This window comes from Acanthopagrus latus, chromosome 2 (assembly GCF_904848185.1).
Source record: "Acanthopagrus latus isolate v.2019 chromosome 2, fAcaLat1.1, whole genome shotgun sequence".
In the NCBI taxonomy this organism is placed as follows: Eukaryota; Metazoa; Chordata; class Actinopteri; order Spariformes; family Sparidae; genus Acanthopagrus; species Acanthopagrus latus.
The window spans coordinates 11,212,835-11,490,354 of record NC_051040.1 but is presented as its reverse complement, the minus strand read 5'-3'; the positions used below and the strand labels follow the sequence as shown (position 1 = coordinate 11,490,354).

Below are 277,520 nucleotides of genomic sequence, written 5' to 3'. Positions count from 1 at the left end.
TTGGACCCTTTCATATCCCAATGGTAGATAAGATTATTAAGAATTGAAATCGCTATTTTTTTTAAATCTTTGAGCTGACCATAGAAAAGCAGTTTTCAAAGAACTCTAGAGTGCTGTTTAAAGTATGTATATGTTTGTGTGTAAATGTAATCTCTCTTTCTTGTAGATCAGCCACTTTGCAACTTGTCCTTGTCTCAGTGATAAAACCAAGTACCCATCATTCCTCAGAACAATACCCAGTGACTACTACCAGAGCAGAGCCCTGGCTCAGTTGGTCAAGCACTTTGGTTGGACTTGGGTTGGAGCTATTAGATCAAATAATGATTACGGCAATAATGGCATGGCCATATTCATAGAAACTGCCCAGCAGCTGGGCATCTGTCTGGAATACTCTGTTTCTGTCTTTAGAAAAGATCCACCTGAAAAAATACTAAAGATAGTTGAAATTATCAAAGCTTCCACTTCCAAAGTGATTGTTGCTTTCCTCTCCCACAAAGATATGGATGTGCTACTACCTGAGTTGTCTCACCACAACTTGACTGGGTACCAGTGGGTAGGTAGTGAGAGCTGGATCTTTGAGTCCGAAACTGCAGCCATGGATATACATCACATTCTGGATGGTGCCATAGGCTTGTTCATTCCCAAAGCACATGTCAGTGGCATGAGAGAGTTCATTTTGGATGTGAAGCCGTTAAATTCAACAAGTCAGAAATTGTTTACAGAGTTTTGGGAGAAATTATTCAGCTGCAATTTCAAACACTCAAAGTTATCAGCTGGGAATCAAAGAGAATGTACCGGACATGAAGATGTGACTGGAGTGCAAAATAGCTTCACCTATATGTCTCTCATGCCTATCTTTTACAATGTTTATAAAGGAGTGTATGCTGTGGCCCATGCACTTCATAATATTCTCAGCTGTAATAAAACATGTAATGAAAAGATACAGCTAGATCCGCTGATGGTGAGTTGAATGCCAAAGTCTTAAATAATATGTTTGCTTTCACATCATTTCACAAGAACAAAGAAAATGATGAATCATTGAAAAATGAAATTATCAGTCTATCATGCTGTTCAAACATCTAAATGATGCCTGTCTGACTGACAATGACCTATGTTGACACATATCTTCTTAGATTTTACAGCACATTAAAAAGATTCACTTCAAAACAAAGGAAGGAGATGAGGTTTACTTCAACGAGAATGGAGACCCAGCAGCAAAGTATGAAATTATTAACTGGCAGCCAAAAGAAAATGGCACTGTGGACTTTGTCACAGTTGGTCTTCATGATTCATCTTTACCTGCAGATAAACAGCTGAATCTACAAAACAAGTTTTTATTTTGGGCCCAGAACTCACAAAAGGTAAGCCACCATGTGAATACTGTAATGTTAAATTAAAGTAAAAGTTCGTAGTTACCATCACTGTATGAAAAATGTTTTGATGCATCCAAACAAAAAATGAATTGTTGCAAAGGCAACACTATGTCAGTGTGAATGCACATATATTTGTCTCAGTGTTATTTTACTCATGCAGGTGCCTTTGTCAGTTTGCAGTGAGAAGTGTCCCCCTGGAACTCGCAAGGTTCTCCAGAAAGGAAAGCCTGTCTGCTGCTATGACTGTTTAAGATGTGCAGAAGGAGAACAAAGCAATGCCACAGGTGTGGTAATATTACATTCAAAACAAGAATGTCTAAAAGTTGTCATGTTTGATATGCAAATTTAAAGAAATTACATATTTCACAGCTGAAGCTCAGTGGGTAGACTTGGTGGACCAGTGATCGGAAGGTCGCTGGTTCAAATCCTGAGCTGCACGTCAAGGTATCCTTGAGCAAGATACTGAACCCAAAAATTGCTCCCGATGTGCAGTGGGCACCTTGTGTAAGGCAGCCTCTGCCATCAGTAAGGGTCCTGCGATGAGCTGGTGACTCATCCAGGGTGGCCTTCATCCATAGTTAACAGGATTTGGCGCCAGTAACCCCCCGCGACCACTTAGGGGGAAAAAGAGCTAACATCCCCGCAACCCTTACAGAAAAGCGGAAGAAAACATAATGGGACATATTTTTATTTTGTGATTCCAAATGTTGAGTAATCCTTGCAAGGATTATATAGCAAAATGTTCCTATAACAGCAACCCCAAAATGAATGTCATGACATCAAAAACTGATGCATCAAATAACCTCAAAAGTCAAAACAGAAAGGGTGAAAGTGACTGTAGTCATTATATTGGTGCACAATTATTTCAACTACTTTGTTATCTTATTTTATTTTTTCAGATTCTATCACCTGTGTAAGATGTGACCCTGAGTTCTGGTCAAATGAGAGAAGAGATGCCTGTGTAAAGAAGGTGGAAGAGTTTTTATCATATGAAGAGACAATGGGAGCACTGCTCACTGCAGCTTCTCTCTTTGGAACATGCATGACTGCTGTTGTGGCGTTCATTTTCTTCAGATACAGACAGACTCCTGTTGTCAGGGCCAACAACTCTGAGCTGAGCTTCCTGCTGCTCTTTTCCTTGAGTTTGTGTTTCCTGTGTTCTCTGACCTTCATCGGCCGGCCCTCTGAGTGGTCCTGCATGCTGCGACACACAGCATTCGGCATCACCTTTGTCCTCTGTATCTCTTGTGTTCTGGGGAAAACAATAGTGGTGTTAATGGCCTTCAGGGCCACACTCCCAGGTAGTGATGTGATGAAATGGTTTGGGCCTGCACAGCAGAAACTCAGTGTTCTAGGTTTTACTCTTGTACAAGTTATCATATGTATCCTTTGGTTAACAATTTCTCCTCCTTTTCCATTTAAGAATTTTAAAACATTTAAGGACAAAATCATCTTAGAGTGCGCTCTGGGCTCAGCTGTAGGCTTTTGGGCTGTACTTGGGTACATTGGACTTCTTGCCATGTTATGTTTCATTCTTGCTTTTCTGGCTCGGGAACTGCCTGATAATTTCAATGAAGCCAAATTTATCACCTTTAGCATGTTGATATTCTGTGCAGTATGGATCACTTTTATCCCAGCATATGTCAGCTCTCCTGGGAAGTTCAGTGTTGCTGTGGAGATATTTGCTATTCTGGCTTCAAGTTTTGGACTGCTCATTTGTATTTTTATTCCAAAATGTTGTATTATCTTACTGAAACCAGAGAAGAATACAAAAAAGAATATGATGGGGAAGGGGGGACCTAAATCCTTCTGAAAAATCGAAATAATACAGTGGCAATTCATGTCATAATTTGTTAACCAAGCCATCAAGTAGTTACATTGTTCTACCATAGCGTCTGTCAGTTTACTGTGTATAACTTATTTGTGACATAGCATGGTGAGATGACATAATTAAATATGATCAATATGACTAACTATAAATGTGTGTGTGTGTGTGTGTGTATACATAAAACATAGGTAAACAGCCATCCACATTCAGTGCCTTGCTCCTTTATTTACACTTTCCTATCATAACATGTGAAATACTTTGAGTAAAACTGTTATAGAAATAAAAGACAGAGAAAATTAGCCTAATTAGCCTAAAACTGTTACTGAGTGACTAAAACACATGTAGCGATAAGTGCTAATGTTATCCATTGAGATAACAACATGCACTAATGTCATATGCAAATATGAAAGGTAAACAAGGCACAGTAATGACTAAAAAATGACCAAAATTATATGGCAACAGTCATCCGTAGCTACCCTGTGACTAATCAGATTAAAAATGTTTATTGTTTGACAGTCCTGTATATGAGGGATGTCCGATAATTTCGCTCCTCCGATATTATCGGCCAATATTGACTTAAAAATCTTATATTAGGAATTATTGGTATCGGGTTTTTATAACCGATGTTTGTTCTGTAGGCTTCAGCATTTCCGAGCCTTCATGAACGCAGCATGGGATGTTTACAGGCGCGCGCATGATGACGTATAACAACAACACGCTAGACTTGTGGGTTGCTAACCCTGGCTAACAAGCTTGTTCGCCCTCTGCATGAGATGTCTGGGGTTTGGAATGATTTCCAAGTGTTACCTACGAATAGTACGTTTGCAATTTGCAATGACAGCAAAGTGTTGGTTATGCAGGGAGGAAACAAGGCGTATACAATACATCAAATTCGCTCACCCACCTCAAGAAGAATCATGCAGAGCTACACCCTACATTTGTGCAGCAAAGTGGTGAAAAGAAGCTGCAGCTGACACCAGAAAAAAACAAAAACAAAACACATACAGTTGTTGCTAAGAGAGTCAAGTGAGAAAAAAAAAAAAAAAAAGTACGACATGGACCCAGACGGACAGCCATCCATCTGAAAATCATGGAGTGTATCACACTGGATTACCAGCCTTTTTCTATCATTCAAGATGCCGGATTCACCAAACTTGTGGAGCTCCTCGAGCCATGTTATGCCATGCCCAGTTGCAAGTATTTCTCAGACCAGTTCTTACCCGAATTGTACAGTATTGCTTACAGCCATGTCAAAAATCTAATTTCTGGTTCTGTATCCATTAGCCTCACTACAGATATCTGGTCTTCAAGCATTAACCAGGTTAGCATGTTGCGTTTGACTGCACAATGGCTGGATGAGGACTTTGCGTTGAAAAAGACTGTACATCATTCTCAAGAGTGCTGTGGGTCTCAGACAGCAGACCAAATTGCATCTTCTTTTGAAGGGATATTTGAGAAATGGAATATCTCTGAGGCGAAAGTGCCTGTCTGTGGTGTTGTTCAAGGCAAAATGGTTCTCTCTATAAACTCTAAAAAGTAATAAATATGGCAGTGCCATATTGCCATTTTGTGTTGAAGCTGTTCTCTTATTCTCTATTCTCAAAAGTGGACTCTCATTGTAGGACCACAAAATATGGACCTCTGTGTCTGGTCATTTTGAAAAAACAAAATGAACACTAATTTAATTAATATATACCGGTCAGGCATAACATTTTGACCACTGACAGGTGAAGTACTTAACAGTGATTATCTTTTCATCGAGGCACCTGTTAGTGGGTGGGATATATTAGGCAGCAAGTGAACATTTCCTCAAAGTTGATGTGTTAGAAGCAGGAAAAATGGGCAAGTGTAAGATTTGAGCGAGTTTGACAAAGGCCAAATTGTGATGGCTAGACGACTAGATCAGAGCATCTCCAAAACTGCAGCTCTTGTGGGGTGTTCCCAGTCTGAAGTGGTCAGTATCCATCAAAAGTGGTCCAAGGAAGGAACAGCGGTGAACAACCAACAGGGTCATGGGTTACCAAGGCTCACTGGTGCTGGGAGCAAAGTCTGGTCTGTGTGTTCTGATCCAACAGATGAGCTACTTTTGCTCAAATTGCTGAAGTTAATTCTGGTTCTGATAGAAAGGCATCGGAATACACAATGCATCACAGTTAGTTGCCTGTGGGGCTGCATAGCCGCAGACCAGTCAGAGTGCCCATGTTGACCCCTGTCCACTGCAGAAAGTGCTTACCTGGGGAACACATGGCACCAGGATGCACAATGGGAAGAAGGCAAGCCATTGGAGGCAGTGTGATGGTTTGGGCAATGTTCTGCTGTGAAACTTTGTATCCTGCCATTCACCTGGATGTTACTTTGACGCTTACCATCTACCTAAGTATTGTTGCAGAATATGTTGTAAAGATGTAAATATACAGGTCTATCATGTCAGTTACAACAATAACACACACTTATTTGCCAGTTCATCAAGTAATTAAAATTGCCTGTCCTCAAGAAGGTTATGAATAAATATTTTTTTTAAAGATGTGTTGTTTCAACTTAATGGCCATTTTTTTAGACTGTGTGTTGCTGTGGAATTGTATTATACCTAGAGGTGTTTCTCATTTTTAAGTTTACCATCATTGACACAAATCTCTGATTCCGACTAACTAGGTGCTGGTCCTGGTCTATGTCCCAGATCATCTTCTGGCAGGATCTGGCACAAATGAAATGCTGGTGTGCGGATGAAAAAATGCATGTGGAAAATAAAGTCCCTCAATCTTGGGGGAAAGTATAATGTGCACACTGGAAACTCTCTAGTGCACACATATTCCCTTAGGAGCTCCATAAAGTATTTTGTCAAAAAAATAATATTCCTAGCTGTTAATATATACAGTTAAAATATTCAAAATATACAAATGCCACAAACTATTTTTGTTTTGGCACCACCCTGCTTTGTAGGTCCACAGAGATAAGACATCCCTGTACTCTTATTTTTGTATGCAGCTCAAACATGTATAAATATCAGTCCAATCTTTACAGGACGGAAGAGTCATGGTTATGACGTGTGGTTAAGTTCTCTCAGGCAGTATGTTGTCCACTCAGAGGTGGCCAGAACAAGGTTGGGCACTCTTACAGCTGTGCTTGGTGGCGTCTTTCTCTCAGGCTGAGGAGCAGGTGTGCCGGCTGAGAGGGGATCCTGAGAACCCCCAGCTATCTAAGGATGGGGACATTATGTTAGGGGGAATTTTTGCTTTCCATAGCAGCTGGGAAGACAGACAGCATACTTATACAAGAAAACCATTCCCACTGCCATGCATCAGGTATAGTATATGTTGGATATATGTGTTAATTTAAAATTACTAAGATAACATTTTATCACAATGATAAAAACAAATATGTGCAAAAAGTTTATACAAATTGAGTAGTGAATTGCATCGTTTGTGTTATTTTACTATTTTATTGCCTGTATTTCAATGGAAAACCTCCTACTATTTGTAACTGTCTGCATTAAGTTTGAATTTCAGAGGGTTCCAGTATGCCCAGGCTATGCTTTTTGCCATAGAGGAGATAAATAACAGCACAGGCATACTACCTGGCATATCCCTAGGATATAAGATCTATGATGTATGTGGCTCCATTGCGAGAGGTGTGAGAGTTGCACTGGCCTTGGCTAATGATAATGACAAAGTATTTGCACCCTTTGAAGCATCATGTACCAGAACTGCCCAAGTGCAGGCCATCATGGGAGAGAGTTCTTCATCTCCTTCCATGGCTATAGCTACTGTTATTGGACCCTTTCATATCCCACTGGTGGGTAAGAATGTAAATATATTTTGGGAAAAAAAAAAAAACATAAATAAATAAATAAATAAATATATAGATATATATATATATATATATATATATATATATATATATATATATATATATATATATATATATATATATATATATATATATATATATATACTCGTTCCAGCTGGCCATAGAAAAAGGGATTTTAAAATAACTGAAGTGTGTTGTGGAAATGTTAAATATTGTATCTATTTATCCTGGGATGTCATTGTTTCTAGATCAGCCACTTTGCAACTTGTGCTTGCCTCAGTGATAAAACCAAGTACCCATCATTCCTCAGAACAATACCCAGTGACTACCACCAGAGCAGAGCCCTAGCTCAGTTGGTCAAGTACTTTGGCTGGACCTGGGTTGGAGCTATTAGAACTAATGATGATTACGGCAATAACGGGATGACCACATTTATGGAAACCGCCCAGCATCTGGGTATCTGTCTGGAGTACTCTGTATCTGTCTTCAGAACAGATACCCCTGACAAAATTCAAAAGATAATTGAAATTATTAAAACTTCCACTTCAAAAGTAATTGTTGCTTTCCTCTCCCACTTGGATATGGACATTGTTTTACACAAGTTGGCCTACCACAACTTGACTGGGTACCAGTGGGTTGGCAGTGAGAGCTGGATCTCTGATTCCCAGACTGCAGCCATGGATAAGCATCACATACTGGATGGTGCCATAGGCCTCTCCATCCCCAAAGCACATGTCAGTGGCATGAGAGAGTTCATGTTGGATGTGAAGCCACTTAATTCGTCTAGCATAAAATTGTTTACAGAGTTTTGGGAGACACTTTTTGAGTGCAAGTTTAACCTCTCAATACCATCAGCAGAAAATCAGAAAGAATGTACTGGAAATGAAGATGTGACTGAAGTGCAAAACACATTCACTGATATGTCACTCATGCCTATCTTTTACAATATTTACAAAGGAGTGTATGCTGTTGCCTATGCACTTCATAATATTCTGAGCTGTAATAAAACATGTGACATTAGGGTGCAGCTTAAACCATTTACGGTGAGTTTAATAGTACATTTGTTTTTTTTAATGACATTCATACAAAATAGTGTGAATATTGAAAAAATACATTGTTGCAGTTTGTCTATCAAGCTGTTGCGACAACAGACTTGAATATTTATCAGCTTATGATCATTGATGAATATCTTCTTAGATTTTACAGCACATAAAAAATATTTGGTTCAAAACAAAAGAACGAGATGAGGTTTACTTTAATGAGAATGGAGACCCACCAGCAAAGTATGAAATTATAAACTGGCAGCCAACAGAACATGGCATTGTGGACTTTGTCACAGTTGGTCTTTATGACGCGTCTTTACCTGCAAACAAACAGCTGACTCTGCAAAATAAGTCTTTAGTTTGGGCACAGAACTCAGAACAGGTAAGCTTCTATGTAAACATTGGAATTGTGAATGAAAATCTGTTCTGGTTGTCATAATTTGAAAAATTATCATCACTGTATCATAACAACAACTGTAATAATGGAATATATATATATATATATATATATATATATATATATATATATATATATATATATATATATATATATATATATATATATATATATATATATAATTTATTTATTTTATCTCATTGCCACTTTGTTCATGCAGGTCCCTCTGTCAGTTTGCAGTGAGAAATGTCCCCTTGGAACTCGCAAGGTCCTGCAGAAAGGAAAGCCTGTCTGCTGCTATGACTGTTTAAGATGTGCAGAGGGAGAAATCAGCAACATTACAGGTGTAGTAACCTGTGTAGTTTCCTATTAAAGGTGGCCAAAGTTTATATATATATATATATATATATATATATATATATATATATATATATATATATATATATATATATATATATATATTGTGCTGGGACCCTATTTAACCCTATTTATTTGTGGCTATGAGTGGCTTTTTGATGGCGGTTTCTTGGTGGAGGCATAGACTGCAGTGTATTGTTATCATCTGGTCTTTTCTGAGGTTGCTAAAACTGCATAAGCTAGCGGTCGGAAATCTTGATCTCTCGAGGGAGGGTCTTACTCGGTGTCACAGTGTGTTAGACCATGGATAAAATTTACACCGGAATATCCCTTTAACACGCATAACAATGTGAAGGACGTATGGAGGAATGTGGCAAGTGACAGTTACATTGGTTGAAACAGACAAATCTATTTTTGCACTTAAAGGGAAAATCAATGAGCCTTTTCTGTAATGTAATGTTAACTATAACTTTTAGTATTAGATCAGTGTGCTAGTTTCCTCAACAGTTACCTATCTTCACCAGATAGGCTACTTATTTCAGCCTTGTTCTTGCGTGTTCGTATTGTGTGTATCATTATGTTGATATTATATATTATGTCATTTCATTTTTCAGATTCTATCACCTGTGTGAGATGCCATCCTGAGTTCTGGTCAAATGAGAGAAGAGATGCCTGTGTAAAGAAGGTGGAAGAGTTTTTATCATATGAAGAGATTATGGGAGCACTGCTCACTGCAGCTTCTCTCTTTGGAACATGCATGACTGCTGTTGTGGCGTTCATTTTCTTCAGATACAGACAGACTCCTGTTGTCAGGGCCAACAACTCTGAGCTGAGCTTCCTGCTGCTCTTCTCCTTGACTCTGTGTTTCCTGTGTTCTCTGACCTTCATCGGCCGGCCCTCTGAGTGGTCCTGCATGCTGCGACACACAGCATTCGGCATCACCTTTGTCCTCTGTATCTCTTGTGTTCTGGGGAAAACAATAGTGGTGTTAATGGCCTTCAGGGCCACACTCCCAGGTAGTGATGTGATGAAATGGTTTGGGCCTGCACAGCAGAAACTCAGTGTTCTGGGTTTCACGCTTGTACAAGTTATCATATGTATCCTCTGGTTAACAATTTCTCCTCCTTTTCCCTTTAAGAATTTTAAAACATTTAAGAACAAAATCATCTTAGAGTGTGCTCTGGGCTCAGCTGTAGGCTTTTGGGCTGTACTTGGGTACATAGGACTTCTGGCCATGTTATGTTTCATTCTCGCTTTTCTGGCTCGCAAACTGCCTGATAATTTCAATGAAGCCAAATTTATCACCTTTAGCATGCTGATATTCTGTGCAGTATGGATCACTTTTATCCCAGCGTATGTCAGCTCTCCTGGGAAGTTCAGTGTAGCTGTGGAGATATTTGCTATTCTGGCTTCAAGTTTTGGACTGCTCATTTGTATTTTTATTCCAAAATGTTACATTATCTTACTGAAACCAGAGAAGAATACAAAAAAGAACATGATGGGGAAGGGAGCACCAAAATCCTCATGAGAAGTTAAATAATTTAGTGGGAAAGACATTTTAGTGGCTTAATAATTGTTCATGATATTTTTTTTACCATATTGTTAAAACTTGTGTTGTAATGCTGAAGTATTTTTCCTATGTTAATTGTTTCATTTGTGACATAGCATAATGAGATGGCATGCACGTTTCTGTGTGTGCGTGTGTGTGTCTGTGTGTACAAAGAATGCATGAACATTTTATGAATGTAACAACATTTAGTATAGTTTATAAAATGGTTTATTTGTATATTGTGCCAGTTTTTAGTTCTGCTAATGGTGAAGCAGTAATCTGTGTGCTTTCTGCAAGGCTCAGCACATCCAATTAAACCAACAAAAACAGGGCACCATTATGTAAACTGAAAATGTATGAAAACTGTACTCTATGTATGTACTGTACTTGAGAAATTGATATAAAGATATATTATTTCATTTTACCTTTTACAACCCAAGTGTCTTGAGTCACTTTCATCACTTTTAGTGGCAATAAGCTGTATTTCATGATGGCTTTGAGAGCTCAAAGTGCTGGAAACTTATGCAAATACATGAAGAAAACAAATATGGAAAAGTATCACAGTGAAAACAGCTTTTCCCTGGGGACTGTTAAAGGTGACGCCCAGACATGGCTGACACGCTTGTTCTATCATGGTTTATATTGCTAAGAAATGTATAAATATCAGTGCAAAATTTAGATTTTCCATGAGGTACGGTTATGATTTTGGTTAGTGCTGTAGCTCTGTCGGACAACATGATGTCCTCTCAGAGGTGGCTGGAGAAGGGTTTGGCACTCTTACAGCTGTTATTGATGGCATCCATCTCTCAGGCTGAGGAGCCGGTGTGCAAGTGGAGAGGAGATCCAGAGAGCCCCCAGCTTTCCAAGGATGGGGATATAATATTGGGGGGGCTCTTCTCTTTTCACAGCACGTGGATAAACAGACAGGAGACCTATAAGCACAAACCAATGCCACTGCAATGCACCAGGTAAATTGTATGGTAAATATCTACTTATTTTCAAAGAGAAAGTGTATATAGATACAAAACAGGTACAGAAGAGATAACCAAATGGAGCATTAAGTAGTGTCTTGTTATGTGTTACAATAACATAAAATCATTTCATTTGAAATACTACTGTTTGTATGTCAAGGACAAATTGGTTACATTTCCAACTATATGCTTCAAGTTTGCATTTCAGAGAGTTCCAGTTTGCCCAGGCTATGCTCTTTGCCATTGAAGAAATTAATAACAGCACAGACCTACTACCTGGCATCTCTCTAGGATATAAGATATATGACGTCTGTGGCTCCATTGCCAGAGGTGTAAGAGTTGCACTGGCCTTGGCAAATGGTAATGAAGTATTTTCATCTTCTGAAGCACCTTGTAGCAGACCTGCCCAAGTGCAGGCCATAATGGGAGAGACATCTTCCTCTCCTTGCATGGCTATATCTACTGTCATTGGACCTTTTTATATCCCAATGGTGGGTAATAGTCGCAAAAAACCCACTTAAATGAGTAAATGCAATTATCATTACATAATTATTCCAGCTTTTTATAGAAAAGGGGGGTTTAAAGGAAGTGAAGTATGCAGTGTATATTTCATGTATTTATTGATCATGGGATCTTTTTTTTTTTTTTTCTTCAAGATCAGCCACTTTGCTACTTGTGCTTGTCTCAGTGATAAAACCAAGTACCCATCATTCCTTAGAACAATACCCAGTGACTACTACCAGAGCAGAGCCCTAGCTCAGTTGGTCAAGCACTATGGCTGGACTTGGGTTGGAGCTATTAATACCAATGATGATTATGGCAATAATGGCATGGCAATATTTATCGAAACTGCCAAGCAGCTGGGCATCTGTCTGGAGTACTCAGTGTCGGTCTTTAGAACAGATCCACCAGAAAAAATACTAAAGATAGTTGACATTATCAAAGCGTCAACTTCCAAGGTGATTGTTGCTTTCCTCTCCCACTTGGATATGGACATGGTTATACACGAATTCTCTCACCACAACTTGACTGGGTACCAGTGGGTAGGCAGTGAAAGCTGGATCTTCGATTCCCAAACTGCAGCCATGGACAGGCATCACATTCTGGATGGTGCCATAGGCCTGTCCATCCCCAAAGCACATGTCAGTGGCATGAGAGAGTTCATGTTGGATGTAAAGCCGCTCAATTCAACCAGTAATGAATTATTTACAGAGTTTTGGGAAAAACTATTTAGCTGTGAGTTCAAGTGGTCAAAGTCTTCAGCAGAGAATCAGAGAGAATGCACTGGACATGAAGATCTGAGTGGAGTGCAAAACAGCTTCACTGATATGTCACTCATGCCTATCTTTAACAATGTTTATAAAGGAGTGTATGCTGTGGCCCATGCATTTCATAATATGTTCACTTGTAATAAATCATGTAACAACAAGGTGCAACTGGATCCATTTATGGTGAGTTGGACACCACATTTCAGTAATTTACATTATTTCACACTAACAATGAAAAATGGTGTGAATTTAGAACATTCATTGTTTAAATCCCTCTACCATACTGGTGAGACAATACACAGATAATGATCTACATCGATTCATATCTTTAGATTTTACAGCATGTAAAACAGGTCAACTTCAAAACAAAGGATGGAGATGAGGTTTACTTTAATGAGTACGGAGATCCAGCAGCAAAGTATGAAATTATTAACTGGCAGCCAACAGAAAATGGCATTGTGGACTTTGTCACAGTTGGTCTTCACGATTCATCTTTACCTGCAGACAAACAGCTGAATCTGTTAAATAAGTCTCTCATTTGGGCGAAGAACTCACAACAGGTAAGCTATAATGAGGTTGCAGTAAATGTGAATTATTAGTGATTTGTACAGTCTATTCAAAATGATACATTTGTGTAAATAAGTGTTTGTTTTCACTGCCATCACATCACATTACATTATTTGTGGTTAGGATGAATCAAAATTAGCAATAGGTGATTGCAGGGACAAACACCTCATCAAAGTGAATGCCCATTTTTTTATTGTATCAGTCTTTTCCTTCATGCAGGTGCCTCTCTCAGTTTGTAGTGAGAACTGTCCCCCTGGAACTCGCAAGGTTCTCCAGAAAGGAAAGCCTGTCTGCTGCTATGACTGTTTAAGATGTGCAGAGGGAGAAATCAGTAACATCACAGGTGTGGTAATACTCAATACAAGACAAAACAAAAGTCTTCATGTTCATGTTCCAGTTGTAGTAAACATTAATTTAAGTGATTCCAACAGTGATTATATAGTCATTATGCAGTTTTCTCAAGTGCCCCCGAATCATCATCATTACATCAACAACTGATGCATTAAAGGTCCCATATTAGACTGTTTTTCATCAATTTCACACAGCTGTCAGAGGTCCAACAACACTGTACTAGAAATGTATTGCCCCAAACCCATCTGTGGTCCTGAATTTCAGTCTTAAAGTCACTCAAGTGAGCTCTACTGAGAGCAGCCTGTTTCTGTGCCTGCACCTTTATATCCTAATGAGCTCTGTCTGTCAGCGCCTGCTACACACCCCTCTCAGGGAAAAGATGCCTCTTACATTCGCGGTAGCATGCATGCGCTTCACGGTGGATGTAATGCTATGCCTTGTCGAGACGCTATCATTTAATCATACCAGTTTGACCTAGAATCGGACCCAGAAGGAGAAGGCTCCTGAAGAAATACAGAATCCACGGCTTCAGCAGGATGTTTCAGAATGGATAGTGTGTCTGAATATGTTACTTAGTTTGTTGTGTTGTTACAGTTACTACTATGTAGCTAATGCTAGCTCCTGCTAACAGAATAGGTAACTTATAGTTCTTCGGCAACTGTAAATACTATCAAAACATGGCAACACTTACCTGTGGCTTGGGTGCAGTTGGAAGGCTCAGGGAGGACCAGCTTATATATGTAGAGACCAGAGAAAACATGTTTTTCATAATATGGAACCTTTAAATGACAATCTTTATCAGCTGCGATGTGCTATTTAATGCAACCACTAGGGGTCACATAGTGCTGAGTACTGTTAAAAAAAATGCATGAATGTGTTTATATTCAGGATATATCTGTGTGTGTCTGTGTGTGTGTGAGTGTATGTGTGTACACAACAAACAACTGCTATGATGTCAATCTTGATCTTAATATCATGCGTGTGTCCATCTTGTAGGAATAGAAAATGCAATATAGAGTTGAGTAGAGTAATTAAAAAACCTGTCTTGTATCTTCACCAGGCTACATGTTTCACCTGTGTTCTTGTGTGTTTGCATTGTGTAAATTTTATGTAAATATTCTATATTATATGATTATATTTTCAGATTCCATCACCTGTGTGCGATGCCATCCTGAGTTCTGGTCAAATGAGAAAAGAGATGCCTGTGTAAAGAAGGAGGCAGAGTTTCTCTCATATGAAGAGATTATGGGAGCACTGCTCACTGCAGCTTCTCTCTTTGGAACATGCATGACTGCTGTTGTGGCGTTCATTTTCTTCAGATACAGACAGACTCCTGTTGTCAGGGCCAACAACTCTGAGCTGAGCTTCCTGCTGCTCTTCTCTTTGACTCTGTGTTTCCTGTGTTCTCTGACCTTCATCGGCCGGCCCTCTGAGTGGTCCTGCATGCTGCGACACACAGCATTCGGCATCACCTTTGTCCTCTGTATCTCTTGTGTTCTGGGGAAAACAATAGTGGTGTTAATGGCCTTCAGGGCCACACTCCCAGGTAGTGATGTGATGAAATGGTTTGGGCCTGCACAACAGAAACTCAGTGTTCTGGGTTTCACTCTTGTGCAAGTTATCATATGTATCCTCTGGTTAACGATTTCTCCTCCTTTTCCCTTTAAGAATTTTAAGGAGTCCAAGGAGAAAATCATCTTAGAGTGTGCTCTGGGCTCAGCTGTAGGCTTTTGGGCTGTACTTGGGTACATAGGACTTCTGGCCATGTTATGTTTTATCCTTGCTTTTCTGGCTCGGAAACTGCCTGATAATTTCAATGAAGCCAAATTTATCACCTTTAGCATGCTGATATTCTGCGCTGTATGGATCACTTTTATCCCAGCATATGTCAGCTCTCCTGGGAAGTTCAGTGTTGCTGTGGAGATATTTGCTATTCTGGCTTCAAGTTTTGGACTGCTCATTTGTATTTTTATTCCAAAATGTTACATTATCTTACTGAAACCAGAGAAGAATACAAAAAAAAACATGATGGTTAGAGGGGCACCAAAATCATCCTGAAAATTTTAATGATTATTGGTATTTTCTTGTCATATAACTTTTACACAATAATGTGTAATTTAGGTTGTCATTTAGACATTTGGTGAATGTGTAAAATGCACTTTGATAGTATATTTTCACTTTTTATCATTTTATTCATGACATAGCATATTAGGTATTTCCTAACATCAGATATGGCAAGATTACCATTAACACATTTTGGAAAACTCTAGAAAGGTAAAAATGCAATAAGTAAATGGACAAATTGTTAGGCCTACATATTTTATGTGTCTTTTGTACTGTAGTTGAAACATTAATCTAAAAATGATTTTAATTCAATTTCGCTGCTGAAACAGGCTGGTTTCTTCAGTGTTCCTGCTGGTTCAACATACTGCAACCTATTAAAGCACATGGAAATAGACAAAACTAAACCAAATACACTAGCACACATAGACAGAAACTAGACGGTTACCAAGGTAGCCCCATGTTCTCTGAAAACCAAGTGAGGTATGCAACTATGCAAATCACCTTTTGGTATCATCAGTGACACTCCAGTACCATCACATCAGTCAGGAGACAGATTGATAGACTTAAGTTGCGCATGCCAGCTCATCCCCCAGTGTAAACTTTCCTGGAACCTGATATGACTGTGTCTCTCCAACTTACCCTACACATGCAAACAGAACAATGTTGTGATATACTTCCCCTTTTTTCCGGAGAACTGGTGTTATTCTGTTAACCAAAAGCTGTTAAATGCACTCAGGACACCACAGAAAATGCATGTAATTCATGTATGCTTTTGGTTGATGGCAGTTTTTGCAACAGAATAGTTTTGAGAGAAAGCAACTTTAAGTGATTATACCCAAAGCTCAGTTGGTAAGCCCAGTGAAGGGACTAAACGAGACATTTGCCTGAAGGCTGCCACTGTTGCACTCCTTTCAAAAGAAGAAAAGTCTGGGTCTATCAGTTGCACGTAATGACTTCTCCAAATAATACAAATATTGCTCTGTGTCTGCATGATGTATAAATATAAGACTTGAGTCAAACCTTTCCAACTTTCACCAGTTTACATTATTAAAAATCACAACATACAGTACATTCTATAATATAATATAGATAGATAGATAGATAGATAGATAGATAGATAGATAGATAGATAGATAGATAGATAGATAGATAGATAGATAGATAGATAGATAGATAGATAAAAGATTATTCTCATTTGGTAACATATACAATTAAGATAGGGTAAGGCCCAAAGTCTTTTACTATTTGAGCGCCATCCTCCATTATCTATCTAGTAGGTCCACAGAGATCAAACCTCACAATTCTGCAATCATGTTTATGCTGTTCCAAAATGTATAAGTATCAGTGCAAGCTTTTGATTTGCATTAAGGTACATGTGATGAAATCCAGTGGGTCAGCTATCTCAGATAGTATGACGTCCACACAGATGTGGCCAGAACAGGGTTGGGCTCTCTTACAGCTGTTGTTGGTGGTGTCGGCCTCTCAGGCTGAGGAGCCAGTGTGCAAGCTGAGAGGGGATCCAGAGAATCCCCAGCTATCTAAGGATGGGGACATTATGTTGGGAGGGATCTTCTCTTTCCACAGCAGTTGGAAAGACCGGCAGGAAACCTACATGCACAAACCACTGCCACTGCAATGCACCAGGTAAATAATATCTTGTAGATCTATTGACATATCTAACATATAATGAGCATAGAAATAAAACGGGGGTCATCAAACTGAGTGTTAAAATTTGAAATATTCCATGTTGCCTATATTGATATGTCGTCATCAAATGCTTTCATGTACTGTGCTATTGTTTCTAGTATAAGGACAAACTGGTTGCATTTCCAACTAATTATGACTGCCCACATCTAGTTTGAATTTCAGAGGATTCCAGTTTGCCCAAGCAATGCTCTTTGCATTAGAGGAAATTAATAACAGCACAGAATTACTGCCTGGCATATCTCTGGGATATAAGATCTATGATGCCTGTGGCTCTATTGCCAGAGGTGTGAGGGTTGCGCTGGCCTTGGCTAATGGTAATGAAGATGTATCTGCACCCTCTGAGGCACCATGTACGAGACCTGCCCAAGTGCAGGCCATTATGGGAGAGAGTTCTTCATCTCCTTCTATGGCTATAGATACTGTTATTGGACCCTTTCATATCCCACTGGTGGGTAAGAATGGAACTATCTTAGTGGGTAAAAAACATTATTACTGCTCTGTAATTGTTCCAGCTGGTCAGAGATTAGGGGGCTGTAAAAAAATTTAAATGTTATGGAAATGTAAAATATTGTATCTTTTTTATCTTGGGGTATTGTTTTCTTTTAGATCAGCCACTTTGCTACTTGTGCTTGTCTCAGTGATAAAACCAAGTACCCATCATTCCTCAGAACAATACCCAGTGACTACTACCAGAGCAGAGCCCTGGCACAGTTGGTCAAGCACTTTGGTTGGACTTGGGTTGGAGCTATTAGAACCAATGATGATTATGGAAATGATGGCATGGCCACTTTCACAGAAACTGCCCAGCAGCTGGGTATCTGTCTGGAGTACTCTGTTGCTTTCTTCAGAACAGATCCTCCGGACAAAATACAAAAGATAATTGACATTATCAAGGCTTCCACTTCCAAGGTGATTGTCACTTTCCTCTCCCACATGGATATGGATGTGTTAATACATGAGTTTTCTAACCACAACTTGACTGGTTACCAGTGGGTAGGCACTGAGGGCTGGATCTTTGACTCCCAAACTGCAAGCATGGATAGGCATCACATTCTGGATGGTGCCATAGGCCTGTTCATCCCTAAAGCACATGTTAATGGCATGAGAGAGTTCATTTTGGATGTGAAGCCACTCAATTCATCTAGTAATGAATTGTTCACAGAATTTTGGGAAACATTATTTAGCTGTAAGTTCAAGCAGTCAGAGTCATCAGCAAGGAATCAGAGAGAATGTACCGGCCATGAAGATGTTAATGAAGTACAAAACAGCTTCACTGATATGTCACTCATGCCGATCTTTAACAATGTTTATAAAGGAGTGTATGCTGTGGCCCATGCGCTTCATAATATTCTGAACTGTAATAAAACATGTAACGGCAAGGTACAGCTCGATCCATTTACGGTGAGTTGCACACAAAAGACTTACATACATAAGTTTTTAGATTATGTCTCGTCAGTAAAGATGTTTTTTTTTTTTTTTACATTTATTCATGTCTCCTTAGATTTTACAACACATAAGAAAGATTAAATTTCAAACAAAGGAAGGAGATGAGGTCTATTTTAATGAGAATGGAGACCCAGCTGCAAAGTACGAAATTATAAACTGGCAGCCAACAAAAAATGGCATTGTGGACTTTGTCACAGTTGGTCTTCATGATACATCTTTACCTGCTGACAAACAGCTGACTCTGCAAAATAAGTCTTTTATTTGGGCACAGAACTCACAACAGGTAAGCTATAATGTGGTTGCTGTAAGTGTTCATGAAAGTTTCCAAATTGTGAGAATTATTTTTTTCCCGAGGGATCAAAAATAATGACATATGACTGAAAATGGTGTCTATTGTTTTGTTCATGCAGGTGCCATACAGGTGTTGATGAGTTATATGTACAGTCTATTCAAAATGTTAAATTTATGTGAGTTAGCATTTGTTTTCACTGCCATCACATCATAATTTTTGGTTATTATGACTCAAAATTACCAATAGATGGTTGCAGTGACAAAATCCTGTCAAAGTGTGCACCCATACATTTTATTGTCACAGTCTTTTCCTTCATGCAGGTGCCTTTGTCAGTATGTAGTGAGAAATGTTCCCCTGGAACTCGCAAGGTTCTCCAGAAAGGGAAGCCTGTCTGCTGCTATGACTGTTTAAGATGTGCAGAGGGAGAAATCAGTAACATCACAGGTGCAGTAATATTGAATACAAGACAAAAAAAAGAAATGAAAGTTGTCATGTTCACTTTCCAACTTTAGTCCAAATTTGAATGATTCTAACAGGGATTATATAGTCAATATGTAATGTTCTTAAGCACCCCACACTCACTGTAATTAAATCAAAAATGTATGCATTAAATGATACTGAAGGAAAATGGACAGGCCTCTTAAAGTCTAAAATCAACAGAATGTGTGCACAACCTTGATAAAGTCCAAATATGAAACATTTTGGCATGCGTTATCAACTGCTGTGTATTATTTGGTGCAGCCAGTAGGGGTCGCATGGTCTGAAATGTCCAATTATGAAATTCATTAGTTGGAGTACTGTTTAACAAAGTATGAATTTGTACGTATTTGCGTGTGTGTGTGTATGTACACGACAACATTTTAAAAACTGCGATAATGTCAATCTTTATTTGGTTGTCATGCTGTGTGTCTGTCTTTTAGGAACAGAAGAGGTGCAATGTAGAGATAACACCTGCGTAAATATTGTATTTTTCAGATTCGATCACCTGTTTGCGTTGCCATCCTGAGTTCTGGTCAAATGAGAGAAGAGATGCCTGTGTAAAGAAGGAGGCAGAGTTTCTCTCATATGAAGAGATTATGGGAGCACTGCTCACTGCAGCTTCTCTCTTTGGAACATGCATGACTGCTGTTGTGGCGTTCATTTTCTTCAGATACAGACAGACTCCTGTTGTCAGGGCCAACAACTCTGAGCTGAGCTTCCTGCTGCTCTTCTCCTTGATTCTGTGTTTCCTGTGTTCGCTGACTTTCATTGGTCAGCCCTCTGAGTGGTCCTGCATGCTGCGACACACAGCATTCGGCATCACCTTTGTCCTCTGTATCTCTTGTGTTCTGGGGAAAACAATAGTGGTGTTAATGGCCTTCAGGGCCACACTCCCAGGTAGTGATGTGATGAAATGGTTTGGGCCTGCACAGCAGAAACTCAGTGTTCTGGGTTTCACTCTTATACAAGTTATCATATGTGTCCTCTGGTTAACAATTTCTCCTCCTTTTCCCTTTAAGGATTTAAAAACATTCAAGGATAAAATCATCTTAGAGTGTGCTCTGGGCTCAGCTGTAGGCTTTTGGGCTGTACTTGGGTACATAGGACTTCTGGCCATGTTATGTTTCATTCTCGCTTTTCTGGCTCGGAAACTGCCTGATAATTTCAATGAAGCCAAATTTATCACCTTTAGCATGCTGATATTCTGCGCGGTATGGATCACTTTTATCCCAGCGTATGTCAGCTCTCCTGGGAAGTTCAGTGTTGCTGTGGAGATATTTGCTATTCTGGCTTCAAGTTTTGGACTGCTCATTTGTATTTTTATTCCAAAATGTTATATCATTTTACTGAAACCAGAGAGGAATACAAAAAAGAATATGATGGTGAGGGGGGCACCAAAATCATCCTGAAAACCTAGAATTATTATTTGCATTTTCATGACATTATTACTTTTACACAATAATGTGTTATCCAGAATGGCAAACAGACATGTGTCTTAATTTTGGTAAGGATTTAGAATACACTACGGTATTATATTTCCACTTTTTTTTATAATTTCATCAGTGACATAGCATAATAGGCATTTCTTAAAATCAGATATGGCAAGATCACCAGTAACACATTTTGGACAACTCTAAAAAGGTGAAAATGCAATAGATAAATTGACATATTCTTAGGTCTACATATTTTCCATATTTTGGATGTTTTTTGTACTGTGGTTGGAACATTAATATTAAAATGCATTATGTCATTATATCTTTCACCACCTCAGCATATTTCTGTTATTCTTTTTATGTTGTTCATCCCACAAATGTATTGCTTTGATTCAGTTTCACTGCTGTCAGCTGAAACAGGCTGTATTCTCCAGTGGTCCTAAGGCTTCAACATACTGCAACTAACTAAAGCACATGGAAATACACAACAATAAATCAAATACACCAGCACACATAGACGGGAACTAGACGGTTACCAAGGTAGTCCTGTGTTCTCTGAAAACCAAGTGAGGTATCCAGCTACGCAAATCACCTTTTGGTATCATCAGTGACACTCCAACACCATCACATCACTAGCACACAAGTCACTTGAAACTGATTCCAGTTGACAGTGATGCATGCCTAAACAGGACTGGAAAATGCTTGTTGTCCCACCAGAAAAAATGTTTTGGTTACCAAGGTAACCCAGTGTGCTCTTAAAACCAAGTGAGGTATCATGGGAGGTGCTGTTTGACCTCACCAATCACATTGTAATACCACCACATCTGTCAGGAGACAGACCAATCAACTTGAATTGCACATGCTGGCCCCTCCTCAAGTGTAAACTTTCCTGGAGCCCTATATGACTGTGTTTCTCCAACTTACCCTATACATGTGAACAGAACAATATTGTGAGGTACTTCCCTCATTTCTTTTTTTCTGGAGAACCACTGTTATTCTGGGAACCAAGAAGTCTCTCTGAACCCTTCTGTGGTCCACCACCATATTGAACACTAACATTTTGAATGCTCCAAAGCAACTAACACTATTGACACTTCACTGATACACTCGGGACCTAGTACACCACAGACAATGCATGTAATTCACTTATACTTTTGGTTGATGGCAAGTGCCTACAACAGGATAGTTTTGAGAGAAAGCAACTTTAAATCAATACACCCAAAGCTCATAAAAGGCAACATGGAGAGTGCCTCCAAAACAGGTGGTAAGCCCAATGAAGCGATTAAACAAGATAATTACCTGAAGGTTGCAATTGTTACGCTCCCTTCAAAAGAATAAAAGTCACACTATTTAGCTCCTTTGGGAGCTTACCCTGGGTCTATCAGTTGCATAGAATGACATCTCCACATGATGCTAGTATTGCTCTGTGTCTGATAGATGAGTAAATATAAGACTGGAGTCAAACCTTTTCATTACCATCAGTTTGCATCATTAAAAATCAATGAAAAAATACAATATATATTCTTCAATTTTTAATAGAGAAATAGATAGATATATATGTATTATACTATATGTATATTTTATTTATACCAATGTGGAAAATGGCAATGTTTTTCCACAGAACTACAGAATATTCTTATTTGGTACAGTCAAGATAGGCCCAAAGTCTTTCATTGTTTGAGCACCGCCCTGTCTTGCCCACCTGGTAAGTCCACAGAGATCGGACATCACAGTTCTGTTATAATGTTAATGCAGTTCAAAAGAGTATAAATATCAGTGCAAGCTTTTGGTTTGCTGTGTGATACCATCCAGTAGTTCAGCTCTCTCAGATAGAATGACGTCCACACAAAGGTGGCCAGAACAGGGTTGGGCACTCTTACAGTTGCTGTTGGTGGTATCTGTCTCCCAGGCTGACGAGCAAGTGTGCAGGCTGAGAGGGGATCCAGCGATTCCCCAGCTATCTAAGGATGGGGACATTATGTTGGGGGGGATCTTCTCTTTCCACAGCAGGTGGAAAAACCAGCAGGAAACCTACATGCACAAACCACTGCCACTGCAATGCACCAGGTAAATTGTATGGTAAATATCTATTTATGTTCAAATTATCAAAGAGAAAGTGTATATAGATACAAAACAGGTACAAAAGAGATAACCAAATGGAGCATTAAGTAGTGTCTTGTTATGTGTTACAATAACATCAAATCATTTCATTTAAAATACTATTGTTTGTATGTCAAGGACAAATTGGTTACATTTCCAACTATATGCCTCAAATTTGCATTTCAGAGAGTTCCAGTTTGCCCAGGCTATGCTCTTTGCCATTGAAGAAATTATCTTGTAGATCTATTGAAATATCTAAAAGATAGTGAGCATAGATACAAAACAGGGGTCATCAGTATTGAATTTAGAAGACTTCTATGTTGTGTATATCGATACCATTGACATTTAATGCTTTTGTGTACCGTGCTATTGTTTCTAGTATAAGGACAAACTGGTTGCATTTCCAACTAATTATGACTGCCCACATCTAGTTTGAATTTCAGAGGATTCCAGTTTGCCCAAGCAATGCTCTTTGCATTAGAGGAAATTAATAACAGCACAGAATTACTACCTGGCATATCTCTGGGATATAAGATCTATGATGCCTGTGGCTCTATTGCCAGAGGTGTGAGGGTTGCACTGGCCTTGGCTAATGGTAATGAAGATGTATCTGCACCCTCCGAGGCACCATGTGTGAGACCTGCCCAAGTACAGGCCATTATGGGAGAGACCTCTTCCTCTCCTTGCATGGCTATAGCTACTGTCATTGGACCCTTTCACATCCCAATGGTAGGTAACATTTGCAAAATATCAAATAATATTACATTAACATTATGGCTTGTCACAGCATAAGGAGCTTTAAAATAATCATGTTCTCTATACATGTTTCATATTTTACATCTTACCTTGGGACACCATTTCTTTTAGATCAGCCACTTTGCTACTTGTGCTTGTCTCAGTGATAAAACCAAGTACCCATCATTCCTCAGAACAATACCCAGTGACTACTACCAGAGCAGAGCCCTGGCTCAGTTGGTCAAGCATTTTGGTTGGACTTGGGTTGGAGCTATTAGATCAAATGATGATTATGGCAATGATGGCATGGCCACTTTCACAGAAACTGCCCAGCAGCTGGGTATCTGTCTGGAGTACTCTGTTGCTTTCTTCAGAACAGATCCTCCAGACAAAATACAAAAGATAATTGACATTATCAAGGCTTCCACTTCCAAGGTGATTGTCACTTTCCTCTCCCACATGGATATGGATGTGTTAATACATGAGTTGTCTAACCATAACTTGACTGGGTATCAGTGGGTAGGCACTGAGGGCTGGATCTTTGATTCCCAAACTGCGAGCATGGATAGGCATCACATTCTGGATGGTGCCATAGGCCTGTTCATCCCCAGTGCACATGTCAGTGGCATGAGAGAGTTTATTTTGAATGTAAGGCCACTTAATTCATCTAGCAATGAACTGTTCACAGAGTTTTGGGAGACATTATTTAGCTGCAAGTTCAAGCTGCCAAAGTCATCAGCAGAGAATCAGAGAGAATGTACCGGCCATGAAGATGTTAATCAAGTACAAAACAGCTTCACTGATATGTCACTCATGCCGATCTTTAACAATGTTTATAAAGGAGTGTATGCTGTGGCACATGCACTTCATAATATTCTCAGCTGTAATAAAACATGTGACAACAAGGTGCAGCTAGATCCATTTACGGTGAGTTAAACACTAAATTCTTACATTACAGTTTTTAATTCATGTCCCATTAACAAAGATAATGGTTTACATTTTGATAGATAAAGTTTTGTAGTCTGTCAACCATGCTTTTGAGAAAACAGGCCTACATAATCTTTTGTTTTACCTTTACTCATATCTTGTTAGATATTACAACACATAAGACGGATCAAGTTTCAAACAAAGGAAGGAGATGAGGTTTATTTTAATGAGAATGGAGATCCAGCAGCAAAGTATGAAATTATAAACTGGCAGCCAACGGACAATGGCATTGTGGACTTTGTCAAAGTCGGTCTTCATGATACATCTTTACCTACAGATAAACAGTTAACTTTGCAAAATAGGTCCTTATTTTGGGCCCACAACTCACCACAGGTAAGCTGCCATATGATTACAGTCTTTTTGAATAGTTATACTGGTGTACATATGTCACAAGTTATTGTTAATGCTAAATAATGTTTCATTCCCATGCATCAAAATGAATAATAGATGCTTGAAAAGATTTTTTCAGTGTGAATGCACATACATTTTTTCTTAGTATTTTTGTCCATGCAGGTGCCTTTGTCAGTTTGCAGTAAGAAATGTCCCCCTGGAACTCGCAAGGTCCTGCAGAAAGGAAAGCCTGTCTGCTGCTATGACTGTTTAAGATGTGCAGAAGGAGAAATCAGCAACATCACAGGTGTAGTAATAAATACTGTAAGACAAAAGTGAAGTCTAAAAGTTCTCATATGCATTTTTTTAAGAAATGGCATTATATTCCTATTGTAACCAAATTAATACATCAAATATCATTAACAAAAACTGATGTATAATTCTGAAATGTTCTTTTTTATGCAGCTTTGAGCATTCAAACATTTCAAAGATTGACCATGTGAAAAATGTATGTAACTGAAGTGTAAAGGTGTACTTTTGGAATCTGTTAAAAAAACAAACTGGTACTGAACACACCCTGCAAGACTTTAAGATGTCAGTTTTAAGACATGGGATACAGTATGGAGGACATTTAAAGTAGATCTGACCAGGACTATTACTCTGGGGATGAGAAGATAGAACAGGCTGGGACAGGAGAGGTGTGCAGCAGAAAAGGAGAGAGAGAAAGTCAAGCGTCTCAGGCACATCTTACTCAGTAAACTGAGGATTTATTGACGACCTTGCCCCAGCTGCACCTCGAGATCCTGTCAATGAATATCATGAACAGGATCTGAGACAGGGATTAACTCCAAGAGTCAAACACCTACTGGAAACATGTTTGACAGACACAGTGTGCTTGTGGCAAAGGCCCTGGTACCCCAATCCCCTTGCAGCACTCCCTACAGAACTCCCCAGGGAACACAGTCACCAGTCTTCTTGTAGTCCACAAAGTTCATCTACACGGTATAAGCAAACTTTCAGGGTAGTTTCCCTGACTTCCGTGTGACAATGAAGAGTCATGTGAGCCATGGCAGCCCAACAATGTCCAGAGATTGGGCAGCTAGTGATTTGGTCAAGTCATCCCCCAGTTCCTCAGATTCTGTTCTCCTCCTAGGTGAACACAGCCTGGGCCAAGCCCTGCTTTTCATTTGAGTCCTCAGAACAGTTTGCCAGAACTTGCTTGAGGCCAACACAAAGTCCTTGTCCTTCTTTTTTTGCATATAGCAGTGGTGCAGAGGCTGACAGTTTTGTAGCACAGTACATAAAATTGAAGCATGAGTATAAATGTCTAAGAAAGATTCATTGTTGTGTGAGACTATTCTATGTCTGTGTTGTAGAATTGAAGAAAGTAATTTTCCATGACCTTCCATATATATAGTAATGAGATGTAGAAGGTGTTTTTGTGATTATTTATGCACTAGCATTTACAAGTAGAGAGAGAAACTGTGTGTATCCTGTATATGAACATTCTGTTATCAAACAGCATTAGGCATATAGGCATATGTTGCCCTGCACGGCTTGAATAGAGTGATTAACAGACTGATTAGAATAGAGTTGCGATGCTGGGTCTCGCTCAATTTTACAGGAGGACACTTGATGTGGTGTGCACACAGAGGAAGATTAAGTCAGGGTTTAGTGGCGAGTGAGGGGAGATGCAAATAGACATTGCTTTACAGAAGGCACATTATAAACATAACATCAAACTATATAGATACACAGTAAACATGACTGTCTAATATATATCCCTATCTTTGTTTTTTGTTTGTTTTTTTTAGATTCTATCACATGTGTGCGTTGCCATCCTGAGTTCTGGTCAAATGAGAAAAGAGATGCCTGTGTAAAGAAAGAGGCAGAGTTTCTCTCATATGAGGAGATTATGGGAGCACTGCTCACTGCAGCTTCTCTCTTTGGAACATGCATGACTGCTGTTGTGGCGTTCATTTTCTTCAGATACAGACAGACTCCTATTGTCAGGGCCAACAACTCTGAGCTGAGCTTCCTGCTGCTCTTCTCTTTGACTCTGTGTTTCCTGTGTTCTCTGACCTTCATCGGCCGGCCCTCTGAGTGGTCCTGCATGCTGCGACACACAGCATTCGGCATCACCTTTGTCCTCTGTATCTCTTGTGTTCTGGGGAAAACAATAGTGGTGTTAATGGCCTTCAGGGCCACACTCCCAGGTAGTGATGTGATGAAATGGTTTGGGCCTGCACAGCAGAAACTCAGTGTTCTGGGTTTCACTCTTATACAAGTTATCATATGTATCCTCTGGTTAACAATTTCTCCTCCTTTTCCCTTTAAGAATTTTAAGGAATTCAAGGACAAAATCATCTTAGAGTGTGCTCTGGGCTCAGCTGTAGGCTTTTGGGCTGTACTTGGGTACATAGGACTTCTGGCTATGTTATGTTTTATTCTTGCTTTTCTGGCTCGGAAACTGCCTGATAATTTTAATGAGGCCAAATTTATCACCTTTAGCATGCTGATATTCTGTGCAGTATGGATCACTTTTATCCCAGCATATGTCAGCTCTCCTGGGAAGTTCAGTGTAGCTGTGGAGATATTTGCTATATTGGCTTCAAGTTTTGGACTGCTCATTTGTATTTTTATTCCAAAATGTTATATTATCTTACTGAAACCAGAGAAGAATACAAAAAAGAGCATGATGGGTAAAGGGGCACCTAAATCATTCTGACAACTTAAAATAATATGGGGGGAAAGTCAACCTAAGACTGTAACAAACGTTTTACATACTAATTTGTGAACCAGACTGTGTGGTAGATATCTATGTTCATTTCATTAAATGTTTTCATTTTATTTCTGGGGGAATTTTCACACAGAATGTTATTTATGTTGCGATATTGTGTATTGAGAAGATAATGTTATATAAGAACAGTATATATATATATATATATATATATATATATATATATATATATATATATATATATATATATATATATATATATATATTATATACCAGATTCCTTACTGATTTCACAATTTGTAGCCAAATTGTAGCCAAACAACAAAATCCACAGTTTCACAGAAAAAAAAGGGAAAACATCTGTGGCTTAACTTGGCTGGTTTCCTCTGGTCTCTAGAGGGTTGAGTTCTACCATGACAACTTCCCCCCTTGTTGTTGAACGTGTATAAATCCCTGTCATGGGCGGTAGAGCTGATTGGCCCAGTCTGAGTAGCAGAGCTATGCCATTATTGTGCTTGGTCCTCTTTGTTCTGCTAATGGAGAAGGGAGATTCTTGGTGCCGACTGCAAGGCTCACCACAGCCAGCTGAACTGGCCCTAGATGGTGATCTTGTTATTGGAGGAATTTTTTCATTTCGCACAGGGCAGGATTATGTAATTAACACATTTCAGACAGTTCCAGAAGTACGCAAATGCAAGAAGTATGTACTGTTAGGTCTATGTACTTAAAATTGTGTATGTGTATTTTGTGCTGCTTTGTTTAGAGACATTAATAGAAAGATTTATTTTTTCATTCTATCTTACATCACCCAGCTTCAATTTTAGAGAATTCAAATTTGCCCAGGCAGTGATATTTGCTGTGAATGAGATCAATAACAGTACTGATATGCTTCCGGATTTTAAACTTGGCTACAAGATCTATGATAACTGTGGAACTATGGACATACTAAGAGCCGCATTGGCCCTGGCAAGTGGAGTAAAGGGAGAAGTCAGTCACAACAACTGCACTAAAACAGAGACAGTGCAAGCTATCTTGGGACATTCAGGATCAAGACCAACTATTGCATTTGCACCAGTTGTTGGAAGGTTTCAGATACCTGTGGTAAGTCAAAGAAAAAGGTAATTAAAGTTGTTCAAATGTAATGCTGTGTTAAGTTTGCTGCTGGAAATACCAACTGTTTATTATGATGTTCTGCAAAATTATAACCATAGCAGTGATATTGCAAGGATGAAAAATATTTGCCCTTTCTCTGACAAATTCTCTAAATTCTCTGCATGTTTCACTGCAGGTCAGCCATTTTGCCACCTGTGCCTGTCTGAGCAACAGGAAAGAGTATCCTACTTTTTTCAGAACTATTCCCAGTGACTACTACCAGAGCAGAGCACTGGCAAAGCTGGTCAAACACTTTGGTTGGACTTGGATTGGGGCTATAGCTGTGGATAATGAATACGGCCTCAATGGCATAGCTGCATTCATCCAAGCAGCACACGAATATGGTGTTTGCATTGAGTATTCTGAAGCCTTTTCATCATCAGATCCACCTGACAGGCTGCAGAGGATAGTAGAGATAATTAAGCATGGCACTTCCAAAGTGATGATGGCTTTTATGTCTCACAGAGAAATTAAGTTGCTGACAAAAGAGCTGTACAAACAGAATATCACAGGAATGCAGTGGGTCGGCAGTGACGCCTGGATCACTGATCACTCTCTGACTGACAGTGAGGGGCACAGTATCCTGGTGGGCTCACTTGGCTTCACTGTCAGCAAAGCTAAGATCCCAGGGCTGGAGGAGCACCTGAGGCAGCTTCACCCCTCGCAGTTCCCTGACAGTCAGTTTGTCAGAGATTTCTGGGAAGACGTGTTTGACTGCACTCTGAACAGAAGTGCAAACACACAAAAAAAGCCATGCAGTGGCTCTGAGAGCTTGCAGAATGTCAAGTCAACCTTCACTGATGTTTCTGAGCTGAGATTCACTCATAATGTATACAAGTCAGTTTATGCAGTGGCTCATGCTCTTGATAACCTGATTAAATGTAAGGCGGGTAAAGGGCCCTTTACAAACGGGGGCTGTGCTGATACCAAACATATACAGCCATGGCAGGTGAGGAGACAATGTGACAGAGTTATAACAAAAAATAAATAAATAAATAAATGAAAAAAAATCATCATTTGATGCAATTAAATGCCTGTATGATTTCTTATAGGTCTTGCAGTACCTCAACACTGTTAATTTTACCACTGAGGAAGGAGAAAAAGTTTATTTTGACAGTAATGGAGACTCACCAGCAAGATATGAACTTGTCAATTTACAAATGGCAAACAAAGGAACTATGGAGGGAGCAACAGTTGGCATTTATGATGCCTCTCTTCCAGAGAGTCATCAGTTTATCATGAATGGCATCCCAGTTGTCTGGGGAAATAGGCTGACAGAGGTAAAGCAGAGTCCTTCATTAATTCACCAAAAATTGGTCTGAAAACCTTGAGAGGTTTTGTGTTTGTCTTTATTAAACTATACATATTGAATGCAATTCATACAAATTGTATGTATGAAATGTGTTTATGTGTGTAGGAGGTGCCTGTGTCAGTGTGCAGTGACAGCTGTCTTCCAGGAACTCGTAAAGTCCTCCAGAAAGGAAAGCCAGTCTGCTGTTATGATTGTTTGCCCTGTCCAGCAGGCGAGATCAGTAATCTGACAAGTAAATACACACTTTATCAGTATGTTTAGTTTTAAATGCAATACAATATATTGCCTATAATGACTTAACTTTACGTCAGATTAAACGGAAAATCAGAACTCATTTTTAATGGGTGAAGACTACTGAAACTATCCTTGTATTCTTTGTCATTTTGCAGATTCAATACACTGTATGAAATGCCCATTGATGTTCTGGTCCAACGAGCAAAAAGATGCCTGCATCCCCAAAGCAATAGAATTCTTGGCATATGATGAAACCCTGGGAACACTGTTAGTTTTATTTTCTCTGCTGGGAGTCTTTCTAACTATGATCACAACGCTTGTCTTCTACTGCCACTTAGAAACTCCACTCGTTCGAGCCAACAACTCTGAGCTGAGCTTTCTGCTGCTCTTCTCTTTGACTCTGTGTTTCCTGTGTTCTCTGACATTCATGGGTCGGCCCTCTGAGTGGTCCTGCATGCTGCGACACACAGCATTCGGCATCACCTTTGTCCTCTGTATCTCTTGTGTTCTGGGGAAAACAATAGTGGTGTTAATGGCCTTCAGGGCCACACTCCCAGGTAGTAATGTGATGAAATGGTTTGGGCCTACACAGCAGAAACTCAGTGTTCTGGGTTTCACTCTGATACAAGTTTTGATTTGCATACTATGGCTGACAATCAACCCTCCCTTTCCCTCTAAGAATGTGTTACTATATAATGATAAAATCATCTTAGAGTGTGCTCTGGGCTCAGCTGTAGGCTTTTGGGCTGTACTTGGGTACATAGGACTTCTGGCCACGTTATGTTTTATTCTTGCTTTTCTGGCTCGGAAACTGCCTGATAATTTCAATGAAGCCAAATTTATCACCTTTAGCATGTTGATATTCTGTGCAGTATGGATCACTTTTATCCCAGCGTATGTCAGCTCTCCTGGGAAGTTTACAGTAGCTGTGGAGATATTTGCTATTCTGGCCTCCAGTTATGGGCTACTTTTCTGCATTTTCGTACCAAAATGTTATATAATTTTGTTTAGGCCAGAGCAAAACACCAAGAAACATATAATGGGAAAGACATCTCACAATGATATACATTATTAACCATCGACCAAATCTCTTTTGCTGAAGCATTTTTTTTCTTTGTAATTTATATAATGCACATGAATTTGCATTGTCTTTTACACATGTTTAAAGACAAAAACAGCCTTCCACAAATAAAAAAAAAAAGTACACAATCAGAGAACATTGTCCCGTGCAGCTTCTTACACTACGACAAATGAGTAATGTGATAAATAATAACTTATCTGTTGAAAAAAGGTAAACTACCTGGCACCAGCAGCCACTACACATTACATCATCCTACACTCTGCATGTAGTGACTGTTGCACTATATTTGCAAGGTGGTACATATTTGATTAATCCTGTTTGATATTTCTAAATAAATAAATAAATAAATAAATAAATAAATAAATAAATAAATAAAACAACAACAAACAATAAAAAATATTTGAACAAACAAGTGAGTGGAAAGTGATTAATCAGGTAGTGCTGGAGTTAAACAGTCTAAACAGTAGGATAAAGTTTGGAAAAAGCCTTCATAACCAGACCAGTATCATTGTAATTTCTGGAAGTGATGTGGTTTGTAATATAAGCCACCTATAATATATGTCTGACCATATGACTGCTCAATCAATTTCTTTTTTCCCATTTCCTTTGATCACTTTGGGACAAATATAATTGATGTTTCTCTGCAAAGGCCTTGAACACAGGGTATCTGTCTGCATGCTAACCACATATATATTACACAGTTTAAGTAAATGCTGGCTACACTAATAATACTTCATCACCATGCTGTTGTCTACTTTTACATTTCTGAATACCTTTTTTTTCTTCTCTTGACATATTTCTGCATCTCTGCCGGAAATAACCAAAACTCTTTTAACATGTTTGGCTCCACTTATAAAATCTAAAATGTTAGACTGAGGAAAAAAAAAATATGCTTGTGAGAAATCAAGTAACAACTGTGCAAGTGAGAAACTTACTAGACAAAAGTATGACTGCATCAATACAATGTGAGGCCTGTATTGGCCTCAGGTTTTCTCTGACATGTATTGAAAAAAAAAAAAAAATTGCACTGAAAGTTCAAATATACAATGATGCAACTCAACAGAAATAAGGGTTACCCAAGTGCATACACAAAAACAACACAGAAGAAAAACAGTGGAAGTCCCCATCTGTTCTGAGCATCACTTCATTAACCAGTGGCTTGACTCCGGTGGGAACAATGCAACAGGAGATTAGGGATTGCTTCATCCTCTATCACAACAACAAAAACAACAGGTGGCAAATTGCTTTAAGGGTCGATGTTAATTAACAATTTTGTCACAACATGTAAATGTTACATTTCAAATCAATTAAGGGTTTGTTTTGATCCTTGTGTCTCTTCCATCCTCTTTCTCCCCTATTCGCTCTGACATCATGTTTTAGCTCTACTATGACATTGCTGGGCCTATCAGTAATCTAAATTCAGTGTTGGATTTTAAACATTATAATCAAATCATCTGCGGTTGAAGATCGTGTTTCAGTTGAGACCCTGAGATAGGCCACTAAATCTCCTGTTTTTTGTCCTTAAGTATTTGACAACATCTAGCTGCTATCTGTTATGTCCTGTGCCCCATACCTTATGCAATAACATGATTTATCAATCTGAAACTTTAGGAAGTCATAACCCCACAAATGCACTACAGCATATGCTCTGCTTACTGCAACTGTGCAGGTACAGTATTTCAGGCATGCGTGACATCAAGAGGGAACGTTCCACCATTGAAATGCGGTTTTAAATTGAAATTGGACTTTTCTTTGATAACTAACAAAAAACAAATCAAGATAATAAATAAAACTTATTAATCACACGACTGAGTGTTTTATATCATTTCATGGTTACATTTTGTGGACATTGGATGACAGAGGCAGAACAATCATACAATAAATCATCTATTGATTTTTGATAATTTTGACTTTTTATTCTGATACCAATTAAGGGTCTTTGGCTGTTGCAATCCCCTCTGCCTGGTCTGTTACTGCCTCTGTCCTCTTCTAGATTTGCTATGCCCCAGAGAGCTGGCCAGGCAAGAAACTTTTTTCTTTTCTTTTTTTTTTTAGCGTTTTTTTTTTTTCACAAATTTCCATAATCAGATATTTGCTTGCATTTCTTTTCACGTGCACACAACAGGTGATCTAGAGTTGCGCTATGAAATTATTTGAAAACATAATTTTACAAGTTTAAACTATGATGGACCCTTATTCGCTTCCATAACCTACGTCCCTGGCTGATCAGTTTCCCATATTTCTTCTGTGCAGTATACGTACAGCACTAAATGACTACAAAGCAATCAACATGTGGTGTCCTTTTTCGGAGGTTGTTTCATTTAATTGTTTTCTGTAAACAGTTAAATTGCAATCAACAAAATATCAGTGACTGCATTTTTTATTGCACCTTTGACCACATAAAAACAACAGACAACATCTCCATACAACACATATGACCAACATATACTGGGTAATAACGATATGCTGATTAGTTATTAAACACTCATAGAGAGCATACCTACAGAAGATTGTGCAATCTATTAAGAACATGATTTTGATATCACTGAAATGTTGAACAGTAGCTTTAATATGCATCTGGATCAGGGCTGAAATCAAAATGCTCTGAAATACATTGTGGGACCACAGTACATCTATGATTTATTTTTTTTATTTAAGTGTTTCCATGAGAAAATATTAAACATGCACTTCACAATGTTAAGAAATATATATTTTCTAAATTCTGTTTCTGCACCTGGTTCCAGTTTTTCTTGGATTCATGGTCTAAACTTCTGTAAATATTGAAATATCTTCTTAAGTTCAAAACAAAGAAACAACGACAACAGCAAACAACATTTCATAGTAAAAAAAAAAAAAAACGGACTCTGAGAACAGAAATGGATTTTAGATGAAAAGATATAAATTAAAGTTTTAAACTGTTGTGGTAATTTATATCTGTTAATAGTTATTTATTCATTTTTTTTATATTAATAGATAGATTCATGGGGTTTCTTTTACAAATTACAAACATCTTTATGACAGTTATGGATTAAAATCTGAAGACAACAGATGAAAAACACTGAAACAAATCTGTTTAAACTTGGCATGGATTTACTGTGACAGTTATTTGGATATACGCTGTCTCTTTTAATTAGCTTGCAACTGAACTGTGAAATGTTTATTTTTTTTTATTTTTTCTTTTTTGTTTAATATTTTAATCATGACACATTTTGTTTCAATAACAGAGCCAATTATTTGACCTCTGCTGGTTCACATTCACAGAGATCGCAGCATCATGGTGACAACACCGTGCTGCTGAGATACACTGAATACTATGTTGAAACCCCCAAAACAACAACGATTTCATAGAAGCTGCTTAGTTTCCATCCTCTGTTTTCTCTTTCCCAGAGGGGCATGTGCCTCATTTGCTTTACACCCAAAAATAGCAGGTCCATGGACATGAGATCTAAGGTTGAAAAGACGTTGACAGGGTATAAAGGACGCCACAGCATTTAAAAAAAAAAGACCAGCCTGCAGAGTGAAGCAATGCTACTGCTCAAGCTGGTCTTCCTGGTTCTTCTGATCAGGAGGGGGAAGTCGGTGTGCCGGCTGCAGGTGAGAGCACAACCACCTGAGCTGACGAAGGCTGGCGACTTCATCTTAGGAGGCATTTTCACCTTTCGTACTGGCTTCAGGGGCAGCGTGTCCACTTTTCAAACCTTGCCTGATCCTCAAACATGCCTGAAGTGAGTATGTCTTTTTGGTTTTGTGCGCTTTGTTTTATACATTTTCGGAAAAAAAAAAGAAAAGAAAAAAAAAATGATTTTATGTCTCTTTTTTCCCAAGCATAAATGTAAGAGAGTTCAAATTTGCCCAGACCATGATCTTTGCAATTGAGGAAATAAATCAAAATCCTGCTATTCTACCCAACCACACACTGGGCTACAAGATATTTAATTCATGTGGAATGACAAACATCATTAAGTCTGCTATAGATTCAGCCAATGGGCAGAGGGAGATCATAGATGAGAGGAACTGTACAAAGGCAGACACTGTGCAGGCTGTATTAGGCCACTCTGGCTCTGCACCTACAATGGGATTTGCTCGGATTTTAGGAAGGTTCCAGATACCAGTGGTAAACATTTCACTTTTATTCTGACTGCACATCAACAGTCATTGTCATAGTGTTTTCTTTGTGTAGGATTAACATGTAGATGACACATTTCTGTTGTTTTTACAGCTTAGCCACTTTGCAACCTGTGCTTGTCTGAGCAACAGAGAGGAGTTTCCATCATTCTTCCGAACTATTCCCAGCGATCTCCACCAGAGCAGAGCCCTGGCAAAGCTTGTCAAGCACTTTGGCTGGACCTGGGTGGGGGCGATTAGCAACAAAAACTCTTATGGTATTGACGGGATCACCACATTTATAGAAGCTGCAAAGGAAGAGGGGGTGTGCGTTGAGTATTACCACACATTTGGGCAAGAAGGTTCTCTTCATGAGTTAAAAACAGTAGTTGAAACTGTGAAGTACTCCACCTCTAAAGTCATCATGGCCTTCATGTCCCACAGAGAAATGAAGTTGCTGGTGGAAGAGCTGTACAAACAGAACATCACAGGACTGCAGTGGGTTGGCAGTGACGCCTGGATCACTGATCAGTCTTTGACTGACAGTGAGGGACACAGCATCCTGGTGGGCTCCCTGGGCTTTGTTGTCAGCCGAGCTAAGATCCCCGGGTTGGAGCAGCACCTGAGGCAGCTCCACCCCTCGCAGTTCCCCGACAGTCAGTTTGTCAGAGATTTCTGGGAAGATATGTTCGACTGTGCTCTGAACGGTTCCAACACACAGAGAAAGCCATGCCGTGGCTCTGAGAGCTTGCAGAATGTCAAATCATATTTCACAGATGTTTCCAAGCTAAGGTTCAGCAATAATGTGTACAAGTCTGTTTACGCAGTGGCTCATGCTCTCAACAACCTGGTCACATGCGAGGAGGGGAACGGCCCCTTCGCAAATGGGAGCTGTGCCAATACTGAATACATTCAACCATGGCAGGTTAGGAAGAGAACAGAAAGGTCCCTGATCTTTTTAATCATTGATTTGTTTCCATCCCATAAAACTCTGTTGGGGTTCTCCTTTTCTCTGCAGGTTCTACATCATTTGCAGAATATCAACTTCACAACAGGTCAGGGGGAAAGAGTGACCTTTGACCGGAATGGAGACTCACCTGCAAGATATGAACTCATAAATGTACAACGTGTTACCTCGGAGACAATGCATGTCGCCACAGTTGGTGTTTTTGATGTTACTCTTCCACATGGGCATCAGTTTATTATGAACGGCATGGAGATAGTGTGGGGAGGAGGAAGTCCCATGGTACATATTCACATTGCTTTGTTCTCACATTTGTGGCTGGTCGCTCACAATGCCATACTGTGTAATATTTCATAATCATCTAAAAATAAGGTGCTGGTTTACTGTGGCTGTCTCTCAGTGAATTCAAAATGAGTGAAAACCAACAGAAAAAGAACACAATATTAATTACCCATGACTTTTTTACTTATTCATGCACCAGGTGCCTGTCTCAGTGTGCAGTGAGAGCTGTCCCCCAGGAAAACGCAAAGTCCTGCAGAAAAGAAAACCTGTTTGCTGTTATGACTGTATACCATGTGGAGAAGGAGAAATCAGCAACATTACAGGTTTGATTCAGAAAAAAAAAAAAACAAACACACTTTTTCAATGCGAAATATATTGTTGAAAATATTGTTAAAATGTGCATGTCCGTCTCCCTGATGATCATAGAACCTAATCAATGTTTTTGTGTCTTTGAAAAACAGATTCTTTTGAGTGCCTCAAATGTCCCATTTATTACTGGCCAAACACCAGAGGAGACACATGCATCCTGAAGGAGACTGAATTTTTGTCTTATGCAGAGATTATGGGGATAATTTTAACATTCTTTTGTTTGGTCGGGGTGATTTTGACAGCTGTGATAACATCAGTGTTTTTTCACTTTCGAGACACTCCTGTTGTCAGGGCCAACAACTCTGAGCTGAGCTTCCTGCTGCTCTTCTCCTTGAGTCTGTGTTTCCTGTGTTCTCTGACCTTCATCGGCCGGCCCTCTGAGTGGTCCTGCATGCTGCGACACACAGCATTCGGCATCACCTTTGTTCTCTGTATCTCTTGTGTCATGGGGAAAACAATAGTGGTGTTAATGGCCTTCAGGGCCACACTCCCAGGTAGTGATGTGATGAAATGGTTTGGGCCTGCACAGCAGAAACTCAGTGTTCTGGGTTTCACTCTTATACAAGTTATCACATGTATCCTCTGGTTAACAATTTCTCCTCCTTTTCCCTTTAAGAATTTTAAAACATTCAAGGATAAAATCATCTTAGAGTGTGCTCTGGGCTCAGCTGTAGGCTTTTGGGCTGTACTTGGGTACATAGGACTTTTGGCCATATTATGTTCTATTCTTGCTTTTCAGGCTCGCAAACTGCCTGATAATTTCAATGAGGCCAAATTTATCACCTTTAGCATGTTGATATTCTGCGCTGTATGGATCACTTTTATCCCAGCGTATGTCAGCTCTCCTGGGAAGTTCACTGTAGCTGTGGAGATATTTGCTATTTTAGCCTCCAGTTATGGACTTCTCTTCTGCATTTTTATCCCCAAATGTTATATTATTCTGCTGAGGCCAGAACTAAATACCAAAAAGCATATAATGAGTAAAACAAAAGATATATATCATTAATTAATTACCAATCTATTACATTTGAAAAAATACAGTATATTTTGCATGCAATAATGAATTACTAGTCAGAGACTCGATGATCTTGATTTGCATTGCATAATTATTTGATTATCCTCACTAACCGACATACAGTTTTCACAGCTAGTTCACATGCACAATATGCATTAAATGACATGTTCTTTATAGTGAGGGGGGGACTGTTCCTGAATAATTACCTAATCAATAATTAAGTCAGTTTAAAAAATAAAGAGCTTTTCAGGTAAAATAACCACAATATTGCTCCAGCAAAATCATTTTCAAAATCGAAGATTTGTTATTACCTTATGACGTTGTATAAACTTGAATTAAACTTTTGAGATTACAAAAAGACCATATGTTGTGTATCTTTTGACCAATCTATTTCCTCCACCATCCTTCTTAGCCCAAAAATCTTCTTAGAGAAAATAAATGTTTATTCATTACTGCATCATTGATGTAGGCTTTATAGGTAAAGACATTGTAGGGAATCAATACTGATTATTAATTATTAATTAAGTATTATGATTAATTGATACAATTATCATAGTTCATTAATAAAACATAGGTAACTGTGATTCATTAATGAACACGGGGCACCACCCTGAAATCAGGGATCAATAATCAAATGATATACCTTCAGCCTCAAAGCCTGAAATTAGTCAAATTGTCAGAAAATATAAATAATGAGATAAGAGGGAAGGCGTAAATCTAAGCACTGACCATGCCAACCAGCTGTTATAATAACATGGGATTGTGCAAAATAATCGCAGATACTGTTCAGTGTGTGTGCATGTGTATGTGGGAGGGGAGGAGGGAGTCCCTTGTAAAGACTACAAAGATGGCCGAACATGGCTTGGGAAGTCACGTTCACTTGACTACAAATTTAAGAACAAACTTACGAAATCTTGTTGGAGAGACTACAGGAAATGCCGGACAGGACTTGGCGAAGTAATTTAGAAGGGTAGTACCCACAGTTCCAAAAAGGTAGTTGTGCTACCTCTGAAGTCAATAAAGGGGATATCGCTAGACAGATGTTCTTATGTTATAGCGGTGTTATTAGTTTCAGACTATAACAGATCGCTCATAAGTCTACTTGTGTTGAGGTGTGTGTGTGTGTGTGTGCGTGTGTGGGAGTTAGTACAAGGAAAGAAGCTAAGCGAGTGCTTATCAGACAACAGCAAATAACTCAACGACCATGTGGTACACAGCGGTCGTTTCTCCCTCAACCAGTGGTCCGCTGATCAAGCCGGAATATGACATACTGTGGTTACACATAGTGGCAAAACTACACAAGCTGGATCAGCCTGAATGAGCTCCTAGCGAGCGTAATAACAGGGTTAGCATACAGTACAATCAACTATAAGTAGGACTTGGCGGTCCCTTCACAACAAAACACAAGCATAACAAAAGCACGCTATTCTATCTGTTTCTGCCCGAACAGTAGCCTCTTATTTGGGTCGCTCGTTGCAACTAGCGTGTGTCCCATCTGTCTTGAAAGTCAAACTCGCTTTGGACGCGAGCGCGGGGTCACCTGTAGTGTCCTACAAGGCAGGCAGCTATCATGTGGCGTTGTCGACCTGACGGAAGGATCGGACCTTGTGGGGTTCCGTCTCCTTCTGAAGATAATCTCTTCCCTCTGCAGGCGGTGAGGAATGACTGGGTTGTGCAGTGTTCCTCTGTGGATCTAAAAACAATAATTATTGGGACAAAAACAAAAGTAAAACAAAAACAGTCTCTGGCTCGTCCAGCGAGGAGGGAACTGAAGCTTAGCTCAAGCAAAATGAAAAATGTTTCTCAAAGTACACCCTTACGGTAACTGTTGCATGAAACCGGAGTCTCCTCACAACATAACGCTCCCTGGGACGTGCAGTAGGGTCTGCTGACCTTCCTTTGTTCTTCAACTCCTCATGCTAATGAGGCCCATGTAGTTAGGCTTTTGATTTCTCCTAGAGGCCTTCTCTTCGTTTCAGCCATGTGGCATGACGCCCAAAAACATAAACATTTTCTTCAAGGCTATGGACTACAATTTTCCTCACCAGATCTGAAAGGAAGTAGCCTGTGTGGCTTTGATTTCAATAATGTGTTTATAAACTGTCCACAATGAGTCAAACAGTGTCATTGGAGGAGAATGGTAGACCAGACCTGCTTTTCAAAACCTGGTGCTTGCATCACCGACAATGCAATTTAACTACTGAGTGACACCATGGGGCATTTTATCAGATTACATGCAGCTTCCTCTGGAGCTATGACATACTTTTCACATATACAGTATTACTGTATTATTAACACAATATGTGTTAGTATACAATGCGATAATATGATGAATTAATGGAGTAACTGTTTAATATATATGTTATCCATTAGAAAAGGCCCATAGTGTACTATGCAGAGCTACAAGGTGTATAGACAAAACACACAACAAGGATTAAATGATGTGCTCATGTTCTTCAATAATTATTCAATTATAATTAGTTTTTTTTATGTGTAATTTGATGCATAAGGAGAAAATTCTAATCATCTTATTATCTTGTCTCATGAATAATGATGACATGTATGGTACATTGCTGTTTTATGATGATTTTTTTTTTTTAAATGCGTGTACATCCGCTTGTTATTTAGTGCTGGTTTCCAGAATCAGCTGGAAGAAGTGAACCAATTCAGCCTCATTAAACATCCCAAACCTAGTCAGTAAACATGATTAAGATTGATTGTTTTTAGGAGACAGGGCCCATGTGTATTCTTGTCAGATTTACTTTTCATGCCTGACATCCTTCAGGTCTTACCTCAGAGGGTGGCCTACTAAGTTGCCTCCTACACCTGAGTAGCAGAGAAGAAGCTATAAAACACATCCTTCCAAGAATCCTGACTGTGCCAAAGGCGAGGCTCTGAGATGACATCAGTCACATTTTTCTTCTTAACACTGTTCACTTGGATGGTGTCATCTGGCACATGGTTCAGAGTGGACCAGTGTACTGAGCTTAGTCAGCATGTGTCTGATGAAGAGACAACGGGCTTCAGCTCAAATGCATCATATAAAAAGGCTGCTACTCATGACAGAACAAAACTGTCACTTAATTGTGAGAGGTGAGTATATTGTTGGTAGATTAGTGTTTTCTGTTTCCTTCATTTTCTTCATCTTGTATGTTGCTGTCAAGGACTTGGATACCCAAGTGTGGTTTATCAGAGATTCATCAGCAATTAACCTGTAATTTAACTTTTTCCTCAGCGGGGAAGCAGCCTGACTTATGGGGGCCTAAACACTACACTGAGAGACCCCTCAAAAGACAATTAGATAATCTCTGGTGAACTTCTCATGACTCACTTTCATGATAATCTGATACACATTAACAGTCGCACAGGTTATTATGCTCTTCACATTGCACTGGAATATTTGAAGATATTGTTTTACCAGTATTTCACAATTTTCTTGCTTCTTAAGTGCCAGTTTAGCTTGTGTCTGGTTAAAAATGATGAGTAATTGGGTGATTAATGCAATGTGTGGTGGTAGTTAAAGGTCATGGGTATGTGTGTGATCATGAACTGATGTGTGTTTATCTGTGGTTTTATCCCACTCGTCTGACTGCACTCGCTTCCCTGGTGTGACTTTAAACTGCTTGTTCTTGAACAGCTGTGTGAACCTGTTGCAAAGAGTGAAAGACATTGTGGAAAGAGAGAAGCAAAACAGGCATGTCCACGAGTGTCAATTTCAGGAGTTCTTGGTGTTCTTCTTTTCTGAGACCCGCTGCCGTCTTGAGGTGAGCGGCAGAGGTCAATATTAAGGGGAAGCAATTTAGACCAGCACATGTTCACAATTATTGCCATTTTGTCTATGCATTGCATTTCCACTTGTTTTAATGTGTTACTAAATTTATTATGATCATGTTTGTTTGTGATTTCCCTTCAAGCAGATGAAGACTGATAATCAGAGAACACATTTGAATTACAGATGTCTTTGTCCTTCGTCTGTTCCACTGAGATCTGTGGCTCATTGCTCCCACATCATCACCTATGTTGTAGAGGACTGCTGGCAAACAATGGATTGCTTCCTTGAGATAAAAATCTTTGGACTTGGATCTGCATTTTTAGAGTTCCTAGACTCTAAGACTCAAAGACTGTCAAAGAAGTCTTACATCTGCTATGTGCAGGTTTGCATATATATCCACAATATTTCTTTGCAGTGCCTAAGTTCTGCAAAAGTCTCTGAATAAAAGTGTGTTTCACAATAAAGTCAGTGCTCAAATCAAAAATACTGTAAACTTTGAAAGTATTGCAATCATGCCATGCTCTGTTGTGATGACAGATTTAAAGCAAAATGCAAATTTAAGTCAATATGAAAAGACCTTGTGTGTACCGGTATACCGTATGTTTCTATACGATTTTCCTAAAAGTGCAGAATTATCAGGTTTGCATATAACCACATCTGCACTGAGTCATTTCCATATATTTTCAGCGGCTGCCATGGAAGTTTTGTGCACCACTCGCTCATAAAGAAGTAATTCTAAAACAAACAGGTAATATTAAAACCAAGTATCTCATTCTTTACAAGAAAAGCATACACGTTTTTCCTTGAAAAGTCACATAATAATCCAAACCTTTTTTCTCACATGGCATCAAATTTGCTGTTTAAACAGGTGGGGTGGAGAATGTGCGGCCTGTAGACACCAGCAGATGGGCTGCAAGATGTTTTCTGGCAGCTGTGTTACTGCATGGAATCTACATGACAAGAGTAAAGACATCACCAAACCGAGATGGTCCTGCTCATGGCGGTAACTCTTCAATGGTGGTGCTTTTTACCATGACATGGCACTGTTTTTCCCCACCACGCAGCATCCATCTGCCCTCTGAGTGGTCCCGGATAGCTGCAGGGATCACTGTTGTCTGCTCCTTCTCTTGTGGTCTCGGAAGAACTGTGCATGTGTGCATTGCCTGCAGGACTGCTCTTTCCATCATGAAACTGTTTTGCAGCACACAGCTGCATTGCAGGGCTCTGCCTTTGACTGTACTGTTTATCTGGCTGACCCTCAACCCTCCTTTCACAAATAAGATCACAAGACACTGGTTTGAAGACATAATTGATGAAACTATGGGATCAACACCAAAATCGTGGGCTGTGGTAAGGCAGATAGAGCTACTGGCCACTTTTTACTGTCTGTTTGTCTCACTTCCCAGTGTGCTACAATCCATCCTTACAAAATTAAACGTTTTAAGCGTCCTCTTAAATGTGCAGCTGATAACCTGCCTACAGAATTCAAGGGTACCAACAAAATATGTACTGCTTATCAAGATCAACCGGTTACTTTAAAAAAATATATTAACCTATGCAAACCTATCACACTATATAGTTCTAAAGTTGAATGTGATGTGAACATGACACTCTCAATAAAAATAAGTAAAATTAAATAAGGCCATAATGTTCAATATTTTCTTCATTAATACTCTCTCAGCATGCAGTTTTGCATAACGAATTCACAGAACACATGCACTATAGCTTGAATAATAAATACTAATAATACATAAAATAATAAAAAAGAATAATAAATCTCCTGTACATATCAACTCTCTTTGAGAATACTAATTTTTTTTTTCTTTTTACCTGGTGAAGATTGCAAATACTCCACAGTGATTGGAGTGGTGACAGTTGGATGTAAAAAAAAAACCCTCTCACATTATATTTCTATTAGTTTTATTACCATTGCACACATCGTTGACTGAAGAAACACTTGTACAATAGTATACTATCTCAATATTAAACTTTTTTTTCAATGTAAACGTGTCCTGTGTGATTTTTTTTTTCTATCTATGTTTTATAATGTCATTTTCACTTAAACTGTTTACCGTAACCTTATATGGGAAAACATAACAATGTAGGCCATTTGACATTATTTTTCAATGAATCATAGTAAATGTGCTTATTAACTGTTAAATGAACATTAATTTCAATCAAGCCCTAATACACCACACACACACACACACACACACACACACACACACACACACACACACACACACACACACACACACACACACAGAGGTCCATGAACAAACAAGCAGTGTTTATGACAGACAGTGGGGGCTTTATTCCACATACATTTTCTGCATTTTAAACCAGTACATTGTGTCGTAGTCATTCTGTATGCTAGGCAGATACTATTAGTGGATCAGCTTTGCAAATGGTTCCCCATCATCAACCAAAAGAATGCATATCAATGTGGCACAGAAAGACAGGAAGTTACTGCATTTTGCCTAACAGGAAACAAACTCTCATAGCCTACTTCCTGGCTTCACACTGTAGTGCTTTATGCAACATTAATCGAGAATCAGTAACATGATAATGAGGGATAATTATTAACTATGATGAATAATAAGCTCCAACTGACATTAGATAAGCTCAGGGCCCCAACCTCCAAGAAGGGAAAGGATAGAAAATTCAACAATTCAGTCTCATAAAAAGGTACTGAATTGTGGCGAGAACAGGCAAACAATGTTGGTGCTCACACCATTAGTTCACTGATATGCACAGCCCAGGGCAGGAAGGACCTGCAGTGGGTGGTGATGGCAGCAGAGCATGTCATTGGGATTACACTACACTGGCCAACTCCACAAAAAGGCCATCTGTATTGTTAAGGGCTGTACTCACCCCGGACATTACTTGTTCTCACCCCAGCCCTCTGGGAAGATATATATATATATATCTACCAGATCTAAAACAAACAGACTGAAGAACAGTTTCTTCCCACAGGCAGTGAAATGCACTATAAAGCCAAGGCCCCAGGCCAGGGTTTGTTTCATTGGAGGGGAGGGTAGCTTGTGATGGGTTGGGTACCTATTACTCTATTTACTCTGCTGGCAGTAACAAAGTCAGACAACCAAACATGCAAATTGATCGGACAGACAGGGTTCATGGAATTTTCAAAAGAAGCTGATCTTATGATTGGAGGAGTTTTCTCTATAACTAGTACACGCACACTGATTGATAATGGCTACCAGGCAATTCCATTTGCATACTGCACAAAGTAAGTGACTTAAAAATGGTAAATATGTATGCAATGTCATAGCACAATAACATGTTTTATGTGCCACTCTGACATGTTGCAGAATGATTTGCTGTAATAACTTGCTTGTCATTAATGTGTCAGCCCTTACCACTTCTTTCCAGGTGGAATGACAGAGAATTAAAATTTGCCAGGACAGTGATTTTTACTGTGGAGGAAATCAACAGGGATACTAAGCTCCTTCCTGGAGTGAGTCTTGGCTATAGGCTGTACAATGGCTGTGGAAATGAAAACCTTTTACGAGCAGCTGTAGAAGCTGTAAATGGAGAGAATTCGAAAGGTTGCAGGGGTCAGATCCAGGCTTTCTTAGGCCATTCATCCTCGGGAGTGAGTAAAGACATAAACAGCCAACTAAGTCTGTTGTCTGTTCCACAGGTGAGAAAAAAATACATGGCACATAACTGCAATCTAACCTTGTTTAACATTCTATTAGTTTTTTTGTTATACATGATGTAGTGTAGTTTGCATGTTTTTTTTGTTTTTTGTGTTTTTTTAGGTTAGCCATCTTTCAACCTGTGCTTGTTTGAGTGACAAAAGACTATATCCCACCTTCTTCAGAACTGTGCCAAGTGACCACTTCCAAATAATTGGTCTGGTGCAGCTTATGAAATATTTTCACTGGCAATGGGTTGGGATTATTCACTCTGAACAACTGTATGCAGAGCAAGGGACAGCCGAATTCACTAATGAAGCAATGAAAGTGGGCATATGTGTTGAATACAGGCTACCTTTCTCTGAAACATCTCAAATCATCTCAAAGTTGAATGCTATTGTAGATATGCTGAGGGAATCCTCATCAAAGGTGGTCCTCTTGTTTATGTCCTTGTCCGTCACAAAAACGTTCCTGTCCACAATGGAGAATTATAACATAACTGGGAAGCAGTGGGTCGGCAGTGAGTCTTGGATCACACAAGCAGACCTGGCGTCTGTTGAGAGAAAAAATATTCTACAGGGGGCAATGGGCTTTGCCCTCCCTCAGGCATCCATACCAGGTCTTGGTGAATTCTTACTTAGCTTGAAACCTTCTGATGAACCACACAGTGATATAATTAAAGCTATGTGGGAGCAATTCTTTGACTGCAGCTTTTCTCCATCAAATACCTCTGCTATGTGCACTGGCACAGAGGATCTCAGGACAGTGTCCAGTGACTACACAGATGTGACACATTTCAGGCCTGAGAATAATGTGTACAAAGCTGTGTACTTGGTGGCATATGCCCTTCATGCACTACTGCAATGTGAGAATGGGTTTAATCCCACAACAGGAAAGCCCTGTGTGAACAAAAGTGAAGTTCAGCCTAAGTTGGTAAGTTCTAGTAAATTCAAATATTAAATCATTTTCATTAAATGTTCAATTTGATTACAAAATGTCTTGATGGTTTCTCTTTGGCTTTGTTGCTATATTGAGACCAAATTGTGTCAAATTATCTCTCTGAAGGTGTTGGAACATATTAAGTATGTGAACTTCACAACACAGAATGGGGCCAAGGTTTTCTTTGATGAAAATGGAGAGTCAGTTGCCCAGTATGACTTAGTTAACTGGCAGATGAAAGAAGATGGTTCTGCTGAGATTGTGAATATTGGTCACTACGATACCTCTTTCCCAGATGGGAGACATTTTAAACTAAAAGACAACACCAAAATAGTTTGGGGAGGAAACAGTGATCAGGTAAAGACAGTGTAAAGTTGCATGTCAAACCCTGGATCTCAAGATGAGTCTTAAGAGAATCTCATTTTTGTTATCTAATTTTGGATGACAGCTGAATTATGCAATGTCAGTGATGTCCAAAACTTTGTTGTATTATTGACTTTTACATCCTGTGTTATGCCTTATCAGCTACCAAGGTCTGTCTGCAGAGAACCATGCCCACCAGGGACTCGTAAGGCCACAAACAAGTTCATGCCTGTTTGCTGTTTTGACTGCTTTGAGTGCCCTGAGGGAACAATAAGTAATCAGACAAGTGAGTAAGAATTTTCAAATTTAATTTAAGTCACGTGTATTGACTTCAGTATGTATTTAATGGTGATACATTTAAATACATGACACACAAATATTAATAAAAAGTGGTTTGATTGTGTTTTAACAAGTTGTAATTGTATTTATGTTTGATTTTTTTCTATGATGTATCTGTTTTAACAGATTCTCTAGACTGTTTGACCTGTCCGCCTGAATTCTGGCCAAATGAAAAGAAGGATCAGTGTCTACCCAAACCTACTGAATACCTGTCTTACAAAGAGGTCATGGGGGCACTTTTAACCGGATTTGGCTGTGTTGGTATATTTTTATCCCTTCTGACATTGATTATTTTTTTGACTCATAAAGAAACTCCCATTGTAAAAGCCAACAACTCTGAACTGAGCTTTTTGCTTCTCTTCTCATTAAAACTGTGTTTCCTATGTTCTCTGACCTTCATCGGCCAGCCATCCGAGTGGTCCTGCATGCTGCGACACACAGCATTTGGGATCACCTTTGTCCTCTGTATCTCTTGTGTTCTTGGCAAAACTATAGTGGTTTTAATGGCCTTCCGAGCAACACTTCCAGGCAGCAATGTGATGAAATGGTTTGGTCCTACACAGCAGAGGCTCAGTGTTCTCACTTTCACCCTTATTCAGATTGTGATTTGTATCCTTTGGCTGACAATCAGCCCTCCATTTCCAAAGATGAACACGAAGTACTATAAAGAAAAGATAATCTTGGAGTGTGCACTGGGTTCATCTGTTGGATTCTGGGCTGTGTTGAGTTATAATGGTCTTCTTGCTCTTTTGTGCTTTATACTAGCTTTTCTTGCCAGGAAGCTGCCAGACAGCTTTAATGAAGCCAAACTGATAACCTTTAGCATGCTGATATTCTGTGCAGTCTGGATCACATTCATCCCAGCATATGTCAGTTCTCCTGGCAAGTTTACTGTAGCTGTGGAGATATTTGCTATCCTGGCATCCAGCTTCGGTTTGCTGGCATGCATTTATTTCCCAAAATGTTATATTATTATCTTCAGACCAGAACAAAACTCAAAAAAGCATATGATGAGGAAAATACAACCAATAACGCTTTAATCTATAGTTTAGTGTCTTCTTAAACAAATAGCATTACTGTGGCCATAAATAAACCCAGTTTGCTGAATAGTCTGATAGATAATGTAGAAACACAAGACATTGTTGGAGCCTAAATTATGATCACTCCTTGTGATGTGTTGAATAAATTAAATACACTGACTTGTGTTCTTTCCTGTGTTTCTTTTGACTATACTGTATACAGTCTATGGAATAATCCAAAATGTTTCAACTTGCAACTGTGTAGAGGGGTATTTTAGAGCAATGAAAGCAATATTGTAAAAGTCAAAATGATAGGGAGCACAAAACAGTCTTTCCACTATCAGTATCAGCCATCAATGTGTCAATTAGTTGGTTAGGTAGCTATTAATTAGTACTTAAATCTAAACACACTATGCAAAATGCATGTTTTCATCACTCCACTTGATGTTTTACTTTGAGTCTGAATGGTACAGACGTGTCACTACCATTTTTTAGGTGCTCTTCCAAATATCCATAGTTGGTTAGCTGCAGCACTTAAAACAGCATTGGTGAACTGAATGATAGGTGGTGAGCCTGAGATGGTCAGTATCATAGTTTAAACAGTTTGTACATCATAGTATTAAAAGCTCAGTTGACTGTTAATATTTAAATTCCAGGTTTAGTCTGATTTTTGATCATTGTTCATGTCAATTTATCAAACATCTGTGGATGAAAAAAGAAGGTTTCTTCTGTAGAAACATTATGTAACTATTTTATCTAAATACAGCTTCAGAATCCCTTTGATGGGATTTAATGGTGTGTCTCAGCTAGTGTTGTGTCGGCCGTGAACGTGTCGTTCGAACGAACAAATCTTTTAAGAGAATGAAGTGAACGGAATCACTTCATGAACTGATTCGTTCCTTTCTCAGTTCAGTTGAGCTCAGCCGCGATCATGCCGGCCGGGAGTGGAACTGTGAGAACTGTGAGGATGTGATTCACGTTCGCGCTCCGATTCGTTCATGATTCGCAAACCTACTGCACACAGAGAACTGTTGCTGAGGATGTGATTCTCGTTCATGTACTGTGCTGACAGTGGCGCTGTGTCACTCACTCACTCACTCACTCACTCAGGGCAGAGGAGTTGATTCACGTTCAGTAACCGTACTGCTAAAATTAGCACTGTGTTGCTAACATCCGTGTAGCATCAAGTGATTTTACTGCACAGTAAAAGTCACTCACGTTCGCGAACATGATTCTCAGACCTGCTGAGGACGTGAATCACGTTCGCAAATGTGATTCACGTTCTCGCTGATTCAGTGACAGCGCTGTGCGAACGTGTTTCACGTCCTTAGCAGGTCGTTCGCAAACAACTGATTCACTCATGATTCGCGTTGCAGAGGACGTGATTCTCATTCACGTACTGTGTTGAAAGTGGCGCTGTGTCACTCACTCACTCACTCACTCAGGGCAGAGGAGTTGATTCACGTTCAGTAACCATACTGCTAAAATTAGCGCTGTGTTGCTAACATCCGTGTAGCATCATGTTAAGTGATTTTACTGTGCACAGAGGTTCACCATGTAATAATTTTAGTGCATGTATACCACTCAAAGCAGTGCTGCGTCTCCCGCGAACGATTGTGTACTATAGTCCGTGAACGCACCGTCCCTCAGTAAGTGAACGTGAACCTCAGGGCTGAATCATGAACTGAATGACGGATCGTTTGGCTGTTTATCAGTTCAGGGAGTTGGAGAGCACTAAACGATTCGGTGAACAAATCTTTTCAACAAATCATTTTAATGAACGGATTCTAGAGATTCAGAACAGTAGTATCACTAGTCTCAGCCACTCTGATAGACATGTCATCGATGGCAATACTCCATCATTTCAATTAATGAATCATCCGGTCTTTATTTGTATTGTTCTAATTCACAGCAAAAAGTCAGGACAGTTTCCAAACCAAGCTGGTCAAAGCCATACTTCTAAGAAATGCTGAGTAAATGTTTGATAGCGTAATGTGTAGGAATCAAACGCAAAAGCACATGGAAAATAAGACCTGGCTAATAAACAGCCTATCATGCCTATCATGATAATGGAGTCTGCTACAAGCTGCAGCCTTGTAGTCTTCAAACACACCAACCCCTTCTGCTTCTGTCCCAGTCTTCTGCTGCTACTGTCAGTGTTACTCATCCTCTGGAGCCTCTTTGCTGCCATCATGTCCCTGGGCTGATTGGGTAGAGTTCTCCCTATAAGCCAAGAGACAGCTGTGACAGCCAAAGTGGTAAATTATGTCCATCTTGACAACCGCTATTGTAACTTCAACTTGAGCCCTATTGTCCAATCGAAATGAAGACAGCGTCTTTGTTGGAATCATGCTAAATAGTAATGCAGACTCACTGTAGTCATTTACCTCAAGATTTATTTATTTATTTATTTTTGTTTTTTAGGATTTCTTTTTTTTTTGAAGGACATTGTGGGCCGTATTGAGCGAATCTACCCTCGCTACCAAATAACCATCCAGGATCAGATGTCTTAATTAGACACCCTGGGCTGTAATGAAGCAGCCCATTAAGAATGCTAAGATATATAAAAGGGCTCAGAGGATGATTCACTCATTTGGGCTTTATTTAACATTCATTTTAATGTTTCATTTTAGTACTGGGTTATTTGTTGCTAATTACTACCTTTATAGCATATTATTAGGCTTTTTTTGAGGTTCATTAGCTACACATTACAAAATAAGTTTCATTGTGAAATAAAGCAAAGACCATCTTTACTTCCTACCCTTTTAGACATTTTCCTTTTTAGAGGTTAATCACTGACAGATTATTACTGTCCTTGTTTACTATGTAAGGAAGACCATATTATATCTAGTTTTATCTAATTTGATACAAAGTATATCATATTAGATCGTACGAGTATACTGGCGACCAAATGTTCTGTAATCAACCCAAAGATGTCTTTGTCATAAAATTTTAGTAACACATATCATTAATATTTATTGAACTGTTGCCATCTGGTCACCTCACCAACTTTCTTAATGAGTGTTGAGATGTAAGCTTATTTATCATTGTAAGGGTCATTATATCATGAGCAGTACTGATGAAGTAAATTAGCTGTAGCATGTCCATCTCATTCATTGTATCATTGCATTATTATTGGCTTGTGCATGTGGCCTGAATACAGAGAGTAGACCTTTCCTTGTTGCCCTCTGGGAAATAAATCAACCATTTATGAAGAGAGCTTGTCTACTTGCATCTGACACAGTTGTTATAAGAGCTGTGTCCTCTCTTTTAAAACATGCCTAGCAAACATGCATGAGCTGCAGAGAGCTGTTATTTCATTTTTGTTTGTTCTCTACCTGAACACAGTTTCTGGTTGTGAACTGCTAGGTAGATTTAACATGCCAAGTTTGTTCAAGCAGGGAGACATAATGATTGGGGGGATTTTTCCAGTTTTCAACAAAGAGATAAGTAGCGCTTCAACGTTTGAGAGCGAGCCACCTGGAGTGAAGTGTGCAGGGTAAGTTTTAATCCATCTCATTTTTCCATACTGCATACATGTTCCTGTACTCTTTTCATTGTACGCACATGTACAAATGACGTTTCTAATCTTACAACCTGTTTCAATAAACAATGCCCTTTTAGATTTGACCTGAGAGCTTTTCGGTGGACCCAGGTGATGATATTTGCAATTGAAGAAATCAACAATGATCCTGCTCTCCTGCCAAACATATCTCTTGGCTATAGGATCCTTAACTCTTGCGCATCCCCCACAAATACATTACGTGCTGCACTAACACTGGCTAGTAGACCAGAGGAGATAGATTTGACTTCCCCTTGTCCTCCAGCTATATCTGCTCTGATAGCAGAGTCAGGATCATCTCAGTCTTTAGCAGTTGCTGGAACTCTTGGACCATTTCAAGTGCCAATAGTAAGAGAATAATTGGAAATGCTATTGCATGAATGTTTCTTGATATTTGATGCTTTTCAGTGCTTGTTTTGGGGCTTTCTTTTCAGTCTTATTTTGGTGTCCTCTTTTCAGGTAAGTTACTTCTCAACATGTGCCTGCCTGAGTGACAGAGCAAAATATCCTACATTTTTTAGAACAATCCCCAGCGACTACTTTCAGGCAAAAGCTTTGGCAGCACTTGTCAAGCGTTTTGGTTGGCAGTGGATTGGGGCCATACAGTCAGACAATGATTATGGGCGAAATGGGATCCTAGCATTTACTGAGGAAGTTAAAAAGCTGGGGGTGTGTGTTGCATTTGTTGGGACAGTTCTACGCACTTACACCATGGATAAAATTCTGGATGTTGTGGAAATGATCAAGAAGTCAACTGTCAGAGTCATCCTAGCTTTTGTCCCAGAGGGTGACTTTTATCCTTTGATGAAAGAGGTTGTGAAACAGAACATTACAGGAATTCAGTGGATTGCCAGTGAGGCCTGGATAACGGCACCTCGACCTTCCACACCTGAAATCTATCAAGCTTTTGGTGGAGCCCTTGGATTTGTGGTGCAGAAAATGGCTATTCCAAATCTAAAACCATTTCTTACAGGCATTAGTCCTTATACTGATCCAAGTGCAGCCTTTATAAAGAATTTCTGGGAGATTATGGTCGGCTGTAGACTCCTGTCACAAGGGGAAAAAACAGGGACTGAGGTGAAGAATGAAACATGCACAGGCAATGAGACATTAAAACATTCCCAGGATGTGTTCTTCAATGTCACACAGCTCAGAGTGTCCTATAATGTGTATAAAGCAGTTTATGCCATCACACATGCCCTCCATCAGCTGTTATTCTGCCAACCAGTTGGAGGAAAGATGGTGAGGCCATGTTTGAATCCATCTGAAATTCGGCCCAAACAGGTGAGAAGTAGTGCAAGTAAAATCCCCAGTGCCTCCAATTTTCTGAAAAATAAACAACACATATATCCGTGTCTAAGTCATCATGTTAATATGAACACTTAATAATAACAAACACTATGTTCCTTTTCTCAGGTCACTGATCAGCTACAAAGGGTAAATTTCAGGAATCAGTTTGGTGATGATGTGTTTTTTGATGTCAATGGTGACCCTCCTGCTTCTTATGATATTATTAACTGGCAACTGATAAACCGACAAGTGCAACATGTCACGCTGGGTCATTTTGCCTCTGATGTTAATGGCAATTATAAGCTCAGCATTCAGGAGGAAGAAATTGTGTGGAGAACAGGGAAAACGGTAATCATGTATTTTAGTGTTTGAAGTATGTCCTGTGGAAATATGAAATAAATTGAATTTGACTCAATTATTGTTGGACTGTTTCAACGTTATTTTCACAGGTTCCGACATCAGTGTGCTCTAATGTTTGTCCAGTAGGAACCAGGACAGCTCAAATAAAGGGAAAACCCATCTGCTGCTTTGACTGTATCACATGCGCTGATGGAACTATAGCCAACTCAACAGGTGTAAGAATTATGCATGGCATATTTAACAAATGTATGTTATCCAGTATCATAGTGTGTATTTAGCTTTACGTACATTTTCAAAATTTTACTATCAGTGCTGCGAGATGTGGGATAATTTATTTGACTCCATATTGCATATTTGCGGAGGTTAGACACTAATATTATTATCTTGGTTCATGTTTGACAGGTTCAGCTGACTGCACACCCTGTCCCCAGGAATACTGGTCTAATGAAAGGAAAGATGAGTGCATTCCTAAATCAGTGGAGTTCCTAACATATCATGAGCTGATGGGAACAGCTATCACAGTCATATCTTTGCTTGGAGCCTCCCTATCATTGGCCACAATGATGACTTACATCCACTACAGAGAAACTCCTGTGATCAAGGCCAGCAACTCGGAGCTCAGCTGTTTCCTTCTGTTTTCACTTTTTCTGTGTTTTCTCTGTCCCCTCACTTTCCTCGGCAGACCTACAGTCTGGACATGCATGCTGCGCCACACAGCTTTTGGTGTGACATTTGCGCTTTGCATTTCCTGTGTTTTGGGAAAAACTATTGTTGTCGTTACAGCTTTCAAAGCCACAATTCCTGGCAACAAAGTTGCAGGGAAGTTTGGTCCTGCACAGCAAAGGATCATAGTTTGCTTCTGCACTTTCATTCAGATAGTTATATGTGTGTTGTGGCTCACCTTGAAACCTCCTTTCCCAGACATGGTTTTCAAATACAGCAATAAGAAGATCATTTTAGAATGTAACACAGGCTCTGAAGCTGCTTTCTATGCAGTTCTGGGGTACATAGGAATCCTTGCAATAATATGTTTGGTCCTGGCATTTCTAGCAAGAAAGTTGCCTGATAACTTTAATGAAGCCAAATGTATAACATTCAGCATGCTGATATTCTGCGCTGTCTGGATTACTTTTATCCCAGCATATGTCAGCTCTCCAGGAAAATTCACTGTAGCTGTTGAAATATTTGCAATTCTGTCCTCAGCATTTGGCTTATTACTTAGTATTTTTGCACCTAAATGTTACATTATATTAATCAAGCCAGAGAAAAATACAAAGAAAAATGTAATGGGAAATAAAAATAAAATATGACTTCTTGTCTTAATAAATGATGCTTCACACTGCTACTTACTTCTACACAGTTGCATGAGTATGGTAACTTTAATCGGCATTTTATAAAACAAATTTTGCATCTTCAAATCAAATGTATTTGCTTCATACATATCATGACATTAGAGATGCACAAGATTTCCAGCAGTCTCTGTGAAAACCATGGATGGAAATTTTTAATCAATACTTGATGGATGGATTAACATTAGTTGATGAAACAATTAAATGAAGCAGTACCATGTTTTGTAAACCATTTCATAATAAATTAGTTCCCTGTGTGTATGTGACTGCAGTGTTAAAATAACTTGTAATTATATAGATATGGCCTATGAAAATACTGTACACTTTTTAACTATCTTAGTTAAACTGTTTTTAATTAGCTTAGAAATTAAATTTGCTGACTTCAACAAATCACCATCACCAACTCCAACACAAAGTCAAAGTTAACATTTTTGCAAAGCATGTGGGCTATATTGTGATATTGTGGCTTTAGCTCACAATCTTTAGCTACATGTGCTTGCTTGCAAATTGTTAACAAAATACCATCTTCAGGGGCTCATGTCAACTACCTGATCCAGATTTCCAGGGCTAATCTGGTTGGTAGATTCTGGCTGGTTTGCTGTTCTAACATTGCATTGTCTACTGGCATGGCAGGCCAGCACAGGAGCCATGCGGGATAGCAAAGTTACTGCGTGCTGACTAACCTTACTGCAGCTTGCTTGCTAATGTTAACACTCACAAAATGCAGTCTGAGTGGAAATCTTAGTTTGCTTGCTTGCCGAATGACTTCACCAGCTAACATGATCAATGATACACAGTTCTGATTAAGACAACTGCTGATTATAGCCAACAATAAATCCTGTACAGAGGAACGGTGTATATCTAAAGATTGCCGTCTTCTAGCGAAGAGGGATGATAACCGGAAGATAACAAGCAAACTGCAACCTAATCTAGGCTGTCTGTGTGTTATCTGTGTGGCGTAGGTGTGATTTGGCAAGCCAGTTAGATTAATGTCGGCCAATGGTCCAAACTAAAATATAGGAACATTGCAGGTAGTAACAGTATATTAATGATTGTAATGTATTTACATTTCAGTTTTCATTTCACCATTCAATCCTGTGTATATCATGTCACTGTTTTAATTGATGGCCATCTGCTCATTCACAGGTGCTGATTGCAGTTCACATGACAGCCATTGGTGTCATTAATAACACGGGTTTGTCACAGAAGTATTTAATCAAAATGGCTTTATTATGCAAGGAAATTAATTATAAACACATGCACAGTACTGTCATTTTCATTTCTGCATCATGTTTTTCTTGCTGTTTTTTTCTGGTTTCAGTATTATGATATAGCACTTTGGGGCAAAAATGCAAAAGAGGAGACCAAAAGCTGAGGCTAGAATAGCAAAAATATGGACAGCCACAGTGTATTTCCCAGCTGTGCTCACATAAACTGGGATAAAAGTAATCCACACTGCAAAGAATATCAGCATGCTGAAGGTGATAAACTTTGCTTCGTTAAAATTATCAGGTAGCTTCCGAGCCAAAAAAGCCATAAGGAAGCATACACAGGCCAGAATCCCAATGTACCCAAGAACACACCAAAAGCCAATCTCTGAACCAGGAACACACTCAATGATGATGGTAGCGCTGTGGTAATCTGTGTTGTTGTTAGCATGAGGTGGACTGGTGAGCAGCCATATCAGACAGATTATTACCTAAGTGAAGGGGAAAAACAGGGTGATTTAGTTGAGGTGGAAAAGAAAAAAATATTTCTGGACTTATGAAAGGTTTTTCTACCTGGACAGCCATTCCTAAAAGTGTGCTGGTTCTCTGCTGGTTGGGTCCAAACCACTTCATGACATTACTTCCTGGCAGTGTGGACCTAAACGCCATTAGGACAACTGCTGTCTTGGCTAGGAGGCATGAGATGCAAAGGGCAAAACTGATTCCAAATGCTGGGTACCTGATGCAGCAAAGCCAGTCTGAAGGCTCCCCAATGAACAACAGGCCAACAAGGAAACATACAGCAAGAAACACCAACAGGAGGAGACTCAATTCCATGTTGTTGGCCCGAACAAGTGGTGTGTCTTTGTGTGTGAAGAATATGGTGAGGATAGAAAGGGAAATACAAGCTCCAAGGACAGATACAACGCACAGCACAATACCCATTATGTCATGGTAAGACAGAAACTCAATAGTCTTTGGGATGCAGAGTTCTCTGTCTTCATTGGGCCATGTGTCCTCTGAGCAGCGTAGGCACTCTAAAGAATCTGTAGATGGGAAGAGAAGAGGACTTTGTAGTTTTGAGAAGCCACACTTATAAGGAGAACGGTTGAAAGAAGACAACACACCAGTCTCATTGCTAACTTCTCCCTCAGCACAGGGGACACAGTCGAAACAGCAGATCGGTTCTCCTTTCCTCCTGGCGATGCGGGAACCTGGAGGACAACTGTCACTGCACACAGACCGGGAAGCCTGAGAGGCAAAATTCAGCCACTCAGAAAGACACTGATTTCAGTAAATAATAACCACTCTGCTTTGTTATGCAATAATCTAAAGACTCACTAAAGATCTGATCAGATTTATTTTTATAGAAATATTTGGAATTGAAGAGCTCAGTTACATAATACATTCCTGAATTACACTGGTAAAATACCATTTTCACTCTGTTATCACATCAGCTATCACCCATTCACAAATGTAGCTATTTACATGGTAATTATACTGAAATGATTATCACAATGTTGGCTTATTGGTTGCAACATTGTAACTCATGTCAGATTATATTTGATGGTGACATTTTCTTCAGCTTGTTTAAACGTACACATAAACAAGAGCAAATTAGCTGATGTGTTGATCAGCAGTATATACAACAGTCTAAGAGGTGAACATGGCCTCAAGCCTGTTTGCAGTGAACACACCTGCTTTCCAACAGGCCACTGAATTACTGAGTCATTTATGACCAGGCTTCGTCCAGCAGGCGAAGAGGCATCGTAGAAACCTACTTTTACCAAATTTAGTGACCCGTCAGGCCTGCTTTGCCAGTTCAAAAGGTCATAATATGCAATGGGGTCACCATTATGGTCAAAGTTGACTTTCTCCCCCAATGCAGAAAAATTTGCATGCTTCATGTAGTGGAGAAGCTGGAGGTGAAAATAAAAATAAATTATTGATTATTGACACTAAATCTGGTGCATTTTTTTTTCATTTATAGATGTAAAAATATCATTTAACTTACAATTAATCTCACCTGCCAAGGTTTAAATTTCTTTGGGTCTGCACAGGTGCCATTAAGAAAAGGTCCCCGGCCAACTATGCACTTACTCATATCTTGCAAGGCATGTGCAACCAGATACACAGCCTTGTAGACATTATAAGACACTCGTAGCTGTGTCACGTCAGAATATGGAGAGTAAACATCATTTAAGTCCTCTGTCCCTTTACATGGCAATCTGTCCTGATAGTTGTCACCCCCATGCGAGTGGCTATTCACTGACCCGTTCAGTCGACAGTTAAACAACTCTTCCCAGTATTCTGCCAAGAAAGCTGATTCATGAATATGTGATGGTCTGAGACTAGTGAGGTGTTGTTTCAGCCCCGGAATCACATCAGCTCTGCGGATGGCAAATCCAAGTGTTCCTGTCATTAAGTCTCCAAACTGTTCCCAAAGTGATTTGGCAGTGGCCCAAGCTTCACTGGCGATCCACTGTAGACCAGTTATATTCTGATGACGGATCTCTTTAAGAATACCATTCATCTCCGACTCACCAGAGAAGTTAATGATGACCTTTGAGGATGCCATCTAAACATTCAACATATGTACAACAATTTTAAGAACTGTAATTTAGTGACAGTGTCTTAGACATTTTCTACTATATATGACATATAATTAACATAACAAAGAACTTCAAAATACTTCACTAATGAAGTATTATTGAATAAGACACATTCGCATTTAAATTATATTAACAAGAAGACATCAGATGAAAGTCTGTCTGAGAGGTGTCAAGTTCTGTTTTTCAAGACAAAGTTGCAACCGTAAACTTTGTGAGCCAAACATTGTTAAACATGATATCAGAATTTTAGATTCTATCAATCTAATTATATAAAATAAACCTAATGGTGACAGCCATTGAAGCAAAATATGATGTTCCTGAGAAGATCATGGATTTTCAGTGACAAAAACTTTTTATAATTCTTAAGTATTTGCGTGCGTTATTTACTTATTTTAACTTTTGTGTGTTGTCATAATGAATACAGCAGTAATACTAAATCAAGTCTGAGTACCTCAACCAGTGAAACAAACTACACATTGAAAGATTAGTGCAGTCAGTATAAATCCCTCCTTTATCTAAAGTTGTACTGTTCTCCTCGGATTTGCTTCTCTGGATTATTTGAGTTTGACTGTACACAATGATGTATGTGCAGAGTTTAACTATAAGAAGCTGTTTTTACATTCATTGCTGAAACTGTGCATTTTCTTTTTGTTTACTGAAAAGCTGATTTTAAGATTTTTGACATTACAAATGTTTTGGAAGCCACCAGTACACATACACTGAGAATGGATTTAACAGTGAGATATAACACGTCTTGTGTCAAGCAGTTAATGAAAATGAAATGAAATGAAAATATTTGCTCATTCATATATTCTGACATTATCTAATGAGAGAGAAGGAATATGTTTTTTGTTTTTTTTTTATGTGGTAACCACACATTTGGAGAAAATATTCAAGGCCACATTTCTTTTGTCTGACTTATAGAGGATCAGTTTGCTTAAAATGCAGTAATTGCAGGTTTAGAAAAAAGAACTTAGACCTTCATGAGGTAAATGAAAGGATGAGTGTTATAATCTGATGAAGGTGACAACCTGTTGAATGTTAAATGTACTTGCAAGTGTGACAGTGTACTGGCAGGTTTTTTTCTGATTGTTGTGGCCCTTTGTGTTCTCCTATGCACCTGTCAGTCTTAAGGTGTGCAACAGCTGTCCTCAGGTTCATATATAATCAAATTAATGAGATTCACTCTACATAAGTACCTGAATAACATCCATGAGCTCATCTAGAGCCTGCTGTGTCAGGACTACAGGGTAGAAGTGTGTGTAGGCAGCACACACACCATATTGCTCTGATTCTTGCAGAAAGAGCTGGATGGCAAAGCGAGCATAATCAGATTCCACCCCAATGACTCCCACCCAGGTCCAGCCAAAATAACTAACCAGACGGGCCAGGGCTCTGATCTGGAAGGCGTCACTTGGCATTGTGCGCATGAATGTAGGGAAGTCTCTTTGGTTGCTCAGACAGCTGCAGGATGCGAAATAGCTCACCTGTTATTATAACAAACAATGGTAAAACTTCTGCACCATTTGGATCATGAAAAGGCTGTTGAACAAGCATCACATTTCACAGAACAATACCACCATTCATGCATTAGGTGGTGCAGAATTCCACCTGCACTTGAAAGGGAAAAAAAGAAGGAATTTGATGACTCTACTACCCAGTTGTAAAAAGATTATTGAAGATCATTTACTGATTTTGAAATATGGATATTTGAAATGTTCTAACTTCCAATCAATGGCAACGATAATCTCATCAATGTCCAGTCCAGTGCAACATTTCATTTAAATAAATAATTAATAAAACTTGACATGAAAAAAAAAAAACACCAATTATTAACATTATTACAACAACAGCAATCAGTTAGTCTCACCAGGGGTATATGGAAGGAACCCAGGCTTCTTAGCAGAGCCATAGACACCCCAGAGGCAGCATCTCCTATGATTACTGGGGACACAGTCCTTTGTATGGCAGAACAGCCTAAATTAGAACCAGTGTTTCTTTTTTGACCGTTGGCTCTGTTCACAATTTCAGCTCTGTAGCCTCTCTCTGGCTGGCCATTCACCAACAGCAAAGATGCTCTCAGAGACACAGGTATGTCATCAGAACTGTCAAGAATGTGGAAGCCCAGCTTGATCTGTGGCAAGAAGTCACTGCGCTGGTTGATCTCTTTGATTGCAAAAGTCATTGTCTGCATCCAGCGCAAAGCTCGGGAGCTGTAACTGTGAAAAAAATAAAAAGAAACAGATCATCACAAGTATCCCAATATCCTCTCAACACTAATCTAATGACATGTAATCTGCTGTGAAGACCAACTACAAAAGCCAACTACTATACAATTAATTCCAGTGTTCACTTACTACTTATACATATTATGTATTGGTTTCATTTTGTATGATGGAAGAGAAGACACAGGGCTGTAGTGTAGAGGGAATAAGCCCCCTATAACTACATCTCCATCTTCGTACAGACTGTTTTTCTCCTCTTCCCCCAAAAAAAGACAGTTATCAAGAGCAGTAGCTAAACCAGATTTGCTCCTAATGAGAAAAAGAAACATAAGAAACTTTGCAGCTGGTATTGCCATTGCTCCTTCTCAGAAATGTTAAATATTTGTATGGCTGGAAAAAAAAAAGAAACATAAGTAGCTGTCCTTTCTGGTCACATAAAATGGCTAATAATATTTCAGGATGCACCTGATTTATATACCGTGATTATCACTCATAAAGCTGAGGGGACTGCCCAGATACAGTAGGTGTGACATCACAAAGGGTAACATCTTTTGTTACTGAAGTGGGTTGAATATACAGTGGCCTAAATGAAAAAAGAAAAAAAAAAAAAAGTTGGTCTGTCATCAATTCATCATTAGAGTCTCATTTGTCGAAATAAAAGTCTAAATATAAAGCAAAATGTTACAGTTCCACATTTTTATTTATTTATTTTTTTTTTATACATTGGAATGAGCCTCAAAAATAAAATGTTCTCATGAATAGGACCTTTAAAGTGACTACAAGGAATTTTCTTTCTTTCTTTTTCTTTTTTTCTTAATGCCCAAGTAGCCACTCTTTCACATGTGGATAGGGGGTACTGAGGAACAAACTGCCAACACTGGAATCAATTGCTAATCCCGAAGGGTCTACCTTTTTTTTTTTGTTTTTTTTTTGTTTTTTTAAACAGGAGTACAACATAACACAATCTAACAGTGCCACAAATGACAGCCTCCAAAAAGGTGATAATTTTGAATTTACACCTCTCTAAAAGAAATTTGAAGAACAGATGATTAGAACTTTCATTAAGGAAGGATTTATCACATGAGACTTCATCAGTTTTAATTAGGTATACTTAATAAATTGGGAGATGAATATGTATCCACAAAAAAAAATATCTTGTTGTTTTTCTTTTTTTTTTCACCAGGGTCATTGTTGTGTTACATCAGTTATCTTTCATCATTAAATCTACGTCAACCCACTTTCGGTAATCATGTGGCGCTGCTGATATCCAATGTCTTAATGTCTTGATGATGTAAGAATACAAAGGTCACATACTCCATATAACTTGCCTAATTCCATGCTCTCTGTCACTCTTTTGGGACCTGTGTAACAATATGACTCTACTTGTTTCATTTGCCTTGCTTTACTCTGTCTGTGTCCTCACTATAACTTATAACACTGTTGCTAGCATCGCCTCTGCACCTCCATCTGCAGCCAATGTGTGCATGCTTCAAATAAGCTTTCATCCAGGCTTTGTGGCCAAGGGTGACTTTGTTATCGGGGGGATCTTCCCCCTTCACTATAACCAGGAGATGCCAGACATCAACAACACCTACAGACCACCACCAGTGAAGTGCAATGGGTGAGTTTAATGTGTATGCAATGGAAATTATAGATTTAGTCCAGTCAAATGCCAAAAAAAAAAAAAGAAAAAGTTTTGAAAGTCTCAAACTATGGATTATGTTTCTTTTTTATAGTCACCAGATTAAAGAAGCAATATAAATTTAGCCTGACATGTAAGAAAGATTCCCATGTACACTGAACTTCAATAGCTTAAACTGATTTGCACTTTGAGTTTGAGAGATTTAGGTGCCAGAAAGAAACTTTCGAGAATAGATAGTGCTTTATTTCATTGGTATGTGATTAACTAATCATTTTCAAATAATTTCAGAGATGTTTGCTACACTGTGTTACAAAAGAAATGAAATAGAATTAACAACTTGGAAGTGTACCAGTTCAACAATGTAATGTATTTTTCCTAAATTAATTCAAATCAATTTGCACAGGTCTCTGAAGAAAAAAAAGTCTTGCAAAGATTCAATTCAGTCTAACTTAAAATCAAATCATCAAATCTGCCTTCACCTCTTTTCTCTTTTTCCTCTTTTCTATACTTGCTGTGTTCATGTGTGTCTGCTGGATTGCAGCTTTGACCCCAGGGCTTTTCGCTGGGCACAGACTATGAGGCTGGCAGTGGAGGAGATAAACCATAGTGAAGAACTACTGCCTAATTACACCCTTGGATATAAAATCTTTGATTCATGTGCATATCCACTGACCGGCCAGAGGGCTGCTCTTGCTGTGTTGAATGGGCTGAGCGAGGACGACTCTCCCATGTGCAGTGGTGCCTCTCCCCTCCTTGCTGTAATTGGGGAATCTGGTTCCGCTCAGTCTATCGTGGTGTCAAGAATCCTGCAGCCATTCAGAATCCCGATGGTAATTCATGTGTAACTCCCCCAAAAACAGTAACATATCACCTGATAATGTGGTTTACTGTACCCCTTAACAGGTCAATCTTTGTCCTTGTTCACATAGATCAGCTACTTTTCATCCTGTGCATGTTTCTCTGACAGAAGAAAATTTCCTACCTTCTTCAGAGTAATCCCTAATGATGACTATCAGGTGAAAGTCTGGACAAGATATCTTGTCAAATTTCATATATTTCTATATCATCTGGTGTGGTATCATTTAAATGATATTTTTTACTTTTTGACACTCATTTCTGTTGAACACAGGTGAAGGCCATTGCTCAGCTGCTGGTACGCTTCAACTGGACTTGGGTGGGGCTGGTGCGAGGGGACCATGAATATGGGCGCTTTGCTGTGCAAGGTTTACTTCGAGAACTACATGGTACAAAAGTGTGTGTAGCATACCAAGAAATGATCCCTCTGCTCTACAATCGCCAGAGGGCCCTGGAGATCATTCAGGTAGATACAAAGACACAGTTTTATAGTGTTAAAGATGTTTTCACTTCAAGACCATTAGACAGTGGGTGCTGATTACATATCATTACCCTTTGTGTAGAATTTTTTCTGTTATTTTGTCGTGAAATATTAGACAATCCTGCTGAAAATTGCAGTCTAAGTGTTGCTTACAGTGTCTCAGTGTCCCCAGGTTGGACCTATGGATGGGAGGGGTAATTTATTTTCCCACATTGTCTTTCATTTATCAGAACAAGTATGAAATTTCAAGTCCTGCGAATAGTGAGGGGATAAAAAGAAAATACTATTTTACATTATGCATCGCTCTTACTCAAAGTCACTTCTTTTAACGCTGTCTTGTTTTTGCCCTCTCTTTTCCATGTAAAAATCTTTCGTACCCCTTCATCTGCTTCTCTGTAAAGGTGATGCAAAGTTCTTTAGCAAAAGTGGTGGTGGTATTTTCAGCCGAAGGGGAGATGACACCTTTCTTGGAAGATTATATGATGAAGAACATCACTGGAATCCAGTGGGTAGCGAGTGAGGCCTGGGTCACAGCATCTGTCTTTACAGGCAGCGAGTATTACCCCTACATGGGGGGCACCATTGGGTTTGGCATCAGGAAAGGTCATATACCCCAACTCAGTGAATACCTGCCGACAGTAAATCCTCATATATATCCCGATAACCTCCTGGTTAAGGAGCTGTGGGAGGCTCTGTATGGTTGCAGTCCTTCTCTGTCCTCAGGCTCCCAGTTGCCTCCCTGCTCAGGGCAGGAGTCCCTGTTGGAGCAGCATTCAGCCTACATGAATACATCCAGCCCTAGAGTCGCGTATAATGTCTATAAGGCTGTTTATGCAATTGCTCATTCCCTCCACAACCTTCTTCTCTGTCAACCAGGCAGTGGGCCCTTCCAAAACAACTCATGTGCTTCAAGCAATAACATACAACCCTGGCAGGTAGGGTCCAGTTTTCTAAATGCAAAAATAACACATGGACAATATTGATGTACTTTTGAGTAATTACGATCTATTTGTTCTCTAGCTCCAATACTACCTTCAGGAAGTGACATTTAACATTGCTGGGGAAGAGGTGAACTTTGACCTGAAAGGCGATTCAATACCCTATTATGATATCATAAACTGGCAGAGAGGCACAGGCGGGAACATTGAGTTTGTCAATGTGGGGTTGTTCGATGGAACCAAGCCTGCTGGAGAGGAGCTGGTGATCCAGGAGGACAGGATAATATGGGCAGGCCATCAGAGTGAGGCAAGCTGCTCACACTGTGTTTTTACCTTCATCAGATGCCAACTATTGAAGTTCTGTAGGTTGAGGTGGAGGTAAGTCAGGTGGTCAAAACAAGGTGGATGTCCTATGAATGTCATTGCATTCATACAGTAAAAAGTAGAAAGACTAGTAAAATGTGAAGGGGTGCATGGAAATGTAACACAGCATTTGAACATAAATGTATATATAGAGGTATAGATTTTGAAATACCTTAAATTTCTGTGGACAATAACCCAGGCCACAGTGTGTAAATTACAGCTTCCTCCCAATAGTTTGGAGAAAAAAAAAAAAAAAAAAACATTCCAAAGTGGAAAGTGCATCACGATTAATCAAAAATTCTATATTTTAAAGGCATCTTTTGAATGTTTATACAATGTCAGAAAGTAGACAGAGTGCCCTATACTCTGGTCTAATAATTAAGCAAATGAATATTAACAATATTAACAAATTAGTTTATTCAGACAATGGATTCAAATAACTGGCTGTGAACGTTACCTCAGTCACTGCAAAGCTGAAAGCCATTATCTGCTCCCCAGGTGCCGGAATCCGTATGCAGTGCCAGCTGTTATCCAGGGTCCCGGAAGGCTGTCCGTCATGGGGAGCCTGTTTGCTGCTTTGACTGTGTACCATGTGACAGTGGCAAAATTAGCAATCAGACAAGTGAGCTTAAAACCATGAATATAAACTACAACCATTAATATATGTAATGAATTTGATTATAATCAGGTCATATTTGAATACTGAAAATGTTGACCCTCTTCCCTTTAGATTCAGTAGAGTGCACATTTTGTCCTGAGGACTTCTGGTCAAACAAAGACAGAACAGCCTGCATCCCTAAGAAGGTGGAGTTCTTGGCCTATGATTCCTTGGGTATAGCTCTGACAGTGACCTCTGTGGTGGGTGCTTGCCTCACTATAGCTGTCTTTGCAGTCTTTTTCTATCATAAAAACACAGCCATTGTCCGGGTAAATAACTCTGAACTCAGCTTCTTCATCTTGGTTGCGCTGACTCTATGTTTCCTGTGCTCCCTGGTGTTTGTTGGAGAGCCAACATCTTGGTCCTGCATGCTGCGCCACACTGCCTTTAGCATCACATTTTCACTTTGCCTCTCCTGCATCCTGGGAAAGACTCTGGTAGTGTTGGCTGCTTTTACTGCTGCCAGGCCAGGAGACAACATCATGAAGTGGCTGGGGCCCAAGCAGCAGAGGTTCATCATCTTCAGTTGCACACAGGTTCAGGTGGTTATTTGCGCTGCCTGGCTCATTGATGCCCCCCCTTTTCCATCCCGAAATACACAATATCAACGCTCAAAGATCATACTGGAATGTAGCGTGGGCTCCAGCCTCGCATTCTGGTGTGTACTGGGATACATTGGTCTACAAGCCTGTCTGTGCTTTGTTCTAGCTTTTTTGGCACGTAAGTTGCCAGGCAATTTCAACGAAGCCAAGTTTATCACTTTTAGTATGCTTATCTTCTGTGCTGTGTGGCTGGCATTCATCCCAGCTTATATCAGCTCCCCTGGAAATTATGCAGATGCGGTGGAGTCATTTGCCATTCTGGCTTCCAGCTTTGGCTTGTTGTTCTGCCTGTTTTCTCCAAAGTGTTACATTATTTTACTGAAGCCAGAGAAGAATACAAAACAGCACCTAATGGCAAAAGATAAGAAGTAACAGGCCATAAGTCAACCTTTTGAAATATGTCAGAAAAGTTATATCGAATTATCAAAGTACTACTTCAAAAAAAAAAAAAAAAAAAAAAAAAATCTTCACAGGCTATGTTTTTTGCACATTTGCATTGACAGGCATCTGATATCAGATTTGTAACTGCAGTCCAGAGTACAAGTTAATAAATAAGTTAAATTGCAGTGTATAACTTTAATGTTTTTTTTTTTGTGTTTTTTTTAAGTATTGACTGTTATCAGAGAATGTTCCTTTACGTTCCGGAGGATCAGTTTCATTTTCTTGATTTTTTGCTAATCCTCTATTTTGCTACACCCGTGAATTTTTGTTTTTGATTGATGCAAGATCAAAGCATTGAGAAATGTACACACTGGACAAGAACATTTGAATAATTAAACAATGATTGATTGTACTATTCCAACAGACCGTAATGTTTACAGAATATTCTGTGCTTAGGCTTAAGGTTAGGGTTATTTTATAGCATGGCCAGGCCCTTGTCCAGAGGAAACTAAAGATAACCCGAAAATGCATTCTCTGCTGATAAAGTCAAAAACCCATACCACGTTTACTCTTGAACTCTACAGTCTGTCTGCCATTTCTTGTATTTCAGCAGCTGTGGGTGATTTGTTGTCAGTCAGATGAAAAGCTAGACACCCATCTTGTTGTCCAACCTGATAAGAACATGCTTGGAGATTGAATTAGTAATGTGAATGATGTTAATGTGTTTGGTGGTGTAGAGCTAATAAACTGGTGTTTGGATAAGAGGATGCAGTGTCATTCACATGAGGCCCAGGAGAATCCAACAAACATGAGGGCAAATTTTCTGATTGTATCCATTACATTTTTATTGTATTTTCAACCTTAACAATAATTAAGCTGTCTTTTTCACTGTATTCAGTTGCCCTTTCTTTTCATTCTTCTACCCTTGTACGTCGGCCCATCAATCTCTATAAACATAGTTTAATAATAAATACAATTATTAGAAGAATGCCTAAAGTAGGATTGTAAACTTATAAACCTAACTTACAAGAGTATCAAGCAACAAATGTAACTATTTTTAATCTTTATTTTTTATTCTATGTGCAAATTTAAGTATGTCTCAAAATTGTCTTCCTTGTGAACAGATCTACAGATCTGCATATCACAGATGAATGCCACAACTCTCTGACACCAGAATTTAGAATAAGGTGTCCAAGCAACAAAAAGTATGGCATGTGCCCACAGTGTAGTCCTGAAAAGTGCATGTGTTGATTTGCGGGGGGGTGAATTAAGCTTTCTGCATTCTACATGTCACTCAGCAGGGTCAGTTTCTCAGAAGTTCGGTGATGCATAACAAACCAAATCATCTTTAGAGAATTGAGAGTGCGCTGACATTGGCTGGTGATGTTTATCTAACAGTACAAAAAAGCTATATAAGTCAGCTCCCAGGTCAGAATTGCTTTAGTGAAGGGGAGGTTGCTTCGTGATGGGTTGGATCACCGTTATCTTATTTACTCTGCTGGCAAGGACAAACTCAGAGAGCCAAATATGCAAATTAATCGGACAGACAGGGTTCAAGGCATTTTCAAAAGAAGGTGATTTAATGATGGGAGGAGTTTTTTCTATGAGCAGTACACGCAAACTGATAGACAATGACTACCAGGCAATTCCATATGCATACTGCACAAAGTAAGTTGTTTAATAATTTTCAAAATATGTACAAGAAAATGCAATGTAGAATGTTAACAATATATGTTTTCAGTACATATTTGATGTGCCACAAAATAATCAGCTGAAACAAACTGTTAAGTAATGTGTTCAGATTTAATGCTGTGCTTGCAGGTTGAATGACAGAGAACTGAAGTTTGCCCAGACAGTGATTTTTACTGTAGAAGAGATCAACAGAGACACTAAGCTGCTTCCTGGAGTGAGTCTGGGCTATAGGCTGTACGACGGTTGTGGAAGTGAAAACCTTATACGAGCAGCTGTAGAAGCTGTGAATACAGAGGATTCAAAGAGCTGCAGTGGGCAGATCCAGGCTTTCTTAGGCCACTCATCCTCAGGAGTGAGCAAAGGCATAAACAGCATACTAAGCCCACTGTCAATTCCACAGGTGAGAATAATTATTTGAGAAATGAGAGCAATTGCCCTATTTGTGTATAACTTTTTTTTTTTTTAAATATATATATATAAATTCATTGTATTTAAGATGTTTCTTTTCTTATTTGAAGGTTAGCCATCTTTCAACCTGTGCTTGTTTGAGCAACAGAAGACTATACCCTTCCTTCTTCAGAACTGTGCCAAGCGACCGTTTCCAAATAATTGGTCTGGTGCACCTTATGAAATACTTTGACTGGAAATGGGTTGGGATTATTTATTCTGAAGGTTTGTACTCCAAGAAAGGTACATCTGACTTTGTTAAGGAAGCAATGAAAGTGGGCATATGTGTTGAATACAGACTACCTTTCTCTAAGACATCCAAAAATAAATTTGGCACTATTGTAGAGAGACTGAGAGACTCTTCGTCAAAGGTGGTCCTGTTGTTTATGTCCTTGTCTTACACTAAATCATTCCTGTCTAAAATGGAAAATTATAACATAACTGGGAAGCAGTGGGTCGGCAGTGAGTCTTGGATCACACAAGCAGACCTGGCTTCTGTTGAGAGAAACAACATTTTACAGGGGGCTATAGGCTTTGCCCTCCCTCAGGCATCCATACCAGGTCTTGGTGAATTCTTACTCAGCTTGAAACCTTCTGATGAGCCACAGAGTGATATAATTAAAGCTATCTGGGAGAAATTCTTTGACTGCAGCTTCTCTCCATCAAATACCTCTGCGATGTGCACTGGCACAGAGGATCTCAGGACAGTGTCCAGTGACTACACAGATGTGACACATTTCAGGCCCGAGAATAATGTGTACAAAGCTGTGTACTTGGTGGCATATGCCCTTCATGCACTACTGCAATGTGAGAATGGGTCTAATCCCACAACAGGAAAGCCCTGTGTGAACAAGAGTGAAGTTCGGCCTAAGTTAGTAAGTTCTATTAAATTAATTCAGACAGACTATACCTTTGTAGTATTAAGTGTTTCCATTCTGTCATTCATTAAGGGTATCATATGCATACAAAATGTCTTTATTTATTTTTGGCAGTGGAATGTATGCTAACATATGCCAATTGTCTTTCTTAAGGTGTTGGAACACATATATCGTGTGAACTTTACGACACAGAATGGGGCCAAAGTTTTCTTTGATGAAAATGGAGAGTCAGTTGCCCAGTACGATTTAGTTAACTGGCAGATGAAAGAAGATGGTTCTGCTGAGATTGTGAATATTGGTCTATACGATACCTCTTTTCCTGAAGGGGAAAAATTCAAACTAAAAGACAATGCCAAAATAGTATGGGGAGCAAATAGTAATGAGGTAAAGGCAATAGAAAGTTGCATGTGTTACCCAGGTTCTCTGAGTGAAGATTATCTTGGTATCCTTAAACTGTTGCCATCACAGTGAAGTGTCTTAAAGATAATTTCTGTTAGCAATGGGGTGTAAGGTGGAGAGGCAGTCTTGACATTTTGGGATGTTTTTATACTTTTACAGCTGATTGACAATTGTTATTTCATAGGGACTTTGGAAACACCAAAAGTTCATCCTTTGTTGCATTTTTAGTATTTGTGTGTTGTCTCATCTTATCAGGTGCCAAGGTCTGTCTGCAGAGAACCATGTCCACCGGGGACTCGTAAGGCCACAAACAAGTTCAAGCCGGTGTGCTGTTTTGATTGCTTCGAATGCCCTGAGGGAACAATAAGTAATCAGACAAGTGAGTAATGAATTCAAAATAACATGTTAACATGTTAAATTTTTTCATGAGTATTTTAGGGTGTATATATATATATATATATATATATATATATATATATATATATATATATATATATATATATATATATATATATATATATATATACGTATATATATATATATATATATACGTATATATATTGTGTATATATAACTCGTGTACATTTATGTTATTTTCTATTAGTGTGATAATTATATCTCTGTATGATTTGACTTCATTGATAGATTCTCCAAACTGTTTGAGCTGTCCTCCTGAATTCTGGCCAAACGAAAAGAAAGATCAGTGTCTTCCAAAACCTTCTGAATACTTGTCCTACAAAGAGGTCATGGGGGCACTTTTAACTGGATTTGGCTGTATCGGTGTATTTTTATCCCTTCTGACATCAATCATTTTTTTGACTCATAAAGAGACTCCCATTGTAAAAGCCAACAACTCTGAGCTGAGCTTTCTGCTACTGTTCTCATTAAAACTGTGTTTCCTGTGTTCTCTGACCTTCATCGGCCGGCCCTCTGAGTGGTCCTGCATGCTGCGACACACAGCATTTGGGATCACCTTTGTCCTCTGTATCTCTTGTGTTCTGGGGAAAACTATAGTGGTTTTAATGGCCTTCCGAGCAACACTTCCAGGCAGCAATGTGATGAAATGGTTTGGTCCTACACAGCAGAGGCTCAGTGTTCTCACTTTCACCCTCATTCAGGTTGTGATTTGTATCCTTTGGCTGACAATCAGCCCTCCATTTCCAAAGATGAACATGAAGTACTATAAAGAAAAGATAATCTTAGAGTGTGCACTGGGTTCATCCGTTGGATTCTGGGCTGTGTTGAGTTATATTGGACTTCTTGCTCTCTTGTGCTTTATACTTGCTTTTCTTGCTAGGAAGCTGCCAGACAGCTTTAATGAAGCCAAACTGATAACCTTCAGCATGCTGATATTCTGTGCAGTCTGGATCACATTCATCCCAGCATATGTCAGCTCTCCTGGCAAGTTCACTGTAGCTGTGGAGATATTTGCTATCCTGGCATCCAGCTTTGGATTGCTGGCGTGCATTTTTTTCCCAAAATGTTATATTATTATCTTCAGGCCAGAACAAAACTCAAAAAAACATATGATGGGGAAAATACAACCAAGGATTCTGTAATATGCAATTCAATAATGTCCTTCAGATCAAATGACCTTAGTCTGAAAAAAAAAAAAAAAAAAAAAAAAAAAAACAATTTTACTGCATAGTATGCAGATAAAGTGACAATCTTGTAGTTGATGACCTTTTACTTCTGATTAAAATTAATACACTGACTTGGGTCTGCTTTGTCTTCTTTTTTATTTGACCATGAATCCTATCACGTGTATGAAATTTGGTTTGCAGCTGAAATATACTCATCTTGGTCATAAGATACATTAATGACACAATATTTTGATACAGAACAAGATAGACAAGTCAAAGTCGCTCCCCTCATTAACTGCCGTCAGATACAGCAGTGCTGTGTTAAGCTTCTGTATCACCATGAATTCTACATTGTGATCAGAGCTGTTTTTGGCCATTTAAAAACTGCTTTAGAACTTTAGAATTGGTATTTTAGTGTGCAAGTATTATTGAACAATCTTGAATTATACGTCTAAAAAAAATAACATTTACCTGTCATTATTTTTATCATAAATTGTATTGCTGCCATTACCACTCAACTCTGACTGTAGGAGCCAAAATTAGATATGTTTTTACTTTAATCATATGGTTTTGGTCTTTTCATATTTATGAATTGATTTGTGTGATTGGTGTTATTTTTTGTTCACTCGCTTGTCATTATTGTGTGTGGGTGACGGTGGGTGTGGGCGGTGCGCAATTGGGAGCCTAACTAATTAGCTTTACCGGCACACCTGTGCGGGAATTTAGTATGGCGTAGGGTGAGTACGGGGAGGGCTACCTTTTGTGTACCGCACAGATTGCACAGAAACTTTGTTATACTTTGCATCGCAACAAGTCTAAATAAGAAGTCAGTAAGCGTATGAAGATGGTAAACAATAAATGACGCAAACGGTGGATTACGAGTGTGGACATTGGATCATTCAAGTGCGCGTAAGACAATTGAACTGTTTCCCCTGCTTAGCCTACTGCAGCTTATGAACTTTGTTGGTCGCCAGTTAGCCGCAATACTGACTGTTCCCATACCAAACTCATTAAATTATCCTGTAGAGAATACTAAAGACCATGTGACACTTCATCCGCAAACACAATGACTTCTAACTTTAATCAACCATCAACCGTAATATTAATTGTTACAATCCTCATTCTCAGGACTCTTCTTCATCACTTCTAAAACAGATTGTAAATATTGTCATTATGGGATTTTAATTGATTAAGCATGTCATACAGTTACAAAGAACAAAAAAACACACAAATACTGGTTTATATGTTTCACAGGGGCACATTTTCCCCACTTGCAGGGATGATCCTTCCAGATGTTCCTCAGGTCTTAAAGAAAGAAAAGAATAATTGCTATTGCTTAATGATTCTAAGCAATGGCGTAGACCTTCAAACCTTTGAAATGATGATGTACTAGTTTCCCCAAGCTATATGGGGACTTCCACAAAATTCAGTTAACATGGGGGACATGTGGAAAAACTGGCATACTTCTCACATATTGGTATGTGACTACTGGGAACCTAATTTTACAAACAAATCAAATTATTTTGTTTGGATGAACCACTGCTCTTTAGCTTGGCTGGTCTGAAAATGAATAGAAAAGACTGCTCATGTACTAGTCATGTTTATGTACATTTGAGGAGCACTAAAATCTGAACAAAAAAAAAAACAAAAACAAAAACAAAAAAAAAAAAGAACACTGATGTCGATTTGGTTGCCAATTTTGATGTGCTGCTAAGTAGCTCTGACCAATATTTTTACAAATCTCAAATTATATTGTCATTTGAAATCCTCGAAGTATTTTCTATATAGAGGTACTGGATTTGTGTATTTTACTGTATTTTTTACAAAAGCAACTTACTTTGATGGAGAGTGAAAGAGCAAGATATGGACGAGTCCTTTTATAGTGATATGCAAACCTTGGCTATAACTACTACACATTCGTGGTTACCATCTATAGAATTTGCATAGTGGTGTTTGGTACCCTCCAGTAGCTGAGAGTTGAATTTTAACAAGCAAATGAACTAGAACGGGGAAGGCTACTTTATTTCTATTGCACATATTACACATTATGACAATGCAATGTGCTTTACAGGGTGACACTATAGAGTAAAAGCAAACTAGGTAAGGGGCGATTTAGCAATGTGAGCTGTAAAGATTAACACCTTTGCATTGGACGCCAAAAGAACAACAGAAGCTTTAGCTTAAACATTAACCCAGCCAATGCTGCCCTGGAGGTATGCTTATTAATTTATTATTTTGTTAAAAAACTTCGCAAGAAAAACTGACTTCCAACATGGCTAGGCCAACATGTAGATTTACTACTAAGGGTCTTTCTATATCCTGTCAATACAGTGCACTGCTTTCCTTTCTGTCAAATTAGAAATTTAAATTCGAAATGTTTTAACCAAACTATTTTTGAGGCCATCATGTCACTGTCATTAACTTGCAATTGGTTTAGGACATCATCATCTGAAATCTGTATGTCAATCAATTAAAATGATGCAAAGTTAATATCTTGAAAGGTAGACTAGATGCACTTTTGGGGGAATATATCATGCATTTTTTTTAATTAACCACAAGTTAGTTTTTCTTCACATAATAAACACTATAGGCCTGCATCTCAACACCATTGATAGATACTCTATTTTCCTGCATGAGGCCTGTATGACTCATGGGGAAACAATAGGATTTAATAAAATTACACTGCTTTAAAGCAATGAATGCATGGTTTTACTGCTTGATTTTTAATTGCATGTAAGACAGTAAGTAGTCAACTAGTGTAAGATAACGCTGTTGGTTGGTCTTCCTCCTGTTTCCTCATTGCCACTGATTTCTTCTCTTATTTTCTTTAATCTTTCATCATCATTAACTATTCTTCATTCTGCATTTACCAATTTAGGCGGGGCTGCCAATGTTTAATGCCACATGTATTGATGATGCAAGAATGAGAAGGTCAAATATTGTATATAATGTGTCTTACTTTTTGCTCTCTCTCCTTTTGGGGACAACTAACAACATGACTGGTGCCTTATTATCCATGCTGTACCCTGTCTCTGTCCTCATGATAACTTATAATGCAATTACTAGCACCACCTATGCACTGCGATCTACATCCAACGTGTGCATGCTTCAAAACAGATTTCATCCAGGATTTGTTTCCCAGGGTGACTATGTTATTGGCGGGATCTTCCCCATTCACTCTACACAGGAGATGCCAGACCAAAACAGCACCTATAGACAACCACCAGTGAAGTGCACTAGGTGAGTTTACTACATGTGGATTGGAAATTATAGTGGGGTAATTTTATTTGCGTGTCCCAGTTAAACTGTATCTGATTGTTCAGAACAAACATTTGAAACTATTTATGAATGGATGATTTTATTTTGCATGTGTTATATCTACCAGATTTTTGAATACAGCAATACTTTTAGAAGGGGTTAGACTCACTTGCTTTTTGAGTAGAATTAAAGTTAAGAAAGGGAAAGATACAGAGACACACATAGTAGTGCTTGAGTCCCTCATAATTTGAAATCAATTTTCTAAAACTTTTCCTGGAAATAACTGTTTAATTTGGAACTATGATTGAGGAACTGTAACAGGGTTACAAAAGCAAATGCTACTTGTTTTTACAAGTAGTAGATGCTTGCATAGTTAAAAATGTATTTTCCTTAACATGAAATTACATCAGCTGTTCAAGACAAAAGCTTGAAAATTATGAGGAAAGTATTCGATTGTGATTGTTTAAAAGTGGATGATATGACATCTAAAATAAAGCTATACCAGACATTTCTTTGTTGCATTTGCTAATAATGCTAAATGCTAAATGGACAAAGGTAATGCAAAGCAAACAAACAAACAAAAACAACAACAACAACAGCTCAGCTACTTTAAAAACATCATCTCCACATTTGGAAGACGACTATGAGTTCTAAAGGAACGTTTTTCACTTCATTATAGAGTTTACATAGAAAGGTCCGAAAAACGGACATGAGCACCCAGGACCCATAGATATGCAATTGAGGGGGGAAATACGTGGCAGCCGTCACATAACAACACTCTCTTAACCATGTAAGGGCTTGGTGCCTTGATCAAGAGCAATGCCCAGGAAGTGAACTGGCATTTCACCAATTACCAGTTCACACTCCATCAATGCTTGACTTGAACCAGTCAGTCTTTTTTTTTCTACGTCAAGTCCAAGTAAACTGAGCTACAACTGCCGCAAAGTAAATGTATTTATTATTTTGCTTTTACTTGCTGTGTACATGTGTAATTGCATCCCTGTTTGTTTGGTTACAGCTTTGATCCCACAGCTTTCCGCTATGCTCAGACAATGAGGTTGGCAGTGGAGGAAATAAACCAGAGTACTGAGCTATTGCCCAATTACACTCTTGGGTACAAAATCTTTGATTCATGTGCACATCCACTGACCGGCCAGAGGGCTGCTCTGGCTGTGCTGAATGGAGTGAGTGAGGTAGATTCTCCCATGTGTAGTGGTGCCTCTCCTCTCCTTGCTGTGATTGGGGAATCTGGTTCTTCTCAGTCCATCGTGCTTTCAAGAATTCTGCAGCCTTTCAGAATCCCAATGGTAATGATGCCTCTTTTCCACTGTATTCAATGTTATTGTCTATGGTATTCTATGGTATTCTCTTTTTTCTTTTCTACACAGATCAGTTACTTTTCTTCGTGTGCATGTCTTTCTGACAGAAGAAAATTTCCTAACTTCTTCAGAGTAATCCCTAGTGATGACTATCAGGTGAGAGTTGAGCTTCAGATTTAAATGGGTACTGCACTGATCAGTGAGTGCTGACCATTCAGTGCTGTACCAGCAAAAAGATGTTGATGTCATACATGTCAATACTGTGTGGTGTTATTTAGTGAAAATCGTGTACCTCCTCAATTCAAAGTTAATCAACAAGAATAAATAAACAGTGATAAACAAGATGAAATGAAAACCAAATTACACCAAGGAATTATTTAACCAAAATAAATGTTCTTTGAGGTGTGAGTTGACATTCTTTTTTTGTTGACAATAGGTGAAGGCCATTGCTCAGCTGCTGATACGCTTCAACTGGACTTGGGTAGGGCTGGTGCGAGGGGACCGTGAATATGGGCGCTTTGCTGCTCAAGGGTTACTCAGAGAATTAAAGGGTACTAAAGTGTGTGTCGCTTATCAAGTAATTATTCCCCTGCTCTACGATCGCGAGAGGATATTGGATATAATTCAGGTAACTACAAAGATCCACTGAACTCAATTTTAAACAATTAGAGAGTTTTCATTTCACCTCAATACACTTTTCTTGTCGGTACTGATTACAGTTTGATGTCATTACAGGTCTACTTTGTAAAAAGGGTTGGGTTTGGGTTGCCCAACTCCTCAAATACTGACACTTTTTATACTGCCCATAAGTGTCAGTAGGTGATGAGGTGGGGATGAGATTCAAAGATCACCTGGGCCTTTAGATAATCTTTGTGTGTGTGTGTGTGTGTTTTTTTTTTTTTAATTCTTTAAATCTTTCATAGAATTAGACAATCCAGATTCATTGGGCAGAGGGGTATTGTTGTCAGTAACAATGCTACATGTCAAATGCTTTGGAAATCCTATTGACTTTAAGCTTGAAATATGCAGTTATTTTTCCTTTATATATCAATGAGTTTTCATCAGTGTCAGTTTTTTCTAACATGTTTTATTTATTGCCCTTTCCTCCAACTTCATATGCCTTTATCTAAAGGTGATGCATATCTCTTCAGCAAGAGTCGTGGTGTCATTTTTATCAGTGGGGGAGATGACATCTTTCTTGAAAGATTACATGATGCAAAACATCACTGGAATCCAATGGGTGGCTAGTGAGTCTTGGATCACGGCTTCTGTTTATACAGGGAGCAAGTATTACCCCTATATGGGGGGCACCATTGGGTTTGGCATCAGGAAAGGTCATATATCCAGACTTACTGACTACCTGCAGACAGTAAATCCTCATATATATCCCAATAATCCCCTGGTTAAGGAGCTGTGGGAGACTCTGTATGGTTGCAGTCCTTCTCTGTCCTCAGGCTCCCAGTTGCCTCCCTGCTCAGGGCAGGAGTCCCTGTTGGAGCAGCATTCAGCCTACATGAATACATCCAGCCCTAGAGTTGCATATAATGTCTATAAGGCTGTTTATGCGATAGCTCATTCCCTCCACAACCTTCTTCTCTGTCAACCAGGCAGTGGGCCCTTCCAAAACAAATCATGTGCTTCAAGCACCAACATACAACCCTGGCAGGTATGATCCAGTATTCTAACTTTTACAGTAGTACATTAAACATTTTGTGATAAGTATTTTAAAGTAACTCATGTCATCCTTCAATTTTTAAGCTCCAATGCTACCTACAGGAAGTGAAATTTAACATTGCTGGGGAAGAGGTGAACTTTGATCTGAAAGGCGACTCCATACCCTATTATGATATCATAAACTGGCACAGAGGTACAGGCGAGAATATTGAGTTTGTCAATGTGGGGTTGTTTGATGGAACCAAGCCTGCTGGAGAGGAGCTGGTGATCCAGGAGGACAGGATAATATGGGCAGGCCATCAGAGTGAGGCAAGCTGCTCACACTGTGTTTCAACATTGATGTGGTGGAGAACAAGCATATATTAGTACAGGTGCCACTCAAGGTACAACCAAGAGTGAAGCCCTTTCCTCAAACTAGAGGGGACAGTTAGTCCATGGGGGTTCTAACTTAACTTTTTATAAAATACACACACACACACACGCTCACAAAGGCGTTGACAGATTATATGGAATATCATCTTAAAGTTTTGCATAATTAAAGGGCATGAGTGTCAGCTAGCTGCTAGTTAGTTGTCCGCAACCAGGCTTTGAGTGTCTCAAATCAGCTGCACTATGTTTCATCTTTTTAGCACTGCCAGTGTTGCAACAATAGAAAATGATAATTTAGTATTTTCCATTGTTATTCATTATGGTGGATTTTTCAAGTTTTATTTTATTTTTTTTCAAGCAATCAAACAATTGATTAATTATTTCTGCACATCCACATATCCACATATTAAAGACATGATGTGCTCCCTAGGTGCCAGTGTCTGTCTGCAGTGCCAGCTGTCATCCAGGTTCCCGGAAGGCTGTCCGTCGTGGGGAGCCTGTTTGCTGCTTTGACTGTGTACCATGTGACAGTGGCAAAATAAGCAATCAGACAGGTGAGGATAAAATATTTTTTTCTCATGTCATACTCCGGTAATGTTTTAGTACTCTTCTTTTATTAATCCTATTGCCTTTAGATTCAATAGAGTGCACATTCTGCCCTGATGACTTCTGGTCTAACCAAGACAGAACAGCTTGCATCCCTAAGAAAGTGGAGTTCTTGGCCTATGATTCCTTGGGTATAACCCTGACCGTGTCCTCCGTGGTTGGTGCCTGCCTCACTATGGCTGTCTTTGTTGTCTTTTTTTATCATAAAAACACCGCAGTTGTTCGTGTGAATAACTCTGAACTCAGCTTCTTTATCCTTTTCTCGCTGACTCTTTGTTTCCTCTGTTCCCTGGTGTTTGTTGGAGAGCCAACATCTTGGTCCTGCATGCTGCGCCACACTGCCTTTAGCATCACATTTTCACTTTGCCTCTCCTGCATCCTGGGAAAGACTCTGGTAGTGTTGGCTGCTTTCACTGCCACCAGGCCAGGAGACAACATCATGAAGTGGCTGGGGCCCAAGCAGCAGAGGTTCATCATCTTCAGTTGCACACAGGTTCAGGTGGTTACCTGTGCTGCCTGGCTCATTGATGCCCCCCCTTTTCCATCCCGAAATACACAGTATGAACACTCGAAGATCATACTGGAATGTAGCGTGGGCTCTAGCATCGCATTCTGGTGTGTTCTGGGATACATTGGTCTACAGGCCTGTCTGTGCTTTGTTCTAGCTTTTCTAGCACGTAAGTTGCCAGGCAACTTCAATGAGGCCAAGTTTATCACTTTTAGCATGCTTATCTTCTGTGCAGTGTGGATGGCATTCATTCCTGCTTATATCAGCTCCCCTGGAAATTATGCAGATGCAGTTGAATCATTTGCCATTCTGGCTTCCAGCTTTGGCTTGTTGTTCTGCTTGTTTTCTCCAAAGTGTTACATTATTTTACTTAAGCCAGATAAAAATACAAAACAGCATATAATGGTAAAATAAAGTAAGTAATATGATATTAGGTAACCTTTTGAAAATATTTGAGTCTTCTATGTAATGTTACATTTTCCTTAAAAGTAGTGGATGTTGATATTTAACACAATTGATAGTACAGCATGACAACTAAAATACTTTCTACACAGAATTAAACAATACCCTAACCCTCACAACAAGAAGTTCATCACCTTAATCTATATTCTGAGGAAACTGATTTAAGAATATCTTTGGCAGCCCTGAGGCTCAGTCTTTAAAGAAAGCTTTAGTTTTGGATCGGTCCCTATTCAATGGGTCTAGAGTACTGCACATAGAAAGTAAAAAAAAAAAAAAAAAGAAAAAAAAAAGAAAACTGTTGAAATATACTGATGATCCTGACTGCCTGCTCCAGGATCGGATTGTCACAGCAATGTGTGAACAACAGCACCAAGTGGATTGGTGTGAAGAGAAAATAAGCAGGGACCCAGAATAGTACCCATACATACCCGAGTGGTTAGGCTATAAATTCAGTCACAGATTCTAAATGGTTACTCTATAAGTGGAATCCTTGAGGTAGGATGTGAACATGGGACAGAGCAGAGACTATGCCTACTCTAGTTTTTGAGGGTAGAGAGTGTGATCTGGCTTTTTACTGTGTCAAATACTGATGAAGGATCCGATAGAAGGATTGCACTGACGTACTCTGTGAGAGCAAGGAGGGCAGAGGCCTACATTGAAACCTGACCAACTGGGGTCAAGAAACTTATTTTGGTGGGGCTAGATGGAATTGGGTGCAGACAAGTTCCCTAATGTTCCCTATGTTTTAGGAAGAATTAGAAGAAGAGAGACACTAAGAAATTCGAAGTGAGTTTTATTTCAAAGATTTCTATTTCTAGATTGCTGGTTGGTGAGAGGTAACCAGGGTTGGTACCCCACTGGGTGACCCCATCTCAGACTGCTGGGAACCTGGGTTTTGACATTGATTGGCAAGCTGTCCTCGCTGCCAAAACTGATGTGACAACCCTTTGCTGAAAATGAATTCTCTCCAACTTCAGGACATCAGGAGGAATATGTTCCTCAACCAGAGGCTTTCTAGTTGAGGTTCTAGACTAGACAAGACAATGTGCCTATAAGTGCAGTCCAAGCAGCCGGGCTGGGAAGGTCAATCTTTCAAACATTAGAATAAAAAAATAAATAAATAAATAAAAAAAAAAAAATAGTGGTCTGGTTGGAAATTTTAACAAATAAAAGACCTTCATGGCCGAAAACACAAATGCATTCACTGCAATGCAATATGCCTTACAGGGTAATGCAATACAGCAAAGGCAAACTAGAAAAAGGGGGATTTGGCAAACAGAGGTGTAAATATTAACACCTTGGCATTAGACATGAACAGACTAACAGAAGATTTAGCTTACACATTAACCCAGCCATCGCTGCCCTTGAACCATGTTCATTCATTTATTATTCTGCTAACAGGCACATTTACTACATGCTAAAAAGATGACTGTGCAGTAAGACCTAGCCAACAATAGCACATTAATATGCTTGGCTAACACTGGGACTTAAAATGAGCTAACTTACTGTGGCGTGAATGGCAGGGCAGAACAATTTCTTGTGTCTCTTTGGGTTAGCTGTAGCTACCGGGAGTATTTCTGGTTACCTTCACTACAGTGCACTGTTTCTTTTCTGACAAATTATAAATAACCTGTACATGCAACAATTTTAACCAAACTGTTTTGGAGACAATCATGTCACTGTCATTCACTTGCAATCGGTTTAGGACATCTTCACCTGAATTCTGTATGTCAATCAATTACAGCAATGCAAAAATAATATGTTGTCAGACAGACAAGATTCACTATTGGGAAAATACATCACACATTTTTAATCAACCGTAGTCGAATTTGTCATCAACCTTGACACTTATATTTTGTCATCGTTTTTATTATCAAATGTGAGTTTGACGACAGTACGTCTCATTTGAGTTACAGATGAATGCTGTTAGCAAATATTTTTTTGTCATAGTTTTACTTCACAAAAAACAGTGTTTGTTGCAGTCTAACTACAGGCCTGCATCTCTACACCATTGATAAATACTCTATTTCTTGCATGAGGCCTGTATGACTCACTAGGAAACACCAGGATTTCATAAAATTACATTGCTTTAAAGAAATGAAGGCATGGTGCTTAATGCTTAATTTTTCATTCATATAACACAGTACGAAGCCACTAATGTAAAATAATGCTGTTGGTTGGTTTTCTTCCTGTTTTCCCCAATTTTTGGTGATCAAAAGTTACCCATGATTTCCATTCTAATTTTCTTTCATCTTTCATCATAATTTATTATTCATCAGCCTTTACCCATTAAGGCGGGGCTGCTGATGTTTAATCTCACAATGTCTTGATGATGTAAGAACGAGCGGGTCACATACTGTATATAATTTGTCTAACTTCTTGCTCTCTCTCTCTCCTTTTGGGGATAACTAACAACATGACCCATTGTGCCTTACGTCCATTGTTATACTCTGTGTGTTTCTACATGATAACTTATAACACAATTACTAGCATTATGTCTGCACCCCCATCTCCAGCCAAAGTGTGCATGCTTCGAAATCACTATCACCCAGGCTTTGTTGCCCAGGGTGACTTTGTTATTGGCGGGATCTTCCCCATCCACTATAACCAGGAAATGCCTGATATCAACAACTCGTACAGCCCAACGCCAGTGAAGTGCAATAGGTGAGTTTATTACATGTGGACTGGGAAATTATAGTGCAAGGATTTTATTTATTGTTCCCATTGAAAGGTGTCCAATTGTCAACAACAAACATGTTGAAACTATCTAATTTTGCATGTTTTATATTTACCAGATTTTAGAATACAGCTATAATTTTGTGAGGGCTTAAACTGTGATTTAGGAGATTTAAGTCTGCGAAATGTCCACAAAGATACACAACAGACATAGTAATACTTTATTTTACAAGTGTGTGATTCCCTAATAATTTGAAAACTACTTTTAAGAAGTTTCCTGTGTAGTTTGATGCTATATTTGGGTGGAAGGTACAGGGTTAACCAAGCAACTAATTTGAATTCATACTTGGAAGTGTACTAGTGAACAATCTATGGTTAAACAATGTATATTGTACACAGTCAAAGCAGCAAATGTGCTCCACACATTGGACAGCCTTCCAGGACCCTGGATGACAGCTGGCACTGCAGACAGGCACCTTGGGAGCAGATAATGGCTGTCAGCTTTGCAGTGGATGTGCAGAAATAATTGAAAAAATAAATAAATTCAGAGATAGTCTTTCTATGGTTGTAGTGAAAATGAAATGTTTCATTTTCAATTTCATGCAGCATTGAAACAAAACACTGTTAATTACGAAGGTTGTTAATGTATGTTCCCATAAAATATGTTCAAAATTACACAAGGCTTTCAAGTCAGCTTATTGATAATGATGTGGACATTATTTAATTGTCATTGTTTAAAATGTACAGGTCTGAAATTACAGTTATAGACATATATTTTAAACTCATTTTGGAAAATATGGAAAAAGCTTATAAAAACTTAAACTCAAAACATCCTATCTGTCTTTGGAAGAAGACTTAGTTTATGAGTCCCCGTGGGGGAAAGTGACATTCCTCACATTATTATATGTTGTTATTTACACAGACAGTGTTCCAAAATGCATACAAGCACACACGGGCCTACAGACCTACAGATGTGCAATTGACGAGGAAGATATCAACAGCTGACAAGTAACAACACCCCCAATCATGTATGGATGCCTTGCTCGAGGGCAATGCTCAGGAAGTGAACTGGCATCTATCCAATTACCAGTCCATACCCTGAACTGTGGTCAGTGCTTGACTTGAACCAGTCAGCTTTTGATACATAAGTTAGGTCCAAGCAAACTGAGCTACTAAGGCCTAGAACTAAATGTGATGTTTGTTTCCATATTTGTTTTGTTCATGTGTATGTGCATCTGTGTTTGGTTTGCTACAGCTTTGATCCCAGAGCTTTCCGCTATGCTCAGACTATGAGGCTGGCAGTGGAGGAAATAAACCAAAGTCCTGAGCTATTGCCCAATTACACTCTTGGATACAAAATCTTTGATTCATGTTCATATCCTTTGACTGGCCAGAGGGCAGCTCTCGCAATGTTGAACGGGCTGAGCGAGGTACACTCTCCCTTGTGTAGAGATGCCTCTCCTCTCCTCGCTGTGATTGGGGAATCTGGTTCGTCTCAGTCTATCGTGCTGTCAAGAATCCTGCAGCCATTCAGAATTCCGATGGTAATGTTGACTCTTGTACTCTTTAATCTGTAATCTGTTTTACAGTACTCTTTAATTGTACTCTATGCTACTCTCTTTTTCCTTCCCTACACAGATCAGTTACTTCTCTTCGTGTGCATGTCTCTCTGACAGAATAAAATTTCCTACCTTCTTCAGAGTAATCCCTAGTGATGACTATCAGGTGAGATTTAAATGAGTTTGATGACCATTCAGCTCTATACCAGCAAAAAGACCTAAATGTCATATATTTATTTTTTTATGCTATCTGGCATTATTCAATGAAAATCTCGTACCCCTCAAATTCACTTTTATTCAACAAAATGATGCCAGGGATATTTAAAACCTTTGTATCCACATTTCTGTGTTTTGATATTAAGTGAGTTGACATTCATCTCTGTTCAACACAGGTTAAGGCCATTGCTCAGCTGCTGATACGGTTCAACTGGAGTTGGGTAGGGCTGGTGCGAGCAGACCGTGAATATGGGAGCTTTGCTGTGCAAGGTTTACTGAGAGAATTACAGGGTAGTAAAGTGTGTGTGGCATACCAAGAAATTATTCCTTTGCTCTACAATCGCCAGAGGATACTGGAGATCATCCAGGTAGATACAAAGATGCACTGAGCTCAGTTTTTAACAACAAGAGAGTTTTCATTTCACAGCAGTATCCTTTTTAGGTCAGAGCTGATTACACCTCAGTGTCATCAAAGATTCACCCGTTTGGTCAAATATTGACACTTTAGATTGGAATGAGACTCAAAAATCTGCTTTCTTACAAATTTCACCATTAACAAACCTTTGCATTGAGTTTTTTCTTTAACTGTGTGCCCAGATGCATGTGGGCACAATTTTGTATTTATGAGCTATTGTCAATGTCATGTTTTTATAACCTGTTTTATTTAATCCTCTTTCCTCCTCCATCATCTGCTTCTCTCTAAAGGTGATACGTAGCTCTTCAGCCAAAGTAGTGGTATCATTTTGTTCAGTGGGGGAGATGACACCTTTCTTGAGAGATTACATGATGCAGAACATCACTGGAATCCAGTGGGTGGCTAGTGAGGCCTGGGTCACAGCATCTGTCTTCACAGGCAACAAGTATTACCCCTACATGGGTGGCACCATTGGGTTTGGCATCAGGAAAGGACACATATCAAGACTCACTGACTACTTACAGACAGTAAATCCTCATATATATCCCAATAATCCCCTGGTTAAGGAGCTGTGGGAGACTCTGTATGGTTGCAGTCCTTCTCTGTCCTCAGGCTCCCAGTTGCCTCCCTGCTCAGGGCAGGAGTCCCTGTTGGAGCAGCATTCAGCCTACATGAATACATCCAGCCCTAGAGTCGCATATAATGTCTATAAGGCTGTTTATGCGGTTGCTCATTCCCTCCACAACCTTCTTCTCTGTCAACCAGGCAGTGGGCCTTTCCAAAACAATTCATGTGCTTCAAGCAATAACATACAACCCTGGCAGGTATGATCCAGTATCCTTACTGCTACAGTATTACATTTGAACATCTTGTTCAAAGTATTTCAAAGTGATCCATATCATCCATTGGTGTTCAAGCTCCAATACTACCTACAGGAAGTGAAATTTAACATTGCTGGGGAAGAGGTGAACTTTGACCTGAAAGGCGACACCATACCCTATTATGATATCATAAACTGGCAGAGAGGCATAGGCGGGAACACTGAGTTTGTCAATGTGGGGTTGTTTGATGGAACCAAGCCTGCTGGAGAGGAGCTGGTGATCCAGGAGGACAGGATAATATGGGCAGGCCATCAGAGTAAGGCAAGCCAATACACTGTGTTTTCATATTCTTCAGATGTTTAGTTCTATAGATTGAGATGGAGAACGATGGTGGTTACCCTAGCTGACCATGTATTAGTTTCCTAAACTCAAACGAAGTGGCAACCGAAGAGCTGAAAATTGAAATTGATGCATAAGTGATGTTGGGCAGAGAAAACTTGTTTCAAAAGAGTGATTCTCAACAAATCATTGAGACATTTTAACTTGTATCTACTTCACCAATCCTTGTTTCAAAACAGTGTACTGCAAACAGCCATATCTAGCCACATATATCTATCTACCAGGACTGTGCTATTTGCTGCATCTAAAGTGGGTTGAATGCATGTCCTTCAATTTCAAAATCAGCTTAATTTAGCAAATGCTATGCTGTAAAAATGTTTCATAAAGCTGGGACAGGACTGCTCTACTATCACACTAAGCTAATGTTAGCCTATATAAAGCCCGAAAATGTATCAGAAATGATAAAAAAAGACACTAATTGCCACAGTTAATCTGATAGCTCAAATTGAATTAGATTAGATTCAACTAACTCCGTCACAGTAATGTAACATTTGTTTAAGTCAACCCCCACATTTTACAACATTAGACAAAAACAGCACCCCACAGCACTGTGGGGTGCTAAAGTCACTTTTTATGAAACACGCACACAAACACACACACACACGCACACACACAAAGTGATTTATAGACAGACAGATCATCTTAAAGTTCTGCATAATTAAGGGCATGAGCGCTTTGAATGACAGTTGTCAGCATCCAGGCTTTGAGTGGCTCAAATCAGCCCCATGAAAATTATCATTATTATTATTATTATTATTATTTTCTTTTTTACTACAATCATACATGACTATGTCAGAATGTTTTGTTCTGTTTTAATTATTTCTGCACATCCACTGCAAAGATGAAAGAAATGATCTGCTCCCTAGGTGCCAGTGTCTGTTTGCAGTGCCAGCTGTCATCCTGGATCCCGGAAGGCTGTCCGTCGTGGGGAGCCTGTTTGCTGCTTTGACTGTGTACCATGTGACCATGGCAAAATAACCAATCAGACAGGTGATCTTATAAATATTATTTATTATGTTGTACCCAGGTAATATTTCAATATTTAATACTTATAGCTACTCTTTTTCCCCCTTTAGATTCAATAGAGTGCACATTTTGTTCTGGGGACTTCTGGTCAAACAAAGGCAGAACAGCCTGCATCCCCAAGAAGGTGGAGTTCTTGGCCTATGATTCCTTGGGTATAACCCTGACAGTGACCTCTGCGATTGGTGCCTGCCTTACTATAGCTGTCTTTGCCATATTTTTTTATCATAAAAACACAGCAATCGTTCGTGTGAATAACTCTGAACTCAGCTTCTTTATCCTTTTCTCGCTGACTCTATGTTTCCTGTGTTCCCTGGTGTTCATTGGAGAGCCAACATCTTGGTCCTGCATGCTGCGCCACACTGCCTTTAGCATCACATTTTCACTTTGCCTCTCCTGCATCCTGGGAAAGACTCTGGTAGTGTTGGCTGCTTTCACTGCCACCAGGCCAGGAGACAACATCATGAAGTGGCTGGGGCCCAAACAGCAGAGGTTCATCATCTTCAGTTGCACCCAGGTTCAGGTGGTTACCTGTGCTGCCTGGCTCATTGATGCCCCCCCTTTTCCATCCCGAAATACACAGTATGAACACTCGAAGATCATACTGGAATGTAGCGTGGGCTCTAGCATCGCATTCTGGTGTGTTCTGGGATACATTGGTCTACAGGCCTGTCTGTGCTTTGTTCTAGCTTTTCTGGCACGTAAGTTGCCAGGCAACTTCAATGAGGCCAAGTTTATCACTTTTAGTATGCTTATCTTCTGTGCAGTGTGGCTGGCATTCATCCCAGCTTATATCAGCTCCCCTGGAAATTATGCAGATGCAGTGGAGTCATTTGCCATTCTCGCTTCCAGTTTTGGCTTGTTGTTTTGTCTGTTTTCTCCAAAGTGTTACATTATTTTACTGAAGCCAGAAAAAAATACAAAACAGCACCTAATGGCAAAGTAAAGTAAGTAACATCTGACACTTTTACATAATGCTAAATGTTCTTTAAAAATAAATCATGATAAATTGTGATTTATTTCACAATTTGTATTTAGTAGACATTGATATTTAATAAAAACTTATATGGCAGCATTGCAACTAAAATACTGTGTACACAGAATTAAATAAGCATCATGACAAGAACTTTAAAATGTTGATTCGCTTGGGATTGCGAATTCAAACTGAATATTGGACTCTTTTTTTGCAGGGGGTGGGCATGAAAGCTAAAGAACAATGTCCTCTTGTTTTCTTTTCAGTTGTGTGACAAAATGAAGAAGAAAATGAAAATGCAATTTGTATGATTTATTACCCATTTAATTTATGAGTCAAATAATCCAGCTATGAGCTTGAAATGAAAAAGCATTTCTGCTAATGTATTTTAATTTTCAAATTTGACATTTCAAATTCAGTTTTGGTAACTATATGCTGGGGCATCTTTTAAAAGTTAAATCTTAAACATCCTTTTCTTTTTCACTTTGATTAAGTTACACAATGAGCAGTCTTGAAGAAGAAAATTGAATATGCAATTTGGATGATTTATAACTCGTTTTATTTATGAGTCAAAAAATGCAGCTATATTCTGAAAATGAAAAAGCATTTCTGTTATCTATTTTAATTTGAATTATGGCACAAATTTGCTTCCATAGTTTGAAGGCCATGAGGTTTTACATTTTTGAAAAAAAAAATAGTTTCTGTTAATTTCCCCCCCGTTACACCTGTGAGTTTTCGTCACTGGGTCTACAACTGTATTCACTGGAGATCAAAATTGATAATTAATGATTGATTACTGTCCTAAATTACTGGTGCAAAACACTGTGTGTATGTATTGTAAATTGGTCAGGCTTGTTTCCTGTAAGAGCTAAGGATGACTGAAAAAAGATATTTTGGCTTCAAGGCTTGTTGACAACCCCTCCCCAAGAAAGAACACAAAATCTATGAACTTTGCCTTTTGATTGTTATCTGTGGATTAAAGACATAGGGAGGAAATGCACATGAAGCTTGACACTGGCTCTAGGGCAAAGATCAGCAAAAAATAAATGAAAAGAAGAGTTGACCTCAACCAGGACCTGTGCTGTCTCCCAGTGTTGGGAAGAATGGCACTCCAGGATCGGGTTGTCACAGCGCCAAGTGGATTATTGTAAATAGGAAACAAGAGGAGACCCAGAATATAACCCTTAAGGAACCCCAGTAGTGAGGCTATAAGGTTCAGTCACAGATTTTAAATAGGTTACCCTGTAAGTGAAGTCCTTGAGGAAGGACGTTAACAGGGAGAAGGCACAGTCTGAGCCTATCCCAGTTTGTGAGGATGGAGAATATGATCTGGTTTTCCACTGTGTCAAATACTGCTGATGGGTCATTCTCGAAGGATTATGTTCCTCAACCAGGAGGTGGAACAGTTTATAGTTAGGTTCAAGGCAAGACTAGACAATGTGCCGAAAAATGCCATGCAACCTCTCTGCAGCTGCCCAGTTGGTCTTCAAACTGCCCAAGTTCCTTTCCACTGCATTACGTTATTCGAAATTCCACAAGGATCGCAGAAACTCAACACATCTTCTGTAGCAAACTGAAAACTATTCCCTGTCTCTCACTACTTTTGAATTAAATCAGTCCAGCATATTTGATGAAGTTAATGTACTTGCATGACTCCAGCAGTTTTGGGGTTGAATCCACATGGTTGAATCATGCTTACAATACTTGTAATTCAACAAATACGTACTGAGACTGATCAATATCTTGACCTATTTGTTTTACTGCCAATGTATTTTTGAAGAAGACATGGACATCATTATTATCTAAACAATTAAAATTATTAATATATGTTAGTTGTTGCATTAACTAAAACATTAGATTAGTGTCAATTCATCATGATATTCCTTATAGTTCAAGAAGATATTCCATTAATAAATACATTTTCTTCATGCACATAGTATTAAACTTATATAGAGAAATGTGCACTGTACAAAACAGGAGAGACTTTTCCAAAAACAATTTTAGAAATGAACATTAACAGAATCAGTTTCTTACAGGTAAAATGACGTTGAAAAAAAAATGGTGCTGGTGATTATGCTATGGTAGACAACTTTATAAAGATCACCCCCCATGTCAGAATTGCTTAAGTGACGGGGAGGTTACCTTGTGATGGGTAGGATCATTATTTTTTTTTTCGCTCTGCTCGCAAGGACAAAGTCAGAGAAGCAAACATGCAAACTGATCGGGCAGACAGGGTTCATGGAATTTTCAAAAGAAGGTGATCTTATGATAGGTGGTGTTTTCTCCATAAGTGGGACAGACATACTGGTAGATAATGGCTACCAGACACTTCCATATAAATACTGCAAAAGGTGAGTGAGTATGCTTAGAATATGTTGAAAGTGTATATGTATATATATATATATATATATATATATATATATATATATATATATATATATATATATATATATATATATATATATATATATAATTTTGTTGCTTTATGCATTGATCTGAAAATGATAAGTTGTAATAACAAACACTGGGTTTGCAGTTGGCATGACAGAGAATTAAAGTTTGCCCGGACAGTGATTTTTACTGTGGAGGAGATCAATAAAGATGGAGAGATCCTTCCTGGAGTGAGTCTGGGCTATAGGCTGTTTAATGGCTGTGGGAATGAAAACCAGATACGGGCTGCCATAGATGCTATAAATGCGGAAGATTCAAAGGGATGCACTGGTCAGATTCAGGCTCTCATAGGTCATTCATCATCCGGAATAAGTAAAGACATCAATAGCATATTAAGCCCGCTGTCCATTCCACAGGTGAAAAGATATGATTGGGAAATTACTGCAATGTGTTCAATTTTGAATGTCTTATTGGTTTGTTTACATTTTTGCATCTTAAGCAACGTTTTGGATTTGATGTAATAAATATGTTTTTTTTTGTTTTGTTTTGTTTTGTTTTGTTTTGTTTTGTTTTGTTTTGTTTTGTTTTGTTTTGTTTTGTTTTAGGTAAGCCATTTTGCAACCTGTGCTTGTTTGAGTGACAAAAGACTATACCCCACTTTCTTCAGAACTGTGCCAAGTGACCACTTCCAAAGCATCGCTCTGGTGCAGCTTATGAAATACTTTGACTGGCGCTGGGTGGGGATAATTTATTCTGAAGATTTGTACGCAGAGCAAGGCACTGCTGAGTTCACTGAGGAGGCAATGAAAATGGGCATATGTGTTGAATACAGAATACCTTTCTCTATCACATCACAAATCATCTTTAAGACTGATGCTATTGTAGAGACACTAAGGGATTCTTCTTCAAAGGTGGTCCTGTTGTTTATGCCCTTGTCTTACACTAAAGTCTTCCTGTCCACAATGGAGAATTATAACATAACTGGAAAGCAGTGGCTTGGCAGTGAATCTTGGATCACACAAGCAGACCTGTCATCTGTTGAGAGAAAATACATGTTACAGGGGGCAATGGGTTTTGCTCTCCCTCAGGCATCCATACCAGGTCTTGGTGAATTCTTACTTAGCTTGAAACCTTCTGACGAACCACAGAGTGATATAATTAAAGCTATCTGGGAGAAGTTCTTTGACTGCAGCTTTTCTCCATCAAATACCTCTGCGATGTGCACTGGCACAGAGGATCTCAGGACAGTGTCCAGTGACTACACAGATGTGACACATTTCAGGCCTGAGAATAATGTGTACAAAGCTGTGTACTTGGTGGCATATGCCCTTCATGCACTACTGCAGTGTAGCAATGGTTCAAATCCCACAACAGGAAAGCCCTGTGTGAACAAAAGTGAAGTTAGGCCTAAACTAGTAAGTTCTAGTAAATGTATTCAGGCACAGTTTACTTGTTATATTGAGTGTTTCTATTTTTATGTTAAGCACACACAACAAAGTGAAATGTTAAGTATTTACACAAGACTCAATTCAATATTAAATGCCAGCTGTGTGTATGCTTAAATGTGCTGATTGTCTCTATAGGTATTGGAACATATTAAGTATGTGAACTTCACCACACGAAATGGGGCCAAAGTTTTCTTTGATGAAAATGGAGAGTCAGTTGCCCAGTATGACTTAGTTAACTGGCAGATGAAAGAAGATGGCTCTACTGAGATTGTGAATATTGGTTATTATGACACTTCTTTTCCAGAAGGGGACAGATTCAAACTAAAAGACAACACCAAAATAGTTTGGGGAGCAAACAGTAATGAGGTATGTAAATTAAAGTCTGTATGTGTAACTCAGGTTTTCTGGGAGTGTCTTGCTACCCGGTGTAGAGGTGATGAATCTTAAACTGTATCAGCATGAGCTGACCTGGTGGAGGTCAGTTCAAGCACATATTGAATATGGAGGATGAAGGGGTGGTTTCATAATGATAAACAATGTAATTTTATTAAGGTCCTTCCACAGGTAAAGCATCGCCTAAATCCATAGAAAGTTTTCCATTGCAAGTGATGTACAAACATTTGTTTACATTATTGAGTTTTACATGCTGTGTTTTTGACAAATCAGGTGCCAAGGTCCGTCTGCAGAGAACCATGCCCACCAGGGACTCGTAAGGCCATAAACAATTTTAAGCCAGTGTGCTGTTTCGACTGCTTTGGGTGCCCAGATGGGACAATAAGTAATCAGACAAGTAAGTAAGGACTTCAAAATAACATGTAATTCATGTGCATTGTAGTTATGATACATTGAATGACTGATATAATACCAAAAATGTTTCCTTATAGTGTAAGTATTGATTTTTTTCAGTATTTGTGTTTGATTTCACTTCTTTTACAGATTCTCCAGAATGTTTGATCTGTCCTCCCGCATTCTGGCCAAATGAAAATAAAGATCAGTGTCGTCCAAAACCTACTGAATACTTGTCTTACAAAGAGGTCATGGGGGCACTTTTAACTGGATTCAGCTGTTTCGGTGTATTTTTATCCCTTCTGACATTGATAATACTTGTGGCTCATAAAGAGACTCCCATTGTAAAAGCCAACAACTCTGAACTGAGCTTTATGCTGCTCTTCTCTTTGACTCTGTGTTTCCTGTGTTCTCTGACCTTCATCGGCCGGCCCTCTGAGTGGTCCTGCATGCTGCGACACACAGCATTTGGGATCACATTTGTCCTCTGTATCTCTTGTGTTCTGGGAAAAACTATAGTGGTTTTAATGGCATTCAGAGCAACACTCCCAGGCAGCAATGTGATGAAATGGTTTGGTCCTACACAGCAGAGGCTCAGTGTGCTGGCTTTCACCCTCATTCAGGTTGTGATTTGTATCCTTTGGCTGACAATCAGCCCTCCATTTCCAAAGATGAACATGAAGTACTATAAAGAAAAGATAATCTTAGAGTGTGCACTGGGTTCATCCGTTGGATTCTGGGCTGTGCTGAGTTATATCGGACTTCTTGCTCTCTTATGTTTTGTACTTGCTTTTCTTGCTAGGAAGCTGCCAGACAGCTTTAATGAAGCCAAACTGATAACTTTCAGCATGCTGATATTTTGTGCAGTCTGGATCACATTCATCCCAGCATACGTCAGCTCTCCTGGCAAGTTCACCGTTGCTGTGGAGATATTTGCCATCCTGGCATCCAGTTTTGGTTTGCTGGGATGCATATTTTTCCCAAAATGTTATATTATTATCTTCAGGCCAGAACAAAACTCAAAAAAACATTTGATGGCAAGGATACCACTAAGGGCTTAATAATAATGTGTAATTATGTCCTCCAGAACAAATGCCCTCTGTACGTAACAAAAAAAAAAAATGATTGCATAGTTCAGGAGATAATTCAGAAAAATGTTAGTCATGACCTCCTACTTGTTGTTATCTGTTCAATAAATTAAATATACTGACTAAGGTCTTGATTTCCTTTGTGTGAAATGATATAACTAAATCATATTCATTTTGGACACATAATGTATGAATGGCATTCAACCAAAATCTTTCAACTTGCCATTTCTAATCTTGTCATTTTAGTGTAAGACAGACTAATAAATACTGCAGAAGTTAACATGATAGTGAACTAAACGTTTTGACCCTCTATCAATCCTAGCCAATGGATAAAGTCATGCTGTGCTCAACTGTTGAAAAGTGAATTTTCACTAGCAAGGACCACACCGTCAACGCGATGCGTTTAAGGATTTATTTGGTGACAAAGGAAAACAAAGTGTTGAAGATGGTTCTTTTCATTTCTTTGAGTGCGTTGTGGGGATTCTTGTAGAGAATCCACTGCCGCTTCCGGGCAGCGACGGACCCCCAAAAACCTCCAGTTACTTGAGAAGAGATTGAGCAGATCTGAGGTCTTTGAGATCTGAACTGATGTAGCAGTGGTATGTTTGGGAGGACCAGTGGCCCATGAGACGTATGAAGTGTTCTGGAATGCCATTACGGGAGGCTGAGGTGGCAGTTCTGATCCTGAGGGAGTCCCCGGAGTAGTTGTCAGGTGAAATACCACACAATGAGAGCACGTGGCAAAAGTGATGGTGGAACCAGAATCAAGCAGCCACTTGGACGGATTCGGAAATCAAGAGAGGATCTGTCATTGTTGTGTTCTAAGATTTACGGAATTGCAAGAAGTTTGCAAGGGTTTCGAAGGGATTCAATGGTGAGTGGACCTTGAAGGAGAACACGGGTGTAGACGGACCAAATTGGTTGGTTTTGGTTCGCTTTAAGTGGAACACCATAGTGTCGTCTGAACAGCGAGACAAGTCAGCGATGCAGGCATAACGGCTTGGGTCGAAGTGAATGGTTAAGGAGGTGAATTTGGAGCATCTGAGGAAACCAAAAAAGGCTAGCAATAACATGGTGATGACGGTGGGGAAATAATGAGAAAATCGTCCAAGATTTCGACGTGCCAGGAGCCCCCGCTGAAACAGGCTGCTGTGGTTGCTGGAAGTAGGCAGTAAGGTTCACTGGCATCCCGGTGACAGGAACCCCGACTGCAGCAAGCTGCTGTTGTTGTTGGAAAAAAGCAGCGGTTAGGTGCGGTGATGGCTGGAACTGGATGGCGGTGGACGCTGTGGCGTTTGCCCTTGAGGTTGTAGGTTGCTGTAGCTGGTGATGATAATCCTGATGGAAGTTGGAGGGTCCTGGAATCCATCTGGGCACTCCCTCTGGAGTGTAGTGATGATGAGAAGTGTTAGTGGAAACTCTGGAGTTGTTTGATCTGGCAGATGATCTCTGTCTTTTGCTGCTGCTCTTTCTGTTCTCTTTGGGCTGTGTTTTTGGATTGTACTGTCCCTTTAACAAGAGCATAGATGTCACTGCCTGTAGGGGTGTGCGTGATGACGTCACCCGGAAGCAATCTGGTGTTGACGGAACAAGCGGCCATGAGTGTGGAGAAAAGTTTTGTTTTATGGTCTATTCGGTGAAAAGTAATCCCTTTATCCTTTTAAGTCCTTTGGACTGTGGCTACTTTCCAGTTGGAGATTTTAGAAGATAAATACTGGCTGGGGGATCTCACTGGAGTGTGGTAACGCTGCGACCGGCGAGTTGTTCGGCCGGAGTTGTTGGAATGATGGCGGGAGGCTGGAGTCATCTTCGGAGGCGAAGGGGTTGGCGAACTCCAGCAACAGCGACATTCTGTCCATGAATTTCCCCATCCTCTCCTAGCTGCTGAAGGAGGTGGGCTGGGAGACACGGAGGATTCGTCGGGCGAGCTATGGTAGTCTTGAATGTTGAGAAGAGATGAACCAGGTGGAATACGGACCATGGATGAGACAGAGTTGATTTTCTTTGAAGACACTCGCGTCCTGGACATTGTTTAAGCCACTGAAGTCGGGGACTTGGGTACAGAGGTGACTTTGGCTTCTAGTGAATTATGGTCCTGATCTCAGTGGAAAAGATTGTCGTGGGATGGGGATAGAGAGATGAAATCCATGGTGAGGTGAGTTAAAGGCTGATGTTTGCTGATGCAAAAGTTTGGCTGTGCTTGAGGCGAAGTTGTGTGCTCTTGTTGCTGCTGAATACAAGAGCAAATGAATACACAGCAAAGCAGAGGAGAGGGTCAGGTGGTTAGTTATAGAAATGCGGAAGTTGGTGCTGTTAAGGTGTGGTCCTGCTCCTGAAAATCGATTCAATTAAGCTTCAATTATGTTATGCTCAGATACTGGTCCGACCTGTTTTTGGATCTCAAATGTGATTTTCCAATGCATATAGTATATTATTGAATATGAATGCATCATGAATGCATTTCCATCACTTAAGAACAAGACCCCAATATACTTTTTACTGCTTCACTTGGGGGTATTGCTCATCCCCCAACTGGTGGGGGGGAATCTATCATTTTCAGGCAGAAAATCATGGCCTCAGACTTAAAGGTGCTGACTCTCCTCCCACCTGCTTCACTGTACATTACAAACTGCCCCAGTGCCTGCTGGACAGACTGAAGAAGCCAGCAGAACCACATCAGAAAGCAGAGATGCATTTCTATGCTTCCCAAACTGGTTACTCCTCTCACAATGGTTGTGCCTTGAGTTCTTGGCACTGTCAAACACCCACTGGAAAAGTGGGTGTTTGACCTGATATACTAAAGAGCTTTTCCACTGTTCTACTAACAGGATAGAATCAGTACTGGTCCTTTTGAATCCATTTTTGGACAGTCTTTTGGAGCATCCTCTCCAGCACTCTGCGATAACCCATCCCAGGCAGGATGAGCAGTGTGATATACCAGTATCTGGAGCACACCCTCCAGTCCCCATTGCTGAAAATGTGAGCCACCACCCTATTGTACCGTTCAAAGATACTGTCCCCATTCATGTGACATTAAAGATGCATGTCAACCAAGAAAACCAAGACAGCCCAGCAATGTATAGAACTTTCAGAATTTCATGGTGAATCTCATCCAGACCTGGTGAAATAGAGAATATGGTCAAACCAAACACCCCACCATTTCCATGACTCTCTGCTAATACCGGTCAGTCTGGCCCATCTAACTAGCCCTCAATGACATAATGACTGTTTGCTGTCTACAATGGAGGAAGGAGCAACTAATTGGAACAAGGACAGCAGAAACCTTACACATCTTAAGTCACAGACTAAATACTCTACTCTCAGTGCTTCTAAATTAAACATTTGAAGCAGTTCAGCATATTTGATTAAGTTGGTGTATTTGCATGATTCTAGCATTTTTGGAGTTGTATCCACATGGTTGGTTGTACTTAGTGTAAGTCATCTTGGATCAAAGCTTCAATTAAATGAATACAATATAATTTAATATAGTAGTTATAATAATGATGATAACAAAAATTCTTAATTTATGAGTTTTAAAAGAGAAAGGAAGTCATCACTTAATTTGAAGGACATTATTTAAAAAAAAAAAAGAAAAGAAATCTTGGTTAATCATGATTCCAACACTAGTAATTCAACAAAATACATGTGAACTGCTGACACTAATCAGTTTTTTGGCCTATTTATTTAACTACTAATTTCCCTATGAAGATGACATGGGCACTGTTATTTACTCGGAATTCATGCTGATTTATCAATGTTAGTTATTTGATAGTGAATGAGGTATGACATGAATACATTTTTTTTCTTGCAGAGATTAATTAACTTTTAATTTCAGTACTGGTTATACTATATCCAGAAATGTGTACAGTACAGTATATCGCCACAACATTTTCAACTATTAACTGCCTTTAAAGGCCTTCTGTTTACAACTTGTCAGTCGCAAGGAACCTGTTTCGAACAGGAACAGTGACACGTACTGTAGAAGAAGTTATAAAGATCAGCCCCCAGGTAAGAATTGCTTTAGAGAAAGGGGAGGTTGCCTTGCTATGGCTTGGATCACTATTATCTTATTTGCTCTGCTGGCAAGGGCAAAATCAGAGAAGCAAAAATGCAAAGTGATTGGGCAGACAGGGTTCATGGAATTTTCAAAAGAAGGTGATCTTATCATAGGTGGTGTTTTCTCTATGAGTAGTACAAAAATACTGGTAGATAATGGCTACCAGACACTTCCATACACATACTGCAAAAAGTGAGTGACTATGCTTAAAATATGTTAAGATTTAATGCTATCTTAGAATAAGTTGCATGTTTAAAGTGTTGATGTGATATGTGGCAGAACAATCAGATCTAATTATTTGTTTAATGACTGATTGGTCAAAACTTAGCATTGTCTTTACAGTTGGCGAGACAGGGAGTTAAAGTTTGCCCGGACAGTAATATTTACTGTGGATGAGATCAACACAGATGCAAAGCTCCTTCCTGGAGTGAGTCTAGGCTATAGGCTGTACAATGGTTGTGGAAGTGAAAACTTGATAAGAGCAGCCATAGAAGCTGTAAATGGAGAGGATTCAAAGGGCTGCAGTGGGCAGATCCAGGCTTTTTTAGGCCATTCATCCTCAGGTGTCAGTAAAGACATAAACAGTGTACTAAGCCTGCTGTCCATTCCACAGGTAAGAATAAATTATTTGAAAATAACTGCAGACTGTTCAGTTGTTTTTTTTTGTTTTGTTTTGTTTTTTGTCATTTTGGTCATTCTTAGTCCCATCCTTCAATGATATAGATTTATTGTATTGCACTGTATTGGTTCTTCAAAGGTTAGCCATCTTTCAACCTGTGCTTGTCTGAGTGACAAAAGACTATACCCCACATTCTTCAGAACTGTGCCAAGTGACCGCTTTCAAATCATGGCTCTAGTACAGCTTATGAAATACTTTGACTGGCGATGGGTGGGAATTATTTATTCTGAAGAACTGTACGCAGAGCAAGGTACTGCTGAATTTACTAAAGAAGCAATGAAAGTGGGGATATGTGTTGAATACAGATCACTTTTCTCTACCACGTCTCAAATCATCTCAGATGCTATTGTTGAGACACTAAGGTATTCTTCTTCAATGGTGGTCCTTTTGTTTATGCCATTTTCTGTCACGAAAACGTTCCTGTCCACAATGGAGAATTATAACATAACTGGAAAGCAGTGGCTTGGCAGTGAGTCTTGGATCACACAAGCAGAACTGGCTTCTGTTGAGAGAAAAAACATTTTACAGGGGGCAATGGGCTTTGCTCTCCCTCAGGCATCCATACCAGGTCTTGCTGAATTTATACTTAGCTTGAAACCTTCTGATGAACCACAGAGTGATATAATTAAAGCTATGTGGGAGAACTTCTTCGACTGCAGCTTTTCTCCATCAAATACCTCTGCTATGTGCACTGGCACAGAGGACCTCAGGACAGTGTCCAGTGACTACACAGATGTGACACATTTCAGGCCTGAGAATAATGTGTACAAAGCTGTGTACTTGGTGGCATATGCACTTCATGCACTACTGCAATGTAGCAATGGCTCAAATCCCACAACAGGAAAGCCCTGTGTGAACAAAAGTGAAGTTCGGCCAAAGCTAGTATGTTCTAGCAAATGTATTCACACAGTTTACTTGTTATATTGAGTGTTTCTATTTTTTGTTTGACACACACAACAAAATAATATGTTAAGTGTTCAGACAGGATACGCTGTCATTGAATACTAAATGTTTTGATGGTTTACTTTTGCTTGCAAGCTGCATGTAAGCTAACATGCACTTACTGTCTCTATAGGTGTTGGAACATATTAAGTATGTGAACTTCACCACACAGAATGGGGCCAAAGTTTTCTTTGACGATAATGGAGAGCCAGTTGCACAGTATGACTTAGTTAACTGGCAGATGAAAGAAGATGGCTCTACTGAGATTGTGAATATTGGTTATTATGACACTTCTTTTCCAGCGGGGGAAACATTCAAAGTAAAAGAGAACATCAAAATAGTTTGGGGAGCAAACAGTAATGAGGTAATGTGAATGAAAGTTTGTATGTGTAACCCAGGTTCTCTGAAAGTATTTTGACCCTATGTAGAGGTGATGAATCTTAAAGTGTATCAACCTGAGCTGACCTGGTGGAGGTCAGTTCATGCACATATTGAATATGGAAGACGAAGAGGTGGTTTAATAATGATAAAGGATCTAATTTTATCAAGTCTTGGTCCTTCCGCAGCTAAAGCATAGCCTAAATCCATAGGAATTTTACCAATGCAAGTCATGTACAAACATTTGTTTACATTATTGTGTTTTACATGCTGTGTTTTGCATTATCAGGTGCCAAGGTCCATCTGCAGAGAACCATGCCCACCAGGGACTCGTAAGGCCATAAACAAGTTTAAGCCAGTGTGCTGTTTCGACTGCTTTGGGTGCCCAGAGGGAACAATAAGTAATCAGACAAGTAAGTAAGGACTTCAAAATAACATGTAATTCATGTGCATTGAAGTTATGATACATCGAATGACTGATATAAAATCCCCAAAATGTTTCCTTATAGTGTAAGTATTGAATTTTTCTGTATTCTTTTTTGATTTCACTTCTTTTACAGATTCTCCAGAATGTTTGAGCTGTCCTCCTGAATTCTGGCCAAATGAAAAGAAAGATCAGTGTCATCCAAAACCTACTGAATACTTGTCTTACAAAGAGGTCATGGGGGCACTTTTAACTGGATTTAGCTGTTTCGGTGTATTTTTATCCCTTCTGACACTGATAATATTTGTGGCTCATAAAGAGACTCCCATTGTAAAAGCCAACAACTCTGAACTGAGCTTTATGCTGCTCTTCTCCTTGACTCTGTGTTTCCTGTGTTCTCTGACCTTCATCGGCCGGCCCTCTGAGTGGTCCTGCATGCTGCGACACATAGCATTTGGGATCACCTTTGTCCTCTGTATCTCTTGTGTTCTGGGCAAAACTATAGTGGTTTTAATGGCATTCAGAGCAACACTTCCAGGCAGCAATGTGATGAAATGGTTTGGTCCTACACAGCAGAGGCTCAGTGTGCTGGCTTTCACCCTCATTCAGGTTGTGATTTGTATCCTTTGGCTGACAATCAGCCCTCCATTTCCAAAGATGAACATGAAGTACTATAAAGAAAAGATAATCTTAGAGTGTGCCCTGGGTTCATCTATTGGATTCTGGGCTGTGTTGAGTTATATCGGACTTCTTGCTCTCTTGTGTTTCATACTTGCTTTTCTTGCTCGAAAGCTGCCAGACAGCTTTAATGAAGCCAAACTGATCACCTTCAGCATGCTGATATTCTGTGCAGTCTGGATCACATTCATCCCAGCATATGTCAGCTCTCCTGGCAAGTTCACCGTTGCTGTGGAGATATTCGCAATCCTGGCATCCAGTTTTGGTTTGCTGGGATGCATATTTTTCCCAAAATGTTATATTATTATCTTAAGACCAGAGCAAAACTCCAAAAAACATTTAATGGGAAAAATACCACAGAGGACTCAATAAATGTGCTTAATTCAAAAGTGTCCTCCAAAAGAAATGGCCTTAGGGTGATAACAAATAAACCAATTTTTTCTGCATAGTCTGACTTACAATGTAGATATAATTTGTTACTCATGACCTCCCACTTGTTGAGATATGTTCATAAAATTAAATACCCAGGCTAAGGTCTTGTTTACTTTGTGTGAAATCCAGTTTGCATTTGATTTACGAATTTATTTCATCAAAATCTTTCAACTTGCCATTTTTAATCATGTGATTTTCGTGTAAGACAGACTAATCAATATTGCAAAAGTGAACATGAAAATGAACTCAAAAGATTATCCCCTCTATCAATCACAGCCACTGGATAAAGAAGTGCTGTGTTCAACTTTTTAAAAGAGAATGAAATATTATGATCAGATACTGGTCCAACCTGTTTTTGGCTTTTCACATCTGCTTAAGACCGCAAGGGTTTTTTCCAGCTCATACAGTATATGACTGGATATTGATGTATCACAAATGCATTTTTGTCACTTAAGAACAAGACTCTGATATGTTTTAACTCCTTCACTTGGGGGCATGGTCTCACCCCCCAGTAGGTGGTGGGAATCCACTATTTTCAGGCAGAAGATCATGGCCTCAGATTTGAAGGTGCTGACTCTCCTCCCAACTGCTTCACAGCATGTTACAAACTGCCTCAGTGCCTGCTGGACAGACTGAAGAAACCAACAGAACCACTTCTTCTGCAGAAAGCAGAGATGCATTTCTATGGTTCCCGAACTGGTTACTCCTCTCACGATGGCTGTGCCTTGAGTTCCTGGCAGCATCAAACACCCACCGGAAAAGTGTTTGACTTTGGTTCATACTTGTGCAGTACCCTCCACAGTACTCTCTGGGGGATACAGGTTTGGCGTTTCTTCAAGCAAATGTCCTTGACCCCCCCAGCAAGCCTGAAATACTAAAGAGCTCTTCCACTGTTCTACTAACAGGACAGAATCAGTATTATTCCTTCTGAATCATTGGTTTGATAATTGTTAGGAGCCTCCTTTCCAGCACACTGGAATAAACTTTCCCTGACAGGATCAGCAGTGTGATATACCGATAAATGGAGCACACCCTCTAGTCCCATTTTTGAAAATAGGAACCACAACCCTATTGTGCCTCTCCAAAAGTACTGTCCCCGTTCACCTGAAATTATCAAGGCATGTTAACCATGACAACCAAGCGATGTACAGAGATCAGTTCAGGAGCTTCTAAAAAATGTATTTCTAACACCCAACAGTATCCTGACCCGGGGTCGGCTGCTCTCCCCAAGCTCATGACAGCCTTGTCCAACCAACACTTATCTACTTGAGTTGCTGAACGGTTAGCCAGAACACCCTTGAGACCAACCAGAAGTTCTTCTACACAGTCACTCCAAACTCCTCCCACATGTGGTCTTTTGGTTTAGCAACTATTAAACTGAACCCCCTATTACCTCCAGGTACCTGGCTACTACTCCAGGAGACACTTGGGCCAACCAAGCAAAGAAGGCCTTATTCTTTATTTAAATGGCTTCACTCATCACCAGTGTCTACTAATGGATTTGTAGGTTCCACCACAACATGCACCACTGACCTTCTGACCACAGCTCCTAGCAGGCACCTATATAATGAAGACTTTGAACATGACACACTCAGATTCCATGTCCCCAACCAACCTTGGAAAAAGCCATGCATTTATGATGGACATGGCAAGGACAGCAATCTCTGTGACATACCTTGAAACCACAGCACTGGGGGCCAAAATAGCTTGTTCTGACATATTCAGAAAGCTGAGTAAAGACAGTGTGATCAAGTGTATGATCACTCTTGCTGCCTGTAGAAAATTAGGTAAGCAAACAGTTTTAAAAGATATAGCAATGGGGGTGGATAAGGGAAGGAAGTAGGGAGTGTAAGATGGACAGCAACTGCTTAAACCAGTTTCAAGACGTTAGTTCTTGTCTGCCATCGTATGGATTGCTCAGGCTTAACCTATGTGTAGGCAGGGCCATTTCTGTCTTTCGGTGTTGCTGAAGTTGGCGTTGCTGCTTCCTGGTCCGCGGCTCCAAAACATTTCAGAATTACTCCTGCAAAGAAAAAACTTGTCAGGTTACCAAGCAGTATGTGACCTTGTGCTGTTTCGACTGCATTGAATGCCCGGAGGGAACAAGAAGTAATCAGACAAGTGAGACAGAAAAAAAATAGTTTTCTTTCAGTGTATTGATTGCATTTTTTCTGATTTCTGTATGATATCCTCCCTTCTATAGATTTTCCTGTCTGTTTGATCTGTCCTCCCAAATTTTGGTCAAATGAAAAGATCAGTGTCTTCCAAAATCTATTGAATACCTTTCATACAAAAAGGTCATGGGGGCACTTTTAACTGGATTTAGTTGTGTCCGTTGGGATACGGAGGTTCTACGGTTGAGAAAACATAGTGCCAAAAGAAAGGCAGGTCTGACGGCGATGTAAAGCGGTGTGAATTTTCTCTATACAGCGTACACTTGAACTGTTACCGATCTTTTTAGGTGAGCCTTGTTTTAGGTGGTTAAATTTCGCTTTTTCTCTGGACCCTGTTCACTGCAGTACAAAGCTGAGCGTCTGGGCTGGAGCGGCTCTCCACTTCTCCAAACTGAGGCCGCGCTGATCGGTGATTATGGTAGGGAACACACCAACCATACATATGTACTTTATATGACCCACTTCAAAAAACCTGAACTATCCCTTTAATGGTGGAGGCAGAGTCTGAGGTAGTGCGTCTGCTTTCATTTGTTTTTATCTCCATGCTTCGCATTTTGATGACACATGCGGTGGTGCAACTCTTTGGTGGCTGGGGTTGCCAGATTGGGTATTTTTTCCACTACATATTAAGGCCTGATTACGGTGTGCGTTAGCTGGATTTTCGCCTGGAAGGCTCTATGGAAATCTCGCACACTCTTGACCGAAGCTAAATAGTGAGAGAGCATGTTCACAAACGCCAGAATGAATGCCTTCACAATAATTTTCATCAGGCAGAATAGAGTAAGTACAGTTCACTTTCATCCAAAATATGAACAAGTTCATTAACGATCGCTCACTGAATGTGTTGAGGCATCCCTAATTTGTATCCCCATCATGGACTTCTACCAGGACCTGGTCTCCTCCATTGCCAAAATTTTTGACAATCCATATGCTTCACTGTATAAGTCCTTCATCCTCCACACTAGCTAACATTGACTGCTTGAATCAGTTTCAAGACATTAGTTCTTGCCTGCCATGCAATGTATTGCTCAAGCCTAATCTACATACAAGATATCATCAAACCAAACATCCCACCTTGTCCACTACACTCTGCTATTTCCAAGCTGTTGGCTTGGCATCCTTCCTCTGAGAGTTGCCCATCTGTTGCTCAACAAAATCATGCTAGTTTTCTGTCCACAATGGTGGCTGTAGTTACCCATTAACAACAGGACAACAGAATATCTGTACATTTGGAGCACATTTGGACTGAAAATTCTTCTCTAGATCTCATTAATTCCAAATAACACTTGAAATAGTTCATATCTTATATAGTTGGTGTACTTGCATGACTCTAATAGTTTTGGGCTTGCATTTAATCAAATATTCCTATTAGTTAATGAGGTACTCCATGAATAAATATATTTTCTTCATGTATATAGTAATTTATTTGTAACATTGATGCTGGTTATACAATAGCCAGAAAAAATTGAATGTATAGAATGTCTCAACAAGTGTTTCTGTAATTAACCACCTGAAAAAAGCACTTTGTTTGCAACATGTAAGTTACGAGGACCCATTTCTTAGAAGAGCAGTGATGCATACAAAAATAATCTTTGGCGCTGGTGATTTTCTTGTGGCAGAAAAAAAAATTATAAAGATCAGCTCCCAGGTCAGAATTGTTTAAGGGGAGGGGAGGGTGCCTCATGATGGGTTGGATCGCTATAATGTTTTTCAGTCTGCTGGCAAGGACAAACGCAGAGAACCAAACCTGCAAAGTAATCGGACAGACAGGGTTCATGGAATTTTCAAAAGAAGGTGATCTTATCATTGGTGGAGTTTTCTCTTTGAGTGGGAAAAGCATTCTAGTAGACAATGGTTACCAGACACTTCCATATACATACTGCAAAAAGTAAGTGACTGTGCTTTAAATATGTAAAACACTGCATACAGTGTAAGACAAAAGTTGCTTTATGTGGTCTGAAATGATGGGCTGTAATTACAGACACTGTCTTTACAGTTGGCATGACAGAGAATTAAAGTTTGCCCGGACGGTGATTTTTGCTGTGGAGGAAATCAATAGAGATACAAAGCTCCTTCCCGGAGTGACTCTGGGCTATAAGCTGTACAATGGCTGTGGGGATGAAAACCTGATAAGAGCAGCAGTAGAAGCTGTAAATGGGGGAGATTCAAGGGACTGCACTGGTCAGATTCAGGCTCTCTTAGGCCATTCATCGTCTGGACTAAGTAAAGACATAAACATCATACTAAGCCCATTGTCCATTCCACAGGTGACAAGATCTGTTTTTTTTTTTTTGTTTTTTTTTAAAAAGGAAATTGTTCAGTTTTCATTGTATTGATTTATTTTTATTTGCATCTTTAGGGAATACAGATGTATTGTATTTAACATATGTTCTGTTCTTTAAAGGTAAGCCATTTTGCAACCTGTGCTTGTTTGAGTGACAAAAGACTATACCCCACTTTCTTCAGAACTGTGCCAAGTGACCGTTTCCAAATCACTGCTCTGGTGCAATTAATGAAATTCTTTGACTGGCGCTGGTTGGGGATTATTTTTTCTGAAGACTTGTACGCAGACCAAGGTACGGCTGAATTCACCAAGGAAGCAATGAAAATGGGCATATGTGTTGAATACAGATTAACTTTCTCTGTGACATATCCACTCATCCAATCCAAGTTGGATGCTATTGTAGAGACACTAAGGAACTCTTCGTCAAAGGTGGTCCTGCTGTTTATGTCCTTGTATTTCACTAAATTGTTCCTGTCTGAAATGGAGAATTACAACATAACTGGAAAGCAGTGGCTTGGCAGTGAGTCTTGGATCACACAAGCAGACCTGGCTTCTGTTGAGCGAAAATACATGTTACAGGGGGCTATGGGCTTTGCCCTCCCTCAGGCGTCCATACCAGGTCTTGGTGAATTCTTACTTAGCTTGAAACCTTCTGATGAACCACAAAGTGATATAATTAAAGCTTACTGGGAGAAGTTCTTTGACTGCAGTTTTTCTCCATCAAATACCTCTGCTATATGCACTGGCAAAGAGGACCTCAGGACAGTGTCCAGTGACTACACAGATGTGACACATTTCAGGCCTGAGAATAATGTGTACAAAGCTGTGTACTTGGTGGCATATGCTCTCCATGCACTATTGGAGTGCAGAAATGGGTCTAATCCTACCACAGGAAAGCCCTGTGTGAACAAAAATGATGTTCAGCCAAAGCTGGTAAGTTCTACTAAATTATTCTGGCATAATATATTTGTGCTGTATATCAGACAAGCTATTTGAATACTAAATGTTTTGATGGCTTACTTTGGCTTGCAGTTGTGTGTAAGCTAACATGCACTTGTTTTTGTCTCTATAGGTGTTGGAACATATTAAGTATGTGAACTTCACCACACAGAATGGGGCCAAAGTTTTCTTTGACGAAAATGGAGACTCAGTTGCACAGTATGACTTAGTTAACTGGCAGATGAAAGAAGATGGCTCTGCTGAGATTGTGAATATTGGTCATTATGATACGTCTTTTCCAGAGGCAGAAACATTCAAACTAAAAGAAAACATCAAAATAGTTTGGGGAGCAAACAGTAATGAGGTAATGTAAATTAAAGTGTGTATGTGTCTTGCTATCCTTCTACCCTGTGTAGAGGTGGTGAATCTTAAAGTGTATCAACCTGAACTGGTGGCTGTCAGTTCCACTTATGGAATACAGAAGATGGAAAGGTGATCTTTTAATGGCAGATAATGTAATTATATATAGTCTTGTCCTTTCACAGATGAATACGAATGACAGGACCTTTACAATGTCAGTGATGTACAACACATTTGGTTGTAATATTGAGTTTTGCATGCTGTGTTTTCCATTATCAGGTGCTAAGGTCTGTCTGCAGAGAACCATGCCCACCAGGGACCCGTAAGGCCATAAACAAGTTTAAGCCAGTGTGCTGTTTCGACTGCTTTGGGTGCCCAGAGGGAACAATAAGTAATCAGACAAGTAAGTAAGGGCTTCAAATTGAATTAATTGCTGTGCATTGTATCAAGGGGAACTGAAATGGTACACAAAATATCAAAATGTTGTATTTCTGCATGATTTTCCTCTTTTTTTAAAGATTCTCCAGAATGTTTGATCTGTCCTCCCAAATTCTGGCCAAATGAAAAGAAAGATCGGTGTCGTCCAAAACCTATTGAATACCTTTCCTACAAAGAGGTCATGGGGACACTTTTAACTGGATTTAGCTGTGTCGGTGTATTTTTATCCCTTCTGACACTGATAATTTTCTTGGCTCATAAAGAGACTCCCATTGTAAAAGCCAACAACTCTGAGCTGAGCTTCCTGCTGCTCTTCTCCTTGACTCTATGTTTCCTGTGTTCTCTGACCTTCATCGGCCGGCCCTCTGAGTGGTCCTGCATGCTGCGACACACAGCATTCGGCATCACCTTTGTCCTCTGTATCTCTTGTGTTCTCTGCAAAACTATAGTGGTTTTAATGGCATTCAGAGCAACACTCCCAGGCAGCTGTGTGATGAAATGGTTTGGTCCTACACAGCAGAGGCTCAGTGTGCTGGCTTTCACCCTCATTCAGGTTGTGATTTGTATCCTTTGGCTGACAATCAGCCCTCCATTTCCAAAGATGAACACGAAGTACTATAAAGAAAAGATAATCTTAGAGTGTGCACTGGGTTCATCCGTTGGATTCTGGGCTGTGCTGAGTTATATCGGACTTCTTGCTCTCTTATGTTTTGTACTTGCTTTTCTTGCTAGGAAGCTTCCAGACAGCTTTAATGAAGCCAAACTGATAACCTTTAGCATGCTGATATTCTGTGCAGTCTGGATCACATTCATCCCAGCATATGTCAGCTCTCCTGGCAAGTTCACCGTTGCTGTGGAGATATTTGCCATCCTGGCATCCAGTTTTGGTTTGCTGGGATGCATATTTTTCCCAAAATGTTATATTATTATCTTCAGGCCAGAACAAAACTCAAAAAAACATTTAATGGGAAAAATACCACAGAGGACTCAATAAATGTGCATAATTCAAAAGTGTCCTCCAAAAGAAATGGCCTCAGGGTGATAACAAATAAACCATTTTTTTCTGCATAGTCTGACTTACAATGTAGATATAATTTGTTACTCATGACCTCCCACTTGTTGAGATATGTTCATAAAATTAAATACCCAGGCTAAGGTCTTGTTTACTTTGTGTGAAATCCAGTTTGCAACAAAATTGTATTAATTTTGGACACAAGATTTATGAATTTATTTCATCAAAATCTTTCAACTTGCCATTTTTAATCATGTGATTTTCGTGTAAGACAGACTAATCAATATTGCAAAAGTGAACATGAAAATGAACTCAAAAGATTATCCCCTCTATCAATCACAGCCACTGGATAAAGAAGTGCTGTGCTCAACTTTTTAAAAGAGAATGAAATATTATGATCAGATACTGGTCCAACCTTTTTTGGCTTTTCACATCTGCTTAAGACCGCAAGTGTTTTCCAGCTCATACAGTATATGACTGGATATTAATGTATCACAAATACATTTTTGTCACTTAAGAACAAGACTCTGATATGTTTTAACTCCTTCACTTAGGGGCATGGTCTCACCCCCCAGTGGGTGGTGGGAATCCACTATTTTCAGGCAGAAGATCATGGCCTCAGATTTGAAGGTGCTGACTCTCCTCCCAACTGCTTCACAGCATGTTACAAACTGCCCCAGTGCCTGCTGGACAGACTGAAGAAACCAACAGAACCACTTCTTCTGCAGAAAGCAGAGATGCATTTCTATGGTTCCCGATCTGGTTACTCCTCTCACAATCGTTGTGCCTTGAGTTCCTGGCAGCATCAAACACCCACTGGAAAAGTGTTTGACTTTGGTTCATACTTGTGCAGTACCCTCCACAGTACTCTCTGGGGGATACAGGTTTGGCGTTTCTCCAAGCAAATGTCCTTGACCCCCCCCAGCAAGCCTGAAATACTAAAGAGCTCTTCCACTGTTCTACTAACAGGACAGAATCAGTATTATTCCTTCTGAATCATTGGTTTGATAATTGCCTCCTTTCCAGCACACTTGAATAAACTTTCCCTGACAGGATCAGCAGTATGATATACCGATAACTGGAGCACACCCTCTAGTCCCATTTTTGAAAATAGGAACCACAACCCTATTGTGCCTCTCCAAAAGTACTGTCCCCATTCACCTGACATTATCAAGGCATGTTAACCATGACAACCAAGCGATGTACAGAGATCAGTTCAGGAGCTTCTAAAAAATGTATTTCTAACACCCAACATTATCCTGACCGAGGGTCGGCTGCTCTCCCCAAGCTCATGACAGCCTTGTCCAACCAACACTTATCTACTTGAGTTGCTGAACGGTTAGTGTCAGGTTGAAACACCTAAAACATTCGTGAAAACAAAGACTAGACAGAGAAAGAATGACAATCAGGCGATTAAATTTTACTTGCAAGGAGAACAGAGTGTGCGTACTGCTTCACGCTCCAAACTGCTCTGCCGCACTCCCTGTTCTCCTATCTTTTATTTCCTTAGGGTGGTTACAGAAAGGTCATGGTGGTTAACTCCTTCACAACTTTATTTTTTCTCAGCACATGCATCTGCTAATATGATCTTCCTCTTTCAAAGTAGGACATAGTCAAGGTTTCTCTTATCTGGTTATGACGCAGCTGCACAGGGAGTTCGTGGCCTCGCTATAGTAGCAAGTGTGTGATTTCTCTATGCAGACAAGAAGCTTACTCAGCAACAGCTACTCTTTGCAAAACATTCAATAAGCGAGTGATAATATGTACAGTGATTCCAACAGTTAGCCAGAACACCCTTGAGGCCAACCAGAAGTTCTTCTACACAATCATTCCAAACTCCTCCCACATGTGGTCTTTTGGTTTAGCAACTATTAAATTGAACCCCCTATTACCTCCAGGTACCTGGCTACTACTCCAGGAGACACTTGGGCCAACCAAGCAAAGAAGGCCTCATTCTTTATTTAAATGGCTTCACTCATCACCAGTGTCTACTAATGGATTTGTAGGTTCCACCACAACATGCACCATTGACCTTCTGACCACAGCTCCTAGCAGGCACCTATATAATGAAGACTTTGAACATGACACACTCAGATTCCATGTCCCCAACCAACCTTGGAAAAAGCCATGCATTTATGATGGACATGGCAAGGACAGCAATCTCTGTGACATACCTTGAAACCACAGCACTGGGGGCCAAAATAGCTTGTTCTGACATATTCAGAAAGCTGAGTAAAGACAGTGTGATCAAGTGTATGATCACTCTTGCTGCCTGTAGAAAATTAGGTAAGCAAACAGTTTTAAAAGATATAGCAATGGGGGTGGATAAGGGAAGGAAGTAGGGAGTGTAAGATGGACAGCAACTGCTTAAACCAGTTTCAAGACATTAGTTCTTGTCTGCCATCGTATGGATTGCTCAGGCTTAACCTATGTATAGGCAGGGCCATTTCTGTCTTTCGGTGTTGCTGAAGTTGGCGTTGCTGCTTCCTGGTCCGCAGCTCCAAAACATTTCAGAATTACTCCTGCAAAGAAAAAACTTGTCAGGTTACCAAGCAGTATGTGACCTTGTGCTGTTTCGACTGCATTGAATGCCCGGAGGGAACAAGAAGTAATCAGACAAGTGAGACAGAAAAAAAATAGTTTTCTTTCAGTGCATTGATTGCATTTTTTCTGATTTCTGTATGATATCCTCCCTTCTATAGATTTTCCTGTCTGTTTGATCTGTCCTCCCAAATTTTGGTCAAATGAAAAGATCAGTGTCTTCCAAAATCTATTGAATACCTTTTATACAAAAAGGTCATGGGGGCACTTTTAACTGGATTTAGTTGTGTCCGTTGGGATACGGAGGTTCTACGGTTGAGAAAACATAGTGCCAAAAGAAAGGCAGGTCTGACGGCGATGTAAAGCGGTGTGAATTTTCTCTATACAGCGTACACTTGAACTGTTACCGATCTTTTTAGGTGAGCCTTGTTTTAGGTGGTTAAATTTCGCTTTTTCTCTGGACCCTGTTCACTGCAGTACAAAGCTGAGCGTCTGGGCTGGAGCGGCTCTCCACTTCTCCAAACTGAGGCCGCGCTGATCGGTGATTATGGTAGGGAACACACCAACCATACATATGTACTTTATATGACCCACTTCAAAAAACCTGAACTATCCCTTTAATGGTGGAGGCAGAGTCTGAGGTAGTGCATCTGCTTTCATTTGTTTTTATCTCCATGCTTCGCATTTTGACGACACATGCGGTGGTGCAACTCTTTGGTGGCTGGGGTTGCCAGATTGGGTGTTTTTTCCACTACATATTAAGGCCTGATTACGGTGTGCGTTAGCTGGATTTTCGGCTGGAAGGCTCTATGGAAATCTCGCACACTCTTGACCGAAGCTAAATAGTGAGAGAGCATGTTCACAAACGCCAGAATGAATGCCTTCACAATAATTTTCATCAGGCAGAATATACTAAGTTCAGTCCACTTTCATCCAAAATATGAACAAGTTCATGAACGATCGCTCACTGAATGTGTTCAGGCATCCCTAATTTGTATCCCCATCATGGACTTCTACCAGGACCTGGTCTCCTCCATTGCCAAAATTTTTGACAACCCATGTGCCTCACTGTATAAGTCCTTCATCCCCCACACTAGCTAACATTGACTGCTTGAATCAGTTTCAAGACATTAGTTCTTGCCTGCCATGCAATGTATTGCTCAAGCCTAATCTACATACAAGATATCATCAAACCAAACATCCCACCTTGTACACTACACTCTGCTATTTCCAAGCTGTTGGCTTGGCATCCTTCCTCTGAGAGTTGCCCATCTGTTGCTCAACAAAATCATGCTAGTTTTCTGTCCACAATGGTGGCTGTAGTTACCCATTAACAACAGGACAGCAGAATATCTGTACATTTGGAGCACATTTGGACTGAAAATTCTCCTCTAGATCTCATTAATTCCAAATAACACTTGAAATAGTTCATATCTTATATAGTTGGTGTACTTGCATGACTCTAATAGTTTTGGGCTTGCATTTAATCAAATATTCCTATTAGTTAATGAGGTACTCCATGAATAAATACATTTTCTTCATGTATATAGTAATTTATTTGTAACATTGATGCTGGTTATACAATACCCAGAAAAAAATGGAATGTACAGAATGTCTCAACAAGTGTTTCTGAAATTAAACACCTGAAAAAAGCACTTTGTTTGCAACATGTAAATTACGAGGACCCATTTCTTAGAAGAGCAGTGATGCATACAAAAATAATCTTTTGCGCTGGTGATTTTCTTGTGGCAGAAAAAAAAAAAAAATTATAAAGATCAGCTCCCAAGTCAGAATTGTTTAAGTGGAGGGGAGGGTGCCTCATGATGGGTTGGATCACTATTATGTTTTTCAGTCTGCTGGCAAGGACAAACACAGAGAACCAAACCTGCAAAGTAATCGGACAGACAGGGTTCATGGAATTTTCAAAGGAAGGTGATCTTCTCATTGGTGGAGTTTTCTCTTTGAGTAGGACAAGCATTCTAGTAGACAATGGTTACCAGACACTTCCATATACATACTGCAAAAAGTAAGTGACTGTGCTTTAAATATGTAAAACACTGCATACAGTGTTAGACAAAAGTTGCTTTATGTGATCTGAAATGATGGGCTGTAATTACAGACACTGTCTTTACAGTTGGCATGACAGAGAATTAAAGTTTGCCCGGACGGTGATTTTTGCTGTGGAGGAAATCAATAGAGATACAAAGCTCCTTCCCGGAGTGACTCTGGGCTATAAGCTGTATGATGGCTGTGGGGATGAAAACCTGATAAGAGCAGCAGTAGAAGCTGTAAATGGGGGAGATTCAAGGGACTGCACTGGTCAGATTCAGGCTCTCTTAGGCCATTCATCGTCTGGACTAAGTAAAGACATAAACATCATACTAAGCCCATTGTCCATTCCACAGGTGACAAGATCTGTTTTTTGTTTTTTTTTTAAAAAAAGGAAATTGTTCAGTTTTCATTGTATTGATTTATTTTTATTTGCATCTTTAGGGAATACAGATGTATTGTATTTAACATATGTTCTGTTCTTTAAAGGTAAGCCATTTTTCAACCTGTGCTTGTTTGAGTGACAAAAGATTATATCCCACATTCTTCAGAACTGTGCCAAGTGACCGTTTCCAAATCACTGCTCTGGTGCAATTAATGAAATTCTTTGACTGGCGCTGGTTGGGGATTATTTTTTCTGAAGACTTGTACGCAGACCAAGGTACGGCTGAATTCACCAGGGAGGCAATGAAAATGGGCATATGTGTTGAATACAGATTACCTTTCTCTATGACATCTCCACTCATCCAATCCAAGTTGGATGCTATTGTAGAGACACTAAGGAACTCTTCGTCAAAGGTGGTCCTGCTGTTTATGTCCTTGTCTTTCACTAAATTGTTCCTGTCTGAAATGGAGAATTACAACATAACTGGAAAGCAGTGGCTTGGCAGTGAGTCTTGGATCACACAAGCAGACCTGGCTTCTGTTGAGCGAAAATACATGTTACAGGGGGCAATGGGCTTTGCCCTCCCTCAGGCGTCCATACCAGGTCTTGGTGAATTCTTACTTAGCTTGAAACCTTCTGATGAACCACAAAGTGATATAATTAAAGCTTACTGGGAGAAGTTCTTTGACTGCAGTTTTTCTCCATCAAATACCTCTGCTGTGTGCACTGGCAAAGAGGACCTCAGGACAGTGTCCAGTGACTACACAGATGTGACACATTTCAGGCCTGAGAATAATGTGTACAAAGCTGTGTACTTGGTGGCATATGCTCTCCATACACTATTGGAGTGCAGAAATGGGTCTAATCCTACCACAGGAAAGCCCTGTGTGAACAAAAATGATGTTCAGCCAAAGCTGGTAATTTCTACTAAATTATTCTGGCATATTATATTTGTGCTGTATATCAGACAAGCTATTTGAATACTAAATGTTTTGATGGCTTACTTTGTCTTGCAGTTGTGTGTAAGCTAACATGCACTTGTTTTTGTCTCTATAGGTGTTGGAACATATTAAGTATGTGAACTTCACCACACAGAATGGGGCCAAAGTTTTCTTTGACGAAAATGGAGACTCAGTTGCCCAGTATGACTTAGTTAACTGGCAGATGAAAGAAGATGGCTCTGCTGAGATTGTGAATATTGGTCATTATGATACGTCTTTTCCAGAGGCAGAAACATTCAAACTAAAAGAAAACATCAAAATAGTTTGGGGAGCAAACAGTAATGAGGTAATGTAAATTAAAGTTGGTATGTGTCTTGCTATCCTTCTACACATTTGGTTGCAATATTGACTTTTACATGCTGTGTTTTCCATTATCAGGTGCTAAGGTCTGTCTGCAGAGAACCATGCCCACCAGGGACCCGTAAGGCCATAAACAAGTTTAAGCCAGTGTGCTGTTTCGACTGCTTTGGGTGCCCAGAGGGAACAATAAGTAATCAGACAAGTAAGTAAGGGCTTCAAATTGAATTAATTGCTGTGCATTGTATCAAGGGGAACTGAAATGGTACACAAAATATCAAAATGTTGTATTTCTGCATGATTTTCCTCTTTTTTTAAAGATTCTCCAGAATGTTTGATCTGTCCTCCCAAATTCTGGCCAAATGAAAAGAAAGATCGGTGTCGTCCAAAACCTATTGAATACCTTTCCTACAAAGAGGTCATGGGGACACTTTTAACTGGATTTAGCTGTGTCGGTGTATTTTTATCCCTTCTGACATTGATGATTTTCTTGGCTCATAAAGAGACTCCCATTGTAAAAGCCAACAACTCTGAGCTGAGCTTCCTGCTGCTCTTCTCCTTGACTCTGTGTTTCCTGTGTTCTCTGACCTTCATCGGCCGGCCCTCTGAGTGGTCCTGCATGCTGCGGCACACAGCATTCGGCATCAATTTTGTCCTCTGTATCTCTTGTGTTCTCTGCAAAACTATAGTGGTTTTAATGGCATTCAGAGCAACACTCCCAGGCAGCAATGTGATGAAATGGTTTGGTCCTACACAGCAGAGGCTAAGTGTTCTGGCTTTCACCCTCATTCAGGTTGTGATTTGTGTCCTTTGGCTGACAATCAGCCCTCCATTTCCAAAGATGAACATGAAGTACTATAAAGAAAAGATAATCTTAGAGTGTGCCGTGGGTTCAGCTGTTGGATTCTGGGCTGTGTTGAGTTATATCGGACTTCTTGCTCTCTTGTGTTTCATACTTGCTTTTCTTGCTAGGAAACTGCCAGACAGCTTTAATGAAGCCAAACTGATAACTTTCAGTATGCTGATATTCTGTGCAGTCTGGATCACATTCATCCCAGCATATGTCAGCTCTCCTGGCAAGTTCACTGTTGCTGTGGAGATATTTGCCATCCTGGCATCCAGTTTTGGTTTGCTGGCATGCATTTTTTTCCCAAAATGTTTCATCATTATCTTCAATCCAGAAGAAAACTCAAAAAAACATATGATGGGAAAAACACCAACAAGAAATCTTTAATTTTGTCATCCAGAAGTGTCCTCTGATACCAATGGCCTCAGTGTGACAACCGTTGACAGTAAAAATAGTGAACAGAGTCACTGTGACATCATCTGTAGGTGGAGCTGAAGCAAGTTAGATAATTAAATAGCTTGTTAATTAAATAAGCCTACTTTTCTCAGAGCTACCTACCTAGCTAATGGTAACAAGTTAAATTGCATAAATTGTATTGGGACATTAAAGTAAGACATTATGGCACATGTGGTTTGATGTAATGTGTCATCATACCACTTACTGCCAAACATCTGAAGACCTGAATGGTTATGACCACATCACAGTCAACCAAACAAAAAGCTGTATTTTTTTGTTATCATGTTTCTAGAAGTGAAAACCTAATAACATATTTTTAGATTTTTATTTTGAACATGATCGGTGACCAGGATGAGATGATTCATATTATAAATCACTGTTTCACTGGGTCTGTTTGAATCTCTTGCCAATCTTTTTTGGCATTATGGTAATGGTACCTGAGGTGACCAATAGGATTTCAGGGGTGGGCTGTGCAATTCTCTGTACACATTCTCTGCAAGTCTTGAGAAGTTACTTCTGACCAATCAAACACTGTTCAGATCACAGTCGCTTTGTTAGTTATAATTGCAGGTGCAGAAGAGTCTTTACTTATAATTAAGGTCATGTATTAGTCATTTTTGCATGCACTCTTCTTAATGACTCTGAGCTCAGACAAAGACCTCTCAGTCTAATGAACCAGTCAACCTAGAATTCACAATTTACACACATTGCCATTCTTAGCCCTCTTCCTAGTCAACTAGTAGAACAGGTTTGAAATATCATATGTATACATGTTATCATTATTAGATATTATTATACTTTCAGATTGACTACACATATGATGAGAGCACATAATATAAAACCATGGAGTTTAAGGGAGAGCACATAATATAAAACCATGGAGTTTAAGGAGAGGAAAAAAAAAAAAAAAAAAAAAAAAAGTTTTGTGTAAGTCTGTACTCACAGTTTCCAAATATGTGTATATGGTTTATAAACTGTAGCGGACCAAACACAGGAATCTACGAAGAAACCAAATTATTTTATAACATTTTTGATGGTTTAATTGAAAGTTTGTTGGTGCCTGTGTTGAGCGCAGAGAGACACAAAGACCTAATGATCCCTCAAGGGGACAAGGGATAGATAGTCCTGAGATAGACCTTATCCCACAAACTTTGGAAGAGTAATGACCTTGGACCTTCTCTTGGGCCATAAGTTGTGGGGATGACCATCATCCCTGCTCCTCTCCTTCGTTCACCTTAAGTGTCAGAGCTATCTACTACTTAAATCTACGTAAATGTTTGTATGTATATACATGGACCTGACAGTGTGTGTGTGCTTGTGTGTCTATATATATATATACACATATATTCCCACTTTTTAAGGGACCAAAAGTAATGAGCCTAACTAAACAATGATAAATCAAACTTTCAATCCTTTGCAGTCAATTACAGCCTGAAGTTTGGAAGGCATAGACATCACCAGACGCTGGGTTGCGTCCCTGGTGATGCTCTGCCATGGTCTTCAGTTCCTGCTTGTTCTTTGGTCACCTGGAATCAGGATATCAGGATATCATATCAGTACTCTACACCAGGCAGGGTACCATTAGCTATGTCATGGAGGTCATAGTTAACAGTGCGATCCTCCAAGGATATGCCTCCCCAGACCATCACTGACCCACTGCCAAATCGGTCATGCTGGATGATGTTACAAGCAGCACTATGTTCACAACAATGTGTGAACCTGCTCTCTACTGTGAAAGGAATGGTATGCCAATGTACGGACCTGGTGTTCTCTCATGAATCCGAATCAAGCTACAGCTAAGTGCTGGGCTGTAAACACAGGTCCCACTAGAGGATACTGGGCCCTTGTGCCACCCTAATGGAGTCTGTATCTGACAGTTTGGTCAGAAACATGCACACCAGTAGCCTGTAGAAGGTAAATTCATAGGGCTCTGGCAGTGCTCCTCCTGTTCCTCCTCACAGAAAGGAGCAGATACAGGCCCAGCTGCTGGGTTGCTGCTCTTCTACAGCCCTGTCCAACTCTTGTCATTTAACGGCTGGTCCCTTTCTATCCTCTACATGGTCTTGAAATATCTTGAGCTGAGTCACTGTATTTGTGCATTCATTTATGACAGAGATGGAGGTAAGTGTAATCAGAATCAACAACTTTCAGATATAAGACTGATTCACTGATGTCATTCATTTTCCTCTTTATTATTTAATCAATCGATGAATTAATCATTGGAGGTGGTGCCCCTTTTAACAAGTGCTTAATATAATTTATATATGTGGTGAGAATACTACAAAACATTTCAAACAATAGTCTGAATTACCATTTAACACAGTGACCTTATTTTGGTTAAGCTGTATTTATTCTCTATATGAATGTTAATATGAATAATTAAGAGCAAAATAAATAGTCCTAAAGCATAGATTTGTAAACAATTTATGTGCATGAACTTCATATTTATGCACATGGTTTATCCACAGGCATGGGTTGCAAATTCTGGACAAGGGTCATGAATACAATTGTGTCTCCTTCCTCTTCCTTGCTTGTTCAAAAGCATGTTCACCTGTAGAGTAAGTACTTAACCAATCTTTTTCATTGTTGGGCTGGCTATCAAATATTATATGCCTGAAAGGCTATAACGTGAAAAATAACTGACAAATGTTCTTGCAAAGAAATGTATTCATCTGTTATTTTAACCATTTACAGTCAAGATGGATAACCATTTTTTCAAACACGACTTTCAAACTTTGGAAATGGTCAACTGTGCTATTTCAAATCAGCCAACAATGGTAATTGCATCAGATGGAAAACAGATTAAAACAAGCCAATGTGGGAAAATGTATATAGGTGTATTTTCACCTCTTTATGTTAACCCAAGGAAGATCACATGTGAATGAAATAAGTCCAGTCATTCTCACATAAAATAAACAAAAGTAGTGTGCTCATGGTTTCCTTTCTGAAGCTATTCACTCCTCAAGTAATTCCAATAAGTAAGAATTCTATCCCAAGCAATTACTTTGATGACTATTTTTTTAAATGACTGTACTTATACCAACACACCCTGGTGTCAACCAATGACCATGTGCTAAGGCATGTTAATTTGACTGATATAATTAGTTGTTTGTGGCAAGCAACACCAGGTCTGAAAATTGTTTACCCCAGTTTGTTTTCTTTTTTCAAAAAGGGAAGCACATTGCCGTAACCCATCCCTTACCTACCCATCTGAGCTACAAGTGCCCTGTGGGAAATAAATCAACCTTTTATGAAAAGACCATGTGAACCTGTATCTGACACAGTTGTTTTAAGAACTGTGTCCTCCATCTACCTACAAAATGCTGTGCAAACATGCATGAGCCACATAGAGCTATTATCTTATCACTGTTTGTTCTCTACCTGAACACAGTTTCAGGCTGTGAACCATTAGGTAGATTTAACATGCCAAGTTTGTTCAAGCAGGGAGACATTATGATTGGGGGGATTTTCCCAGTTTTCAACAAAGATATAAGTAGCACTTGGACATTTGAGGGTGAGCCACCTGGAGTGAAGTGTGCAAGGTAATATATATCTTCTTTTTCAATTGTGATGTCTATACATGTACAGCAGCACCTTTGTAATCTTACAACCTGTTTCGACTCAACAATACTTTTTAGATTTGATGTGAGAGCTTTTCGGTGGACCCAAGTGATGATTTTTGCAATTGAAGAAATCAACAATGATCCTGCTGTCTTGCCAAACATATCTCTTGGCTATAGGATCCTTAACTCTTGTTCATCTCCTACAAATACGTTACGTGCTGCACTAACACTGGCTAGTAGACCAGAGGAGATAGGTGTGACTTCCCCTTGTCCTCCAGCTATATCTGCTCTGATAGCAGAGGCAGGATCATCTCAGTCTTTAGCAGTGGCTGGAACTCTCGGACCATTTCAAGTGCCAATAGTAAGAGAATAATTGGAGATCCTATTGCATGAGTATTCCTTGAAATTTTGAGCTCTTCAGTGCTTGTTTTAAGGCTTTCTTGTCAGACTTATTTTGGTGTTCTCTTTTCAGGTAAGTTACTTCTCAACATGTGCCTGCCTGAGTGACAGAGCCAAATATCCTTCATTTTTTCGGACAATCCCCAGCGACTACTTCCAGGCAAAAGCTTTGGCAGCACTTGTCAAGCATTTTGGTTGGCAGTGGATTGGGGCCATACAGTCAGACAATGATTATGGGCGAAATGGGATCCTAGCATTTACTGAGGAGGTTAAAAAGCTGGGGGTTTGTGTTGCATTTGTTGGGACAGTTCTACGTACATACTCTGAGGATAAGATCCTGGATGTTGTGGAAATGATCAAGAAGTCAACTGTCAGAGTCATCCTGGCTTTTGTCCCAGAGGGTGACTTTTATCCTTTGATGAAAGAGGTTGTGAAACAGAACATTACAGGAATTCAGTGGATTGCCAGTGAGGCCTGGATAACAGCAATTCAACCCTCTACACCTGAAATCTACCAAGCTTTTGGTGGAGCCCTAGGATTTGTGGTACAGAAAATGGCTATTCCAAATTTAAAACCATTTCTTACAGGCATCAGCCCTTATACTGATCCAAATGCAGCCTTTGTGAGGGATTTTTGGGAGTTCATGGTTGGCTGTAGACCTGTTTCTCATGGAGAAATCACGGCTGCTGAGGCAATAAATAAAATATGCTCAGGCAATGAAACATTGATGGATAACCAGGATATGTTCTTCAATGTCAGAGAGCTCAGAGTGTCCTATAATGTGTATAAAGCAGTGTATGCCATCGCACATGCCCTCCATCAGCTGTTATTCTGTCAACCAGTTGGAGAAAAGATGGTGAGGCCATGTTTGAACACATCTGAAATTGAGCCCAAACAGGTGAGATATAGTGCGACTAAAATCCCCAAAGCCTCCTATTGTCTTGAAATAAGCAATGTGTAGAGACATTATTTTGTTTGTAGACACTGATCCTGAAGAAACATAATGTGTGTCCTTTTCTCAGGTCACTGATCAACTACAAAGGGTAAATTTCAGGGATCAGTTTGGTCATAATGTGTTTTTTGATGTCAATGGTGACCCTCCTGCTTCTTATGATATTATCAACTGGCAGCTGATAGATGGGCAAGTGCAACATGTCACACTGGGTCATTTTGCCTCTGATGTTAATGGCAATCATAGACTCAGCATTCAGGAGGAAGAAATTGTGTGGAGGACAGGCAAAATGGTAATTATGAAGGCTTTTTTCCACATGATTAAATTCTACACTTTGAGCCACGTGCCCTGTTTGGTTGTAAGATTAACTGAATGTAGCACAATTATTACATAATTACATTTTTTTTTTTTTTTTTTCTCAGGTTCCGACATCGGTGTGCTCTAATGTTTGTCCAGCAGGAACCAGAAAAGCTCAAATAAAGGGAAAACCCACCTGCTGCTTTGACTGCATCACATGTGCTGATGGAACTATAGCCAACTCAACAGGTATAAGAAACATGTATGCCACATTTAGAAAACATAGTTGATCCAAAATCATGGCATGAATTTAGTCCTTACATACACGTTAAACAATTATTGTCAGTGTTACTTAAAGTGTAGACAATTTAATTTCCATGTCTCAACAGCACATATTTATCTCAGAAGGTCAGACACTGATCACTGAGCTTTCCCTTCATGTTCAACAGGTTCAGCTGACTGTACACCCTGTCCACAGGACTACTGGTCTAATGAAAGTAAAGATGAGTGTATTCCTAAAATGATTGAGTTCCTAACATATCACGAGCCGATGGGAATAGTTATCACAATTGTGTCCCTGCTAGGGGCCTCCCTGACTCTGGCCACAATGATGGTATTTCTTCACTACAGAGAAACTCCTGTGATCAAGGCCAGCAACTCTGAACTCAGCTGTTTCCTTCTGTTTTCACTTTTTCTGTGTTTTCTCTGTCCCCTCACTTTCCTCGGCAGACCTACAGTCTGGACATGCATGCTGCGCCACACAGCTTTCGGTGTGACATTTGCGCTTTGCATTTCCTGTGTTTTGGGAAAAACAATTGTTGTCGTTACAGCTTTCAAAGCCACAATTCCTGGCAACAAAGTTGCAGGAAAGTTTGGTCCTGCACAGCAAAGGATCATAGTTTGCTTCTGCACTTTGATTCAGATAGTTATATGTGTGTTGTGGCTCACCTTGAAACCTCCTTTCCCAGACATGGTTTTCAAATACAGCAATAAGAAGATCATTTTAGAATGTAACACAGGCTCTGAAGCTGCTTTCTATGCAGTTCTGGGGTACATAGGAATCCTTGCAATAATATGTTTGATCTTGGCATTTCTAGGAAGAAAATTGCCTGATAACTTTAATGAAGCCAAATTTATAACATTCAGCATGCTGATATTCTGCGCTGTCTGGATTACTTTTATCCCAGCATATGTCAGCTCCCCTGGAAAGTTCACTGTAGCTGTTGAAATATTTGCAATTTTGTCGTCAGCAATTGGTTTATTACTTAGCATTTTTGCACCTAAATGTTTCATAATATTTATCAAGCCAGAGAAAAATACCAAGAAACATGTCATGGGAAAAACTGTGAACAAAAAAATATGATCCCATGATTGTAAGAATAGATTACTAGTGTACTAGTACATGAGTATAGCAAGATTCTATGGATTTTATGTAATTCAGAGTTGCATCTACAAGTCTCTCAAGTAATAAATGTTGTAAACATAATATCACATTAAGATGCACAAAATCTACTATACTGTAGGTGAAAACCATAGATGTAAATTATAAATCTATATTTCATAACGTACATATTACTGTTAGCATGACGGTGTTTTGAAACATCTAAGCCGTAGCTGTTAATTAGGCCATGTACAGAAAAAAAAAATGTGATAAGAAAATTAGTTGGTTATATTTGGGGGACACACTTCAAATAATTAAATGTATATAATATTCAATATTTACAAATTGAAAAGTTACCATTAAAACTGTTTAGTATAATAGCTTGATTTTTTTTTGTTTTAAATTCATTTGTCAATATAAATAAAATCAAACAACTGGATCTGTGAGTTTCTGTGTTTTTCATTTAAAAAAACTTGCTTTCATATGTAAACATTTCCCCCCCAAATTAAATCCCACCATCATCAAGGTATTATCATTATCATGTTATTATTAAGGGTTGTTCTCTAAAAAGGTATTTAGTAAGTTAACAATTTCTGATCAACCTCTATGAATTTCAGGCCTAAAGTTACAACAGAAGGTTGCTAAATGGATTGCAGTATAACCAGAAGTTAATTCAATCATTAAGCAGTTTGATTTGATAGTAAAATGTTCGAGCGCTACTTGATTTACCCTAATTTTAATGTGACATAACTGGAACAGACTGTCGACATGAATGAAAAAGTTAATTTTCATATTTTGACTGAGTTGATGATGTCACAATATATGTCAGATGAGTTTGAAATTCTTAAATAATATATGTGTATTTTTCTTAAGAACTTAGATTATTATTTTGACATTAATTATTATGCAACAAACCAAGCCATTACAAGCTGCAACTAGAGGTGTGCTGAACTCAATGAAATGCAAGCTTAATAGATATCAAATATTTATATAAATGTAAATTTAAAAAAAAAAAAACACAAAATAAGATAAAAAAAAAAATAAAAACTTGCACATATAAACATTTAAACAATCAAAGTTACATCTGAAGTGAAATGAATGCCCTCATAGAAACAAGAACATACATATCCCATCTTTCCTTAGCCCATCCCTTGTCTACCTATCTTAGATTTCCATGCCTTCTGGGAAATACGTCACTGTTTCGTGAAGAGAGCATGTGTGCCTGTAGCTGTACAGTTATTTAAGACCTGTGGCCTGATCACTTCTTAAAAAAATGCCCAGTAAACATGGAGGATCTGCAGAGAGCTATCATCTTATCTCTGTTTGTGCTCAATCTGAACACAGTGTCAGGCTGTGAACTGCTGGGTAGATTTAATATGCCAAGTTTGTTCAAGCAGGGAGACATTATGATTGGGGGGATTTTCCCAGTTTTCAAAGAGGATTTAAGTGCAACTTGGACGTTTGAGAGTGAGCCGACTCGAGTGAAGTGCACAGGGTAATGTATCTGCTTTTTCCTTTATCTTGTCTTTACATGTACAGCTGCAGATTTCTAGTTTTACAGCCCGTTTCAAATCAACAAATTTTTTTTTAGATTTTACATGAGAGCTTTTCGGTGGACCCAGGTGATGATTTTTGCAATTGAGGAAATCAACAATAATCCTGCTGTCCTGCCAAACATATCTATTGGCTATAAGATCCTTAGCTCTTGCTCATCTCCTACAAATGCTGTACGTGCTGCACTAACACTGGCTAGTAGACCAGAGGAGATAGATTTGACTTCCTCTTGTCCTCCAGCTATATCTGCCCTGATAGCAGAGTCAGGATCATCGCAGTCTATAGCAGTGGCTGGAACCCTCGGACCATTTCGAGTGCCAATAGTAAGAGAATAATTAGAGGTTATACTCATCATTGTTCTGTGATATTTTCTGCTTTATAGTGCTAGTTTTAAGGCTTTCTTTTCAGACTTCTTTTGGTGTTCTCTTTTCAGGTAAGTTACTTCTCAACATGTGCCTGCCTGAGTGACAGAGCCAAATATCCTTCATTTTTTCGGACAATCCCCAGCGACTACTTCCAGGCAAAAGCTTTGGCAGCACTTGTCAAGCGTTTTGGTTGGCAGTGGATTGGGGCCATACAGTCAGACAATGATTATGGGCGAAATGGGATCCTGGCATTTACTAAAGAGGTTAAAAAGCTGGGGGTTTGTGTCGCATTTGTTGGGAAAATTCTACGAACATACTCTGAGGAAAAGATTCTGGATGTTGTGGAAATGATCAAGAAATCAACTGTCAGAGTCATCCTAGCTTTTGTTCCAGAGGGTGACTTTTATCCTTTGATGAAAGAGGTTGTGAAACAGAACATTACAGGAATTCAGTGGATTGGCAGTGAGGCCTGGATTACGGCTCCTCGACCTTCTACGCCTGAAATGTACCAAACTTTTGGTGGAGCCCTAGGATTTGTTGTACAGAAAATGGCTATTCCAAATTTAAAACCATTTCTTACAGGCATCAGCCCTTATACTGATCCAAATGCAGCCTTTGTGAGGGATTTTTGGGAGTTCATGGTCGGCTGTAGACCTGTTTCTCATGAGGAAAAAACAAGCACTGGGGCAACAAACAAAATATGCACAGGCAATGAAACAATAATGAATTTCCAAGATGCGTTCTACAATGTCATGGATCTCAGAGTGTCCTATAATGTGTTCAAAGGAGTTTATGCCATTGCACATGCCCTCCATCAGCTGTTATTCTGCCAGCCAGTTGGAGAAAAGATGGTGAGGCCATGTTTGAAAACATCTGAAATTCAGCCCAAACTGGTGAGAAATCTCTAATACCTCAGGTTGTATGTTAATAAACAAAATATGTCAAAATTATTTTTTTTTTCATCTAACACTGATACAAAAGAAACATGGTGTGTTTCTTTTGTTCAGGTCACTGGTCAACTACAAAGGGTGAATTTCAGGGATCAGTTTGGTCATGATGTGTTTTTTGATGTCAATGGTGACCCTCCTGCTTCTTATGATATTATTAACTGGCAGCTGATAGAAGGGCAAGTGCAACATGTCACACTGGGTCATTTTGCCTCTGATGTTAATGGCAATTATAGTCTCAGCATTCAGGAGGAAGAAATTGTGTGGAGGACAGGAACAATGGTAATTGTGGAGGATTTTTTTCCACACAATTAGCTTGTAGACGTTTAGCCCTGTGTCCTGTTTGGATGGAAGATTAACTGAATATAGTACAATTGTTACATTCTTATATTTTTTTTGTCTCAGGTTCCGACATCGGTGTGCTCGAATGTTTGTCCAGTAGGAACCAGAAAAGCTCAAATAAAGGGAAAACCCACCTGCTGCTTTGACTGCATCACATGTGCTGATGGAAGTATAGCCAACTCAACAGGTATAAGAAGCATGTATGCCACATTTAGAAAACATAGTTGATCCAATATCATGGCATGTATTTAGTCCTTACATACATGTTAAACAATTATTGTCAGTGTTACTTAAAGTGTAGACAATTTAATTTCCATGTCTCAACAGCCCATATTTATCTCAGAAGGTCAGACACTGATCACTGAGCTTTCCCTTCATGTTCAACAGGTTCAGCTGACTGTACACCCTGTCCACAGGAATACTGGTCCAATGAAAGTAAAGATAAGTGCATTCCTAAAACGATTGAGTTCCTAACATATCACGAGCCGATGGGAATAGTTATCACAATTGTGTCCCTGCTAGGGGCCTCCCTGACTCTGGCCACAATGATGGTATTTCTTCACTACAGAGAAACTCCTGTGATCAAGGCCAGCAACTCTGAACTCAGCTGTTTCCTTTTGTTTTCACTTTTTCTGTGTTTTCTCTGTCCCCTCACTTTCCTCGGCAGACCTACAGTCTGGACATGCATGCTGCGCCACACAGCTTTTGGTGTGACATTTGCGCTTTGCATTTCCTGTGTTTTGGGAAAAACAATTGTTGTTGTTACAGCTTTCAAAGCCACAATTCCTGGCAACAAAGTTGCAGGAAAGTTTGGTCCCGCACAGCAAAGGATCATAGTTTGCTTCTGCACTTTGATTCAGATAGTTATATGTGTGTTGTGGCTCACCTTGAAACCTCCTTTCCCAGACATGGTTTTCAAATACAGCAATAAGAAGATCATTTTAGAATGTAACACAGGCTCTGAAGCTGCTTTCTATGCAGTTCTGGGGTACATAGGAATCCTTGCAATAATATGTTTGATCTTGGCATTTCTAGGAAGAAAATTGCCTGATAATTTTAATGAAGCCAAATTTATAACATTCAGCATGCTGATATTCTGCGCTGTCTGGATTACTTTTATCCCAGCATATGTCAGCTCCCCTGGAAAGTTCACTGTAGCTGTTGAAATATTTGCAATTTTGTCATCAGCGTTTGGTTTATTACTCAGCATTTTTGCACTTAAATGTTTCATAATATTGATCAAGCCAGAGAAAAACACTAAGAAACATGTCATGGGAAAAACTGTGAACAAAAAAATATGATCCCATAATGTTAAAATGAGATTGTACTATTTTTATCTAAAACTAAATTAAATATTAAATAATATACTGTGTACTAGTACATGAGAATAGCACATTTTGGGGAATTGTAAATCATTCAGAGTTGTATCTCCAAGCTTGACAATGAATAAATGTTGTAAACATCATTATGTGACAATAAGATGCACAAGATATACTCTACTCTAGTTGAAAACCATAGATGGAAATTATTACTTGATATTTCATAACATACTTATTACTGTATGCATAACGGTGTTGTGAAAAATCTAAGCCGTCGCTGTTAATTAGGCCGTGTACAGAAAAAAATGTGACAAGAAAATGAGTTGGTTATGTTTGGGGGGCACACTTCAAATAATTAAATGTATATTATATTTAGCATATATAAATTGATAACTTACCATTAGAATTGTTTGGTATAATAACTTGTTTGTTTTCTTTTAAGTATATTTGTTGATATGAATAAAATCAAACAACTGGATCTGAGAATATTTGTGTTTTTTATTTAAAAAAAACGTCCATTCATATGTGAACATTTTCCCTTCAAATTAAATCCCATCATCATCCAGGTATTATCATTATCATGTTATTATAAAGAGTTGTCCTCTTAAAGGTATTTAGTAAGTTAGTAATTTCTGATCAACCCCTATAAATTTCAGGCCTAAATTTACGACAGAAGGTAGCTAAATGGATTGCAGTATAACCAGAGGTAGTTAGAGTGTGCAATCAAAATGAATTCAATCATTGAGCAGTTTGATTTGATAGTGAAATGTTTGGGTGACAAAAAAAAAAAAAAAAAAAAAAAAAACTAACTAGAACAGACTGCCAACATTGACTGAGTTGTTGAGGTCAGAAATGCCCTCAGATAAGTTTGAAATTCTGAAATAACAAAGGTTCATTGTTCTTAGGAACAAATATTATTATTTTGACATTAATTATTGTGCAACAAACCAAGCCATTACAGTCTGTAACTAGAGATTTGGTGAACCCAATGAAAAACAGGCTCAATAGGTATCAAATATATATTATATATATGAAATGTAAATCAAACAAACAAAATAAAAACTTGCACGTTAAATATTTAAAACATTGGGGGTGCCGCTTAGCTTGGTTGGTAGCGCACGACCCATGTGCCGAGGCTCTGCAGCGGATCGGGGTTTGACTCCTGACCCGGGTCCCTTTGCTCCATGTCACTCCTCCTCTCTTACCCTGTTTCCTGTTTCCTGTCACACTCTCCAGCTGTCCTGTCAATAAAGCCAGAAAATGCAAAAAAAAAAAAAAAAAAAAAAAAAAAAAAAAAAAATATATATATATATATATATATATATATATATATATATATATATATATATATATATATATATATATATATATATATATAATATGTATTTAAAACATCAAGGTTTCAACTGGATTGAATTGAATTCCCCTACAGAGACAAAAATGTAAATTCCCCATGTTCCCATCTGCAAAAATATATGTAGTTACACATGATAATGTGTTTATGTGATTTTGCACATGGGAAAGGTGAAAATATTTTAAAATTACACGTGAAATATGTGGATTAGGTAAATGTGCTTTAAACAGTTGAAACATGTGCTTTGCACATGGGAAACATTGTTTTGGAACATTTTCATGGTGCAATATGTGAAGACCACCTTAACCTCCATGCTAAAGCTATGTGATTACATCTGAAACCTATGTGATTACATGTGAAATCCATGGGATTGGATTTGAAACCCACAGGACAGCATGTGAAACCCATATAAATACCCATGTAAAACCTATGGGATTACATGTGAAACACATACAAATAAAAAATGCAAATCTAATGCAAATACTCATGTTCAAGTTATGGAGTTATCTGAATCCTATGTGATTACTTGGGAAACACTTGTGATACATGGACGTCCTTTAGTAGGTAATATATGATTCATCGTTAGTGATTTGAATACTGTGAGCATTCTTCAACAACTCTCTAAATTGATGTGTTGCAAATTATCCTTTGGGGTTTTCAAATGTTCAGGAAACATTTGCGATATATTTCCCACAGGGCATGGGGATCTTAGATGGGTAGAAAAGGGATGGGTTGAGGAATGTGCTTCCTTTTATGCAAAAAAAGGACTAGAAATTAATAGAAAAATATATATATATTTTAAGCACAGTTAGGATTTTGTAACTTCCCATGAATAATTTTGAAATTTTAACGTGTTTTTTTTTTTTTTTCAAGAAAATCCATGAGATGAGCTGGAATGGCCAAGGTGAGTCAGTATGGAATTACATATTTAAAGAAGGTTTTTGCTTTATGGAAACTCCAGAATGAATCTTTAATCCAACAACACAAATACAAATTTAATTCAGATTGCTTACTTACACATATGATGTCTTCATCAACAGATGTAATGTACTTGGATGTTAATCTTTTCGACATGTTATCTTTGCTGTTTTCTTTTGGGTTTCAGACTTACTATATAGCACTTCGGAGCAAAAATGGATGGACACAGGTGTATATTCACTTCTTTGGTTTTATCTAGGAAGATAATCTGTGATTGAAATAATTCCAGTCATCTCCACATCAAAAAAAAAAAAAAAAAAAAAAAAAAAAAAAAGTAATGTGCATGTTTTTTTTGTTTTTTTTGTTTTTTTTGTTCTTATTTAGTCTTTTTTCCCTTGCTTTTTTTTATTTCTGAGGTTACTTGCTATTCAATTGAATGTCAGTGGCAAGAAGCACCAGGATTGCGATACATTTACAGCAGTGCTTTATTTTTTTGTTTTTCTTTTTCAAGAAGGGAAGCACATTCCTTAGCCCATCCCTTGTCTACCTACCTTAGGTCTATGTGCACTGTGGGAAATAATTCACCCTTTCAACGAAAACAACATGTGTACCCGTATGTGTACAGTTATTTAAGAGCTGTATCCTAATTGCTTCTAAAAAAAATGCCTAGCAAACATGCATGAGCTGCAGAGAGCTATTAACTTATCTCTGTTTGTTCTCTGCCTGAACACAGTGTCAGGCTGTGAATTGCTGGGTCGATTCAACATGCCAAGTTTGTTCAAGCAGGGAGATATAATGATTGGGGGGATTTTCCCAGTTTCGAAAAAGGATTTAAGTGCAATTTGGACGTTTGAGACTGAGCCGACCCAAGTTCAGTGTACGGGGTAATGTATCTGTTTTTTTTCTTTTATCATGTTTATATATGTAGAGCTTAGGCTTTGTAATCTTACACCCTGTTTTAAATAAACACAATCTTTTTAGATTTTACGTGAGAGCTTTTCGGTGGACACAGGTGATGATTTTTGCAATTGAAGAAATCAACAATGATCCTGTCGTCTTGCCAAACATATCTATTGGCTATAGGATCCTTAACTCAATGCTGTACGTGCTGCACTAACACTGGCTAGTAGACCAGAGGAGATAGGTTTGACTTCCCCTTGTCCTCCAGCTATATCTGCCCTGATAGCTGAAGGAGGATCATCTCAGTCTTTAGCAGTGGCTGGAAGTCTCGGACCATTTCAAGTGCCAATAGTAAGAGCTTAACTAGAGGTTATACTCATCATTGTTCTGTGATATTTTCTGCTTTATAGTGCTACTTTTAAGGCTTTCTTTACAGACTTCTTTTGGTGTTCTCTTTTCAGGTAAGTTACTTCTCAACATGTGCCTGCCTGAGTGACAGAGCCAAATATCCTTCATTTTTTCGGACAATCCCCAGTGACTACTTCCAGGCAAAAGCTTTGGCAGCACTTGTCAAGCGTTTTGGTTGGCAGTGGATTGGGGCCATACAGTCAGACAATGATTATGGGCGAAATGGGATCCTAGCTTTTATTCAGGAGGTTAAAAAGCTGGGGGTTTGTGTTGCATTTGTTGGGACAGTTCTACGTACATACTCCAAGGATAAGATTCTGGATGTTGTGGAAATGATCGAGAAGTCAACTGTCAGAGTCATCCTGGCTTTTGTCCCAGAGGGTGACTTTTATCCTTTGATGAAAGAGGTTGTGAAACAGAACATTACAGGAATTCAGTGGATTGGCAGTGAGGCCTGGATAACAGGAATCCAATCCTCTACGCCTGAGATCTATCAAGCTTTTGGTGGAGCCCTAGGATTTGTCGTTCAGAAAATGGCTATTCCAAATCTAAAACCATTTCTAACAGGCATTAGCCCTTATACTGATCCAAGCGCAGCCTTTGTGAGGGATTTTTGGGAGATCATGGTCGGCTGTAGACCTGTTTCACAAGAGGAAAACAAAAGCACTGATGCAACAAATGAAATATGTATGGGCAATGAGACAATAACTAATTTCCAAGATGCGTTCTTCAATGTCATGGATCTCAGAGTGTCCTATAATGTGTATAAAGCGAAAGAGAAAAGATGGTGAGGTCATGTTTGAACACATCTGAAATCCAGCCCAAACAGGTGAGAAATCCCCAACACATCAGGTTGTATGGTATTTTTTATTTATTATTATTTTTTTTTTAACTAACACTGATCCTGAAGAAACATGGTGTGTTTCTTTTGTTCAGGTCACTGATCAACTACAAAGGGTGAATTTCAGGGATCAGTTTGGTCATAATGTGTTTTTTGATGTCAATGGTGACCCTCCTGCTTCTTATGATATTATTAACTGGCAGCTGATAGATGGGCAAGTGCAACATGTCACACTGGGTCATTTTGCCTCTGATGTTAATGGCAATCATAGACTCAGCATTCAGGAGGAAGAAATTGTATGGAGAACAGGGAAAATGGTAATTGTGGAGGATTTTTTTCCACATGATTAGCTTGTAGACATTTAGCCCTGTGTCCTGTTTGGGTGTAAGATTAACTGAATATAGCACAATTGCTACATTTTTACATTTTTTTTGTCTCAGGTTCCGACATCGGTGTGCTCTAATGTTTGTCCAGCAGGAACCAGAAAAGCTCAAATAAAGGGAAAACCCACCTGCTGTTTTGACTGCATCACATGTGCTGATGGAACTATAGCCAACTCAACAGGTATAAGAAACATGTATGCCACATTTAGAAAACATAGTTGATCCAAAATCATGGCATGTATTTAGTCCTTACATACATGTTAAACAATTATTGTCAGTGTTACTTTAAGTGTAGTCAATTTAATTTCCATGTCTCAACAGCACATATTTATCTCAGAAGGTCAGACACTGATCACTGAGCTTTCCCTTCATGTTCAACAGGTTCAGCTGACTGCACACCCTGTCCACAGGAATACTGGTCTAATGAAAGTAAAGATAAGTGCATTCCTAAAACGATTGAGTTCCTAACATATCACGAGCCGATGGGAATAGTTATCACAATTGTGTCCCTGCTAGGGGCCTCCCTGACTCTGGCCACAATGATGGTATTTCTTCATTACAGAGAAACTCCTGTGATCAAGGCCAGCAACTCGGAGCTCAGCTGTTTCCTTCTGTTTTCACTTTTTCTGTGTTTTCTCTGTCCCCTCACTTTCCTCGGCAGACCTACAGTCTGGACATGCATGCTGCGCCACACAGCTTTTGGTGTGACATTTGCGCTTTGCATTTCCTGTGTTTTGGGGAAAACAATTGTTGTTGTTACAGCTTTCAAAGCCACAATTCCTGGCAACAAAGTTGCAGGACAGTTTGGTCCTGCACAGCAAAGGATCATAATTTGTATCTGCACTTTGATTCAGATAGTTATATGTGTGTTGTGGCTCACCTTGAAACCTCCTTCCCCAGACATGGTTTTCAAATACAGCAATAAGAAGATCATTTTAGAATGTAACACAGGCTCTGAAGCTGCTTTCTATGCAGTTCTGGGGTATATAGGAATCCTTGCAATAATATGTTTGGTCCTGGCATTTCTCGGAAGAAAATTGCCTGATAATTTTAATGAAGCCAAATTTATAACATTCAGCATGCTGATATTCTGCACTGTTTGGATTACTTTTATCCCAGCATATATCAGCTCACCTGGAAAGTTCACTGTAGCTGTTGAAATATTTGCAATTTTGTCTTCAGCAATTGGTTTATTTCTTAGCATTTTTGCCCCTAAATGTTTCATAATATTGATCAAGCCAGAGAAAAATACCAAGAAACATGTCATGGGAAAAACTGTGAACAAAAAAATTTGATCAATTAATTTTAAAGGATTGTGCTATTGTTACTTAGAACTGATACATATCATCACACCTTGATTATTATCTAATGAGAAAATATTTTGTTTTTTGCACGAGGGTGTTATGAACTACCGAGTCCTAGCTCCTGGCCATATACAGAAAAAAAACAGTGTGATATTAATATTGGTTGGTTGTATTTGTGGTGAGACTTGCACACATACATTTGACACACATACAAAGTCATCATTTTCCAATCAAATTACTATTTCAACTGTTTAAAATGATACACTTATTGTTGCTATTGGCACACTTATTTACATATTATTCACTTTTTTTTACCTTTTGATTTTTTTTTCTCGATTATCTTTTATAGTATCACAATGTCACTTCATTGTTTTTTGTTGATAGAAACTGCATTCATCATTATCATAAAAAAAAAAAATGTCTGTCCCTGAATAATATTTTGTAATGATCATGTACTGTAATGAACACATTTCACACTGAAATAATACACAAAGCAAAACCTGTTTCAACCATGGTTAAGACTTTTTTTCCCTTTTTGTAATATTCAATTTAAAAGAAACTTTCAGTATACTGGTGATATACCTTTACCTTCCTTCAAACATAGGATCAAGAAGGTACTCTGCTTAATTTATACAAATAATTCTGACAACTACCACCTGAGTAAAACATCATTATCCATGTAATGAAGAAAAATCCTCATTGGGTAACTGACTGAAATGCATTCATTCAAGTTTACATTACGTGTGATCAAAAACCTTGATCAGAAGTTCAAGAGATGTTCTAATAGTTATCTATTCTAATGAATAATAAACATAGCAACATCTGATCAAACCATATGAACTTCATTACCCATGGAATATTGCAAAATGGACTGCAATATAACTAGAACTATTTAAAGTGTTCAATCATAATTAATTTCATCATTAGAAGTTTGATGTGATACTGAGGTCATGGAGCCCTGCTCAATTAGAATAAGCCTTAAAGAAAAAGCCATGATGTCAGGTATTTCTTCAGACAAGTTTGAAATTCTGAAGTAATATATGAGTATTGAGCTTAGGGACAAAGATTCATATTTTGTAAAGAAAATGACATCGGATGAAACAAATGTGACTTTGGTTGTCTGGGAATTTATTGCCCTGATGATAGCTCAAAGGATCCACATGTATAACTTCAAAAGTATCTGAAGTACAGATATATGATTTTGCAATGTATCATTTATTTAAAAAAAAAATAAATAAAAAAAAATAAAAAAAATCACAAGATTCTATTTAAAGGAAACACCAAATACGAACTGGGAGGGCCTCAGTTGGTATGGAATGACCCATGTAATTTATTTATCTATTTATCTATTTGCTTTATATTATTTATGACTACATTGATATATTGTTACATCGAAATACATTCTTTATTGACAGATGAAATGTATTCATGTTCATCTTTTCATTATGTTTTTCTTGCTGTTTTTTTCAGGTTTCAGAATTATGACATAGCACTTTGGGGCAAAAATGCAAAAGAGGAGACCAAAGGCTGAGGCTAGAATAGCAAAAATATGGACAGCCACTGTGTATTTCCCGGCTGAGCTCACATAAACAGGGATAAAAGTAATCCACACTGCAAAGAATATCAGCATGCTGAAGGTGATAAACTTTGCCTCATTGAAGTTATCTGGCAGCCTCCGAGCCAAAAAAGCCATTAGAAAGCACATACAAGCCAGGATCCCAATGTATCCAAGAACACACCAGAAGCCAACCTCTGAACCAGGAACACACTCAATGATGATTGTAGCACTGTGGTAATTTGTGTTGCTGTTGGCATGAGGCGGACTGGTGAGTAGCCAGATGAGAGAGATTATTACCTGAGTGGAAACAAAAGGCAGAATTTTCATTTTCAATTGATACCATTGAAAAAAACCCATTGAAAGTGTTTTTACCTGAATAGACGTTCCTAAAAGTGTGCTGGTTCTCTGCTGGCTGGGTCCAAACCACTTCATGGTATTACTTCCTGGCAGTGTGGACTTAAAAGCCATTAGGACAACTGCTGTCTTGGCTAGGAGGCATGAGATGCAGAGGGCAAAACTAATTCCAAATGCTGGGTACCTAATGCGACAAAGCCAGTCTGATGGCTCACCAATGAACAACAGGCCGACAAGAAAACATACAGCAAGAAACACCAACAGGAGGAAGCTCAATTCCATGTTGTTGGCCCGAACAAGTGGTGTGTCTTTGCATGTAAAGAATATGGCCAGGATGGAGAGGGACATACAAGCCCCTAAGACAGATACAACACATAGCATAATACCCATTAAGTCGTGGTAAGACAGAAACTCAATAGTCTTTGGGATGCAGAGTTCTCTGTTTTCATTGGGCCATGTGTCCTCTGAGCAGCGTATACACTCTAAAGAGTCTGAAGATGGGCAGACAAGAGCCACGTTTAGATACAATCAGTTCAATATACATTAATCAATCAGCCACAACATTAAAACAACTGTCAGGTGATGTGAATAGCCTTGATCATCTTGTGACATCACAATTTTCTGCAAGTAAATCTTGTGCAGACCAGGTCCACCCCTTCATGGTAATTGTAACCCTTGATGGCAGTGGCCAACCAATGAGACAATGTGCATTGCAACACCAAAAAACTGCTCAGAAATGGCCTGAGGAATCAGACAAAGCGCTGAAAGCATCAACCTGGCCTCCAATTTTACCAAATGATAATCCAGTCAAGCATCTGTGGCATTTACCTGAACAAAACAATGGATTAGACTTGTCTCTGAACCTGTTGATGCAAGGAGGCAGGACCTCTGTGAGTGTCCTGTAGTGTCTGGCACCAGTTTATCAGTGTTTGACAGTGCATAATTTGAGTCCAGTTATGAGGCCGGGCCACCATGGATCAGGCTCTTCGCATGACCTATGGATGTTTGGTTGGACTGGGGTCTTGGGATTATGAAGAGCAGGTTGATACCTTAAGCTCTTTGACATGTTTTCCTGGGGCCATTCCCCAACAGTTTTTGTGGTGTGTCAGGGTGGATTGCCACTGGGGACTGAAGATGCCATGACAGATTAAACTCTGCCTGCAATGTTGTGTGTGGCAAGTGGCATTCACATGAATGCCAGGACAAAAAGTCACTACACAACACTGCATTGTAACAAAATGATGAAATTTAATCACTTCACCTGGCAGGGGTTTTAATGTTATATTAGGTGGTATATTAGGTGGAAGTCTGATAAAAGACAAGCCATAACACACCAGTCTTATTGCTGACTTCTCCCTCTGCACAGGCGACACAATCAAAACAGCAGATCGGTTCCCCTTTTCTCCTTGCGATTCGGGAACCTGGAGGACAGCTTTCACTGCATACAGACTGGAAACCCTGAGAGGAAGGATTAAGACAGTCAATAAGGCACTGATTTCAGATGATATTTACAAGCGTATCCACTTTGTTATGCAATTGTAGTCTCTATGGACTCTTTCAGATCCAGGTGAAATGTGTAAAGTATGTAAAACAATTCCATGAACTATGATGAATAATTAATATAATTGGAGGGAAGTGCAAGGGAAACACTTTTATCAACATTTAACTAATAACAACATACTAGTGGTCTACGTAATAGTCTAAGAGGTAAGCACAATTGACAAGCCAATTTACAGTAACAAACCTGCTTCCCATCAGGCCACTGAATCACTGAGTCATTTATGACCAGGCTGCGTTCAGCAGGCAAAGAGGCATCATAGAAACCAACTTTTACCAAATGTAATGACCCATCAGGCCTGCTTTGCCAGTTCAAGAGATCATAATATGCAATTGGGTCACCATATTCGTCAAAGCTGACTTTCGCACCCAGTGCTGAGAAATTAGCATGCTTCATGTAATAGATTAGCTGCGGGAGGGAGCAAAATACAGTTTACTTCTATTTCAATTTATTGTTTTTCTTAAAAACAATGTTTAACATACAATCAGTCTCACCTGCCAAGGTTTAAATTTCTTTGGGTCTGCACAAGTGCCATTAAGAAAAGGTCCCCGGCCAACTATGCACTTACTCATATCTTGCAAGGCATGTGCAACCAGATACACAGCCTTGTAGACATTATAAGACACTCTTAGCTGTGTCACATCAGCATACGGAGAGTAAACATCATTTAAGTCCTCTGTCGCTTTACATGGCAGTCGGTCTTGGTAGTTGTCACCCCCATGTGAGTGGCTATTCACTGACCCGTTCAGTCGACAGTTAAACAACTCTTCCCAGTATTCTGCCAAGAAAGCTGATTCATGAATATGTGATGGTCTGAGACTAGTGAGGTGTTGTTTCAGCCCTGGAATCACATCAGCTCTCTGGATGGCAAATCCAAGTGTTCCTGTCAGGAGATCTCCAAAGTTTTCTGCTAGTAATCTGGCAGACGCCCAAGCTTCACTGGCGATCCACTGCAGACCAGTTATGTTCCGACGTCGGATCTCTGTCAGAATACCCTTCATCTCTGAATCACTACAAAAGTTGATGATGACCTTTGAGGATGCCATCTAAAGAGTGAAATTTTACATATAGTCAACATTTGATTATTTCTAAACTGTTTTAAGAAAGAGATTGTGTGTTGGGGCTCCTCTACTTCTAATGATATTAGTCATAGCACTTAAAAATACTGCAGTGGTTTAGGTCCATAAAAAAGAAGGTGTTGCAAATTTGAATAAATGCAGATTAATTAAATAACCACAACATTCTACTATATAATAATGCAGTCTAATTAATCAGCCTGGCATGCTTTAGATACAGGTTTTATTAGCAGCTTTTTTTGTGTTTTGTTTTTTATGTACATCTATACAATCCAAACCCTTAATCAATGTTAAAACTGCAGAGGATTTTCCTTAAACCAGAATCTATATTTAGTGACATGCATTATCAAACTTTAATGTACTTTTTTGTGAATAGAGCCCCTATATTTTCAATAAAACAAACTACAAACTATGATTATTAGGATTCTGGTCATGCATAAGATTATTGTTCTATACTTATAGAATACACAAATAGCCGCAGATGTGCTTGTATTAATCAACACTTTCATTTAACAACATTTGACGGTGTGCATGTCATTATGTCTACCTCCTGCATTTATGAAAAATTGATGTTGACCGACTGGTACCTGAATAACATCCAGTAGCTCATCTAGAGCCTGCTGATTCAGGACTACAGGGTAGAAGTGTGTGTAGGCAGCACACACACCATATTGCTCTGACTCTTGCAGAAAGAGCTGGATGGCGAAGCGGGCATAATCAGATTCCAGACCAATGACTCCCACCCAGGTCCAGCCAAAATAACTAACCAAACGGGCCAGGGCTCTGACCTGGAACGCGTCACTTGGCATTGTGCGCATGAATGTAGGGAAGTCCTTTTGGTTGCTCAGACAGCTGCAGGATGCAAAATAGCTCACCTGGTATCATAGCAAACGATAGTTAACCTTTTGCACCATTAGGCTCACTGAAAAGGTTGTTGAACAAGCATTACATTTCACAGAACAATACCACCTTTGAAGCATTCAGTGGTGCAGAATTTAAGGTAATCCTGGGGGGATTTAGGTGATTTTCAACAATGCACATTTGGAAAGTTTTATAACAAACATGAAAACATAATTTTGTTATATTTGATACCATAAGCTTAACAGTGGCACATTTACAAACAATGCACTCTATAGTTCAAAGTCAACAAAGCAGCAACAATTATTTTATCTCTCTATCTTTATCTATTATATGTCTTCATCTGAAAAAGATAGCTGAAATTGGTCTTTTGACATTTGGAGAGAAACTTTTTTCACAGGATAGCAATGGTTTGCAAATGTATTGCTCCTCATTAACATGAGGTGAAACTTATCATGAATGATCTCAAATGGCAAAAACACATTTACAGTTTACATTTTCACAACAAAACTGCTCATACAGTCAGGTAGTCTCACCATTGGGATATGGAAAGAACCAAGGCTTCGTAGCAGAGCCATAGAAACTCCAGAGGCAGCACCCCCTATGATTACTGAGGACACTGTCTTGTGTATGTCAGAACAGCCTAAATTAGAACTGGTGTTACTTTTTTGACCTCTGTTTATGTTCACGATTTCAGCTCTGTAGCCTTTCTCTGGCTGGCCATTCACCAACAGCAAAGATGCTCTCAGAGCCTCAGGAATGTAAGCAGCACTGTCAAGGATGTGGAAACCCAGCTTAAGCTGTGGTAAGAGGTCACTGCGCTGGTTGATCTCTTTGATTGCAAAAGTCATTGTCTGCATCCAGCGTAAAGTTCGAGAATTGAAACTGTACAGAAGTGAAAATCAGAATCATTCTCACAACACAAATATATAACAATATTACAATACCATAAATGCAAATTCGAGAAAACATAATATGCTGTGTTCCACACGAGCCAATTACTATCATACTTGAATGGTCACTTACTATTTATACGTGTTAGGAGTTGGTTTAGTTTTGTATGTTGGAAGAGAAGACACAGGGCTGTAGTGTAGAGGGAATAAGCCCCCAAGTACAATATCTCCGTCTTCATACAGACCATTTATCTCCGTTTCCCCCAAGAAAACACAGTTATCCAGAGCAGCAGTTACACCAGGTTTGCCCCAAATGAGAAAAAGAAACATAAGAAACTTTGCAGCTCGCACTCCCATAACTTATTGGAAGGAAACCTTCTGCTCACTTATGTTAAATATTTTTGATGGTTGAATATATCAACATATCTACCATTTCTGGTCAAATACAAAGTATACTGATATTTCAGGTTGCAGTGGATTTTTCTAGTGTAGTTTGCATAGTTAGAGCTGAGGGGACCGCCCAGTTATAAAAGTTGTGACATCACCAAAAATAACACCTTCATGGGTTAGAGTAAATATACAGCACTAAAACACACACACACACGCACACACACACACACACACACACACACACACACACACACACACACACACACACACACACACACACACACACACACACACACACACACACACACACGCACACACACACACTCCTGAACTCCCTCCTCCCAGGCCATTTCACCGATTTGCACTAAACTTTGCACACAGCATCTGTGAACTCTCCTGACAAACGGTTATTTATATAACAGTAATTTTGATATTTCAAACAATATTCAAATTATTCAGTCACAACTTCCTGCAACTTCCTCCAAACAAGAAGTGTTGCATATCTCCACATTGCTGCGTTCAAATAACATGAAACTCAGGTTAATCCTTCCCCATGAGCCCCTGAGGCTCTGTGCAAAATTTTGGCCGATTACCACGAGGTGGCACTTGTTAAATTGAAGGATTTTATATCTCCACATTGGTAGGTCGGATTAACACAAAACTTGGTACAATTATTGCTAATGCCCTCCTGATGATAACTGACAAAAGGTGTTACCATTAGACTTTATAGCTCCCCCTGGAATATTAAAAATCCAAGCCCCGCCTCCTACAAGCACATACATGAATGACATCCTATATGCACGTGTCAAAACTTTGGGTACCGAACGTTCAATCCAATAAGAAGTCGGCCACTTTCATTCAAATTTCTCATTTCACTCCCATTTTGATCCATTTCCATGCCTCGTACTTTAACCAACTCCCCCTGCAAATTGAACACCACAGACTTCCAATTCACTCAGTATCATCATCAGACCTTGAGCATGAAAATTTATCAAAAGCTTTTGCCTACGTCAAACATGGTGGGTGTCATGGTGAGGTCCATTTTCATGCTTCGCCATAAAGCATCAAGTCCTTATAACTTCAACAGACAAATTCCCATGTACACCCAATTCATCACACAAGTATACAATGTCTCCCTGAATACCTCCATGCATCAGTAATGTGTCATATCCATAACACCACCTACTGGGCACAGGAATTCAGACATACATCCTATTTACATGTCATTTATAGGTTTTTTCCTCCATATCATACAGTACAAGATGACATTCAACTAAAAGATGAGCGCATCCTCCGACAGCATCACTACCAATCAATAATCCAAACACAACTGACCCCAGATTTGTTTGACAGATTTTTCGCCTGTAGGCCATTTTCTTTTTATTTAGATTGCAGAGAGTTCTTCTGACTTCAGCATACATTATTTAATACTGGCAGGAGCAGGACACCACATCATAAAGGAACAACTTCCTCATTCATATCTGGATCAAACTTCACATGTTTGATAAGAGTCCAGCCCTGAAAACATAGGCCAATACACAGCCATAGTCACAGCGCCACATGTTGGACACAGGAAATTACATTTAACCCTTTCCTGCACTGTGCCAAACACGGACAGTTAAGAGATGTGTACACAATATTCAGGCAATGGTACGCGGCATGCCCCGATGCACGTGGACTATGAGGGCCCGTTAATCGCTGCTTGCAGATTTAAGTATTATTATAATTATATTATGAAATTATAATTCTTGCCTCTTTCTTAAAAAAAAAAAAAAAAATGACATGGCAGTTATCGATTGAGTAAAACCTGCAAACCCAGTTTATGGACGATGTGGTGGACAGTGGAGACTAGACCCCGAGGGCTATTTTATCATGTATTACTGCCTTACTTCCATCCAGCCGTGGCGGAATGTTTCGCCCGTGCCTGTGAACAAATGTTCTCTGTTTGCTCCCTAAAACAAAATTGAATATAAAAAAACATGTTGTGTTATGTCAACAGACAAAAGGGTTCTAATATAGCAAAAATAAAATCATCATGAGGACAATCATAAACTTAGCTCTCCATTCAAACATTTAACTAGACTTTTTACAGTCTGGAAATAAAGCAGGGATCACAGCTTATTCTAAATCAGTTCATCTTGGTACATTTATGTACCTGAAGTAAATAACAGTCTATAACATCTCAACAGTCACGATACGAGTCAACTTCTGAAAGTCGAACATTTGAAAGTGAAGGCTTTTAAGGCTTTACTTCCAAAGGCATCAAGCTAAGCATTACCAACATATTTTAACAGACATTTTGAAGTTTTAAAGTCCTTGAAGTTTAACATATTTGGCATTGGATGTTCAAATGAGTAAAACCGAGTATAAACCTAATACTTACATTTAAATGTGACGTCTGCGCCACTTGAGGTTGCCATTTTCATCTTTCTATATTTATTTTTTGGGGGCGCAAAGAATCTTGGGATACATGAAGCTGCAAAGGTTAATAAAAATGTATCCTCCAAAAAGAGGGAAAAGAAGGCCGCATTTGCGGGCTGCATTTGAAGGAGCCTTTGAATTGGGACAGCCTTTACATGGTGTCGTGACTTTGGCCCCCACAGGATGCAGACCCTGAACTGAGACACAGAAATTAGAGTATGGTCTGTCATAGTGCCAGTTCATCTCTTGTGTGAGATATAGTCAGGGTCAGACACTGGAGGAACAAGAATGTGACCCTGGTTATCTGAATCTACAGTATATTGCCCCAGTGATGGCTCAAAGAGTCCAAATGTACAACTTCAAATGTATTTGAAGTACAACTGAGATATGTTGCAATATATCATTCATTTAATATACAATTTTCATAAGATTATTTTGTTTGTTTGTTTGTTTGTCCTTTTACTTTTTTATTTTCTTTTACAAAACAACATACATGCGCCAACTGGGCATACAACACATGACATAGGGAGAATCTGAGTGTTAAATAAGATAGCAGAATCAACATTAATATAATATACATAAATAGACACAATACCATACCCCTACTTATCTCAACGGCTCAGTCAGTTTACCTATAGTACTCGTGTATAGATACGTATTCACATATAGACACACCATACCCACTCCTGCTTGTAGAACATGCATGTCTGTACACTACATCTTTGTTTTTTTTTTAGTTTAGATTAATGTGCCCATGCAAAAACAAACACGTCTGCTCTTGGGAAAGGGGAAAATCCTTTTAAATTTAGAGGGTATGACCTTTCTAATGGTGGATCAGTTATACAAAATCTGGTCTCAGAGTGCTGAAGAATGGAGTCACATTCTTCCAACTGAATTCCCTCCAGGAGGGGGAGCTTGTCATTGTCTATTGTTGTTTTCAGATCATGTCCCATTCTTTCTGTAATACTGTGAGGTGGCCCTCTGATTCCCATGTAGGAAAGTCCTATATACACTACTTTTTAAAGAAAAACAAAAGTTGACCTGAGAGGCCTAGGTATGTTGGTGTGGAATGACCCATTTAATTAATTAATTATTTGCTCTACCATATTTCCATTATAGTTCTTTAATATGACAACGTTAATATATTTAATTTAAATGACTTCCTTTTACGTAGCAATACATTCTTTATTGATGGATGTAACATACTCATTTTCATCTTTTCATGATGTTTTTCTTGCTGTTTTTTTCTGGTTTCAGTATTATGATATAGCACTTTGGGGCAAAAATGCAAAAGAGGAGACCAAAGGCTGAGGCTAGAATAGCAAAAATATGGACAGCCACTGTGTATTTCCCAGCTGAGCTCACATAAACAGGGATAAAAGTAATCCACACTGCAAAGAATATCAGCATGCTGAAGGTGATAAACTTTGCCTCATTGAAGTTATCTGGCAGCTTGCGAGCCAAAAAAGCCATTAGGAAGCACATACAGGCCAGGATCCCAATATATCCAAGAACACACCAGAAGCCAACCTCTGAACCAGGAACACACTCAATGATGATTGTAGCACTGTGGTAATTTGTGTTGCTGTTGGCATGAGGCGGATGGGTGACCAGCCAGATGAGAGAGATTATTACCTGAGTGGAAACAAAAGGCAGAATTTTCATTTGCAATTGACACCATCAAAAAAACCTATAAAAAGTGTTTCTACCTGAACAGACGTTCCTAAAAGTGCACTGGTTCTCTGCTGATTGGGTCCAAACCACTTCATGGCATTACTTCCTGGAAGTGTGGACTTAAACGCCATTAGGACAACTGCTGTCTTGGCTAGGAGGCATGAGATGCAGAGGGCAAAACTAATTCCAAATGCTGGGTACCTAATGCGACAAAGCCAGTCTGATGGCTCACCAATGAACAACAGGCCGACAAGAAAACATACAGCAAGAAACACCAACAGGAGGAAGCTCAATTCCATGTTGTTGGCCCGAACTAGTGGTGTGTCTTTGCATGTAAAGAATATGGCAAGGATGGAGAGGGACATACACGCCCCTAAGACGGATACAACACATAGCACAATACCCATTAAGTCGTGGTAAGACAGAAACTCAATAGTCTTTGGGATGCAGAGCTCTCTGTTTTCATTGGGCCATGTGTCCTCTGAGCAGCGTATACACTCTAAAGAATCTGAAGATGGGCAGACAAGAGTGTTTAGAGAAGCCAAGTTTAGATACAGTCAGTTCAATATACATTAATCAATCAGCCACAACGTTAAAACAACTGTCAGGTACTGTGAATAGCTTTGATCCTATTGTAATAATGCAATCTTCTGCTTAGAAAACTTGAGTCCTGGCATTCATGTGGATTCTCTCGACATGCAGCACCTACCCAAACACTGGTGCAGACCAGGTCCACCCCTTCATGGTCAGATCAAGCATCTGTGGCATTTACCTGAACAAGACCAATTAGTGGAGGCTCCGCTGTGGATTAGTCTCTGAGCCATTGACACAAGGAAGCAGAACCTCCAGGAGTGTCCTGTAGTGTCTGGCACCAGTGTCCATTGGGTTACGAGTTGAGGCTGCCATGGATCAGACTGGCTCTGGAATGGCCTTCAGATGTTCAACTGGATTGGGAACTGGGTATTATGAAGAGCAGGTTGATGCCTTAAGCTCTTTGACATGTTTTCCTGGGGCCATTCCTTATCAGTTTTGGTGGTGTGTCAAGGTGCATTGCCATTCGGGACTGAAGTTACCATGACAGGTTGAATTTTGCCTTCAACAATGTGCGTGGCAAGTGCCATCCACATTAATGCCAGGACAAAAGGTTTAACTACACAACACTGCATTGTAACAATCTAATGAAAGTTAATCATTTCACTTGGCAGGATTTTTAATGTTGTTGCTGATCTGTGTATATTAGGGGAAAGTCTGATAGAAGACGAGACATAACACACCAGTCCTATTGCTGACCTCTCCCTCTGCACAGGTGACACAATCAAAACAGCAGATCGGTTCCCCTTTTCTCCTCACAATGCGGGAACCTGGAGGACAGCTTTCACTGCATACAGACCGGAAACCCTGAGAGGAAAGATTCAACCACTCAGAAAGAAACTTCAATTCACATTCACCAGTGTATCTGCTTTGATATACAATAGTGCTCTCTACTGCCTCTTTCAGATCCAGATAACAGGAGAAAAGTATGTAAATCAAACGTAATCTGATCTATAAGAGCTTTATTAAAACTAAAACTGATCACAATTCCATGAACTATGATGAATAATTAATGGAATTTTAAGGAATTTCAAAGGCAAAGGAAATGCTGTTATCAATATGTAGCACCACTGATAACAACATACCAGTGGTCTACGTAATAGTCTGAGAGGTAAGTATGGTCTCAAGCCTGTTTACTCTAAACACACCTGCTTCCCATCAGGCCACTGAATCACTGACCCATTTATGACCAGGCTGCGTTCAGCAGGCAAAGAGGCATCATAGAAACCAACTTTTACCAAATGTAATGACCCATCAGGCCTCCTTTGCCAGTTCAAGAGATCATAATATGCAATTGGGTCACCATTTTGGTCAAAGCTTACTTTCGCCCCCACTGCGGAGAAGTTAGCATGCTTCATGTAATAGATTAGCTGAGGGAGGGAGCAAAACAAGGATTACTTCTTTCTCAATGTATTGTTTTTCTTAAAAAACAACATTTGACATACAACTAATCTCACCTGCCAAGGTTTAAATTTCTGTGGGTCTGCACAGGTGCCATTAAGAAAAGGTCCCTGGCCAACTATGCAGTTACTCATATCTTGCAAGGCATGTGCAACCAGATACACAGCCTTGTAGACATTATAAGACACTCTTAGCTGTGTCACATCAGCATACGGAGAGTAAACATCATTTAAGTCCTCTGTCCCTTTACATGGCAGTCGGTCTTGGTAGTTGTCACCCCCATGTGAGTGGCTATTCACTGACCCGTTCAGTCGACAGTTAAACAACTCTTCCCAGTATTCTGCCAAGAAAGCTGATTCATGAATATGTGATGGTCTGAGACTAGTGAGGTGTTGTTTCAGCCCTGGAATCACATCAGCTCTCCGGATGGCAAATCCAAGTGTTCCTGTCAGGAGATCTCCAAACTTGTCCCAGAGTGATTTGGCAGTGGCCCAAGCTTCACTGGCGATCCACTGCAGACCGGTTATGTTCCGACGTCGGATCTCTGCCAGAATACCCTTCATCTCTGAATCACTACAAAAGTTAATGATGACCTTTGAGGATGCCATCTAAAGAGTGAAAATGTAAATATAGTAAATATGCAATTAAACTTACACTGTTTATTGAAAGAAATTGTGCGTTGGGGCTCCCCCACTTCTAGTCATATTGATCATAGCACTTTAAAATATTGCAGTGACGAAATTTTCATAAAAAAGGAAGGGGTTGTGAATATAAATGAATGCAAATGATTTAAATAACTACAACACATTACGGAATAATGCAGTCCAATTAATCAGCCTGACATGCTTCAAATGAAGTCTTGTTGATGAAGTTGTTTTAATTTATTATTTTAGTATGAAGACCATCATTCAAAGCTGAAGCAGCAGAGGATGTTCCCTAAACAGCAAGTGATTTTTAGTGACATGCATTTTCAAACTTTTAATTTGTAAATAAAGTACATTAAAGTTATACTTTCAATTAAAGAAAACAATAAACTATGATTTTTTAGGATTTTTGTCACACATATGATTTTTTTCTTGTGGAATGCACAAACATACATGGCCTCAGATGTGCTTGAATTAATCAACATTTTCGTTTAACAACTTTTTGACGGTGTCCGTGTCATTACGTCTACCTCCTGCATTTACGAAAAATTGATGTTGACTGATTGGTACCTGAATAACATCCAGTAGCTCATCTAGAGCCTGCTGTGTCAGGACTACAGGGTAGAGGTGTGTGTAGGCAGCACACACACCATATTGTGCTGACTCTTGCAGAAAGAGCTGGATGGCAAAGCGGGCATAATCAGATTCCAGACCAATGACTCCCACCCAGGTCCAGCCAAAATAACTAACCAGACGGGCCAGGGCTCTGACCTGGAATGCGTCACTTGGCATTGTACGCATGAATGTGGGGAAGTTCTTTTGGTTGCTCAGACAGCTGCAGGATGCAAAATAGCTCACCTGTTATTATAGCAAACAATAGTTAACACTCTGCGCCATTTGGCTCACTGAAAAGGCTGTTGAACAAGAATCAAATTTCACAGAACAATACTACTTTTCAAGCAATCAGTGATGCAGAATTTCACCCACACTAAGTATTGAAGGCAGTCATGAGGTGATTTTCAACAATGCACATTTGAAAAGTTTTATAAAAACCTGAAAACATAATTTTGCCCTTTTTTTGTACCTTAAGCTTAACATTGGTGCATTTACAAACAATGCACTTTAAAGTTCAAAGTCCAAAGAAAGTAGTAACAATTACTTTATCCCTGTACAAATTTTGCTGATTCTGAATTTTTCAAATAAATCAAAGGATTAAGTGTTCATCGATGGATTGAGACCATTTCATCATCTGAAAATGAAAGATGAAATGAAAGTTAAAATTGGTGTTTTGACATTTGGTGAAACACTTCTCAGGAAAACAATGATTTGCAATGTTAAACTTCCTCATTAACATGAAGAAACTGGTTGTGACTGATCTCAAATGGCAAAAACGCATTTACTGTTTACATTTTAACAAAAAAAATGCTCATACAGTCAGTTAGTCTCACCAGGGGTATATGGAAAGAACCCAGGCTTCTTAGCAGAGCCATAGACACTCCAGAGGCAGCATCTCCTATGATTACTGGGGACACAGTCCTTTGTATGGCAGAACAGCCCAAATTAGAACCAGTGTTTCTTTTTTGAACTTTGTCTATGTTCATTATTTCAGCTCTGTTGCCTCTCTCTGGCTGGCCATTCACCAACAGCAAAGATGCTCTCAGAGACACAGGTATGTCATCAGAACTGTCAAGGATGTGGAAACCCAGCTTAAGCTGTGGTAAGAGGTCACTGCGCTGGTTGATCTCTTTGATTGCAAAAGTCATTGTCTGCATCCAGCGCAAAGCTCGAGAATTGAAACTGTACAGAAGTGAAAATCAGAATCATTCTCACAACACAAATATATAACAATACTACCACACCATGAAGAAAATGTAATATGCTGTGTTCCACACAAGTCAATTAATATCATACTTGAATAGTCACTTACTATTTATACGTGTTAGGAGATGGTTTAGTTTTGTATGTTGGAAGAGAAGACACAGGGCTGTAGTGTAGAGGGAATAAGCCCCCAATAACTACATCTCCATCTTCATACAGACTGTTTTCATCCTGTTCCCCCAAGAAAACACAGTTATCCAGAGCAGCAGTTAAACCAGGTTTGCCCCAAATGAGAAAAAGAAACATAAGAAACTTTGCAGCTGGCACTCCCATAACTGAAGGAGATCCTCTGCTCACGTATGTTAATTATATTAATGGTTGAATATATGTCTGTGTCTAACCTTCTGGTCACACACAAACAACACAGATATTTCAGGTCGCAGTGGATTTTTCTGATGTTGTTCGCATACATGAAGCTGAGGGGACCGCCCAGATACAATAGTTGTGACATCACCAAAAATAACACCTTCATGAGTTAGAGTAAATATACAGAATGCACACACACACACACACACACACACACACACACACACACACACACACACACACACACACACACACACACACACACACACATGCACACACACACATACACACACACACATATAGTTTTTTAGTAGTAGTATTTTTTGAGGCTGGCAAATCACGTTGTCACAACGACCTGTTTTGAGAAAAAATTAAATGTAATACTTTATTTTGACCCAGTCATGTCCTCATCGCTCATACCCATTATTGTTGTTGGGGTTGCTGATGTTGTTGTATGATGATTATGTATTGGCTTTTAGTATTTTCCACACTCTGGTTTTCTTAACAGGGACTGTAGATGTAATTTAGAGAAAGAAAAGACAGAAAAAAAGAAAACAGACTTGAAGCCAAAAAAAAAAAGAAAAAAAAAAGATATATATATATATATATATATATATATATGTGTGTGTGTGTGTATATATATGTGTGTGTGTGTGTGTATACATATATATGTGTGTGTGTCTGTGTGTGTGTGTATATATATGTGTGTGTGTCTGTCTGTGTCTGTGTTAATCAATCTGCATCAACTAACTTTAGCTGGTGTCGAGAGTGTCTTGATATCTTGATGACGTAAGAATAAGGTCACAAATGGTATATAACTTGCCTATTACCTTGCTCTCTCCCTCTTTCTCACAGTCTTTTTTCTTTGGGACTGTGTTACAATATGAGTCCACATGTCTTATTTCCCTTACTTTACTCTGTTTTCACTATAACTCATAACCCGATTTCCAGCTTCATCTCTCTACCCCAATCTGCAGCCAGTGTGTGCAAGCTTCAAAACAACTATCAGCCAGGTTTTGTGGCTAAGGGTGAGTATATAATTGGGGGAGTCTTCCCAATTCACTATAACCAGGAGATGCCAGACCTCAACAGCACCTATAGACCCCCGCCGGTGAAGTGCAATGGGTGAGTGTAATAATGCAGATTGGAAAATGGTGTTTGATTCACTAACTTTTACAATACAGAAATAATTTAGAGAGAAAACAGTCTCATAAACATTGATGGCTTGAACTAACATGCACTTTGATTTATAGTATAATCCAAATATATATTATATATATTTCATATTTGGAATGCTTTATTTTTTGGGTGTGTAATTACCTCATGTTTTCCAAATGATTTCTTGGATGAACTGTTTAATTTGGTACAAGTGATATTTCTGAAAATTCCTCTGGGTTGCATAAGCAAATAACTTGAATTTATACTACGAAGTGGACCAGTTGAACATTGTATACCCTTTTCCTATACATTGTTTCAGTTAAATGGATCTTTCAGGAGGACACTGTTAGAGAGTTATTTGCAAATTAAAACTGCAAAATAAAGCATTGTCAAAGATATCTTTGCAACACATTAGAAAAAAGGATAAAAATGTAATATGAACAAATCAAAAGCAAACAATTCAGTTACTTAATCACAAGTGTGATGCAGCAGTGCAGTTTCTACTCATTTCAAATAGAAACATAATCACTGCCTTTAATTTAACCTTTTCTACAGACTCATTGTATTTATGTGTGTGTATCTGTGTCTGTTGGACTGCAGCTTTGACCCCAGAGCTTTCCGCTGGGCTCAGACTATGAGGCTGGCAGTGGAGGAGATAAACCATAGTGAAGAGCTATTGCCCAATTACACCCTTGGATACAAAATCTTTGATTCATGTGCGTATCCACTGACTGGCCAGAGGGCTGCTCTTGCTATGCTGAATGGGCTGAGTGAGGACGACTCTCCTATGTGTAGCGGTGCCTCACCACTCCTCGCTGTGATTGGGGAGTCTGGTTCTACACTGTCTATTGTGTTGTCAAGAATCTTACAGCCATTCAGAGTCCCGCTGGTAATTATGAATTGTTTCTTTTGTAATCCCCCCAAAAAGTGAAAAATGCCGACCATAGTGTCTGCTGTCTTATAGATATACTATCTGTAAGAGATTCACAAGTGTTTTTGTTGCTGCTGGTTAGGTTACCCCAAATGTGATCATTTAAACAAGAGCATTATGATGTCATCAGGAGTCACATGACAAAGCAGTAGTGTAGGTACTGATTTTAATGGACAGTCTTTAACAAACCTTAGAATGTTTTCAAAATATTACAGCCCTCTGGCCCCAGCCTGATGAATTGCTTTTCAAAACTAACTCTCGTCTAATTCAACATCCCTGCCAGCTTTAACCCTCACCAGTTTGCATTCGGAGCTGATAGATCTACATAGATGATATCACCACTGCCCTCCACTCAAGTCTTCACACACCTTGAAAATAACAATTGCATCAGAATGCTGCAAACATAGCACTCTGGGCTGGGGTAACAACCTTGGCCATGGGATACTGGACACACACATTTCCGATTGGCAGTCACACCTCCTTCACAGGCGCTTTGCTCCAAAGCAGCCCAGGGTTTTGTGCAGATAATTCTCTTGTTAATGATGTATACCCACAACTGTAATCTCCGACAAGGAGAGAGCTCTATTGTGACATTTGTGGACAACACTGAAAAGCACTACGTACTCCCCATGGGCAATCATACCAGCTCAACCCAAGTTGAAATTTACAAGAATGGGCATTTAATATGCAATTGAAAGAGACACTCTGAGTTACAAGTCATTGACATTTTTTTCAAAGCTTTTTCTTCTTTTATTTCATGTAAGAGTTATATACAATTGCTTCAGACTAAAACAGTCACTCAACATGATTTAATTTGTTTGTGTCCCTTTAATCTTTTTTACTCTGTTTTCTCTTCTATACACAGATTAGCTACTTTTCTTCATGCGCATGTCTGTCTGACAGAAGACAGTATCCTACATTCTTCAGGGTAATCCCTAATGATGACTATCAGGTGAGAGTTTGGCTTTATAATTTTTGGAAGGGTCTGATAACCTTTTAGTGCTGTATCAATAAAATGACATGTTTGGTGTTAATCATTGCAAACCTTATACCTCCTAAATTTACATTAAATACATTTTGCACCAGAATGAACAAATACATTTTTTTTTCTGTTAAGATTCAGTCAGTTTACACTTGTTTCTGTTGAACACAGGTTAAAGCCATTGCTCAGCTGCTGATACACTTCAACTGGACTTGGGTTGGGCTGGTGCGAGGGGACCGTGAATATGGGCGCTTTGCTGTGGAAGGTTTACTAAGAGAATTACAGGGTACCAATGTATGTGTAGCATACCAAGTAATCATCCCTTTGCTGTACAATCGCCAGAGGATATTGGAGATCATCCAGGTAGAAACAAAGACACACTGAAGTCAGTTTTATAGCATTACATGGTTATTTAATCATATATCTCCATGAACCCAGTCTGGGGGGGTACTAGCTCACATGCTGTCTATCACAATCTTTGTTTATTTTAATCTTTAAACAGTGCAGTTATTTAACATTACATAACTGTCTTACTAAAAGTCACATATCTTTACCCTGTCTTGTATTTTCTCTCTGTTTTCCTTCTGAAATGCTTTCCTACTCCATTATCTGCTTTTATGAGAAGGTGATGCAAAGTTCTTTGGCAAAAGTGGTGGTGGTATTTTCATCTGAGGGGGAGATGATACCTTTCTTAAGAGATTACATGATGCAGAACATCACTGGAATCCAGTGGGTGGCTAGCGAGGCCTGGGTCACAGCATCTGTATTTACAGGCAGCGAGTATTTCCCTTACATGGGGGGCACCATTGGGTTTGGCATCAGGAGAGGACATATATCAAGACTCAGTGACTACTTGCAGACAGTAAATCCTCATATGTATTCCAATAATCCCCTGGTTAAGGAGCTGTGGGAGGCTCTGTATGGTTGCAGTCCTTCTCTGTCCTCAGGCTCCCAGTTGCCTCCCTGCTCAGGGCAGGAGTCCCTGTTGGAGCAGCATTCAGCCTACATGAATACATCCAGCCCTAGAGTTGCGTATAATGTCTATAAGGCTGTTTATGCGATTGCTCATTCCCTCCACAACCTTCTTCTCTGTCAACCAGGCAGTGGGCCTTTCCAAAACAACTCATGTGCTTCAAGCAATAACATACAACCCTGGCAGGTATGATCCAGTTTTCTCACAGTATTATGTTGAGAATCTCATTTGAAAGAGTGATTAATGTTATCTGTTGGTGTTCAAGCTCCAGTACTACCTACAGGAAGTGACATTTAACATTGCTGGGGAAGAGGTGAACTTTGACCTGAAAGGCGACTCAGTACCCTATTATGATATCATAAACTGGCAGAGAGGCACAGGCAGGAACACTGAGTTTGTCAATGTGGGGTTATTCGATGGAACCAAGCCTGCTGGAGAGGAGCTGGTGATCCAGGAGGACAGAATAATATGGGCAGGCCATCAGCGTGAGGCAAGCTGCTCATGTCGTTTTTTGTTTTTTTTTTCAACAGTACAAATGCACAAAATGCATGCTGATTTTTGTAATGTCAGATTGTCATATTGTCAGCACAATTACTTAGTGTCTAAATTGACTGTTGTAAATTGTTTATGTCTAATCCACTGTACAAAAAGCCATCCAATTTAAAGTGATTTATAAATGGCCCAAGCAATGATCAAAATAGTATATGTTAGTAATATTGTCATAACCTGCTTGTAGCTCAGATCTGGCAAACAGGTGCACTCTGTACTGTGCCAGATCTGCTAAAAAGGATCATGGCAAGTGCCATCATTCCACATGGAATGTGAACCAATGAGGGTGTCTGGTACAGTTTTGCTATTTGGGATTGGACAAATTAAGTGATTTACCAACAATTCCAGCACACTCATTTAACAATAATCATTTTGAATGATATGATCTGCTCTATAGGTGCCAGTGTCTGTATGCAGTACAAGCTGTCATCCAGGGTTCCGTAGGGCTGTCCGTCATAGGGAGCCTGTTTGCTGCTTTGACTGTGTACCATGTGAGAGTGGTAAAATTAGCAATCAGACAAGTGAGATCCAAACCAAGCAATACAAATCACAACATTTCAAATGTATATTCTATTTTTACAATCAAGGAATATTTGAATACTGAATAGTTGAGCTACTCTTCTTTTGACTCTTTTCCCCTTAGATTCAATAGAGTGCATATTTTGTCCTGAGGACTTCTGGTCAAACAAAGACAGAACAGCCTGCATCCTCAAGAAGGTGGAGTTCTTGGCCTATGATTCCTTGGGTATAGCTCTGACAGTGACCTCTGTGGTGGGTGCTTGCCTCACTATAGCTGTTTTTGCAATCTTTGTCTATCATAGAAACACAGCCATTGTCCGGGTAAATAACTCTGAACTCAGTTTCTTCATTCTGTTTGCATTGACTCTATGTTTCCTGTGCTCCCTGGTGTTTATTGGAGAGCCAACATCTTGGTCCTGCATGCTACGCCACACTGCCTTTAGCATCACATTTTCACTGTGCTTCTCCTGCATCCTGGGAAAGACTCTGGTAGTGTTGGCTGCTTTCACTGCCACCAGGCCAGGAGACAACATCATGAAGTGGCTGGGGCCCAAACAGCAGAGGATCATCATCTTTGGGTGTACTGTAGTTCAGGTGGTTATCTGTGCTGCCTGGCTCATTGATTCTCCCCCTTTTCCATCTCAAAATACACAATATGAACGCTCAAAGATCATACTGGAATGTAATGTGGGCTCCAGCCTCGCATTCTGGTGTGTTCTGGGATACATTGGTCTACAGGCCTGTCTGTGCTTTGGTCTAGCTTTTCTAGCCCGCAAATTGCCGGGCAACTTCAATGAAGCCAAGTTTATCACTTTTAGTATGCTTATCTTCTGTGCTGTGTGGCTGGCATTCATCCCAGCTTATATCAGCTCCCCTGGAAATTATGCAGATGCAGTGGAGTCATTTGCCATTCTGGCTTCCAGCTTTGGCTTGTTGTTCTGTATGTTTGCTCCTAAGTGTTACATTATTTTACTGAAGCCAGAGAAGAATACAAAACAGCACCTAATGGGAAAAGAAAATAAATAACATGTCATTAGTTAAGGGGCCAACATTTAAGGATTGTTAGGTTGGTCAACAGTATTTGACAAATTGGCAATAAGACTCAACTGTCTTACAAAGTGGACCTTGAACATTTTGAAAATATTTGAGAATTCTATTTAATATTCAATGTTATTTAAATATATCTTGACAAATAATTCAAATTTATTTCACCTTTGTATTTATTGGATAGTGACAGTTCTATGTAACTGATATTACAGGACTATAACTGTAGAACAATAACAATAACAATGTACAACAATAAATAGGTGTATTTACTATATGCTTATCACTAAATGTATATTTTAAAGAAATACATGTTCTTTGGCATTGAGCATTGGCTCATTTATTGGGAAGAGACTACACATGTGAGTTTTTTGTTTTGGATTGATCCAAGTAGACCTAGGTGATCAAATCAACACCAAAACATATCAAGACAGACACATCATCGATAGCAGTAAGAAAATTGTTTGATAAAATGTGTGTACATGTCCTGGATTATAAACAGCCTGTCATATCCCTTGAATTTGGACCACGTGTCTGTGCTAAGTGACATGCAGAGAGCCAGTCATTTAACAGGTGTGTAGTTTGTTTGCACCACTGTCATGTAACTGACAACAATAGAGAAGCGTATCAGAAGGGTTATTATGGATCCAGTCACAGCCTTGACAAGACCAACCATGCTCCACCTTTAAAACTGTAAACTCGCATAGCATATATGTATCTTCTTTTTTATTTATTTATTTATTTATTTTTTTTAATATGGCTGCCTATGGACAGGCCAGGCCTGCCAACCATTTCTCCGCCATCCAGCCTGTTTGCTCTACCAACAAGCCCAGAGAAACTGCATCTGTGACAGCCATTGTGGTGTGACTACCGGGGCAACAACGGCTCAAAGTCCACCACACCAACTCATATGCTTGCCAAGGGTTTTGACACCAAGTGTGAGAAAAAGTCAAGCACAACTCTTTAACACCAGAGTGAGGAAATGAGTGCTGATGGAGAGGAAAGTGTGTATAGGAAATTAAGAATTATTGATACAGCCAAGATAAAACTTCAAAATGTTGTGATCACCCAGGCCTAGTTCCAAGGTTAATGGGTTTATAAATGTACATACAAGAAAACCAATGACAATTATTAATAAATTATTACATGGTCCAAAAACATTTGCACACATCTGTGCTAATGTAAAATGGTTAGGCTTTCATCCTAAAACACAACTAACTAAACACAGTAACATGTGGAGATTCAATTATTACTCATTTGCTTGTCAAGAAACGTGGATTGCCATAAATCATTAAATAAGGTTTTCAGATCATGATCCAGAAATGAAATACGCAGGGAGTGTGGAGCACGGAGCACAACACAGTGGCACAACTACCGGGCAGAGTACCAGAGAAAAAGAGAGCAATTATGCACAAAGATATGATGATTACAGGTGAGTAAATTGACAATGTTAGATTCTTAGACCAAACTGTAAATGATGATCATTGTATAGGCAGGATGGTCCTTTCAGGTCAGGCTATGTAATGTGTTCCTCTTGAACTCATGTAGACACTCGTGAACGGTAAGATTGATGTGGTTGAGGATACAACTGCATGATCTGATGCTATCATTAATGAAATGGTGAAGCAATGACCAGCATTTGTCCAGGATTTAACTGACTTAGTTGCAATCATTGCACACTGAATGCCATTCCATTTTTTATATTAGTAACATCAAAACAAAACCCGTACATATTAATTCCAACCACCTCTTTTGATTCTTATTTCTTGGGGTGATGGCAGTACTCCACATGCTGTGGCTGAAGGTGTTACGACAAACCTTCAGAAAAGTGTTTTTGACGATGTAAATCCCATGAATTCATTTACACTTTTCAGAGTATTAGTACATTAGAAATGTATATGCTTCATAGATAATATTTAAATTCTGAAATGTACCACACAGTGAAGGTAATGAGCTGATAGCTTATAAAGATTCTTTAAATCTTAGCACCAAGACTGCTGTTTCATTCTGATTGGTCGATCCTGCAATGACTCACAGACCTATGACATAACGCAAACAGTAGACTCATTATATAATCTACTTCATCAGCCTTATAGAAGCTATGCTGGACAACAATTAGCTTCAGCACACACATTTTTTATGAGGTCAGCATGGATACTGCATTTAAAGCTTGTTGGAGCATCACATTGGCTGCTTCTCTTAGCACATTTAGCCTGCTTTTTCCAGTTATGTCTGCTGTTCTGAAAAGTGCAAGGGATAGAAAAGAGCTAAGTTTAGCAAATGGTGTGGCGAAAGAAAATTGTGCTTTTACAGCAAGACAGAATGGTTTTGGGGTAGAGGGAATGTCTGGTGTTGGTTTTGGCTTACCTCAGTGTGTGAAAATGGCAGACAGTGAGCCTCTGGCCTTGCAGTCTGGAGGGGATGTTGTGATTGGAGGTCTTTTCCCTCTGCATTATGTGGCCCCTATGCCACAATATAGCTACCAAAACAAACCTCAGCTCACACCTTGCAACAGGTGAGGAAACTCGATTTGATTTCTGATACAGTCCCACATTGTAAAATATCACATTTAAAAGAAATAAGTGACTGAAATAATTTCCTCTTGCTGTGATTAGATCTCCATGTTGCTTCAACATTGTTAATGTGTTTTGATTTATATTGTGCTTTTACATACAGTTTTCCGTCTCATAATGAATTACATAGAGTGATAGAGCTTCATTTAATTTTCTGCAGCTTTGACCACAGAGCCTTCCGCTGGATGATGACCATGGTGTTTGCAGTGGATGAAATTAACCATAATTCAAGCCTTTTACCAGGTCTTAAATTAGGCTACCGGATCATGGACAGCTGTGACCATATCCACACCAGTTTGCAAGCAGTCTTCTCTTTAGTCAGTCACTCAAAACATGTGATAATTGACATGGGCAGGGGGTACAGAATGAGGGGGGTAAAGATGGGAGCAGAAACTGGAAAGACAAATATTCTGAGAACTCTGAAAAAGAGAACCACTGAAGTTTATGGCGCAATGCCTCACAGTCTTGAAAATAATGGAAATTACAGAAAGGAAAATGTAACAGAGGAGAAAGTGGATAGCAGTACACGGGCTGAAAATTCACCCTCATGTCTTGCCGATTCTACTGTGCCTGCTGTCATTGGCCTTGCATCCTCTTCTCCGACAAGAGCTGTAGCACAAACTCTTGGCCCTTTTAACCTCCCGCTGGTAAGAAAGCAATAAAAAAGGCAAGATCACACACAGCATTCTCACTTAAGATTGTGTTCTTCCTTCCACTATTTGAGTTTTGCAATAAATCACATAAAAATAATACTATATAAAATATTTGATATTTTTCATTGTATTTGCCATTGTCTTACCTCACTAAGGATAAATGTAATATTATCTCCCCATAGGTGAGTTACTTTGCCACTTGCACCTGTCTTACTGACAAGCACATGTACCCATCATTCTTGCGGACTGTGCCGAGTGATCTCTTTCAAGTTAGAGGTCTTGTTCAGATGGTCACCTTCTTAGGCTGGCTCTGGGTGGGCACATTAGGAACCACGGTAAGATAAGAATTGTTTTTTTTTTTTTTGTTTTTTGTTTTTTTCTCAACCCGCTATTAGTCTGTTAAAAATGATTTACGAAACCTTTCTTTATATATTTCAGGATGACTACAGTCAGTATGGCATCCAAGAATTCTCTAATCAGTTCCGACAACAAGGTGGATGTCTGGCATTTCATCTGACCATCCCCAAATCACCCAGAGCAACAGAGATACAAGAACTGGCAGACAGGCTGCAGAGTTCAACTGCAAAAGTAGTGGTGGTATTTGCCTCAGAGGTACAGCTGCTGGATCTGTTCTTAGAGGTAATAATCTCAGTAAATGTATATGACTAGTCATACGACAAGGCAACATGCAGTGTCTGAATAAATAATGAGTGGATTAGGAATATCCAAATTATGTTGGTAATCTATACTTAATGTTTTAATTGGGCTTAATTTTCCAGCTGGCTCAGAGAAATGCGACAGGTATACAGTGGGTAGCTAGTGAATCCTGGGTGGCAGCTAGCCTGCTGACCTCACCTCACTTCCACCCTCTCCTAGAGGGCACGCTGGGCTTCTCCTTCCCTGGAGTTAGGATCCCTGGATTGAAAGAGTTCCTGTTGAATATCCGTCCATCTCCCAAACCCGGGATGGAATTTGTCAACATGTTCTGGGAAAAGCTTTTTGGCTGTAAGCTTGAGTTTAGAGGAATCAGATCCAAAGTCAGTGAGGCAGATACTGACAGTGAATTATTGGAAATGGAGGCTGTTGATTCCAATTCAGACGTGCCAAATAACTCTGAGTCTTTGATAAAGCCTATTGTTGGAAAAACAAGCATATTCAACAGATCGGCTGATGAAAACATTAAGGGTGCTAATAAAAAGCCTGTATGCACTGGTTCAGAGGACCTGAGGTACACTGACAGCAGTTATACTGATGTATCTCAGGTCAGAATATCCTACAATGTGTATAAAGCTGTTTATGCCATTGCCCATGCTCTGCACACATTATTGAACTGTGATTCGGCAGAATACAACAATGGAATGTGTGACAGACATAAAACATTTACTTCCAGGCATGTAAGTTTAAAACTACCAAATATATGTAGACATCAAATATTAAATATGTTTTTGTGTTTCCACATAAATCTTTGGCCTGCTGGTCTTGTCCCTGCACTGTGTTCTCTCTTCCTCCTTTCATACAGTTACTGCATCATCTGAAGACGGTGAATTTCACCAACCAGTTTGAGGAGAAGGTATACTTTGACTCCAACGGAGAGCCAGTCCCTCTCTATGACATCATTAACTGGCAGAAGGACAGCAAAAGTGAAATTAGGTGGAATATTGTTCTTCAAGACACATGAATACGATGAATCCTGATTGAGAAGCCAAGTTTATGTTTTTTTTGTGGCTATAACTGCCAAAATTGTTTAGCCTGACTGCAAAAATGTTGTGCTATTTTTAGATTTGTCAAAGTTGGAAGCTATGATGGTTCAGCTCCATTGAGCCAACAATTGCAGATTAATCAGAGCACTGTTGTATGGAGCAAAGGAGAATCACAGGTGAGACACATGTCCCAGAAATTGATTTCATTTGTCTTAGTAGCAAGTTCCTTTACAGGATACTAAATTTGACCTGGGATAGATGATTAAAATTCCTGTTAATTTGCAATGCTGAAAAAGCCTTTTTCCACCAAGCATTTGGTCTGCAGCAAACACCTTTACTTGTTCAGGTGCCTGTATCTCAGTGTACAGCTCCATGCCCCCCTGGCAGCAGGCAGGCCAGACGTCCAGGGGAGCCACACTGCTGCTTTGATTGTTTGCCCTGTGCAGATGGAGAGATCAGCAACCAGACTGGTAGCCCAATCATGTTTTGTTCAAATATATATGTGCATAAATTCCATTAAAATCACAGATATCCAAACAATTGTATAGTCATCAAGGCTTGTGCCGATGCCAACTGAGTTTAAGTTTGTGTGTGTTTAGACATTATATGTTGACTGTTTATGTCCCCAAAGGTTCCACAGAGTGCACAAAATGTCCTGAGTACTACTGGTCAGACAAAGACAAGGTAAAATGTGTAGCCGGGGTCGAAGAATTCTTGTCTTTCTATGACTCTATGGGCATCATCCTGGTCACACTCACACTGCTGGGTGTCATCCTGACAACCATCATCACAACCGTCTTCCACCATTTCCGATCAACACCAATCGTCAAGGCCAACAACTCAGAAATAAGTTTCTTGCTTCTTCTGTCACTCAAGCTCTGCTTCTTGTGTTCCCTGGTTTTTATTGGCCAGCCGTCTGTGTGGACATGTAGGGTCCGCCAAGCAGCATTTGGTATCAGCTTTGTCCTCTGTCTGTCCTGCCTCCTTGTTAAGACCATTGTGGTTCTCTTGGCTTTCCGGGCTAATGCACCTGGCTCCAGGGCTCTTAAGCTGTTTGGTCCCTCTCAACAGAGGACTCTGATCCTGTGCACCACAGCTCCTCAGGTAGGAGAGCTAGAGAACAGCTTTTTCTATCAACTCAACTTGATGTTTTTCTTTGCATTTGCTAAAAATACTTGGCATTCCTCCTATCTTGCTGTCAGGTATGTCTCTGTGCTGGTTGGCTGTTGAGTGCACCTCCCTTCCCATTCAGGAATCCAACCTACCAAGCCTCAACTGGAAAAGTAAGATTGACTAAAGTGGATCTCAATACAAAATTACAGATTGTTCTATATGCATTTATCAATCTGTTTTCATGTATTATTGGACACTATTAGATTGTTGTGGAGTGTAAGGAGCCTTGGCCTCCTGGATTTTATCTGGTCCTGGGCTATATTGGTCTACTGGCCTTCTTCTGCCTCCTCCTGGCGTTTCTCGGACGCAAGCTTCCTGATACATTCAATGAAGCCAAGCTCATCACCTTCAGCATGCTGATCTTCTGGGCCGTGTGGATCTCTTTCATCCCAGCTTATGTCAGCTCTCCTGGGAAGTTCACTGTGGCTGTGGAAGTATTTGCTATATTAGCCTCCAGTTTTGGACTGTTACTATGTATTTTTGTGCCCAAATGTTACATAATATTACTGCGGCCTGAGCAAAACATTAAGAAAGGCATGACCGGAAAATTTGCCAGATGAACCCAACATTTATGTTTTATTTGATTTTTAAGTTATCATCAAACAAATAGAAACACATTCTTTTTCATTTTAACTATGAAAATATTTCATTTCATTTCCAAACTTTTTGTTTATATAGTTGGATGTGAAACAATTTCATGTAAAAAGCTTCCATGTTTTGATTTATTATTATAATTACTATTTTAGGCAGATACTGTATGTAATCTTTAGAAGCTTCATGAATATTGTTGCTGAGGTGCACTGGTCACCATCCCTCACCAGGTAATGGCAGACTCTCCTGTCTTAAACTGACAGGATGTCCTTGGCTTTAGTTGAGTGGGATTACACCTGGAGAGTAAACAACATGTGGTAAGCACCCCACAATGATATGAGAAGGCAGCCCTAGTGCAAGGTGCCTAAGCCAGTTCCATAGTCTACAGGCTCTGGAAAAACCAAGAAACAGGAGTCAGTCCCCTTAAGGACCCATGCCACAAATTTGAATCCCACTGGGAAATTGTAGAACAACGTTTGCTGGTCCCTCCTAATTGGAAGCTTCCACGGCACTCTGTCCAAGGCATCCCCATTTCTCATGCACAGCTCTGCAATAAACCACAGGTCCCTAATACAGGTCCTCCGTCAGCAAAAGGCTCTGTGAAGACTCAGTGAAACCATAACATTGGTCTGGTGAGATGTCTGTGGAAAAGGACTCCAAGATCAGCAGGGACAGGTTAAATTATAGGAGGCCTGGAAGATCACTTGTAAAATGGCTGTGATTAAACCCACAAAGCAGAAAGCAGTGTCATCACTCAACCAAAAACATGTTGCTGGATATTGCAGATTCAGGCTTCACAGGCCAGCCGTTCATTGGAATTAGAACAATGGTCGGCCTTCTGGAGTCCAGAACCATGGTCTGGATGTTGTAAAATGGGAAACCTGGAGCTTGCTCTTATTTTTGAGCAGGGTATGCTCACTAACCCTGACCACTGGAGGGCCAGTGTCCCCTGCCAGCTAGATATCTGGAAGTATGTATCTTTGAGGTTGATCATGGTAGGATAGTTCCCTGCAGTGATGGCTTGCTTCACCCCTTTTCTAAAAGTGACTTAAATCATTACAGGGGCTCTGTGACAACTGCTGGCAGCCATGAGTAATGGTGAACACTACCCACTGGACTGCCCCTAAAGCCAACCATGCTGCTCTGAAATGGACTAACAGGGGCTGGTTGTAAATACCTAATTGTGCAGGTTCTAAAAAACATCACACATATTTACAGTAATGTAATTTTGGTCAGGTGACCACTTCACACCTATTATTAAAAACAAAACATGGAAGTATTTTTCATGTGGCACTTTATTTTTTTTATCATTTTTTTGTACATTTAAATATTTAAACTTTTTAAAAGTTTGACCATGGAAATGCATTTTAATAGGTCAAATAAATAATACAAAACAAAACTGTATTTCTCTTTGCAGACTTAAATAACCAAAGACATAAATGCTGAGTTCATCTGACAAATTTACCAGTCATGCCTTTCTTAATGTTTTGCTCAGGCCGCAGTAATATTATGTAACATTTGGGCACAAAGATACATAGTAACAGTCCAAAACTGGAGGCTAATATAGCAAATACTTCCACAGCCACAGTGAACTTCCCAGGGGAGCTGACATAAGCTGGAATGAAAGAGATCCACACAGCCCAGAAGATCAGCATGCTGAAGGTGATAAGCTTGGCTTCATTGAATGTATCAGGAAGCTTGCGTCCGAGAAACGCCAGGAGGAGGCAGAAGAAGGCCAGTAGACCAATATAGCCCAGGACCAGATAAAATCCAGGAGGCCAAGGCTCCTTACACTCCACAACAATCTAATAGTGTCCAATAATACATGAAAACAGATTGATAAATGCATATAGAACAATCTGTAATTTTGTGTTTAGATCCACTTTAGTCATTCTTACTTTTCCAGTTGAGGCTTGGTAGGTTGGATTCCTGAATGGGAAGGGAGGCGCACTCAATAGCCAACCAGCACAGAGACATACCTGACAGCAAGATAGAAGGAAACCCAAATATTTTAGCAAATGCAAAAAAAAAAAAAGTTCAGTTAATAGAAGAAGCCGTTCTCTAGCTCTCCCACCTGAGGAGCTGTGGTGCACAGGATCAGAGTCCTCTGTTGAGAGGGACCAAACAGCTTAAGAGCCCTGGAACCAGGTGCATTAACCCGGAAAGCCAAGAGAACCACAATGGTCTTAACAAGCAGGCAGGACAGACAGAGGACAAAGCTGATACCGAATGCTGCTTGGCGGACCCTACATGTCCACACAGATGGCTGGCCAATAAAAACCAGGGAACACAAGAAGCAGAGCTTGAGTGACAGAAGAAGCAAGAAACTTATTTCTGAGTTGTTGGCCTTGACGATCGGTGTTGATCGGAAATGGTGAAAGACGGTTGTGATGACGGTTGTCAGGATGACACCCAGCAATGTGAGTGTGACCAGGATGATGCCCATAGAGTCATAGAAAGACAAGAATTCTTCGACCCCAGCCACACATTTTACCTTGTCTTTGTCTGACCAGTAGTACTCAGGACATTTTGTGCACTCTGTGGAACCTTTGGGGGCATAAACAGTCAACATATAATGTCTAAACACACACAAACTCAAACACAGTTGGCATCTGCACAAGCCTTGATGACTATACAATTGTATGGATAACTGTGATTTTAATGGCCCTCTGTTTTTTAGAGAATTTATGCACATATATATTTGAACAAAACATGATTGGGCTACCAGTCTGGTTGCTGATCTCTCCATCTGCACAGGGCAAACAATCAAAGCAGCAGTGTGGCTCTCCTGGACGTCTGGCCTGCCTGCTGCCAGGAGGGCATGGAGCTGTACACTGAGATACAGGCACCTGAACAAGTAAAGGTGTGAAATTACACATCAAGATTTGCATTATTGCTGACTGGTATGTAAAATGACACGAACAATTACACTTTTTTTTTTTTTTTCATTATGTATCCTTTTTAATTATTTTATTAAATTTTCCTGTAAGAAACACATTTTTTTTGAGATGCATATGAAATCAGTTCCGGGGCCATGTGACCTACCTGTGATTCTCCTTTGGTCCATACAATGGCGCTCTTCTCCATCCACAACTGTGATGTTAATGGAGCTGAACCATCATAGCTTCCAACTTTGACAAATCTAAAAACAGCACAACATTTTTGCAATCAGGCCAAACACTATGTGTGACAGTCTATATTATAGCTGGCGGAATGCAAATAGCCACAATAAATTAAAATCAAGTTTCTCTATCATTACTTGTTTTGTCGTTGTGTCTTAATGAATAATATTCAACCTAATTTCACTTTTGCTGTCCTTCTGCCAGTTAATGATGTCATAGAGAGGGACTGGCTCTCCGTTGGAGTCAAAGTATACCTTCTCCTCAAACTGGTTGGTGAAATTCACCATCTTCAGGTGATGCAGCAACTGTATGAAAGGAGGAAGAGAGAACACAGTGCAGGGACAAGACCAGCAGGCCAAAGATTTATGTGGAAACACAAAAACATATTTAATATTTGATGTCTACATATATTTGGTAGTTTTAAACTTACATGCCTGGAAGTAAATGTTTTATGTCTCTCACACATTCCATTGTTGTATTCTGCCGAATCACAGTTCAATAATGCGTGCAGAGCATGGGCAATGGCATAAACAGCTTTATACACATTATAGGATATTCTGACCTGAGATACATCAGTATAACTGCTGTCAGTGTACCTCAGGTCCTCTGAACCAGTGCATACAGGCTTTTTGCTAGCACCCTTATTGTTTTCATCAGTCGATCTGTTGAATATGCTTGTTTTTCCAACAATAGGCTTTATCAAAGACTCAGAGTTGTCTGATTTGTAACCAAAAGCATCCACTTGTGTATCCGTATTCATTGTTTCATTGTCCTTGGATCTGGCTCCTCTAAACTCAAGCTCACAGCCAAAAAGCTCTTCCCAGAACATGTTAACAAATTCCATCCCAGGTTTGGGAGATGGACGGACACTCAACAAGAACTCTTTCAAGCCAGGGATCCTAACTCCAGGGAAGGAGAAGCCCAGAGTGCCCTCTAGGAGAGGGTGGAAGTGTGGTGATGTCAGAAGGCTAGCAGTCACCCAAGCCTCGCTAGCTACCCACTGGATCCCTGTCACATTTCTTTGAGCCAGCTAAAGAATAATAAATCACATAAAAAAGAACTGATGATAAATATAAACTTTTATTTATTCCTAATTCTCATATCGTTAATTTAAATACTGTTTAATTTTATGCATTAAGTGAGACTGAGGGTGCTAACCTCTAAGAGCAGATCCAGCAGCTGTCCCTCTGTGGCAAAAACCACCACTACCTTTGCAGTTGAACTCTGCAGCCTGTCTGCCAGTTCTTGTATCTCTGTTGCTCTGGGTGATTTGGGGATAGTCAGATGAAATGCCAGACATCCACCTTGTTGTATGAACTGATTAGAGAATGCTTGGATGCCATACTGACTGTAGTCATCCTGAAACATGTAAAGTAAGACATAGTAAGTATTGGTGTCTTTAAAGGACTAACGGTGCCAATAAAAAAGTCTTCATCTCACCGTAGTTCCTAATGTGCCCACCCAGAGCCAGCCTAAGAAGGTGACCAGCTGTACAAGACCCCTAACTTGAAAGAGATCACTTGGCACAGTTCGCAAGAATGACGGGTACATGTGCTTGTCAGTAAGACAGGTGCAAGTGGCAAAATAGCTGACCTACAGGGAGATTAAAAAAAAAAATGTTTCACCCTTACTGGGATAAGACAGATGCCAAATATAAAACATTATTGAGGAATGGCATATGAAGTATGAATACTGGGCATGACCCTGCCCTGTCATCTGTCCTCGCTCACCAGTGGGAGGTTGAAAGGGCCCAGAGTGTGAGCTACAGCTCGAGTAGGAGAAGAGGATGCAAGGCCGATTACAACAGGCACAGGAGAATCAGCCAGACATGAGGGCACATTTTCAGACTGTGTACTGCTATCCACTCGCTCCTCTGTTATATTTTCCTTTATGTAGTTTCCATTATTTTCAAAACTGTGAGACAGTGTTAAAGATATTTCATCCCCTCTCTTTTGTGCTGTTTTCAGCATCTTTACCCCCTCTATTCGGTTTCCTCTGCCTCTGAGCATGTGTGATCTTGTTCTGGTTTCATCAGTTGGTTTCACCTCACTAATCAGAGCTTCAGAGTGACTGACTAAAGAGAAAAGAGCTTGCAGGCTGGTGTGGACATGGTCACAGCTGTCCATGATCTGATAGCCTAGCTTAACACCAGGCAACAGGCTTGAATTATGGTTAATTTCCTCCACTGCAAACACCATGGTCATCATCCAGCGGAAGGCTCTGTGGTCAAAGCTGTGGAAAATTAAATACAGTTGCATGCAGTCTACATAACAGAGAAAGCACAACATCTGAGCACAATATGAATCACAACATAAAAACACTGTCGAAGCATAGATTATTTTAGCCACTTATTTGTGTAAAAATGTAAGATTTGCAACATGGGACTACATTTGAGAGTTTCCTCACCCGCTGCAAGGTGTGAGCTGAGGCTTGCTTCGATAGCTGTGTTGCGGCTCTGGGGCCACATAATGCAAAGGAAAAAGACCTCCGATTGCAACATCCCCTCTAGACTGCAGGGCCAGAGGCACGCTGTCTGCCAGTTTCATACACTTAGGTAAAATAGAACCAATAACACGCACTCTCTCTATCCCCAAACCACTCACCCTCTCTGTTAAAATCTCTTCTTCTTTCACTACACCTCCCTCTAAACTTTGTTCTTTCCTTTCCTGTGCACTTTTCAGATCATGAGAGAACACTGAGGAAAGAATGCTAAATAATGCCCAAAAAAGCAGCCAGGACAAAGCCCCAGCATGCACTGAATGCAGTGTCCATTTTGAACCCATAAAGACTGTGTGTGTGCTGGAGGAAGTGGTCCTCCAACATAGTCTTTGAAAGACTAATGAAATAGACTATATAAAAACAGTGTTGCTTGCTCATATCATAGGTCATATGAGTCACTGTTGGATCGACCAATCACAGCAAAAGGCAATGTAACAAGAGACAGGACGAGATGTGGCTCACGTGGACTATGAGTCCTGCTAGACATGATCTTTTCTAAAGAATCATGTCTAGCAACAATTCTTTCTGAAGCAGGGGTCTGCAACCTCTGGCTCTGGAGCCATATGTGGTTCTTTTGCCCCTCTGCTGTGGCTTCCTTTGGCTTTGACATTTTACATGAAAATGAATACAAATGAATACATATATTTTTTTTATATCATCATTAATGTTAAAGGCCTATAGTGATTATTGCATTCTCCAACATTAAATGTGCAGCCTATACACCGAATTGTATCTGTTCTATCAAGTTGTGATTCAGTTAATATCATTGTGTTTTATGCTCAAGCCCACGGGTTGAATGCTGCATGTGGCTGAAGATAAAACAAGAAGAATTAACCCACACTGAAATGGATTCAAATAAAATTTACACTGTACTGTTTTTTATTATTATTATTATTATTATTATTATTATTATTATTATTATTATTATTATTATTATTATTATTATTATTATTATTATTATTTTTATAGTGTTTTTAAACCTAGCCTGCCATTATATGTTTTATGATACATGATCAAATGAGCCAACTTTCTATTTTTACATTTTCACAAAAACAGCGAGGTCTAAAGTAGGTCTGCATTTATAGCTCTGTATGGCTACTGTGTTTCTATTTATTGTTGGCTAGTTCTTTTATTTCAAAAATGCAAAACACGACATCATTCAAATGGAAAAGCAAAGTTCAAGTACCTTATACTGTAAGTATAGGTAAAGGTTGTGAAACCCTGGTCTAAGGGAAACAGAAGATGTTTGATTTGTTATTCTTAAGTGTGATAAGACTTTTGTTTTAGAAATACTGAAGGGCAAAGCTACTGAAACAATCCAAACTACCATGGAGAATTTTAATGACAGGCTGAAATCCCAGCGATTTGTCATTACTATGTGGGATAATTTCCCGGGAAATTTAACAATTCAATTTTAGTTCCACGTTACATATTTTACTGTTGCATTCTGAAGAGGGAATCTTGAGTACGAGAACATATAGTACTAACTGGCATAAGTTCATATATATATATATATATATATATATATATATATATATATATATAGACTAGAAGGAAAAAGCTTAGTATAGTGCTACCACCTACTGGTCATCATATAGAAAAGCTACTCGGTATATTATGAAGTTGCATGCACACTTCTGGCTGAGTGGTACATGAGGTGCAAGAGGATATGGTGCAGTATTCTGGTAATAATAATTTAAAGAGCATTAATTGTATGTTATACTAACAGTTGGAGAATGTTTATTAGGTCATGCCTCTGAATCACCAATAAAAGTGGGTAGTGTAAAATATTATACAAATTGTGACGTAAATCGGGGAGGGGGGGTGCCATAGTCCTGAATATAAAATTAAGTGCAGTAGGTTTAGATAACAGATGTATGAGGGCAATCATGGTGCCATTCATTGACAGACACCTGTGTGTCTTGGTCCTGTTCTCCTCCTCGGTCTTACTGCCTGTATTTTCCTCTTTTTCCACATTTTGTAAATTACGGAGAAAGTTCCATCTAAATACTATGCGCAAGTCTGGTGATGTGATTCTGGGTGGGCTGTTTGAGGTCCACTACTCATCTATCTTCCCTGAGCTTTCGTTCACTTCTGAGCCACATCAGCCGAAGTGCCAAGGGTGAGTTTCACACGCACTGAGCGGAGAAGTGTGCTGAAAAGCATATGTGGTTTGTGAAATACTATTTGTCAGGTGTTAATGGTTATACTTTGTGTGTTAGCTTTGATATTCAAGGGTTCAGGCATGCTAACACCATGATCTTTGCTATTGAGGAGATCAACAGAAACTCCAACTTGCTACCTAATGTGACTTTGGGATACACCCTTTATGACAACTGTGGCACACTTGGCATTGCGTTTCGTGCTTCATTGTCACTGGTCAGTGGTCAAGAGGAGCAGTTTATTTTGGATGGGACCTGTGCAGGGAGTCCTCCAGTCCCGGGGATTGTGGGTGATTCATACTCAACTTTTACAATTGCCGTGTCAAGCGTGATTGGTTTATACAGATTGCCACTTGTAAGTTTCTTGCATTTTATCTTTTTCCACTTGCTAATAGAGAGTGATTCTGATGTGATCTTTTTTTTTTTTTTTTTTTTTTTTTTTTGCATATTTAACTGTTGAAAGTTGTTCAAAAGGTTCTACAAACGAGCTCAAGGTGTGGAATGTGTTCACAGGTGAGTTACTTTGCCACATGTCCCTGCCTGAGTGATCGGCAACGCTTTCCATCTTTCTTCAGGACCATCCCAAGTGATACTTTCCAGGTAATCTAAAGCAGCATAACTAGAAATGTCAAATGTGTGTAGCTGTATCATATATTACTACCCTGCAAGGAATGCAGAAGTGTAGTTCTGTTCACTCTCAAAAACAGTACAGTATAGATGCCACTGGTTAAGCTAATGAATGTGAAGAATTGTCTTCAAGAGTTTAATTTGTACATTTTAGCATGCACAGTAATTTTTTTCATGGTCTATTCATGTAGGTGCGTGCTATGATTCAGATAATGAAGCGTTTTGGCTGGACTTGGGCAGGTCTGCTGGTCAGTGATGATGACTATGGACTCCATGCTGCCCGCACCTTACAATCTGACCTGGCTCTCTCAGGTGTAGGATGTCTGTCCTACTCAGAGGTTTTACCCTGGGGAAATGACCCAGCTGAACTGAGGAGGATTGTGAATCTGATAAAAATATCCGCAGCCCGTGTGGTCATTGTGTTTGCACATGAGACTCACATGATTCACCTCATGGAGGAGGTAAGTAACTTAAAATAAAGTGATAACAGTGTTAAAGTATGTTCCTGGAATGATGGAATTCCATCAGTTTCTGGATTTGCAGAAGATGATTTGATATTATTTGTAAACTTTATACTTAATCACTGTAGAATAAAAGTAATTTTACCAACTGTTTAAGTGACAAATGCGTTGTATTCAGTTGATTGACACTGAACTGTGAACTAACATATTTAGTACAATGTAATGCACAGGTGGTGAGACAGAATGTGATAGGCCTGCAGTGGATGGCCAGTGAAGCTTGGGCATCAGTTTCTGTCCTCCAGACCCCTGACCTTATGCCGTACCTGGCTGGCACACTGGGCATTGCCATCCGTCGAGGAGAAATACCAGGGCTCAGGGAATCCCTCTTACGAATACTTCCTGAAAAAAACTACAACAGCAGCTATGGAAATAGCCTGGTGATGGCCTTTTTTTTTATCTCACTGTTGATAAGCAATGTAATGTCACGTCGTTGTCATTATTGAAATCATCATTTTCTTTCCTCAGCTGAACCAGTTTTGGGAATACACATTTCAGTGTAGATTCACACCACCTCCAGCAGGTTGGGTGGAGGCTGGGGGAGCATTGTGCTCTGGTGAGGAAAATCTAGAGGATGTGGAGAGTGAGTTGTTTGATGTTTCCGATCTCAGGCCAGAGTATAATGTGTACAAGGCTGTGTATGCTCTGGCCTACGCCCTTGATGACATGCTGCAGTGTGAGCCAGGCAGAGGGCCTTTCAGTGGGCACAGCTGTCGCAATTTGAAAGAGCTGGAGCCATGGCAGGTGTGATATCACTTTTCTAAACCCTGTAGGTGCCATGTGGTGCCAACAAAGTGTTTTTGTTTTCAAAACAAAATAGTACAAATACAGTACACAACTGCTCCTAATTTGATATGTATGACACAAAAGAACTGAATATCAACCACTACAAATTTTCAACAGTCTGTTTCTACTATTATACTATTTTTGTCTGTCTGTTTTTTTTCTCATCTATTTTTAGCTAGTACAGTATTTGCAAGAGGTCAATTTCACCACATCATTTGGTGATCAAGTATCATTTGATGCCAATGGGGACGCTTTACCAATCTACGATATCATGAGCTGGCAGTGGCTCCCTGATGGAAAAACTGAAGTTCTGAATGTAGGTGAGTTCAAGAGGTCAGCCTCCAAAGGTGAAGAACTCACAATTGATGAAGACAAAATCTTCTGGAACTTTGACTCAAAAAAGGTTATTTCTGATTTCCCAGTTACCTCATAGATAACTTGTTATAGCATTGTCAAGTTGTGTATGATAACAAATATGCATTTTTCTCCCTATAGCCACCCCGCTCAGTGTGCAGTGAGAGCTGTCCTCCAGGTACCCGCATGGCCAGAAAAAAAGGGGAACCTGTGTGCTGTTTTGACTGCATCCCTTGTTCTGAGGGGAAGATCAGTAATGAGACTGGTTAGTATTAAACTTTAAAGTTTCTAATTTGGAGATATACTATGATATAGTACTACATATTACATTATATATACTATATAATAGATCCCTCTTATTAACTGTTATTGGTGGGTCGATATTATCGGCCGATATTAGGATTTTTCCAAATGGTATCAGCATTTATAATGGCCAATAAATGAATATTTGAAAATTAAATAAAAACGGACAAAACACCCTCCAACAATATTATGAATGTTGCCATCCACCAGAGATTTCTCTACCACAGGTTGAGTCTATGCCACCTGATTGATGGACAGGACGGCCGATCTGAGATCTCTTCTTATACGGTCAAATGTGCTAACTACTGCAAAACACAAGTGAGCTAAGTGACCTGATTAGCAGCTTCAATTGATATCAACAAAAGAAGTGGTATTAAAAAACGGCATTTGTCAAACTACCATCGCTATTCCGAAGAAAGGGAATGTCGAGAGGCACTTTCGAAATGTTAAAAAGTACGACACCAACTCCCCGCTGATTAGCTGTTTGCCCGACCGATCAGTGGTTAGCTTCGTCGATTGGCTTTTAGCCTAGCAATGCTAACTTTCAAACCGATGTACTCAATACTCTGTGGGCTGTCCATCATTGCTTCATTGGTCCTCCCTCCACCACAACCTCAGGGTTTTCCGCCGCCTGGCTCCTTAGTCACTCTCCTCTGCTGCTGTGGTCTCCCCCGGCTTGCAGCAATGTTGGATGGTCGCTGCTCCGCCGTTGCTGGCGGCGTCTTCAGGTGTTCATCACAGGAGCTCCTAGACCTCTGCTGCCACTTCACCCCAGGCTCCATCACTGTGATTGGATCGCTTGGTTTATTCAGGCAGTACTATTCCCACCGTGCGGACTGACAGGCACTACATTTAGTCTTTGTTTTGTTTGTTTCACTTTGTTAAGTGCTAAGATGATAAAAGAGGCCTTCGTTGAGGTAGCTGACTCCTTGTTTCAGGATTTTAAAAACAAACCAGAAATATTATCATCAATCAAAGTTCTTCAGCTACCAAGAAGTACAGTTACACACCGCTGTGAATTAATGGCCGAGGATTTGACACAGCAACTTCGGAGAGACATCGCAGACTGTGAATGTTTCTCACTGCAATTAGACGAGTCTACAGACACCGGTGATACAGCCCAGATGTGCTTTTTTATTCGGATGGTGTCTACATATATGACTGCAAAATAGGAGCTATTAAAATTACTGCCTATGACAGAACACACACGGGGAGAGTTCATTTTTCAGTCATTCAAAAACTTTGACTAGAAAACCACCAGCTCCCGGTGTGTAAACTGTGTGCAGCATTGATGGCTGTTACATTTTGAAAGTAGCTTGCAAGCTAAAAAAATGTGGGCACCCCTGATCTACAACGTCTCTGCTGGCAACACATGCAACAAACCCTATAATACATTTTGGTGTTCCTCTGTTCTGTTGTGATAATAAAACAAACAAGTTTATTTTTATACTGCATTATCATATTATTATTATGCATTCCTTTATCAGTCGGGCTCTACTATATAATGAATCTCCACAACTCTCTTATTTTCATAGACTCCATGGAGTGCATCAGTTGTCCAGAGGACTTCTGGTCCAGCCCCCAGCGTGACCACTGTGTTCCTAAGAAAACAGAGTTCCTCTCTTACCATGAGCCTCTGGGTATCTGCTTAACAACAACATCATTGCTGGGGACATGTATTTGTGCTCTTGTTCTGGGTGTTTTTATCTGTTATCGCAGCACACCCATGGTACGTGCCAACAATTCAGAACTCAGTTTTCTGCTCTTAGCTTCACTCAAGCTTTGCTTCCTATGCTCACTGCTGTTTATTGGTCGTCCCAGACTGTGGACATGTCAGCTGAGACATGCAGCATTTGGGATCAGTTTTGTGCTTTGTGTCTCATGCATTCTGGTGAAAACCATGGTGGTTTTGGCTGTGTTTAAGGCCTCTAAACCAGGAGGTGCAGCTAGTCTGAAGTGGTTTGGTGCAATGCAGCAGAGAGGGACAGTTATTGTTCTCACTTCTATCCAGGCAGCAATTTGCACTGTGTGGATCGTCTCTGCCTCACCAGCCCCTTATAAAAACACTCAATACCACAATGACAAGATCGTTTATGAGTGCGTAGTTGGATCCACAGTTGGTTTTGCAGTGTTACTGGGCTATATTGGCTCACTAGCTATCCTAAGCTTCCTGTTAGCGTTTCTGGCTAGGAACCTTCCAGACAACTTTAATGAGGCCAAACTCATCACTTTCAGCATGCTGATCTTCTGTGCTGTGTGGGTGGCCTTTGTCCCTGCTTATGTCAACTCACCAGGAAAATATGCAGATGCAGTTGAGGTATTTGCCATCCTGGCCTCCAGTTTTGGCCTCTTATTGGCACTCTTTGGACCCAAGTGTTTCATAATCCTGTTAAGACCAGAGAAGAACACCAAGAAAGCAATCATGGGTCGAGGCACCACAAAGTCATAAAACATCACTTACTTTAATGCAGCACTGTTTTGCTCATGAGCACATATTTACATGCAAACACACTTATGAGAAAACATGAAACAAAACACCCCAGGTATCCCATCGACTGTAGTAAGATCTACTACACCAAATGTCTGAAAATATTCATAAACAGCAATGTTTTTTGTTTAACAACTCTCATGATCCTATGCTACTTCAGAACGTCATCAAACTCCATCTTTTGTTTTCATTGTTCTTACTGAGGGGAATTCAATTCTGTGTGTTTAATATATCTCTGTGTCTGTGTATTGGGAACTATTGAAATTCACTGTACATTTATAATTTTATTTTCCCTGTCAGACTGCTTTCATGTTCACAATGTAAAATTTTGACATGAATAGTAATTGAAAAAGTGAGAAAGTAAAATTGCTTAAATTGAGATTACAATGTTTCAACATTGTCTATTTTGAAAATCATAGATGCTGTTGGAGGTGCAACACATTTCAAAATGTCAAAACGGGAATCTGAAATCATGGTAGTCTCAAGCATCTTACTGTATGGATACAGGGACACATGTTCCTGGCTCCCTTTCATGTTGGCCTGCTATCATACTGACAATTTCTCTGTAAATTAGATTGAAGACTTGTACTTTAAAACCTACTTATATTTCTTTAATTTCACTGTCCAGATTGTAATAATTAGTTAGCTATGCTATAGCAGAGCACACACTAGTGGAGAGAAGTGTCAATCTTTCAGTCTACATGCCATCACACTATATCAAAGTATAATGAGTGTCATTATATATTGTTCAATGCTGGAAAGTAAACATGGACTTTTCTACAATTGCTGCATACTTTAAAATGTTTTTCAGTGGCATGGAAGGACAGGCGTTTACACAGTTCATGGCAATACATTTTTGGTAGTATAACCAGCTTATCTTTATACTATACTGTCAGTAAAATTCTATTACTGATCTCATGATTCTTGATCACATATTGTTTTCAGTCAGAAAGACTAAATTCAAATTTTCAAATTCAAACTATTTTATCAAAATCTAAAGAATTCAGTACTGCATACTTTTGCTATGAATTTTGACATAATTTATGAAATTAATGTTTGATTTATTTTAAGCACATTATGAAAAACACTTGTAAAATGAGACAACTATCGCATTTAAATTATATTCACAAATGAGAATCAAGAAGTAAAGATTTCAAAGTAAAAAACATTGTGAGTGTGTACTATCTTAACCTCATCCAAAATTAGGATTTGTTTTTATTCATCAAATGCTTCTTGGTGTTCCTCTCTGGTTTAAACAATATTATGTAACACTTTGGAGCAAATATACACAGTATCAGTCCAAAACTGGAGGCCAGAATAGCAAATATCTCCACAGCCACAGTAAATTTCCCAGGAGAGCTGACATATGCTGGGATAAAGGTGATCCAGACTGCACAGAATATCAGCATGCTGAAGGTGATCATCTTGGCTTCATTGAAATTATCAGGTAGTTTCCGAGCTAGGACAGCTAACACAAAGCAAAAGACAGCCAGTAGGCCTATGTACCCAAGTACAACCCAGAACCCAGCAGCTGATCCTAATGCACACTCCAAGATGATTCTTTCCTTGTATAAAGTTAGGTTTTTAATTGGAAAAGGGGGACTGAGACCCAACCACGTAATACATATTAAAATTTGAATAAATGTGAAAGACACTACAGTCATCCTTTGCTGTAGAGGGCCGAACCATTTCATAACATTACTACCTGGGAGTGTAGCTCTGAAGGCCATCAACACTACTATAGTTTTCCCAAGGACACAAGAGATACAGAGGACGAAGGTGATCCCAAATGCTGTGTGGCGCAGCATGCAGGACCAATCAGAAGGTGCTCCAATGAAAGTCAATGAACATAAGAAACACAGAGTCAGAGAGAAGAGCAGCAGGAAGCTCAGCTCAGAGTTATTGGCCCTGACAATTGGGGATGTCCTGTGATGAAAGAACACAGCTGCTGTTATGATGGCAAGACAGGCACCACCAACTGAGAATGCAGCCAGGATGATTCCAAGGACCTCGTCAAAGGAGAGAAACTCTACAGGCTTGGGGAAACAAGTGTCTCTCTCTTCATTAGGCCAGAACTCCTTGGGGCAAGGGAAACAATCAGGGGAGTCTGAAACAATGAATCAGAATAGGCTTTTAGCAGTCATATACATGATGTTTTAGATATGCATTGGAAAGAAAATACCTGTAGCATTGCTAATTTCTCCCTCAGGACATGGTAAACAATCATAACAGCAGATGGGTTTTCCTTTTTGCAGCACTTTACGTGTTCCTGGAGGACAGCTGTCACTGCAAACTGACACAGGTACCTGGTACATAGATACAAAAATCTCTTACATAGTCAGGTGTGGTATGAGGCTCTTAGAGAATAACAAAGATCTTAAGATTTTTTGTGCAATATGAAACAGGCATTTTGCCTATAGCTTTCCAATCACACACATATCTGCCCACATTAAAACTGGAAGTGCATACCTAGCCAATAAGCGATTGGTTACCAAATATCTGTGTAACAGTATACCATTCCATGTCAGGCATTTCTTTTCTCCTAGAATGACGTCACCACTTCAGGTAGGTTCTTCATTGCCCATTGTATCTCACCAACATCACCATTGCTAAACTAATTTCATCTTTGCTTCAAGTGCCTGGGAAGGGACCACATGGAGGAAGGTGTTTGACAGTCGCTTAACTCTGTGGACTGCAGAGTGCTCTGCAGAGTGCTTTCTTCAGTTTCAATATTTGATGTGATAAAAAGCCTAGCCCTTGACACTAGCTGATGACTCTTCACTGCTCCCATCCCTGGTTACCTCTGCTGATATGATGCCGGCTCCTCTGTTTGCAGAGGAGGACAACATCAGCACCCAGTACATGAGCAAGTGGCAGTAACCCAATGCTACCGTCTGTTCGCCAGGACTTCCTGAAAGTCATTGTGATGGAGCGAATCGGGCTGTCTCTGCTTCCACCACTCCCATGAAGCCGGAAAACCAACTCCAAGGTTCTTTTGGCCTGGCTCGCAAGACCCAGGCCTCCTTCTTCTACCAGTGATCTAGCAGATCATTGCAGCATTCTGGGGAGAGCAGCTGTAGACAAGGGTGCCTGCTGTGGGATTTGTGGATTTTCTAACGGTGAAAGGATGCACAGAGGCAACTGCCTGGGGCATAGGCCCCCTCACTCAGGCACTTGCTGCCCTCCTCATTCCTCAGCCAGCCCGATGGTCAAGGATAATGCCGGAAAGGAACACAATATTTTGACAAAATACTTCGCTGTGTGAGCTGGTGGCCACCATGACCAACAATCTGAATATCGGGTCAGACCAGTCACATGATCACATCAAACCATTTGTCAGATGACTGAAATTACCTGTTGGAGCTCCTGTCACCCTGAAAGGAATCTTATGCTCCATGTCGTTTGTCACTGCAGGTGACAGACGAATGGCTGGAAGAAAAGAAGGCACAGCTGAGCTGTCAGCCATCAATGCAGCTCTATCTCATCATAGAAGAGACAAGATGTAGTGTTGCAACACATAGTTGTACAGCCACAGCGTCAACTTTTGCAGTCCCTCAAAGCATCCTTGAAGATATACCACAGGGCCACCCTACTACTGAAAAGTCTGGGACGGCTTACACCATTGCTGAAGGGGTTCTTGGAGGGCTCATGCACAGAATAGCAATAAGACCTCTTGAGAGCCATTGGTGCCAAAGTGACGGTAAGGGCCGCACATACAGCCCACATACAGCCCACATACAGCCTATACCCTTGCCTCCTCTCCTAAAGTAGATTTAGATAACCAACATGCCACTATAGTGATGATGATTACATTATGGCGCTATAACTGTAAATGAGCATTATGTAAGAAAACACATCACGTTCATTACATTGACATTAAAAAGTATATCTGCCCCTCCTTTATGCTTGATGACGCTTCGCTACTGCAGTGCAGCTCCTGCCTGCCAAGTCTGTTTATGTGGTTTGCCTTTGATTATTATCAAAAACTGATGACATGATTTTCCTTTTGCCCTGTTGAAAGAGCAAAAAAGGTAAGAGAGGGAAAGAGGGGTGGCATTTACAGGTCTATTTTTGCTATGCATCACAGCCCAGTTGAGGGCTCCACCTGTGCCGAAAGACCTAGTGTTACAATATTGTACCCTACCCTGGTAAAATTACATTTTATTTGGAATATACTGTATACAATATACTGTATACTTGTTTAAACATTCAAAATCTACTGTAACTTTGGAAGACACCTATTTGATTTGTTCTCCCTCTGCTGAACTGTCTTACAATAACAATTACAGCAACAAAAACCTTGTTGAGTGCACACGTCATTCACTATAAGAACACAAATTTAAAAGTTCAGTTATTTAATGTATGCTACTTACTTGTGTGCCACCCTCAACCCAGGTGAGGTTCCTGTTGATAAGGAACTCCTGACCCTCTGGCAGTGATGCATCATAGCGTCCTACTGTCACCAACTGATTGCTGCCACTCTTACTTTTTTTCCAGTTAACCAGCTCATATGTAGCCACAGGATCCCCATTGGCATCAAATGACACATCATAACCATTTTTGGAAAATTGTAATTTCTTCAGTTGAGTAAGAACCTGTGAGAATGCATTAAGTAAAAGAATGATATAGTGAAAATAAATAATTCACAAAATGTATATTTTAAGCAAAAATAGTTAATTAACATCATTAAGATAACTTAATGACTTTTACAGACCTGTTTGGACTCAATCTTGGCGTATTTGTCACAGTGAGTTGTAGAATTTGTGTCCTGACACACTGCATTATGAATGGCATGTGCTATTGCATAAACAGCCTTATATACCATATTGGTGATTCGTAGCTGAGATACGTCACTGTATGGGTCTTGGAGAGTTTGTATGTCTTCAGTTCCATCACACACACTCTTGTTCATGGTTGGACCTGAAAACATGAAATAAACATATATTCTGAAACCATTATCAGTGTAGTAGTACAGTAAGCTAAATTCTAAAAATGTACATTCTTCTGTTAAGTACTTAAATGGTCTTGTTGTGGAACCCCTGCAGCCAAGTTCAAGCAAAATTTTCAATAAAACAGCAGATGGCTAAAACTTGACCTGACATCATCCAGTGTTATTATTTACAGAGTTGCAATTTATGTCCACAGCATTGTTAATTCAATCATTATATTTCCCTTTATAAAAATCTATGGGTTGACTTTAAAGAAGTTGCATGGGATGGGAGGATCCAGTGGACTTAATGTTGTATAAATATCAATATAACTTTCCTACCTTTTTCTAGCCTGCAGTTGAATGCATCCTCCCAGAATTCAGTAAGCACTGGAGAGGCAGCCACTTTAGTGGGAGAGAGATCCAGCAAGAATTCTCTCAAACCTGGGATGACAGATTGCTGAATGCCAAATCCAATGGCTCCAGCACATATGCTAAAGCTCAGCATGTCTGGGCTAGTTACCCAGGCCTCACTGCCCATCCACTGGCGAGGCGGAGAACGCTTGAGTGACAACTCCTTGAGCAGGATCCTCATGTCTCCTGAGGCTGCAAATGCCACAACAACCATAGCAGTTGACCTGGGGAGACATTACAGTGCATTATATTATCAAGACAAGCACCAAATAAACAATCATTGACACAAACATGAAATTATCCTTTTAAATAGGAATGAAGATACACATTAATGAACCTGGGAGAAATCAACATGCTATTTTTTTTTTCCTTTATATATGTTTTATTGTGAGCACAAGATGCAAATTCAATCAGTTATTTAGAAACCTGTGGATAATGTCAGCTACTTTCTGGATCCTGCTATGTGGATGGGTCCGATAGAAAGATACAGAGTATTCCACACAGATCCCCTCCTTCTGTGCTGCATCCAGGAATGAGGCCATGCCATTATTGCCATAGTCTGAATCCGAACGGACAGCACCTATCCAAGTCCAGCCAAAGTGTTTTACCAGCTTGGCCAGCGCGTCAGCCTGGAACTGGTCACTGGGGATTGTTCTGAAGAAACTCGGGTACTGCTGCTTATCAGACAGGCATGCACAAGTGGCAAAGTGACTCACCTAAGGCAATACAACAGTGTAATTGTGTAATGGCACAGACAAAAAAAAAAAAAAAAAAAAAAAAACAGCATTGGCCCATATTAAACACACAACGTTTGCCAGAATCAAAAATATACCTGAGGAATGTTAAAGGACCCAATGATGCGTGCCATGCTGATTGATGGTGTTGACCCGGACTCACCAACAATAGCCATCACCACACCGGATTGCGAGCAGTTATTGCCTGTGTAAAACACTGGTTCCAGTCCATTTGAAAGCTGGAATGCCACATGCATTGTCAGAGGCACTGAGGCACAGGAGTCATAGATCTGATAACCAAGTTTGATGCCTGGCAGCAGCTCTGTACTGTTATTAATCTCCTCAATGGCGAAGACCATTGCACGTGAGAAGCGCAGCTCACGGGACTCAATTCTGCACACACAAAATCCTATCACTGTTCAAATTTACATTGTTTACAACTGCAACTGAAAATACACAATAAAGAATAATTTTAAGCTATGGATGATAACTCATACCGCTCTATTCATAGGAATTTGAATATACGAAACAACAATAGTCTTGAACACTTTGTGAAGCTTATATTTTCAGTTAAGAAACATACTATGATGTGATTATATTAATTTTGATTTACATGGCCAAATACTCATTTGGCATCTAATGTAACAAAAAAGAGAAACATTGCATAACAGGTTTGCACAAGTGTATGCACATCATAAAAATCAAAACATTTTTACCCTCCACATCACCAACATCTGCTTATCCAACACTTCTCTTACTAACCTCCCTGTGCACTTTAGTGGCTCAGGCTCGGTGGTGTAGTCATTTTTTACTGTATGCATGTAGGTGTGTATGGAGAAAACACCCCCGATAGCATAGTCACCATCCATTGAGAAAGCAGGTAGACGAGTGGTACCCAGGAGTTTACAATTTACATATAAGGCCTCAGTGCTGACTCCAGCACCAGTCCTTTCTTCTGTGAGCTCAACCCTTTGTTTCAGAGCTGAGTTCAGCTCACAAAAACTCAGAAACAGGATCAGGCCAACAAGGAGGGCTGAGACCTTCATCTCTCAAGTGTCTGTATGTAGACTGACTGTACATGTCTTTCCCCTGGTATATATAGATTATCAGACAAGATCTTCCCTCCTTCTCCTGTACATCAGCCTATTATAGATCAGAAGGACTATGCCCTTGCCCAATGGTCTCTGATTAACCTTTATCCAAGTCTTTTCTATAGTTTCTAAGTGTTTCTATCTTGTTTCTTTTCATCTAAAGTTGCCATTGTGAACACCAGATATCTTCCTAATATTGTCTACACCCGTCCTGCTTTCTTCCAGCTTATATTACAGTTACACCTCATGAATACACACTGGAGTCTAACATAAAGATGAAAAGTGTTCAGATAAATGCCATAAACTCAAATGTATGGAAACTGAGAATGGCTGTTGGTGCCTATGCCACCGAGAATTATTTTGGTTGTAGCATATACAGAGCAGTAATACACCCAATTTAAGTTGACCACTATTGTTTCATTCTGCCCTTACTACACTATTCACTATGGATGAGTAAAGCATGTTTAGCTTCTTAAACTATTATTAAAATTGTAATAAATTTGAAAATGTTATTATTAAAAAAAGCTCTTTTCAGAAGTGTTTAAAATGTCTATTTTAATAAAAATCTAACTTCCCTTAGTTGTTGGAAAATACAATTGGTCCACAACATACAGCCATACATGTTCAAAATTAAGATTATGACAGCCTATACAACGAGCTAAATGCATAAAACTGTCTAAAATGGCATCATTTCCAAGTTAAGGCCTAAGAAAATCTTTATAAGTTGTATATTACTGGGTTTGAAATTTCAATTGCTGCATGAATATCTATGAAAGCACTCACTGGTTATTGTGGGCTCCAGGGAGGTCACAGGAGATTTTATCAGGTCAAATTAAATGTCACGTGTGGTGGTAAAGCTAATGTGTATTTTCATTTTAATATGCTTTCTATTAGCTCAGTCATTCTGTACCAAACTAGCATTCTCATTATTTAAAATGCTATTCAGTCATGCAAAAACATTCTTAAAATGGCAATGATTTAATAAACACTGCTGAGGACTCAATACCATGCATTTTGTTTGGAATATTTATTTAGAATAGGATGAAAAGTACACTAAATTGTAAGACAATAGCATTAAAATGACCTTCAGTGAAAACAAACTAGTTAGAGACTGTGCTGACTGCACAGCATAAGCCTTATATGTGGCCATTTTAACTATTTCGAAACCTCAGGTGTTGAAGGATTAATTTTTGTTCATTAATTGTTTTTTGGTGTTTTTCTCCGGCTTAAACAATATGATGTAACACTTTGGAGCAAATATACACAGTATCAGCCCAAAACTAGAGGCCAGAATGGCAAATATCTCCACAGCCACAGTAAATTTCCCAGGAGAGCTGACATATGCTGGGATAAAGGTGATCCAGACTGCACAGAATATTAGCATGCTGAAGGTGATCAGCTTGGCTTCATTGAAATTATCAGGTAGTTTCCGAGCTAGGACAGCTAACACAAAGCAAAAGACAGCCAGTAGACCAATGTACCCAAGCACAACCCAGAACCCAATAGCTGAGCCTAATGCACACTCCAGGATGATTCTTTCCTTGTATAAAATTAGGTTTTTAATTGGAAAAGGGGGACTGAGACCCAACCAAATAGCACATATTAAAACTTGAATAAATGTGAAAGACACTACAGTCATCCTTTGCTGTGGAGGACCAAACCATTTCATAACATTACTACCTGGGAGTGTTGCCTTAAAGGCCATTAATACAACTATAGTTTTTCCAAGAACGCATGAAATGCAGAGGACAAAGGTGATCCCAAACGCTGTGTGGCGCAGCATGCAGGACCACTTAGAGGGCACTCCAATGAAAGTTAATGAACATAAGAAACACAGAGTCAAGGAGAAGAGCAGCAGGAAGCTCAGCTCAGAGTTGTTGGCCCTGACAATCGGGGATGTCCTGTAACAAAAGAAGACGGCCGCAATTAAAATTGCAAGACAGGCACCACCAACTGAGAATACAGCCAGGATGATTCCTAGGACCTCGTCAAAGGAAAGAAACTCTACAGGTTTTGGGTAACAAGTATCTCTCTCTGCATTTGACCACAGCTCCTCAGGGCAAGGGAAACAATCAGGTGAATCTGAAACAAAACAGAACAGGGTTTTCAGCAGTCACAGATCTGATGTTGTACATATGCATTGAAAAAATATAATACCTGTTGCATTGCTAATCTCTCCTTCCGGACATGGAATACAATCATAACAGCAGATGGGTTTTCCTTTCTGTAGTACTTTACGAGTTCCTGGAGGACAACTGTCACTGCACACTGACACAGGCACCTGATCCATAGAAACAAGTAAACTCACACATACTATACACCTCTGAGGAATATAGCATGGGTTCATTATTTCAATATCTATCTATCTATCTATCTATCTATCTATCTATCTATCTATCTATCTATCTATCTATCTATCTATCTATCTATCTATCTATCTATCTCTTAAAGTGAAACTCTCGCCAAAAAGCAACCAAGGCTTTATTTGTGAGTGTATATGAGTCAAACCTTCATATAAAAGCATAATTACGATAAAAGAGGCACTTTAAAGATTTACCATAGTTTCGTTTTCGGTAATATGAATTGTTCAAAAACCTTCTTTTTAGTAAACTCTGTGTCCACAAACAATGTTCGCAATGCTCATGCTCGTGTGTAAAGACCCTGTGATACTACGTGCAAAGTTTCATGTTGTGTCGAGCCTTCTCAGTGTTTCAAAAATAGTGATTTTGCTACTAGTGTAAGAGTGCCCCAGCACTCCATTGAAAATTAGCTTGCCCAAAAACGAAACTATGGTAAATCTTAAAAGTGCCTCTTTCCTCATAGTTATGCTTTTAAATGAAAGTTTGACTCATACATTCTCAAATAAAGCCTTGGTTGCTTTTTTTCGAGAGTTTCACTTCAAATATTTATTGTTGTCTTTCAATAATGCACACCAGTTTGCCACGAGAAATTGTGTATGCATACGTCTCTCAGGGATTGATTACCAAGTATGTATATAACAGTATCCAAAGCAATGAATGGTGTCACTCCTTGTAATTTGAAAGGCCTCAGAGCAGAGAATATGTGCAAGTGTGTGTCACTGAGAAAGCATTTGCGCATACAGCAACAGTATGGAATGTTATGTAGTTTCTGCGTTATTATGAAGTGAAAAACATTTTCTCAAAATGAGACGTGGTGCAGCAAATTAGATTATGGTGGGACATCAGTGTCTTGTTAATTAATGGGAAACACTGATTAACTTTATGATCACAAATTTGAAATTTGAATATTTTAAATGACTGCTTGTTTGCTCCTTACCTGTGTGCCACCTTCTACCCATGTGATGTTTCTGTTGATGCTGAACTCCTGACCCTCCTGCAGTGATGCATCATAATGCCCCACCGTCACCATTTCAATGCTGCCACTCTCACTTTTTTGCCAGTTCACCAGCTCATATCTGGCCACAGGATCCCCATTGGCATCAAATGACACATCATAACCATTTTTGGAAAAATGTAATTTCTTCAGCTGAGTAAGAACCTGTGAGGATGCATGAAAGTACCAGAATGATGGCGAGAAAATACATAATTCAGCTAACGTATATATTAGCGAAAACAGGAATCACTTTTACTGACCTGTTTTGACTCAATCCTGGTTAATTTGTCACACCGAGTTTTAGAAATTGTGTCCTCACACATTGCATTATGAATGGCATGAGCTATTGCATAAACAGCTTTATATACCATATTAGTGATGCGGAGCTGAGATGTGTCAGTGTACGGGTCCTGGAGAATCTTTATGTCTTCAGTTCCATCACACACACTGTTGCTTATGGTTGCACCTGAAAACACTGAAAATATGAATGCAGTGAAATCACTGTCAGTAAAATAGTACCGTACAGATACATGCTAGTAATTTATGTACTTGTGTTCAGGACTTAAATGTTAGTATCATGAGCCCACTACAGACAAGTTAATATGAAATCTTCCGCAAAACATTTCAAGTCCCAAACTTGACCTGACATCATGTTATTAGATCATTGACATAGAGATACACCTTCTGTATGCATCTCTGTCAATGCCTTATCATTGTTATTGTTCAACCCTTACATTTCCCTTTAGAGGCTGGGAGGTTCCATTGGATTCAATTGTAAATGTCATTTAAAAATAGGTACAACTTACCTTTTCCCAGCCTGCAGTTGAACACATCCTCCCAGAACTCAGTGAGCAATGGAGAGGCAGACACTTTAGTAGGAGAGAGATCCAGCAAGAATTCTCTCAAACCTGGGATGACAGATTGCTGAATGCCAAACCCAATGGCTCCAGCACATATGCTAAAGCTCAGCATGTCTGGGTTAGTTACCCAGTCCTCACTTCCTATCCATTGGCGAGGTGGAGAAGGCCTGTGTGACAACTCCTTGAGCAGGATCCTCATGTCTCCTGAGGCAACAAATGCCACAACAACCATAGCAGTTGACCTGGGGAGACATTACAGTGCATTATATTACACCAATAGAAGAGATAACACACAGGCACAGACACACACACACACACACACACACACACACACACACACACACACACACACACACACACACAAACAAAATTAACAGTATCAGTGACACAAACATGAAATTACCCTTTTGAATAAGTATAAATATGAATATTCTGAAGAAAGTATTTTCATATTTTTACCATATTAGTAAAATTATCTTACACCGTCACAACATTCTTATCATGTATCATGTATCTCTCTCTCTCCCTATATATATATATATATATATATATACACACAAATTTAGTTGAAGGTTTTTCAAATCTAATTGAAGATTTTTTTTGCAGTGTTTCTTTGTGTATTATGAGCAAAAGTTACAAAATCAATCAGTGATTTAGAAACCTGCGAATAACTTCAGCTACTCTCTGGATCCTGCTACGTGGGTGGGTCCGATAGAAAGATTCAGAGTATTCCACACAGATCCCCTCCTTCTGTGCTGCCTGTAGGAAAGATGCCATGCCATTATTTCCATAGTCTGAATCCGAACGGACAGCACCTATCCAAGTCCAGCCAAAGTGTTTCACCAGCTTGGCCAGAGCGTCAGCCTGGAACTGGTCACTGGGGATTGTTCTGAAGAAACTTGGATACTGCTGCTTATCAGACAGGCATGCACACGTGGCAAAGTGGCTCACCTAAGGCGATACAACAGTGTAATTAATTAATGGCACAGACATAGAAAATAAGCATTGGCCCATATTTAACACACAAAGTTTGTGAGAATTAAAATTTTTTACCTGATTTGCCTGTTTTTTTTTTGTTTTTGTTTTTTTTGTTTTTTTTTTGTTTGTTTGTTTGGCTTATTGATTTTTTGTATGTCACTTGTGAAAGATGTTTGCTTTTCGTGTCCTTGTGTTTTGTATTTATTGTTTGAATTTAATAATTCAAAAAAAATAAATAAATAAAATTTACCTGAGGAATGTTAAAGGACCCAATGATGCGTGCCATGCTGATTGATGGAGTAGAACCAGACTCACCAACAATAGCCATCACCACACCAGATTGCGAGCAGTTTTTGCCTGTGTAAAACACTGGTTCCAGCCCATTTGACAGTTGGAATGCCAAAAGCATCGTCATAGGCACTGAGGCACAGGAGTCATGGATCTGATAACCAAGTTTGATGCCTGGCAGCAGCTCTGTACTGTTGTTAATCTCCTCGATGGCGAAGACCATTGCACGTGAGAAGCGCAGTTCACGAGACTCAATTCTGCACACAGAATATCTCATCAGTGTTTGAATTTACATGATTAAGACAATTCACCATTTCAACAGAGAACACACAATAAAGAACTTCAACTCAGAGTTATAGATGGTAACTGACAGCTGAACTGCTGTATTAAAGGGAATTTCAATGCATGGGATGAATAAAGTCCACTAAATTTAAAGTCTTAATTGCTTAAAACCCACAAGTATTTATAAAATCTTTAAGAACATCTGTATTTTGAGTTCAGAAACACATCATAATGCTCAATGTAATTTATATGGCCAAATACTCATTTGGCATCTAATGTAACACAAAAGAGAAATTCTGCTCTCAAAAGCTTTCAACATTGCATCAAAGTTTTGTACAACTGTAAGCACAGCATACAAATCAATACATTTATATACTCACACTGTCTAAAATCCACACATCTAACTCTTGTCCCACTTACTAACCTCCCTGTGCACTTCAGTGGCCCAGGCTCGGTGGTGTAGTTATGTTTTACTGTATGCACGTAGGTGTGTATGGAGAAAACACCCCCGATAACGTAGTCACCATCCAATGAGAATGCAGGTAGACGAGTGGTACCCTGGAGTTTACATTTCACAGGCGATGCCTCAGTGCTGACTCCAGCACCAGTCCTTTCTTCTGTGAGCTCAACCCTTTCTTTCAGAGCTGAGTTCAGCTCACACAAACTCAGAGACAGGATCAGGCCAACAAGGAGGGTTGAGACTGTCATCTCTCAAATGTCTTTATGTAGAGCAACTGTATGTGTGTCTTCACTGGTTTATATAGATTATCAGACAAGAGATTTGTCCTTCTCCTGTGCGTCAGCCTGAAATAGATCAGAAGGAAGATGCTCTTACCTAATGGCCTTTAATGGACTTAAGTCTTTTCTATAGCTTTTAGGTTTCCCTCTCTCGTTTCTCTTCATGCAAATTTACCATTGTAAACACAAACTATCTATAGCTTGCTGTCTTTCAGCTCATAGTTCAGTTATATCTTGTGAATATTAAAACATTTTTTGTTTGTTTTTGGTTTAATCTAGTTTCAAACACAACATATTGGAAAGCTATCACAAAACTATCCCGTGAGATCCCCTTTGAAGTTTAGTTGCACTGTAATATGCTGATTCATTCAGAGCACAAGTGTTAAAATAAATGTCATAGGCTCAAATCTATGGATGCAGAGGATGGGAGAGAATTATTTTGGAGGTAGCATATACTGACCAGCATGTCACTGTTCAGCATGCTACAACTAAAATTATTTGATTTATAATCTGTTTTAAATTGACTTGGCCTATTGCTTAATTATTACCTGACTGCAATGTACACTATGTATGACTAAAGCATTGTCAGCTTCTTAAACTATTAATAAAAATAGCCGCAAGCATAGAGTAACAGAAGCAATTTCAGTGGTGTCAAACTGATCCAGTAAAGGGCCGCTGTGGCTGCAGGTTTTCATTCCAACCAAGCAAGAACACACCTGATCCAAATCAGGTGTGTTCTTACTTGGTTGGCTGATTGGTTGGCTGATCCAAATCAGATGTGTTCTTGCTTGGTTGGAATGAAGACCTGCAGCCACAGCGGCCCTTTACTGGATCAGTTTGACACATGTGAATTTTAACTCATGAAAATTCTTTATTTCCTTAGTTACACTAACTTTATGTATTTACAATAGTCATGAAAGTGCTTAGCTGTAAAATAAATACATAAATAAATAATGATAATAATAAAAGAATAAATAAATGAATAAAACAAAAAGTCATTACAGTACAAATAACAAAGAACAAAACCCTTAAAACTGTAAATTGTTAGATTTGAAATTTAAATATTAATATTTATTATATATTAATGGCTACATTAAAGCATACATGATCACTCATTAGTTGTTGTGGGCTCCAGGTAGGGTGAATAAACTTTTGTTCGGTCAAACAAGGTATTAGGTTAGTGTTTTTGTTGGATTCATGGTAGAGTGTACTGTTGATTTAATATGTTTTTTTAGTTTGTTTTGTTTTGTTTTGTTTTGTTTTTTTTTTTTTTTTATTGCCATCCTTATTTTGTATCAAACTACCATTCTCACCATTTAAAATGCATTTCAGTTGTGCAAAAAACAGTCTTGAACATTCTTACCATGCATTTTTGTTAGGGATGATTACATTATTTTGAATATGATTACACAATTTAAGTACATTTTAAGACAGACAGACTCAAATCAAAACAAACTAAGTGAAGACTGTGCTGACGGCACAGCTTAAGCCTTACGTGTGGCTATCTTAACTATTTCAAAAGCTCAAATTGTTCAGGATTAATTTTTGTTCATTAAATGTTTCTTGGTGTTCTTATCTGGCTTAAACAATATGATGAAACATTTTGGAGCAAATATACAGACTATTAGTCCAAAACTGGAGGCCAGAATGGCAAATATCTCCACAGCCACAGTAAATTTACCAGGAGAGCTGACATACGCTGGGATAAAGGTGATCCAGACTGCACAGAATATCAGCATGCTGAAGGTGATCAGCTTGGCTTCATTGAAATTATCAGGTAGTTTCCGGGCTAGGACAGCTAACACAAAGCAAAAGACAGCCAATAGGCCTATGTACCCAAGCACAACCCAGAACCCAATAGCTGAGCCTAATGCACACTCCAGGATGATTCTCTCCTTATGTATACTTAGGTTTTTTATTGGAAAAGGGGGACTAAGACCCAACCAAATAGCACATATTAAAACTTGAATAAATGTGAAAGAAAGTACAGTCATCTTTTGCTGTAGAGGACCGAACCATTTCATGACATTATTACCTGGGAGTGTAGCTTTAAAGGCTAGTAACACAACTATAGTTTTTCCGAGAACACAAGAGATACAGAGGACGAAGGTGATCCCAAATGCTGTGTGGCGCAGCATGCAGGACCAATCAGAAGGTGTTCCAATGAAAGTTAATGAACATAAGAAACAGAGAGTCAAGGAGAAGAGCAACAGAAAGCTCAGTTCAGAGTTGTTGGCCCTGACAATCGGTGATGCCCTGTGACGAAAGAATATAGCCGCTGTTATAATGGCAAGACAGGCACCAGCAACAGAGAAAGCAGCCAGGATGATTCCCAGGACCTCGTCAAAGGAGAGAAATTCTACAGGCTTGGGGAAACAAGTATCCCTTTGTGCATTTGGCCATAGCTCCTCAGGGCAAGGGAAACAATCAGGGGAATCTGAAACAAAAATTAAACAGGGTATTAGTAGTCACATATTTCACAGTCACATATATAGCATTTAATGCTGTACACATGCTTTAAAAAGCAAGGAAATACCTGTATCATTGCTAATTTCTCCTTCTGGACACGGTATACAATCATAACAGCAGATGGGTTTTCCTTTCTGCAGCACTTTACGAGTTCCTGGAGGACAGCTGTCACTGCACACTGACACAGGAACCTGGCACATAGATACAAAAAATTAAACAAATATTTAGATGTGCTATGCAGCTCTGACGAGGAAAGGATGGGTTTGTTATTTGAATCTCTATTCATTTAATATACATTGCTGTCCCTCCATTATTATTCCTTCAGAGATGACAAGGTTTAATTTTGCCTAAGAAGGCCTCGCCACTTTAGGAACTTAGCCGTTGCCCATCATGCCCTGCCCTTGTTGCCGCAGCCACAGTGGTGGGGTGCTCTCCATCTTCCCAATAGAAGACCAGCCCTCAACATTGACAGATGACTCACTGCTACCTCCCCGGCTAGCTTTGTTAAGATGACGCCCATTCCTTTGTTGGCAGAGGGTGACAACATCTCATCAACATCTGGGATGTTCATGGAATATTCAGATAAAATGCATTGCTGAGTGAGCAGGTGGCTGCAATGGCCAAGAACCTGGACACCTGATCAGACCAACCGCTTCATGACTGGTATGGGATGGCTCACACTGTTGCTGTAGGGGTTGGAAAATGATTTGTGGACAGAACACCTGCATAACCACTGCATCATAACCCGCAGATATACCACAAGACCAAGAGGTTGTCACCGGTCCAGAACATGTCACCAAACAGAACACATGAGCAGCACCCCATGACAGCCATTAATTCCAAAATGACTCCGGAAATATCATGTGGACTGTGTGTGTCATGAAGGCTTTGTATCACAAAGCACCCTATACCCCTGCCTCCTTTCTCAAAGTAAAGTTTGATGGCCAGCATAACCATGATGCTGTGTGCAGGAATCACAATCACATCATGGTACTGTAACTGTTATATGCCCAGTTCAATGATGTCAGAAAACAGACCTTGTGTGGCATGAACATTAAAAAGCATATCTGCCTCCCACTCTGCTGAAAGTGAGGGGAGCCATCGAGGTGCCACAGTCTGTTGTACTCCTAGGCAACAGCAAGCACATGTGAGGATGTAATGCTCAGTCCACTGTGTTATCCTGGATTTTGCTTTGTCTCTATGCCCTGTCATGGTGATGTGTAAAGAATGGGTCATGTTCTACACAGCCCATTAGAGGAGTATCGGGGTGCGGTGCTTGATTCCTCAAGGTTCCATGCCTTTCTTTCAAAACTTAGACATAGAACCCTTCTGGAGGCAGTCCACAAACAATAAGGTATAATGATGACAGTGTTGGCTGCCATGCAGGCATTTGGGCATATGGCAGCAGGGCACCACCCACTGCACCAGCAAAATGATTTTGAAATAACATGCCTCTTACCAACCTCAAACAATCTACAGATCTGGAGCAAAGAAGAAAACCATCCTGCAAGCAGTGTGGCGCAACTCAGTGCACCCTAAACCACATCTTCACAGGATACCACAAGACACTTACAAAAGGTAGATACAGGTGCAAGCATGACAAGGGGCTCACATAAACTACCACATGGACAGATCTTCTGAGATCAACAAACAACAGGCACCACAACCTGAAGATGTCCATTTCTGAAGGCAAGGTGACAAAACTTCAAAAGCAAAAACAGCTGCCAAAAGCCCATTCCAGCCCATTTCATGAGGTGAACCTGGGGAGGAAGTTTGTCTTTAAAGAGGAGATGGCTACAACTCGCTCTGCCCAGACATGGTTCTTTTGTACAGAAATACAAAGACCATCCTGGTCATACAGCTAACTGTACCCTGGGAGGACAGGCTAGCCAACTCACACCAGCTTAAGAGCACTAAGTACCAGGACCTGAATTTTGACATCCGAGTCAAAGGACAACACACAATGCTATTCCACATCGAGGTTGGCTGCTGTGGCTTTCCAGCAACATCTGTGCGCTATTTCTTCTGGAGAGTCAGCTTGGAACCCACGTTTCTGAAAAAAGCCACTAGGGAGATAGCCATGTCAGTAGAGACCAGTTGGAGTCGTTGTGGATGACAATAGCCTGCAATTGGAACCCCTTTGCATAAAGCCACTAAAGCCATCACTGCCCCACTAAGGTGGGGCTTTCAGGTTAAGGGAAGCAACCTCCATCAAGCAGACTAGACAACATGTAGTCAAGATGGCACTCAATGGCACTCATAATTTTAAAGAAGACAATGATTTTCTGGTCTCTCAATCAACATTTAGTTATAAGTCAGGGTTAATAGGCTACAAGATTGAAAGCAGTAGATCTTTATTAACTATCGACTATAGCTTTCAGACTTGTGCTTTACATTGTATAGCCAGAGCTGTGTAGCAGAGTCAATTGTGAGGACTGGACTCATCACCAGGCAGCAGAGCCAAACATGTTTTTTTTTTTTTTTATTATTATTATTATTATTATTTTCTACATTTTGGGGGCTACATTGCACAAAATGCCAAATTCTAAATGATGTTACTTTGAAGAATGTGGGAGGGGATATTGTTGCCAGTTGATGCTTCATGGAATTGTGAATAGCGTGCATCTGACCTCTCCTTGGACATGTGGAGAGGTCAGTTGCACACAGGGTGCACAGAGACCCCCTGTTTTTCAGCAGGGTGAATGTTGCGTGTCTTTGATCCCTGCAGGGTTAGGGAAAAGTCCCACCCAGTTCAAGGTGTGTGGGCTGGGCTACTTATTTCTCCACAGAACTGCTCTTGGTTATAAGACGTAGGATGGCTGAGGCTCTTGCCGGTTAGTATCAGTATCTGTATCAGTGCAGTGTGTTTGATGAGGACTACACCCACTGTTCGCACAGAGTCCAGTGGAGAGATGAGCCTGTGTGAGATGTAAAATGGTTAAGACGTAACCATTGTTTCATAAATGGACAAATAAGTGTGAGTGGAGAGCTATTCCAATAGGATTCAGTACAGGGCTCCACCTGTGCTGCCTATGTTACTATCCCTCTGCCACACCATGTAAAACTTAATTGGAAAATATTAACCTACAAAACATACTGTACTTTGGAGAACAAACTCTTAATTTTTCTATCTCAGTCTGCTACGCTCTATCATAACAGTAATAATCAACAGTTACAACATTGAAAACCATGTTCAATATACACATTCAGCTCACTCGAAGATTAATTAAAATACTTTGTTTAGGCTTCTTACTCTTGTGTCACCATTGACCCAGGTGAGGTTTCTGTTGATAAGAAACTCCTGGCCCTCTGGTAGTGACCCATCATAATGCCCTACTGATACCATCTCAATACTGCCACTTTCGCTTTTTTGCCAGTTAACCAGTTCGTATCTTGCCACAGGATCCCCATTGGCATCAAATGACACATCATAACCATTTTTGGAAAAATTTACTTTCTTCAGCTGAGAAAGAACCTATGAGGATAGAGTCAATTAAGCAAGTTATAGAAAGGGTATAATGTAAACCAAAATGATAGTTAGCTTAATGCTGGTTTCACAAAATGTACATTTTTGCAAATAAGTGATTATGGTTATTCACGGATTAATTTTTGACCAACCTGTTTGGACTCTATCCTGGTGAATTTGTCACACTGAGTTTTAGCATTTGTGTCCTGACACACCGCATTATGAATGGCATGTGCTATTGCATAAACAGCCTTATACACCATGTTGGTGATGCGGAGCTGGGATGTGTCGGTGTACAGGTCCTGGAGCGTCTCTATGTTTTCAGTTCCATTACACATATTTTCATCTTTGGCACCTAAAAATACACAAGACAGAGAAAGGTGGTATTCTCCCTAAATGTATTTATCATTCTCTCTAATGAAATGAAAAAGAAAGCACAAGAGGATGATACATATATTAGGAAAGGTGGTATTCTTCCTAATGTATTTATCATTCTCTTGCGCTTTCTTTTCATTTAATTTAACAGTATAATATTTAGCCAAACATGCCTTGGAGAAGCTTACCTAGTTAGAGGTAAAGTGGAACTCTTGCCAAAATGCAACCTAGGCTTTTTTTGTGAATGCATATGAGTCAAACCTTCGTGTAAAAGCATAATTAAGACGAAAGAGGCACTTTTAAGATTTAGCATATTTTATATTTTTGTGAGATATCATGTGTCTAGTTGTTGCTGCAAGACACTAGTGCTCCACCTTAACTCTCCTCCATGTTACTCTATCACATTCGGAGATCGATACTTTTCCACTGCCATGATGGCAGCTAACGGACCAAGCGACTGCTAATGTGAGTGATACTATGAGCAAAGTTTCATGTTGTGTGAAGCCTTCTAATTGTTTTGAAAATAACTATTTTGATGCTATCGCTAATTTGCCCCTTGCACTCCCATTGAAAACTAGTTTGACGAAAATGAAAATACAGTAAATCTTAAAAATGCCTCTTTCATTGTAATTATGATTTTACAAGGAGGTTAACTCATATACATTCACAAAGAAATCCTAGGTTGCATTTTCGGAGAGTCTCACTTCAAGTAAAGTCAGTCATCTGATCATTACTCACATGTATAAAAGAAAACAAAAAAGATTTGTACAATTATTCCTTTCATCACCAACTGACTTGACCCATTTTCACGTCCTGAAATCAGTCAGTACAACAGTCTCTTCAGATCTTCAAACACTGTTTTTATTGCTATGTATCTTAGTGTGGTGAATAATGTGTACTGTGTGTCTTTGTATTGTGAAACCACTGAGGTCAAGTTCTTGCAAAAAATCTTCTCCAAGACAGCAGAGGGCCTAAACTTGACCTAGCAAACATCAAGTAAGTTCATTTACAGAGATATGCTTAATGTCCACATCATGTTGTTGTTCAGTAACCTGCGATTTCCCTCTCAAGGGTCTGACACTCAAGCAGCTGATGACTAAATTGTAATTGTCACCAAAAACTCAGCACAACTTCCTTACCTTTTCCCAGCCTGCAGCTGAACGCATCCTCCCAGAACTCAGTAAGCAATGGAGAGGCAGCCACCTTAGAGGGAGAAAGATCAAGCAAGAACTCTCTCAAACCTGGGATGACAGATTGCTGAATGCCAAATCCAATTGCTCCAGCACAGATACTGAAACTCAGCATATCTGGGTTAGTTACCCAGGCCTCACTGCCTATCCACTGGCGAGGCGGAGAAGGCTTGCGCGACAACTCCTTGAGCAGGATCTTCATGTCTCCAGAGGCTACAAATGCCAAAACAACCACAGCAGTCGACCTGGGGAGACATTCAGTGCATCATATTACACCAATATGGGGACAAAAATTGTATTAAAAAAAAAAGTATAAAGATAGTTAAAATGAAAAACATGCAAAATGCTTTAGTTTTTTTGGAATGTTGGAAAATAATTTTATGACATATCATTAATGGTTATAAACATGGTAAGGAATATAATTTTCAATGTAGTGTAATGTTTTGTCTTATATTTCACAAAATATATTTTTCTGTGGTTTTATGTGCAGATGGTCACTGTCAGGATAGGCAACAATGCATTGCCTGGAGAGACATTAGTTCCATCAAATTATAACAATACAGGTGTAAAGATTCACAGAGAAATATGGGTGATACAGTCACCTGTATGTCTCACTATGAATATGAAAGACAGAAAAGTGTTGGAAAAAACAAAAACAAACAAACAAACAAAAAAACATTCATCCTTAATTTGAGCCTTATATGTTATTATTTTTGTGTACAAGTCAGTGTCAGCAAAAGTACAATCAGTAATTTAGAAACCTGCGGATAATGTCAGCTACTCTCTGGATCCTGCTAGGTGGGTGGGTCCGATGGAAAGATTCAGAGTATTCCACACAGATCCCCTCCTTCTGTGCTGCATCCAGGAAAGAAGCCATGCCATTATTGCCATAGTCTGAATCCGACCGGACAGCACCTATCCAAGTCCAGCCAAAGTGTTTTATCAGCTTGGCCAGCGCATCTGATTGAAACTGGTCACTGGGGATCGTTCTGAAAAAACTGGGGAACTGCTGTTTATCAGACAGGCATGCACATGTGGCAAAGTGGCTCACCTAAGGCAATACAACAGTGTAAGTGATTAATGGCAGAGACAAAAAATAAGCATTGGCCCGTATTTAACACAAAAAGTTTGCCAGAATTTAAAATATTTACCTGAGGAATGTTGAAAGACCCGATGATGCGTGCCATGCTGATTGATGGCGTAGACCCAGACTCACCAACAATAGCCATCACCACACCGGACTGCGAGCAGTTGTTGCCTGTATAAAACACTGGTTCCAGCCCATTTGAAAGCTGGAATGCCACAAGCATCGTCAGAGGCACTGAGGCACAGGAGTCATGGATCTGATAACCAAGTTTGATGCCTGGCAGCAGCTCTGTGCTCTGATTAATCTCCTCAATAGCAAAGACCATTGCACGTGAGAAGCGCAGTTCACGAGAGTCAATGCTGCAAAAAACACATACTGTTCGAATTTACATGTGATAGGGACAAAAAACACTTTTCAACAGAAAAACACCTCAACCTACCAACAAAGAGATATTCAATTTAATATAAAGTCTTAAATTGTTATCCTGTAAAATATTCACAAAACTGATGTTTAACACACTTAGATTTACAGTGGAGAAAATAGCTCTTTTTCTGAATGAAATGCATGTTATTTATGGCCAAAGACTGATTCCTTCTTACTCTGGTAGTTTGTGTATATAACAATTGCAATCAAAATGGCCAAATACTCATTTGCCATCTCATAAAACACAGAGAAATATGTTTTTGAAGTTGTCCATTCTACACAAAAGCTTTGAAACATGACTGTAAGCACATCATAAAAATCAAAACATTTATATTCCCACACAATGCAATAGTCTCACATCCACCACTTCTCCCTCTTACTAACCTCCCTGTGCACCTTGGTGGCTCAGGCATGGTGGTGTAGTTATGCTCCACTGTGTGCAAGTAGTTGTGTATAGAGAAAACACCCCCAACATTGTAGTCACCATCCATTGAGAATGCAGGTTGACGAGCTGTACCCTGGAGTTTACACTTCATAGGAGAGACCTCATACAAACTCAGAGACAGGATCAGGCCAATAAAGAGAGCTGAGATCTTCATGCCTGACTGTATGTGGGCACACTGCATTTGTGTTTTCACTGCTTTATATAGATTTTCAGAGAAGGACCTCCCTCCTTCTATTGGATGTCACCTCACTATACATCAGGGAGAGGATGCCCTTACCCAATGAACTGTAATTAACTATTGGCCAAGTCTTTTCTTCAGTCTGCAAAATAACCTCATAAAGTTAGTACTTTAAGCACCAGATCTTCATGAATTATTCTTTCCTCCTTGACTGCCCATCACATTGCATGGAGTGTAATGAAAATGAAGCAGTGTTCTTTATAGAGAACTATTACCAGTAAACCAATTTACATAATTTTTAAATTGTAAAGAGTTTAATCTTAAATCGTCATTTTATTTCACAATTGCTGTCTGGTGGAAATGTACTTCAGTAGCATGGGAGTGTTTGCAAACATTGTTGCTGACGGGTTGTGGCTGAAGCAATCAACCTTTCTTTTACTAACTGCTTATAATATATTTTATATTTACTCACTAATTCTATATCTCACTTGCATTCTCACCATTTAACTGCTTTTTATTCAAAAACATTCTTAAGATAACAATGGTTTTATCAAAAAGCTGAGGGAAAAGTCTTCCATGCATTTTGTTATGAATGTTTACTGAGAATATAATGAAAAACTATTGCAAATGTTTGAACAACATGTAAAGGACGTTCCAACAAACTATGCTGATGGCCTAGCATAAGTTTAATTTTATTATGAATCATTTTTGTTCATTAAATGTTTCTTGGTGTTCTTCTCTGGCTTAAACAATATGATGTAACACTTTGGAGCAAATATGCACAGTATAAGTCCAAAACTGGAGGCTAGAATAGCAAATATCTCCACAGCCACAGTAAATTTCCCAGGAGAGCTGACATACGCTGGGATAAAGGTGATCCAGACTGCGCAGAATATCAGCATGCTGAAGGTGATCAGCTTGGCTTCATTGAAATTATCAGGTAGTTTCCGAGCTAGGACAGCTAAAACAAAGCAAAAGACAGCCAGTAGGCCTATGTACCCAAGCACAACCCAGAACCCAAAAGCTGACCCTAATGCACACTCCAGGATGATTCTCTTCTTATATAAAATTAGGTTTTTCATTGGAAATGGGGGACTAAGACCCAACCAAATAGCACATATTAAAACTTGAATGAATGTGAAAGAGACTACAGTCATCCTTTGCTGTAGAGGGCCAAACCATTTCATGACATTACTACCTGGGAGTGTAGCTCTGAAAGCCATTAACACTACTATTGTTTTTCCAAGAACACAAGAGATACAGAGGACGAAGGTGATTCCAAATGCTGTGTGGCGCAGCATGCAGGACCAATCAGAGGGTGCTCCAATGAAAGTTAAGGAACATAAGAAACATAAAGTCAGAGAGAAGAGCAACAAGAAGCTCAGCTCAGAGTTGTTGGCCCTGACAATCGGGGATGTCCTGTGATGAAAGAACACAGCTGCTATTATAATGGCAAGACAGGCACCAGCAACAGAGAAAGCAGCCAGGATGATTCCTAGGACCTCGTCAAAGGAAAGAAACTCTACAGGCTTTGGGAAACAAGCATCTTTCTCTGCATTTGGCCATAGCTCCTCAGGGCAAGCGAAACAATCAGGGGAATCTGAAAAAAAACAAAAAACAACAAACAATAAAAAAAAAAAACATAAACAGGGCAGGGCAGTAGACACTTATTTACTGATGTACATATTCGTTAAAAAATAAGGAAATACCTGTAACATTGCTAATTTCTCCTTCAGGACAAGGTATACAATCATAACAGCAGATGGGTTTTCCTTTCTGCAGCACTTTACGAGTTCCTGGAGGACAGCTGTCACTGCACACTGACACAGGCACCTGGTACATAGATACAAACAAACTGACAACTATTCAGGTGTGCTATGCAGCTCTGAGGAGAGAAGGATGGATTTATTGTTATAATGTTTATCTATATCTTTAATAGATATCACTGTCCTGTAATCACATACACTTATATTGGATAGCGTCCACTGTTTGCCATTCTTTTTCAGTCAAAAATTACAGTATATCCACTGTTTTTATTTCTCCTGGGATGGCGTCACCACTTGAAGAAGTACGCCATTGCCCCATATCTTTTTTTTTTTTTTTTTTTGCGTGCCTCAGACAAGACTACACAAAGGAAGGTTTTCTTCAGTCCCTACCCTGCATGGACTGCATTTTCAAAGATAATACACCAGCAATAGTGGGATGCTCGCCAAGATTCTGATGTGAGACTAGCTCTCAACGCTAGCATATGACTTCCCCACAACGAGCAAGCTGCTGCAGGGGGAGGAGGAGGCATAGGCTGTGTCTGAAATCACCCACTCATTCCCTACTCCCTAGTCACTACATAGGGAGTCCAACATAGTGGACTATATAGTGAGCTCATCAGCAGAAATAAAAACACTCTTTCAGACACTACTCCGTCACCGTTAATGATATCACTACTGTTGCACAGTTGAAACGTGAATTGAAATCTCCATGTGTTCGTCCACAATGCAATGCATGATGCTAAATATTGCTTGGTAAGTCACCATCGGTTGACAATACTTTTCACAATGCACTGCGGGATACTTTGAGTGCACTATAAAGGGTATAATATTTTCCACTAGACACTTGGACAGCACTACAAAATGGCGCAATCACTATGTCGTGCACTATTTAGGGAGTAGTGAGTGATTTTGGTCACAGCCATAGACTGCAGTGTATTGGGGAGGTGTCTTACTCTGTGTGTTAGACCATGGATTAAACTTACGTTTGAATATCCCTTTAAGTACACGGACACACTGAGGAGGGAACGGGAAACAGGTGGGAAGAGAGGAGGGAGGAGGACAGGTGAGATAATGAGGGAAAGCCACAGAGGAGAAAGCATGAAGGAAACAATACTGACAGACAGAGGGAGACAAACATGCAAGGAATGAAAGGAGGAGACAGAGGGGAGAACACAGAAGAAAGAGCACAGGAGAATACCGAAGAGACAAAAAAGGGACAAAATACCAAATTATAAGACACAGGACACAAAGAGATAATCTAGATAATCTAGAACAATAACAACATTATTATCCCTCTGCCAAAGCATGTAAAACATCACTGGACAAAATTATCCGACAAAACATACTGTAATTTTGGAAGATAACTGCACCATTTTTCTGTCTCAGTCTGCAACACTATATTATATCAACAGTTACAGTACCAAAACCTATTTCAATATAGACATACTGTTCACTTGAAAATAACTATTTAGAATAATTATTTTAGGCTCCTTACTTGTGTACTTCCGTCCACCCAGGTGAGGTTTCTGTTGATAAGAAACTCCTGGCCCTCTGGCAGTGATGCATCATACAGCCCAACTGTCACCATCTCAATACTGCCTCTCTCACTTCTTTGCCAATTAACCAGCTCATATCTTGCCACAGGATCTCCATTGGCATCAAATGACACATCGTAACCATTTTTGGAAAAATTAACTTTCTTCAGCTGAGTAAGAACCTGTCAGAATGGAGTCAATTAAGCAAGTAATGGGAAGAAAGGATATAATGTGAAATAAAATGTATATTTGGTTTCACAAAGTGTACATTTTAGCAAACAAAAGGGACTATGGTTGTAAAAGCATTAATTTTTGACCAACCTGTTTGGTCTCAGTATATTTGTCACACTGTGTTGTAGCATTCATGTCCTGACACACTGCAGTATGAATGGCATGTGCTATTGCATAAACAGCCTTATACACCATGTTAGTGATGCGGAGCTGAGATGTGTCAGTATATGGGTTCTGGATTCTCTCTATCTCTTCAGTTCCATTACACACACGCTCATCCATGACTGTAACAAGAAGACAGAGGAAGGAGGAATTGTTTAGCCTTGACTATAATATTAGTTTGTTATTCTTCTTTTTAATTATCGTGTGCTTTCTTTTGATTTTATTCAACATTATATCATTTAGCAAAATATTCTCTTGCAGAAGGTTCACTATTCTGTTAATTTTTCTTTATTTATACCAACTCAAGTTAAGTAAACTCAGTTATCAGATCATTACTCTCAAAACAAGTTGTACAACTGTTCATTTCTTTACCAAGTGACTTGACCCATTTATAGAGACACACTATAAGTACACTTCATGTTGTTCTTCAATAACCTGAGATTCCCTCTTACGTAAAATCTAAGGTTCGATCCTAAAGCAGCGACAGAGGATGGGACGGTCCAGTGGACCCCATTGCAGATGTCACCAAATCTCAGCACAACTTCCTTACCTTCACCCAGCCTGCAGTTGAATGCATCCTCCCAGAACTCAGTAAGCAATGGAGAGGCAGCCACCTTAGTGAGAGGGAGATCCAGCAAGAATTCTCTCAGACCTGGGATGACAGATTGCTGAATGCCAAATCCAATGGCTCCAGCACAGATACTGAAGCTCAGCAAGTCTGGGTCGGTTACCCAGGACTCACTGCCTATCCACTGGCGAGGTGGAGAAGGCTCCCGAACCAACTCCTTGAGCAGGATCCTCATGTCTCCAGAGGCTACAAATGCCACAACAACCATAGCAGTCGACCTGTGCATAATATAGAGTGCAATATATTACGCCAGTGTGAGCATAGAATTACCATTTTTAAATGAGTACAAATATAGTGAACACCATCAAACATGCAAAATGCTTTAGTGTTTTGGTGTGTTGAAAAATATATTTTATAACAATATCATTAGTGGTCAAAGACATGGTAAAAACAATTTTCAGCCAGTCATAAGGATAAGGAAATAATCTTTGTATTTATATATATATATATATATATATATATATATATATATATATATATATATATATATATATATATATATATAACACTTTTTTTTGTGGTTTAGTGAGCAGATAGTCACTCAACATGCAACAATTCATCACGTGGAGAGACATTATTTCCATCAATTTACAACAATACCGGTGTCAATATACGCAGATAATTACAGATACTAATTGAGTTTGTAATGTGCTATATTATATAGCTGCTTATGTGTCTCTATGAATATTATTTATTTATATTTTTTGTATTTTTACCAAAAGATGAATAAATATATTCCACCCTAAACTACACATTTTATGTGGTTCTGTGTGCATGTCAGTGTCAAAGAGCCCACAATCAATGATTTAGACACCTGTGGATCACGTCAGCTACTCTCTGGATCCTGCTATGTGGGTGGGTCCGGTGGAAAGATTCAGAGTATTCCACACAGATCCCCTCCTTCTGTGCTACATCCAAGAAAGAGGCCATGCCATTATTGCCATAGTCTGAATCTGACCGGACAGCACCTATCCAAGTCCAGCCAAAGTGTTTTATCAGTTTGGCCAGTGCATCTGATTGGAACTGGTCACTGGGGATTGTTCTGAAGAAACTTGGAAACTGCTGTTTATCAGACAGGCAGGCACATGTGGCAAAGTGGCTCACCTAAATGACAAAACATAGTCCATTTTTTTCCATCAGCAATATTCAGAAAAGTTGCATTGACCTAAACTAAAAAAATAGTTTGGCAGACATTCAAGTTATTTACTTGAGGAATATTAAAGGATCCAATAATACGAGACATGCTGATGGATGGTGTCGACCCAGATTCACCGACAATAGCCATCACCATACCAGACTGCGAGCAGTTGTTGTTGGTATAAAAGACCGGATCCAGGCCATTTGAAAGCTGGAATGTCACATGCATTGCCAGGGGCACCGAGGCACACGAGTCATGGATCTGATAACCAAGTTCGATGCCTGGCAGCAGCTCTGTGCTGTTGTTAATCTCCTCGATGGCGAAGACCATTGCACGTGAGAAGCGCAGCTCACGGAAGTCAATGCTGCAAAAACACAATCACGCTGTTTAAATTTACATTACAAATCACAGTTTTAACAGAAAAACTCATAACCTGAACAACAAATAGGTATTCAACTTAATCTGAAGTCTTAAATTGTTATCCTCTTAAATACTCAGAAGACTTATGTTTAACACGCTGACATATACAGCTGAATAACATGTCTGTAATTTATGGCCAAACACATATTTCTACTGGCTCTACTAGTTTTGTGACTATTACAACTGATATCAACATGGTTAAATATGCATTTGGCACAATGTGTGACAAAAAAGTTTACAATACTGCAGTTTTAGTTCAGCATGGTCATTTGGAGTGTGCACAGTGGGTTGTGTAGACTGCTGATATCTTAATATGTGCAGCACCAGGTTCTGTTCTGACAATCTGAGGGCAATGAATAAAAATGGTCAACAAGCTTTAACTGTTCTTTCACACGACACTTACATTGAGAAGTTATACAAGTGGTCTCACTCAAGCAATCAATCATCACCTCTGCTGGGATATTATGTAAAAAAAAATGTATGTACAAATGCTTGTTACTGGCTCAAATTAGCTTGATATTAGCTGGCATGTCTTACTAAGACAAAGTTAGATGTATTGTCTTGAAGAATTTTCTTTTCTGGTGCAAAACATGCTTGACAAGATTATTGTGTTTTCAGACAAAAAATAAGACTAATTTCACAGGAACATGCCTGTTTTTACTTTTTTGAAATTCCATTTTTGATTTGATGAAAAAAAAAAACTATAAGCACATCATACAAATCAAAACATTTACATTCCCACACAGTGTAATAGCCTCTTATCCATCACTTCTCCCTCTCACTAACCTCCCTGTGCACATTTGTGGCCCAGGCATGGTGGTGTAGTTATGCTTCACTGTGTGCAAGTAGTTGTGTATAGAGAAAACACCCCCAACAATGTAGTCACCATCCACTGAGAATGCAGGTTTACGAGCTGTACCCTGGAGTTTACACTTCATAGGAGAGGCCTCATACAAACTCAGAGACAATATCAGGCCAATAAAGAGAGCTGAGATCTTCATGCCTGTCTGTATGTGGGCACACTGTATTTGTGTTTTCACTGGTTTATATAGATTTTCAGATTACACCTTCCCTCCCTCTACTGTGCAACAGCTCATTATACATCAGAGAGGTGATGCCCTTTCCCAGTGAACTTTAATGAACTCTTGTTTAAGTCTTTTCCTTGGTCTGCATGGACAATATAATCTTCAGGGGCCAGTTTTTCAAAGATTATCTGATTGGATTTTGGTTATCGGATGGGATCAAATCTTGAAAATGGGTTATTCAAAAGGAAAAGAAGGAATCTGAAATAGATCACAGAATCCAATCCTAGTCAAACCTTCAATTTGTGTTGTTCAAAACTTTTCAGTAGGATTTGGATAACTTTGAACCAAAAAAACAGGATTATGCTGATCCCAACAAGGGGTAGGATTTCAAGGTGGATTTCAGGAGGAAAATGTAGTAAAACTTTAAAATTGGTCAAATATTACATCTGTATCATGTGTATATACTTTTATTTATATTTTGCACTTGACTTATTTAACCTTTACAGTGATAAAGTAGATAAAGTAAACATAGGCTACCACCTAAGCCTTTCAGTGTAGTAAAGTAACAATAAAATAACAATGAAAATGATCTTGTTCCCATGAAACAATTTCTCCAAACAGATTTCAATAACAAACAAAAATAATGTATTACATTTTTCTGTCATTCATCACTGTATAGTAATTTCAAAGAAAAAAATCACCAGAGATGAACCTGTCAAAAATAATTTCTGGTCTGGTTCTTCAACAAGCTCAGGCGCATCACAAACATCATCACAGAGAGGGACATTGCGCCTGGTAGCGATGTTGTGCAGGACAATACACGCAAGTATTATGTTGCATGCTCCCTGTGGTTCCACTTGCAAGTAGTTAAGGCATGCAAAGCGTCTCCTCAGAACTCCATTTAAACGCTCAGTTGCACATCTTGTTTTGCAATGAGCAGTGTTGAAGCATGCCTGCACAGGTGTGGTTGCTGCAAGAAAAGGAGTCATCAGCCATGGTAGGAGTGGATAGGCACTGTCTCCTAATATTATGCCATCAGGTCAGCTGGTTTGAAGCTCCCTGTATAAAGCGCTCTCTCCCAGAATACGTGCAGCTTGAACAGACCCAGGCCACTTCACGACACAGTTTGTGATGATGAGGTCAGCGTTGTCCACAAATTGGATGTTAATGCTGTGCCTCTCCTTTCGGTTGATTTACCCCCAATCCCTCTCATGAGGTGCTTGGATATGCACATGAGTGCAGTCAATAACCCCGATAGTATTGGGCATGTTCCCCAAAAAGAACTTGTGCTTGGTTCTGGGCAATCTGGTCATCCTTTTAAAGTGAAACAAACTGATTGACCAGGCTGGCCATCACTCACAGTTCATTTGTCCACTCCTATATGGTCACCAACAACTTGGTAGAAAGTCCCAGATGCATAGAAGCACAGACCAATGAGGACCTGTTCTTCCACAGACAGACTGTGACTACTTCGGGTTCTCCATTTAAGTTCCAGTCTGACAAGGTCTGCAATGTACTCAATATCAGCATTCCCAAAGTGGAAGTGTGCATACAGTTCTTCAGTGGTGTATTGCTCCAGTGGTTTTGCATGCTCAACATACATCCTTTGATGGTATTCTCTTCCATCAAAATGGTGGTAGTGATGGACAATACCTGCTATGTCAGTGCCTCTATCTAAGTCCTCTGAGAAAGGCTCTACATAAGATGGCTGTCAAATACCCACCCACCCATTAGCTGACGTGCTTTGGCTTGCGTTCAATAAAATAAATCACTCCCAAGGCCTATAAATACTATGTCCACTACAACAGAAAAGGTGGAACCATGGACTCAAAAGGATCTAATTTCACTATTGCAGAAACCCATGCACTGCTGGAGGGTGTTAAGGGCCATTATGCCTCGATAGTATGAAGCTCTGGTGCGGGTGGAATGGTGACTAACAAAAGGAATAAAGACATTTGGGTTGAAATCACCCAGAATGTGAATGAAAATGGGGTCTGACCAGAAGAGGATCTTGGAGCAAGTGAGATTTTGATGGAAGAATCTAAGGGCCAGAGCAACAAAGGACCTTGCTGAGGCAAAAAACACCCAAACAGGCAACAAACCCTTTAAGAAAGGTGAATACACAGATATGGTTCTGGATATTATTGGAGGTGAGAACTCTAAAGCGCCGCACAGGAGTCAATGTATTGTAGGGGATGGTGACCCTATGATTGTAGAGTGAGCCAGTTCCTCCTAATGCAGAGGAAACATTTATTTTGGATCTCAGCCCTGTTATTGAAGAACAACCTGGATCCTCACTGGTAGAGCCAGCAGTCATAGGACCTCAGAAAAGAGGCTTGAAGCGTCCTTTGCCAAATAAAAATGATGATGCCTATAAATCACTTCTTAAATGAGAAACTGAAAGAGCAGAAGCACAGATACTCCTGGCAGAGGAACAAATCAAGCTGACCAAACTGCAGCAAACCTAAGCGAAACTTCAGATCCGCCTCCTAAAAGCAGGGCTTGAAAGTGCTGGTCTCTTCTCCTCAGATGAAACCCGAACATTCTTTATTTTATTATCTATTTGACATTTAGACTCCTATCCAGGGAGTACCCTGCCCTCGCCCTGAGACAAGGCTGGGATTGGCTCCAGCAGCAACACCCCGCAACCCCTTGGAAAGGGATAAGCGGTTCGGACAATGACATGACATGACATTTAGACTTTTTTTTTTAAGACATTTTGAAAATATCCACAATGTATTTGTTAATGTATATTTGTTTTTGTTTTTTTTATTTGTTGTGGCTCACATGAGGGATCATAAAAGAAATTATGAATGGAAGTGGATGTTTATGTTATTTTTGTGTTTTGTCTCAAAATAAGCACAACACTTACAGTGACCCCGTGTTGGCTCTTCTACCTGTTGTTCATTACATAGCTGGTAGCCCACATTGTGATTTGTTGTCCCATTTAGAGCACTGGTAATCCGGATTTGGTAATCTTGAAAAGTGTCTATCTGGATCAGGGTGATCCAGTCCAATGTTGTTTTGAAAAAATGACATAAAATCCGGATCATTTATATCCAGATTAAATGTTTTGAACAACTGGCCCCAGAAGTTTTAAGCACTAGATCTCTTTATAAATTCTCTCGGTCTCTAGAGGAAAGGGAGCTTGGTGGAGACGAGCCAGGTTAAGGGGAAGGCCACACAGCTATATTTTCAGAAAACGCGTTGATAGAAGTTGGTGAATCCAAGGAAGCGCTGTAGTTGTTTCAGAGTCTCTGGAGCAGGCCAGTCTGTTACAGCACGTATCTTGGAGGGATCTGCCCTCAATTGCACCCACTCGATGATAAATCCCCAAAACTCCCAGAAGCTGAGTGGAAGAGACACTTCTTTGACAAATAGTCTGTTCTCTGAGAGTCTCTGTAGTACGGTCCAGAAATGTTGAATGTGTTACTCCAAGTTACGGGAGAAAATAAGAATATTGTTCAAGTAAATAAACACAAAGCGATTCAACATGTCTCGGAGATCATTGTTCACCAGTGCCTGAAACAACACTGGGGCATTGGTGAGCCCAAAAGGCATGACGAGATATTCAAAGTGACCTAGTGGAGTATTAAAGGCCATCTTCCACTAGTCTTTCTCCCGTATGTGTACCAGGTGGTAGGCAGTAAACAGATCTATCTTGGAGAAGACAGAGGTCTCGTTGCAGGGGGGACTGAGTCAATGAGGGGTAACCGGCACTTGTTCTTGATAGTGATGTCGTTTAGCCCTCTGTAATCGATGCGGGGTCAGAGTGATCCATCCTTCTTCCCCACGAAGAAGAAGCCCGCCCCCATCGTTGAGGAGGACGGTTGGATTAGAACTGCAGTGACAGAGTCTCTGCTGTATAGCTCCATGGCCAGGGGAGCGTAGCACCAGGAACTAAATCAATAGCACAGTTGTAAGATCGATGGGGGGGGGGGCAGTCTTTACTAAATACGTCACACAGGTCATGGTGGGGAGGAGGGACAGAGGAGAGATCAGCGGGCATCGGGCCGACAGATGCCTGTTGGGGACAGGAGGGGGCAGCCAAGTGAAGACAGAGCAAGTGGCAATGACCATTCCAGACAACCACCCTGAGTGACCATTCTATTTGAGGGTTATGTCGTTTAAGCCATGGGAGACCTAGGACTACGGGGGATTGAAGTGAAGGGTTGACCAATAGCTGAATCTTCTCACTATGAATGCCTGACAGGAGGAGTGAAAACGGGACAGTGCAGTGTGTCATGTGGGCAAGGAGTCTGCCGTCCAGAGCGAAAACCTCCTTATGTGCAGGGAGGGGGAGTTGTCGTCCGCACCGGAATCGATGAGTACCTGGAGAGGCAGGGTCTGTAGGGACCAGGAGAGGGTGCCCTGGAGCGAGTGGGGGATGTAGCGGCAGTGGTAGTACAGCTCATCAGTGTCCCCCCGTCGCCTGATGAGCCCAGTATATTGCATGGGCTGGACATGTGGGACACATGATACAACATGGCCGGCCTTTCCACAGTAAAAGTCCATCCTTGATTCGCTCTGCGGAGGTCGAGGGAGGCGGCATAGTTGCTGGGGAGGATGGGACAGATGACAGTGGTCTGGGTTGTGAACTGACAGAAAGAGATGTAGAGAGAGAGCCTTTCGATCCCCTTTTAAGTCTATTGTCTAACCTGATGGCTGATGAAATAAGCTCTGTCATCTCGGGCGACTAACTCTTCCTGGATGTTCTCAGCTAGCCCCTATGAAAACACCCCCTGGAGCGCAGCCTTATCCCACCCAGTCTCTGCTGCCAAACTCACTGCAAAATCTGCTACAGAATTGGTGTTTGAGACCTCTTTTCCCTGTACTGGCTGGTCAAAAATCTTAAGGAGTTTCGCCGTGAATAAAGTAAAGGAGGAACAAAAGGGAGACTGCATTCCCGAGGCCGCTACCACCCAGTGGGATGCCCAACTTTCAAATAAACTCATGACAAAAGCAACCCTTGCTTTGTCTGTGGCGTAGGTGCTGGACTGCTGGTCAAATACAGTGGAGCACTGATGTGAAAATTGACCGCACTGACCTAACTCACCAGAATACCTAGCGGGTATAAGGATAAATGGTTCACGAGATGAGGAGGGCACTTCCACCTGAGCAGGCTGTGGAGCAGGATGTGGCGGGGAAGGATCGACTTGGGAAAGCTGGGAGCACACCTTGTCCAAGCGACTCCCAAGCTGCGTGACACTGGTGGTCAGGCCACGAAGTGCCTCCATGACCTTGCGGAGGGTCTGTTCATGGTTTCCAAGCAGGATCCCCTAGGATGAGACTCTGTTACGCAGCTGCTCGGCTTCCGCTGGGTCCATTTTTGGCCAAATAATTCTGTCACGCTCCTCCTTGAACCGGCACCTTATCGTGGTGGAGGGGTTTGAGAACCTGAATGATCCTAGGAGCTATGTTGTCTGGGGCTTAATGCCCCTGGTAGGGTCTCCCAAGGCAAACAGGTCCTAGGTGACAGGTCAGACTAAGATCGGTTCAAAAGCCCCTAATGATAGAATATCGAGGACGCTTACGTCGCCCAGACTGGCGTCACCGGGGCCCCACCCTGGAGGGGTAGCGACAGTGTTACCTGTAGGGGTGTGATTGGGAGGAACGGCCTCCCCGATCTGAACCAGAGTGGTGTTTTGTTACTGGACTTCTGTGCTTACCTGAGGGTGTGTTCTAACTATCGGGGGATCACACTCCTCAGCCTCCTCCCTGGGAAAGTCTATTCCAGGGTACTGGAGAGGAGAATTCAGCCGGTAGTTGAACCTCGGATTCAGGAGGAACAATGCGGTTTTTGTCCGGGCCACGGAACACTGGACCAGTTCCATACCCTCCGCAGGGTGCTTGAGGGCTCATGGGAGTTTGCCCAACCAGTCCACATGTGTTTAGTGGACTTGGAGAAGGCATTCGACCGTGTCCCTCGTGGCATTCTGTGAGAGGTGCTCGGAGGCCCTCTGTTAAGGGCTGTATGGTCCTTGTACGACTGGAGCAGGAGCTTGTCCTGGGGTGGTTTGCAGCCGAGTGTGAAGCGGCTGGGATGAGAATCAGCACCTCCAAGTCCGAGGCCATGGTTCTCGACCGGAAAAAGGTGGCTTGCCCCCTCCGGGTTGGGGGAGAGCTACTGCCTCAGGTGGAGGAGTTTAAGTATCTTGTGGTCTTGTTCATGAGTGAGGGAAAGATGGAGCGTGAGATTGACAGGCGGATCGGTGCAGTGGCCACAGTAATGCGGTTGTTGTATCGGTCTGTCGTGGTGAAGAGAGAGCTGAGTCGAAAGGCGAAGCTCTTGATTTACCGGTCAGTTTACGTTCCTACCCTTACCCATGGTCATGAACTTTGGGTCATGACTGAAAGAATAAGATCCCGGATACAAGCGGCTGAAATGAGTTTCCTCCGCAGGGTGGCGGGGCGCTCCCTTAGAGATAGGGTGAGGAGCTCTGTCATCCGGGAGGAGCTCGGAGTAGAGCTGCTGCTCCTCCACATTGAGAGGAGCCAGCTGAGGTGGCTCGGGGATCTGTTTCGGATGCCCCCAGGACACCTCCCTTGGGAGGTGTTCCTGGCATGTCCCGCCGGAAGGAGACCCCAAGGAAGACCCATGACACGCTGGAGTGACTATGTCGCCCAGCTGGCCTGGGAACGCCTTGGGATCCTCCCTGAAGAGCTGGAGGAAGTGTCCGGGGAGATGGAAGTCTGCTCAGGCAGCTGCCCCCCTCGACCTGGTTGTGGATGGATGGATGGATATTCTGTTGCGTTTCAGTCTTTGTGGACCCAAAAGGCAGAGACCGGAGACAGGGCTTGCAATTTGGAAAAGGTTTATTTTCGTGGTGTAGCTGAGGCGATAGGCAGGTGCGAGGGCCATGCTGGCTGGGACGTGTAGGTGGGCGGTGTGGGGTTTGGGCAGCCTGGCAGGCGGGCAGGCAGTGAGCAACGAGGTTTACTGCAGGTGAATCAGACAAGACGAGTGTTAGTTAACAGCAAAAACACAGGACGTGTGATTTGGAGCATTTACGAATAGGCTTTTATGACTCAATATGATTACCGTGTTACAGAATAATCTGGCACCGGAGTCGAGGGGAGATCGGGGTTATGTAGACGGCAGGTGATGAGAAGATGTAGCCATACCTCCAGCCACACACACAGAAGAAGAGCAGGTGAGGCGGAAGAGGGGGAAAGAAGGCAGACAGGAGACACATAGGAAAACAGACATAATCCGGCTGTCGCAGCAGCACTATGACATTATCCTCCTATACTGCTTAACTGCCCATCACATTTCATGGTGTGTAATGAAACTAAAGCAGTGTTCTTGATAGATAACTATTGCCAGTAAACCAAAATACATCCTGTTTATATTGTCAACAGTTTAAACTTAAAGACTCATTTCATTTCACATTTGCTGTATGATGGAAATGTGCTTTGGTGACATGGTAGGACAGGAGGTGGCAAACATAATTCCAAAAGGGTTCGGATTTGTGGTCAAGTAATCAACTTTTCTTATTATATGTTTTATATTTGCTCATTCATTCTATATCTCATGTACATTCTCACCATCGAACTGCTGTTCATAGAAAAAAAGCATTTAATATAACAATAGTTTTATCAAACACATGCATTTGCGTATACATGTTTACTGAGAATATGATGAAACATTGTTGTAAATTAAACACATAAAGGACATTCCAACAAACTGTGCTGATTGCATAGCACAAGCTCCAGTTCGAAAGCTCAAATTGTTTAGAAATCATTTTTGTTCATTAAATGTTTCTTGGTGTTCTTTTCTGGCTTAAACAATATGATGAAACACTTTGGAGCAAATATACACAGTATTAGTCCAAAACTGGAGGCCAGAATAGCAAATATCTCCACAGCCACAGTAAATTTCCCAGGAGAGCTGACATACGCTGGGATAAAGGTGATCCAGACTGCACAGAATATCAGCATGCTGAAGGTGATCAGCTTGGCTTCATTGAAATTATCAGGTAGTTTCCGAGCTAGGACAGCTAACACAAAGCAAAAGAAAGCCAGTAGGCCTATGTACCCAAGCACAACCCAGAACCCAATAGCTGATCCTAAAGCACACTCCAGGATGATTCTCTCCTTGTATAAAGTTAGGTTTTTCATTGGAAATGGAGGACTAAGACACAACCAAATAGTGCATATTAAAACTTGAATGAATGTGAAAGACACTACAGTCATCCTTTGCTGTGTAGGACCAAACCATTTCATGACATTACTACCTGGGAGTGTAGCTTTGAAAGCCATTAACACTACTATTGTTTTTCCAAGAACACAAGAGATGCAGAGGACAAAGGTGATCCCAAATGCTGTGTGGCGCAGCATGCAGGACCAATCAGAGGGTGCTCCAATGAAAGTTAATGAACATAAGAAGCATAAAGCCAGAGAGACAAGGAGGAGGAAGCTCAGCTCAGAGTTATTGGCCCTGACAATCGGGGATGTCCTGTGATGAAAGAACACAGCTGCTGTTATGATGGCAAGACAGGCACCACCAACTGAGAATGTAGCCAGGATGATTCCTAGGACCTCGTCAAAGGAAAGAAACTCTACAGGCTTGGGGAAACAAGTGTCTCTCTCTGTATTAGGCCAGAACTCCTTTGGACAAGGGAAACAATCAGGGGAATCTGAAACATTTAAGAAAGGGCTTTTAGCAGTGATACATTTGAGTATGTTTTAGAAATTCATGCGAAAAAAAATAATTACCTGTATCATTGCTAATCTCTCCCTCAGGACACAGAATACAATCATAACAGCAGATGGGTTTTCCTTGCTGCAGCACTTTACGAGTTCCTGGAGGGCAGCTGTCACTGCACACTGACACAGGCACCTGGTACACAGATACAACCAAACTTGAAAATATTCACGTGGGCTATGCTGCTCTCGTGATACCTCTTTGAACAATAGATATTGTGTATTGAAAGGGTTTTTGGTAATTGTTACTATTCTTCCTGTTTCATCTGGCTGTGAAAATTTTCCAAAGCCTTTTCATTGTAACTGCTGGGGGACAAAATCCCAGTTTCAATTTTGTGTGAAAATAGCTGGCAACTATTTGTGGCCGAAATAATTACGCACATTTGTTTGTAACTGAAGTTACATAAGCACTGCCTTATTTTAACCCAACACATTAAATTAAATCATGTTTAAACCTAACTAAGTAAACCGAATGAAACTTTCACTGTACAACAATGATCCAGTATGCCGTTCGTTGGTATGCTGCAACAAACATGTTGTTTTGAGAATGGTGGTGAATATGATTTTGAGAGTCACCTATTCAGTTGTGAGTTTCAAGCAATCAGAGTTAGATGAGTCTCTGGATTATCTTTCAAAGTAAAAAAAATGTTTCAGGACAAATTCCCTATTTTGGTTAGGTCAATGAGAGAACATGTTCTTAGAAAAATATAAAGGGGGCTTTTAATATGAAAAATATTGTAGCTTTGGAAGAGACTCACTTTCTTTGCCAGTCTCAGACCACTCTACTCTCTTATTGATTTTTAATGTGAATTTTGGATGACATTTTATACAGAAGGAGGACTGTGTTGTCCTGCATCAATTGCCTTGAACTTGTATGATGAATAGATCTCTTCAGAGCCAGAATGGACTTTTGGGATAATTACAGCAACCAAAAAGTCTTTCAGTATGCATATAGTGTCCTTTGAGAGCAACAGATCTGAAATGTATATTTGTATATCATTTTGACATCCTTACTTGTCTGCTACCCAACATCCAATTGAGGTCCCTGTTGATAAGGAATTCCTGGCCCACCGGCTGTGAAGCATCATAGTGCCCAACTGTCACCATCTGAATACCAGCACTCTCACTTTTTTGCCAGTTCACCAGTTCGTATACAGCCACAGGATCCCCATTTGCATCAAATGACACATCATAACCATTTTGGGAAAAATTTACTTTCTTCAGCTGGGTAAGAACCTGTGTGTGTGAAGTGATATATTTAGTTGTTTTATTGTTGCCGGTGATTTCAATTAAACACACCTTTAAAGTTATTTAAAAAAAAACCTTATGCCATCCTTATTTTGGTCTGGAAATTTTTCCTTGCTTCTCCTGCCTACTTACGCTCAGTTGATAGTAATAATAAAACAAATTGTATGTGTTTTGAGTGCAAGAACTGTCATGTGTTTACAGATGCTGCCACCTAGGATAATCACAATGTTATTGCATTCTTGATGAATACACATTACCAGTGATATCATACATCAGTAAATGTGCTGATGATGTAGTGATCACAAAGACAATGAAAACAACTAAAAAGCCTGGATGAATGGAGTGGTGAGGGCTCAATCCAGAGACAAAAAAGTTGACTTTCTGTCATGTGACAAAGGGGCCAGAACAAGACTGAAAGCTGGCGTCACGGATCCAAAGAGGAGACATCAGTCAAGATTGCAGAGAGACCTCAACACCAACAACATCAATAAATAAATAAATAAATAAATAAATAAATAAATAAGATATAGTAGATGATTCAAAACATGACATAAACAGGGGTGCTGGTATTATGTGTTTTTTAAAAACATTTTATGCTACCAGGTAGTTATTATGATTACTGACATTTCAACATCTCGCTTCACAGGGGAGTGTTCACACCTGCCTCAAAAAAGTCTGGTGTGTCTACCGTGGTTCTCTAGCACATCAAAGAAAACTTTCCATCTAGCCTGGACCCTCATCTGTTTGAATTCAGAACCACAGAGGATGCCATATCCACTGCCCTCTACTCAGCCCTCACACACCTTAAAATTAACATCTACATCAGAAGGCTGTGTATTGGTTTCAGCTCAGTGTTTTCCCCAAACACAATTTCCTCCATGAAGCTGTCTGGAAAACATAGCACTCTGAGCTTGAGCATCATATTTTGCATTTGCCAATTCGTTTCGACTGACCTGTTTTGACCTTATCCTGGTGGATCTGTCACATTGAACTGTAGAGTTTCTGTCCTGACACATAGCATTATGGATGGCATGAGCTATTGCATAAACAGCCTTATATACCATGTTGGTGATTCTGAGCTGAGATGTGTCAGTGTACCGGCTGTTGAGAGTCTGTATGTCTTCATTTCCAGCACACACACGCTCATCCATGGCTGCACCTAAAACACACAGACAGAGAATGTTTTTTTTCAGCTTTTAGAATTATACATGGTTATCATTATTATTTAGCTTGAGCCTTGTCCCATTTAACACATCAAACGTGATTCGAATATGCTTGTATATCTATATTGTTCCATTTTGCACTGCATTTAAAAGCACTATTATGCACTCATCTATTTTCATATGGATAGATTCCAATAGATTTCCCTCCCGCAGAGACAATCAACATAGCAACACAGCCCCAAAGAATCTACCTAAGAACATCTATGAAAGATTCTCACTTTTTTCCAGCCTGCAGTTAAACACATCCTCCCAAAACTCAGTAAGCAATGGAGAGGCAGCCACTTTAGAGGGAGAGAGATCCAGCAAGAATTCTCTCAGACCTGGGATGACAGATTGCTGAATGCCAAATCCAATGGCTCCAGTGCAGAAGTTGAACCTTAGCATGTCTTTGTTGGTTACCCAGGACTCACTGCCGATCCACTGGCGAGGTGGGGGAGGTTTATGTGAAAGCTCTTCCAGCAAGATCCGCATGTCTCCAGAGGCCACAAATGCCACAATAACTACAGCTGTTGACCTGAAGAGACATTTCTTTATAGCTTTATTAAATAAATGCAAGTATCAAGACAGATAACAATAGATAATAATAGAAACCTGCGGATAACATCAGCTACTCTCTGGATCCTGCTAGGTGGGTGGGTCCGATGGAAAGATTCAGAGTATTCCACACAGATCCCCTCCTTCTGTGCTGCGTCCAGGAAAGAGGCCATGCCATTATTTCCATAGTCTGAATCTGACCGGACAGCACCTATCCAAGTCCAGCCAAAGTGTTTCACCAGCTTGGCCAGTGCGTCAGCCTGGAACTGATCACTGGGGATTGTCCTGAAGAAACTGGGGTACTGCTGCTTATCAGACAGGCATGCACAAGTGGCAAAGTAGCTCACCTAAAGGAATTCAGCATTGTAATTGTTTAATATCCACATACATAAAACATCAGCAGTGGCTTGTATTAAAACCAAAGTTTGATAGAAATGAAAAAAATATATTTAGGCATACTTGAGGAATGTTAAAGGACCCGATTATGCGTGCCATGCTGATTGATGGTGTTGACCCAGACTCACCGATGATAGCCATCACCATACCGGATTGTGAGCAATTGTTGCCAGTGTAAAACACCGGATCAAGGCCATTTGAAAGCTGAAATGCTACCTCCATTGTCCGAGGCACTGAGGCACAGGAGTCATGGATCTTATAACCAAGTTTGGTGCCTGGCAGCAGCTCTGTGCTGTTGTTAATCTCCTCGATGGCGAAGACCATTGCACGTGAGAATCGCAGCTCACGGGACTCAATTCTGCACACAGACAATCATGTCACTGTTCAAATTTACATGGTGAGGACAGTTCACAATTTTAACAGAAAATGCAATAAAGGAGATCTGTAATTCATAGTTATGGACAATACAGAAACCTGTAGCTGCATTGCTTCTGTGAACCAAATATACATCAATGTTACCTAAACACCAACAAGAGACACAGTCATTAAGTTTAAAATCATGATGAGTTTTTTTTTTTCTTGTATACTAGAGAGAGCGAAAGAGAGAGAGAGAGAGAGAGAGAGAGAGAGAGAGAGAGAGAGAACTTAAATTGTTCATATTGCACATCTTTGCAGCACATCATACAAATCAAAACATTTCCACCCAACACAGTGTAACATCCTTTTATCCAGCACTTGTCCCTCATACCAACCTCCCTGTGCACTTTAGTGGCTCCGGCATGATGGTGTAGTTATGTTTGACAGTTTGCATGTAGGTGTGTATGGAGAAAACACCTCCAATAACAAAGTCACCATCCATTGAGAATACTGGTTGACGAGCTGTACCCTGGAGTTTACATTTCACAGGTGAGGCCTCATACAAACTCAGAGGCAGGATCAGGCCAATAAAGAGAGCTGAGGTCTTCATCCCTCAAGTGCCTGTTTGTGAGCATACCGTGTGCGTTTTCACTGGTTTATATAGATGTTCAATCATTAGCTTCCCTCCTCCAACTGCCCGTCAGCCTGCTATACATCAGAGAAAGGACGTCCTTAGATGTACAGGGTGTCCCAAAAAAATGTATGCACACTTTAAATAATAATAATAATAATTAAATAAGTGTTTATCAAAATTAATTTAATTTCAAAATGTAACAGCATTTACAAACATCATTTTATTTTTTTCTCATTGCCTGTTTGCAAACTGACGTTCGTACGTCTGGTCCAGACACTGCTGACAATGCAAAGCAATGGAATCGCACACATCACAAAACAATTCCCTTGGTATTTGTGTGCATTCACGTTCAATGGCTGCTCTCAATTCAGAGATTGTTGCAGGTCTCATAGCGTAGACTTTGTCTTTTAGGTATCTCCATGAAAAAAGTCTAGTGGTGTGAGGTCTGGTGAACATGGAGGGTATTCAACGAAACCCCTCCCTCCAATCCAACGGAGGTTCACCAAGATCTCATCAAGGAAGGATCCAACATCTACGCGATGGTAGTGTGGGGGCACGCCATCTTTCTGAAAATAAAACTCCTCATCTTCAAAGTCTTCGCTAATACTTGGCATGACAGACTGTTGCGGCAATTGAGTTATAAGCTGATAAAGTGTGTATACATTTTTTTGGACACCCTGTATTTAATTAATTTATGTCCAATTCTTTTCTATGGTCTACATGTTTGACAGTCATTGCCAACTCATGAAATATTGATGCTTTGGGATTGTAGGTCAGGTCGGCCGCCATCCCAAAATGCCAGTATTTGACGAGTTGGAATACAGAGTCAAAGATAAGCTTTCTTACAAGCTAATTTCTAGATTTCATGTGAATGTCCTTTTAACATTATAATGTCACAAATAAATTGTGTTATGTGCCAAATGATGTAGACATTCCAAAAAAGTGCAGTTCTGTTTAGATTTTTTTAAGGCTTTACTTTAATATGACCAACAACAAACTAAAAACGTTATAAAGGTACAGACACAGACACAAAAAATATTTATATATATATAATATAAAATATGTTTCCATACAGCCTATAGAAAAGACTTGGATAGAGTTAATCAAATAACTTTGGGTAAGGGCATCCTCTATTTGATGTATTGATGACACATAGTAGAAGGAGGGTGCTCTTGTCTGAGAATCCATATAAGCCAGTGCCAACACACACAGAGCATGTCAACATACTGTATGGACAAAGAGAATGAAGATCTCATCTGTCTTTGTTTGCCTGATCCTGTCTCTGACTTTGTGGGTGGTGAACTCAGCTATTGCCCTAAATAGTTCTGGGGATGTTCTGAAACAAAGCACTGACCTTACAGAGGAAAGAACCGGTGCTGAGGGCAGCACTGAGGCCTCATCTGTGAAATGTAAACTCCAGGCTACCAATCGTCTACCTGCATTCTCAATGGATGGTGACTATGTAATTGGGGGTGTTTTTTCTATACACTACTACAAGCACACAGTGAATCATAACTATACCACCAAGCCTGAGCCACAAAGGTGCAAAGGGAGGTGAGTAAGTGAGAGAAGTGGTGGATAAAAGGATGTTCGACTGTGTGGGGATATACATGTTTTGATTTGTATGATGTGCTGACGGTCATTTTGCAAAACATTTTTGTTATGTTCAAAATGTGAAAAGAATTATATGTTTTAGCAGGAAAAAAAAATTCAACTTATGACTATTCAAACGGCGCATTCAAATTTTTGATTGTTGATGGTCAGGCAATACTGTGATATATATTTGATTCATATGGAGTGAATGCATCAGTTTTGGTCCATAAAACTATGAAGTGCAGGGTTTTTTGGTGCATTTTCTCTCATAATCTTCAAATTTTCCTCATCGTTTGTGAAACAGTAACATCATTATCTGTGTGCAGCATTGACTACAGTGAATTGCGCTACTCACGCGCAATGGTATTTGCCATTGAGGAGATTAACAACAGCACAGAGCTGCTGCCAGGCATCACACTCGGTTATCAGATCCACGACTCTTGTGCCTCAGTGCCCATTGCAGTGCATGCTGCATTCCAACTTTTAAATAGTCTGGATCCGGTGTTTTATACTGGTCACAAATGCTCACAATTTGGTAAGGTGATGGCTATCGTTGGTGAGTCTGGGTCCACACTATCAATCAGCATGTCGCGCATCTTTGGGTCCTTTAACATTCCTCAAGTAGGGCTAAATTTCTCATAATTTCTGGAAAACCTGTAAGCACAGTGCTATATTTTGTTGGTCTTGTTTAGGATTACTTTGTTTTCTTTAGGTGAGTCACTTTGCAACGTGCGCATGCCTGTCTGATAAGCAGCAATACCCAAGTTTCTTCAGAACAATCCCCAGTGACCAGTTTCAGGCTGATGCACTGGCCAAGCTGGTGAAACACTTCGGCTGGACTTGGATAGGTGCTGTTCGGTCAGATTCAGACTATGGCAATAATGGCATGGCGTCTTTCCTGAAAGCAGCGCAGAAGGAGGGGATCTGTGTGGAATACTCTGAATCTTTCTATCGGACCCACCCACGTAGCAGGATTCAGAGAGTTGCTGGCATTATCCGCAGGTTTCTACATCAGTGATTTTACTTTTGACACTCACACAAAATCACATAAAACGTTAGATCAAATTTAGCACGGCAGTTCTTTTATTTCTTGCTATTTGAAAATGCATCTTTTTACCGCAGTTTTTTCTTTCATATTTATCGTGAGACAAATAGACAACTGTGCAACATCAACAAACTACAGTGCCATCCATGTTTATCTGTGTATCTTGACATTTGACATATAATTCACAATTATTACATAAAAGTGTATGTCTCTCCAGGTCAACAGCTACGGTTGTTGTGGCATTTGTAGCTGTTACAGAACTGAGCATCCTGTTGGAGGAGCTGTCACTCGAGCCTTCTCCACCTCGCCAATGGATAGGCAGTGAGTCCTGGGTAACTAACCATGACATGCTGAGGTTCAGTTTCTGTGCTGGAGCCGTTGGATTTGGCATTCAGAAATCTGTCATCCCAGGTCTACGAGAATTCTTGCTGGATCTCTCTCCCTCTAACGTGGCTGCCTCTCCAGTGCTTACTGAGTTCTGGGAGGATGCATTCAACTGCAAGCTGGGAAAAAGTGAGAAAGTTGATGTCCTTGCTTTTAATTGTCATGGTCATTGCTTTCAGAAAAATGATCATGCTTCTTTAACATCAAGCATCATTGTTCTAATTAGATGGAAATCAAGTACTATTGAACACAAACATGAGGTATGAGGTGCATCAAGTTTCAGCCCTGCTGTCCTTGAGAAGATTCTGTGTGCAACTTAATTGCAGTGGTATCACAATGCCAACAGTGATGAATACAAGCACACACTATATAGGCATGCTCTCAGTCAGCAAGCTAAAAATCTCCTCAAAATCATTTTTTTTTCATGTATGTTGAATCATAATGTGTAGATCTGCTTAGGACAAGGGTGGATATTATATTGGATAAAAGTCTAGTCAAAAATGGCATAGCAACCTTTGCTTTAAAAAAAAACTGTAAAAATCGAACCGTGACCGTGACACTTTCCCTATCTTCCCTGTGTTTTTTACTGGCAGCCATGGAGAAGAGAGTGTGTGATGGAACAGAAGACATACAGACTGTCCAAAACCCATACACTGACACATCTCAGCTCCGCATCACTAACATGGTATATAAGGCTGTTTATGCAATAGCTCACGCCATTCATAATGCAGTGTGTCAGGACACAAATGCTACAGCTCAGTGTGACAAATTCACAAGGATAGAGTCCAATAAGGTCAGGTAAAAAATGGATGTGGAAGTGAACACTGTAAAGCTCTTTAAAAAAAAAAAAAAAAAAAGTGCCATTTTTTATATGAATTACTAATACTATCTTGCATATTTGCAGGTTCTTACTCAGCTGAAGAAAGTATATTTTTCGCAAAATGGTTATGATGTGTCATTTGATGCCAACGGGGATCCTGTGGCCAGATATGAGCTGGTTAACTGGCAAAAAAGTGAGAGTGGCAGCATTGAGATGGTGACAGTAGGGCGCTATGATGCATCACTGCCGGAGGGTCAGGAGTTCAGCATCAATAGAAACCTCACCTGGGTGGATGGTGGCACACAGGTTTGGAGTCCTAAGGCAATAGTTTCACATGCAACTTCAAATTTGGTGATTTTGTCAGCAACAATATGTGTTTTTGGTTCTTGTTAATAGCTGTGAGTAAATCCAGTGTCCTTATTATATATGATGAATACAAAATAGATAAATCTAATGATATCCTTTCAAAGATACATTATTTTCAGGATGAACGCAGTGAACACACCAACGTCTTTGGCCTGTCTTTCCCTGTCTTCTGCTGCTATTCTTAGTCACGCACACACACACACTTATCCTCTGAAGCAGCGCTTTGCTTCCAAAGTGTTTCTGTTTTACAAACCAAGCACAAGAAACAAGAAAACCATGACCTACTATCATTTCTCTGTCACTTAGTTAAGCCCAATAGTTGGAGTCTGGAGTTGAGCCCAAAAAAAACTTTTGTGTCAAGGGGACTTCAGAGGAATTCATGAGATGTGGAGGACACTGTGTTGTTTCTGCAGAATTTAATGTCTCAAATATGTACTTCAACTAATAATTTACAAGGATGGTGGTACTGAGGAGAGCTAGCAACTTGAATGTATCCTGGGAAGTCGTGAGATGTGAACATATTTGAATTCAGTACTGTTTGAAAAAGAAATTGGAAAAACAAGTCTGTTAAGCAAGTAAACTTGAAAACATGTGTCTACAAACCAGGTGCCGGTGTCAGTGTGCAGTGACAGCTGTCCTCCAGGAACTCGTAAAGTGCTGCAGAAAGGAAAACCCATCTGCTGTTACGATTGTATACCGTGTCCTGAGGGAGAGATAAGCAATGCAACAGGTATTTTTTTTTTTTTTTTTTTCAAATGCTCATCTTCAAGAACAAATATATCACCACTAAAGCCCCTCTTTCAACTTTGTTTCAGATTCCACTGATTGTTTCCCTTGCCCCAAGGAGTTCTGGCCTACTACAAAGAGAGACACATGTTTTCCTAAGCCTGTAGAGTTTCTTTCCTTTGACGAGGTCCTAGGAATCATCCTGGCCGCTTTCTCAGTTGGTGGTGCCTTTCTGGCCATCATAACAGCAGCTGTGTTCTTTTGTCACAGAACATCCCCGATTGTCAGGGCCAACAACTCTGAGCTGAGCTTCCTGCTGCTCTTCTCCCTGACTCTGTGTTTCTTATGTTCATTAACCTTCATTGGAGCACCCTCTGACTGGTCCTGCAGGCTGCGCCACACAGCATTTGGGATCACCTTCGTCCTCTGTATCTCTTGTGTTCTTGGAAAAACAATAGTAGTGTTAATGGCCTTCAGAGCTACACTCCCAGGTAGTAATGTTATGAAATGGTTTGGTCCTCCACAGCAAAGGATGACTGTAATGTCATTCACATTCATTCAAATTCTAATATGTACCATTTGGTTGCTTCTTCGTCCTCCTTTTCCAAAGAAAAACCTCACAATATACAAGGAGAGAATCATCCTAGAGTGTGCATTAGGATCAGCTATTGGGTTTTGGGTTGTACTTGGGTACATAGGCCTACTGGCTGTCTTTTGCTTTGTCTTGGCTGTCCTAGCTCGGAAACTACCTGATAATTTCAATGAAGCTAAGATGATCACCTTCAGCATGCTGATATTCTGTGCAGTCTGGATCACCTTTATTCCAGCATATGTCAGCTCTCCTGGAAAATTTACTGTGGCTGTGGAGATATTTGCCATTCTGGCCTCCAGTTTTGGACTGATACTGTGTATATTTGCTCCAAAGTGTTTCATCATATTGCTCAAGCCAGAGAAGAACACCAAAAAACATTTAATGAGCAAAAATCAATTCTAAGATATCTGAGATTGGAAATAGTAAAGATAGTAACCTTTACAATAGTAAAGTGCTCCACTCAGTTGATTGAAATATTTATGTTTTCAGGTTAATTTAGATTAAATGTTTTTATTATTGTAAATGCCAGTGTTTTGGATGTCAATTCAATACAATCCTGCTTCGTAATTCATGTTTTCTCTAATGTGATCAAGTATCAATAAATGAATGAAATTAGTTGTCCTGCATTCTGTCTAAACATTGTGATTAAGCAATTTTAAATACTGTTCAAGTTAAATCATGAATCTTGTTAACCTATTAAAGGTGTGCATTTGTCTGCATTTCTTGTAATATGGTTTAATGGTGGTTAGGATACAATTATAAGGATGTTTGGTGTTTATCACTGTAACTTTAAAGGAGGAAAAAACAGACAGATATTTTACTGTGCATGCAACCTGATGAAAAACTTGGCCCATAGCAACCTTGGACAAGAGCTCATCAAAGACTAGTAGTTATGGGTGTGTCCACTCTCCAGTGTGTAGTTGGCGGACTTACAGATAAAGGAGGGAAGCTTTTGTCAGAAATCTATAAAAACTACTGCATACACAAACATATGCTCACATACAGACACTTGAGCAATGAGGATCTTAGCTCTCTTTATTGGCCTGATGTTGGCTGTGGGTGTGTGTGAGCTGAACTCAGCTCTTGCCTTGAATGAATCTGGGGATGGTCAGAAACAAAGCGTTGGGCTTACAGAGGAAAATACCAGTGATGGGACCATCAGCAAGGCCTCGTCTGTGAAATGTAAGCTCCAGGCTACCACTCGTCAGCCAGCATTCTCAATGGATGGTGACTATGTTATTGGGGGTGTTTTCTCCATACACCACTACAAACAGACAGCGATGTATAACTACACCACCATGCCTGAGCCAGAGAAATGCACAGGGAGGTCAGTAAGAGGGTGAAGTGTTGGATTAGATTATGTTACACTGTGTGGGGATGGAAATGTTTTATTTGTCTGATGTGCTTACAGTCATGATGTAAAGCTCTGATTCAAAATATTTCTGTTTCTTCTATGATGTGTCAAATCAGTATTTGACCACTTAAACAACATATTATTTGTACAAATACCCAGAGTGTGACTGTATGAGGGAGAAGAGATTTGTGTTTTGGACTAAAAATAAGTCTTGTAATATATGTATATATATATATATACATATTTTTTTTAATTTAATAGGATAAAACGTAAAAATGAAAAAAAAAAAAATACGTTTTTTGCATTAATATCCTTGTGAATTTTGGACCGATAATCAGTTCTGTTGAATTTTCGTGTCCAGTTGTTAATAACTGTGATGTATACCTGGTTCACAGAAGCTGTGCAGCTCTCAGTCACGCTCCATTTGCTGTTTTTTTATTGCATTCATCATAACTACATTTGAAATTTCTGTGTGCAGCATTGATTCTCGTCAACTGCGCTTCGCACGTGCAATGGTCTTTACCATCGAGGAGATTAACAACAGCACAGAGCTGCTGCCAGGCATCAAACTTGGTTATCAGATCCATGACTCGTGCAGCACAGTGCCTTTAGCAATGCATGTGACATTCCAGCTTTCCAATGGGCTGGACCCGGTGTTTTACAGTGGTGACAACTGCTCACAATCTGGTATGGTGATGGCTATCGTCGGTGAGTCTGCCTCCACACCATCCATCAGCATGTCACGCATCATCGGGTCCTTCAGCATTCCTCTAGTAAATATTTTTGATATTTGACAAACCATGCATTTAAAATAGGCCATTTTTTTCTGTCTATACGTTGAATAATATCATCGCTGTGTTACATTAGGTGAGCTACTTTGCCACTTGTGCATGCCTGTCTGATAAGCAGCAGTACCCCAGTTTCTTCAGAACAATCCCCAGTGACCAGTTCCAGGCTGATGCGCTGGCCAAGCTGGTGAAACACTTTGGCTGGACTTGGATAGGTGCTGTCCGGTCAGATACAGACTATGGAAATAATGGCATGTCGTCTTTCCTGGATGCAGCACAGAAGGAAGGAATCTGCGTGGAATACTCTGAATCTTTCTACAGGACCCACCCACGTAGCAGGATCCAGAGAGTTGCCGACGTTATCCGCAGGTTACATGACTACTTGTACTTTTGTTTCCTGTGCTGACACTTAACTTCTGCAAACCACAAAAATAAGGTTTAGTCAAATTTTATTGGGTGCAAACTGGTGTTGTATCTATATTCATCACAACTATCTTTGTCATATGTACTTTTCGTGTAAAATAGAGTCCATGAAACAAAAGGCCTTGGCTCACTTTAGCCACATTCAGTCCACATCAGTATAATATAATGTACTTTAATGTCTCTCCAGGTCAACAGCTGTGGTTATTGTGGCATTTACAACCTCTGCAGAACTGAGGCTTCTGCTGGAGGAGCTGTCAAATGAGCCTTCTCCGCCACGCCAGTGGATCGGCAGTGAGGCCTGGGTAACCAACCAGGACTTGTTAAAGTTCAGCTTCTGTGCTGGAGCCATCGGATTTGGCATCCAGAAATCTGTCATCCCAGGTCTGAGAGAATTCTTGCTGGATCTCTCTCCCTCTAAAGTGGCTGCCTCTCCAGTGCTTACTGAATTCTGGGAGGATGCATTCAACTGCAGGCTGGGAAAAAGTGGGTCATATTTTGCTGATTTTTTTAACATTGTTGACTCAACAGTTGGGTCAGGGCCTGACACGAATTGAAACGGCAAAAAAATGGAGTAATGTATGCAAAACAGTACTTTTAAATATCATGTAAAATAAGGTTGTTTTATGACTTAATTTGAACAATGTACTGTAGATATGAGTTTCTGAAAGTCCTGTTTGGTGTGTTTAATAAGACATAAAGGAAGTAGGAAGAATAATAAACACATAAGAAATAATGATAATTAATATCATTGTCGATGCTCAAATACCACATTCCTCTGTCTCTGTGTGTTTTAGTTGCAGCCAGAGATGAGAGTGTGTGTGATGGAACTGAAGACATACAGACACTCCAGGACCCGTACACTGATACATCTCAGCTCCGAATCACTAACATGGTGTACAAGGCTGTTTATGCAATAGCTCATGCCATTCATAATGCAGTGTGTCAAGATATAAATTCTACAGCTCAGTGTAACAAATTCACCAGAGTAGAGTTCAAACAGGTCAGGTGAAATTATTTTGTGAACACCTCATTTTTTTTTTTTCAATTTCTTCCTCTCTCTTCCTTACTGTCTTACATAACTTTATCCTCACAGGTTCTTACTCTGCTGAAAAAAGTCAACTTTTCCCAAAATGGATATGATGTGTCATTTGATGCCAATGGAGATCCTGTTGCAACATATGAGCTGATTAACTGGCAAAAAAGTGAGAGCGGCAGCATTGAGATGGTGACAGTAGGGCTTTATGATTCATCACTGCCAGACGGCCGGGAGTTCCTAATCAACAAGAACCTAACATGGATGGATGGTGGCACACATGTAAGGATCCCAAAGGCAATAATTAAACATATTCAAATTTCATATTTAGTGTATATATGGGATTAAGTGTGTTTTTGGTCCCTGTTCCCCTGTCCATATGGCTTGAAGCAATCAAAATAAATTTAAAGTGGGGTAAAATCCACAGTCCTAAATCTGTTCAAAAATTGGTTTAAGAATTCATAATACGTGAGACTGCATCTGTCTTAGGTTGACCAATCAGGTGAGTATCTTCAAAAGTATTTGCAGTATAAAAATGTCTCTTGCAGAGCTGCAGAAAAGGGATAGTCACAAAAACCAGATTGCAAAATTGTACCAGCCGCCCTCTTCCGACTCTGAAACCAAATGGAATGATGGCACTTCAGTGTACTATTGGCTGATTTCTGGCTGTTAAGGGTGTGCATATCTCCCTCATAAGACAGTTTGATATGCATCTAGATAGATGGGCTGTGATATGATTCAGTGACAATACATTTTAAATACAGAACAATTCGGTACGATACAATGCCATCTGATACAGTTCTTAACATGTATTTAATGTAGACATTCATTTTCCACTATAAATTAAAATAAGCAATTCTATGAAAGTGCCATTGCTTACCATCAAATAGAGATACCCTGGTCTGTAAGACATGACTCCTTAGCTCCCAGCCACGAGAGATGTGGTGTGCTGTGATCGTCACATAGAAATTGGTTGCATATGACATCCAGGCATCAGTTATTATTGCCACTTGCTCTTGCATTTGACAGTTCTTGTTTAATTTCTGTCTTTGCTTTGTTGTACAAATCTGCCATTTATTTGTTTGTGAAATGCTGTCTACTTGGTATCTTGTACCTCGGCTCTAACGTATTTACCATATCTTGAAAGTCATCACTCTCAACCACACTGTAAAGTTGGAAGTCCTTCACAATCAAACGGACTATAGATGACGTGAATACCTTTGACCTAGCCGAGCTGTGACTAAGTTGTGGCTGGAAAAAGTCTTTAGCCATGTCATTGTCTCGCGTATTCTTGCTTGTGCAAGATATAATATTACTAATGTTAGCCCCGACAGAGTCCTCATTGCCCACGTAGTTTTCTCCATGCCGTGTCACCAGGTGAGTTTTCAGATTTGTCGTGCTACAGCTGTACTTAACAGCTGTTCTGCAAAGCTTACATAGGTCTAGACTTTTGTCCAAATGTCCCTCCTTCTTCTAAAATCCAAAGCACTTCCAAACTTTAGGTTTCAGATTACCTGGTGCATTCTGAACAGTGATGGAGATGTCGGAAATGTTGTTGTTATGTTTTTTCCCTCGGATATTCTAGCATTACTCTCGTGAGAATCTTGTGTTGACCTTTGACCTTTTGCAAGAGTTGAGAGATGCTCTGCAGAATTAGCAGCAAAGCTTCACTCAACCCATACAAAACTTTAGAATTGGGCCACCGACCGGTTAATGGTACATTTAAAGCGATACAGGGGTCGGCGTATTGGTGTAGTAGCAACTTTTGCATGTTAAAACTGGTTACCGATTTGTATCAATGAATCTTTACACCCCTAAACAGAAGCAGACCACTAAAGTGCCATCACTCTATGTGGTATGTGATCTGGGCAGCAGCAATGTTGATATCTGAGAAAGGAGAATTTGTACTCAAACAACTCTTTGGTAGACAACCAGTTGTTTTATCTAATTCTGACTGCTGAAGGCTTGTTTTATTTACACTTACTCAAACATTCAGATCAATATGTGAATATTTTTTAGACTCAAAAATATGTCACTTTCTCCTTTATTCCCAAAATGTGTGTAGCACACCTGAAGATGTTTGTGTGTACCATTGTGTTTGTGTGTATCTTGTACCAGGTGCCTGTGTCAGTGTGCAGTGACAGCTGTCCTCCAGGAACTCGTAGAGTGCTGCAGAAAGGGAAACCCATCTGCTGTTATGATTGTATACCATGTCCTGAAGGAGAGATTAGCAATACTACAGGTTTTTTCTTTTTTTCTCTGTTTCTTTTTATGAGGCAGATTTACAAAATTAAACATATGACTGCTAACACCGTGTTTTTATTTAATCTTTTTGTTTTCAGATTCCCCTGATTGCTTCCCTTGCCTCAAGGAGTTCTGGCCTAATACAAAGAGAGACACTTGTTGGCCTAAGCCTGTAGAGTTTCTTTCCTTTGACGAGGTCCTAGGAATTGTCCTGGCTGCATTCTCAGTTGCTGGTGCCTGTCTTGCCATTACAACAGCAGCTGTGTTCTTTCATCACAGAACATCCCCGATTGTCAGGGCCAACAACTCTGAGCTTAGTTTCCTGCTGTTATTCTCACTGACTCTATGTTTCTTATGTTCATTGACGTTCATTGGAGTGCCCTCTGATTGGTCCTGCAGGCTGCGCCACACAGCTTTTGGGATCACTTTCGTCCTCTGCATCTCTTGTGTTCTTGGAAAAACCATAGTCGTCCTTATGGCCTTCAGAGCTACACTCCCAGGTAGTAATGTCATGAAATGGTTTGGTCCTCCACAGCAAAGGATGACTGTCGTGTCATTCACATTCATTCAAGTTTTAATATGTACTATTTGGTTGGGTCTTAGACCCCCATTTCCAATAGAAAATCTAACCATATACAAGGAGAGAATCATCTTGGAGTGTGCATTAGGATCAGCTATTGGGTTCTGGGTTGTACTTGGGTACATAGGCCTACTGGCTGTCTTTTGCTTGGTGTTAGCTGTCCTAGCTCGGAAACTACCTGATAATTTCAATGAAGCCAAGATGATCACCTTCAGTATGTTGATATTCTGTGCAGTCTGGATCACATTTATCCCAGCATATGTCAGCTCTCCCGGGAAATTTACTGTGGCTGTGGAGATATTTGCCATCCTGGCCTCCAGTTTTGGACTGATAATGTGTATATTTGCTCCAAAGTGTTACATCATATTGCTCAAGCCAGAGAAGAACACCAAGAAACACTTAATGAACAAAAATTAATTCTAAGACATCTGAGATTGGAATTGGTAAAGATGTTAACTTTTACGATAGTGCAGAGCACCAATGAGTTGATTTGAATATTTTCGTTTAAAGGTCAGTTGATATTAAATGTTTTTGTTGTTGTAAATGCCAGTGTTTTGGATGACAATTTAATATAATCCTGCTTTGCAATTCATGTTTTCTCCAATGCACTCAATAAAGTATAACTTAATGACAAAAATTAGTGGTCCTGTGTTCTATCTAAAAATTGTGAGTAAACAATTTTAAATACTCTTCAAGTTAAATTATGAATCTTGTTAACCTATTAAAGGTGTGCATTTGTCTGCATTTCTTGTAGTATGGTTTAAAATAAAGCAGCAAAGGTATAAGGTAGGATATAATTATGAGGATGTTTGGTGTTTATCATGGTAACTTTAAAGGAGGAAAAAAAAGACAGATATTTTACTGTGCATGCAACCTGATGAAAAACTTGGCCCATAGCAACCTTGGACAAGAGCTCATCAAAGACTAGTAGTTATGGGTGTGTCCACTCTCCAATGTGTAGCTGGCGGACTTACAGATAAAGGAGGGAAGCTTTTGTCAGAAATCTATATAAACTACTGCATAAACAAACATGCTCACATACAGACACTTGAGCAATGAGGATCTTAGCTCTCTTCATTGGCCTGACGTTGACTGTGGGTGTGTGTGAGCTGAACTCAGCTCTTGCCTTGAATGATTCTGGGGATGGTCAGAAACAAAGCGTTGGGCTTACAGAGGAAAATACCAGTGGTGGGATCAGCAGCAAGGCCTCTTCTGTGAAATGTAAGCTCCAGGCTACCACTCGTCAACCAGCATTCTCAATGGATGGTGACTATGTTATTGGGGGTGTTTTCTCCATACACCACTACAAACAGACAGCGATGTATAACTACACCACCATGCCTGAGCCAGAGAAATGCACAGGGAGGTCAGTAAGAGGGTGAAGTGTTGGATTAGATTATGTTACACTGTGTGGGGATGGAAATATTTTGTTTGTCTCATGTGCTTACAATCATGATGCAAAGCTTTGATTCAAAATATTTCTGTTCCTTATATGATGTGTCAAATCAGTATTTGAGTATGACTGTATGAGGAAGAAGAAATTTGTGTCTTGGATTAAAAATATGTCTTAATTTATTGGATAAAAACGTAAAAATGAAAAAAAAAAATAAGATTATAAATATCTATGATGTATTACATTACAGTTACAGTTCTGCTTTTTTTTTTTTTGGCTTCATCTGAAGTACATTTTAAGTGTCTGTGTGCAGAGTTGACTCTCGAGAACTGCGCTTCTCACGTGCAATGATTTTCACCATCGAGGAGATTAACAACAGCACGGAGCTGCTGCCAGGCATCAAACTTGGTTATCAGATCCATGACTCATGCACCTCAGTGCCTGTGGCAGTGGATGTGGCATTTCAACTTTCCAATGGGCTGGACCCGGTGTTTTACACTGGTGACAATTGCTCGCAAACTGGCATGGTGATGGCTATCGTCGGTGAGTCTGCCTCCACACCATCCATCAGCATGTCACGCGTCATTGGGTCCTTTAATATCCCTCAAGTAAATATTTTTTGATATTTGACAAACAATGTGTTTGATATAGGCCAGTTTTTTTCTGTCTCTATGCTGAATGATATCATTGTTGTGTTACATTAGGTGAGCCACTTTGCCACTTGTGCATGCCTCTCAGATAAGCAGCAGTACCCTACTTTCTTCAGAACAATACCCAGTGATCAGTTCCAGGCTGATGCATTGGCCAAGCTGGTAAAACACTTTGGCTGGACTTGGATAGGTGCTGTCCGGTCAGATTCAGACTATGGCAATAATGGCATGGCGTCTTTCCTGCAGGCAGCACAGAAGGAGGGAATCTGTGTGGAATACTCTGAATCTTTCTACAGGACCCACCCACGTAGCAGGATCCAGAGAGTAGCTGACGTCATCCGCAGGTTCCATTGCTACTTGTACTTTTGTTTCCTGTTCTTACACTGAACCTCTGCAAACATCAAAAAAAAAAAAAGAAAAAAGGTTTAGAAAAGAGGTTCAGTCAATCTTTATCGGGCGCAAATTGGTGGATCTCAGTCCACATTGGTGTAATATAATGCACTCTAATGTCTCCCCAGGTCAACGGCTGTGGTTATTGTGGCATTTACAGCATCTACAGAACTAAGGCTTCTGCTGGAGGAGCTGACACGTGAACCTTCTCCACCTCGCCAGTGGATCGGCAGTGAATCCTGGGTAACCAACAAAGACCTGCTGCGGTTCAACATATGTGCTGGAGCCGTCGGATTTGGCATTCAGAAATCTGTCATCCCAGGTCTGAGAGAATTCTTGCTGGATCTTCCTCCCTCTAAAGTTGCTGCTTCTCCAGTGCTTACTGAGTTCTGGGAGAAAGCATTTAATTGCAGGTTGGGAAAAAGTGAGTCATTTTTTGCTGATTTTTAATATTGTTGATTCTAGAGTTGGGTCAGGGCCTGACACAAATTGAAACGGCAAAAAAGTGGAGTAATGTATGACAAATAGTATGTTTAAATGTCATGTAAAATAAGGTTGTTTTATGATTCAGTTAGAACAATGTACTGTAGATATAAGTTTCTGAAATGCCCATTTGGCGTGTTTTATTAGACATAAAGGAAGTAGTAAGAATAATAAACACATAAGAAAGGATGATAATGTAATATAATTGTCAATGCTCAAATACCACATTCCTCTGTCTCTGTGTGTTTTAGTTGCAGCCATAGATGAGAGTGTGTGCGATGGAACTGAAGACATACAGACACTCCAGGACCCGTACACTGATACATCTCAGCTCCGAATCACTAACATGGTGTACAAGGCTGTTTATGCAATAGCTCATGCCATTCATAATGCAGTGTGTCAAGATATAAATTCTACAGTTCAGTGTAACAAATTCACCAAAGTAGAGTCCAAACAGGTCAGGTGAAATTATTTTGTGAACACCTAATTTATTCCATTTATTTCTCTCTCTTCCTTGCCGTCTTACATAACTTTATCCTCACAGGTTCTTACTCTGCTGAAAAAAGTCAACTTTTCCCAAAATGGTTATGATGTGTCATTTGATGCCAATGGAGATCCTGTTGCAACATACGAGCTGGTTAATTGGCAAAAAAGTGAGAGTGGCAGCATTGAGATGGTGACAGTAGGGCTTTATGATTCATCACTGCCAGACGGCCGGGAGTTCCTAATCAACAAGAACCCAACATGGATGGATGGTGGCCCACATGTAAGCATCCCATAGGCAATATTTAGACATATTCAAATTTCGTATTTAGTGTACATAAGGGGTAAAGTGTGTTTTGGGTCCCTGTTCCCCTGTCCATATGGCTTGAAGTGATCCAAATAAATTTAAAGTGGGGTAAAATCCACAGTCCTAAATCTGTTCAAAAATTGGTTTGAAAATTCATAATACGGGAGACTGCATCTGTCTTAGGTTGACCAATCAGGTGAGTATCTTCAAAAGTGTTTGCAGTATAAAAATGCTGTCCCTTGCAGAGCTGCAGAAAAGGGATAGTTGCAAAAACCAGATGGCAAAGTTGTACCAGCCGCCCTCTTCCGGCTCAGAAACCAAATGAAATGATGGCACCTCAGTGTACTATTGGCTGATTTCTGGTTATTAGGGGTGTGCATCTCTCCCTCATAAGACAATTCGATATGCATCTAGATGCATGGGCTACGATACAATTCAGTGACAATACATTTTAAATACAGAACAATGTGATACAATTTGATGCGATTTCATGCGATTCAATATGATACAATGCAATCTGATACAGTTCTTAACATTTCTTTAATATAGACATTCATTTTCCATTATAAATTAAAATAAGCAATTCTATGAAAGTGCCATTGCTTCCCGTCAATAGATACTCTGGTCTGTAAGACATGACTCCTTAGCTCCCAGCCCTGAGAGATGTGGTGTGCTGTGAATGTCACATAGATATTTGTTGCATATGACATCCAGGCATCAGTTGTTATTGCCACTCGCTCTTCCATTTGACAGTTCTGGTTTAATTTCTGTCTTTGCTTTATTGTACATATCTGCCATTTATTTGTCTGTGAAATGCTGTCTACTTGGTATCTTGTACCTCGGTTCGAACATATTTACCATGTCTTGAAAGCCATCACTCTCAACCACACTGTAAAGTTGTAAGTCCTTCACAATCAAACGTGCTATAGATGACGTGATTACCTTGGACAAAGTCGAGCTGTGGTTAAGTTGTGGCTGGAAAAAGTCTTTAGCCATGTCATTGTCTTGCATAAACTTGCTTGTGTTAGCTGTAACTTTACTAATGTTAGCACCCGCAGACTCCTTGTTGGCCGCATAGTTTTCTCCATGCCGTCTCACCAGGTGAGTTTTCAGATTTTTCGTGCTACAGCTGTACTTAACAGCTGTTCTGCGAAGCTTATATAGGGCCAGATTTTGTCTAAATGCCCATCTTCTTATAAAATCCAAAGTACTTCCAAACTTTAGCTTTCAGATTAACTGGTGCATTGTAAACAGTGTCGGAGTTGTCGGAAATGTTGTCGTTGTGGTTTTTCCCTTGGATACGCTAAGGTTACTTTCGCAAGAATCTCACATATACCTGTAACCTTTTGCAAGAGTTGACAGATACTTTGCAGAATTGGCAGCAAAGCTTCAGTCAACCCATACAAAACTTCAGAATCGGGCCATCGACTGGTTAATGGTAAATTTAAAGCGATACAGTGGTCGGTGTATCAGTGTAGTAGCAACTTTTGCATGTTAAAACCAGTTACCGATTCGTATCAGTAAATCTTTACACCCCTACTGGCTATGCTATGGCCTGCTTGTAGCCCACATCTGGTAAACAGAAGCAGACCACTCAAGTGCCATCATTCTATGTGTTATGTGGACCAGATCTGGGCAGCAACAATGTTGCTATCTGGGAAAGGAGAATTTGTTCTTAAACAACTCTTTTGTAGACAACCAATTGCTTTATCTAATTCTGACTGCTGAAGTCCTGTTTTAGTTACACTTTCTCAAAAAATATGTTAATTTCTCCTTTAATCCCAAAATGTGTGTAGCACACCTGAAGATGTGTCAGAGTGTTTTTTTGTGTACCTTGTACTAGGTGCCTGTGTCAGTGTGCAGTGACAGCTGTCCTCCAGGAACTCGTAAAGTGCTGCAGAAAGGAAAACCCATCTGCTGTTATGATTGTATACCATGTCCTGAAGGAGAGATTAGCAACACTACAGGTCTGTCTTTTTTTCTCTGTTTCTTTTTATGAGGCAGATTTACAAAATTAAACATATGACTGCTAACAGCGTGTTTCTATTCTTTTTAATTTTCAGATTCCGCTGATTGTTTCCCTTGCCCCAAGGAGTTCTGGCCTAATACAAAGAGAGACACTTGTTTGCCTAAGCCTGTAGAGTTTCTTTCCTTTGACGAGGTCCTAGGAATTGTCCTGGCTGCATTCTCAGTTGCTGGTGCCTGTCTTGCCATTACAACAGCAGCTGTGTTCTTTTGTCACAGGACATCCCCGATTGTCAGGGCCAATAACTCTGAGCTGAGCTTCCTGCTGCTCTTCTCTCTGACTCTATGTTTCTTATGTTCATTAACTTTCATTGGCACACCTTCAGATTGGTCCTGCATGCTGCGTCACACAGCTTTTGGGATCACCTTCGTCCTCTGCATCTCTTGTGTTCTTGGAAAAACTATAGTAGTGTTAATGGCCTTCAGAGCTACACTCCCAGGTAGTAATGTTATGAAATGGTTTGGTCCTCCTCAGCAAAGGATGACTGTAGTATCCTTCACCTTTATACAAGTTTTAATATGTATTATTTGGTTGGGACTTAGTCCCCCATTTCCAATGGAAAATCTAACCATATACAAAGAGAGAATCATCCTGGAGTGTGCATTAGGATCCGCTGTTGGGTTTTGGGTTGTACTTGGGTACATAGGCCTACTGGCTGTCTTTTGCTTTGTGTTAGCTGTCCTAGCTCGGAAACTACCTGATAATTTCAATGAAGCCAAGATGATCACCTTCAGTATGTTGATATTCTGTGCAGTCTGGATCACATTTATCCCAGCATATGTCAGCTCTCCTGGGAAATTTACTGTGGCTGTGGAGATATTTGCCATTCTGGCCTCCAGTTTTGGACTCATACTGTGTATATTTGCTCCAAAGTGTTACATCATATTGCTCAAGCCAGAGAAGAACACCAAGAAACACTTAATGAACAAAAATCAATCTTAAGACATCTGAGGTTGGAAATAGTAAAGATGGTAACCTTTACAATAGTATAGAGCTCCACTGAGTTGATTTGAATATTTACGTTTACAGGTCAATTAACATTACATGTTTTTCTTATTTTAAATGCCAGTGTTGTGGATGTCAGTTGAATATAGTCCTGCTTTGCAATACATGTTTTCTCCAATATACTCAATAAAGTATAAATTAATGACAAAAATTAGTGGTCCTGCGTTCTATCTAAACTTTGTGTTTATACAATTTTAAATACTGTTCAAGTTAAATTATGAATCTTGTTAACCTATTAAAGGTGTGCATTTGTCTGCATTTCTTGTAGTATGGTTTAAAATAAAGCAGCAAAGGTGTAAGGTAGGATATAATTATGAGGACGTCTTTATCATGGTAACTTTAAAGGAGGAAAAAACAGACAGATATTTTACTGTGGATGCAACCTGGTGAAAATCGTGGCCCATAGCAACCTTGGACAAGAGCTCATCAAAGACTAGTAGTTATGGGTGTGTCCACTCTCCAGTGTGTAGTTGGCAGACTTACAGATAAAGGAGGGAAGGTTTTGTCAGAAATCTATATAAACTACTGCATAAACAAACATATGCTCACATACAGACACTTGAGCAATGATGATCTTAGCTCTCTTTATTGGCCTGACGTTGGCTGTGGGTGTGTGTGAGCTGAACTCAGCTCTTGCCTTGAATGATTCTGGGGATGGTCAGAAACAAAGCGTTGGGCTTACAGAGGAAAATACCAGTGGTGGGATCAGCAGCAAGACCTCCTCTGTGAAATGTAAGCTCCAGGCTACCACTCGTCAACCGGCATTCTCAATGCATGGTGACTATGTTATTGGGGGTGTTTTCTCCATACACCACTACAAACAGACAGCGATGTATAACTACACCACCATGCCTGAGCCACAGAAATGCACAGGGAGGTCAGTAAGAGGGTGGAGTGTTGGATTAGATTATGTTACACTGTGTGGGGATGGAAATGTTTTGTTTGTCTCATGTGCTTACAGTCATGATGCAAAGCTTTGATTCAAAATATTTCTGTTTCTTATATGATGTGTCAAATCAGTATTTGACCACTTAAACAACATATTATTTTCACAAATACCCAGAGTGTGACTGAATGAGGAAGAAGAAATTTGGGTTTTGGATTAAAAATATGTCTTAATTTAACAGGATAAAAAGTAAAAATGAAAAAAATAAATTTTCATATCAGTGCATTAATATCCTTGTGAATTTTGGAAAATCAGTTATGTTGAATATTCGTGTCCAGTTACTAATAACTATAATGTATTCCATAACTTTGAGTTACAGAAGTACATTTTAAGTGTTTGTGTGCAGAATTGACTCTCGAGAACTGCGCTTCTCCCGTGCAATGGTTTTCACCATCGAGGAGATTAACAACAGCACGGAGCTGCTGCCAGGCATCAAACTTGGTTATCAGATCCATGACTCATGCACCTCAGTGCCTGTAGCAGTGGATGTGGCATTTCAACTTTCCAATGGGCTGGACCCGGTGTTTTACACTGGTGACAATTGCTCGCAAACTGGTATGGTGATGGCTATCGTTGGTGCATCTGCCTCCACACCATCCATCAGCATGTCACGCGTCATTGGGTCCTTTAACATCCCTCAAGTAAATATTTTTGATATTTGACAAACCATGTGTTTGATATAGGCCAGTTTTTTTCTGTCTTTATGTTGAATTATATCATTGCTGTGTTACATTAGGTGAGCCACTTTGCTACTTGCGCATGCCTGTCTGATAAGCAGCATTACCCTACTTTCTTCAGAACAATACCCAGTGACCAGTTCCAGGCTGACGCATTGGCCAAGCTGGTGAAACACTTTGGCTGGACTTGGATAGGTGCTGTCCGGTCAGATTCAGACTATGGCAATAATGGCATGGCGTCTTTCTTGCACGCAGCACAGAAGGAGGGAATCTGTGTGGAGTACTCTGAATCTTTCTACAGGACCCATCCACATAGCAGGATCCAGAGAGTAGCTGACGTCATCCGCAGGTTGCATTGCTACTTGTACTTTTATTTGCTGTTCTTACACTGAACCTCTGCAAACATTAAAAAAAAAAAAAAGAAATTGTTTAGACAAATTGTATTTGGTGCAAATTGGTGGATCTCAGTCCACATTGGTGTAATGTAATGCACTCTAATATCTCTCCAGGTCAACGGCTGTGGTTATTGTGGCATTCACATCTTCTATAGAACTGAGGCTTCTGCTGGAGGAGCTGACACGTGAACCTTCTCCACCTCGCCAGTGGATCGGCAGTGAATCCTGGGTAACCAACAAAGACCTGCTGCGGTTCAACATATGTGCTGGAGCCGTTGGATTTGGCATTCAGAAATCTGTCATCCCAGGTCTGAGAGAATTCTTGCTGGATCTTCCTCCCTCTAAAGTTGCTGCTTCTCCAGTGCTTACTGAGTTCTGGGAGAAAGCATTTAATTGCAGGCTGGGAAAAAGTGAGTCATTTTTTGCTGATTTTTAACATTGTTGATTCCAGAGTTGGGTCAGGGCCTGACACAAATTGAAACAGCAAAAAAGGGGAGTAATGTATGCTAAATAGTATGTTTAAATGTCATGTAAAATAAGGTTGTTTTTTGATTCAATTAGAACAATGTAGTGTAGATATAAGTTTCTGAAATGCCAATTTGGCGTGTTTTATTTGACATAAAGGAAGTAGTAAGAATAATAAACACATAAGAAAGGATGATAATGTAATATAATTGTCAATGCTCAAATACCACATTCCTCTGTCTCTGTGTGTTTTAGTTGGAGCCATAGATGAGAGTGTGTGCGATGGAACTGAAGACATACAGACACTCCAGGACCCGTACACTGATACATCTCAGCTCCGAATCACTAACATGGTGTACAAGGCTATTTATGCAATAGCTCATGCCATTCATAATGCAGTGTGTCAAGATATAAATTCTACAGCTCAGTGTAACAAATTCACCAGAGTAGAGTCCAAACAGGTCAGGTGAAATTATTTTGTGAACACCTAATTTTTTCTATTTATTTCTCTCTCTTCCTTGCTGTCTTACATAACTTTATCCTCACAGGTTCTTACTCTGCTGAAAATAGTCAACTTTTCCCAAAATGGTTATGATGTGTCATTTGATGCCAATGGAGATCCTGTTGCAACATACGAGCTGGTTAATTGGCAAAAAAGTGAGAGTGGCAGCATTGAGATGGTGACAGTAGGGCTTTATGATTCATCACTGCCAGACGGCCGGGAGTTCCTAATCAACAAGAACCTAACATGGATGGATGGTGGCCCACATGTAAGGATCCCATAGGCAATAGTTAAACATATTCAAATTTCGTATTTAGTGTACATAACGGGTAAAGTGTGTTTTGGGTCCCTGTTCCCCTGTCCATATGGCTTGAAGCGATCAAAATAAATTTAAAGTGGGGTAAAATCCACAGTCCTAAATCTGTTCAAAACTGGTTTGAAAATTCACAATACGTGAAAATGCATCTGTCTTAGGTTGACCAATCAGGTGAGTATCTTCAAAAGTGTTTGCAGTATGAAAAATGCTGTCCCTTGCAGAGCTGCAGAAAAGGGATAGTTGCAAAAACCAGATGGCAAAATTGTACCAGCCTACCTCTTCCGGCTCAGAAACCAAATGAAATGATGGCACTTAAGTGTACTGTTGGCTGATTTCTGGCTATTAGGGGTGTGCATCTCTCCCTCATAAGACAATTCGATATGCATTTAGATACATGGGCTACGATACAATTCAGTGACAATACATTTTAAATACAGAACAATTTGGTACAATTTGATGCAATTTGATGCGATACGATACAATGCAATCTGATACAGTTCTTAACATTTCTTTAATATAGACATTCATTTTCCATTATAAATTAAAATAAACAATTCTATAAAAGTGCCATTGCTTCGCGTCAATAGTTACTCTGCTCTGTAAGACATGACTCCTTAGCTCCCAGCCCCGAGAGATGTGGTGTGCTGTGAATGTCACATAGAAATTGGTTGCACATGACATCCAGGAATCAGTTGTTATTGCCACTCGCTCTTCCATTTGACAGTTCTGGTTTAATTTCTGTCTTTGCTTTATTGTACATATCTGCCATTCATTTGTCTGTGAAATGCTGTCTACTTGGTATCTTGTAACTCGGCTCTAACGTATTTACCATATATTGAAAGCCATCACTCTCAACCACACTGTAAAGTTGTAAGTCCTTCACAATCAAACGGGCTATAGATGACGTGATTACCTTGGACAAAGTCGAACTGTGGCTAAGTTGTGGCTGGAAAAAGTCTTTAGCCATGTCATTTTCTTGCATAAACTTGCTTGTGCCAGCTGTAACTTTACTATTGTTAGCACCCACAGACTCCTTGTTGGCCGCATAGTTTTCTCCATGCCGTCTCACCAGGTGAGTTTTCAGATTTTTAGTGCTACAGCTGTACTTAACAGCTGTTCTGCGAAGCTTATATAGGGCCAGACTTTTGTCTAAATGCCCATCTTCTTATAAAATCCAAAGCACTTCCAAACTTTAGCTTTCAGATTAACTGGTGCATTGTAAACAGTGTCGGAGTTGTCGGAAATGTTGTTGTTGTGGTTTTTCCCTTGGATACGCTAAGGTTACTTTCGCGAGAATCTCACATAGACCTGTAACCTTTTGCAAGAGTTGAGAGGTACTCTGCAGAATTAGCAGCAAAGCTTCAGTCAACCCATACAAAACTTCAGAATCGGACCATCGACCGGTTAATGGTAAATTTAAAGCGATACAGTGGTCGGTGTATCAGTGTAGTAGCAACGTTTGCATGTTAAAACCAGTTACCGATTCGTATCAGTAAATCTTTACACCCCTACTGGCTATGCTATGGCCTGCTTGTAGCCCACATCTGGTAAACAGAAACAGATCACTCAAGTGCCATCATTCTATGTGTTATGTGGACCAGATCTGGGCAGCAACAATGTTGCTATCTGGGAAAGGAGAATTTGTTCTTAAACAACTCTTTGGTAGACAACCAATTGTTTTATCTAATTCTGACTGCTGAAGTCCTGTTTTAGTTACACTTTCTCAAAAAATAGGTTACTTTCTCCTTTAATCCCAAAATGTGTGTAGCACACCTGAAGATGTGTCAGAGTGTTTTTTTGTGTACCTTGTACTAGGTGCCTGTGTCAGTGTGCAGTGACAGCTGTCCTCCAGGAACTTGTAAAGTGCTGCAGAAAGGAAAACCCATCTGCTGTTATGATTGTATACCATGTCCTGAAGGAGAGATTAGCAATACTACAGGTCTGTCTTTTTTTCTCTGTTTCTTTTTATGAGGCAGATTCACAGAATTAAACATATGACTGCTAACAGCATGTTTCTATTCTTTTTTATTTTCAGATTCCACTGATTGTTTCCCTTGCGCCAAGGAGTTCTGGCCTAATACAAAGAGAGACACTTGTTTCCCTAAGCCTGTAGAGTTTCTTTCCTTTGACGAGGTCCTAGGAATTGTCCTGGCTGCATTCTCAGTTGCTGGTGCTTGTCTTGCCATTACAACAGCAGCTGTGTTCTTTTGTCACAGGACATCCCCGATTGTCAGGGCCAACAACTCGGAGCTGAGCTTCCTGCTGCTCTTCTCTCTGACTCTATGTTTCTTATGTTCATTAACTTTCATTGGAGCACCCTCTGATTGGTCCTGCATGCTGCGTCACACAGCTTTTGGGATCACCTTCGTCCTCTGCATCTCTTGTGTTCTTGGAAAAACAATAGTAGTGTTAATGGCCTTCAGAGCTACACTCCCAGGTAGTAATGTTATGAAATGGTTTGGTCCTCCTCAGCAAAGGATGACTGTAGTATCCTTCACCTTTATACAAGTTTTAATATGTATTATTTGGTTGGGACTTAGTCCCCCATTTCCAATGGAAAATCTAACCATATACAAAGAGAGAATCATCCTGGAGTGTGCATTAGGATCCGCTGTTGGGTTTTGGGTTGTACTTGGGTACATAGGCCTACTGGCTGTCTTTTGCTTTGTGTTAGCTGTCCTAGCTCGGAAACTACCTGATAATTTCAATGAAGCCAAGATGATCACCTTCAGTATGTTGATATTCTGTGCAGTCTGGATCACATTTATCCCAGCATATGTTAGCTCTCCTGGGAAATTTACTGTGGCTGTGGAGATATTTGCCATTCTGGCCTCCAGTTTTGGACTTATACTGTGTATATTTGCTCCAAAGTGTTACATCATATTGCTCAAGCCAGAGAAGAACACCAAGAAACACTTAATGAACAAAAATCAATCTTAAGACATCTGAGGTTGGAAATAGTAAAGATGGTAACCTTTACAATAGTATAGAGCTCCACTGAGTTGATTTGAATATTTACGTTTACAGGTCAATTAACATTACATGTTTTTCTTATTTTAAATGCCAGTGTTGTGGATGTCAGTTGAATATAGTCCTGCTTTGCAATACATGTTTTCTCCAATATACTCAATAAAGTATAAATTAATGACAAAAATTAGTGGTCCTGCGTTCTATCTAAACTTTGTGTTTATACAATTTTAAATACTGTTCAAGTTAAATTATGAATCTTGTTAACCTATTAAAGGTGTGCATTTGTCTGCATTTCTTGTAGTATGGTTTAAAATAAAGCAGCAAAGGTGTAAGGTAGGATATAATTATGAGGACGTCTTTATCATGGTAACTTTAAAGGAGGAAAAAACAGACAGATATTTTACTGTGCATGCAACCTGGTGAAAATCTTGGCCCATAGCAACCTTGGACAAGAGCTCATCAAAGACTAGTAGTTATGGGTGTGTCCACTCTCCAATGTGTAGCTGGCGGACTTACAGATAAAGGAGGGAAGGTTTTGTCAGAAATCTATATAAACTACTGCATGAACAAACATATGCTCACATACAGACACTTGAGCAATGATGATCTTAGCTCTCTTTATTGGCCTGACGTTGACTGTGGGTGTGTGTGAGCTGAACTCAGCTCTTACCTTGAATGATTCTGGGGATGGTCAGAAACAAAGCGTTGGGCTTACAGAGGAAAATACCAGTGATGGGATCAGCAGCAAGGCCTCCTCTGTGAAATGTAAGCTCCAGGCTACCACTCGTCAACCAGCATTCTCAATGCATGGTGACTATGTTGTTGGGGGTGTTTTCGCCATACACCACTACAAACAGACAGCGATGTATAACTACACCACCATGCCTGAGCCAGAGAAATGCACAGGGAGGTCAGTAAGAGGGTGAAGTGTTGGATTAGATTATGTTACACTGTGTGGGGATGGAAATGTTTTGTTTGTCTCATGTGCTTACAGTCATGATGCAAAGCTTTGATTCAAAATATTTCTGTTTCTTATATGATGTGTCAAATCAGTATTTGACCACTTAAACAACATATTATTTTCACAAATACCCAGAGTGTGACTGTATGAGGAAGAAGAAATTTGTGTTTTGGATTAAAATATGTCTTGATTTAACAGGATAAAAAGTAAAAATGAAAAAATAAATAATTTTTTATATCAGTGCATTAATATCCTTGTGAATTTTGGAAAATCAGTTATGTTGAATAGTCGTGTCCAGTTACTAATAACTATGATGTATTCCATTACAGTTACAGTTCTGCTTTTTTTTTTTTTTTTTGCCTTCATCTGAAGTACATTTTAAGTGTCTGTGTGCAGAGTTGACTCTCGAGAACTGCGCTTCTCCCGTGCAATGGTTTTCACCATCGAGGAGATTAACAACAGCACGGAGCTGCTGCCAGGCATCAAACTTGGTTATCAGATCCATGACTCGTGCAGCACAGTACCTGTGGCAGTGGATGTGGCATTTCAACTTTCCAATGGGCTGGACCCGGTGTTTTACACTGGTGACAATTGCTCGCAAACTGGTATGGTGATGGCTATCGTTGGTGAGTCTGCCTCCACACCATCCATCAGCATGTCACGCGTCATTGGGTCCTTTAACATCCCTCAAGTAAATATTTTTTGATATTTGACAAACAATGTGTTTGATGAAGGCCAGTTTTTTCTGTCTCTAGGCTGAATAATATCATTGCTGTGTTACATTAGGTGAGCCACTTTGCTACTTGTGCATGCCTCTCAGATAAGCAGCAGTACCCTACTTTCTTCAGAACAATACCCAGTGATCAATTCCAGGCTGATGCATTGGCCAAGCTGGTAAAACACTTTGGCTGGACTTGGATAGGTGCTGTCCGGTCAGATTCAGACTATGGCAATAATGGCATGGAGTCTTTCCTGCACGCAGCACAGAAGGAGGGAATCTGTGTGGAATACTCTGAATCTTTCTACAGGACCCACCCACTGAGCAGGATCCAGAGAGTAGCTGACGTCATCCGCAGGTTCCATTGCTACTTGTACTTTTATTTCCTGTTCTTACACTAAACCTCTGCAAACATCAAAAAAAAAAAGAAAAAAAGTTTTAAAAGTTTGGTCAAGTTTTATCAGGCGCAAATTGGTGGATCTCAGTCCACATTGGTGTAATGTAATGCACTCTAATGTCTCCCCAGGTCAACGGCTGTGGTTATTGTGGCATTTACAGCATCTACAGAACTAAGGCTTCTGCTGGAGGAGCTGACACGTGAACCTTCTCCACCTCGCCAGTGGATCGGCAGTGAGTCCTGGGTAACCAACAAAGACCTGCTGCGGTTCAACATATGTGCTGGAGCCGTCGGATTTGGCATTCAGAAATCTGTCATCCCAGGTCTGAGAGAATTCTTGCTGGATCTTCCTCCCTCTAAAGTTGCTGCTTCTCCAGTGCTTACTGAGTTCTGGGAGAAAGCATTTAATTGCAGGCTGGGAAAAAGTGAGTCATTTTTTGCTGATTTTTAACATCGTTGATTCCAGAGTTGGGTCAGGGCCTGACACAAATTGAAACGGCAAAAAAGTGGAGTAATGTATGCTAAATAGTATGTTTAAATGTCATGTAAAATAAGGTTGTTTTATGATTCAATTAGAACAATGTAGTGTAGATATAAGTTTCTGAAATGCCAATTTGGCGTGTTTTATTAGACATAAAGGAAGTAGTAAGAATAATAAACACGTAAGAAAGAATGATGATGTAATATAATTGTCAATGCTCAAATACCACATTCCTCTGTCTCTGTGTGTTTTAGTTGCAGCAATAGATGAGAGTGTGTGTGATGGAACTGAAGACATACAGACACTCCAGGACCCGTACACTGATACATCTCAGCTCCGAATCACTAACATGGTGTACAAGGCTGTTTATGCAATAGCTCATGCCATTCATGATGCAGTGTGTCAAGATATAAATTCTACAGTTCAGTGTAACAAATTCACCAGAGTAGAGTCCAAACAGGTCAGGTGAAATTATTTTGTGAACACCTAATTTTTTCTATTTATTTCTCTCTCTTCCTTGCTGTCTTACATAACTTTATCCTCACAGGTTCTTACTCTGCTGAAAAAAGTCAACTTTTCCCAAAATGGTTATGATGTGTCATTTGATGCCAATGGAGATCCTGTTGCAACATACGAGCTGGTTAATTGGCAAAAAAGTGAGAGTGGCAGCATTGAGATGGTGACAGTAGGGCTTTATGATTCATCACTGCCAGACGGCCGGGAGTTCCTAATCAACAAGAACCTAACATGGATGGATGGTGGCCCACATGTAAGGATCCCATAGGCAATAATTAAACATATTCAAATTTCGTATTTAGTGTACATAAGGGGTAAAGTGTGTTTTGGGTCCCTGTTCCCCTGTCCATATGGCTTGAAGCGATCAAAATAAATTTAAAGTGGGGTAAAATCCACAGTCCTAAATCTGTTTAAAATTGGTTTGAAAATTCACAATACATGAGAATGCATCTGTCTTAGGTTGACCAATCAGGTGAGTATCTTCAAAAGTGTTTGCAGTATAAAAATGCTGTCCCTTGCAGAGCTGCAGAAAAGGGATAGTTGCAAAAACCAGATGGCAAAATTGTACCAGCCACCCTCTTCCGGCTCGGAAACCAAATGAAATGATGGCACTTCAGTGTACTGTTGGCTGATTTCTGGCTATTAGGGGTGTGCATCTCTCCCTCATAAGACAATTCGATATGCATCTAGATGCATGGGCTACGACACAATTCAGTGACAATACATTTTAAATACAGAACAATTTGGTACAATTTGATGCAATTTGATGCGATTCGATAAAATACAATGCAATCTGATACAGTTCTTAACATTTCTTCAATATAGACATTCATTTTCCATTATAAATTAAAATAAACAATTCTATAAAAGTGCCATTGCTTCCCGTCAATAGATACTCTGGTCTGTAAGACATGACTCCTTAGCTCCCAGCCCTGAGAGATGTGGTGTGCTGTGAATGTCACATAGAAATTGGTTGCATATGACATCCAGGCATCAGTTGTTATTGCCACTCGCTCTTCCATTTGACAGTTCTGGTTTAATTTCTGTCTTTGCTTTATTGTACATACAGTATCTGCCATTTATTTGTCTATGAAATGCTGTCTACTTGGTATCTTGTAACTCGGTTCAAACATATTTACCATGTCTTGAAAGCCATCACTCTCAACCACACTGTAAAGTTGTAAGTCCTTCACAATCAAACGGGCTATAGATGACGTGATTACCTTGGACAAAGTCGAGCTGTGGTTAAGTTGTGGCCGGAAAAAGTCTTTAGCCTTGTCATTGTCTTGCATAAACTTGCTTGTGCTAGCTGTAACTTTACTAATGTTAGCACCCGCAGACTCCTTGTTGGCCGCATAGTTTTCTCCATGCCGTCTCACCAGGTGAGTTTTCAGATTTTTCGTGCTACAGCTGTACTTAACAGCTGTTCTGCGAAGCTTATATAGGGCCAGACTTTTGTCTAAATGCCCATCTTCTTATAAAATCCAAAGCACTTCCAAACTTTAGCTTTCAGATTAACTGGTGCATTGTAAACAGTGTCGGAGTTGTCGGAAATGTTGTTGTTGTGGTTTTTCCCTTGGATACGCTAAGGTTACTTTCGCGAGAATCTCACATAGACCTGTAACCTTTTGCAAGAGTTGACAGATACTTTGCAGAATTAGCAGCAAAGCTTCAGTCAACCCATACAAAACTTCAGAATCGGGCCATCGACTGGTTAATGGTAAATTTAAAGCGATACAGTGGTCGGTGTATCAGTGTAGTAGCAACTTTTGCATGTTAAAACCAGTTACCGATTCGTATCAGTAAATCTTTACACCCCTACTGGCTATGCTATGGCCTGCTTGTAGCCCACATCTGGTAAACAGAAGCAGACCACTCAAGTGCCATCATTCTATGTGTTATGTGGACCAGATCTGGGCAGCAACAATGTTGCTATCTGGGAAAGGAGAATTTGTTCTTAAGCAACTCTTTGGTAGACAACCAATTGTTTTATCTAATTCTGACTGCTGAAGTCCTGTTTTAGTTACACTTTCTCAAAAAATAGGTTACTTTCTCCTTTAATCCCAAAATGTGTGTAGCACACCTGAAGATGTGTCAGTGTTTTTGTTTGTACCTTGTACTAGGTGCCTGTGTCAGTGTGCAGTGACAGCTGTCCTCCAGGAACTCGTAAAGTGCTGCAGAAAGGAAAACCCATCTGCTGTTATGATTGTATACCATGTCCTGAAGGAGAGATTAGCAATACTACAGGTCTGTCTTTTTTTCTCTGTTTCTTTTTATGAGGCAGATTTACAAAATTAAACATATGACTGCTAACAGTGTGTTTCTATTCTTTTTTTGTTTTCAGATTCCCCTGATTGTTTCCCTTGCCCCAAGGAGTTCTGGCCTAATACAAAGAGAGACACTTGTTTCCCTAAGCCTGTAGAATTTATTTCTTTTGACGAAGTCCTAGGAATTGTCCTGGCTGCATTCTCAGTTGCTGGTGCTTGTCTTGCCATTACAACAGCAGCTGTGTTCTTTTGTCACAGGACATCCCCGATTGTCAGGGCCAACAACTCTGAGCTGAGCTTCCTGTTGCTCTTCTCTCTGACTCTATGTTTCTTATGTTCATTAACTTTCATTGGCACACCTTCAGATTGGTCCTGCATGCTGCGCCACACAGCATTTGGGATCACCTTCGTCCTCTGCATCTCTTGTGTTCTTGGAAAAACAATAGTAGTGTTAATGGCCTTCAGAGCTACACTCCCAGGTAGTAATGTTATGAAATGGTTTGGTCCTCCTCAGCAAAGGATGACTGTAGTATCCTTCACCTTTATACAAGTTGTAATATGTATTATTTGGTTGGGATTTAGTCCCCCATTTCCAATGGAAAATCTAACCATATACAAAGAGAGAATCATCCTAGAGTGTGCATTAGGATCCGCTATTGGGTTTTGGGTTGTACTTGGGTACATAGGCCTACTGGCTGTCTTTTGCTTTGTGTTAGCTGTCCTAGCTCGGAAACTACCTGATAATTTCAATGAAGCCAAGATGATCACCTTCAGCATGTTGATATTCTGTGCAGTCTGGATCACATTTATCCCAGCATATGTCAGCTCTCCTGGGAAATTTACTGTGGCTGTGGAGATATTTGCCATTCTGGCCTCCAGTTTTGGACTGATACTGTGTATATTTGCTCCAAAGTGTTACATCATATTGCTCAAGCCAGAGAAGAACACCAAGAAACACTTAATGAACAAAAATCAATCTTAAGACATCTGAGGTTGGAAATAGTAAAGATGGTAACCTTTACAATAGTATAGAGCTCCACTGAGTTGATTTGAATATTTACGTTTACAGGTCAATTAACATTAAATGTTTTTCTTATTTTAAATGCCAGTGTTGTGGATGTCAGTTGAATATAGTCCTGCTTTTCAATTCATGTTTTCTCCAATATACTCAATAAAGTATAAACTAATGACAAAAAACAGTGCTCCTGCATTCTATCTAAACATTGTGATTAAACAATTTTAAATACTGTTCAAGTTAAATCATGAATCTTGTTAACCCATTAAAGGTGTGCATTTGTCTGCATTACTTGTAGTATGGTTTAAAATAAAGCAGCAAAGGTATAAGTTAGGATACAATTATGAGGATGTTTGGTGTTTATCATGGTAACTTTAAAGGAGGAAAAAACAGACAGATATTTTACTGTGCATGCAACCTGGTAAAAAAAAAACTTGGCCCATAGCAACCTTGGAAAAGATCTCATCAAAGACCAGTATTCATGGGTGTGTCCACTCTCCAATGTGTAGCTGGTGGACTTACAGATAAAGGAGGGAAGCTTTTGTCAGAAATCTATATTAACTACTGCATACACAAACATATGCTCACATACAGACACTTGAGCAATGAGGATCTTAGCTCTCTTTATTGGCCTGACGTTGGCTGTGGGTGTGTGTGAGCTGAACTCAGCTCTTGCCTTGAATGATTCTGGGGATGGTCAGAAACAAAGCGTTGGGCTTACAGAGGAAAATACCAGTGATGGGATCAGCAGCAAGGCCTCTTCTGTGAAATGTAAGCTCCAGGCTGCCACTCGTCAACCAGCATTCTCAATGGATGTTGACTATGTTGTTCAGGGTGTTTTCGCCATACACCACTACAAACAGACAGTGAGGTATAACTACACCACCATGCCTGAGCCGCAGAAAAGCACAGGGAGGTCAGTAAGAGGGTGAAGTGTTGGATTAGATTATGTTACACTGTGTGGGGATGGAAATGTTTTGTTTGTCTCATGTGCTTACAATCATGATGCAAAGCTTTGATTCAAAACATTTCTGTTTCTTATATGATGTGTCAAATCAGTATCAGTGACCACTTAAACAACATATTATTTTCACAAATACCCAGAGTGTGACTGCATGAGGAAGAAGAAATTTGCCTTCTGGACTAAAAATATGTCTTATATATATATATATATATATATATATATATATATATATATATATATATATATATATATATATATATATATATATATATATATATTTTTTTTTTTTTTTTTATTTAACAGGACAAAAAGTAAAATGAAAAAAAAATAACTGTGATGTATACCTCGTTCACAGAGGCAGTGCAGCTCTCAATCTTGGTCTTCACCATCGAGGAGATTAACAACAGCACAGAGCTGCTGCCGGGCATCAAACTTGGTTATCAGATCCATGACTCTTGCACCTCGGTGCCTGTAGCAGTGGATGTGGCATTTCAACTTTCCAATGGGCTGGACCCGGTGTTTTACACTGGTGACAACTGCTCGCAAACTGGTATGGTGATGGCTATCACTGGTGCATCTGCCTCCACACCATCCATCAGCATGGCACGTGTCATTGGGTCCTTTAACATCCCTCAAGTAAATATTTTTGATATTTGACAAACCATGTGTTTGATATAGGCCAGTTTTTTTCTGTCTTTATGTTGAATTATATCATTGCTGTGTTACATTAGGTGAGCCGCTTTGCCACTTGTGCATGCCTGTCTGATAAGCAGCATTATCCTACTTTCTTCAGAACAATACCCAGTGACCAGTTCCAGGCTGAAGCATTGGCCAAGCTCGTAAAACACTTTGGCTGGACTTGGATAGGTGCTGTCTGGTCAGATTCAGACTATGGCAATAATGGCATGGCGCCTTTCCTGCACGCAGCACAGAAGGAGGGGATCTGTGTGGAATACTCTGAATCTTTCTACAGGACCCACCCACGTAGCAGGATCCAGAGAGTAGCTGACGTCATCCGCAGGTTGCATTGCCACTTGTACTTTTATTTCCTGTTGTTACACTGTACCTCTGCAAACATTAAAAAAAAAATAATAATAATAATAAAATGTTTAGACAAATTGTATTTGGTGCAAATTGGTGGATCTCAGTCCACATTGGTGTAATGTAATGCACTCTAATGTCTCTCCAGGTCAACGGCTGTGGTTATATTTGCTCCAAAATGTTTCATTATATTGCTGAAGCCAGAGAAGAACACCAAGAAACATTTAATGAACAAAAATCAATCCTAAAATGGTCAGGTTAAGATCTGGACTGTGGTGGCCAATCCATGTGTAGCAATTGTTTGCTCCATAGAACCTCCATATCCCTACACTGAAACTCTGACCCAAACAGGTGATCTGCAAGCGGCGAAAGATAGTATGAGGCCCAGTTGTATTAATGCATATGGATACGTTGGTTCTATGTTTGAGAAAATGTAGTGCCAAAAAAAAGGGTGGTCTGATAGTGATGTAAAGCGGTGTGAATATTCTCTATACAACAACATACACTTGAACTGATATAGTTTGTTTTAGGTGGTTAAAATTCGCTTCATAGCTGGACTCTGTTCACTGCAGAACAAAGCTGAGAGTCTGGGCTGGAGCGGCTCTCTGCTTCTCCAAACTTAGGCTGCGCTAATTAGCAATTACGGTAGGGAACAGACCTACTATAGATATGTACTTTACATGACCTCACTTCAAAAAACTATCCCTTTAGATACTCTTTCACAATTTCAGTAATGAATGATCATGGCATTGTCATCTTAGAACATGCCCATGCCATCAGGGTAGAAAAAAATCCATTGATGGAAAGAACCAGTCATTAATTACATTCAGGTAGTTAGCTGACTTCAGTTTTGGGCACGTAACATTGCCGAACCCAGACCAGACCATACCAGCTGAATCAATCCCAGATCAGAATACTGCCCCCACAGGCTCGTACATTAGGCACTAAACATGATTGGTGCACTACTTCAACCACCTCGCTTCTTACCCTGATGCGAACATTACCCCCAGATTCCACCACATGTCCGCTGCACTCAGGCTCTGGTCCGATTTTGCTCTGCCATCAACCATCCAGCAACCCCCACTGGTTGCGTTTTGAATCCACCACAGAGCAGTACTGTCGGACAACTGGCATTACACCAAACCAAGGAGTTCCTGTGATCACCACATAATCACTCACGACCATAGTTCTAGGTTACACACAAAGTGATCCCGACCAAAGGATTTGTAGAAGAGCTTGTGTTTGTCTCTTTTTAGAGATTTTTGTGCTGGCATCAACATGGAGTGTTTTATTTTGAAAAGTAATCAGATGTTATGTTGTTGTTCTGGTGCGTGATTTCCTGTCTTCTCTGTGCTAAATTTGGCTGAATTGCTGCATTGTGGCTCTGGCATCTGCCAGAAATAGAAGCTCTGTGTATCTGCTTCGGAGGGCTCCAGACTGCCCGAGCTAGGACAGAGCAGATACGCAGCGCAGCAGACCTGGTGGAAGTTAACACATAGACTACAGTGAAATCTATCAGCTCCGCTGGTGGAGCCGTAATGCAACAGACACATATCTGATGGAATCAAGGGGCTAGTTTTCCCAGGTGGTCTGGGTAATTGAGGATAAGAGGCCAAGCATTGGTCACAGTTCGTCTTGGCCAGCAGAGAGGGAGCATGTAACACATCCCATAGGTTTCAGATGGACATTTTAATGTGTTTAGCATTAGTCTTGTATAAGAGTTTTACATTTAACCCAGTAGGTTTTACATGTAATCTCATTAGTTTCACTGGGAAATTTAATGGACACACTGCAGATCACTGAGGGTTTTGGCAGACCAGCTGGAGAACATTAAATGGAAAACCAGAAAAACTTTTATCTATTAAACTATGATGCACTTTCAGCCAAATCATTGCATAAAGTTAAACTTAAAGACACAGTATTTTGATTGGTTTAACATGCAATCTCACACACTTCACTCTGTTTGGGTTCAAGTTTAATATTATATGGGTTTCACATTTAATCCCATGGGTTTCACATGTATTCCAGTAGGTTTCACATATGACCTCATTGATTTCACATGGCCATTTGTATGGGGTTTAAAATTGTTTTGTCTTGTACTCAACGAATAAGTACAAGACATGAATACTGTTATGGGTTCTTGCACCTATCACCATATGCTTCACATGGTAATTTACTTGGGTTTCACATATTATTCCATTTCCAGAGTGCAAAACTCATGTTTCACTTGTGCAAAGCTCATTAATTCACACATTTCACATGTTTCATGTGCACATTCACAAGGACACAGTCACATGTTTGTTGTACTTTTTTACATATATTTAACAAAATAATAATAATAATAATAATAATAATAATAATAATAATAATAATAATAATAATAATGTTTAAACAGCCTTTTCATATGATACCATAATTTTAAAATGAACATGTTTTGACATGGGCTATGTTAATTCTAAAATCAAAAGCGTAACAAGGATTTTCTCAACAACTATATTACAGTCAAACAATAAACATTATTCATTCAAAAAGGTATTGAATCAAATCACCAAGCATTCATAGGTGTTTATTTGTGAGGCTTATCTGATTATGAGCTGAAACATTTGCAAAACGATTTATGAGTGGAAAAAACTTACAGAGATATATGGTGTTTACAATGGTACCAATGAGATAAGACAACAGACAGTGACATTTAATGGAGATTAAATTGTGTTGACAGTCTATAACAAAGACTTAAAAGTTTATGAAGTGCTACTAGGTAAAGGTGTTTTCTCTCTGAGAGTGACGTACCGTAGAAGGAGGGAGGCTTTGGCCTAATATCTACATAAGCCAGTGAAAAGCCACATACACTCCATCTCTCACAGACACTTGAGAGATGGAGGTCTCAGCTTTCTTTACTGGCCTAATCCTGTACCTCAGTGTGTGTGAGTGGAACTCAGTTCTTGCCTTTACTGATTCTGGGGATGATCTGAAACAAGACGCTTGGCTTACAGAGGAAAGGTTTGATGCTAGGGTCAGCACTGAGGCCTCATCTGTGAAATGTAAATTCCAGGGTACCGCTCGTATGCCTGTATTCTCAATGGATGGTGACTATATTATTGGGGGTGTTTTCTCCATACACCGCTATACCCACACAGTGAAGCATAACTATACCATCATGCCTGAGCCACAAATGTGCAAGAGGAGGTCAGTAAGACGGGGGATGTGGTGCATCAAAGAACTTTACACTGTGCAGGGATAGAAATGTTTGTATGTATGACATTGCAGAAGCTTTTTTGTAGTTTTGAGAATTATTGCAAGAATCAAATGTTCTTTAATGGTGTGAAAACAGTGAAAGATGAGGTTTATTTGTTTATTAATTCAAAATGTACAATTTAGGACTGATACCTAATCCTCTGTTTTCATTATTTGTGATTATGCAATTGTACTGAGTATTTGGTTCACAAATGTAGTGCAGCTATCACTTTTGTCCATAATTATGAGTTGCAATTCTCCTTTATTGTGTATTTTTTTTATTTTATTTTATTTATTTATTATTTTTTGGGGGGGGAGATTTAGCAATTGTCCTTAACACAATTATCTGAATTTGAACATTGACATTATTGTCTGTGTGCAGCATTGACTCCCGTGAACTGCGCCTCTCACACACAATGGCCTTCACCATCGAGCAGATTAACAACAGCACAGAGCTGCTGCCAGGTATCAAACTTGGCTATCAGATCCACGACTCCTGCGCCTCCGTGGCCTTGGCGATGCATGTGACATTACAGCTTTCAAATGGCCTGGACCCGGTGTTTTACACGAGTGAAAATTGTTCACAATCTGGTATGGTGATGGCTATTGTTGGTGAAACTGGGTCCACACCATCAATGAGCATGTCACGCATTGCTGGGTCTTTTAACATTCCTCAAGTAAACATTTTTTCATTTCTGGGAAACTCTGTTTGATATAGGCCACTGATTTTCTTTTTAATGTTTTTTGTCTGTAAGACTGAATAATCACAATGCTGAATGCCTTTAGGTGAGCCACTTTGCCACTTGTGCATGCCTGTCTGATAAGCAACAGTACCCAAGTTTCTTCAGAACAATCCCCAGTGACCAGTTCCAGGCTGATGCACTGGCCAAGCTGGTGAAACACTTTGGCTGGACTTGGATAGGTGCTGTCCATTCAGATTCAGACTATGGCAATAATGGCATGGCGTCTTTCCTGGATGCAGCACAGAAGGAGGGGATCTGTGTGGAATACTCTGAATCCTTCCATCGGGCCCATCCACATAGCAGGATCCAGAGAGTAGCTGAAGTTATCCGCAGGTTTCCAAATAACTGAAATACTTTTGTTCTATTTGCTGACACTGACATGCACACAAACCAAATGTTTATTAAAATACATGATCAAATAATATTTTTTTTTGAAAATTAACATGTACCATCTCATCCTCATAATTTTTATATCTCAGATTTTTTGCTAATATTGTTGCCAAGATGCTGTTAAGTGAGAACAACACTGTATCTTAACTCAAGTATTAATGTGTTTCTTTTAGCTATCTTGACAGTTATTTAAAGAGAGTTCATTCTAAGTTTTTGTTGGGATCCTAAAATGCACAATAATTTCTCTCCAGCTCAACAGCTATGGTTGTTGTGGCATTTGTAGCCTCTGGGGACATGAGGATCCTGCTGGAGGAGCTTTCGCTCAGACCTCCTCCACCTCGCCAGTGGATCGGCAGTGAGGACTGGGTAACTGACCCAGAAATGCTGAGGTTCAGCTTTTGTGTTGGAGTCTTTGGATTCGGCATTGAGCAATCTGTCATCCCACATCTGAGAGAATTCTTGTTGGACCTCCCTCCAGCCAAGGTGGCTGCCTCTCCAGTTTTTACTGAGTTCTGGGAGGATGCATTCAACTGCAGGCTGGGAAAAAGTGAGAACATTTTCATGATTCTGACATTGTCAACACACAGTTTGTACCTGAGTTGAGCTTCCAGTGTTAAAAAGTTGGCAGCTGCTCCAAGAACTGATCAAATCCCAGATTTCTATTTAGAGGAAATCTGATGATACTCAACCAAAACAGGAGATGGATATCAGTGCATCTCTCTGAAAAATATGCATGATTTTGTATGACTTTGAACAACCTAGCGCATATTCCACAAGCTACAGTAACCATGTTAAATAGACAACAAGTCACTTTCTCTGTACCTGTGTGTTTTCAGGTGCAGCCATACATGAGAGAGTGTGTGATGGAACTGAAGACATACAGACGCTCCAGAGTCCATACACTGACACATCTCAGCTCCGCTTTAGTAACTTGGTGTATCAGGCTGTTTATGCAATAGCTCATGCCATTCATAATGAAGTGTGTCAGGACACATATTCTAAGACTCAGTGTGATAAATTCACCAGGATAAAGTCCAAACAGGTCAGGTTAAATGAATGAAGTGTAGGTCCAGATGCCCATGCTCATAATTTAACTATTCTAATTATAATATATATATATATATATATATATATATATATATATATATATATATATATATATATATATATATATATATATATATATATATATATATATATATATAATATTGTCTTCCCCTCCATTTTTACTTCACTTAATCACAGGTTCTTTCTCAGCTGAAAAAAGTTAATTTTTCCCAAAATGGTTACGATGTATCATTTGATGCCAATGGAGATCCTGTTGCCAGATATGAGCTGGTTAACTGGCAAAAAAGTGAGAGTGGCAGCATCGAGATGGTGGCAGTAGGGCGATATGTTGCATCATTGCCAGCAGGCCAGGAGTTCCACATCAAAGGAAACCTTACCTTTGTTGGGGGTGTCACACAAGTAAGAAGCCAAAAGACGATAGTTTAACATTAAATATGACATTTTATAAACATATATATATAAATATATCTATATACAAATAATAATAATAATAATAATAATAATAATAATAATAATAATAATATATAAAGATATTACCCTCTCCTTAAATCCCACGATCTGTTAGGCACGTGAACGTGACATGTCTCAGTTTTCCTGTATCTTTCTGCCAGGTGCCATTGTCAGTGTGCAGTGACAGCTGTCCTCCAGGAACTCGTAAAGTCCTGCAGAAAGGAAAACCAATCTGCTGTTATGATTGTATACCTTGTCCTGAAGGAGAGATTAGCAATACTACAGGTATTTTCTTGTATGTATTTATTTTTGGTAATACGTATTCACAAAATCAAATACATGACTTCTAGCAGCACTTTTTCATTTCATGTTTCAGATTCCACTGATTGTTTCACTTGTCCCAAGGAGTTCTGGCCTAATGAAGAGAGAGACGCTTGTTTCCCTAAGCCTGTAGAGTTTCTCTCCTTTGACGAGGTCCTAGGAATTGTCCTGGCTGCATTCTCAGTTGGTGGTGCCTGTCTTGCAACTGTAATTGCAGCAGTGTTCTTCCGTCACAGGACATCCCCGATTGTCAGGGCCAACAACTCTGAGCTGAGCTTCCTGCTGCTCTTTTCCCTGACTCTATGTTTCTTATGTTCATTAACTTTCATTGGAGCACCCTCTCATTGGTCCTGCAGGCTGCGCCACACAGCATTTGGGATCACCTTCGTCCTCTGCATCTCTTGTGTTCTTGGCAAAACTATAGTGGTGTTAATGGCCTTCAGAGCTACACTCCCAGGTAGTAATGTCATGAAATGGTTTGGTCCTACACAGCAAAGAATGACTGTAGTAGTGTTCACATTCATTCAAGTTTTAATCTGTGCTATTTGGTTGGGCCTTAGTCCCCCATTTCCAATGAAAAACCTAGCCATATACAAAAAGAGAATCATCCTGGAGTGTGCATTAGGCTCAGCTATTGGGTTCTGGGCTGTGCTTGGGTACATCGGACTACTGGCTGTCTTTTGCTTAGTGTTAGCTGTCCTAGCTCGGAAACTACCTGATAATTTCAATGAAGCCAAGCTGATCACCTTCAGCATGCTGATATTCTGTGCAGTCTGGATCACCTTTATCCCAGCATATGTCAGCTCTCCTGGAAAATTTACTGTGGCTGTGGAGATATTTGCCATTCTGGCCTCCAGTTTTGGACTGATACTGTGCATATTTGCTTCAAAGTGTTTCATCATATTGTTCAAGCCAGAGAGGAACACCAAAAAACATGTAATGAGCAAAAATCAATCCTAAACCTAAAGGTTTGGAATGACAAGTGAAGTAAATAACAATGATAAACTTATTACAACGCACTGTTCTACAAGAAAACCTTGGGTCCTGGTCATCATGTGGATTCCACTTGACACGAACCACCCACTCTAACACCATTGCAAACCAATCACGGGACATGCTGGGATAAGTCCAATCAATGGAAGCCCAAACACACAGTCAAAGGTCAAAGTCACAGACAGAGGTCTATTATTGGGCCTCCTTGGATGTGTCTTTTTCGGTTACATCTCACACTTTGTCACACTCCTCGGGCCATTACTGAGCACATTTTACAGTAAGAAAGGACCCATTGTCATTTTAGGGGGCACTGCCATTAGGAATTGCCATTGCCAATGGTGGTCTACAACAATGTCTTGCTCGGTGGTGCGTGTCATCCAATTGAATACCAGTTCTGCGCAGAACATTTTATTGTTACAAGATGACCAATGTTAGTCATTCAACTAAATATCCCTGTTGTGGCTGATTGCTATATATACACACATATGTATCGATTTCAGTGTCATTATTAGAATGTCCTGTAGTTTTGTATCAACATTTTGATGGAAACACTTAAAATTTCTGTGGAACAATAAATACTGTGGTTTATTCAGGAATAGATCAAATAGTTCTGCCCATTTATTAAGGTCAAAGGTCCAGCTAGTAAATTTTCAGATGATCTATTGAAAGAAACCAAATTTAATATTCATAAATACATTTCAATTACTGATTCATCACCTGAAACTAAGAATTGGTTGTGTTCTTGTTACCTGAGAATGAGTCTTTTACATTTATACAGGGAGCTCCACAGAGTTTAACATGTTGCACTGCCAAATTTCTACAATAGCAGTATGAGGCTAATCAAAACACTTGCTATTGAAAGGGCCTTTTTTAAGATTTTTAGTGGCCACCTTCAAGGAAGTTGAGAAGTGGAGCATATGAGCTAAAAACAATAAAAGGTTATGGGTGGACAGGGCCATTTCTGTCTTGTTCGGGGCCCTTTGCAAGATGCTGTTTGGGGGTCCCTATTTTGTCAAACTATGATGGATAGATTCCTAACCCTTTTTAGATGATCCACAAAGATGCAACAATCTGTTACATTTTAAGAGGAAAACAGGCTAGAGTTGTGAAAATCTCTCTCAAATTGAAATCAAACATCTTAAATTGACCCATCCAAGCAAGCTGAACTGACAGAACATGACAATGCAAGGTAAACAAAGGTGATGCTCTATAGGTCAATACATGAAACTGATGCAGTGTTCAGCAAAAATATCTATTTTAAATTATAAAACATCCTGGTCCGGTGGTGCTGAAGGAGGCCATGCTGCTTCCTGGTCTGTGGCTCCAAAATATTTCAAATTATTATACATGCAAAGACAAATCTCCTCAGTTTTATCCCTTTTTCAAGTGGTTGCGGGGGTTGTTGCTGGATCCAATCCCAGCTGTCTCTGGGCGAAGGCAGGGTCATCGCAGGGCCCTCACTGATGGCAACTGCTCATCAGGAGCAATTTGGCAATTAGTATCTTGCTTTAGGGCACTTCGACATGCAGCTCAGTTCAGCCCGGGGGAGATGGGATTTGAACCAGCTACCTTTGATCACTAGCCGACCTGCTCTAACCGCTGAGCTACAGCTACTGCCAAGAAATAGATGCTAAGCACATATTGATACTATATTATTGAGTTGTGTTACAATAATGCAGAACATCATCTGTTTTTTATATTAAACATTGCAATATACAGTACAGTGTCCCTTTAAAGCATGCACCAAGTTATCACTTGTAAGCAGTTTTTAACACATTGTACTTGTTAGAGTTATAAACCAAGATAAATGACTGATGAGCACTATGTGAAACTGAAGGAATATTATTGTTTATATTTAACAGGGTATTACAAAGTACAACTTGTGTTTAACTGATGATATGGTCTTAAACTCTTTTCGGTGGGCAGAACTAATGGTCATATATAGTATAGCTTACTTTAAATTTACTTTAATTTGTGTGATTATGATTCTTTTAAATAAAACAAAGTAATACATCAAAAATATACCTAAACTGTAGGAAAGTTTGTTCAAATATTGTCACAAAAAATATTCTAATAAATGTGGTAAAGAAAGATGCAACTCACTCAGTAGAGTTAACAATAATCCACTCAGAGTAATAATCCACTGCCACACTATTACCACACAATAGTCCATAATAATCCACAATAGGCCTAATATGTGTCTTGTTTAGCACACTTCACATTAGAGACCTATAAACACAAATATGATAAATGAATGATGAAAATAATCCCTATAATGTTACGTGGCAAATGTTTAACAGCAGAGGAGGTCTATGACGGACCAGTAACTCCCTCTGGACGAGGATACAGCAGACATGACAGGCATCTGCCTAACAACACACCCTCCCTCACAAAGGTAACGCCAACGTGCTGGACCTTCTATAATTAGCCCTTTCTTAAAGCAAACACTTATCTAGCTAAATATTTGGCATTATCTCTCCGTACACCCCACATCATGAAAACAACTCTAACCTTTATCCTGTGAGTGTTTTTCTTCATCTAGTTTCTTCTTATTTCTGAACTAGGTGAATACTTTCGTTTTGACGCCATGCCCTGAATAACTGGTACCGGCGGCTCAGCGCAACTCATCTTGGCTCTCCTCACTTAGTTGTACTGGTCATCACAGCAACAAGGCGTTTTCCGTTGGGTCTCATCAGATACTGAGACCAGACTTGAAGGGGCCCCCTAGTGGTACAGGGGCCTTATGCACCCGCATAGTCCACATGACGCAGCAAGAAACTGCACTGTGTCTGAAGCATGATTATAAGGTGGGTGATGTTGATTGACCTGCATTTCTAAAGCGATCGGACAGAGAGCAATTAGGTGACCAAAGAGTCAGAGTTCATGTTAAAAACAGTTCAAATTTATTTTACACTTTTTATTTATTTTTTTATTCACAATACAGTGACAATATTAAAATCCAAATTAAGTCTCTAAAACCTGCAGTCCAGTGTAGCAAAGAATAGGTGCTAAAACAACATGGTACACCACCATCCTTGCTATGCATGTCTCTTCATCTCTCCACAACTGGCACACCGCTGTCCTCACTATGGAAGTCGCTTGTCTCTCCATTTCTTTTTCTGCCAGCCTCCTCATCTTTAACTTTTCTGGTTCCAGGTTTCCAGGTGCTTTGGCCCACCCATTGGCCCATGCCATTGGTTATTTGTGCCATTCTCTGAAGCAGGTCTCCAGGTGCAAGTTAACAAGCAATCAAGTGAGGTAAGGGGAGTGCAGATATCAAGCAATGACAAGTGCAGACAAACCAATTTGTAACAATATAACCTCATAGGTTTCACATGGTAATTTACACAGGCTCTATATATCATCCCATTTTTTTGTATGCAAAACTCATGCATCACTTGTGCAAAGCCCATTACTCCACAAATTTCACATGTGATTTTAACTGGTTTTCAATTTCAACATTTTCCATGTGCACAATTACATGGAAACAGACATGTACATTTATGGTACATTCATGTTTTTTTTTGTTTGTTTTTTTTTTGTTTGTTTTGTTTTTTTTCGCAAAAGCATTCAGGGTTTTGTTTTTACATTATATATTTGGGGTTTTTTATTGTCATTATCTAAATATCCATTTAATATGATACAATCATTTTTCACATGAACATGTTTTGACATATGCTACATTAATTCTAAAATCAAGACAGACAAGTGTAATGAGTGCTGTCTCAACAACTATATTACAGTTGAAAAATGACCATTATTTGTTCAAAAATGTATCAAATCAACAACCGTTTAAATGTGTGCGTTTATGAAGCTTAGTGGATTTTGAGCTGAAAAAATAGCAAAACGTTATGAGTGCAACAGACTTACAGGGCTATATGGTGTTTACAAGGGTACCAATGTGAGCTAAGACAACAGACAGTGACAATTAATGGAGATTAAATTGTGTCGACAGTCTATAACAAAGACTTAGATAAAAGTTTATGAATCACCACTAGGTAAAGGTGTCTTCTCTCTGAGAATGACGAACAGTAGAAGGAGGGAGGGTTTTGGTCTGAAAATCTACATAAGCAAGTGAAAACCCACATACACTCCAACTCTGACAGACACTTTAGACATGGGGGGCTCAGCTCTCTTTACTGGCCTGATCCTGTACCTCAGTGTGTGTGAGCTGAGCTCAGTTATTGCCTTTACTGGTTCTGGGTATGATCTGAAACAAGAGGCTTGGCTTATAGAGGAAACATCTGATACTGGGGTCAGCACTGAGGCCTCATCTGTGAAATGTAAACTCCAGGGCACCGCTCGTATGCCTGTATTCTCAATGGATGGTGACTACATTATTGGGGGTGTTTTCTCTATACACCACTATACACACACAGTGAAGCATAACTACACCACCATGCCTGAGCCACAAATGTGCAAGAGAAGGTCAGTAAAAGGGAGATGCGGTGGGTCAGAGGAATATACACTGTATGTGGACAGAAATATTTCTGTATATTTTTTGTATGACATTGCAAAGCTTTTCCAGGGTGAACAGTGAAAAGATGTGAGATGTATTTGTTTGTTATTACTTCACAATTTACAATTCCGTTGAATTTTGGACTGATACCTAATCCTCTGTTTTGATTATTTGCGATTATGCAGTTGAATTAAGTATTTGATTCACAGATGCAGTGCAGCTATCAGATTTTTGTCTATTATGAGCTGCAGTTCTCCTTTATTCTGTATTTTCTGTTAGGATTTAGGAATTGTCCTTATCACAATTATCTAAATTTCAACAGTGACATGATTATCTGTGTGCAGCATTGACTCCCGTGAACTGCGCCTCGCACACACAATGGTCTTCACCATCGAGCAGATTAACAACAGCACAGAACTGCTGCCAGGAATCAAAGTTGGTTATCAGATCCACGACTCCTGTGCCTCAGTGGCCTTGGCGATGCATGTGACATTCCAGCTTTCAAACGGCCTGGACCCGGTGTTTTACACAAGTGAAAACTGTTCACAATCTGGTATGGTGATGGCTATTGTTGGTGAGACCGGGTCCACACCATCAATCAGCATGTCACGCATTGTTGGGTCTTTTAACATTCCTCAAGTAAACATTTTTCATTTCTGGGAAACTCTGTTTGATATAGGCCAGTGAATTTTTTGTATCTGTACCACTGAATAATTACAATGCTGAATGCCTTTAGGTGAGTCACTTTGCCACTTGTGCATGCCTGTCTGATAAGCAACAGTACCCAAGTTTCTTCAGAACAATCCCCAGTGACCAATTTCAGGCTGATGCACTGGCAAAGCTGGTGAAACACTTCGGCTGGACTTGGATAGGTGCTGTCCGGTCAGATTCAGACTATGGCAATAATGGCATGGCGTCTTTCCTGGATGCAGCACAGAAGGAGGGGATCTGTGTGGAATACTCTGAATCTTTCCATCGGGCCCATCCACATAGCAGGATCCAGAGAGTAGCTGATGTTATCCGCAGGTTTCTTAATCACTGATTGTACTTTTGTTCCCTTTGCTGACACTGACATGCACACCAACCAAATGTTTATTAAAATAGATGATCAACTAACCATCATCAAAAATGTGCATGTACTATCTCATCCTCATAATTTTTAATTCCATCAGATGTTTTGCTCATATTGTTGTCAAGATAAGCTAAGTGAGAACAATACTTTATTTTCGCTTAAGTATTTGTTGTGTTTCTTTTTGCTATCTTGATAGTTATTTAGAAATAATTAATTCTAAGTTTTTGTTAGAATAAATGATTACTATAATGTGTCTGCAGCTCAACAGCTGTGGTTGTTGTGGCATTTGTGGCCCCTGGAGACCTAAGGATCCTGCTCGAAGAGCTGTCACTTGAGCCTTCTCCACCTCGCCAGTGGATAGGTGCTGAGGCCTGGGTAACTGACCCAGAAATGCTGAGGTTCAGCTTTTGTGTTGGAGCCTTTGGATTTGGCATTGAACAATCTGTCATCCCACATCTGAGAGAATTCTTGTTGGATCTCCCTCCAGCCAAGGTGGCTGCCTCTCCAGTGTTTACTGAGTTCTGGGAGGATGCATTCAACTGCAGGCTGGGAAAAAGTGAGAACATTTTGACTATTTTGACACTGTTAATAATAGTGTATGGCAGTGGTTCCCAACCTTTTTTGTCTTGTGTACCCCCTGAGCCTTTTTCTCATACCATGAGTACCCCCTTACTCATGAGTGTTGATGATTCTCCAAAAGTGGTCATATGGAACTGATTATCAAATGAAAATCATTTAATTTCATCTCCTTAATTTGAGCATTTAATTATTCTGCATTTTCTTTTCTTTTCTTTTCTTTTCTTTTTAACTCAAATTAAACACAAAAATAAATAATATGTGAATATATGATATGAATTCATTGTGGCACACGCGTACCATTTTATTAATGGTCTAGTGAAATGACTGAGAATATTTACTTCTCATCTTGGAAATAAATTAATAAATATTTCCACATACCCCCTGTAATGTGTTTGCATACCACTAGGGGTATGCTTACCCCTGGTTTGGAACCACTGGTGTATAGTATAAGTATATAGCGTATACACTGTCTCCACTAAGCCAAATTAATAGTCATACCTATTTGCATGTATCAGTAACAGTACACGAAGGTCTAATTTGACTATTATACTGACAGTGCTTTCCTGTCCTTTATTTCTTTTAATGACATTTAAACTGGTGAATTTAGGTGGTGAAAAAAAACAAACAAAAAAAAACAATGATGACTGTTTTGACTTTGACTAAAATAATAAATTGGCAACACATTATTTTTAATTTTGATGTAAAATAAGCATGTTTTGATACTGACTTCGAACAAACTAGAGCATATTCCACAAGATACACTAACCAAGTAAATAAACAAAAAGTCACTTCACCCTCTCTATCCCATTTTTTGAAATACAAACACATTCACTGTTGCATCCCTGTGGTTGTGTTATTTTTTAATTCTCTCTCTGAGTGAACTCATATTGGCTATAGACAGTCTCAAGGGGAATACGCTAAATGACAGATTAAAAATAATTACTTTCTAGCATGTGTCGTTAAATAAGATAAAAAAAAAAAAGCAAAGAGCAAAATAAATGCATTGAAATAACAGATCATGTAAAAGCAATGCCAGTGCTTATGAAACACCTTCTTCTGTCTGTGTGTGTTTTCAGGTACAGCCATACACGAAAGAGTGTGTGATGGAACTGAAGACATACAGACGCTCCAGAGCCCGTACACTGACACATCTCAGCTCCGCTTTAGTAACATGGTGTACAAGGCTGTTTATGCAATAGCTCATGCCATTCATAATGAAGTGTGTCAGGACACAAATTCTAAAACTCAGTGTGACAAATTCACAAGAATAGCTTCCAAACAGGTCAGGTGAAATGAATATGTGTAGGTCCTGTTGTCCATTTGTCATGATAATTTAACTATATATAAACAAAATATTTAATCCAGATGTTCTCCTTTCTCTCCATCGCTATTTTACTTCATAATCACAGGTCCTTTCTCAGCTGAAAAAAGTAAATTTTTCCCAAAATGGTTATGATGTGTCATTTGATGCCAATGGAGATCCTGTTGCCAGATATGAGCTGGTTAACTGGCAAAAAAGTGAGAGTGGCAGCATTGAAATGGTGACAGTGGGGAGCTATGATGCATCACTGCCGGCAGGTCAGGAGTTCCACATCAATGGAAACCTTACCTTTTTGAGGGGTGTCACACAAGTAAGAGTAAGAGATGTGAAACACAACACTCAATCTGTGCAAAAAATTACGTCCAAAGTTAAATTAGACATGATCCCTCATTGAGCTGTGTTCAAGACATAGTGACAAAGAAACAATGTCATTGTAATGCCCCCTTAACTTTGCAACACAGTTTTACACAAATAAGTAGGGCTTCTGTGGATTTTGTCCCACGTCATGTATGGAGATTGTACTGCCATTTTTTCTTGACAGCCAATACAAAAAAGAGGAATTGTTATGATGACCAAAAACATTAATATGTTAGAATTGCTTTAAGACAGACTTCAAATATGTTACCCACTCCTTAAATCCCAAGATCTGTGAAGCACACCTGAATATGTGTCAGTTTTCTTCTATCTTTATACCAGGTGCCTTTGTCAGTGTGCAGTGACAGCTGTCCTCCAGGAACCCGTAAAGTCCTGCAGAAAGGAAAACCAATCTGCTGTTATGATTGTATACCATGTCCTGAAGGAGAGATTAGCAATGCTACGGGTATTTTCTTTCTATATTTTTGGTAATGCATGTTTACAAAATCCAATTCATGACTTCTAGCAGCCCTTGTTTGTTTATTGTTTCAGATTCCACTGATTGTTTCCCTTGCCCCAAGGAGTTCTGGCCTAATGAAGAGAGAGACACTTGTTTCCCAAAGCCTATAGAGTTTCTCTCCTTTGACGAGGTCCTAGGAATCATCCTGGCTGCATTCTCAGTTGGTGGTGCCTGTCTTGCAATTGTAATTGCAGCTGTGTTCTTTCATCACAGGACATCCCCGATTGTCAGGGCCAACAACTCCGAGCTGAGCTTCCTGCTGCTCTTCTCCTTGACTCTATGTTTCTTATGTTCATTAACTTTCATTGGAGCACCCTCTGATTGGTCCTGCATGCTGCGCCACACAGCATTTGGGATCACCTTCGTCCTCTGTATCTCTTGTATCCTTGGAAAAACTATAGTAGTGCTGATGGCCTTCAGAGCTACACTCCCAGGTAGTAATGTCATGAAATGGTTTGGTCCTACACAGCAAAGAATGACTGTAGTAGTGTTCACATTCATTCAAGTTTTAATATGTGCTCTTTGGTTGGGTCTTAACCCCCCATTTCCAATGAAAAACCTAGCTATATACAAAAAGAGAATCATCTTGGAGTGTGCATTAGGCTCAGCTATTGGGTTCTGGGCTGTGCTTGGGTACATAGGCCTATTGGCTGTCTTTTGCTTAGTGTTAGCTGTCCTAGCTCGGAAACTACCTGATAATTTTAATGAAGCCAAGCTGATCACCTTCAGCATGCTGATATTCTGCGCAGTCTGGATCACCTTTATCCCAGCATATGTCAGCTCTCCTGGAAAATTTACTGTGGCTGTGGAGATTTTTGCCATTCTGGCCTCCAGTTTTGGCCTAATACTGTGCATATTTGCTCCAAAATGTTTCATCATATTGTTTAAGCCAGAGAAGAACACCAAGAAACATTTAATGAGCAAAAATCCATCCTAAACCTAAAAGTTTGGAATGATAAATGAAGTGAATAACAATGATCATCTTGTCACAATGCACTGTTCTGTAAGAAAACTTTGGGCCCTGGACATCATGTGGATTCCACTTGACATGAACCACCCGCTCTAACACCATCGCAGAGCAATCCTGGGACATGCTGGAACCAGTCGAATCAATGGAGACCCCATCTCACAGCCAACACAACTCGAAGGATTTGCCTCTAACACCTTGGTCCCAGACACCATAGGACAGCCCTAGAGGACCTGTGGCTATGATTGGGCCTCCATGGATGGGTCTTCTTTGGAGATGTCTCACTCTTTGTCACACTCTTCGGGCCATTCCTGAGCAGTTTTTGCATTAAGACATGAGCCATTATCATTTTAGCTTGCACTGCAATTGGGTAGTGTCATTGCCAATGGTGATCTACAGCAATTTTTGGCTAGATGGTGTGTGTCATCCAATTGTCATTTCTGAGCAGAACATGTCATTGTAATAAGATGACCCATGTTAGTCATTCAACTGGTTTTAATGTTGTGGTTGATTGCTATATAAACATATGTATCAATTTCAATGTCATTATCAGAATGTCTTGTAGTTCTTTATCACCATTTTGATGGAAATACTTCAAATACATGTGGAACAATAAATATTGTGGTTTATTCAGGAATATATTACATAGTTGTGTTCATTTATTACAGTCAAAGATCCAGATAGTACGTTTTAGGATTGTCTATCAGAAATGGAATTTAATATTTATTTGTACGTTTCTATTAGTGACTGATCACCCGAAACTAAGACTTGGTTGTGTTCTTGTTACCTTAGAATGAGTCTTTTATATTTAGAGAGGTGTTTCTACAATAGCAAAGTAAGGCTAAATGAAACACTTGCTCTCAAAAAGGCCTTTCCAGGTTTTGAGTTGCCATTCTCAGGGAGGGTGAGACATGGTGCAACAAATGCCAAAAACAGCAACAAAAGGTTATGGGTGGAGCATAAGTATTGGGTGGGTTATGTTGATTGACTTGCATTGCTTTCATTATGTGACGAAAGGAGCTGAATCTGAACAGCGTGAAGGAGCGCCATTTTACCAGTGGGTGGGCTGCAGAGACCGTGCAGGAACTGTTTGCTTTCCTCATTCTGATGATTAATTAAACATAAACAATGACATTTAAATAATACTATATATATATATATATATATATATATGGTCATTAATGAGGCGACCGGACACATTAGAATAATTATTGTGGGTCTTTTATTCCCCGACCACAATTTATAAAAGAAACAGCATTAACACTGCAATTTTGAGGATTTGAGGTTATCAGTATGAAACAAAATATTTTTCCTCAATGTACGTTACACTGAAGATAAACCTCTTAGCTTATGAACTCCACTTATCTCTGTGTCCTAGACATTTGCCCAGGAGTCTGCAAAAATACATAAACATTTATTATGAACCTTAGTCGGTTAGCTTAATCATCTTATTTCATAATACTCGTAACCATTCTTGTGCTTTATTGATTTCAATAGGGATATTTATCACACACGACATCAATATACACAACTCAGCAGTCCATCTTTCATTCCCATTACTGCTGCTTCCGTGTAACTAACTCAGCCGGGGATCTCTGTGATATCTGAACAGAATCTTTAGCCCTGCATCCGGATCAGAAGCAGCCGCTTTCTGATATTATCAAATTTATGGAAAAAGCTATGCCAAAATGCTTTGCCCTCTGTCCTATCAGAACTCCTAGCCTTCGATCTTAGGAGTCCTACCAAGTGCCACCCCCTCATTTTTCCTGTGAGGGTCTTTTAAAGTCCCTTCTCCAGTACACCCATTTCTTCCGATTGGTCCCTTTGCCAAATTATCCAATAGACTAAAAGGGGAGTTTGACCTGTGTTAGGCATCTTCCACCATTTGGCATGCAGGTCAACTTAGCTAAGCACTTTATCATCTGTTAACCTTTGACTCCTTACAGTTGGAAGCCAACCCCTGGACTTTCACTCACACAGTGAAAATCGATTAGTCATGATTGAATCCAAATTAAGTAGATTAGTCATTATTAAATCTAACCTGAGTAGATCAGAATGTGTTGCCCTCCAGATACCTCACAGGAATGGAGATTATATTATGCATGCAACCCCTTGAAAAGACTTGAACACACTATGGTGAGAGCATTCTTCTCTCTGATTTATGGTAAGCTAACGTACAGTAGAAATAAAGTTTATTTAATGTAGCATCTTTCACAGAGCACAGTCACATTGTGCTTAACAAGTACAATAACAACCAAAACATGAAAAAAAAACAACAAAAGGGACACAAAAAACAACAAAATAATGAAAAATAAAAGCAAACAGATTACAACACTAGATATCAGCAGGTGAGACAAAAGCCATTTTGAATAAGTAAGTCTTCGCTTACTTTTTAAAAGCCTCAACAGAGGCTACATAGTGAAAGTCTATAGAAAGAGCAGAGCATTCTGTTGGGGCCACTACTTCAAACATAGGGTCACCTTTATTTTTTAGACAGGAGAGGGAGACAACCAATAAGCTCTGGTCAGAGGTCCTAAGTGACCTATTAGGGAGATATGGATGAAACAGCTTAGAAATACTGGAAGGTGCTTGACTGTATATGGCTCTGTATGTAAAGACAAACACTTTATAATGATATCTGAAATTAACAGAAAGCCAATGTAAAGAATGTAAAACAGGCATGATGTGTGTCATCCTGTTGGACCTGGTCAACAGCCTTGCAGCTGCATCTTGAAATAATTGAGAATGGTCTAGGGATGACTTGTTGAGGCAAAGGAGAGAAGCTCGTGTCTGAAAATCTATATAAACCAGTGAAAACATATTCAGTATTCCCAGATACAGGCACTTGAGGATGGAGATCCCGGCTCTCTTGATTGGCCTTATCTTGTGTCTGATTTTGCACGAGCTGAACTCAGCTCTGAAACAAAGGACTGCGCTTACAGGGGAAAGGTCTGGTGCTGGGGTCAGCACTGAGGCCTCATCTGTGAAATGTAAACTCCTTGGTACCACTCGTCTACCTGCATTCTCAATGGATGGTGACTACACTATTGGGGGTGTTTTCTCCATACACCGTTATATGCACACGGTGATGCATAACTACACCATGATGCCTGAGCCACTAAGGTGCACTGGGAGGTGAGTAAGAGTGTAGTGTGTTGGATAAGACAATATTACACCGTGTGGGCATATAAATGTTTTGATATATATCATGTCTTTACAACCAAGTTGAAATTGTTAGCATTTGTTTTTTGTTTTGTTTTTTTCATCTTGGTTTTTTGTAGTATTGACAATGAAAAAAAAAATCCCATCATTTTTAGCAGTATCAAAGCAAAGTACAATTCTAGGTTAATTTACTACAAATATGTGCATTCAAATTCATGAGAGTTTTGCACTAATATCTAATCTTGTGTTGTGAATTTTGGTGGTCAGGAAATTCTGTGATATCTATGGCTCACAGATGCAGTGCAACTTTCAGTTACGATCCATACTAAATAATTGCTATTCTAATTTATTGTGTTTCATATGTAAATTTGAACAGTGACATGATTGTCTGTGTGCAGCATTGACTCCCGTGAACTGCGCCTCTCACACACAATGGTCTTCACCATTGAGGAGATTAACAACAGCACAGAGCTGCTGCCGGGCATCAAACTCGGTTATCAGATCCACGACTCATGTGCCTCAGTGCCTCTGGCAATGCATGTGACATTCCAGCTTTCAAATGGGCTGGACCCGGTGTTTTACACAAGAGAAGAGTGCTCACAATCTGGTATGGTGATGGCTATCGTCGGGGAGTCTGGGTCAACACAGTCAATCAGCATGTCACGTATCATCGGGGCTTTTAACATCCCTCAAGTAAATTTCTGCCAAATTTTGTATTTCAGTGCTGATTTTCTGTTTGTACTACAAAAGAATTTACACTGAGGCCTATTCTTTTCTTCAGGTGAGCCACTTTGCCACGTGTGCATGTCTGTCTGATAAGCAACAGTACCCGAGTTTCTTCAGGACAATCCCCAGTGATCAGTTCCAGGCTGATGCACTGGCCAAGCTGGTAAAACACTTCGGCTGGACGTGGATAGGTGCTGTCCGGTCAGATTCAGACTATGGCAATAATGGCATGGCATCTTTCCTGGATGCAGCACAAAAGGAGGGGATCTGTGTGGAATACTCTGTATCTTTCTATCGGACCCACCCACGTAGCAGGATCCAGAGAGTAGCTGAAGTTATCCGCAGGTGTCTGCATCACTGATTGTTTTTCCCCTGTACTGACATTAACCTTCTGCACTCTAAATCACAATGTTATCTTAGTATACATTAATACAATGATATCCATCTAAATCTCTTAAGATGCTGTTTATTTGTGTTATTTTTAATTATTGTATGTTTATTGTTCTTCCCCTGTACTGACATTGACCTTGTGTACACAAAACCACAAAATTGTTAACTGAAACATAGGATGAAGGATTACTTTTAAATCTTCAATATGACGTTTCTTTATCTGATATTCAATTAATTTAAGTTTATTTCTGATGCTTTCATAAAAAAAAGTGAGACCAACACTGTATCATCAACGTATTCAAAACTGATTTCCTCTTGTCTTTTAGTGTTATCTCTCTTAATATGTGTTTTGTTAAGAAAATCTATTTTATGTTTTCATTAGTTTAATTTCATGCACTATGTCGTCTCACCAGGTCAACATCTTTGGTTATTGTGGCATTTGCAGCCTCTGGAGACCTGAAGATCTTGCTAGAGGAGCTCTCACGTAAGCCTTCTCCACCTCGCCAGTGGATTGGCAGTGAGTCCTGGGTAACCAACCCAGACATGCTGAAGTTCAGCGCCTGTGCTGGAGCCATCGGATTTGGCATTCAGAAATCTGTCATCCCAGGTCTGAGAGAATTCTTGCTTGGTCTTTCTCCCACTACAGTGGCTGCCTCTCCATTGCTTACTGAGTTCTGGGAGGATGCATTCAACTGCAGGCTGGCAAAAAGTGAGAATATTTTTTAGAATAGAATATTATTTATTATCTATTTATAGAGCTAATTTGTTAAATAAAAACACATTCACTGTTGCATCCCTGTGGTAGTGTTATTATTCATTCTCTCTCTGAATTAACTTAGCAATAGACAGTCTCAAAGGGAATAAGCTAAATGACAGATTAAAATTAATTAGTAACTAGCATGTGTGTTAAATAAGATAAAAAACAAAGCAAAATAAATGCATAGAAATTATTGATAATGTAAAACTAATGCCAGTGCTTATTAAACATGTTCTTCTGTCTGTGTGCCTTTTAGGTGCAGCCATAGATGAGAGAGTGTGTGATGGAAATGAGGACATAAAGACGCTTCAGGACCCGTACACTGACACATCTCAGCTCCGAATCACTAACATGGTTTACAAGGCTGTTTATGCAATAGCTCATGCCATTCATAATGAAGTGTGTCAGGACACAACTTTTACCGCTCAGTGTGACAAATTCACCAGGATAGAGTCAAAACAGGTCAGGTGAAATAAATAAGTCACCTCAGTGCCCTTTGCTATAATGTAACTATCCTCATTGTCTTAATTAACTTCACATCACAGGTTGTCTCTCAGCTGAAGAAAGTAAATTTTTCCCAAAATGGTTATGATGTGTCATTTGATGCCAATGGAGATCCTGTTGCCAGATATGAGCTGGTTAACTGGCAAAAAAGTGAGAGTGGCAGCATTGAGATGGTGACAGTAGGGCACTATGATGCATCACTGCCAGAGGGTCAGGAGTTCAGCATCAACAGGATGCTCACCTGGGTGGAAGGTAGCACAGAAGTACGTGGACCAAAAGCAACCATTTACCATATTTATTTTAAAAGTTGGTGTACAAATATGGTGAAGATAAAGATATACAAGTGCATTAGTAAGAGGTGTGGGACACAGTGTAAGAGTTGTGGGACAAAAACCAGAGTTGTCATTTTGTCCAAAAATAGCTTTACAAATTAGAATAGATTGAGAAATCAAGTGGGTATGCTTCAAAATTACTAGTATCTGTTCAGTATGAAAACGTTTTCCTTTGCGCAGCAAATTGGGATTCTAACAAAGGGATAATTTGTACTAAAACAAACATTGTAAGATACATGATCATTTCATTTGTCTAACTGTGAAGTCTCATTTTAACTTCAGCTGAATTTATAGATGCATTTTATGCAAAAATGAGTAATACTTTCAATACACATATTGGCACTTGAATACTGTTTTAAGAGAGACTAAACAGAAAAAAATATCATTTTCTGCTTAAATCCCAAAATCAGTATAACACACCCAAATATGTTTACGTTTGCTTATATCTATTTTGTGCCAGGTGCCTGTGTCAGTGTGCAGTGACAGCTGTCCTCCAGGAACTCGTAAAGTGCTACAGAAAGGAAAACCTGTCTGTTGTTATGATTGCACACCTTGTCCTGAGGGAGAGATTAGCAATGCTACAGGTGTGTTTTTCTTTTACATTTTTTCAAGATCCAATACATGACTGCTAACGACTGATTTTTATTTAAATTTTTCCAGATTCCCCTGACTGTTCCCCTTGTCCCAAGGAGTTCTGGCCTAATGCAGAGAGAGACACTTGTCTCCCAAAGCCTATAGAGTTTCTATCCTTTGACGAGGCCCTAGGAATCATCCTGGCTGCATTCTCACTTGCTGGTGCCTTTCTGGCCATCATAACAGCAGCTGTGTTCTTTCGTCACAGATCATCCCCAATTGTCAGGGCCAACAACTCCGAGCTGAGCTTCCTGCTGCTCTTCTCCCTGACTCTATGTTTCTTATGTTCTTTAACTTTCATTGGAGCACCCTCTGATTGGTCCTGCATGCTGCGTCACACAGCATTTGGGATCACCTTCGTCCTCTGCATCTCTTGTGTTCTTGGAAAAACTATAGTGGTGTTAATGGCCTTCAAAGCTACACTTCCAGGGAGTAATGTCATGAAATGGTTTGGTCCTCCACAGCAAAGAATGACTGTAGTAATTTTCACATTCATTCAAGTTCTTATATGTATCATTTGGTTGCTTCTTCATCCTCCTTTTCCAATGAAGAACTTAACCATTTTTAAGGAGAGAATCATCCTGGAGTGTGCATTAGGATCATCTATTGGGTTTTGGGTTGTACTTGGGTACATAGGCCTACTAGCTGTCTTTTGCTTTGTGTTAGCTGTCCTAGCTCGGAAACTACCTGATAATTTTAATGAAGCCAAGATGATCACCTTCAGCATGCTGATCTTTTGTGCAGTCTGGATCACCTTTATCCCAGCATATGTCAGCTCTCCTGGTAAATTTACTGTGGCTGTGGAGATATTTGCAATTCTGGCCTCCAGTTTTGGACTCATACTGTGCATCTTTGCTCCAAAGTGTTTCATTATATTGTTTAAGCCAGAGAAGAACACCAAGAAACATTTAATGAACAAAAATCAATCCTGAGACATTTGAGGTTTCAAAAAAGCATATGATCGCCACAGACAGTAAATAGTTTGATTTATCCACATTTCACACAGTCTAAAGCTTGTTTCAACAAGTTTTTTCTTTACATGTTTTATTTATTTATTTTTTTATTTTATTTCAGTGTCATTATTTGATGTGCATTTAATATCTAGTTTACAAAATCATTGTATTTGTGCTAATTTCTAAGTTCATCACAGAAATGCGTGATACTGAGTTCTGTCTCAACATGTTGATGAAACTTAAAATATATGTGGAATAATAAATAATGTGATTTATTCAGGAAGTGATTCAATCATGTATACAGCCCATTGTAGTGTTAATGCTTTTCATGATAAAGGGTCTAGTTAGTGCAATTTAGTGGATGAATGGACATAAATGTGATTTAATATTCATTATTATGTTCTTATTAGCAATTAATCACCTGAAACTAAGAATTGTTGTCCTCTCGTTACCTCAGAATAAGCCTTTCATATCCAAAGAGGGTGTTGGTCCTCCTCCACAGAATTCTACATATTGTGCGGCCATTTTTCAACAGTAGCCCAGAGAGGATAAACAATACACTTGTTCTCCAGAGGGACTTTTGTGTTTTTCAGATTTTCAGTGGCCACCTTGGGGAAGCTTGAGACAAGGTGTTTAAAGCTCACTGAAGTCTGCAACCTCACTGCTAACTGCTACTAAATCCCACAGACTGGACTTTTAAATCAGCTAAAAACATAGCAGTAAAGGGCTGTGGGTAGAACATAATCAACAAGAGATGTATGGTGTTTGCAGTAATAACTTTATAATATGAGAAAGGAGCTGTATACAGCCAAACATCCATTGTCTTCCAGCAGTCAGATGCTGTGGCATCAGGCTTTGCAGGGTACTCCAGTCCAGTCAAGTCAAGTAAAGTCATGTTCCAAAGCAACACATTATAGCTCTACTTGAGTGAATTAGAGGCATCCCAAGGCCAGATGAAATTCATAAATCCCTCCAGTGAGTTCTATTTTCTGCACCAGAGTCTTCTCCAAGTTGGTTGTGCTTATTAAACCTCCAAAGGGAGGCATCTAGCAGGCATCCTAATTGGATGCCCAAACCACCTAAGTTGGCTCATTTTGGTATGAAGGAGCAGCAGCTGTACTCAGAGCCCCTCCATATGCCCCAGGTCCTCCAGTGCTGAACACAGCCTGGGCTAAGTCATGCTGTCCCTTCTACAGTTATTGGATGGTTTGCCAAAACTACCTTGAGGCTGACAAAAAAGTCATCCCCAATAGCATTCAATCTAATTGTTTAAGTTAGGGTTGAACTTTGGTTAGTTATTTGAAATAGACTTAAGAGTAACCTTGGTGTTACAACATAAAACAATGTTCAAGCACCAGAAGTATTGGTGCTACACCTGTCCACACAAGCCCTTTCCAGGACACCAATCAAGGAACTCTAAGGAGTCCAGGTATTCCAATGTACAGAGGCGAACCTCTTGAACTACAACACTGCTGCACTCAGCCAGGGGCTTGCTCGTGTCCCCACACCTGCCTGGTGCCTCTCACCCAGGCAGCTCCATGGCCTGGCCCCATGACATGAATCTCAGTTGTTTCCACTTATGACAGACACTAAGAGTTTAACTCCATATACATGCTGGTCCTCCAGAGGACAAGATTTCAGGCCCATTTTGGATCTCTGCATTTGAACCAGTACATTGGATGCAAATCCTTCAGTGTGCTAACCATCAAGTATTTGCTGCAACTAGTTAAGCCGGGCAAGGTTCACCAACATCAACCTGAAGGATATTCAAGTCAATGTTGAGATGGCACCGAAACACAAATTAATTTCAGATGGATGGATACAGTGCTCCGACTGTGCCACAAACAAGGGATGAGGATTTTCTGTTACCTTGAATACTTTATTTTCAAGAATCAAAATGATATCATGAAGTAAAAAGTTTAACACATTCCTCATCTAGTTGATTGAAATGTTTGAAATATTCAAGTTTTTCTTAATTACTCTTAAATTCAATGTTATTGTTTTAGTCAAATATATTAAGTTTAGGTTTATTCATTTATTTTAAATCAACGCTACAATAACACACACACACACACACACACACACACACACACACATATATATATATATATATATATAT

The 277,520-nt window shown here is 39.8% G+C and overlaps 38 protein-coding genes and 1 pseudogene across 38 annotated transcripts in view; 30 read left to right on the top strand and 9 right to left on the bottom strand.

Moving 5' to 3' along the window:
* LOC119008471 overlaps window positions 1-10,333 on the top strand; it is an 11,055-nt gene extending 722 nt beyond the window's left edge. Inside the window, exons 2-12 of the mRNA XM_037078820.1 lie at window positions 1-23; window positions 167-961; window positions 1,134-1,361; window positions 1,534-1,657; window positions 2,273-3,176; window positions 6,288-6,503; window positions 6,696-6,993; window positions 7,257-8,051; window positions 8,206-8,433; window positions 8,669-8,792; window positions 9,420-10,333. The exon at window positions 1-23 is cut by the window's left edge and continues 275 nt beyond it. Coding sequence (XP_036934715.1) covers window positions 1-23; window positions 167-961; window positions 1,134-1,361; window positions 1,534-1,657; window positions 2,273-3,176; window positions 6,288-6,503; window positions 6,696-6,993; window positions 7,257-8,051; window positions 8,206-8,433; window positions 8,669-8,792; window positions 9,420-10,333 — 4,649 coding nt within the window. The remainder of the gene's footprint in view (window positions 24-166; window positions 962-1,133; window positions 1,362-1,533; window positions 1,658-2,272; window positions 3,177-6,287; window positions 6,504-6,695; window positions 6,994-7,256; window positions 8,052-8,205; window positions 8,434-8,668; window positions 8,793-9,419) is intronic.
* A 783-nt stretch (window positions 10,334-11,116) lies between these two features.
* On the top strand, window positions 11,117-15,569 carry LOC119008455 (extracellular calcium-sensing receptor-like). Its single transcript, XM_037078778.1, has 6 exons — window positions 11,117-11,322; window positions 11,522-11,816; window positions 11,982-12,776; window positions 12,926-13,153; window positions 13,380-13,503; window positions 14,656-15,569. Exons 1-6 carry the CDS (start codon window positions 11,147-11,149, stop codon window positions 15,567-15,569), a joined length of 2,532 nt encoding a protein of 843 aa, XP_036934673.1. The 5' UTR covers window positions 11,117-11,146.
* Window positions 15,570-17,025: 1,456 nt separating this feature from the next.
* Window positions 17,026-20,909, top strand: LOC119008448 (extracellular calcium-sensing receptor-like). Its single transcript, XM_037078765.1, has 6 exons — window positions 17,026-17,219; window positions 17,433-17,730; window positions 17,889-18,683; window positions 18,784-19,011; window positions 19,341-19,464; window positions 19,996-20,909. The coding sequence occupies exons 1-6, from the start codon at window positions 17,131-17,133 to the stop codon at window positions 20,907-20,909; spliced, it is 2,448 nt and encodes an 815-aa protein (XP_036934660.1). The 5' UTR covers window positions 17,026-17,130.
* A 1,897-nt stretch (window positions 20,910-22,806) lies between these two features.
* LOC119006692 (extracellular calcium-sensing receptor-like) lies at window positions 22,807-27,813 on the top strand. Its single transcript, XM_037075671.1, has 6 exons — window positions 22,807-23,000; window positions 23,465-23,762; window positions 23,901-24,695; window positions 24,861-25,088; window positions 25,269-25,392; window positions 26,900-27,813. The coding sequence occupies exons 1-6, from the start codon at window positions 22,912-22,914 to the stop codon at window positions 27,811-27,813; spliced, it is 2,448 nt and encodes an 815-aa protein (XP_036931566.1). The 5' UTR covers window positions 22,807-22,911.
* Window positions 27,814-28,361: 548 nt separating this feature from the next.
* LOC119008441 (extracellular calcium-sensing receptor-like) lies at window positions 28,362-31,598 on the top strand. The gene is made up of 6 exons (XM_037078753.1): window positions 28,362-28,525; window positions 28,638-28,926; window positions 29,114-29,926; window positions 30,030-30,257; window positions 30,395-30,521; window positions 30,679-31,598. Exons 1-6 carry the CDS (start codon window positions 28,362-28,364, stop codon window positions 31,596-31,598), a joined length of 2,541 nt encoding a protein of 846 aa, XP_036934648.1.
* A 3,531-nt stretch (window positions 31,599-35,129) lies between these two features.
* On the top strand, window positions 35,130-38,329 carry LOC119008436 (extracellular calcium-sensing receptor-like). The gene is made up of 6 exons (XM_037078739.1): window positions 35,130-35,329; window positions 35,430-35,718; window positions 35,824-36,633; window positions 36,727-36,954; window positions 37,154-37,277; window positions 37,416-38,329. The coding sequence occupies exons 1-6, from the start codon at window positions 35,130-35,132 to the stop codon at window positions 38,327-38,329; spliced, it is 2,565 nt and encodes an 854-aa protein (XP_036934634.1).
* Window positions 38,330-39,542: 1,213 nt separating this feature from the next.
* LOC119008426 (extracellular calcium-sensing receptor-like) lies at window positions 39,543-48,453 on the top strand. The gene is made up of 6 exons (XM_037078717.1): window positions 39,543-39,547; window positions 41,976-42,102; window positions 45,896-46,705; window positions 46,838-47,079; window positions 47,245-47,360; window positions 47,540-48,453. Exons 1-6 carry the CDS (start codon window positions 39,543-39,545, stop codon window positions 48,451-48,453), a joined length of 2,214 nt encoding a protein of 737 aa, XP_036934612.1.
* Window positions 48,454-51,842: 3,389 nt separating this feature from the next.
* LOC119008422 (extracellular calcium-sensing receptor-like) lies at window positions 51,843-55,961 on the top strand. Its single transcript, XM_037078706.1, has 7 exons — window positions 51,843-51,931; window positions 52,057-52,342; window positions 52,454-53,278; window positions 53,411-53,632; window positions 53,734-53,857; window positions 54,047-54,927; window positions 55,956-55,961. The coding sequence occupies exons 1-7, from the start codon at window positions 51,843-51,845 to the stop codon at window positions 55,959-55,961; spliced, it is 2,433 nt and encodes an 810-aa protein (XP_036934601.1).
* Window positions 55,962-56,269: 308 nt separating this feature from the next.
* Window positions 56,270-61,394, bottom strand: LOC119012371 (extracellular calcium-sensing receptor-like). Its single transcript, XM_037086102.1, has 8 exons — window positions 61,174-61,394; window positions 60,684-61,032; window positions 60,013-60,300; window positions 58,228-58,779; window positions 57,899-58,120; window positions 57,329-57,452; window positions 56,775-57,247; window positions 56,270-56,692 (listed from the first exon to the last, which is right to left on the bottom strand). Exons 1-8 carry the CDS (start codon window positions 61,392-61,394, stop codon window positions 56,270-56,272), a joined length of 2,652 nt encoding a protein of 883 aa, XP_036941997.1.
* A 1,003-nt stretch (window positions 61,395-62,397) lies between these two features.
* On the top strand, window positions 62,398-66,976 carry LOC119012376 (extracellular calcium-sensing receptor-like). Its single transcript, XM_037086116.1, has 8 exons — window positions 62,398-62,659; window positions 63,222-63,510; window positions 63,610-63,696; window positions 63,810-64,001; window positions 64,418-64,951; window positions 65,037-65,261; window positions 65,816-65,939; window positions 66,048-66,976. The coding sequence occupies exons 1-8, from the start codon at window positions 62,412-62,414 to the stop codon at window positions 66,947-66,949; spliced, it is 2,601 nt and encodes an 866-aa protein (XP_036942011.1). The 5' UTR covers window positions 62,398-62,411; the 3' UTR covers window positions 66,950-66,976.
* A 1,567-nt stretch (window positions 66,977-68,543) lies between these two features.
* Window positions 68,544-71,933, top strand: LOC119008414 (extracellular calcium-sensing receptor-like). The gene is made up of 6 exons (XM_037078699.1): window positions 68,544-68,626; window positions 68,780-69,050; window positions 69,169-69,972; window positions 70,168-70,359; window positions 70,630-70,753; window positions 71,020-71,933. Exons 1-6 carry the CDS (start codon window positions 68,544-68,546, stop codon window positions 71,931-71,933), a joined length of 2,388 nt encoding a protein of 795 aa, XP_036934594.1.
* A 3,019-nt stretch (window positions 71,934-74,952) lies between these two features.
* Window positions 74,953-80,105, top strand: LOC119008411 (extracellular calcium-sensing receptor-like). The gene is made up of 8 exons (XM_037078684.1): window positions 74,953-75,197; window positions 76,234-76,522; window positions 76,604-76,690; window positions 76,971-77,162; window positions 77,667-78,200; window positions 78,293-78,517; window positions 79,008-79,131; window positions 79,213-80,105. Exons 1-8 carry the CDS (start codon window positions 74,953-74,955, stop codon window positions 80,103-80,105), a joined length of 2,589 nt encoding a protein of 862 aa, XP_036934579.1.
* A 2,542-nt stretch (window positions 80,106-82,647) lies between these two features.
* Window positions 82,648-92,793, top strand: LOC119008402 (extracellular calcium-sensing receptor-like). Its single transcript, XM_037078656.1, has 9 exons — window positions 82,648-82,817; window positions 84,085-84,373; window positions 84,468-84,554; window positions 84,781-84,972; window positions 85,310-85,843; window positions 85,937-86,161; window positions 87,106-87,229; window positions 87,316-88,209; window positions 92,741-92,793. The coding sequence occupies exons 1-8, from the start codon at window positions 82,648-82,650 to the stop codon at window positions 88,206-88,208; spliced, it is 2,514 nt and encodes an 837-aa protein (XP_036934551.1). The 3' UTR covers window position 88,209; window positions 92,741-92,793.
* LOC119008398 (extracellular calcium-sensing receptor-like) lies at window positions 91,694-93,921 on the top strand. The gene is made up of 4 exons (XM_037078643.1): window positions 91,694-91,894; window positions 92,210-92,454; window positions 92,749-92,864; window positions 93,011-93,921. Exons 1-4 carry the CDS (start codon window positions 91,694-91,696, stop codon window positions 93,919-93,921), a joined length of 1,473 nt encoding a protein of 490 aa, XP_036934538.1.
* A 6,315-nt stretch (window positions 93,922-100,236) lies between these two features.
* LOC119008384 (vomeronasal type-2 receptor 26-like) lies at window positions 100,237-101,478 on the top strand. Its single transcript, XM_037078607.1, has 2 exons — window positions 100,237-100,417; window positions 100,565-101,478. Exons 1-2 carry the CDS (start codon window positions 100,237-100,239, stop codon window positions 101,476-101,478), a joined length of 1,095 nt encoding a protein of 364 aa, XP_036934502.1.
* Window positions 101,479-106,581: 5,103 nt separating this feature from the next.
* Window positions 106,582-108,727, top strand: LOC119008379 (extracellular calcium-sensing receptor-like). Its single transcript, XM_037078594.1, has 4 exons — window positions 106,582-106,929; window positions 107,069-107,299; window positions 107,575-107,698; window positions 107,814-108,727. Exons 1-4 carry the CDS (start codon window positions 106,582-106,584, stop codon window positions 108,725-108,727), a joined length of 1,617 nt encoding a protein of 538 aa, XP_036934489.1.
* A 5,337-nt stretch (window positions 108,728-114,064) lies between these two features.
* Window positions 114,065-116,252, top strand: LOC119008374 (extracellular calcium-sensing receptor-like). Its single transcript, XM_037078581.1, has 4 exons — window positions 114,065-114,637; window positions 114,777-115,007; window positions 115,100-115,223; window positions 115,339-116,252. Exons 1-4 carry the CDS (start codon window positions 114,065-114,067, stop codon window positions 116,250-116,252), a joined length of 1,842 nt encoding a protein of 613 aa, XP_036934476.1.
* A 3,402-nt stretch (window positions 116,253-119,654) lies between these two features.
* Window positions 119,655-122,895, top strand: LOC119008373 (extracellular calcium-sensing receptor-like). Its single transcript, XM_037078564.1, has 6 exons — window positions 119,655-119,863; window positions 119,960-120,245; window positions 120,357-121,181; window positions 121,306-121,527; window positions 121,658-121,781; window positions 121,982-122,895. Exons 1-6 carry the CDS (start codon window positions 119,655-119,657, stop codon window positions 122,893-122,895), a joined length of 2,580 nt encoding a protein of 859 aa, XP_036934459.1.
* Window positions 122,896-124,319: 1,424 nt separating this feature from the next.
* LOC119008365 (extracellular calcium-sensing receptor-like) lies at window positions 124,320-127,422 on the top strand. The gene is made up of 6 exons (XM_037078552.1): window positions 124,320-124,408; window positions 124,505-124,790; window positions 124,901-125,473; window positions 125,840-125,962; window positions 126,185-126,308; window positions 126,515-127,422. The coding sequence occupies exons 1-6, from the start codon at window positions 124,320-124,322 to the stop codon at window positions 127,420-127,422; spliced, it is 2,103 nt and encodes a 700-aa protein (XP_036934447.1).
* Window positions 127,423-130,507: 3,085 nt separating this feature from the next.
* Window positions 130,508-133,539, top strand: LOC119008359 (annotated as a pseudogene).
* Window positions 133,540-134,980: 1,441 nt separating this feature from the next.
* On the bottom strand, window positions 134,981-140,202 carry LOC119008356 (extracellular calcium-sensing receptor-like). Its single transcript, XM_037078527.1, has 8 exons — window positions 139,979-140,202; window positions 139,489-139,837; window positions 138,682-138,969; window positions 137,513-138,064; window positions 137,205-137,426; window positions 136,795-136,918; window positions 135,479-135,951; window positions 134,981-135,403 (listed from the first exon to the last, which is right to left on the bottom strand). Exons 1-8 carry the CDS (start codon window positions 140,200-140,202, stop codon window positions 134,981-134,983), a joined length of 2,655 nt encoding a protein of 884 aa, XP_036934422.1.
* Window positions 140,203-143,868: 3,666 nt separating this feature from the next.
* LOC119008352 (extracellular calcium-sensing receptor-like) lies at window positions 143,869-149,117 on the bottom strand. Its single transcript, XM_037078511.1, has 8 exons — window positions 148,894-149,117; window positions 148,415-148,763; window positions 147,537-147,824; window positions 146,379-146,930; window positions 146,070-146,291; window positions 145,605-145,728; window positions 144,366-144,838; window positions 143,869-144,291 (listed from the first exon to the last, which is right to left on the bottom strand). The coding sequence occupies exons 1-8, from the start codon at window positions 149,115-149,117 to the stop codon at window positions 143,869-143,871; spliced, it is 2,655 nt and encodes an 884-aa protein (XP_036934406.1).
* An 817-nt stretch (window positions 149,118-149,934) lies between these two features.
* Window positions 149,935-155,288, top strand: LOC119008345 (extracellular calcium-sensing receptor-like). The gene is made up of 9 exons (XM_037078498.1): window positions 149,935-149,939; window positions 150,102-150,275; window positions 150,909-151,197; window positions 152,105-152,191; window positions 152,393-152,584; window positions 152,847-153,380; window positions 153,460-153,684; window positions 154,141-154,264; window positions 154,387-155,288. Exons 1-9 carry the CDS (start codon window positions 149,935-149,937, stop codon window positions 155,286-155,288), a joined length of 2,532 nt encoding a protein of 843 aa, XP_036934393.1.
* A 2,399-nt stretch (window positions 155,289-157,687) lies between these two features.
* Window positions 157,688-161,965, top strand: LOC119008331 (extracellular calcium-sensing receptor-like). The gene is made up of 13 exons (XM_037078473.1): window positions 157,688-157,821; window positions 158,040-158,237; window positions 158,400-158,526; window positions 158,715-158,867; window positions 158,971-159,171; window positions 159,312-159,547; window positions 159,695-159,926; window positions 160,052-160,182; window positions 160,312-160,408; window positions 160,579-160,702; window positions 160,864-161,336; window positions 161,435-161,515; window positions 161,609-161,965. The coding sequence occupies exons 1-13, from the start codon at window positions 157,688-157,690 to the stop codon at window positions 161,963-161,965; spliced, it is 2,544 nt and encodes an 847-aa protein (XP_036934368.1).
* A 1,479-nt stretch (window positions 161,966-163,444) lies between these two features.
* On the bottom strand, window positions 163,445-167,664 carry LOC119008326 (extracellular calcium-sensing receptor-like). Its single transcript, XM_037078464.1, has 13 exons — window positions 167,525-167,664; window positions 167,194-167,350; window positions 166,849-166,989; window positions 166,559-166,711; window positions 166,277-166,477; window positions 165,913-166,148; window positions 165,549-165,780; window positions 165,293-165,423; window positions 165,042-165,138; window positions 164,722-164,845; window positions 164,071-164,543; window positions 163,895-163,975; window positions 163,445-163,801 (listed from the first exon to the last, which is right to left on the bottom strand). The coding sequence occupies exons 1-13, from the start codon at window positions 167,662-167,664 to the stop codon at window positions 163,445-163,447; spliced, it is 2,523 nt and encodes an 840-aa protein (XP_036934359.1).
* A 1,950-nt stretch (window positions 167,665-169,614) lies between these two features.
* LOC119008322 (extracellular calcium-sensing receptor-like) lies at window positions 169,615-174,816 on the top strand. The gene is made up of 9 exons (XM_037078454.1): window positions 169,615-169,739; window positions 169,840-170,134; window positions 170,293-170,379; window positions 170,598-170,867; window positions 171,098-171,304; window positions 171,393-171,668; window positions 171,886-172,113; window positions 172,206-172,329; window positions 173,903-174,816. Exons 1-9 carry the CDS (start codon window positions 169,630-169,632, stop codon window positions 174,814-174,816), a joined length of 2,511 nt encoding a protein of 836 aa, XP_036934349.1. The 5' UTR covers window positions 169,615-169,629.
* A 1,241-nt stretch (window positions 174,817-176,057) lies between these two features.
* On the bottom strand, window positions 176,058-181,805 carry LOC119007621 (extracellular calcium-sensing receptor-like). The gene is made up of 8 exons (XM_037077411.1): window positions 181,693-181,805; window positions 181,029-181,323; window positions 180,623-180,912; window positions 180,125-180,420; window positions 179,570-179,775; window positions 179,229-179,450; window positions 177,038-177,161; window positions 176,058-176,962 (listed from the first exon to the last, which is right to left on the bottom strand). Exons 1-8 carry the CDS (start codon window positions 181,797-181,799, stop codon window positions 176,058-176,060), a joined length of 2,445 nt encoding a protein of 814 aa, XP_036933306.1. The 5' UTR covers window positions 181,800-181,805.
* Window positions 181,806-183,204: 1,399 nt separating this feature from the next.
* On the bottom strand, window positions 183,205-187,739 carry LOC119007340 (extracellular calcium-sensing receptor-like). Its single transcript, XM_037076948.1, has 7 exons — window positions 187,464-187,739; window positions 186,897-187,186; window positions 186,182-186,477; window positions 185,636-185,841; window positions 185,319-185,540; window positions 184,179-184,302; window positions 183,205-184,103 (listed from the first exon to the last, which is right to left on the bottom strand). Exons 1-7 carry the CDS (start codon window positions 187,722-187,724, stop codon window positions 183,205-183,207), a joined length of 2,298 nt encoding a protein of 765 aa, XP_036932843.1. The 5' UTR covers window positions 187,725-187,739.
* Window positions 187,740-190,059: 2,320 nt separating this feature from the next.
* On the bottom strand, window positions 190,060-198,022 carry LOC119007818 (extracellular calcium-sensing receptor-like). The gene is made up of 8 exons (XM_037077739.1): window positions 197,916-198,022; window positions 197,173-197,467; window positions 196,783-197,072; window positions 195,971-196,266; window positions 194,609-194,811; window positions 194,244-194,465; window positions 191,058-191,181; window positions 190,060-190,958 (listed from the first exon to the last, which is right to left on the bottom strand). The coding sequence occupies exons 1-8, from the start codon at window positions 198,020-198,022 to the stop codon at window positions 190,060-190,062; spliced, it is 2,436 nt and encodes an 811-aa protein (XP_036933634.1).
* An 827-nt stretch (window positions 198,023-198,849) lies between these two features.
* On the bottom strand, window positions 198,850-204,954 carry LOC119007438 (extracellular calcium-sensing receptor-like). The gene is made up of 8 exons (XM_037077126.1): window positions 204,821-204,954; window positions 203,684-203,978; window positions 203,291-203,580; window positions 202,399-202,694; window positions 201,777-201,970; window positions 201,416-201,637; window positions 199,864-199,987; window positions 198,850-199,754 (listed from the first exon to the last, which is right to left on the bottom strand). Exons 1-8 carry the CDS (start codon window positions 204,847-204,849, stop codon window positions 198,850-198,852), a joined length of 2,355 nt encoding a protein of 784 aa, XP_036933021.1. The 5' UTR covers window positions 204,850-204,954.
* Window positions 204,955-212,793: 7,839 nt separating this feature from the next.
* On the bottom strand, window positions 212,794-223,527 carry LOC119008317 (extracellular calcium-sensing receptor-like). The gene is made up of 9 exons (XM_037078441.1): window positions 223,365-223,527; window positions 217,919-218,033; window positions 217,230-217,524; window positions 216,828-217,117; window positions 216,455-216,750; window positions 215,967-216,172; window positions 214,780-215,001; window positions 213,778-213,901; window positions 212,794-213,698 (listed from the first exon to the last, which is right to left on the bottom strand). The coding sequence occupies exons 2-9, from the start codon at window positions 218,023-218,025 to the stop codon at window positions 212,794-212,796; spliced, it is 2,445 nt and encodes an 814-aa protein (XP_036934336.1). The 5' UTR covers window positions 218,026-218,033; window positions 223,365-223,527.
* On the top strand, window positions 219,401-224,085 carry LOC119008312 (extracellular calcium-sensing receptor-like). Its single transcript, XM_037078429.1, has 8 exons — window positions 219,401-219,711; window positions 220,077-220,371; window positions 220,463-220,752; window positions 221,013-221,293; window positions 221,773-221,972; window positions 222,084-222,305; window positions 222,972-223,095; window positions 223,181-224,085. The coding sequence occupies exons 1-8, from the start codon at window positions 219,401-219,403 to the stop codon at window positions 224,083-224,085; spliced, it is 2,628 nt and encodes an 875-aa protein (XP_036934324.1).
* Window positions 224,086-224,948: 863 nt separating this feature from the next.
* Window positions 224,949-230,522, top strand: LOC119008271 (extracellular calcium-sensing receptor-like). The gene is made up of 8 exons (XM_037078364.1): window positions 224,949-225,010; window positions 225,516-225,810; window positions 225,905-226,194; window positions 226,436-226,731; window positions 227,043-227,248; window positions 227,342-227,563; window positions 229,400-229,523; window positions 229,624-230,522. Exons 1-8 carry the CDS (start codon window positions 224,964-224,966, stop codon window positions 230,520-230,522), a joined length of 2,379 nt encoding a protein of 792 aa, XP_036934259.1. The 5' UTR covers window positions 224,949-224,963.
* An 842-nt stretch (window positions 230,523-231,364) lies between these two features.
* Window positions 231,365-236,895, top strand: LOC119009369 (extracellular calcium-sensing receptor-like). Its single transcript, XM_037080549.1, has 8 exons — window positions 231,365-231,471; window positions 231,812-232,106; window positions 232,203-232,492; window positions 232,667-232,962; window positions 233,273-233,478; window positions 233,566-233,787; window positions 235,655-235,778; window positions 235,875-236,895. Exons 1-8 carry the CDS (start codon window positions 231,365-231,367, stop codon window positions 236,777-236,779), a joined length of 2,445 nt encoding a protein of 814 aa, XP_036936444.1. The 3' UTR covers window positions 236,780-236,895.
* Window positions 236,896-237,612: 717 nt separating this feature from the next.
* LOC119008286 (extracellular calcium-sensing receptor-like) lies at window positions 237,613-243,083 on the top strand. The gene is made up of 8 exons (XM_037078382.1): window positions 237,613-237,719; window positions 238,135-238,429; window positions 238,525-238,814; window positions 238,975-239,270; window positions 239,581-239,786; window positions 239,874-240,095; window positions 241,959-242,082; window positions 242,179-243,083. The coding sequence occupies exons 1-8, from the start codon at window positions 237,613-237,615 to the stop codon at window positions 243,081-243,083; spliced, it is 2,445 nt and encodes an 814-aa protein (XP_036934277.1).
* Window positions 243,084-243,856: 773 nt separating this feature from the next.
* LOC119008277 (extracellular calcium-sensing receptor-like) lies at window positions 243,857-249,435 on the top strand. The gene is made up of 8 exons (XM_037078376.1): window positions 243,857-244,023; window positions 244,471-244,765; window positions 244,861-245,150; window positions 245,319-245,614; window positions 245,925-246,130; window positions 246,218-246,439; window positions 248,310-248,433; window positions 248,531-249,435. The coding sequence occupies exons 1-8, from the start codon at window positions 243,917-243,919 to the stop codon at window positions 249,433-249,435; spliced, it is 2,445 nt and encodes an 814-aa protein (XP_036934271.1). The 5' UTR covers window positions 243,857-243,916.
* A 5,084-nt stretch (window positions 249,436-254,519) lies between these two features.
* On the top strand, window positions 254,520-258,639 carry LOC119008267 (extracellular calcium-sensing receptor-like). The gene is made up of 8 exons (XM_037078352.1): window positions 254,520-254,659; window positions 255,090-255,384; window positions 255,494-255,783; window positions 256,092-256,387; window positions 256,677-256,882; window positions 257,086-257,307; window positions 257,520-257,643; window positions 257,735-258,639. Exons 1-8 carry the CDS (start codon window positions 254,538-254,540, stop codon window positions 258,637-258,639), a joined length of 2,460 nt encoding a protein of 819 aa, XP_036934247.1. The 5' UTR covers window positions 254,520-254,537.
* Window positions 258,640-262,951: 4,312 nt separating this feature from the next.
* Window positions 262,952-267,914, top strand: LOC119008260 (extracellular calcium-sensing receptor-like). The gene is made up of 8 exons (XM_037078339.1): window positions 262,952-263,100; window positions 263,476-263,770; window positions 263,868-264,157; window positions 264,464-264,759; window positions 265,859-266,064; window positions 266,192-266,413; window positions 266,800-266,923; window positions 267,010-267,914. Exons 1-8 carry the CDS (start codon window positions 262,979-262,981, stop codon window positions 267,912-267,914), a joined length of 2,460 nt encoding a protein of 819 aa, XP_036934234.1. The 5' UTR covers window positions 262,952-262,978.
* A 3,058-nt stretch (window positions 267,915-270,972) lies between these two features.
* Window positions 270,973-275,380, top strand: LOC119008253 (extracellular calcium-sensing receptor-like). Its single transcript, XM_037078328.1, has 8 exons — window positions 270,973-271,079; window positions 271,505-271,799; window positions 271,888-272,177; window positions 272,636-272,931; window positions 273,236-273,441; window positions 273,525-273,746; window positions 274,276-274,399; window positions 274,476-275,380. The coding sequence occupies exons 1-8, from the start codon at window positions 270,973-270,975 to the stop codon at window positions 275,378-275,380; spliced, it is 2,445 nt and encodes an 814-aa protein (XP_036934223.1).
* Window positions 275,381-277,520: the final 2,140 nt, after the last annotated feature.

Coding starts and splice junctions, on each gene's coding strand:
- LOC119008455 (XM_037078778.1), top strand. CDS start 11,147: ATGGCATCCATCTCTCAGGCTGAGGAGCCGGTGTGCAAGTGGAGAGGA. Junction 12,777..12,925: donor TGCAACTGGATCCATTTATG/GTGAGTTGGACA, acceptor TCATATCTTTAG/ATTTTACAGCATGTAAAACA. Junction 13,504..14,655: donor AGAAATCAGTAACATCACAG/GTGTGGTAATAC, acceptor TTATATTTTCAG/ATTCCATCACCTGTGTGCGA.
- LOC119008448 (XM_037078765.1), top strand. CDS start 17,131: ATGTTGGGAGGGATCTTCTCTTTCCACAGCAGTTGGAAAGACCGGCAG. Junction 19,012..19,340: donor GGGCACAGAACTCACAACAG/GTAAGCTATAAT, acceptor TCCTTCATGCAG/GTGCCTTTGTCAGTATGTAG. Junction 19,465..19,995: donor AGAAATCAGTAACATCACAG/GTGCAGTAATAT, acceptor TGTATTTTTCAG/ATTCGATCACCTGTTTGCGT.
- LOC119006692 (XM_037075671.1), top strand. CDS start 22,912: ATGTTGGGGGGGATCTTCTCTTTCCACAGCAGGTGGAAAAACCAGCAG. Junction 24,696..24,860: donor TGCAGCTAGATCCATTTACG/GTGAGTTAAACA, acceptor ATATCTTGTTAG/ATATTACAACACATAAGACG. Junction 25,089..25,268: donor GGGCCCACAACTCACCACAG/GTAAGCTGCCAT, acceptor TTGTCCATGCAG/GTGCCTTTGTCAGTTTGCAG.
- LOC119008441 (XM_037078753.1), top strand. CDS start 28,362: ATGGAGAAGGGAGATTCTTGGTGCCGACTGCAAGGCTCACCACAGCCA. Junction 28,526..28,637: donor GAAGTACGCAAATGCAAGAA/GTATGTACTGTT, acceptor TACATCACCCAG/CTTCAATTTTAGAGAATTCA. Junction 30,258..30,394: donor GGGGAAATAGGCTGACAGAG/GTAAAGCAGAGT, acceptor TTATGTGTGTAG/GAGGTGCCTGTGTCAGTGTG.
- LOC119008436 (XM_037078739.1), top strand. CDS start 35,130: ATGCTACTGCTCAAGCTGGTCTTCCTGGTTCTTCTGATCAGGAGGGGG. Junction 35,719..35,823: donor GAAGGTTCCAGATACCAGTG/GTAAACATTTCA, acceptor TTGTTTTTACAG/CTTAGCCACTTTGCAACCTG. Junction 36,955..37,153: donor GGGGAGGAGGAAGTCCCATG/GTACATATTCAC, acceptor TTCATGCACCAG/GTGCCTGTCTCAGTGTGCAG.
- LOC119008426 (XM_037078717.1), top strand. Junction 42,103..45,895: donor AGACCCGCTGCCGTCTTGAG/GTGAGCGGCAGA, acceptor GTGTTTTTTTAG/GTTAGCCATCTTTCAACCTG. Junction 46,706..46,837: donor GTGAAGTTCAGCCTAAGTTG/GTAAGTTCTAGT, acceptor ATCTCTCTGAAG/GTGTTGGAACATATTAAGTA.
- LOC119008422 (XM_037078706.1), top strand. CDS start 51,843: ATGATTGGGGGGATTTTTCCAGTTTTCAACAAAGAGATAAGTAGCGCT. Junction 52,343..52,453: donor GACCATTTCAAGTGCCAATA/GTAAGAGAATAA, acceptor TCCTCTTTTCAG/GTAAGTTACTTCTCAACATG. Junction 53,633..53,733: donor TGTGGAGAACAGGGAAAACG/GTAATCATGTAT, acceptor TTATTTTCACAG/GTTCCGACATCAGTGTGCTC.
- LOC119012371 (XM_037086102.1), bottom strand. CDS start 61,394: ATGGCAATACCAGCTGCAAAGTTTCTTATGTTTCTTTTTCTCATTAGG. Junction 58,780..60,012: donor AGCTCATGGATGTTATTCAG/GTACTTATGTAG, acceptor TTGAATGTTTAG/ATGGCATCCTCAAAGGTCAT. Junction 57,248..57,328: donor AGAAGTTAGCAATGAGACTG/GTGTGTTGTCTT, acceptor TCCCATCTACAG/ATTCTTTAGAGTGCCTACGC.
- LOC119012376 (XM_037086116.1), top strand. CDS start 62,412: ATGACTCTACTTGTTTCATTTGCCTTGCTTTACTCTGTCTGTGTCCTC. Junction 64,002..64,417: donor GGGCCCTGGAGATCATTCAG/GTAGATACAAAG, acceptor TTCTCTGTAAAG/GTGATGCAAAGTTCTTTAGC. Junction 64,952..65,036: donor ATAACATACAACCCTGGCAG/GTAGGGTCCAGT, acceptor TTTGTTCTCTAG/CTCCAATACTACCTTCAGGA.
- LOC119008414 (XM_037078699.1), top strand. CDS start 68,544: ATGGGAGGAGTTTTTTCTATGAGCAGTACACGCAAACTGATAGACAAT. Junction 68,627..68,779: donor CCATATGCATACTGCACAAA/GTAAGTTGTTTA, acceptor CTGTGCTTGCAG/GTTGAATGACAGAGAACTGA. Junction 70,754..71,019: donor AACAATAAGTAATCAGACAA/GTGAGTAATGAA, acceptor CTTCATTGATAG/ATTCTCCAAACTGTTTGAGC.
- LOC119008411 (XM_037078684.1), top strand. CDS start 74,953: ATGACTGGTGCCTTATTATCCATGCTGTACCCTGTCTCTGTCCTCATG. Junction 77,163..77,666: donor GGATATTGGATATAATTCAG/GTAACTACAAAG, acceptor CTTTATCTAAAG/GTGATGCATATCTCTTCAGC. Junction 78,518..79,007: donor GGGCAGGCCATCAGAGTGAG/GCAAGCTGCTCA, acceptor TGTGCTCCCTAG/GTGCCAGTGTCTGTCTGCAG.
- LOC119008402 (XM_037078656.1), top strand. CDS start 82,648: ATGTCTGCACCCCCATCTCCAGCCAAAGTGTGCATGCTTCGAAATCAC. Junction 82,818..84,084: donor ACGCCAGTGAAGTGCAATAG/GTGAGTTTATTA, acceptor GGTTTGCTACAG/CTTTGATCCCAGAGCTTTCC. Junction 84,973..85,309: donor GGATACTGGAGATCATCCAG/GTAGATACAAAG, acceptor TTCTCTCTAAAG/GTGATACGTAGCTCTTCAGC.
- LOC119008398 (XM_037078643.1), top strand. CDS start 91,694: ATGGGTTTTGCTCTCCCTCAGGCATCCATACCAGGTCTTGGTGAATTC. Junction 91,895..92,209: donor TGTCCAGTGACTACACAGAT/GTGACACATTTC, acceptor TTGTCTCTATAG/GTATTGGAACATATTAAGTA. Junction 92,455..92,748: donor AATGAGGTATGTAAATTAAA/GTCTGTATGTGT, acceptor TCAGGTGCCAAG/GTCCGTCTGCAGAGAACCAT.
- LOC119008384 (XM_037078607.1), top strand. CDS start 100,237: ATGTACAAACATTTGTTTACATTATTGTGTTTTACATGCTGTGTTTTG. Junction 100,418..100,564: donor AACAATAAGTAATCAGACAA/GTAAGTAAGGAC, acceptor CTTCTTTTACAG/ATTCTCCAGAATGTTTGAGC.
- LOC119008379 (XM_037078594.1), top strand. CDS start 106,582: ATGGGCTTTGCCCTCCCTCAGGCGTCCATACCAGGTCTTGGTGAATTC. Junction 107,300..107,574: donor GGGGAGCAAACAGTAATGAG/GTAATGTAAATT, acceptor TTCCATTATCAG/GTGCTAAGGTCTGTCTGCAG. Junction 107,699..107,813: donor AACAATAAGTAATCAGACAA/GTAAGTAAGGGC, acceptor CTTTTTTTAAAG/ATTCTCCAGAATGTTTGATC.
- LOC119008374 (XM_037078581.1), top strand. CDS start 114,065: ATGACATCTCCACTCATCCAATCCAAGTTGGATGCTATTGTAGAGACA. Junction 114,638..114,776: donor ATGATGTTCAGCCAAAGCTG/GTAATTTCTACT, acceptor TTGTCTCTATAG/GTGTTGGAACATATTAAGTA. Junction 115,008..115,099: donor GGGGAGCAAACAGTAATGAG/GTAATGTAAATT, acceptor TTCCATTATCAG/GTGCTAAGGTCTGTCTGCAG.
- LOC119008373 (XM_037078564.1), top strand. CDS start 119,655: ATGCATGAGCCACATAGAGCTATTATCTTATCACTGTTTGTTCTCTAC. Junction 120,246..120,356: donor GACCATTTCAAGTGCCAATA/GTAAGAGAATAA, acceptor TTCTCTTTTCAG/GTAAGTTACTTCTCAACATG. Junction 121,528..121,657: donor TGTGGAGGACAGGCAAAATG/GTAATTATGAAG, acceptor TTTTTTTCTCAG/GTTCCGACATCGGTGTGCTC.
- LOC119008365 (XM_037078552.1), top strand. CDS start 124,320: ATGATTGGGGGGATTTTCCCAGTTTTCAAAGAGGATTTAAGTGCAACT. Junction 124,791..124,900: donor GACCATTTCGAGTGCCAATA/GTAAGAGAATAA, acceptor TTCTCTTTTCAG/GTAAGTTACTTCTCAACATG. Junction 126,309..126,514: donor AAGTATAGCCAACTCAACAG/GTATAAGAAGCA, acceptor CAACAGGTTCAG/CTGACTGTACACCCTGTCCA.
- LOC119008356 (XM_037078527.1), bottom strand. CDS start 140,202: ATGGGAGTGCGAGCTGCAAAGTTTCTTATGTTTCTTTTTCTCATTTGG. Junction 138,065..138,681: donor AGCTACTGGATGTTATTCAG/GTACCAGTCGGT, acceptor TTCACTCTTTAG/ATGGCATCCTCAAAGGTCAT. Junction 137,427..137,512: donor AGAAATTTAAACCTTGGCAG/GTGAGACTGATT, acceptor TCCCTCCCGCAG/CTAATCTATTACATGAAGCA.
- LOC119008352 (XM_037078511.1), bottom strand. CDS start 149,117: ATGGGAGTGCCAGCTGCAAAGTTTCTTATGTTTCTTTTTCTCATTTGG. Junction 148,764..148,893: donor TCTCCTAACACGTATAAATA/GTAAGTGACTAT, acceptor ACTTCTGTACAG/TTTCAATTCTCGAGCTTTGC. Junction 145,729..146,069: donor AGTGGCCTGATGGGAAGCAG/GTGTGTTTAGAG, acceptor CTTTCCTCTCAG/GGTTTCCGGTCTGTATGCAG.
- LOC119008345 (XM_037078498.1), top strand. Junction 153,685..154,140: donor GGGCAGGCCATCAGCGTGAG/GCAAGCTGCTCA, acceptor TCTGCTCTATAG/GTGCCAGTGTCTGTATGCAG. Junction 154,265..154,386: donor TAAAATTAGCAATCAGACAA/GTGAGATCCAAA, acceptor TTTTCCCCTTAG/ATTCAATAGAGTGCATATTT.
- LOC119008331 (XM_037078473.1), top strand. CDS start 157,688: ATGGCAGACAGTGAGCCTCTGGCCTTGCAGTCTGGAGGGGATGTTGTG. Junction 158,868..158,970: donor TGGGCACATTAGGAACCACG/GTAAGATAAGAA, acceptor TATATATTTCAG/GATGACTACAGTCAGTATGG. Junction 159,548..159,694: donor CTTTTTGGCTGTAAGCTTGA/GTTTAGAGGAAT, acceptor CATATTCAACAG/ATCGGCTGATGAAAACATTA.
- LOC119008326 (XM_037078464.1), bottom strand. CDS start 167,664: ATGAAACTGGCAGACAGCGTGCCTCTGGCCCTGCAGTCTAGAGGGGAT. Junction 166,990..167,193: donor TGCAAGCTCTTTTCTCTTTA/GTCAGTCACTCT, acceptor AATATAACAGAG/GAGCGAGTGGATAGCAGTAC. Junction 164,544..164,721: donor AGAGATCAGCAACCAGACTG/GTAGCCCAATCA, acceptor ATGCCCCCAAAG/GTTCCACAGAGTGCACAAAA.
- LOC119008322 (XM_037078454.1), top strand. CDS start 169,630: ATGCGCAAGTCTGGTGATGTGATTCTGGGTGGGCTGTTTGAGGTCCAC. Junction 171,669..171,885: donor AAGAGCTGGAGCCATGGCAG/GTGTGATATCAC, acceptor ATCTATTTTTAG/CTAGTACAGTATTTGCAAGA. Junction 172,330..173,902: donor GAAGATCAGTAATGAGACTG/GTTAGTATTAAA, acceptor TTATTTTCATAG/ACTCCATGGAGTGCATCAGT.
- LOC119007621 (XM_037077411.1), bottom strand. CDS start 181,799: ATGGATGGTGACTATGCTATCGGGGGTGTTTTCTCCATACACACCTAC. Junction 180,421..180,622: donor GTAGCTGACATTATCCACAG/GTTTCTAAATAA, acceptor ATGTCTCCCCAG/GTCAACTGCTATGGTTGTTG. Junction 177,162..179,228: donor GGGTTGAGGGTGGCACACAA/GTAAGTAGCATA, acceptor TCTATGTACCAG/GTACCTGTGTCAGTTTGCAG.
- LOC119007340 (XM_037076948.1), bottom strand. CDS start 187,724: ATGGTCTTCGCCATCGAGGAGATTAACAACAGTACAGAGCTGCTGCCA. Junction 185,842..186,181: donor CAACTGCAGGCTGGGAAAAG/GTAAGTTGTACC, acceptor CAGTGTTTTCAG/GTGCAACCATAAGCAACAGT. Junction 184,303..185,318: donor GGGTAGAAGGTGGCACACAG/GTAAGGAGCAAA, acceptor TCTATGGATCAG/GTGCCTGTGTCAGTGTGCAG.
- LOC119007818 (XM_037077739.1), bottom strand. CDS start 198,022: ATGGATGGTGACTACAATGTTGGGGGTGTTTTCTCTATACACAACTAC. Junction 197,468..197,915: donor CCACCAAGGTGCACAGGGAG/GTTAGTAAGAGG, acceptor TGTTTTTTGCAG/CATTGACTCTCGTGAACTGC. Junction 194,466..194,608: donor CCAGGATAGAGTCCAAACAG/GTTGGTCAAAAA, acceptor CTATCCTCATAG/GTTCTTTCTCAGCTGAAGAA.
- LOC119007438 (XM_037077126.1), bottom strand. CDS start 204,849: ATGCCTGGGCCACAAATGTGCACAGGGAG. Junction 201,638..201,776: donor AATATACTGAGACCAAACAG/GTTGGTCAAAAA, acceptor CCATTCTGACAG/GTTCTTACTCAGCTGAAGAA. Junction 199,755..199,863: donor AGAAATTAGCAATGTTACAG/GTATTTCCTTAT, acceptor GTTTTTTTTCAG/ATTCCCCTGATTGTTTCGCT.
- LOC119008317 (XM_037078441.1), bottom strand. CDS start 218,025: ATGGATGGTGACTTTGTTATTGGAGGTGTTTTCTCCATACACACCTAC. Junction 216,173..216,454: donor TAACTGCAGGCTGGAAAAAA/GTGAGAATCTTT, acceptor TGTGTGTTTTAG/GTGCAGCCATGGATGAGCGT. Junction 213,902..214,779: donor GGATGTTGGGTAGCAGACAA/GTAAGGATGTCA, acceptor TCTGTGTACCAG/GTGCCTGTGTCAGTGTGCAG.
- LOC119008312 (XM_037078429.1), top strand. CDS start 219,401: ATGAAGATCTCATCTGTCTTTGTTTGCCTGATCCTGTCTCTGACTTTG. Junction 220,372..220,462: donor GGTCCTTTAACATTCCTCAA/GTAGGGCTAAAT, acceptor TGTTTTCTTTAG/GTGAGTCACTTTGCAACGTG. Junction 223,096..223,180: donor AGAGATAAGCAATGCAACAG/GTATTTTTTTTT, acceptor ACTTTGTTTCAG/ATTCCACTGATTGTTTCCCT.
- LOC119008271 (XM_037078364.1), top strand. CDS start 224,964: ATGTATAACTACACCACCATGCCTGAGCCAGAGAAATGCACAGGGAG. Junction 225,011..225,515: donor CCAGAGAAATGCACAGGGAG/GTCAGTAAGAGG, acceptor TTCTGTGTGCAG/CATTGATTCTCGTCAACTGC. Junction 227,564..229,399: donor GGATGGATGGTGGCACACAT/GTAAGGATCCCA, acceptor ATCTTGTACCAG/GTGCCTGTGTCAGTGTGCAG.
- LOC119009369 (XM_037080549.1), top strand. CDS start 231,365: ATGGATGGTGACTATGTTATTGGGGGTGTTTTCTCCATACACCACTAC. Junction 232,493..232,666: donor GTAGCTGACGTCATCCGCAG/GTTCCATTGCTA, acceptor ATGTCTCCCCAG/GTCAACGGCTGTGGTTATTG. Junction 233,788..235,654: donor GGATGGATGGTGGCCCACAT/GTAAGCATCCCA, acceptor ACCTTGTACTAG/GTGCCTGTGTCAGTGTGCAG.
- LOC119008286 (XM_037078382.1), top strand. CDS start 237,613: ATGCATGGTGACTATGTTATTGGGGGTGTTTTCTCCATACACCACTAC. Junction 238,430..238,524: donor GGTCCTTTAACATCCCTCAA/GTAAATATTTTT, acceptor GTGTTACATTAG/GTGAGCCACTTTGCTACTTG. Junction 238,815..238,974: donor GTAGCTGACGTCATCCGCAG/GTTGCATTGCTA, acceptor ATATCTCTCCAG/GTCAACGGCTGTGGTTATTG.
- LOC119008277 (XM_037078376.1), top strand. CDS start 243,917: ATGCATGGTGACTATGTTGTTGGGGGTGTTTTCGCCATACACCACTAC. Junction 244,024..244,470: donor CCAGAGAAATGCACAGGGAG/GTCAGTAAGAGG, acceptor GTCTGTGTGCAG/AGTTGACTCTCGAGAACTGC. Junction 245,151..245,318: donor GTAGCTGACGTCATCCGCAG/GTTCCATTGCTA, acceptor ATGTCTCCCCAG/GTCAACGGCTGTGGTTATTG.
- LOC119008267 (XM_037078352.1), top strand. CDS start 254,538: ATGCCTGTATTCTCAATGGATGGTGACTATATTATTGGGGGTGTTTTC. Junction 256,388..256,676: donor CAACTGCAGGCTGGGAAAAA/GTGAGAACATTT, acceptor GTGTGTTTTCAG/GTGCAGCCATACATGAGAGA. Junction 257,308..257,519: donor TTGTTGGGGGTGTCACACAA/GTAAGAAGCCAA, acceptor TCTTTCTGCCAG/GTGCCATTGTCAGTGTGCAG.
- LOC119008260 (XM_037078339.1), top strand. CDS start 262,979: ATGCCTGTATTCTCAATGGATGGTGACTACATTATTGGGGGTGTTTTC. Junction 266,414..266,799: donor TTTTGAGGGGTGTCACACAA/GTAAGAGTAAGA, acceptor TCTTTATACCAG/GTGCCTTTGTCAGTGTGCAG. Junction 266,924..267,009: donor AGAGATTAGCAATGCTACGG/GTATTTTCTTTC, acceptor TTATTGTTTCAG/ATTCCACTGATTGTTTCCCT.
- LOC119008253 (XM_037078328.1), top strand. CDS start 270,973: ATGGATGGTGACTACACTATTGGGGGTGTTTTCTCCATACACCGTTAT. Junction 271,800..271,887: donor GGGCTTTTAACATCCCTCAA/GTAAATTTCTGC, acceptor TCTTTTCTTCAG/GTGAGCCACTTTGCCACGTG. Junction 273,747..274,275: donor GGGTGGAAGGTAGCACAGAA/GTACGTGGACCA, acceptor ATTTTGTGCCAG/GTGCCTGTGTCAGTGTGCAG.